Source organism: Phalacrocorax aristotelis, chromosome 5, assembly GCF_949628215.1.
Source record: "Phalacrocorax aristotelis chromosome 5, bGulAri2.1, whole genome shotgun sequence".
NCBI lineage: Eukaryota > Metazoa > Chordata > Aves > Suliformes > Phalacrocoracidae > Phalacrocorax > Phalacrocorax aristotelis.
Genome location: NC_134280.1, coordinates 54,580,608 through 54,852,620, shown reverse-complemented (window position 1 = coordinate 54,852,620; position 272,013 = coordinate 54,580,608). Strand labels below are relative to the sequence as shown.

Sequence of the window (272,013 nt, the reverse complement as noted above, 5' to 3'; positions counted from 1 at the left end):
TATGAGTGCGTGAAGGCACTTGTTTATGCTATAGAAATGGCTTCTGCCAATTCATGAAAAATCCTTTACAGCCACCTTTAACGAAGCTGAATGGTATACTGTTCAGAGGCAGTACCCAACACGTTCTACAGCTAGATTCGTAACTGGTAAGGAAATCGTATTTGACTTATCTTACCATATTTCACTGGAATAGTACCACTAAAATTCAGGAGGTCCTTCTGGGATCCATCCTTGAAGGCTGAAATTGAAAAAATGATTTAATAATAATAATAATAATAACAACAACAACAACACCACCACCACATCCTTTTGAATCTGGCATGGCAAACCCATCCACAACTACTAATATACAATGCTAATTTTTCTTTAGAAATCCAATACGCTGCTCCTGAAAGAACCAAGGCTAAAATATTACTAAGGTCCCCATCTCCCTTTGAGATAATTCCTTAATGGAATCTTAATGAAAATTGCATTGGCACAAGTCAGCACAGCATTGGTCTGAAAATCCATTGTCCTGGGTAATTCTGGTGTCATAGGAACTTTCAGTCAGGCTGAAGGATTCTGGAAGTCACACTTGATAAGCTAAAGACATCAAAATGCACTCAATACAGTCATGGGATATGGCAAAAATACTCTCACATATAAAGAATTTAAAAGAACATCAATCTTCTATAATTACTGACAAGTTAAAATAATATTAGGTTTAGTGAGTGAGTTGCTTAGGTTTTTATATGTATACATTCTTCAAAGAGCTTTCAAAATAAAAAAACACACAGCGTGAGAAATTAGACAGGAACACAACTGAAAGATATTAACCATACTCAGATTCTAGTATATACGGTCTGAATCTAAGGCAAGTAAGAATCACAATTAGTTCTAAGTAACTGTATCACTTCTTACTGTATGTGTTCATGGAGAATGTGAAGTTTGGGTAGGTCTTGTTAACATTCTTTAGTTCTTCTATGGTCAGATCTCTGAACTTATACTGGGAAGGGAGGAGGAAAAGAAAAAAATCAGAAAAAAATGTTTCATTTCAAAGGTTTCTTTCATCACCAGAGACAGGGAAAAGGAACAAAGAGAAAGTAGAAACACAAGAAGAGGAAGGTAACAATTACTTGTAGTATTATAAATAGTTTTGGTGTGAAATAAATTATTTTAAAAATTGATACAAAACAAAAGCTTTGAGTGTATCACAGGTCTGCTGTTGCTTCATTAGAACTCACATTCTTAACATCACTCCTTATATATCATTCCTTCCCCTTTACAGCTGTGTGAGCAGAGGCTTATTAAAATGTAGTCTCCTCTGCTTACAATAATTAAAGACAATACAAAAATAACAAACCTCTTAGAAAAAAGAAATTATCTTATTACTGACACAATTACTACTAAAAACTCAGATCCACCTGCACACATTTTAGAACAGTTTAATAAGATTTCGATTTCCACAAACATATTAAATGTGTAAGTAATTAGCCTTTGGGAAATTTTTTCCATTTTTAAGCTCTGCTTGAGATCTGAGAAAATTCAAACAAAATAATGCATCCCTCTTTCCCGCCTGAAGAAAACCTGCCAATAGATTAACAAAAGTCCTGACGCAGGAAATGTGAGCTGAAAGTAATTATCAGCAAGAATGAGTCATTGCAACTTCATTTAGGCTGTCCCCAGCCAGTCTGATGCCAGAAATTCCAAGAGATTTGCATCCTCCCACATCTTAAAGCAACAAAGAACATTTTCCATCGCCTAGATTATAGCATCTGCTTCTCACTTTAGGAAGACTGGAGTTGTCCTGCAACCCTCACCTAAGCAAACAACCGCGGCCTGGCAGCGGCTTAAAGAGCTGCTCACTGCACTATTCCAGTTGTCACAAAGTACTTGCTACAAACTACAATCTCTTCAGTGAGGCACCCACCAGAAACGGCAGCAATACTACAGCTATGTGGATGGTGTGTCTGTTTTCCACTTCATACACGAAAACAAAGCTGCTGAGAAGAAACTTCAGCTTCTCCACATCTTACAGGATAGTGCAAAGTCAAGCAGTTTAAAAAAAAAATAAAAATCAAAGGTGCTCAAATTAGGAACGCCTACACAGCTTAAACTTAACACATTTTCAGAAGTGTTGATACATCTGGTTGTGAAATCAAAGCAATCTTTCCCCAGCTGACTCCCTTCTTATTCGTAGTGCACGATAAGGCATTCCTATTAAATATTTTGTTATTTTCTAAAGATAAGAACATTTATGAGGGGAGTCAGGTACAGACCTTTCTCATTTTGCACTTAATATTATTTGGCGTGCCCAAAATTTAAATACGCATACCTCAGTTCCTTATATGGAAATCAGAATGTCTACCTCAGAGGAACGCTAGAAAAATAAATCAGTTTCTAAAGCGTGCAGACACTAATGCAGGGACTGTCACAAAAAAAAAAACCCACAAAACCCAGGGAAATTAGTTACTCTTCACGCAGAGTAAGGCTTCAGCTGACGGAGCGCATCACGCGCGCCACCGCGTCCGGAACCGCAGGGCCGAAGCTGTACGCGGCGCAACTGTAACCTGCGCGGCAGCGAGGCGACGCCCATCCCGCACCCCGAACGGCGCGGCGCCCGGCGACAAGCGGCGCTCACCACGGCGACGGCGGCGGCACCGCCTCTCTCACGCCGCACACCCGCAACCCCGCGCTCCCCACAACCCTTCCTCCTCCTCCTCCTCCTCTCCCCCCGCCTGGTTCCACGGCCGTAGGGACCCGCGCCCACCCGGGCCAGCTGATTCCTCAGCGCCTCCTCCGAGAACTCCATGGCGGCGGCGGCGGCGGCGGCAGAGGTGGCGGCGGGTGGGGCCCCCTCCCAGCAGCCTTTGCGCGGGGCTCCCGGCCGCCCTTTCCCTCAGGACGCTGACCTCCACCGTTAGGGGAATCGTGAAAATAAAGTAAAAAAAAAGTAATTAAAAAAAATTTTCCTTGTAATGGATCTGCGAGCGGGAGGTCAAATAAACGCTTCAGTACATGACTGCGACAGGTGAACGCAAAGACCTCTCGGCTGGGTGCCATTTCCACCCGTCATGGTACGCACCAACCCGCCAGCCAGGCTGCAGCCTCTAAAAAAGGCTGAAATCTGGGGGGGGGGGGGGGGGAGAACCAAACCCGCACAGCTATCCGATAGCCCACTTAGACACGTCCTTCAAGGCGACAGGCAAGGGTATGCCACGCGTGGCACTCGTGGCCGGAGAACAGGGGTCTTGCAGGTTCCCCACGCGCCGCTCCTGGGGCGCCTGCTCTGCAGGTGCGTATCCTGGAGCATCATGCCTGCCATCCCCGGCGCTGGAAAAACGAAATCTGCAGGAAAACAGCCCATGTGGGAGATGAACAAATGCTCCTCCAGCAGATTGCGTCTAACGTGTGGCAGCGCCCGACGGTTCTCAGCTACTGTCGCTTCTACTTCTCTCACTAAACTAAAAGGAATTTTAAATGTAATCTGGCTGTGTACAGTAATAGAGAAGTAATGTCAGATATAAGATCATGCATAGATATTATAGGGATGTGTGGATTTCTTCCCTCTGTGTTGACGGTATCACAACTGACTTGTAATTATGGAGTTACAAGCATGCAAATAAAAATCCGGAGTGAACTTCTTTCCCAACGTTAATCTACCTCTTATTTTTTAAGCCTCCCTACCACACGGTAAAGATACCAGAAAACTGCGTTTTGGAAAGTGAGCCATGCAAGTCTGATGGCCAATTCGGTGGAAACCACAGTGGGTTCAGCTAGGTAAGTGGAGACAAATGGCAGTTCTATGCCCATAGCCTACCAGAAAACTGCCAGCTCATAACAGAACAGACCAAACATGAGAGCAGCATGTTTCTATAGGGAGTAAGGTCTCATCAATAAAGCTCATACAATTTTTTCCTCCCTCATTGATGTGAGGCCTGAGGCAGACAGTAACCAAGAGCACAGGTTGTTGTTGGTACAGCCATAGCAGATAATTAGGTTTAGAACAATCTTTATGCAGTTTTTTCTTCATATGGAGTTTACTGATGTGATTCTGTTTCTGTGCTGAAATAATTTTCTGTGACGTAATGATGTAAAGTCCATGACCTTACAATTTCAGTGTTCAGTTTGGAGAGTAGCACAGCCTCAAAGAAAAACCACAAAACTGGACTGCTCAAGATCAGTCCCCAAGAATTGGCATTGCAGATTCCAGCACATGCTACACATCATTTGCCCAGCAAAAACAGTACCTCTTTGGTAATGAAGTTCTGCAAACAATAGTACAACAGACATTACCTTTTGGGTGTTGTTTCATGCATAATACTGAAGGAGAAGTACTGTGAAGCAAGTTCAAAATAAATCTGCGTCCCTGCAGAGGCATTAGCTGTTTTATGCAAAAGAAGGTCATAATACTATGAGCAGAACTCCTAAAAGCACTTTCAGATTTTAAGCTGTTTCTGCACGCTCCACTAACAAGGCAGAACCTGGGATAGTCTTTTTTTCAAGCAGCAGCACAAGCCCTCTACCAGAATAAGTTGCTGTAGTTCAGCAGACTTACAATAACTTACACACACTGAGGTTCTGCTTTCCAGCTCTTTGAGCTTTCTCAATGAATCAGCATCTGATTATTTTAAAATATTGCTTATTAAGACACGATGCTTTCTATATCAGAGGTTGGTATATCATGTAGAGCAGATATTGTAGCTTCCAGCTGTGTATATTCAATGCAACTAAGTTTCAGGAAGGAGATATTAACAGACAACTCAGCTTAAAGAAGAGAGACTGACCTTATCTTTTACTGCAATAGGATGCTAGGACTGTTACATATTGGTCTTTCTTACACTTGAGAATCCCAGCTATGTGGATTCACAAAAGCATCTTGTATCCAGGGTTGTGAAAGCCCATCCAGAATCAGAAACCATAGTGTGGCATTTAGGAGGACAGTGTCCCACAGCTGCAGCAGCAGTGGGAGTGGTGGAAATAGCCAGGCTGACACTCAGCCCCTAGCAATGACAGCTGTGGCTTTGTGAACCCCAGGGTGACGGGGAAAGGGTTATGGGACCTCTTGAATAGATGAGATGTAGGGTAGGATGCCAAACTTGCCACAGGCTGGTTCTCTGTGAATAGGAGATATGGTGAAGACTGCCTTTCCTCCTTCCTGGTGGTCTCACTTTGCTTGGTCCTACCCTTCCTCAAGGCCCATATCTGTGCAGAAGCTGCTGACCTCCAGGAATGTGTTTGCAGGGCAGGATGCGTGAAACAGCAGCAGCGACCTAGCACATCACCTTGAAGCCCCTGGCCCTACTCTGCACTGTACATGCGAGGCTGGCAGCGTGCTAGGTGCTGCGTCCCTAACACCACCCACACAGAGAAGCCCCTGTCCTGAAGAGGGGAGGAAGGAAGTTTGTCTCAGGGACTGTAACCAGTGTAGCCTTGTGCACTGTGTTCTCTGGGGTGGTGGGCGCTACGGTAGAGACCCTCTGTAAACAGAGGGAAGTATTCTGGGCAACCTGGGTTTTGTGGTAGGAAGAACAGGAAATTAAAGCTTTACAGGGACCCTGAGAGCTCTGGTCTGGGACACATGCAATGGCAGCTGCCTTCACCCCAGCATCCTACAGACTCTATGGCTACACAGTTTTTTGAAGGGTGGAAACACAGTGAACCCTATGATGAGCTGTCACAGAACCATCTGCATGAACATTTAGCTAAAGCCTTTTAAGAGAAAATTTGAAAATAATTTTGTTTCACAAAGGTCCTAGCACAGACTAATGTTTGAGAATACAGCATTCCTTTTAAATTGATAATCTCAGGCATTTAAATTTTTACTTTCTCCCAATTTCACAGTAAAAGCAACTAGGAAAGGCTAATAGATACTTATGGTTATTGGTAGGTTAGGTGTTTGGAAACACTTTATGCATACATAACCAAAATAATCATAGAAACCAGAACAGTAACAGCATACCCTTGGTAGTGACACACCACTATCGTCTCAATAATAAGAGTGGTAACACTGTCTCTATGCAAGTCTTAGAGGTCACCTTTGACTAAGCCTGCACCCAAACTACAGATCCAAATTTCTTAGTACCCACTGTTCAAACTCTCTTTTAAATTCACAGCTGTGTCTGTGACCTCTGACTCAAAGTTTGCTCTAAACATCATTTGCAATGAAAAGCTCTGTATTAATAAATCCTAATGCCAAGTAATCCCTAGGTAATGAAACATCTTGCTAGAAGGCTAACGTTCTGCCCACACAGAACACAGCTGTGCTACCCCATGTATCACCCTGCACTGGTCCTCTAGTCGTTCCTCTCCCCCCATCACTCGATCTCTACCTTTCGTTACTAAAGTTCCCATCTATATTTCAGCTTCTGAAGCTAGCTCCTGATTTACCTAGCCCAGCACCCCCCAACCATTAAGCAAGAAGGAAGCCAGTAGAAATATCTGCTCATTTCTGAAGATATTTTCTGCCAGTTATTTACTTCATCTGTGTGTCTACATGCTTGCTTCAATCAGCCAAGTAGTATGAGGCAGGCCAGAAGCACTCAGGGTAGTGCTATAGTTGCACACGGCCAGATGGAGAGATACCGATAGCTCCATGAGCAACAGGGGTGTTCTGTTAAATGCAGTCTTGTAGATAAACACTCCTTGCCTTATACCACCCATGGGTGGTTGCAAGACAGTAATGAGATGCCCTTTACTGGGTATACTAAATTTTAATCTGCTACAAAAATGTTCATTCTTTTATTCTATTTGATTGTCTATTGGCCAGAGTTTTGACTAACATATCTTTAATTTGGTGTCAATTCTAAGTTTATATGATTTCTAGAGATAAAAATATGAAACTTAGCTTTCAGGATCGTGTATTACCAAACACTGCCTCTGCTCTAGAAAAGCTTTCAAATGCGTATCAACTTGCAACATGAATAATCCAGTAAAGTCAGTGCACCTGGTTATGCTATACTCTTCCAAAGGAGGGCATAGCATTTTGTATGTATTTTTACCAAACAAGCTACAGACAATTCCCCAAACTGGCATTTACTGAGCAATACATCAACTCTTATTTTATTACAACTCCTTTCTGCATAAAAGCTCACTGTATGTATTCAAAACCATAGCATTTTGCTAGCAGTACGAGTCCTCTTACTGTTTTCTTTGAGGCTTGGTAGAGAAGATGGTTAATTATACAGAAAATAGGCTGTAGTTTCTCAGATGCTAAGGGAGAGGGCAAAATAAAATGACAGCCTTGTGGAACTTGGAGCTACTTCTACAGCATGAGGGTTTTGAATTTTATTCAGCTCCACACAAGAGGAAAATGTCATTATTTTTACTGCCTTAAACTTTCTTACTGTAAATACCAGTCTCATTCTTCTGCTTGCATGTGGGCATCCTGTATCTCCAAGTATGCTAGCTTAGAGCAAAGCCAAGGGAAAAGGTTTTCAATAATGTGAACCTCTAATTTGGGAAGCATTTCAAAGAATTTTTGCCAGTGAAGAATATCCTACACTACTACGAGTTGACCAAATTAAGAGTAATGGAAGGGAAATTACAAGTTGAACTCATACATATTAAATGCTTTGGGCAAAATTTGCACTTCTGAAATATGCTCGAGTGATTATCCCAGATACTGAAATTTGGGGAATAAATGAAGACCAACTGCAACACAAGTGGCAGGAGCAAGTTTGCTCACAAAACCCAAGCCAGCTTCTGCTCTGGAAATATCACAAGAGCATTATTTATCTCAGTGCTCACCTGTTCTGAACAACCAGTAAGTCACCTGTGTGTGTGAACTACACTGTGACTATTTTATATGTCATAACTATCAGTTTAAAAGCACCATCCAACCAAAGCTGGATTTAAACCAGCAGTTCTGAGGTATGCCAGACCTCATTACCAACTGCATACGGCAGCAAATAATCTTCTACAAAACAGTTAATTTTTCATGCTAGTTTCAGCATCTCTCACACTGCTCATAAACAGGACTCCTGTAGCCCCTGGCTGCATCACACACTCTACACTGCCACCACCACCTTCCCTTCGTACATGGAGCTAGCAAACAGAAGCCACGCTAATAAAGGGTTTGCTGGTTTGCTTATTTTGGCTGGGGGAAGAGGGTTGTTAATGACAGTACATCACTGTGCATGAACTCTGAGGATTCACCTGATGTGACCAGGCTGCCTGTCTATGTATCACTTACAGTCACATTCAAAGGCTTTTTGGATCACTAGGCTCATGGAAAATTATATGTTTCCATATGCATTTCAAGGGCTAAGAAAAGGCTACCTGTGGGATGACTAAACTGCAGTTCTGTCTTGGGGAACTAAAATGTTGTTTCAAATAAATTATAACTAAACTGTTCTCAAATGAGAAAAATGTATTTTTTTTTCCAAACCTGAGTAAAATAATTTTATTGCTTCCAGAGAATTACAGCTTTAGTGGCTGGATTAAGATAACCCTCCATGTAGAATCACCCTCCACCTGAACAGAATATATTTGCTTTGAAATTATGACCAATTACAGCTATTAAGATACATTAAAACTCTCAAGGGAATTCCATACAAGGTTATTCCAAACAAGGTAACATATTTCATACCTTCAAAACAAGGTACCCGAAGGACACTGATTAAATGCTGATTTGCAATATGATTTAATTTTTTTTTTAAGGTACACAAGAGTGCAAGCATTGCTGTTTCAAAGGAAAGGCAGGTGGGCTCACTTCGATGTGTATTCATTCATCTATTTGGAAGTGGGTTGCAGCACTAGCTAATCAGAACAGTCACCTGTGTTTACCTCTACCTGTCAAAGCAGTAAACCATTCCATAGGAGACAGCAATTGAGGAAGCTCAGGTTCTTTACATGGGAATAAGAAAATCTGAGAAAGATGCTGCTTATGCAACTGGAGGCTGAAACACCACATGCCAAATGAAAGCAATTAAAGGCAACTGATATGCTTGTGTGTACTATCATTCTAAAACGCATGTACTTCCAAATATGTATCATATCAGAAGCCTACACTGCAGGAGACATCAATGATTCAGATCTTTCCTGAATGCTTAAGTGACTAGTTTTTCATACATTCTTGCTGGCTGCATGAGAACAAGAGAACAATTCTTGGAGAACATTCAGCCTAACGCTGTTGTGTGTGACAGCCCAGAGGAAACCATCAGAAAAGGATTCTGAAAAATCTTCCATAAAGTAAACCAATGAGAAATAGCAGTGAAGTGTTTAATGCCTGTGATTTATTGTATACATACTCTGCAAAACTTATATATGCATTTGGTGTGTGCAGAAGTATACACTTACACTTTCTTGACAGCACCAGAAAACAGTTAAGCTATGTACGAGTTTTTAACCTGATTTGTCACATTGTGTAAAAAGACATTGTGCACAAATGATATCCCCAAAGAAAAAAAAAATTGGCTAAAACTAGAAGCACCCTTATTTACACACTAACACTTTAATATTGCATCACACCCACTCACCAAAATAAATAGAAGTACATTCATCACAATTTAAACACCAGTCTCTCCATATATTTATTTTTTCTGACATGTTTTGGTCTCCAGAAATACGCTATATCTAGAAATATGCATCAGCTACTAGATTATGTTACAAAATGCAAAAAATTAGAAAAATTAGTTTTCCTGGACAATATTTTGGGCTTTACACAAAAATAAATCCAGATTTCCATAGAGATCTCATATACTTCTTGAAACATTTTAAAGCACAGCACAGAGTTGCACACTAAGGCTTCCTGTGATATGCAAAACCCTGGCCTCCAAAAGACATCACTGTAAAGTGAAATACAGGTCAAGTGTAAATAGAAGACATTTTCAAAAAGAGTAGTCATCAATAGAAAGTGCCCTTCATTTGATTTAGCATTAGCAGTAAAGAAGTAGCTACGGTAATTGTGCAATCAGAGCCAGACCTGGAAGGGTTTTCTGAAAAGTATGTCATTTCACACTATCAAGTTTAAGGATACAGAATCTGAGATAGCAGAAACCAACCAACCTTTTTATACTCCTACATTCATTATTTTTTGACACAATTTAGAAAAAAGGCACATTGTCAAACAGTGAATTAAAAATCTAACCACCAAACCAGAATTTCATTCAATACAATTAAATCATTAGCTTAACAGCAGATCCTTATAAACCCATATAAGCATTCTTCCAGTTTTTCTTGACCTCAAATTCAGATGCACTTTGGACAAGTACTGAAGTACTCTCATTAGATTAATACTATTAATCTGGCAAACAGTAAACATGTTTTTGAATACAAGGTCAGGAGTTAAAAACCCCCAAATTTAGTTCCTTCCCAGCCAGTTTACAAATATGCAGCAAATGCAAGCACTTTAAAACCCAAATGTTTGTACAAAATTTGAAAACCATGAGCATCCCATGCCAATTATGAGAAAGTACTTCTTGACTGTAAAATTACAAACATGTCCTTGAATAATTTTTCATTGAAAGAGACAAAGTTTAAGCCATGATCACTGTGTGAAGAAACAGTTATATAGTGTCTTAGGGAAGCTAGCAGAGTACATACATTCTAGTCACCACCTAAAAGACAAATGACAAAGTGCTTTACAGATTAAGAAATTTAACTGATCTTGCATGGTTAAATAATCCAGAGAATGGTGAAATAATCAGGTTTTATTTAACCTGTATCTATCTGAAAAGCAGTTCCCAACTGAACCAGTTTTTAATTAATGTATTTCTTCTGCTTCATAAGAGACTTTTTTCCCAACCAGGCAGGAAGTTGCTCACAGCTGATACAGCTGTCTGGGTTGACAGACCTAGAGCCTTTCTCCAGCTAAGAAGTGAACTAAAAAGTTAAAAACCCAGTAACTTGATCATGGTCCCAGCATTCATTGTCTTGAGTGGCTAATTCTAGGAACTACAACAGAAAATTTTAGATGGTCCCAGTGAAGCAGAGTGAATATGACACACTTCTAGACAAGCAGTGAGGTTACACTATCTTGCATGGTCTCAAGTGCATACACTGAGAAACAGTTTTAGTTACTATAGAAAGTTAAAAATAGAGGAGCAACGATGGTATCTTCATCTGGTCTCCCTGTCAGCTAATACTGAATTAGTTTATAGAATCTATCCGAACAGTTTACTCATGTCAGTATTTTACTGAGGCAGTGAAATGCTACACCATTGACAGAAAATATCTTAAAAAGGCAATTCTGTTTTTTCTTACATTAAGAGTCAGATGTTGACACTTCAGCAGCTTCCAAGATGGTTCCTTACAGGTTGCTACCTGACCTGCTTCCTAGAAGCAGCACAGTTAAGAATAGCCCCTGATAGGAAAGGTTCCTGTGTTGTTTTTCTACAAGGTAATTTTTCCTTTTTATTCCTTTATTTTCCTTTATTTTCCCCCCTCCCAACAAACACCAAAAGCCCTTTTTGTACTTTGCTGAGTACTTCTAGCACTAAAATGTAACAGCCTCACAGCAGCTGAAGCCTGAGGTACTATCAGTGGAGTCCTGGAGCTTGAGGCAAAGCCGAGTAGTGATACTGGTGGGCTTTGAAGGGCAGCCTTCATAGGGAAATCAAAACAGATGCAACACCAGATTTGAGCTTCAGATTCTCAGTACAACTCCTGTAAACTTACATGAGCCCTGTGCTGATTGTAAACAAATTCAGTTACTGAAAGAAACAGTCTTTAAGTGCATAGTTAGAAATAATGTGCAAATATGGGCATTAAAGTAACTGAACTAACTCTCCTGCTATATGGAGCATTTTAGATTTTTGGTTTGATGAAATTCGTCACAAGTATTAACTAGTTAACATGAAGCTGTTAATACTGAAAAGCTGCAAATACATTCTAACAAAATTTAATTCTGATGTGCTTTCTAAATAGTAAACCTAATTAGATAAATGACTGCTTCACATTTTAAATCATTTCACACATCAGATGTTTAATGCAAGAAAAAACATGTGCACTGTACACAATTTGTAAAAGCAGCAGAAGCTGTTAAACAAACGTGAAGATTTACAGGGCAGGAAAAGAGTTCCCAAGCATACGCCTGAGCCCAAAAGTAAAGTTACATACAAACACTAGAAATCCTGTTTTCAGGGTGTGTATTTATCACACTGAATTAGACTGGTACAGGAATTCCAGACACAGCAAAAGCCAACAATCTTTCGGCCATACCTATAACTGTACAATTTGCAAGTGACATGCACTTTTCTGTTTAGATATAAAGAGGTTCAAATTATTTTTGTAGGTACTCAAATCAGAAAATGTGCAGCATTTTATTGCTTTGAACATCTGTGGCAATGGCTGAATTTACATCCAAGCTGCTTCCGTACAGCAGATGACATTTCAATACTTTGAGGCTCAAGTTGGGAGAGAGTAGGATATAGAACAATTTCTCCAAGTCTCAAGAAATATCAGGGAACAAGAATGCTATTCCTTTCTTTCAAGTGAATGCAAGATTGGTTTACTGGTATATGGGCCCACACAGTTCCGAGTCAGTGCATAGCTAGTCAATATTACTGCTGGCATCTTGAACTGGTTTAATGAATGGAAACATCTCCTTATTTTATTCCACTTAATATGCATTAGTGCATTAATCTCTTCATAAAAAACCAACCCTGGCAAGTATTAAAAATAAATATCTTATTTAGGTCAAACTAAAGCCTTGCTTTTCAGTACTTTAATCGCTTTAAATATTCTTTTGCCCTCTAACAAGCAAATGGAAACTGAAGTAGAATAAGAGATGTGTGGAGGCAGAGGGTAGCAGAAACATGAACAAAGTCAACACCATAAGTCAGTTAACGTGTCCTCAGCTTCTTAGACTGTCTCTTGCGTTTTAATTCTTCTTCTTCCCGTCTCAATTCTTCTAAGTCCTCCTGAACACCAAGTCTCAAACTGTCAAATAAGATGAAATACTTTACACACTGCTACTCAAGCAACATGAAATTTTACTTCTACCCCTCCCCCAAGAAAAGCAATCCTAAAATTACAGCTGATCTGAGCAGAAGTTTTAGATCAGTTCAACAACCAAATTCTCTTCAGTTATAGCAAGAATACAGCTTTGAGAAAAGAAATCAAGATTTTATCATTAGATTAGAAACAAATCTTTGAGGGAAAAATTAAAGGTTTTGTTTAAAAAAAATCAATAATGAAAAAACTCTGATTTTAATAAGAAAGGTAATTTTTCTAAAAAGAAGCTGCTGAAACACATCCATCAATTCTGCCCAATGCAACTCTTGCATATAAGACATAGCAAGACTGACTCTCATCAACTTCTGAGTACTACCTAAACCATACCCTTTCTCTCCCTTGCCAATGTAAATGTCAAACAGTAGAGAAGCAAAAGACTTTGTTGCAACTTCCTACATTGTAGCTACCTGAATGGTGCCCCAAGCACAACATTGCTCACTCTCAGTCTATCTAGCTGCCATGACTCTGGTAAACAGACTCTGGTAATACAGCATATTTAACTATGTCCCTGCATAATTTCTTCAGCTTCCTGGAAGCCAGTATATTGAAAGTGATACTTAAATATCTAATCTCCTCTTCAATAAATAAGGGCCAGATTTGCTGGTTTGATACTATGGGTGTTGCAAAGTTACCATTTTGTGATCTGCTACTGCCTCAATTGCAGCTCTACCAAGTGCATTTGTACATCCATAGCTCATTACGAAGCAACATGAGGCAGTGTTGCATGCACCTTGTTGCAAAAGGTTCAACCACATGACTACAAGGATTCAACTGTTCTGGGCTAAACTGCTCCAGTACGGGCTCTAAAACAGATTTTATGCCTAAACAAGAATAGCCAAGTCATCTTGAATTCAGGAAACCGCAGACATCCAAATTAAGATTGGAAACAAACACATCAAGTATCTATGTGATCAAACTCTGGCTTGAAGCATAACTTTTTATTTCAACTTAGAACAACTAAATTTTAGTGGTCTTGCTTGGTTAGAAAGAGTTCCTCATTTCAATTGTCATAACGCTTTTAACTAGTCTCAGTGAAAAGCAGCTAAGCATTGAAAATAGTTAAACTCAATTTTACTTAAGTTTCTTATCTTCCCTTCCTTTATGCTGGCATGGTAGTTAAAAGTTAGCCAGGTATCCAACTCCACAGAACCTCAGTCTAGGTCTTCTCAGAGAATTTAGTCAATAGCAACATCGCTGTAAAATGCCAGTTGTTTCCTCTAACTCCATTTAACAGACTATAGCTTTGCATGAGCTGCAGCTATTCCCTAGGAGCAAGAGAAATAAGAACACTATCTCTTCAGAAAGACGCATGTTTCCAATGCTGAAGGCACCTTCTGAATAACAATATAAAAATTCCAGTAGAACAAAAAATTCGTTAACTCAGTATATTCCAATATTTTCCACTATCTATAAAAACCTCTTATAACTTTCACAAGATTGACCCACCAGTCATTAAAAACCAGAAAGAAAATCACTTTACGAACACCAGGTTTTATAATAGCAACACAAGAATTGTGCAGGCCTAGAGGCCAACACCAATGGTCAAAACCAATATGAAAATATAATCTTCGTATTTTAAATCACTGATTGCAAAAGTTTGGCAGAGTACTTTATATATACATAGAAATACACACACACAAACATGTGTATATAGGTAAAAACAAACAAATCTCCTTCTACTCCTCAAACTAGCAAAATATTATAATGTTTGGTACAAATTGAAGTGTTTAGCATTTCGACTGAAGTTTAAAGTAATTTTTAAAAAGGTCTTTGGGCATAAGTTGTTGGGGGGTTTTTGTTTTTGTTGTGTTTTTTTTTTAAACATGCAAAGTTTGCAATGCATGAGAATGAACATACACTATTTACATTACTCACCACTGCCTGGCTGACTTTCATCTTTACCTAAGCTTTCTTATAAAAAAAATAGTAAGGCTTATTTACCTCTACTATAAAAAAGCAGGAAATATCCACTCTAACTTTGCCCCATGACTTGGGCAATAAACAAGCTTCCCACTTTCTAGGTGAGTTTAAATCTATGCATACCTCCTAGCTTCTTCCTTCTGTTGCTCTCTCCAGCTGCTCTCCATATAACGTAAGGCATAATCACTCTCATCTTTGTATCTGGAAGGTAAACATTAGTTTTCAGCACACTAGAAATCCATCCATGATAATGTACAGTTGAATTATGAATTCACATACCTTCTTAGAAAAAATAATTACCTTGCCATACGTAGATTTTAATGTTTTGAAAGAATCTAAGTTACAAGCCTTTAAAATGCTTGCTTTCTTATAAATTACTGTCAGACAAGAGGGAAGTATTTAAATAAGCCAAATAAGAGCCTTCATTTCGAGCAGTTCCTAGTCGTACCAAGTTAGATCCTCTTACAGAAGAGGTAACACTATTGCATTTAGCAGTTCATATTCAGGTAGTTACATTTGATGAATTCTGAAATACTGCTGACTGCTATAGAAAGCTTTTTAATATCCAATAATAGGAAAGAGTTACTATTACACAGGTGAGGCATTGAAGAAGCTGTGTTTTCCAGCTATGTCCTATTGCAGCAAATTATATTGCTCTCCAGAAGAGCATAGCAGGCAGTGTGCAAATTCAAGGTCTCTTCTGCACAGAAGCAACTCTAATGCTTATTAAATTTCTGCAAAGCAAAACCATTTTTGGATACCAGCCCTTCCCCTATTTCTAATGCATTTTTATTTGTTGAACTACGTTAATGTCTGTTGTTCTGTTGCTTGTTCTGTGATATCTTAAAATTGACTTTTTCTTACCTTTTCCGGTCATAGCCAAATATTTCCCGAATATGTTTTGATATTTCTTCTTGAGGTTCCCCTTCATCTTCGATGAAGTCATCCATTTCAGAGTCATATTCATCATCATCATCATCTATTTGTCTCTTGTAACTAACAGGTGGTCTTCCAAGACCTAAATCAGTAATTAATAACATTACTATAAGATTAATTTAACAGTACTTCTCCTTGCTATACCTCAGGCACAGCCATTTTACAACTCTGGACTTCAAGTCAGAAAACCTCTGCCTCAGGTTAACTAGCAATTCTCAGAAACTCAGTAAAAGGAAATACTTCCTTTAAGTTGTGCTATAGATTACATGTCAGTATCACCAACTGCATCCTGAGGAAACTAGCAGACATAAGTCTATGTTCTTGTTTAGGGCTTTCTAGGCACTTATTTGCTAGAGTCCATGCTGCTTGTTTCTGTTCAGAAAAAAATTTTTAGAACTGCTTGATAAGGTGAATTTGCCAAAACACTAAAAAATCAGTCACAGGTTTGCTGTGTGGTTTTTATTTTTCATGTACCACTTTAAGCATCTGTTATTAAGACACTGACATTTTAAAGACTAAGCATAATTAACCAATGCAGGCAGTGAATCCTTCAATTCTTTTCCTTCTAACAGCATTCATGTACATACATCCATCCATCACAGGCTGCTTAGTTTTCTTTCATGTAATCCTTCACACCCCAGGCCTGTATTTCAAGGAATATGAACACAGGTAAAGATAAATAAAAAGCTGCAAAGCAGGAAAAAAGCATTCTACTGTTAAATGCACTCTTTAAAAGACAACTATGGTATTTTGTCCAAGTCTTCCTAATTGCATCTGTAATTGTCAAAGACCCTCAGGGACATCGACTCAGACATAAAAATAAAAACGAAATAATTAAAAAATTGTTTGCTCTAGAACTTTATACCTTGTGGATGAAGTACAGGTCTATGCCCTTGAAAAGGTCTCATTCCATTGATCTGTCCATTGCTAGGTCTTGTGACTAGGTTTTTAGAAGAAATAGTTTCTGATACAACAGTACACTTCGGTTTTACAGTTGTGCCCAAGCTGCTGCCTGGCCGCCCCGGTCCCACACTTGGGCTGATGCCTGGTCTTCCCGGGCCTATTCCCAAGCTGCTGCCTGGTCGCTTGGCTCCCGTGCTTGGATTGATTCCTGGCCTTCCTGGTCCTGTTCCCAAACTGCTGCCTGGTCGCCCAGGTACAGTGCTTGGCTTGACTCCTGGCCTTCCTGGTTCTGTTCCCAAGCTGCTGCCTAGTCGCCCAGGTCCTGCATTTGTGCTGATGCCTGGCCTTCCTGGTCCAGTGCCCAAGCTGCTGCCCGGTCGCCCCAGTCCCATGCTTGACCTGCTGCCTGGTCGCCCAGGTCCTATGCTTGAGCTGCCAGCCAGCCTTCCAGGTCCCATTCCTGACCCACCACCCAGTCGCCCAGGTCCCAGGCTTGAGCCACTGCCTGGTCTTCCAGGTCCCGCAGCTGAGCCACTGCCTGGCCCTCCAGGTCCCGCAGCAGAATTGCTGCTTGATCGCCCAGGCCCCGCACTTGAACCGCCACCTGGGTGTCCAGGTCCCCCTTTTCCTAAGCTGCTGCCTGATCGCTTTGCACTGGAGTTGATTCCATGCTGAAGGGCTGCAGCATTTCCTGATTTTGTTTGCGCAGACTTTTTCAGGCTGGATTCTTTAGCAGATGGTAGCCTCTGAGCTCCATTGGCTGCTGGTTTTGAGGGCGGCACATGAGAGCTTGAGCCAGACTTTCCAATACCATTGATAGGTAATTTACTATGACTGCTACCAGTAGAGCTTTTTAAGGAGCCATTTTGTGAGTTTTTTTCCATTTGATCAAGTCTGGAGGAAGATGATGTCCGTGAGTGTTTTTCAGTCAATGCTGGTGCTTTGGATTTCTTATCAGTACCACTCATAGAAAATGACAGACTGCCTTTTGGTGTGGAATGTTTATCTACTGAGCTTTTGTGAAGTTTTGTATTTAGAGATTCTTTCTGAGAAGTCACTTTTTTTGAAGAACTGGATATCCCCGTGTTCTTTATCTCCTTTTCACTCTTTTTATGCATTTCTACTCTTTTGTTTTTGCGTCCCAAATACTCCCTCTCTCTCAATTCTTCTGCTGTTCTGGGTCTCTCTTCTACCTTTTTCACTGCTTTTATTTCCACCGGTTCATATTGTTTTTTTTCAGCAAGCCTTAAGAGCTCTGCAAAGTTCAGAGGTGCTGGTGCACTTTTGGGAGGTGCCTTTGGTTTCACTGCAACTTTGGATGGTTTCTCTTCATATTCGTCCTGCTCATGCTCAGATTCAGTCTGACTGTATCCAAGTTGCTCAGTTTCTTCTTCTGGTGCATACTCAGCCTCTGGGGCCTGAGCAACATTCTCACAAGTCCTCCTCTTTTTAGGCTTCTCTTCAACAGGAATGCCATTATAGCCATAAAAATTATCCTTTGTTCGTGAGGCCATAGCTCTTGCCTTTCTGTCATGTTTCAGTTCAATACGTCTAGCCAAGAGTTGTTCTTTCTTTCTTCTTTCTTCCAGTGCTGTAAAAGAAAACCAGGAGAAAGTTATGCAAAAGCACTACTTTTTATTTCGATTTCTTCCAAACCGATAAACCATCTAGGACAATAAGTTTAAAGATATCTGCCCAACAGCTATTCAAAATAGACCAGAAAGTCATTAGAGGTCTGCCAACAGGGCAAGCTAACCCACCTGAATCAGCTACTCTGACAAAGGCAAACAATTAAGTCAAATGCAGCTATTGCAAAACCCACTAAGGTTATTCAACAATGCTATGCAAACTAAGGAGAATTACTGTGTGAGGAGGTGCAAGACTTCTGGGATATCTGGGTAATGGAAAGATTTCTGAGACTGGGCAAGAGAATTGAGACCGTAAAGAATTCACTATCAAATGTTTAAGGGAAGATGAGAAAAGGGAGGTAATCAAAGAGTATTGGGGGGCTAAGAATTGGAAAACAGGCTGTGTGTGTGTAGAGGAGCGTAGGGGAGAGACAGAAGCAGCCAGCCACAAAGCAGCAAGCTGCTGGTCACTACATTTGTCTGGCAGAGACCTGTGCCCTATCTCCACAGTCTGTGCTATATTCTTACTGAACTGTTTTTAGTTATTTTCTACAGAAGCATGCTCTCTATCTTGAGTCTGTGTGTGATCTGCTGACAAAATTCAGGCTGAACTAGCCAGTGAATAGGATGAGAGGCCTGAATGTCAGATACTGGTGATGTTACTGCAAACACATATATATTCTTGGAAGAAATAGAATAGTGGAGGAGTTAGTAGTGGTTAAGAAAGGATCACAGGAGTAGAAACTAACACCTGAGAATTTTAACAAGGTAGTAAATAATGCTTAGGCCAGATAAGAGGGTATTATCAATGCATGCCTCACTAACAACCTCCAAGACTAACAGTGGAGACATTGTGCCACAAAGATGGGTGTGAAGGGAAGGGAAGGCCAGATGTGAAGACACCAGTAATAAAAGGGAACATCTTGGCCCAGAAGGCACCGAAGCACAAAACTGGAGGAAGGTAGTTCTGGCAGGGGAGATTGCCACCACCAACTCAATTGAGGGACAAAAGGACTAACCCCCCCCACTCCCCTTGAGCATGGGCAGGTGAATTAAAATCATACTGTAGCTTTAAATTTAAGCAAAGAAAATACAGACCAATGGAAAAAGAGGATGCTCAGTCAGGTCAATGATTGTGTGTTAGATAGGCATGGTATGCTAGCTTTCGTGTATAAATGTCAAAATGAACTCCAGTAGGTATGCACATTAGGCAGAAGGATCCCCCAAGCATCCAGCATTGCTATAAAGAGAACACCTGCTTCTTAATTCTGCATTGGTGTTAAGAGGTTTTTTTCCCAATTTCTGTGACAGTGAGACCATGGGAGTGGGTGCCAAATACCAGAAAGCCTCAGGAAAAGCATCAGGTCCTAGAAAATTGATCGGGCTACTCATGCAGTGAGTACCTGTAAAGGTACCATCCCCTGCCTATGCTATTCTATTGTCAAGGGCTGTGACTGTACAAAGTGTGTGCACATGCAGGCCTACATGGAATTCATGCTCAGTATTGCTTCTGGCTGGACCCGGCAGCAGGGATAAGGAGCAGGCTCATGACTGGCCCAGGCAAGGAGGAATACCCTGGGCCATCCAGTCCATCAGATTTGGTTACCTTTCACAAAACATTAACATTAGAAGCAGCGCACTATTAGTTTATTCTATTGACTATTTATAACAGTGTAAAAACTGTGGCTCAAACAAAGCCTCTGCCATACAAATTTAAAATTCAGACCGTATTAATACACTAGATTAAGATATGACAGAACACTTACCATATCTTCCACACAGATAAAGCTTTTCAGAGTTAAGTTACCAAAAGCCCAGGTGGTTTCTTGCAATATCTCTTCACTTTAACTACTTCTCAATCTCCAACAGTAAATGCTAGTGTAGCTGATTAATACTAAACTCCTTAGGAAAGCATGCAAACATCCCTAATCCCTATGTAGTGCTGGCTTTCCCTCAGCATCAGTTATGTGCATAAATTCCAGAAACAGATTGCATGAGCTTTGAATAAGGTAACAAAGTCTCAAAGAGTCAATGAAAGTCTCCCACAGGAAAGTCTGGACTGTTACCTTTTTTTCTTTTTTCTTCTTCTTGCCGTCTGAGAAATGCTTGCACTGCTGCAGACTCTACACCCTTGACTTTCGGAACCTTTCTGGGAGGACCAACAGCCAAACTGTACCTTTTCTGCAAAGAACAAAGGAAAATGACAGAAAAGTTAAGAAATGTAAAAACCAAAGTTTTTAAAGGGGAAGAGTTGCGTAACAGTCATGTACTTGACTTAAAGCATAGAGATGGTACAGAATAAAGAAACAATGAATTTGCACTGAAGCCAAGAGTTGTGACAGATAAACTGAACTCCTAGCCGTTCTTTGGTTCAGGCTGGCTAAGAAGCATTCACCTCACATTCTTGGGGAGAACCTGCAAGCTATAAAGCCCCTGGCTCATATACAAGGGAGTGAAAGAGTCCTGAAAAATATTTAATTCCATTTTCCTTTGTATGTTTCTTCTATGCAGTAGTTAATAAGGTGACCCTTGCCATCAAGCTTATTGAACCTTGTCAAACCATTGTTAAAACTCTCAAATTCCATCAGACTTTCTGAACTCTGTCAAACTATTGTTTTATCTCAAAATATATTGCTGCTTCTCTTTTGAGAGGTGCATTCCACTCATCCATAACAAGAGTGCACTCAGCTTTCAGAACAAATGAACATGAATCCAGAAGACAGGTAAGAAAACCAAGACCAATGAGCAAAATGCAGTAGACTGAGAAAGAATGCAACAGCTGCATCAGAAATGGAATAAAAATGTTTCAGTTCAGCCTTAGTCTTTGACCAAGCAGGAAACAAAAGCAGACTACAGCCCAAGTTGCCAGTCTGTTCAATTCCAGACTGCAGATTTACAGGTCCATTACAGCTTTCAGCTTTTTCATGGATACGCATTTCAGTTTCAGGTTATCTTAATCAGTGAAAATAAATAAATCAACTCAAAAAATGGAATTACTCCAAGGGTTGGAACTGACTTCACCAGCATAATTGGTAGGTTGATCTAAAACCAGTGGTATTGATTTTAGTTCCTGCTGTAGTGATCTTAAACAGACAAGTACTGTACATCAAGGAGTTAGTGATCTGCATACCAGTTGACCTGAATAGGCACAGGCCTGCACTCTACTATACCTACCACTTGAGACCACTGGATGAACTCAGCAGACTAACTGTGACAAAATATGCAGCCCCCACTTGGCACCTGGCAATTACACCACATGTAATTCGTAATTTGCCAGGAGAAAAGAAGGCTCCACAGAGACCTTATTTCAGCTTTTCAATACTTAAAGGGGACTCAAAGATGGGGACAGACTTTTTAATAGGGCCTGTAGTGGTAAGGACAGGTAATGGTTTTAAGCTGAAAGAGGGTAGATTCAGACTAGATAAGGAACATTTTATGATGAGGGTGGTGAAACACTCAAACAGGTTGCCCAGAGAGATGGTAGATGCCCCATCCCTGGAGACATTCAAGGTCAGGTTTTTTGATATGGCTCTGAGCAACCTGATCTAGTTGAAGATGCCCCTGCTCACGGCAGGCAGGTTGGACAAGCTGACCTTTAAAGGTCCCTTCCAACCCTAACTGTTCTATGATTCTAGGTCTCACATCTTGAAGTGAAACAGCATCCTTTTGCTTGGCAGTGGAAATGATAGAGCTGTTTACTTCCAAGAATATCCTATAAAAGCTCTGACTACAATGCTCATGACCCTCACCAGACAGGATTTGCAGTTTGCCATGCCTCAATGTCTGTCCAGTGCTGTACAACTCAGACTTCCAGCAGCGGAACAGATAAAGTTATGTATGCTATCCCTTTTTTCCTTCTCCTATTATGGATTAAAATTACATTTATTGGAGATATGTTAAGAGTCTGGGTGCCTTTCTTACTGGGATCCATAACCCACACTTGCACTAGTGTGCTACACCTGTTCAGACATTACCTTTCATAAAGGTACCAATTATCAGATTGGGGTTTAGAATCATAAAATGGAAAGAAACAAAGACTTTTTAAATCTTCTTCCCACAAACAGACTAGAGAAGATAAACAAAGCAATGAGAAGGACAGAGACACTTGGAAAGATAAACACAATAGAGGCCAGTTAAACCCAGAAGCAGAAGGAAAGCAGAATACATTTAGGAAAAATCCAACTCTATTTGAGGTTTGGGGTTGGTTTTTTTTTATTTCAGTAGTAAGCCAATGGATTAGAACCTAAACCAAGACCTTCCACAGAAAAGTTCTGATCCTCACCAAATGAAAGAGCTGTGAAATACTGTCCTAAATAAAAACAATATCATTAATTAAAAAAGCCACACAAGTCAGTATTCTCAAATATCTCCCTATCCTCATACAGCCTTATGAAACTTAATTAGAAAAATTAAAATATCTGGTAAAGATACCTACATCTGAATGTTTTAGAAGCAATAATCAGGCAAGCTAGTAGCATAACTCTCTACAGATTTCAATATCGTCCAATGGAAGCCTTCGCTCTAATTTCTAATTCACTGAAACAGCAGCGCATGAATAGGTTCTTGGATTACTTTAATTACTAATGTGCAAACCCATACGTTATCTTGTATATACATGCACTAAGAAGCAAGGTTCAGAAACTCATTTCTAAAATGCAGCCAAAACAGGCTCCAAGAAGGGCATCCACAATAACAGCTATTTGTAGTCACCTTTAGTAATTTCTGAAATTACTAAAACAAAATTATGAAGATACACCATCCACATACATTGCAGTAGTAAAACCTGACGTGTTGCCTCATCACATTAAAGACCTACTACAGTCAAGCTCATTTACCAAGATTCACCTCTGTACAAGAGAGTTTACCACAATCTAAGAACTGATTTTAGTAAATCCTTACCACTGGAGAAGCTCCAACCCTGAACAATTTTTTGGTACTTGCAGTTGAAATCATTAGAATTGATCATCATCACTAGGACTATTTAAAGGATGATAGCTAGAGCTGGGCCCCTCTCTTCTGGAAGCTGAGGTCCTTCCCAGCTTTTGTGTTGTTCAGACTGAAAGTATTGCAAGACCTAACTGTCCAGGAAACCTGAACCATGATGCCATACTGCCTTTTGATTTTTGTTCAAATGTAGCCCATGACTCAGTAGCCCAAAGTAATCTGGCATGCTCTATCTAAATCAGAAGAGATAGAGAAGCAAAGCAATCCATACATTATCAGTGAAAATCCTTTCAGAAAAAGGTTGAAGCAAATTAGTACCTTCGGGATAATCTGAGGACAATCTGAACAATCTGTAGTATACTCATATTACTATAATGTCTATGTAAATTATTTTTTCCCAAACTTAAAAATGTCATGTTTTTCTATTGGTAACCTAATCTGGCAAAACTTGGTTTAATTATTCAGTTTCTACACAGCTTTTAAAAACAGACAAAACAAAGCATTTTCAAAACAGAGGATATGGTTGGACTCGATCTTAAGGGTCTTCTCCAACATCAATGACTGATTCTGAAAGAGTTTTAGGCCTAAGGAGCGCCTTTCAAAACTGCTAAACAGCAGGGACAAATGTAGATTCATCTATGCTGTTAGGAAACCTTATGAAGAATTAAAGTGGTGGGGAAGCAGTTTTCAGGCTTTGTTCTGCTGAACTACAACCAACAGTCCTATCTAGGAGCAGGTTTGTAAAGCAGCTTGACAGACATGCTGTTTTCTGACTGCCACTAAAGTTGCAAATTGTGCAAAATTCAAGATTTAAGTCTTCTTATAGGCAGCATTTCTTGATATCGACCAACAACTGAAAACACAGCTAAACGATTTGTAAATGAATACCCGTTTTCTGTTCTGTGAATCACTACTATTGTTGACAGAAGTTTTGTTCACCTTCATTTAGAAATAGCATAAAATAACCAGCTTAAGTTTAGTCTTTTTAAAAGCACTGAACCATGCACATGTTCCACAAGCACTGATAAAGTGTTTTGCTTACAGTGCAAATGAACATGTATCAGATTCCAGGTAAACCAGACAAAATAAACTGGGGCATATCACTACTTTATCATCCATGCAGCAGCTGCACTATTCTGGCTTTTTATAGCTATCACCAAGTTGGTTAAATCAACAGAGAAACAAGCGTTTAGCCTTTATGAGAGAGGAGATCAAGCTGGTCCCAGAACACTGCGCTAAAGTTGTAAACACTGGTTATCTCTCTGGGTAGAGCCTAGCAACAAGCTCTAAGCGAGTATGAAAGTGGGCACTGCTTTACCCAAAGTAAAAAGTAACAGCTGTCAAAGTGCCTTTCTTCAAGTGTGTACCCTCAAGAAATATCAAGTCTTTTCCTACCAGTGATTAATATTTCTCCTGGAGTTTCTCATTTTTTTAACCTTCATCTCTGCAAGCATTGCCATAACTACCTTCCTAAAACTGCCTCTCCCAGAATCTGACCAATGGTTCTTTAAGAGTATGGTGTAAAGTCCACTACAGTGCAAAATCCTATTTGTTTTCTACTTACAGCCAGAATAAACTGTTTCAGTGGACTATCTAGTGTATAGTTACATGAGTGACAAAGCAGATTATTTGATGAAAAGTATACCTCAAAACGAAAAGATTAATTAAAAAAGACTGGTATTAACATGGCAAGTAAACCCCCCCCACCCCCCAAGCTGTATGTGCCTATACATTCACACATGCACACTGACTTGTGAGGTATATTGGTCAGATATAGTTTACAGACATTAAATAAAACACCCATCCACTAAATGCAGAGTGCCAGTGTCTTGTAGCCAGCCTTGGCCAGCAGGCAAGCTCCAGGCCACAAGTTTAACTGTATAATCTGCAAATATGGTTGTGCTCTTATATCACTGAATTTCAAGTGTGGCACACGATCTTGATACAGTTGCTGATCAGTGCTGTCGTCAGCACTCAAGTGCCAAATCTTGGACTGTACAACAGATTTTATAAAATTATTGTAAGCTTTGTGGCATCCAAATGAAGCTCCATTGGGTTTAGACCAAATACTAGACCCAGACACAAGTAACAGAAGTACTATTGCCTTTAACAATGATCAATATTTATACAGGTGGCAACGCAAGATATGAGTGATCAATTCTGCCAAACTGGGTTCTCAAGTAGAGCACCTCTGCAACTAATAATTTTTGCTATGAGCTTGCACATGCAATGTAAAGGCAATTCCACTTGTGCTATCCAGTATGGGCAACTTGCAGAGGTTCTCACAGGGTGGATTTTTTTTTTTTTTTTGCTTATTTTTCAACAGCAAGTTGTGGTCCCTGGACAACATTACAACACTTTTCCTATTCTTCCTTACCATTCATCAAGACATGTAGCCTTCTCCAATGGCAAGTCCCAGTTTCCCCCTAAGTATTCTTCAGGGTATCAATTTCTGATATCACTAATGGTTCATTCACCCAGTTAAGCCACACATACATCCTTGTTTGTGTCACTCCTCACCCAATGCCCTAATACTAGATACTCAAAAGGCAGCTTTCCAAACTGATAAGTGGTCATTTGTGTTAACTGCCCAGGCCTCTGCTAGCATCCTATGCTTGTACTTCCAAGGCCTCTTCCAAGGCCCCTGCTATGGTGTTTGCACTGTCCACTCTGCAAACACCATGCGGAGGTTACCAGAAGCTCACTCTGCAGTTAGACCTTCTTAGAATATGTGCATGTAATGCTTTCTCAACTACTGTTATCAATATCTAGTTATGACAAAGTAAATGGTAGTTACCAAGCATGCTTAGATTTGTTTGATTTTCTTCAGGTTCTAGCAACCCCTACCAAGAAAAAGGCTTTACTGATAAGACTATTTTAACTCTCATCTCCCAACACCAATTTAAGAGGGTCATACATTTTAGCCCTAAAAATGCAAAAATAATTTTCTTAGTATTTTGAAATTGCTGTCACAACACTGGGGCTGAATCATTAGCTGAAAAAATGCAGAAGTTTTTTCTGTTAAATTTTGCTTCACAGAGTAAAAAAAATTAAAAGCATACTTTATGCTTTCCTTTATGTAGTGGTATTGCAGTCCCCATTTTCATCTGTTTATGCAAAGAGAGAGACCAGGAATAGGAAAAGCTGAAAGTTTTACACATTTTAGGCAGTGTTTGCAAGTGCCTGGAACTTAACTATCAAGTTCAGTCAAGCTGAGAGCAAAAGCCCTCTGCACCCCTTGCCAACTTTTTACACTGCATATCTTGCAGTTCTCCTGGTGTGGATGCTGATATAACACAAAGCATTTCTAGGTCCTGTTTTGAGCCAAGTTTTAACCACATAAGCACACGCACACCAATTGAATAAGAGTCTGATTCTACAACAGCAATCCGTACTTCACCATATTTCTCTTTCAGGGCTTCTCTTGCCTATGGGCACACGTTCAATAGTTTGTACATTACAATTTCATGGGGAGGCTCTGTAATGCACAGGGTCCTCTGAACAAACTCTGGGATTTTGCTACAGTTTTACTTCACAAATGCTTAATTTTTGGTAGCTGTGTGTATTTGTCATCTTTACTGGAGGGTATTTTGTAGCAATGCATGGTCACTGCACATCAGTGACTTAAAATGAGACCTCAGCAAGTGCTGACGTGGAGGACAAGCTGTTTCAGTTTTGGGTCACCTTTTTGTGGTTAAATACTATTCTGTATCAGATTTTTTGCAAGTTCTGTACAACAGAGATTCATCCTCAGTTAAAAGGAGTAGGGAGCTATATGAGATAATTTCTAATAAATTATTAATGGCAATAGAAACAAGGTGAAATAAACTAATTACTTGGTTCCAAGTGTACTCAGTGTTTTTTAAAAACTGCAGTAGTTTCATATTTTTAAGAATATCTTCCACACAAACATCTTGAAATGCTTCACCACATCCATTATGTCACATAATACTTGGGGCATAACAGAGTATACCAATCTCACCAAAAAGAAAAGAGTGACCTAGAAAGTATTCACATCTTACTGAAATCAACATTAAACCTCATAACTGGTATCACGTCTAATCAAAGCAAGATCACACTGGAAATCTAATGAACTGGTAACACGAACACACATAACAAAACATACAGAAAACACTGAAGCCCCTATGGAACATTGTGAGAGGAAAACCAGAGCTCTTTTCAGCAACTGCTGTAAAGACTATTAGCAACACATTAATAGCTTATACACTAGTTCATGTATGTACTGTTTTATTTAGAAAGAAAACCTGATGCAACTAATAAGTCACCAGACGGCTCATTTCAGCAATATTCCTTTTGAATCTGGATTTCCACAGGGAGGTGAACAAGCAGATCCGTTTTTACAGGGACATGATGCAATACCTGTTTTACACAGGCCCCTCTTATGATACAAGACCATATTATTTCTTAAACAGATTTTTTCTATAGTTTCTACTTTTGAGATATACATACTGCTTGTGCATGTTGATTTATTTTTAATTACAACAGGCATGGAATATTTACTTTAGTGCACTGTAAAGTTTAAAATAAACTTCTCAAAGGGAAATTCAAGGAATATGCTGATTAATGCAGGAACTAATATTTCTGGAAACCTGTTACCTTTACATGGCAGTAGGTTTTGTATTTAGTCTGTATAGTATTTTTAATAAAATATTTAATATTAATTATATTCTGATTATATGAACACATTTTACGCACTAGCTTTAATCTACCGGAGTTATTTTGATGTCCATTGATCAGAAAACCTCCACAGGATCTCTTTTGAAGCCTAACATCTACAGATAACCTCAAGCAGTGCCAAGCGCAGCCCCACTTTTGCTCAAAGACTAAGGACAACTTTACAATTCAAAGCTGCACTGCTAGAATGGCAAGAAACCAAACTGCTTCAGCTATGGATTGAATTGTACTCTCACTCCACGAGTTAATCACATAAGCAAATCCTAATCCTGCCTTTTCTAAAACGAGTAACAAACCCCTCAACCATTGCACAAGCAGCAGGATTGCCTCCCTTACCCTCACATCTGCAACAGAGAACAGAGAACAGAGTACCTTTTACAAGATTTTTAAAACACGAAGGAACCTGACAAATTATGCGTATCTACCATATGGTTGGTCCCTATTATCAACTAGTCACAACATTAGTGAACATTACTGAAATTTTACTAGTGATATAGAGAGACTGAGATACTCTCTATTCTCGAGTCTCTCCATTTCGGCAGTGTCAGAACTAAGGAGTATGCTTTTTCTGTTTTTCCTATAGTTTATGCTATAAACAACTACTCTCATTTACACTGGCTTAAGTGAGCTCACCACAGAAACACAGAACTCTGGCACTCTGTTAAAGACTGGACAGGAAAAGCATTTCTCCAGTTGGTGGCTACCAAAAAGAAAATATTTTTTATCCAAATAAGATCGCATGACTTATAACTTGGGTCCTGCCAAAGGAATGAAACCCAGTATACTAATGTACCAAAAGGGCACAGGCCCCTCCTACTGCCAGACCTCGTTCAGCTAAGTGGGTTATTTCATACAGAATCAACATAAAACTGATCACGTGAGTTAAAACACAAACTGCCGAAATCCAGACTTCAGAGCAATATTCATAATAAACCAAATGCCTTTCACCAATCATCCCCGTACAGCTGTCGCAGGCTATTCCTTAGCAATGTGTACAAAGGTACTGGACGACGCAGCGCATTCATCCAAAACTTGTCATTCTTTGTCTCCGGGCCGCATTTGAGACGTGGCCGACTTCTGTTTTCAGAGGAAACAAAAGGACTTATCCCACTTCTAGCCGCCGCCGCCCCCCCGTACCACCGATTTCGCTCTCAGGACCTCGGTGTTTTCGGTGACCAGACGACGCAACCCCCGGCCGCCCCTTCCCAGCCCCGAACGCGCCGAGACACGCAGGGAGAAGGAGCCTCGGTTCGTGTCGTCCCCCCAAGCCCGCGCCCACGGGCGCTTCTCCGGCCCCCGAAAGCGAGCACCCCCGGCCTGGGGCGGGCGGGCCGGGCGCCGGTGGGCCGGAGGGAGGCCCAGCGAGACCCCTGACGCCCGGTGAGGGGAACGCGTGGCCCCCGCATCACACAGGCCGGCCCGGCGCCGCCGGGAACCGCCCCCCCCGCCCCAGTGGCCGTAACGGTCACTGTGGCCCGGCCTCACGCCCTCCCGGTCCCGGTCGCCGCCACCCCCACGCTCACCGGCACCGAGTTCAGCCCTTGCTGCTCCGACGCCATCACGAGAATGTTGTGGAAATCCATGGCTAGCTCGGGGCGGGGGGCGGCGTGAGGCAGCTACCCCGCTCCCCTCCGCGCCCGGCAGAGGCGCCGCCGACGCCCGCCTGTCCCTGTCGCTGTTCCCGTCCCCGCCCGCCCCGCAGCTCGCCTCCGCTCGCTTCCGGCCGCCGCCGCCTACCCTTTATATCACCTCGCCTCCCGATGGCGTCACACGGCCCGCGCGTCACTTTCCCTGTGACGAACGCCCCGCCTCAGGAAACGCGTCCGCTGGAGCAGGTGGGAGGAGGAGTAGGAGGTGGACGGTGCGGAGAGGCGTGCCGTGCCTCTCCGTGAGCCCCGGGGTAGCAGAGGGCCCTGAGGCCGCTGCGGGGGCGGCCTGATAAGGGCTGCCGGGACCGCCCCCACCCCGCCCCTCCTGGCCCGCGCCCCGCCCGCACCCACCCCACCCGCAGCTGGCGCCGCGGCGAGGCTGAGGCCGGGGTGCGTTCCCGCGGGGCCCCCCGCCCGCGCCGCCGCGCACCTCAGTGTCACTCAGAAGCACCTTGCCAGCCCCCGGCCTTGGCACAGAGACGCGTGAACAAACCAACAAGAATCACTACGTTTTGGTGGCGGTGGTTGGTTGTGGTTTGTTTTTTTGGTTTTTTTTGTTTTTTTTTTTTTGTTATAGCGGCTCGCTGTTCCGTGGCGGTGAGGTCGGTGCGGTTTTGAAGGGGAAAAGCCGTTTGGGGCGAGGGGCGGTTGCTCCGAGGCGCTCCCTGACACCTGCCCCCGGCATTCCCGGTGAGCGCCACGAGGTCAGCTCCGACTCCCAGTTCAGCTGCTGAGGGGAAGGAAGCAAAAGGCTTTCCGAGCAAATCCAAGATTTCCAAGTAGAAATCCTGTCGCAAAGGAGGAATATGTGTTAATGTCTCTGCAGCGATCTGTCTTGGCTTATCTTGAAAAACGGTGCTTGGCTTCTAGGGATGTCCCAGTTCCAGCAGCAGTGCATTCCTGGCTGCGTGAATATCACCTGATAAAACAGGGCTCCCAGGAGTAATGCTGACCTTCAGAGTGGCCAAGCAAAACACTGTTCAAATAGTTTTCCAAGTCTCTTGACAACCCAGAACATTGTGCAAGAACACCAGCTGACTGAAGACTCTAACCTTGCTTCGGTTGTCAGCTCTTTCCCTATTACTGTTACTTGAGATCTATCTGACAAAAATTCCTCTGCTCCACGCTGCTTCTCATAGAAACCTGGCCACTGAAAGGAAGCTTCTTTTTCTTCATCTTATCCTTCTTTAACATACATTCTTCTTTAACATTGATATCACTTGACCATTCTTTACTTTCCGTTCCTCCGGGTTCCTGCCTTTTCCAGGCTCCCTTTGCCTCTTTGCTCTCCTCACTTTATTTCTACCGTATCTGAAATTCCTTTCTGGGTCTAACTATAAGGCACGTTGCAGCCTGGTGTAAACACCCAGTGTGGCCCTAATTGAGGGGAGGAACACGACAATTTATTTGAGGCACTGCACCAGTTAACTCCCAGGGCTTTTGTAGTTCTTGAACTACAGGAGATCTGCGGTGGTTTCTGTAATGCTTGCTCTGGTATCTCTGCGTGGCTCTGTACAGATCAGACACTCCTGCTGATCTCCCACTGCTTTCTGTTGGGCCACAGCCCTGATTTAACCCCTTGTCCTGTAAGAACTTAATCTTCCTCTGTCTTTGCCTTTTAATTCTCATTTCCGTAAGACGCTGCACTGACTTTTTGCTTCTGACTCAGACCTAAATCACCTCTTCTGGTTTCCACCCTCTTTATATTATTACTTTCTTTATATTTCAGCTTAAGCATTTTTTAATTTTAAGACTTTATAGTCAGTCTCTCTTCACAGGCAGTGAGTGGTTCACTGATTTTTCTCTCATTTTATGCATACCGTTACACCTCCCCCCCCCGTGGTACTGTATATGATGCTGTTTTCTGGTAGTCTTATCTGCCACCCCATCACTGCTGTGGTGCTTCTTTAATCATAATTTCCCTGCTCCATCTTGAATTTCTTGTACCTCCACTGCTGCCTTCCTTGAGACGCCTTTTAGTATGACTCAGATTCCTGTATAACAACAGCAGCATTGACAGAGCGATGATTGTTGCTCTTTGGCTTTTATGTTTGCTTACTTTGCTCCGTGTTAGAGTTGGCAGGAATACTTGGCTAAATGCAGTCTTTATTCTGCTGACTGCAATCCTGAAGATGAGTGAAGAAAATCTCTCCCTGCATCTGAAAGAGGAGTTACAACCAGGCCAGGGGATGGCATTGCAGTTGTTTGATGCATGCCACTTTTTGGAAACCTTTAACCACAGTGGTTACCTTTTCCTGTATGTGACAATACTGTGATATCACATGTCCTTCAGCAGAGGGAATTTATGTCTGCATTAGGACCAATGGGAGAAATAATAGCACTGTGTAAATATACGCTGCAGGCATTTTATAGGACAGTAGCAAACGATGCTGAGCTGTGTCGGGATTCCCAGTTTGCACCCATGGGACTTAAACCCAGAACAAGTATATGTTACTTGTCAGCGCAATGCCTTGATGTGGTCCAGTCTCTTTTTCTGGCAGATGTACAACAAGAAGCGGGAACCTCCATGACGTGTGTGCCTACAGCGCTGTCCTCCCTGCATCTTAAATCGCTTCCCAAATTGTGTTCGCTCTTCATAATCTTTTAATACATTTCCAGTGTGATGAGCTGAGCCAGCCGAAGCTTGCCAGGATTCCGAAGTACAGCTGGTCTGTCAGTGTCAAGAGAAGAAATAACTTTTGTGCCTTTAAGCCAATCTGATATTTCTGTTAAATAAAAACCAAGATAGAAAATGTTTCTTCCTCTTTTTGTAACTCTCTGATCTGTCTGATTCTGTGAATGTTTAATCTCAAACTTGCTTTGGAAGAAATGTAAGTCAACAAATTTAAATCTACATCCTCCAGAAAACCAAAATAACTCCTCTCAAATCTCCCAAGAACCTGTAATTTCTGCCTCTGAAAAAGTTTAGATCAATTTATTCTTTTAAGCAAGAACCTGGTTGAGTTTTATTTTTATTAAAATATCTTCACGTTATGAAACTACCTGGGACTAGAACTCTTTAGACAAGACTTAGAAAATACAGGAAAATATTCCACCAGAAAGTGTCTTCATTGCAAGTTTTTAATCAGCTGCACTCAACACCAGTTTTGTGCTTCAGCCATGCACGCTTCAGGCATGTGACTAATCCTATTAACTTTAAGTTAAGTGTGTTTGAGTGTTTAAAGGATTAGAGACTTAATTACAGGCCATCTGCAGAGGTCAAATATCAATGGCTGTTTGGAGCCTGAGTTTTAGCATTTTCTGAATGAGTAATATTTGTATGAGTTTTCCCCTTTTCATCCTGTATCCTTTCTGCTGCCAGTTAAATGGGTGTTCCAATATGGCCTTTACTAAATGAACTGGATCATCCTAAAGTCCAACAGACAGGTCTCTAGATCATAAGATGTTTAGAAATCAGCAGAGCTGGCAGAACATGCTCAAAAGAAGGCTAGGACTTGGAAAACACAGGTTTGAAGAAATCAAGTTTGCACAGCGTGGTGCAAGCCTACTTTATAGCTGCTTCTGATTGGAATTATTAACCACTAAGATTTTTTTCCTAATGATATATTAAATAGAAATGGAAAGCAAGAGTCTCAGGATGATAATTAGTTGGTACTGACAATGTATAATTTAGACATCTTAGGTGTCTAAATTATGACCTTTGGCTCCAAACAGGAATATCAGACAAACGGGTGAGAATTGTCTCCTTCCTCCTGCCGAAAAAGCAGGATCAATTATATCTAGGTAATTTCTGATAGATACTTGTCTAATCTGAGCCTGAAAACTCAGAAACCAACGCTGTCATAACCCATAGTAGTCTCTCTTGCTGTTTATCTGAACCATGAGAAAGCTATTTCTCACTTCTAACCCAGATCTCTTTGCCCACTGAGCCTTTTCAGCAGGTGAGTTTATTGGCCTCTCCCCTAGAAATACAGTGCACATATTTAGGCCCTCCCTTACTGGGTCTTTCCTTTCTCTAAAACAAACCACTCCAATTCCTCCAGTGTTTCCTCATAAACCTCTAATTCTCTGTTCTAGCCAAAGTAGAATATAATGCTCCAGCTGAAGGTTTACTAGCCCCAAGCATAACAGAAGAATAACCTCATTTGCCTGGCAAACAATATTCCTTTTTATATAGCCCCTGGTGCTATTCATCCTTTTCGTAGTGGTGTGGTGTGGTGTGGCTGACTCCTGTTTGGTTTGTGATCTGTGCTAACCACGAAGTCTGTTTATACAGTGATGCTATTGGACCACAAATTCTACAACCTGCATTTCTGATGTTGGTAATTCTGCAGAGAGTGAAAGCATGTCCTTCAAATCACTTCCTTTCCCCTGGCTGTAGTTTGCCAAGTTCACTGAGATCCTAGCCCTATCCTCCAATGCTTCCTGCCCCTCCCCACCAGTGGGTTTGGTAAGCAAGTTGTCTGTTCTGCCATCCAAATTATTTAATGCAAATATCAGATTGGTGCTATGGAGATACTCCTGCAGAATTCTGCGAGATGCATCCAGCCAAGTTAACAACATACTCTTGCTAAATATTCTCTGGGTCCAGCTGTGCCCAGCTGTGCCCTCATGCAATCGTGTTTTTCTGTGACTTGCTTGTGAGACAGATGGACGTGTGAGACGGTGTTAGAAGTCTTTTTAAAACCAATATATATGACGCCTGTGGCTTTTCTGCTATACAGAGGAGCAGATACCTAATGAGAACTGGAAATGAGCTTGTTTGACATGCTTTATTCTAGACAAACTAATCTCACTGATACTAATTTCTTTTCTAGGTACTTAAATGTGCCAACAGAGAGAGAGGTTTAACTTGAGGAGCTCATTGTTGCTCAGCTGGTCACAGAAGGGGTATAGCTTCCTAACACAGGAATGCAAGCTAGACAAACTAAATTCATAGAATATGAGTTCCTCTGTATGTGATCTAAAATCATCAGTAATCTAAAATGCATATATTTCAAATTGAGAGCAATCACAAAAGATAACTTTTACATTGCTGTACACTGGGGACGGAAACAAACATAAGATGCCAAGAAATAAACTTCCCTACTCTTTAAAAGTGATTTTAAGTAACTGCCTTGGGTTTTTCAAGACAATTTTCAGCTTCGTGCTTTAAACAAAGGCTATGAAACTTTGTGGTCCAGAGATAAGTCCAAACAAGTACATATGTACCCCACCAAGCAGTTAGCCATGTAGCACTCCATGAGTGCTCGTGAGTATTCAGTGCACCCTAAAGTCAATGGGTGAACTATATTTAAAGGGTCAAGAACTCGGCCCTGTGGATCATCTATCAGGTGATAAAAATACAAACATCTTCATGAAACAAAAACCAGACATGAACAAAAAGTAGGTCTGCCAGAAAGTGAGGATAATGATACTGAATGACACCAGCTGGTGGAATAGCTGTATTTGCAGCGTTCTCTTAACCAGAGAAGAAAAAAGATTAATAATGGGAAAAAAGACAAGAATTCCATTTAATTTAGCTGTTTAGCTTATTCAATAGTTTAGTTAGCTAAAGTATCTTGAAAGTGCCTGTTGCTTAAACATCAAAAATCCAAAAAGTATATAGGAAACCGACAAAAAAGACCCTCTATAATATGTGGTATAAGGATATATAGACAGTAGGTCAAAATATTTATCAAGCAATAGATTAACACAGATTATGAAAATAAGATGCAAAGAAAGGAATGTTTTATAAAAACAACCTCCATTCTGAAATTGCTGAAAAGGTGACAGTGAAAAAACCCTCCATCACAGTAAATGTGAGAAAGCAGTATTTAAACATTGAACAGCAGCCATAGTGCCCAGATAATATTGAAATTAAACAGCACATGTAAGACAGACTGCAAAGCATGAAGGTCTTTCCTCCATGACGGGATTAGGTTGATTTGGATCGCTGGAGAAACATGAGCCTCTGGGGAGAGCAACCCAGATAAGAAAACGTGGACCAAGAGCCAGCTGCCCCAATTCAGTGAGCCGTTTCCAGCAGATCCGTCACTCAGTGCTGGCAAGCTCTCTGCCCTAGAAACTAGCCTGAACCAAGCCCTCCGTCTGCATTTCATCCGAGCTCCCAACTAAGAGACTAAGTACTTGCATGCAATATAAACTCTGAGAAAGTGGTATTTCAGGTGCATAGAAGGCAACAGTTAGTACTATTGAGCAGCTTGAGTGCACACACATGTACATACAGCAATATATGTGTACGAGCCGGCTGTATAGTTACTTTGGCTAGGAGTCCCTCTCCATTGCCATCTCACCCGGCAGGCGGCATCCCCAGAAGGATGGAGTGCCGTGTCACTGCTGGCTGCACGTCTGCACGTCTGCACGCCAGCTCATATGGCTGGTAACACGAGTTTGTTCTTTCTACCTGGAAACGAAGAAATAAATAAGCTATAAGAATTGAGAGCAACGCTAGAAATGACAACGTTGAAGCTGAGAAATTAAGGCGGTGCCCCATGGGAGCGGCGGGTGGGCAGGCGGAGATGGGGCCTCCTGCGGGACTTGTGCTCCTCGTTCGCCCTCCCTGGTTCAGGTCGGGTTTAAGACAGCAGATGGCGGTCGTGTCGTTAGTACAGCAGCAGCTGGAGTCTACGCTGAGTGGAGATACTGCACAATAGCATGTTCAGGAAAGCATCTGTGACCCTTTCCTGGTGCCAGCCGTTCATGTTGGCTGCCTCTCAGGCACTTCTGCACACAACGTCTTCTGCGCTGAAAGGCTCAGCAGAGATCCCCTCCCTGCCCCGAGCCTTCCAGGAGGAGATCTTTCCACAAAATGCTGCTGAGAGATAACTATACGACAAAAAGAGCATATCAAAGCTTTATCTATTTTACTTAAAATATTCAAATCTCTTCATAATCATCCGTGCCTGCGAAGCTGAGAAATGTGTGTTTGCCACATGCAGTTGCAGATGGTTGCGGCATCTGAAACAGATCAAATGGATTGTACATTTTCTCATATCGCTCTGGAGCCAAAGCATCTTCTTTTCAAACACTTAGAGAAATATTTGGATTTATTTCCCAAACAGTGCTGAGAGCCTGATTTGAAGAGCTACTTTGTTTTTGGGGGTTATGGCATTTCTGAAAGTTAGTCTTCCAGCTGTTTTTACAGATCTCTACGGTATTACACATGAAAATAAAAACAATATGATAAGCTGCCATATGAAAGCAACCTAAAATGAACTGTTACTTGAAACTCTGCTCCTCTGCCTATTGCACCTCTTCATCTCATCCTCTCCCTGCCTTGAAGAAACTAATGCCCAAATTATCAAGTGTTCCCCACCCTCCAAGAATAACAAATCCAACCTCTTTTGCATATTATCAGGGAGCAAGCTCCAGAATCAAGGGCACAAAAACCCCTGCACCTCTCTATCAGATCAGTTACCTTGTTTCCATCGTGCATGTTTGGCTAATGTAGCAAAGTTCAATGCAAAACAAGAAGGGGAAGTTTATTTTATTTTAAACTGATTTTGCACATACTTTCTCTCACAGGCTATTCTTACTCCTTCCTTCATGAGTATGAGGATGAAGATGTGTGTGGCCATGTAGCCTCAACAGTGACTCCCTGCGGTGCAAGTGAGGAGCCAAGGGTGACCCAGCACAGGTAGTGCCTTCACTGATAGGTGCTGTCCCGAAACATGCCACACAGACCTGGATACTGATAACAGGGGCCTTCAACAGCACCAAACAAGGCAAAGTTAATGAATCAGGTCCAGGGGCCATCCAGGAGTAGCGGGAGACAGGACCAGAGACAAGGCTTGAAACGTGGCTGCAACATAGGTCCAAGGTCCACCCAGGAGACCTGGCTGGAGACCAGCTACCTTCAGTAGTAGGTAGCTTCAGTAGTAGATCTGAGATTCATCTAGGAGTCAGGACTGGAAAAACTGCCTCCAACATAAGTCTGAGATCCACCCAGGAGGCAGCCCTTGGTTTTCCAGACCCAGGTGCCTTCAGAAGCTGCACATACCTTTCCTTTGCCCCTTCTTGTTGTTTCTTGATGATTTCACACTCGTACATGGCCATTCATACCTCATCCATATCAACCTTAATGTATCCATGTCAAATCCCTATGGGTGTATCGTCATGTTAGAGGCAAAGTCTTTACCTGGTGGCCAGGTTATAAACAATTCAATGCAAACTAACACTTCAGTCATCATCAGGAAGGTAATCAAAAGCTAGTGCAGACTGAAAACAGCAGTGTTAAGATGTTACCTATGTGAAGCAGAATTTAGCAAACAGGCTGCTGCCTCCTACATGAGCTCTGTCTTTTGAGTGTAGCCCCCATATTGAGCACTTCATGGTAGCGTAATCTCACATGCAATTTTCTCAGCACGGTTCTCTGCAGTGATAAGCTGTATTTACCATGCACTTAGCACAGTCAAAAATCCAGAGTGTTATATTTAAAACTAATAAAATAAATTCTTGATTATCATCTTCTGGTAAGTCTGGTTTTGTGCAATGTCCTGAGCCTCAGTGCAGGGTTGTGGACTTAGAAATAATGAACATAAGGTTGTTTGGAGCAATGTAGTTTCAGTTAAGCAAACAACGTTATACTCATTCCAATACACCCTCAGCATATCATTTGACTGCATATATTTAAGCTTTTATGCAACTGCTTGTTAGCTAAACTTATTTCAACCTCCATTCTGCAGATTTATCTCAGATTTCCTAGAAGGAGGTTGTAATTTGTGGAGCATAATTGCACTCATTTGGTGTAACTTTGAGAAATAAAAAATGTGTGTCATTGTAATGAATGATACTATCATTTCTGAATTTTCTTCAACAAAACTATCTTATTAAGAGTTCTACATTGAAATAGACCACAATTTTAACCCTGGCACAAAAGTTCAAGGGAAAAGCGATCCATTTTGTCAGAGCATACCTTGGTGAATCTAATTCCATTCCAATAAATGAGCGGCGCAAAAGGATTGGAGCTTACTGTGAAATACTGAAATAAAGGTCAGATTTGTAGCAAGCATCATAAATCAACATTCTTGCATGGCTTAAGTGGATTTATGCCCATTTATCCGAGGCAAGAATCTGGCTCATTATCACCGGATGAACTACAAATAGAGCATCAAGCAGGAGTTTGAGTTTTCACATTTATTTCCTTGACTTGTTAGCTTAAATCAGATTCTAAGTATTTTGATGGCTTTTTGTTCACCATAACTGAGGAGAAAGCTGGTCTGGAAGTTGGTTAAATTCCATCCTTTTAAAGTAGGCTTTTCAAAAAAGGTCTGTGCAGCATTATTAAACAGCTTGAGCAGAATGAATTGTTGTCAGCTTTTCCAACCCATGCATTTCAGGTTTTGAAATGTAGCCTTTAGGGCATCATAAATAACACAAAATCAGTTGATCGATTGTCCAAGGTTGTGATGATTTGGTGGTGCTCAGCAGGAGATGATTTGGTGTCAGAGACTCATTCCCCTTTGAAGCACTCTCCTCCAGATTGTGCTGTGCGAATATTTCAAAAGCACGCAGCACATAGAAATCAAGCAAAGTACAGTACAGGGAGGAGCAAGCCCGTGCTAGGATCTGTGCAGAATTGCAGGAGAGTCTGCATAATCATCTCACAGGGTTTTACATTCAAAATGGCTGCATCACGCTTTTCTTGGAGTAGGCCTCCCACAAGCATTTGTGGATAGCCCTAGTCAGTGCAGCTGCTGAGAGAAGAAACCTCTGCCCTGCCTGCATCGCTGGCTTTTCCATCGCCCCATATTTGTGCTGGCATCAGGATTTGTACAATTGCACAATGAAGCTGACCAGGAACCATTCAGCTGGAAGCAAACCTAACAACAAGTTAGTTCCCCTGAGGCCATGGCTTTCAGCAGTGCAGCCAGACTGTTGTTCACTGAACTCTCCCAGTGGGCTGGAGAAGGAGGTTAAGGTCACTGCTCTGCAGAAGGACGGCTACCTGCCATTTTCCCTGTTAAATGGGCTAAAGTGCAGCTGGGACAATGGATTCCAATCCTCAAACACTGACTCCTTGGCCCTCAGCAGGGCTGGAGAGGGGAGCGGGAGGGATGGACAGGAGAGAAACCTGTGTCATGGGGAATGTCCCTACTGGGAAAAAATGGGGGAGATCATAGATCAAGCATTTCACCTACAGGATCTCTGCCTTGAGACCAGCCAGGCTTTGGCAAAGTCAGATTGGGTTTGTAAAACCCAAAAACTGCTTACAGATTTTTTTTTCCTTGGGTATCGACTGATGACTAGTAAAAGCTTTTATGCTGTGCCATTCCCTTAATTTCTGTTGCTGTTACTCAAGCTGTCTGACTTAGAGAGGTTTTCTCCTCTCAGCTTGGTGTCTTTAGCCATATCCTGTAGCAAACTCAAACTCGCATTCACTACTACAGAAAGTGAAAAATCCCAGTGTTTACTGCATATTGCTAAGAAGAGTGAAGAAAACTTCTGAAAAAAACCACCATTATTTGAACAGAAATGTCCTTCTTAACTAGCAAATGTGTTCAAAAGTATTTTTTACTGAAGTGTTAGAAAAAGCATGTATATTTAGGAGCAGAATAGCCTACTTGCAGAATTGTGCTATTGGATCTCAGAAACTTCAAGTCAGGTCTGTGGCTGGAAGGGAAACTGTGCAGAGAAGCAGGAGACACTGCAAGAAGCGATGTTGATGAGCAAGCAGGAACACCCTCTGGGGGATCCCTGGCCCACCTGATCTGTCTTTTAGGTGAATCACAAAGCAAAGGCCACTTCCACTTACAGATGTCAAGCATCTCTTAGTATTTCCCACAATCGTAGGAGTTTTAGCCTTCATGTATGTCTTAGCTAAATGCTGCTCTTAGTAATTCCTTTTCCCTTGTATAAGTTCCCTGGCAGTTTTCAGTTCAGTTAGTTAAATAAACCGTCATTTCCTGCCTCAGATGTTAACTATTGTGGCCCAGGGCTCCCTAAGGGCCTCGCTGCCTTTAGATCAGCTGCTTCAAAATCTGAGCACATTCTCCTCCTTCTTTAAAGCATTTCTCTCTGCTTTTTTACATGAGGACTTCCCCTGTACAGGAAATCCAGGCTTTAACAGTAAAGACAATAGGCATGTCATTTTCTTCAGCATCAGAGGGATTGCAGGAAGCAGTGCAGCTATGGCACAGAATTGTAGATTCAGCAAGATTCAGTTCATGACACTCAAAGGAGACATCCTTTGGTTGGGGTTTCAAATAGTTGAAGGGCATTGCAAAGTTATGAGTCGAGACCTGTACTCTTAAAGGTAGTTGGAGGTCTCCACCACATTACATCATCTTTTTTGTCCTGTATTCCCAGGCTGCCTCCCTGTGTGGGTTTCTGCACTTCTGCTTTTTGGGAAACAACCCCCAAACCTTCTGAAGATATCTTTGGCCTTTCCTCCACAGGTGAGGAGGTCAGGGCTCCTTTATCAGGCAGACTGCTGACCCAAGAACAAGGTGCAAATAGGTGCAGATTTTGAGATTGCAGGTACAATTTTAACTCTTTCCTGAGAATTAGCATGCTAGAGGTGGAGATTCGATACCCTCCTTTCTGTTAAGTAATATCTGAGACAATAGTCTCGTATACATTGCAAATGCTACTTAGCATTCGCTTCATAAATGCCACTTCCTCCTGAAGGTGCTGCCGTGTTTGAGCAGTGGAATTAAGGACACTGATCCCTGTTGGGTCCAGTGCTAGTGAAATGCAGTGTCTGACATTGACTTTTCACTCTTAAGAAACCTCCTGATTTACTTGTTCAGTAGTGAATGGTTTAGCTGGTCTGCAGGTCCCCTCCCACCAGCCAGTCTCCCCGTCTCCATTCAGATCCACACAATGCTTCTGCTGGGAAGAAAGGCCACAGATTTTTTTGCATGTTTTGAAATATGATATAAGCAGGCAGCATTAGTCAGAACACTGACCTAATGCAAGAGTAATACTGCACTCCAGAAGCAGTAGTATCTCCTCCTTAAACAGGGGGACACTTGACCCTTGAACATTTTTCCAAATGCCCAGATATATGAAGATCCCAGGCAAAGCCTCTCCTATGGAAGGACCTGCAGAGCACTTAGGGCCCTGGCTATAAAGCTGGGCAGCTCTCTAGCTTTGTGGTAAGGTAAGGAGGTCCCTTGCCCTCTGAGAAATCACCAGGCTTGGGTTTTACAAGACTGGCCTTTGCCTGCTACTTACCTGCAGGTCCTTTCTATGTGAATGGTTTTTGTGACAAGCGCATGCAAGCGAATTGTGATGGCTTGTTTATACAGTCACACATTCAAAATTACAGGTCAAATCCCAAGGTCCTTAGTGAGGCAAAGCTCTTAGCCAAGTGTGTTTCACAAACTAGGCCACGTTAGGTAACCAGTTTGTCATGAAAGACCTAATTGATTTCTGTAGAATTATCTGAATAATACCTGGCTCAAATACTATCACTGTTGAAGCCCCTGTCAGATGCAAAAAAGACAACCTTCCTGATGTCTGCTCAGGATAAACTCCTGTCCCAAAATTTTCCCAAAGCCTGCACCAAAGAGCAAGACACTGGGTTTTCTAATTTATGCTTTTTGAACCCAAAGCAGCAAGAACCTCCCGATGTGCAGAGCAGAGGAACTTAACAGGGCCAGGAAGCTCTCTGGTGCTGGCCATACCCCCTCTCCTGCACTGCTCAGGAGTGCTAGTGGTGAAGGGAGCTGTTGCTCTTTCTTTGCTGACCTGTAGAATCTGGTTTTCTCTACCTCATCCTAGTTGTCTTCAATTTTATGTCACATCCTAGCAGTTATCATATAATACATGAGCTGCTGTGATATTAAAAAAAACAAAACCCAGTAATGGCAGCATCTTTCTTTCTAAGTTTGAGTGTTTACAGAAAGTTTGGTGCTTCTTGAATCTTCCATGTCAAAAAACCCCTCCAAAACCCACTTAGAAGCCCTTTCACTTTTGCAGTGTAGGGGAAGAGATTTGAGGCAAATGTGTCCATGTAAATGCTTACATTGCTGTATAAAAGAACATTTTCAAATCAAAGCTTGGCACCAGTTTTACTGGCATTTAAGTTCAAATCTGTATGGTTTGGGAGCCTCTGCTTGAGAAGTACCTGTAAATGCTTATGGAAAGGTTTATCTTTATTTGGAATAGAAGGAAAAGTTTACAGCCTGGCTTTGTGGCACAGAAATCTGGTTCTGGAGCTAAAACTGGGGTATGAAATTGCTATTGACATCTCTTCTCATTCATCTCTTTACCTGAAATTTGCGGGAGAAAATATCTTTCAATGAAGCTGGGCCATGTTCAAGCCTTTGCTGATAATTCCCAGGGCAAACTCACAACTCTGACATTTAATGAGCACAACTGATGGCTCTGAGGAGTTCGACTGGCTGCCAAATTGATACGTCTGTGTATCCCATCAGTGACTGTTATATCTCATTTGGACTTTTTTTTCTGATCTCTGTTAAATTGATTTTTGAGCAAGTTGTTTGGTAATCTTGCTGAAGCACTGCAAAGTGGACGTGAGATAGGAAAAATGCTAAGCAACCAGATGTAAAAAGACTGGAGCAATAGGAAAGTGTATTTGGTTTTCGCTGTTTAAACATGATTTACCAGCTGGGAAACTGTCTTGCAGGTTATACTGCAGTTCCATTAAACTAATCCAGAGCACAAACACATCACACGATGTGGTCTTACAAACACGCCTCATGCAAATACCCCTGCATGCAGGAAGTGATATGGCAGGGATGGCTTAGATGACAGTCGCTGGAGACACAGATGGGAATGAAGGGCTGTCTAGGAGAAATGGGATATTATGTCAGATAGGCTACATATTCCCTGTATGTGTGGGATCTCCACCCACCTGTCAGCAGCTGCTTTGAGATCCCGTGGGATTGCTGGAGCACTGGCAGAGCCAAGGCCAGAGCCCGGATGAAGAGAGAGAGGAGAAAAGTGCCAGGAAAGAGGAGCTGAAGAATGGATGTCAGATGGTCACCTGCAGTATTGTATGAATGCCAAATTTGTGCCATAAACAGAAAATTAAAGACTCTAAATACAAAATTAAGACCCTAAATACAGGCAGCTAAAACTAAAGTCCTGCCATGGTGGATCATGACAGATATTGCATTGCCCACTTCAGTTGTAGAGCCTGGCACTTCTTGCGATATCTGTCCTGCCATGCTGGTGGGCTGCCAGAGAGTGTCTCCTTGTTGGCCTCCCCTCCATCAGCCAAGAAATTTCTGCCTCTCCCCCAGTGTTGAGGAGAACAGTGACTGTCAGAGAGGAAGGCTACCTGCTGCATTGCTGTTGATTTTACCAATGAAGTTACTTGGACAAATAACTTCAGGTAGACACCACTTGAAAAAAACTGAGAGAAGACCATTAATGGCAGAGATCTCCACTGCACCCCCACTCTACTGGCTGGCATGCTTCCAGTTTGTAGATGTTGCCTTTCCTTGCACAAACCCAAACCCTTTATGCTTTTCCTGAGAAAGTCTATTTTTTTCCTGATCTGAGAAAGAGAACATGCCAAGCAGAATGGTATGAATTATGTCATTAGGTGGGATAATGTCACCCAGACCTTTGCTTGCCAGTCATGAAGCTGTTCCTAGTTGCAATATCGGAAAGTAGCTTCTGAGGCAGCAGGTCCTGTCAATTGTCCCGCTTTGGCCTCTCCTGTGTTTACTTTGACGCACATGCAAGATTAAACACCTCCGCCCCCACTATTTCAGCCTTTTCCTGACTTCCTCCAGCCTTATCCCCATGTCTCGTAGTTGTCCTGTCCCTCTTGGCCTGACATCCTGGCTTAGTGGCTGCTCTCCTGCCTCAGCCAGGCCACCTCTTCAGCTCAGTTACCCAGAGAAGAGCAGCAGGGAATAGGCAAAGCATTGGCTCTGCCACTGACAGCCAAGCTGGAAAGGTCCCAGGCGGCATGCTGAGCTGCTTCCAGAGCACTGAGGCACCACCCTCTGTTTGGGGCACCCATTGCAGACCCCGCTTGGAGCTCCCCTGGCCCAGCAAGGTGGGCCAAACCCTGTATAACAGAGCCCCGGGTTCAAGAGCTTAGGTGACGTTACTTCCACCACCGAGTTAACAGCTCTTCTTCAGAGCTGTTTTATACTTGTTGGTCTGAAAATTTTAAGGATAAAAATGGCACTGCCCACTATTGGAAAGGGGAGAATCTTTACTTTGCTTTGTAAGATTTATTTCTAGGCTTGCGATTTCACAAGAAAAATACATCAAAATCTCATCGTTCTGATTCCCGTCACACCCTTTTCTTTCTTTTCTGTCTTGATTTTAAAGGATGCTATTTTAATAACTGTTTGCAGTTGAAATCAATGCTATGCAACATTGAAAAGGCTGAAATCATAGCTTTCCTAAGGGGAAACATTTCCCCGCCCATCCCTATGGGACAGGGCAGTGTTCAGCAGCTCAGGATGCCTCTTGGACATGCTGTTTTCATCATGTTTCCTTCCCCATGTTATGCTGGTCATGGTAATTCACAACCACAGCAGGTTTACATGCCTCCAAACACATTAATCTGCCTAAGTACAGGGACTTCAAAGAGCTGAGGTATAGGGGAATGTGGTGGCTAAACACTGTTGTATGTATTATGTTATTGTGGTCTATTTTTAGCAGCTGTGTTCGCTGTGTATTGCAACCCTCAGTCACCTCTGAACTTATCATTACAAAAATGAAACTGAAAAACACATTAATTGCATTCACAGACTGGCCAAAAAGGAATCCTGTCTCAATATTTATAGAATAAATAAACATAAACAACTGTAAAAATGTCTTTTTATTCTCTTTGGTTAAACATAGACCTCTTCTGCTGCTGATCTTTTGGCTGTATAGTAAATGTACCAGTGCCCGTGCTGTGAATGACTGTTGCTGGGACTTCGTCTTTTTTTAGGTCAGCGCCACAAAAATGTTATGGCTATTATGAAGTGCAAGGGCTGACTGCCAGGTTTTGCACCCATTTTGGGGGGCCTGAACCTTTTTGTTCAGTTAAATAATTTTTACTTTATTGTACCTGTGCTGAAATGAGTTGCTTGAGAATCGTTGCTCCTGATTTGCCTCAGTGAAAGTCAGAAGAGCATTGGTCCACGCAAGCTTTGTTTTCTTGGCCAGTTTGAGAGAGAGTCAACCCAAATTTACATATTTCTCTAGTTGGTGGAGCGATGAGGTTTATCATCTCACACAGGTTGCTTTGTTAGCTTTGTTCTCCGCTGTCTGTGCATGCAGAAGGGCTTTTTCACATTTGCTATTTGATTTGAAGTTTTCTCATGCCCAATCTGTCTGACTGCCTTTGCTTTTCAGTTACTGTTTCTCAAAATGGCTCCAACAACCCTCTTTTGCCATCTCAGAGGAAAGGCACAATTGCATTATTGTACTGAGTGAATGCATTTTCTCATACATCTAGCTGAATGGGAGATTATTTAAATATCTTAAACACTATCCTAGCTGGAATAATGACATGCTAGGAATGGGAGTGCGGGAAGAATTTATATTCAGACTCCTGAATTTCAGTGAATGAATAATCAACACTCCATCACTTCCTACAAGGTTAAACAATTTTTAAGCAAATGGTTACTGTAAAAACACCATTTGACTGCATTAAAACAAACAAACAAATGGAAACCAAGAATGGGTGTTTCTGGTGATCTTCAGATCATGTTAAATCTTTGTGGACACCTTAGCAAAGGAGAAGCTGACTTGAAATGCTGATGGATGGCTGGCACCTCAGGGCTTCCCACCAGCCCCTGCCCCATGCCCATCCCAGCCATTCTGTTTCTCCTCACCTTGTGCTATCCTGGCGCTGGTGTCAACACCAGCACTTAAAAGCCCATGCTCTGAGCCAGATCGGGGCAGGTGGTGACTTAGGTTGAAAAATAACCCTGCAAAATATTTTTGCTTGTCTCTGTGTGTGCATGTTTGAAAGCGGGCTGTTCCCCTGTGTGATTCATGGAAAAGCTGTACCAAGGTCTGTGCTGGCACGAGGGCAGGCAGGAGCAAGGGGGGAAATGGAGCAACCTCAGGAGCTGGGAAGGAGAATATTGCTAACTGATATTGCTGCCAAATATTGTATCTTTTGAAGCCACTGCCTTAGACCAGAGCAGTCAAATAGCGCCTGTAGCCTGCACGTTAGCAAGGCTGTCCCATCTTTACATCTTTGCTTACAGCCTTATTCTTATCAACAGGCTCGTCATTCTCTTGGTCAATTTATTGCTATAGCATCCATTATATGCAGTTATTAAAAACTCCAGATTGGTCTAATCCAATCTGATCTAATCTAATAATTTTTTTATACAAACCTTATGTTCCTGTCATCATATTCACAATAATTACATCAACACTTTTGATCATTTAACTAAAAAGCCTTTAAGCAGTTCTGAGTGATTAAGTTTTGTTGCCACTGTTCTCTTTCACATCTTTCAATACTATGCTTTTCTTTTTATTGTTTCTTTCCTGCAAATTGTTTCTGTAATCAGTTTCATTGGGTTTGATCTGAAGCCCATGGAGGTGAATGCACAGGCTTTCATTAACTTGAATCAGCTGCAGATCAGACCTCCTATAAGTGCTTTAATAGGCACGGGTCAAAGACTTGAAATGAAGAACACCTGTTTTACTGTATGTTTCTATTGTTATTTCAGCTAGCTTCAACAAACTAATGACTGATGCAGAAATGCAAACTCTTGCAGGTGGAACACTGGCAATTACAAGTCTATACTACATGTATTATAACAGTACTTAGAAATGCCAGCCACAGCACAGGTTTCACTGTGCCTCACTCATGCACGCAGCAAGTGACAGACAGTGAGAGACAAACAGGGGGTTTGTGGCAGAACTGAGATTTAAATCCAGATAATGTAAGTCCAAGTTTAGTGTCTGTCGCCCTCCCCACTCCCAGCCATGCCTCTTGTTCTGCTGAGGTGCAACAGCACATGTACCTGTACAGGTGCAATATTCTCTAATCATTTCCTTGTCTGATAATGTTACAGGAGGCAGAACATTAATCCAAAAGGAAGGACTGACCCTTGGCTGTTTCTGTCAACCACAGTGCTGTTTGCTTGCACAGCAGCAATTATGGACTCTGCCACTGACAGCAATGAATAAGACTTTCCAGTGTTTCCCTGATAAGGGGAAGAATCCCTTTGCAAGAGATCATGCGTACATGTCTCACAGGGCTCAAAGTTTCCTACCCCTTTTGCCATTCCACTTTTCAGGATTATCAGATGCACTGCAATATCCAGCCTTGGAGGAAGGCTTTAGCTGCAGGAACTTTTGCTGCCCAATTTATATGGTCCTGCTAGAAAGCAGCCACCTGTGACCAAGTGTAGTAGAAACATAAAAATTTCAGCCTGAGTTGAAGCAAATCCTTGTTCCCATTAATTGCTCAAACTAAAACATTAGTGTTAGTGCACTGTCCCTGCTGGAAAGTATACCGTGCTCCCACGTAACTGCAAAGTTAGCCTCAACTGCTAAAAGAGCTGTATTTTTTCACAGCAGCAGCATGAACACACGAGTTACCATGAGATGAAAAGCAGGCATTTAGCAGTGTACCCTGAAGTCAGCAGTTCTGGATGGACATATAAGCTGATCTCAGCACATTTACTTAACAGCAAAACCACATTGCCGTCTCTGACTGTTTCCACCTCATGAAAACAAATGAATGTTAACTAGCCAGAAGTTTTAAAAATAAAAAAGCTTTAAAAATTTTTTTAAACCCTATTTTTAGCAATGAAGATAAGTTTCAAATCTCTTCTTTAAGCTCTCGAACATTTACAATTTGCCTCTTGATCTAAGTCCAGATCCAGTTATTTGTGCTGGATTTATTGTCCATTATGCTTTGGCCACTTGCCGACCCTGTCTCAGAGGCTACATGAACTCTGGTGAGAAACAGAGCTTCCTCTGTGCCAAACAGGAAAAATTGAAAACTGTTTATCTGATATGACAATACTGATAACAGCGCAGAGAAGCACTTTGGACTTCTCCTAAAGGGTATGCTGATCTTCATTATCTTCTATTTGCATTTCTTTTTGCCCTATGGAAGAAAGATTAGGAGAAAGCCAGCTTAGCTATGTGCTTAGCAGAAATACTGAAGATGATAACTGCAAGGACACATTATTTACTTGATCAATAACAATGACTTTGGAGTGGAGTCTAACATGCTTTCTGAATAATTGCCTTAGACTTCAGTTCCTAAATGCTGCCTAACTCTCAACTGCTAAAATAGGGATTTTAAAATGACTTGCCTCCTACAGCTGTTTAGTAATAGGGACAGGAATTTGTAGGCACCACCCAGATCTTCCTCTGTAAAATAATTTTTCTTTTTAAGCTGAAAATCTTCAATAGTCTAAATAAAAATTCTAGTTTAACTATCTCAATCTTGCATAAGGTGAGGCACAGGACAAGCAAAGGGCAACTGAGATCACACAGACTGTTGTATTCTTTCCTAAGATGAAAAGTGCTTGTTAAAAAGCAGTCTTCTGGTAAGGCAGCCAGAGACAGCCACCCCAAGAAGGGAACCACCGGTAACCAGGTTTTTATGTTTCTCAGGGCCTGAAATTGTTTTCCAAAGACATCAGTTAATGCCAGCTTTGCCTACTTCTGATCTTATTTCTAATGTTCCTCTGTATTTCGCCCACAGGCAAATGTCTGAAGCTTGGATATTTTTAAGGTATACCTGTGGAGGAGCTGAAAAAAGTCCCAAATGAGCTTAAAATATTTTCATACTTGCAAGAACAAAAAATGATTGAATTACCTCACATCCCCATGTTCCTGGGACAGAGCCTTTATGGGAGCAAACATGAGCTTGCTGTCCTTCCTCTACCTGATGCCCTGGGAGTATAAGGTGGATCGGGAGGCAGCCTAGCAGCTGGGGCTACTGTACTGCTGCTTAGCCTAAAATCTCCTCTTGCCTTCACACTTCGCTCTTGGCAGCTGTGGTAAAGCCTTGGTGCACCATGTAGAAAGGACTGGCACCAGCACCAGTGTCTCCCCTTCCCATCAGAGACTCATGCCCTTTATTTGCAGCATTTATCCTCCCTGTGCAGATGTGAGAACCACAAGCACTAAAGTACTTTGAAGTCTAATGGCTTGGTAGCATACTGAAATATTAAAAAAACCACTAAGGGTCGCAGGGGAAAATAATTTTCTTTGAAGCTGCTATCACAGATATTTATGGTAAAGAAACGTTGGCCCAAACTCAAGGCTATGCCTTCCAGCTTAGCAACTTAAAACAGGTGAAGTACAGGGGCAGTATGGCTGAAAAAGGAGCTCTTCCTGAGTTTGTGTACCGCAGCATCTAGGACATTCATAGACAAAAAAGTGCTGTTCCAGGTAAGAGGGCAATGCTAGTAGCTATCTTAAGCTACGCTCCAGTCTCTCCTTTCCTGATATGTTGGCACAATGGTAGTTTCTGAGAGGAGCTGGGCATGGATCCTGCCTCACTTCTCTTTTCCAAACATGCTTCTGATGAGAACGAGCAATGAGCATCACCGTGGATAACTGCAGGGGTGCTTTTGCTTGTTGAAAACTGCCACCGTGCAGTTCTGGCTGGAGGAGACTGAAGCAACAATGCTGGGAGCAGAAGTTCCCAGGCTGGGGCATAGCATGACCAGCAATGCTGAACTGCACTGCTGGCAAAGTGCCCAGGGCCTGACAGCATGCCCAGGAAAAGAGAAAACCCTAAGGGAGAGAAAGCAAAACAGACCAAAAATAAATGTGAGCGGAAGTGGCCTGCAAAGGCTCCCTTACATGGGCTGGTAGCTGTTGGCTTGTGCCTTTGGTCTAAGGGTTCCTGGGGAGCACCTGGGGCTGAGAAAGCCCTTCCTACCACTGGCTTGATCCTTTCCAGAAGTCCCCAGCCATGTCACACAGGTTCCTGCTTGTCCCTGGGGATGGTGCACTGGCCTTGGACAAGGGGCGGTCTCTGACATTTGGACTGGGAATCACCCATGGTCTCCAGAGGAGGGTCTGCACCATAATACTGCCCATGGGCAGGCGCCTTGCTGCAGTAGCACCTTCCCAGGGCTCACGGTTCTCCCCAGGCTTCTCGCTGGTTCTTTGCAGAGCTATGGGCTCCATGACAAGATGCTGACACAGCAAATGGGAAGGGATGGTGAAAAGGCTTGAGAGGTCCAAACAATCTAGCATGGCCATGTGATAACAGAGCAGCATTCAGTTTGTTGGAAAAAGCAAGGCCAGCTTCTTATTCTACTATGTTTACCGGGTCAGTACTGTATGGGGCTGTAACGTTTCTGCTCCTCCATTTCTGCCTCCTAAACATGAATTTATTGTTTTAGGACGTGATGAGGGAGTGGGGTTTGGGTGCTGAAATTTCAGAGAGAGAAGGAAACACTGTGCTTTGTCTTTCCACCTCTTGAGTGCTGAAATTTCAGAGAGAGAGGGAAACGCTGTGCTTTGTCTTTCCACCTCTTTATAATTACTTGGCTTTCTGAGTCTTCCCTGGAGGAGTCTTCACTTCCTTCTGCCAACTGTATATGGAAATTAGTTACTCTGAATCACATCCTGGACCCTGGCACCTGCTAATTCGGTGTCTGTAAGGGCTGCAAGTGGGGTATGCCTATGTAGGGCTTCCTGAACTCACCTCAGAAAGACAGTTAAGTGAGAATTCCCTCTGGTGCCAAAGTTCATTCAAAAACCTCCCTCCCTCCTTTCTCCACCTCAGGCTGCTCACTGCCCCCCTCCTGGACTTCTCCAGCCCTCAGTTTTTTCTTTTTAATTCAGCAGACCCCCACAGAGAATTACATGGGCACAATGATGAAATCAGGGGAGAAGCAGGAATGGGAGGGCGAGAAGTGCCTGTCCTCACTGAGCCTCTGCAAAAGGCTTTTAGTTTCCAGTGATGCCTCCAGGGATGAAAATACAGGTTGCAAGTGCTTTGTGAGTCCCAGGTGACAGTATCAAGATTCGGGTGTGATTCTCTAGTGCTGGGTAGTGATGCATAAATAAAATTAAAATGAGGGTTGTGGCACCGGGTCTAGTCTGGGACCAGCACACAAATGCAGGTCTCTTGTGCTATTTTTGAGTGAGAGGCCTAAAATTCTGGTTTTTTTTTTCTCACAGCTGGCTCACTGGAGCCAAGCATGACCTATCCAGACCGTTATGAACACAGCTAAGTCTGAACTATAGGCTCCAAGGCAAAGCCATTTTCAATAAGGACCTTTTTATAGCCCACACATAGGAAGAAAAACCCTTTTGGTTGCCCTCATCTCTGCTGGGTTTGAATTAGACTGTGAAAGGCCCGGCAGTCAGGTATGCCAAGCACATAGAGAGGGGAAAGCCCCCCCATACTGTTGACCTCTTCCTTCAATAACTGCATAGTAGTATTTGCTCCCATATCTAAGCTTTGGTAAGACTGTAGAGAACAAGGTAATTTAAAGAAATGTCTCCTGAATTTGTTGAACACTCTCAAATGAACCTTCCTGAGCTGTACACAATTTTACTGCATACCTTGCGGCTGACCCTGGTGGGCCACATAATGGCAGGGGGGACAGACCACACTTTGACAGTGTTACTTTTACACTGGTTTTGGTTCCTCTCGAGCTGTTTTGGGGGTCTTCCCCTGCTGACTTAACAGCTCTTGTGGTTTCTGCCCATATCTGTGGAAAAATGAGCTGCTGATTCAGCTGTGACTCTCTCATGAAGAGGAACCTGGGTTTGGGTTTTCAGGAGACCAGGCCAGCCTCCAGGAACCTTCCCCTGTTCCCAGGGGAACTCCATAGCCAGGGACAAAGACAAAGCACAAGTTTCAGTTTCAATTCACTTTTTTTAAACTAGTGCCTTTTCAAAAACCAGTTTCCATAGTGACAGGGAACTGTGGCACCATTGTGAAGGTCCAAAAAGCCCAGGCCCAGTGTTAGCCAGAAATTCAGCAGTGCAGCCAGCTCCAGAGCAGCCTGCCCCCAGCCTTGGTGTGTTCACAGTGGGCCTTTGCTGCAAATGCCTTTCCTGCCCACCAGCGAGACTTTTAGCTGCCTGTGGGCTGTACCACCCCATAGCACTACAGCTTTGCTTAACTGCAGGTAAAATTATGTACTTGCAAAAAAGGGATATGCTTTCTGGCTTGTACTTTGATTTGGTTTAGCTGTATTCAAGCTTACTTTGCTATAAAGGGAAAAGCCAGCTTTAAAGACAGCTTTCAACCATTGTTTCCTGATGCAGACCAGTGTGAAAAACCAAAATGTTCTCACGATCATCTGGTGAGTCAGCAGAGGAGCCCGCCTGAAAGCCCAGGTCTTATTTACTACAACACACTGTCTCCCTCCTTCCCCCTCATTTTTTGTCGCACAGGGTATTGCCACCCATGCATATAATCCAAAGGGGCCTAGGGAATCTCACACAATCATATTTTTCTTCTGGTCCTTGCCATAACACATAAGAAGTGTGCCAGAGTTGCTCAGAACATCCACCAGGTTTGGCTCAATGCCAGGTGGTGGAGGTTTGCAAGTGGTGAGTGCTGCCGCTTATTCAAAGTGCTCATTTCCCCTCATCCTTACCTGCTGGATTATGTTGCAGTCAGTAGTATGCAGAGAAATGCAACCACAGCACTCTTACAGATCAAGTCTCAGCTAAAATTACAGGTACCTGTCAAGTGCTTATGTTACTTGTAGCTTTTAGGTAATATGCATTACACATGTGTAATAGGTAAAGTGTTCATGCTATTTGTACAAAACTCAGGAACCCTTTCTGTAGGTCTGGCACTTGTGCCTTTCCTCAGGAATACCTGAGGCCATGGACATTAATGAGGGTCTCTGTGGCCTGTGCTGTGTGTACTGCTTTTCAGCAGACCCAGCCAACTGGATGGGAACAAGGATGCCTGCCCAAGAGGCACAGGCACCTAATGGCCCCAACCGGTACTGTGTGCATGTAGCGATTTCAAAAGAGAAAGAAGCCACAGCATGGAGCTGGACAAGGCTCTTCTGGCACCAGGGCACCAGTTTGACTCAAAGCATATGCAGGCCACTTCCTCCAGCCCCAAACCAAGCACTATGTCTTTCAGTTTTATGATAGACTAACATTTTTCTTAAATATTTTGCAATCATTATTCCTTTCCTATTCCTCCTACTTTTGCCTGCATATCCATGTGACTCTTTCAGAGCTGAGATCACACACAAAGAAACAGAGTGAGATTGGTAACAAACGCAGTTTTTGTCAGAGAAGAATGTTTTGCTTGTTGTTTCCTGTTAAACCACTGGAAATGGTATACCCAAACAAAAAATTGTCCTTCCGGTGCAAGATTTTAACTCAAATGAAAAAGGCCATGTTCTATAGGACAGAAAGCAGAAAGAAAGGCATATTTAGACCAGTTCTTTTAACAGTATTTCTAATGTAAGGGTAGATGTACTGCACCAGACTAAGGATTAGTCTATCCTAAGGCTGAAAGCAGCTAACTGCTGCAGAGCCCCAGAGGAGGCCAAGAGGCTAGATATATTTGCTTTGTATATTCCCAGCCTTGAGCAACCAGCAGCTCAGGGATTTAATAAGACAGAGGTGAAACTGTGTATGTATTGCCAGGATAAGCTGAACAAAATAAGAACTATGTATGTCTTGAAAATTAATCCTTAGGATTCACCAAAACTCAAGAAGTGAACCACTCTGTCTTACAATTGCGAGTGAAGGCACTGTCTTAGGGAGGTATTTCCTGCAAGACACAAAATATTCCCTTGCTTCCTCAAGACCTTTGAGTGACCCTATTGAATTGTTAAAATTCCATTACAAAGTGGCTGATGGGAACATGTGCAATAAATAGCTTCTAAGATCAATGGCAGTCTTGCTGATTTAAAATCAATGTATTGCATGCTGACAGTGCTGGCAGTGTTTCCCTCTGGGAAATGTAACAGTGATTGGCTTTAAATAAACATAGTGGTAAAAAACTTTATCTGAACTCGTTAGTGACTCAGACATTTTAGAGTAATTTAGAAAATGCCTGTTGCCCACAGACAAGACTTTGAGGTGTTCAGTGACTTTGGATACTGCAATCTATGGTGGACCTCTGGAAAATACCATAGAGCAGAGCAGAACTGAAAATGCCCTCTGAAAAATGGGTGCTTATGGTACATAGGCCATCCATCAAAAGCTACCAGTCACTTCTGAAAATCTGAGGTGAACAACATCAGGTTACTACAGCTCTAATGACCACCATGCACCTTTTCTGGGCCAATTCTTTGCTCCCCTCACAGCTTTGGCTGGCCCTCATCCCATGTGACACCATACATTCATGATAGGGATAAACCCACCAAAACCTAAAATGCCACCAAAAGTTGGTCTCGTCCACCAGCCACCAGCACTTAGCTTTGGGTCGGGCTGGGATCCTCTCCCTCTTCTTCCTTAACGCTTTTCCCTCACCATGAGTACAATTTTTCTGCCAGGTGTTCAGCTAGATTGCTTTAATGAAAATAGACATTAAAGCATTTGCCCTACCTATATTCTGTTTTGTAATCTAACCATTTATTTGCATCATTTTCTTTCCCTACAAATCATCTGATCCTATTTCCCAGGACAAGCCTTCACCTATTTTCATGCATGTTGTAGCACTCCAGCTATTACCACCTCCTGGCTGTAAAGAAGTATAACACTAAATCACTAGTGAATTGATCACTAGATAAATCAGAGCTCTTTTTGGTGGGTTTCTAAACTGCAAAATGGGGCACCTGAGTGAGGAATGGGTATCAGAACTTTTTTCTGAGGTAGGTTGTTCTGTATTTTTTAGTTTATTTAACAACTTCTATTGAACCCTTCTCTATTCCTTTTAACTTCTTACATGTTACATGAAATAGCTTTAAAGGATAGTACAGAGAGATAAAACTGTTTGTTGGTTAACAAACAGGAGGAGTTGGAAGCCACTGTGCAGCTATGAAGCTATGATCTAATCACTATCACTGAAACATAGTGGGACCAATCACACAACTGAAGCTCTGCAGTCAATGGCTATAAACTGTTCAGAAGGGAGAGGCAAGGATGGAGGGGAAGGGCGGTTGCCCTCCATGTAAAAAAATGGATTGACTGCACAGAACTGTCTTTGAAAACCAGCAATGAACAGGTTGAGAGCTTATGAGTAAAAATTAGGGGCCAAGCCAACAAAGGAAACCTCATGGTTGCTGTTTACTGCAGGCCACCTGAGCAAAAGGAGCCTGTTGATGAAGCCTTCTTACTTTGACTACAGGAAACATTGTGCTTGCACGCTCTGATCCTGGTGGGGCATTCCAATCACCCTGATACCTCCTGGAAAAGCAGCACAGCAAGCTATAAGCAATCCAGAAGACTCTAGGAGTGCGCTGAGGATAATTTCTTAATCCAGGTGATAGACAGCCAGACCAGAGGAGAAGCGTTACTAGACCTGTTGTTTACCAACATGGATGAACTAATTACAGATGACAAGATTGGTGACAGCCTGGGTTGCAGTGATCACACCCTGGCGGCATTCACAGCCTTGAGGGGTATGGGCCAAATGAAGAGTAGAGTCAGGGCCCTGAATTTTAGGAGAGCAAACTTCCATTTGTTTAAGGAATTAGTGGATGGGACCCACTGGGAATCAGCCCTCAGGGATAAAGGAGCTGAACAGAGCTGGCAGCTCTTTAAGGACATTTTTCTAAGAGCGCAAGAGCTCTTGATTCCCACATGTAAGAAATAGGGAAAGGAAGGCCAGCATGGCAGAGTAAGGACCCCCGGTCAAACTGAAGTGTAAGACGGCAACGCATAGGCAGTGGAACCAGGCACATGTATCCTGGGAAGAATACAAAGATGCTCCCTGGATGTATAGGGGTGGAATCAGGAAAGCTAAGACACAAGATTAATTGGGAAAGGGATGTGAAGAATAATAAGATGGGCTTCTACAGGTACGTTGGGCAAAAAAGGAAGATTAAAGAAAATGTACCACCATGACCCAGTAAACAAGACAGAAGTAGTGACAACTGACATGGAGAAGGCTGAGGTACTAAAAAAATTTAAGTCTCAGTTTTCAACAGTAATCTTTCTTCCCACATCTTTCAGGCCCCGGAAGGTTAAGACAAGGACTGGGTGAATGAAGTCCCTCCTGTCATAAGTAAAGATCAGGTCTGAGGCAGCCTGTGGAACATGATCAGATGTAAGTCCATGGGACCCGATGAGATGCACTGCATGGTCCTGAGGGAATTGGCTGATGTAATTACCAAGCCACTCTCCATCACATTTGAAAAGGCATGGAAGACAGGCAAAGTCACCTACAACTAGAAAAAGGCAACTTTTGACCCATTTTAAAAAGGGTAAAAAGGAGGACCCTGGGAATTACTGATAAGTTGTCAGTAGTTCCATGATCTTCCCAGCTATGCCTGGGAAGATCATGGAACAGATGCTCCTGCCAGGATGGAAGACCCCCTGGCCCTCCTGCAATGGCTTGCTGGAGTCTCATCCAGGGGAGGCCACGCACAGGATGAGGAATGGGCTGTAGCGCAGGCAACTGAAGGGAGGGGGAGGGCAGTCCCTTTGCCCAAGGGGCAGCAGAAGGGCATGGAGGAACGATCCCCAGGAAAGGCACCCTCAGGCCCACTGACCACCCTCCTTCTCCCACGTGAGCCCATCTCTCAGGCCACAGGCACACCAACTCCCAGAAGAGCCATATTTGGCCACCTGTGGCCTCCTGATGTCACAAGCCAGCTCACTGCCGTTCCTTCCGGGCCCTATAAATACATGGACACTGGCAGCTGGCCCATAGTTCGCTGAGCTTTGAGGCCCTCAGGTTCCAAGCATGCCTGGAAAGAAGAGGTCCAAGAGCAAAGCATATGGCTGCCCATATTTGTGTGCGGGCAGAGAAGATGCATGGCTGCAGGAACCACAGAGGAAGAGGAGGTGGCTTCACACGGGAGAGCAGCCACACCATGTGGCTGATGGTGTGGAGCCCACGGAGGTGGATGGCCCTGAAGATCAGGAAAAAACAGTGGCAGTGGATCCACCTCCAGCATGGCTCCCCTTGCACCACTACACTGTGCCAGGGCTCCCATCCATGATGCCACAGCAGCAGTGTTGCAGGAGTGCCCGGCATCACAGAAGTGCCCGGCGTCGCAGGAGCACCTGGCCCATCCACCACACCTGCCACTAGCTGGGAGGCCTGGCCTCCATGCTTGGCCCTCCTACAAGCTCACCCATTCCATCTCCTGGCATCAACAGTTATTGCATTTATTGCCATGGGTGGTGTGAGTCCTTCTTTCCCATCCCCCACCTCCTCCCCCTATTTAAAAAAAAAACAAGTCACCAATAAACCAAGAAAATAACAGTAAAAAATGCTTGTCTCCTCTCTTGTTTGGTACTTTGGCGACTGCATCTGGACTCCTCTGTCCACTCCTGGTCTCCCCAGCCCAGGAAAGACACTGATGAGTGGCGTGTGGGCCCAGCCCAGGGCCTTCGAGGTGGTGAAGGACCGGGGAATCCAGCACACAAGGGCAGGCTAAGGGAACTGCCTCTGGCCATGAGGTGGTGAGACACTGGAGCAGGTTGCCCAGAGAAGTTGTGGATGTCCCATCCCTGGAAGTGTTCAAGGTGAGGCTGGCTGTGGCTTTGGGCAATCCAGTCTAGTGAAAGATACCTGTCAGCCTCACCTCTGTGCCTGGGAAGGTCATGGAACAGATCCTCCTGGAAGATATGTCAAAATATATGAAAGACAGGGAGGTGATTCGAGACAGCTGACATGGCTTCGCCAAGGGCAAGCTGTGCCTGACTAATCTAGTGGCCTTCTACGATGGAGCAACTGCACCAGTGGACAAGGGAAGGGCTATGGATGTCGTCTAGCTGGACTTCTGTAAGGCCTTTGGTATGGTCCCCCACAACATTATCGCTGCTAAATTAAAGAGCTCTGGGTTTGATGGATGGACCGTTAGATGGATAAGCAGCTGGCCGAATGGCCACATCCGAAGAGTTACAGTCGATGGCTCAATGTCAATTGAAACTAGTGGTGTTCCTAGGAGTCCACGCTGGGACTAGTTCTGTTTAATATCTTCATGGGGTTGAGTGTGCCCTCAGCAAATTTGCAGATGTCTCCAAGCTGAGTGGCTCAGTTGACACACCTGAGGGACAGGATGCCATTCAGAGGGACCTGGACAAGCTTGAGAAGTGTGTGAGGTTGAACAAGGGCAAGTGCAAGGTCCTGCACCTGTGTAAGGCAATCCCTGGTACTGGCTGGGGAATGAAGGGGTTGAGGTTAGGCATAAGTCAGCACTCTGTGCTCACAGCCTGGAAAGCCAACTGTGTGCTGGGCTGCGTCAAAAAAACCGTGGCCAGCAGGTTGAGGGAGGTGATTCTCACCCTCTACTCCACTCTGGTGAAACCCCACCTGGAGTGCTGCGTCCAGCTCTGGGGCCCCCAGAGGAGGGCCTCAAAAATGATCCGAGGGCTGGAGCACCTCTCCTATGAGGACAGGCTGAGAGAGTTAGGGTTGTTCATAGCCCGGATAAGAAAAGGCATCAGCAAGACCTTATTGTGGCCTTTCAATACTTAAAGAGGACTTATAAGAAAGATGGGGGCAGACTTTTTAATAGGGCCTATAGCGATAGGACAGGGGGTCATGGTTTTAAGCTGAAAGAGGGTAGATTCAGGCTAGATATAAGGAAGAAATATTTTACAATGAGGGTGGTGAAACACTGGAACAGGTTGCCCAGAGAGGAGGTAGATGCCCCACCTCTGGAAACAGTCAAGGTCAGGTTGGACAGTGCTCTGAGCAACCTGATCTAGCTGAAGATGCTGGGGTGTGGGTGTAGCTCAGGGCCTTCAAGAGGGCTGAAGCACCTCTCCTATGAGGACAGGCTGAGAGAGTTGGGGTTGTTCAGCCTGGAGAAGAGAAGGCTCCAGCAAGACTTCATTATATAGTGTATAAGAAAGATAGAGAGACTTTTTATCAAGGCCTGCAGTGATTAGGACAAGGGTCAATATGGAAAGGTTGAATATGGAGAATTAATTCCCCTAATTAATAAAGATTATTAATATTTTTATAAGATTTTAATGTGCTTGTTTTGATGGCTATTACGATATAAACCAATCACAAAGAAGCAAAGTCCCATAATAGATCTGTACCCTCGATCCTGCTTAGCCATACACATGCTCAACTCTAGATCTAAATTCTAACTTTTCCATACACATGTACATGCACACGTACACACGGTATTTATTAAGCCCAAACAGCAAATTGATTTTATGCCTGGGAAGAAAACTTTCAAATACAAAGCCTATAAATAGATGATGTATTGCCTTTCTGGCTCAGTAAATAGCCTGAAAAAGTGCTCTCAGGAGGCCTAAATTTGCAGTGTCCCCCCTTTACTTCACTGAGACGTTAATTCTGCAGTCTAAATTTAATACTCTATGTTTATTAACATTATGGGAATTGCTACCATGAGGGAAAGAAAGGCACTTTCTGAATTTCTCTAGGCATCAGGAAATAAATCTTTATAGAAAGGAAACAGCCCGGTATGTCCTCATGTGCAGGGAGAAGTACCAGATTACTTCACAGATTACTATACCTGATACTAGTATCAGGAACTAGTGCAATAACCAGTATGCAGGCCACAAATGGGCCTAAATAGAGTTGGATATGACAAAACAGACAGCCACACTGGATGTATCCCACAGCAGCTGACATGAACACCACTGTCCCAGGATCTGGGTGCACTGTGCTTGGAGCAGCCAGAAAGGAGACAACTCGGGAGCATCTCACACAGATGAGTCTCAAATAAAGCTTTTCCAGCACTTAACAACACACTTGTTTCTGGTTCCACAGTAGTTAAATTCCCAGGCACTTTTATATTAATAGTAAATCTGAAAGTGAAAAATGAAGCATGTTCCTCCATAGCCCACTGGCAGAGCCTGTTACATCAGAGCGAGAGCAGAGCCCCCCCCAATTCCAGATGCACCTGATCATCAAAAATGTTTTGCTGCTCTTCCAGCCATTGCTGAAGGTAGGACAACTTCCCTGAATAATAAACAGCTAGAAAATACAGAGCTTTATGGTTGTCCCAACATTTTCCTATAAACACCCATATATTCTATTTCACGTAAATATCCACAGACCCTTGCACTGAGAAAGCCATCACTTTTTGGAAGAGTGTGCATTTTTGGGAGGTGTCTGAACTGTATTTAACAACATGGAGTTTTGAGTCTTCCTGACGCACTGGGCTTCAGGGTGGGACCCAGCTAGGAGGGACTGGTGGAGTCCATGGACTGACATTTCTCCAACAGGAGAATGAACCAGTGGAAAAAAAAATACAGAGAGCGGAAGAAAAAGGGTCAAGCTATTATGGAAACTTACGGTGGATAATTTTAAAAAGAAATAATATGCTCACATGAGCCATGGAGCTGCTGCACACACATGGAGCCACAGGGCTATGTGCAGTATATTGAACAACATGGGATCCTTCAGAAAAAAATTGGCTGTGTAGCAACCTTGCTGAAGATGGGATTTCTCTTGCTTTCTTCCACCCCCACCCCCACCCAAACCACAAACATGGCCCAGCAGAAGCATTTTCAAGCACAAACATGCACAGAAATACTTAATGCTCTGGTTTGCTATTCCCGACTCCCATAAATTTGCGCTCATGTAATTGCTGCTCTCTGTTTGCCTACTGATAACAAGTTAAAAATACCACAGGCACCCCAAATTAGAACTATTTTCTATTTTTTGCTAAATCCCTGCATTTGATATAGAACAAAATGCTGTGATGAGACACATGAGATCTCTCTTGCCTGCACTGGTCAGGACAGGAGACTGCATGGCATATACAGACTAAGACAAATTTGATTGTGTTATGAAGGCATCGATCCTGTATCCCCTTTGCTTGCTTCATCTGTTCCTTGGTGTTTCTACAGTGAATGGATTTGTGCCAGGACCTGTTCTATCAGAGCCTGCATTTAGATAAAACGTGAAATATTTCTGTTCTATCCAAATTCCTAATTTATACTCCAAGGTGCCCCTAACTTAGATTAAATGTAAAATATTTCTGTTATTTAGAAAAAATGTAGATAAAATGTAATTTAGATAAAATGTAAAATGAAATATAAAACATTTATTTTCTATCCAAATTCCTAATTTATACTCCAAAGTGTCCCTCACTTACAAAGAATTACTTATCATTGATGTAGCACTTATTTTGATAGTGGAAAAATTGATGTCATCCTGTGAATAATCTTGTGAGTTACATGAAATTAATCTAGTATTAAATAAACAACAGCAACAAATTTTCATCTTATATTCAGGTTGTAAAACCTTTGTCATGGGACCCATCTCTTTATTACATACAAATATCGTGTGTGCCTTTGGGACTTCTGGATCTCTATTTTTAAAAGGTTTGTGAAAGGAACTGTCTGTAAATCACAAAAGGTCAACCCCCTCCCAAGCCAAACTAATGAGATTGAGTTTCCCAGTGCCTGTTTGAGATGGGAAGGTCAGGACATGCACACAGTTTCCGCTTCAGTTCTGATAGGTTCCTCTGAGCTAATAACATAGCATGAAAACCCACCCACAAGAGTTAACATATTTTGAATGTCTGCATCAATGACACAGAGAAATACCTCATTTGCGAGACCAGGTGAAGCTTCAGCTGCTAACCAGTAAAGTCAGATACTGCATTAGAACAAAAGAACAAATGCAAAGCTGCATCCATCCTAATATCATCTCCCACTTTTAGAGCAGCAGAGACAATACCCAAATGCAAACATACTCCAACCCATTGTACTGCCTAGCTTGTCTCTTAAATAAAGGCAGACAAAGAGTTTGGCTAAGGACCAAGGAGTTTGGTTTTTTTTGAGGTATTTAAATGCCAAGACATAATCAAGCTCCCAGAAGGATTTTTCAAAAGTAGTTGGGGACCCAAGTTCTGAGAGTCCATTGGTCCTCCTGAAAATCCCGTATGGTATCAAAATAACTGCATTGTTTGACATCTAAATACCCCTGTTTGCTTGTGCTGCTTCTGCTAGGGACCCTCCCCCTTGATTTCAGCAGGGCAAAGCCTTTGTTGTGAAAAGCTGTGAAATATCTTCCCATTCTCTAGTTCACCTAGCTCCCCGAAAAAAAGGCAAAGCTTATCCTTCTCTTCTTGCCTAATGAAAATGTTACTGCCCATAGATTATTTTAACTGAGATTGTGAGAACAGCACTCAATCCCCAGGCTGTGGCCATGCGGTCTTTGCTGTACAGAGCCTAGTTTGCTTTGATCTGATAGAGGTTTACTTGCCACAGATTTCGCTGCAACACCTCTGTGATCTGATAGTACAGATTTGCAGTTTCTTTTTTCGGGTAGAAATCCCTTTTAGATCGGTAGTTGACGTAAAGACTGCAGCTTCCGTCCCAGTCCCATCAGATGGTGATGGGCCAACCTCTGCCCTCTATTTACACGCCTCTGTTGAGATAAATCGGGTTGCCTGTGTGGGATCTTGGGACTGCTGTTCATATACATTTCATCCTCAGAAACATGATACCAATCTCTTGCACAAAGATTGCAAAAGAATTGCACAGATTATTTTTCTACTTTATAGAAGAAAACATTCCCTCGATGTGATAAATACTGAACGTGACTTTTGCTCAGGCCGCAAATAGCATATTACTTAATCATCTACTATTTAAGTACCTGTTTGTTTTGTTATGAAGTGAAACTTTGCAGCAAGATCATATTACATGTAAAGCGGCTTCCTGCATCCTTCAGTATTAATCCTCAAGTAAAAACAGATTGAAGGTAGTCCTAGGGTAACTTTAATAAGCCTCATCTGCTGCATCCCACTCACTAGTATCCCACATTACACATTCCTTGCCCTGTCTTTGCGCCCGCTCCACTGTTTTTTCAGCCTCTGGATGACCTTGGCAGGAGGATGGGGATGGGGAGGTGAGCTGGCAGGGACCTGCGCCTGGGGGGCACAGGGGCCATCACCAGCTGCTGAGAGCAGGGACAGGGCTGGAAAACACAGGCAGCCCTGCAGAGAGAGGGGCTGCCGAGCACCTGCGCGTCTTAAGATGGAGGCTGTGTAAAGCCTTAAGTGGGCAACTGTGAAATGAGAGAAGCCCCTCGAAAGGGAAAAATGGGGGATGGTGAGGAGTCAAGGTGGAGCTGGAAGGGTGGAAGGCCACAGGAGTCTGTGCGAGAAGTAGGAATGTGAAAGGAAAGGGTAGGTGCCGTAGAGTGGTACGCAGGTAGGCCCGGGAAGTCAAGGGAGGAGGAAGGCTGGGGCCGGGGGTGCGCGGGCACAGGCAGGCGACCGGGCTTGCCGGAGTGAGACGCTGCGTTGGGAGGGACCCGAGATAGGGCAAGGGCCATACGTTGCGCTGCCCCCCTCCCCGTGCCTGGCACCGTCGGCACCGTCAGCCCTGGGCGGTGCTGGGGCCAAGGACGCGGCCCGGCCCGGCCCGGCCCAGTCCGCTCCGGTGGCGTTCCCGAGCCTCCGCGGCGCGGCCGTGCGGGGGCGTTCACCGGGGGCGGGAGGGGCAGGCCCGGCCGCTGGCCCCCCTCGCCAGGCGGGGAAGCCGCTGTGCCAAGCGAGCCGACGCCTCTGTCGGCCCAGAGCGAGCGGCCGGAGAAGCGAGCCCTCGCTGGTGCTGCAGCGGCGCGGGCAGCGCGTCCTGCCCCGGCACGGGCTGCGGGCCAAGGAGCCCGTTGTCGGGAGGGGACCTCTGCGCCTCCCCAGGGCCCGGCCACGGGCTGCAGCCGGGGGTCGCAAGGACGGACGCTCCCCGCAGGCCGCGTCCCCGTCTGCGGCCACCCCCGGGGAGGAGACGCGGCGCAGGGCCCAGCCGCTGCCCGGCCGGCGCCTCGCCAGGAGGGGGGCGGCACCAGTGACGCGGCTGCCGCCACCGGGAGCCGAGTGAGCACCCCTGCGGGTGTGCGCGACCGGCCAGCCGGCCTGCCCGCCCGCTCGCACGCCCCGGGGCGGGGCCCGCTCCCTCCCTCTCCCCGCAGCGCATTCGCCGCGGGGGCCCCCTCTGCGGTGACGTCACCGTTATTAAAAAAGCGCCCCGGCAGGCAGGCAGGGCAGCGGGCAGGCGGCGGCGGCGGCGGCGGCGGCGGCGGCGGCGGCGGCGGCGGCGGCGGCGGCGGCGGCAGCGGCAGCGGCAGCAGCACGTGCCCCGCTGCCGACATGGTGTCCCCCGTCACCGTGGTGAGTGCGAGCCGCGCGGCAGGCAAGGGGAGCAGGACACCCCCTCCCCGGGCGGCATCCCTTCCCCTCTCGCCCACCCCACCATCACTGGTGCTCGCTACCCGGTCCCCGAGTGGGGGGGGCTGCTACCCTCCCGCCGCCGCTCCCCGCGGGGCGCGAGGCAGCAACCGTTGGCGCCGGGAGACCGTTGGCGGAGACCCCGCCGCGGCCCCCCGCGTGCGCTGGTGCCACCCCGGCAGCTGTTGCTCCAGCGGTGCGCCTCCCTCGCCATCTCGTTCTCCTCTTGTCATTCATATTTTCAAAAGACTCAGTAACTCGGCTGCTTTGCGCAGAGCGCACCTGCTCAGAGCGCCTCCGCTCCGGCTGCCCCTGCGCCGTGGCAGCGCCCGGAGCATCCTCCTGCCCCGCGGCCTCCCTGACCCCGCAGGCACCTCTGCCGAGGTGGCCGTACTGCCCGGCCGGTGATTGGGCTACGGCTTATGTCGGCCACCGCGGCGGGCAGACCTTGCCATGGGCTGGGCCACCTCCCACCGAGACCCCATCGCCCCTGACAAGCCAGTCTGGCACTTCCACCATCTAAGGACTTGAGCGGGGATGGTGTCACCTGTACCGGTGTCTCATGGGGGAGTCATTGTGCTTAATTAAGGTAACCAGCAATAAGGTAGTGAGTCGCCGCTGTCCTGTCAATAGGTGATGTGTAGCAGTACAGCTGGATTCATGGAGCAAAGCTGGCAGCTGAAGTAGCTGTGGCTCATGCCAGGCAGGGCCAGCAATACCAGGTCCTGGCCCTGCATGTGAAGGGGGGGGTGTTTCAATGCTGAAAGAAGACAAAATGCTTTCAGCCAGAACAGCAGAGAAGCTGCGCTCTTAGACACACTGCTTTGGATGTTCCTGTTTCTAGAAGGCGAGGGTTTTGTCTGAATACACCAGCAGACTAATGTGCGCTGTAAGAATCGCTAACTCTTGGTGGGAGAGTTGCCTGGTGCTTTGCTGCAGCACTGAACACCTATTGCTGGTGTCCTGGTTCCCTGCGGAACCATTGGTATCTTGTTTTAAAACATTTTGGTTAATGGCTAGTCTGTTGCGTTCTCTCTCACAGGTAGAAATCCCATCCCTTCCCTGTTCCCCATTTACAAAGCCAGGATTCAAAACTTTTAAATTGCTTTGCCAGTTCTGCACAGCAGCTTGTATTGTCTGATACTTCAGATGAATTTTCCCCCAGTTATTAAGATGTACCTGGTAAATTCATCAGCAGCCTGGGGGTGATTTTTATCTTTGCCGACAGAGGGAAGTAGCTTGCAAATTATACCATTGTGGTGCTAAACTTTTTTTTTTTTTTTCAAATATGCTTCTCAAAAATAACTAAAGAGGTTTGGTACCTTTGCACTTCTGTGCTGTAAGCTAAATTCATCCTTAAGTTACAGTGAATTTTGTGTGTCTACCTCAGAAATAAAATCTTAGGCTGGGACAATACTGAAATGGCTCAAAAACTGGCAGAATTTGTTTCATAATCCACAGGAGGCAGTATTTGGCCTTTAGGGCTAGTGAATCAGTGTGGTCTTGCAGAGTATATTTCAGCTGAGCTTTGAGAAGAGGCAAATTACTAAAGCATGAGCATGTGTTGGGAAGGGTGTATGTAGTTCAGACCGGAAGGCTTTACCTACACAAGAAATTATGCTTTAGGAAGGTAACTTGGGAGGGAAAAAGAAACCTGCTTTTTTCTCTTGCGCTTTTGACATGTAACAATGCGTGTTCCTGCTCCGGCTTCATGCCTGACATACTGACTCTTTGCTTCACCAAAGGCAACTAAGGCAGTGGAAAGGCTGTGGAAAGGTGGAGGGATGATGAGCCTGGGAGCTGCAGCCAGTGCTGCAGCTGTTTACCATGGCTGTAGAAGTGGGAGGGGAGGGCAGAGTATATGATCCTCCTCCGAGCTCATAAAAAAAGAGCTGCCAGCCTCCAGACTGTTAAGGAGCAGTTTTGCTCAACACCTTCAGTGGGTTTTCACGTCGCTCTTCTCCAAAGGAGTGCACTGTGCTGCTACAGCATCGGCTCTGCTGTGGTCCACAAACGGTGTCATGCAGCAGCGTGCACTGCCCGGGAGCATGGTGCGGCTCCTGCACAGCTGCCAGCTGGAGCCGTGCAGCAGATGAGAAGCAGGGTGGCTGTACAGCTGGTGGGCTCCCCCTGGCGAGTCGCTTGCTGAAGGGAACAGCAGTGGGCAATTGGTCTGGCCACAGCTAGGTGCTACCCTCGGGGGCCCAGGCCTTATCTCTGCACCACACTGCCTTTTGCTGTATAGATAGACCAGGTGTTTGGGGCCATAGATAGACCATGCCTATCTCTGCTTTGACACATGATGGGGATGCTCTCTCTGGGGGCAGCACCTGGGGCATAATTAAATTAGCCAGAGGAATTGATCTGTCTACAGTGGATGTCCTCTGCCAGTACACTGCATCATCAGCCTCAATGGGGAGGACACGAGAAAGGCACAGCGGAGAGTGACATGATTTTGCTTCCTGCTTTCAAAGCGATGGCCTTAGTACATAACTGCAGCAGATGGCTCTGACTACTTATATACAACCTGGTCTCCTACATCTCCCCCTTTTTCCTTCTTTAGGACACTCTTGTAACAAAAATCAGAAACCCTGAGCTCCAAGTCTGCTCTACAACTGATAGCTGGAAGAAATCATGCAAGGAGTCGTAGACCATGGAGAGGAAGCTAGGGAGAAATCATGGCTAGGGCTGCTTGTTTGCTGGCTGCCAGGTATGCATCATGGCCTGGGGTGTTTGGCATGTCTGCCCCACGCGCAAAGACAGGCCACAGCACTGTGAAGAGCTAGCCAAGCTGTTGTCTCTGGTGCTGCACAGTTTGGATGTGCTGAGAGGGGAGCATGCCCACAAATAAACGAATTGGGCCAAAATACCTATTAACATATTGTGCCACGTTCTCAGATGGGATAAAGCTCTGAGGTCCTGCTGGTGCCAGAGTCTAGACTTGCATGGCACTGGGCTGTGGCAGAGAAGATGCATTTGTCTGCCAGTTCTGCTCCAGCTGGTGAGCAATGCTCGCTCTGGTTAGAAGTCACCTTGGAGGTAAGCTTTTACTGCTTACTCTGCTAGACAAGCAGGAGCACCCTGCTTAAAAATTATTATTCTTGATACAGCTCTGAGTAAGAACTGTTTTTTTCTGCATAAAGTCGTGTGGGCTGAGAGCCTGCTGTTGGAGAGCATTATTAATAAATGGTGCATTTACTTCATGGATACGTGAGTTTAATTCCTTTCTTGTTCAGCCATCACTGGTCCCATCTTAATAAAAGTCCTTTCTGAGACTGTCTCATTAGTGATTTTTGTCCTGTGGGTTTTTTTTTTTTGTTTTTGTACCCCCTTCCCCCCCACCCCTACTGGTTAAGCAGTTTTTAGTGTGAGCTTGTGGGAGATAGCCCTTGCCTTAAGGACCTCTCTGTTCAGAAGGCACCATGATTGCAGGGGCTACAAGTGTTCAGGCGATCAGCCTGGAGACACGCAGTCATTCTGGTATTTACATAATGCTCCTTGCTCAAAGGGACCTTATTTTGCCCCTAAAGTTAGGGCTAAACTTAGTACAGGGCTTCGCACCACCTTGAGGAAAACAGGGCATGGGAAATATAAAGACATTAATTGGCTGAGAATAGGTCTCTTTTGGGGGCCAGTTATAGATGATATTGGTGTGTCTTTTTAAGTGAGATGAACTATGGTCTCTCATCCCTACATCATGCTGTCTGTATCTGACTTTTACTTGGCCTAGCACAGTCATATGTGTGGGAGGGAGGTGAAGCTCCCTGTTTGGGCAGATTTTTGCCCAGAAGCCATATATTAACAACCTCTATCCCTTCCCTTTCATCCTCTGCTGTATATGCATCTTTAAACAGAGATAGCTGGGATGGGGAAGAATATGCATGTTTTGGATGCATCAAGCAAGTCAGGCCCTTGGCCCGTTCCCCCCGTGTGGGAAGTAGCCAGCAACCCTCCTGGGAACAGCCCTTGTCAACTGTCTGGGTAGATGCAGGATATCACTGTGGGGGAGTAGGAAGGTCAGTTACAAAAACTGGGCAAAAAATGTGAAAGGTACGATCTGGGAAGGTAATAATGAGTACCAACTATTGGGTAGGGCTGGAGAATTGGATGGGCATCACTGGAGTTTTGGAGGAAGGGCCAGACCAAACTGATCCAGATGAATATAGAGACCTGATGTAAATCATGTTGCTTAGAGACTGTGCTGTGGGCCATTGAAGCAGTAGTAGGTCTAAGCATAGTTTTAAAGATTTATTATTAGAAAGTGTGCTCTATAATCCTCAAACTGCCATTGAAAACAAGAAAGCCAGATCACACTTTGAACTATTTCAGCCTTTGTTTCTTAAATAGAGGATGTATTATTTCTGCATTAATGTATAAAGTGTTAGCAACAGTCTAAGTCGGAAGTAACTCTTATGGTAGAGAGGTTAATTTTACTTGTTCTCTTTGTTTATACCCAATATTGTTGCTTTCATTATAATTTTCCTGATTACTTAAATACATCATAAATTGGGATTTTACTGTGCAGGAGGCTTGTAAACATACACATTTATTTACCACAGACAATTATGGCAATATGGCACTTGTATAAAACCCAAGGCAATTTAAATGAATTATAGAAAAGATTTCTAAACATCTGAACTCAATGAAGTAAGGGAGAGAATCATCACAAGGTAAGCTTAGCAGGATCTTAGTAGCATTTATGTCAGTCACACCTTTTGGGAGAAGCCTAAAAGCTTTGGTCCTTCTGAGCAAAAAGCTGTGCTGCTTTGTGCCAGCTAGAGCTCAGGCATAGTGTTACATGCCACGATTTATTTTTTCAGACTGAACTTGTGCATTCTTCCTATGACACTGACATTCTTTGCTGTAGCTGTTGCTATGAGAGGGTGGGCTTAGATGTGGGTAACTGAAATGGGAGGCTAGAAAGTGCAGGCTTCTCTCACGCTCTTCCCAGTCCCAGTGTGGTTGCACTAAACAGTTAGTGCCGATCACTGCTGTAGGCACTGCTGTAGATTAAAGGCTTCATTAACTCAAGTATATCACTCAAGTCACATGCGCCTGTTGTTCAAAGTGTGCTTTGTGCGTTAAGATTATGGGTCCGGTTCAGAAGCCTGTACTTACACATAGTTCCTCCGAATGGACAGAGATGCATTTCTTCTATTTTCTTTTCCTGTTCAAGTATCTATATCCAAAATACACTGAGTGCGACAGAAGAGCCAAAGTTATCTTTCTTGTGGGTAACTCTGTAGTAATAGGGAAATAATAACTCCAGTGAAATTATATTCTTAGAAAAAGATGGCATCTGGAACCCGTCTTCTGCTAGCATGCAGAAACTCCTGAACAGCAAAAAGATTATTAGTTACATAACTCTCTTCCCTCCCGGAGGCCTAAGTGGCTATTATATTAGCACTTAATTTTCCTGCTGCCTTTCATGTCACACAACACCCAATAGATTTGTAATTACAATAGAGATGTAGGTTTTGCTTACTGCAGCATGCCCAAAATGAAGGTGATGGTTATTGCTTCTTCTAGCTCGCTGGTGCCCTTCCTGTGTCAATTCCTTTCACTCCCATAATCTAAATAGTGTTTCACCTAATGGCAGGTTTCTGCATGACAAGTGTGTCAGTCTGGAGCATCCCTCCATGTAATGCTGAACAAGAACAAGTATCCAGGTGACATGGAGCAGAAAACTGTCTAGGAGAAGATTACATGCAACCAGAGCTAAAAGGTGGTAGGTGGACTGGGGGAGAGTTTTCCTGGAAGATTTCAAGTGTGCTGGGGTGGGAAGGATTTCAGATATCTGCAGAGAGCCTGGGGACTCACGCTGCAGATTCTGACCCAGAATTGCACAGGGTGCAGTTTCTCTCTGGGTAAGTGCAACTTGTGTCTTTTCTTCTGTTAATTTAATGTTGAAGGCTGACTTTTGTTTTGCAATCTGCCTGTTAATGAGGAGGGTGGCTGTTTTGATTCATCTTGCTGTGGGCTTATGGAAATTCCTTGTTTCTACCACGCTTTCTCCCAGAAACTAATTTCTATAGATCACTGTAAAATATGTGCTTTCCAAGACGAGACAAGCCATGTTACTGAATTGGCTTTGGGACTTTTGTCAAGTTTGAATGGTGAGGTTTAATTTTCTGCCCCTCACCAGACACCGGCTTTAGAGACAGATATGGTGGCAGTTGGCATCAGGCATCACATTTCTGATTATGTATCAAAATGAGTGCATTTCTGCTAGTGGCACATAGCCTCTAGTTGAATCAATGCTTGAGACTGAGGGTAAGTTTGAAGTTTGAAGTTAAGTGAGCTGCACATTTTTCAGCAAATACTAGACACATGGGGCAGAACCTAAGCCTTACGTGAGTCATTTTGTCTCCCACAGCTTCAGCAGAACTGGATTTGTGCTGTCTGAGAGCCTGTGACCATAGCTTGGCTGCTGTATCCCTATTTGCTTGTGTCTTGGTTTTGTTATGGCATAAATCAGAGCCAGCCAGGGTGCTTGGATAGCAGTGCTGACTTGTGCTCTGTTGCAAGAGAAAGTAAGCAAGTTGCATGGCTTTTCCCTGCACCCTGACATAAACGGAGCATGATGACAAATTTATCACTTAACTGATGTTTGTGAAGTTTCTACTTGGCTCATGTCCCATGCATCTGTGGACTTGCACCCTGTCATGGTTTAATCCCAGCCAGCAACTAAGCCCCACCCAGCTGCTTGCTTGCTTCCTTCCCGGTCGGGTGGGGGAGAGAATTGGAAGGGTAAAAGTGAGAAAACTTGTGGGTTGAGATAAAGACAGTTCAATAGGTAGGGGCAAGAGCTGCATGCACAAGCAAAGCAAAACAAAGCAAGGAGTTCATTCACTACTTCCCACTGGCAGGCAGGTGTTCAGCCATCCCCAGGAAAGCATAGCTCCATCACACGTAACAATTTCTTGGAAAGACAAACGCTGTCAATCTGAATGTCCCCCCCTTCCTCCTTCTTCCCCCAGCTTTATATGCTGAGCATGACGTCTTACGGTGTGGGATATCCCTTTGGCCAGTTGGGGTCAGCTGTGTCCCCTCTGGCTTCTTGTGTACCCCCAGCCCATTCGCTGGTGGGGTGAGGTGAGAAGCAGAAAAGGCCTTGACTCTAAGTGCTGCAGTAACTAAAACAACCCTAGTAAGCAGCTGCACGCTTACTTGTGAGCATGGTCTACATTTGTACATGCAGCCCGATTACAGCAGCAGTTTTGCAAGTGAAACTGTTGATAAATTAGTGTGAATCTTGGGAGTGCATGGGTTAGTGTTTGCGTGGGTTAGTGTTTGCAGACGTTAGTGCTTACATCTGCCTGCCCCACATCTCTTGAGACTGGCTGGGAAATTCCAGTTTATTGTCATGCAATTTGTGCCTGATACTGGCTTGCCCAGGTCACAATGTCTTGACACAAGAATAGATATTGGAAATAAAATCTCTGACTCCAGTGTCATACTTTGACCTTACTTTTTCCTGCCTCTTAAAGCATATCTTGTCTAGACTCTGCTCTTCCCAGAAAGGTTGGACTAGATGATCCCTGAGGGCCCTTCCAACCTGTGATTCTGTGATTCATATTGGTCCCATGATAACACGAGGAGGGCTGCTGCTTTTTTGTACCAGAGCGGCACCTCTCTACATACACATCTTTGTTGGGGTGCATTGTTATTTTCCCTTCTAATTTTCAACATCAGTTTCACACACTTTCAACCTGCAGGACATGATATGCAGGTAGAGCATTTCATTCAGCTTTCCGTTAGGCACAAGACAAGCAGGGCTGTCCCTCCTAGGTTTCCCAGGACAGCCCTGCTTGCTTTTGCCAGATTTTGCTGATCTTATTGCAGCCCCTTGTGAGGATCTGTACAGTGAAAATCTCTTGCATAGAGCTACCAGCTTTCCCAGCTGCTGGCAGCTGCCTTTCCCATCTCTTTCAGTTCTGCCTTCCCCTTTTGCAAAAACCTCACCTGCTAGGTGTGCATGAATCTGGTGTGTCAGCCAGAAAGGTGAGCTGCAAAAGTGCCTTTTGTGTGCTAGAGGTGGTTTCACCCTTGGCACATATTTGGGGATGGCTGGTAGGGCTGGTACAGCCTGGCATGTGCCACCTGCCTTTTCTGCAACATTAATGGCTCTTTAACTGTTATCGTAAGGGCCTGTGATGGCACCAATGCCTGCAACGCTCTTCATTTAGACCTGCGTTATTCCCCGTAGATGGTAGGTAAAATGAGGCTTTCTCTGCTGAAGAAGTTCCTTTTGGATGCAAGGCCCTCCCTTTCCTCCCAAATACCAATCCCTACCATCAAAGCAGCGTGTGGCAAGGTAGAGCTTTGCCAAGTGCCCATTTCCCCTGAGCGCCCAACCTTCTATGCGTCCCCTCTGCTGCGGTCAAGCAATGGGGTGGCCTGGGCCCTCCAACAAGTACATAATGTTGCAGTGGATTGTGGGATGCAAATAAGGCTGTAAATGGGAGAGTGAAGGCAAAAGGTGGATGTCAGCTCTGGGGACAAGTTACTCTGTGTGCAGACCCCTCACTTCTATTATCTAGAGGCTCAGCCTGCCCTTGGTGCTGACAAGGAAAGAACTGACAGTTCTCCATGGGGCATTTTACTTTGGGTCTGCCATCTCAGAGAGGCTGGAGTGAGGCCCCAGTCTTGCCACACAGCTTGTGGCGCAGATGTCGGTGTGTGGCACTTGCCTGCAGCAATGAGCCTTGCAAGGGGGTGCTGCTTCTGCTGTGGCCCTGTGCCCCACCATCAGCACATTGGGCTTGCCCAGCTCCTCCAAGGTAATGCTCAGAACAGCATAAAACCTAACACTATTTTTTCCTGAGTAGCAGAAATCTGCATTCTCTTTCACAGAAGAGTGTGATATAAATAATGACAAATCTCCTGAGAACAAGGGCTCGTAGCCTGGAAACCATCCCCAGGATGAGCTGTGGAGACTCTTCCATAAGCAGTAGAAATTTTTTATCTGGATTTTAGTGTGACAAGCCAAATAACTGCCTCTTCCCATCCTGAGAGGAAGTGCCTAGGACAGCCACTGACTGCGCATTTCAGGGTGCTGGCTGGCAGGCTCCTGATGTTCCCTGTGGCTTCACAGCATCCTCCTGAAGTCCTGGGCAGTGCTAGGGGACACAGCTGCACCTGAGCTTATTCACCGAGGAAAGGTGTGTGCTCTTGTGGTGGCAGCACTGCAGCTCTGATGAGCAGAATGAAAAGACAGACCCATTGTGGTTCAGGTTTTTAAATGTCTGCAAGGGGTTCTTTTATGAGTGTTACAGCAAAGGAAATGTTCAGAGAGACTTGCTTTCTGCTACACAAAAAGGAAGATCTGGAATCCCAGGAGGGAAAGGCAATCTTTGCTCTGCGATAAGATGCTGGCAGGCAAATGCTGGGTTTTTGCTTTCATTTCTGAGAGCCAATGGACTACCCTGAAAGCATATCTGTGACAGCTCCTACAGGTCTGCAGACATTGGAATTCTAGACTGGTTTAACACTGTTGGTCATTGGGAATAGTACATTGCTGACCGTACTCAGAAGGCAATCTCCAAAACCGCCGACAGCCATAGGATTGCTATAGATGTGGAGTCAATCATTACTACCACAGGTTAAGAAAAGGTTTTTAAAATAGCCCTGCTTGTGGTCCTGTGCCAGTCCAGTAGACAGGACAGATGATGCTTGGTAATGTTTTTTCCAACCCAACCAAAAGAAGCCCTAGCAAAACCACATACATCCAAGCTGAGTCTTCAGGGTGAAATGTGTTTGTGTGTAATTTGATTTTTATGAGTTGACATCTGTTAAAGAAAGGCATTGCCATCTTGGTGGCTTCCATGCAATCCCAGAAAGCCAAGGGCAGATACCCCAGTGACTTTGTAAGGCATTGGCTGGTGTAGCAGTATCTCACTTTGTGTGGCCTGATAGTAGTAGTTCCTGCGTAGTGAAGGTTCAAGAGACACTGTCGCATAGCTTGTTGACCGCAGTTAGCCAAACTAACAGGATTTCTTCTTCTATTTAGTACAGGAAATACCTTTATGGATGCTGTAACTTCCTTAATTGCTGGAGGGAACACTGTGGTCCAGTGTCTCAAGATAGCTTTGGGCAATGTCATGGTTTAAGGCAAGAAGCAGGATGCAGGATCCCCTGATGAGGTGGGGATTATTTCCTTGGCTCCAGAACCACCTGCTTCTACTTTGGGCTGTTATGGGACTGTTCTGTCACATTTCTAAGGCCTCCTGCAAGGACTGTTTTGAAGGCAAGAGTCCAGTTTCCTATTTCTGACATTTCCTCACACTGTTTTACATCCCAGGTGTTTGCAGATGCATTTTTTTAAAAACTTTTGGCTATACAGCAGAGAGCTGCAATGTCCAAGAGCTCCCAGGTCACATTGGCCCTGAGCCAAACTAGCCTTGTCAGCAGCCCCGTTAGCATGGTCAGTGTGACTGCTCAGCACCCAGCATTTTTTAATTTCTTCCTTTATGAACTGAAGACAAGATGGGACTGCTGTTTTATTCATATTGCAGCTTTGCAAACATGGGCTTTGCTGTTTCTATGTGAGTCGCAGCCTTAACTTGGGAAGGGGCAGAAGTGAAGCTTGCCAGCTGCCTTTTCCTGTTATCACTTATCTCCCTCCCTGACCACTGCACAGGGATTGTGCTGTTGTGTTGCCTTACAACAGGGGTTGTAGCTATTTGTTGTCCTCTGGAGAAGACCACAAAGCTTGTCTAATGTTTCTCTCTTTTACATTCCTGAGCCATTTATTTAAATATCATTCATATACTGTGTGTTCAGTGCAGTTTTCTCCTAAAACCTATCCTAGAGAATCCCCTTCATAAATATACTCCCATATAACAGATGATAGGGGGTTTGGTGGTGGATCACAACATGGCTGAGGTAAAGCCATTGGGTAGCAGAGAGTTCTCTTGAGCAGCATCTATGGCTAAGGACAGACAGCAGTCTGTGGCAGAGAAATTGCACTTGGAGAGCAAACATCAGGAAATAAACCTTTGCAACAGCCGTGTCTGCAATCTCGCATTGCTGGTGCTCCCATGACACGATGAGCCTTGCTCACGTGCTCCCCAGCTGGCTCAGTACAAAACAACCCGTTCTCGACGCTCACCTGCTGCCGCTCAGCTGGGCAGCCATGCTGTGCCCCTGCTGTGCCCAGGCGTGTGGCTGCACTGCAGGGACTTGAGCTGTGGTTTCCCCTGGGAGAGGCTGGTGCAGGCAAACGTTGCCCTGCTGCCAGGTAGCATGTGCCCTGCTGCCAGGCGGCTGTGGGGAAACTGCTGCTCCAAATTTCCTCCCTTCTTTCTGCATCTGGGGCGAATATGCTCATCTGGAAAATTTTAACCTCAGTGCTGATAGATTAACCCCCCATGGTTAATCCAGAGGTTAAGTTGAATGTTGATGTGACTGCAAGTCAGGCAGGATTTTGGCTTGGAAATGAAACTTTTTGTTGCGGTTCTCATTTCTGCGTGCAGCTGTGTGTGGAGCAGCTCAGACCAGCACAAGGTCCCTTTTTAGATGCCCATTTGATTAATCCTCACCCACTGCCTGCTCCCCTGTGGCTTCACCAGAGAGTGACTTTTCTGGTGCCAAGAACTTGTGCAGCAATATACCTGAGTTCACCACCCAAGGACTGTGAGGGCCTAAGCCAAATTCTTAATTGTATTTTTCTGGCAGATAGCCATAGCTTGGTCTTAAGGAAAAGAAGTCAAGTATTTCTAGCTCTCAGCTCTGTGTCAGTCCATTGTGGAGCAAAGCTGGGAAGTGCGGCTGGAGCTTACTTTGCTTCACTGGGGGGTAATGCCATTGATCCATGGGGAGGAAGAAAGTACCCAGGCTGCTGGGGTAGAGGGGGGAATGAGAGAAGCCAGCAAGCCAGCCCTAGCTTGCAGGAGGAGTTGAAGAGACCCTGAGGATGGAATAGCTGCCTTGGACCCATTGCTCCTGCCATATGTGGCTGAGCTGGGAGGATAGTCCTTTTGCGGGTGGGAAGTGTTCAGGCCGAGCCCTGTTACTTTTGGCTTGTGCTGAACAATGGAGGTTCTCCTGTCAGACAAAACCACGATTTTTTGACCACCTGTGAACAGGTCTGGCTGGACAGCTGAGCACAAGACGAATTTCACTGCATTACCCTTGTTGGAGAAATGGAGGCCCTGAGTTGTGCTGGGGAGAGCCAGTAGCTGCCATAAAGCACCACAAGGCCTGGCTAAACTCACTGCATGGTATAAGCATGATGTAGACAGAGGATTACCAGCACACACATTCTCTCAAAGGCCAATCAGGTATCATCCTCTCCTGGGTGATCTATTAGCTATTTTACAAGTCCATTGTAGATGGAGCCTCTATGGTTTTGTTTCCACTTGAGAGGAGGAGGGTTTATCTATCACCCTGAATTTCCTGCAGCATGTGGAACCTGTTCAGGAGCCATCTGCCTTGGATGCCTGGCCTGTGGCACCTCCAACACAAACATAAACCCTCTTATTAATTCCTTGTTTGCACAAATTGTTGGACAAACACAGTATTTCAGGCAGGTTGGTTGGCTGGTTCAGTAACTCTTCACCACCCTCCATAAACAAGAACTTTTTTTCAGAATTTTATTCAGGAGTAACTTGGGGCATGTATGAGATAGTGCCTTCCTTGACAAAAGGCAATTGATTCTCCTCCAAAAGCATGTTTGCTCCTGCAGGAGAGCGGAGTTGGAGGTGAAGCACTTTGCACTCGCCTACACTCATGAGAGTATACCAGATAGGGCTGTCCCCGCCAGCCCCAGTATTTCAGCAATGCTGTGGAGTGAAAAGCACTGGCTGGCTAGTCCCTTAACATCTCATCTGTCTCCTCCTCTCTCACCTCTGAGCCACCCAGGAGGGATGCAGAACTAAGTGGCCAGAGTGGCTGCTGGGGACTTTGCTTTGTGGCCCGGTGAGGTACCATGCCAGGGCTGGTCATTGCAAGAGCCTCTGCATCCACCTGGGAAAGGGGAGATGTGAGTGGTGAATTTGAGTGCCCAACATCTGAATCCTCCCTATTACACACAATTCTGTCCCCCTGCCTAAAAACTCCCTCCCTCAGTTTCAGTCTGTACAGATTCAGAAGGCTTGATGTTGCACCATCTGAACAAAGGTGGCAATGTGCAAGCAAGCCTAGGATGATGGTGGCTTTGCAGTCACCTCGTGTGGGTTCATGGCCAGGAATTGCCCAGCACTGCTGCATTTCTCCTTGGTTCAGCAAAAGTTGATGGGTTGATGAATTCAGGGGAAAATCAGCTGCCTCTGGCTAGGATCTGTGCACACATGGACTTCTCCTTATGGTCTATTCATTTTGGTTCAGCACAAAGATGGGTTTTCTGTAGGTTCAGCCTGATGGGGAGTTGTATTTGTTCCCCATTGCTCTGTAGATGAGAGCCTGTGGCACATTATATATATATATATATATATATATACTTTGTCCTAACTGTGGTCCATCCCCAGGCTGAAGCAGCTTTCCCTCTATGACTCAGACTGCACAGAGGATTGTCAGAGTCTTGGAAAGAGCCACATATTCTGGGGAATGAGAATTCATGGGCTTGCAGTGGCAGCATAACACATGGCAACAAAGCCACATAAATATTTATTGGTGAACAACTGGGGGCAAGAGCTATTGTCACAGTAGAGCAGAATCAGGGCAGGATCCATGATTCAGGATGCTAGAAGCCACAAGAAACAACTCAGCCATGGATATACAAAACGGTACTCAGCCAGCCAAGACCACCGGGAGGGATGGGCAGAGGACAACAGCCCAGCTTTTTTTGGCCAGTGTGCACAGTTGTGCTCAAGTGTTGCTCAGTGGAATAGCTGGGGTATTATTATTAAAAAAAACCACTTTTCCTGGAAAGCAGCATTTTACAGCCCAATGGGCGTAAGCCATATCCCCCCAGCAGGTTGTCACACTGCTGGTGTCTGGAATAGGCTGTATACTCATTTTCTGTGCAGGCTTATTTAGGGGATTTGTGGAGAGAAGAGCATTATTTGATACTCCACATTGTTTCCTGGGACCAGCGTGAGGCTTAGGAACAGTGAACTTTGTCCGACTTAGCATTTCAAAGCAACAAGCTTCTGATGTTCTTCTATACCTCAGGAGCAAGATGTATCCGTCCATGTGGCAGCTGGATTTTCTTCATCCCACTTGTGAGGTAGATACAGACAACTGGCTCCAATGTGTTAAAGAAAATCATGGCACTGGCTTACAAATGTAGCTATTCCTCTGTGGTTGCAGCTTATTCTTGGGTAGAGGAGCTAGCTGTAAATTTTTTGGCTTGCTTATGTGCTTTCAGCACTCAGGACAGGCTGTCTGTGCTGCTGAGGATCAGCATAGATGTTCCCCAGGTCATATCCCCTAGTGAATATTGGTTTATATAGATGTGAATCATGAGCATCTCCTAGTGCTGCATAGCGGGGAGGCGCAGGAAGAGATTATCCCATGGGGACCCCCTGGGCTTTGGTCGAAATCTCCAATAACTAATTGAAGCTATAGCTTAGAAGCTGTTGTATGAAGCTTTTGGTCATCTTTGTGTGCTATATCTTATATATTGCATGTTGGGAACTTTTGTCAGTCCTTATTACCCAGAGCTACTTCTTCAGGTCTGCCACTTCTGTAAGAGTCTTTCTTCATCAGCTAGCCTAAAGTCTCAAGACATCTTACAACAATACCAAATGACAGCATGGTTGGAATACTTGTGTGATAGCATCATCTGTCACTCTTGAACAACAGCAACAAAGAAATGAGCAATAATTCAAACTGGAGCAGAATAAGAACAGACAAAACAAGATGGGATATTGTAAACTTATGAATCCCTAACAGGAAAGTGGATATCCAAGCCCTGGGCCTCCATAGAGCTGCATGTGCCAATACCATGCTCTGTGTGAAGATCAGACATGTCAACCACAAGCAGAAAAAGGAGGAAAACATAGGCCCACTGTTAAATGGAAAAGAAGAGTCAATCACCAATGATGCTGAAAAGGCAGAGGTCCTCAACACCTTCTTCACCTCTGTCTTTACCAACACTGTTGGGTCCCAGGCTTTGGGAACGAAATTGCTGATTGATCCAAACGCCAACCCACCATCAGTGAAGGAAGAGTTAGTACATGAATTACTACAGGAGCTTGACCCCTACAAACCAATGGGCCCTGACGCCATCCACCCGAGGGTGTTGAGAGAGCTGGCTGACATCACCGCAAGGCCACTCTTCGTAATCTTCGAGAAGTCCTGGAGAACGGGGGATGCCCCAGAGGACTGGAGGAAGGCAAATGTTACCCCTATCTACAAGAAAGGCTTGAGGCAGGATCTGGGTAATTATAGGTCCATCAGCCTTACTTCCATCCCTGGCAAAGTTATGGAATGAATCCTCCTGGGGGCCCTCTCAAGTCAAATGAAGCACGTGATTGGGAAAAGCCAACATGGCTTCACTAAGGGCAGATTGTGCTTGACAAACCTGGTGGGCTTCTATGACAAAGTGACTTGCCTGGTTGACATGGGGTGGGCGGTGGACATTGTCTACCTGGACTTTTCCAAGGCCTTTGATATGGTCCCCCACAGTCTCCGCCTGGAGAAATTAATGCGTTATGGCCTAGGCAAGTGGTCTGTGCAGTGGGTGGGGAACTGGCTGACAGGCCGCACCCAAAGGATGGTGATAAATAGCTTCTTTTCCAAGTGGCAACCTGTCACAAGTGGAGCGCCCCAGGGATCAATACTGGGCCCAATGTTATTCAACATCTTTATAAGTGATCTGGATAACGGCATCAAGTGTAGCCTGATGAATTTTGCTGATGACACCAAGTTGAGTGGGGAAGTAGACACTCCAGAAGGGAGAGCTGCTCTGCAGGGAGATCTGCATAGTCTGGAAGAGTGGGCCAGCAAGAACCTTATGAAGTTCAACAAGGATAAGTGTAAGGTCATGCACCTGGGAACACATAATCTGGGAGTGCAGCAGAGACTGGGATCCACCTGGCTGGAGGGCAGCTCTGTGGAAAGGGGCCTGGGGGTCCTGGTGGACAGAAAGCTCAACATGAGCAAGCAGTGTGCTGCTGCGGCCAGGAAGGCCAACAGGATGCTGGGTTGCATCAAAAAGGGCATCGCCAGCAGGGCTAAAGAAGTCATTATCCCACTCTACTCAGCGCTTGTCAGGCCACACCTGGAGTGCTGTGTACAGTTCTGGTCCCTGCTCTACAAAAAGGATGTGGACAGGCTGGAAGGGGTCCAGAGAAGGGCCACCGAGATGATCAAAGGACTGGGAAGCCTGCCATACGAGGATAGGCTGGGAGAACTGGGTTCATTCAGCCTTGAGAAAAGGAGGCTCAGAGGGGATCTCATCACCGTGTACCAGTACTTAAGGGGCAGCTACAAAGAAGATGGAGACTCCCTTTTTACACGGAGTCACATGGAGAGGACAAGGGGGAATGGACACAAGTTGCTCTTGGGGAGATTCTGATTGGACACCAGAGGGAAATTTTTCACAGTGAGGACAGTCAACCATTGGAATAATCTCCCCAGGGAAGTGGTTGACTCGGCCATGTTGGACACCTTCAAGGGTCGTCTGGACAGGGTGCTGGGCCATCTTGTTTAGACTGTGCTCTTCCTGGAAAGGTTGGACTAGATGATCCCTGAGGTTCCTTCCAACCTGTGATTCTATGATCACAGAATCACAGAATGGTTGAGGTTGGAAAGGACTTCTGGAGATCATCTGGTCCAAAGTATTTTGGTGAAAGCCATGACACAACTTCCTCCTAGTCTGCCTAAGTCTTGGGGGTTTTAATTGGATTTGCTTGGGTACAGATAATTTAATAAATGGTACTTTCACTATAATTCCACAAATACAGAGATAGTGGCTTTATGGCAATTTAAACTAATTTGTAAAGACTCCAAGTAACTTAATAGTCGTAGCAGTTGAGAAAATGTTCAGTTTAGAAATTCAAAACTTGGAAATACTGTCTTATCATTGTATTCAAGATGTTTTCTGTACTGCATTTCAGCCCAGAGTAAATTAGCAGTGGAAGAAGGAAAGAAGTGGGAAGAAAAATGCAATAGAATTTGTAACAAAATGGCAAAACCCAGCTTAAAGCCATAAGAATCACATATGTTAGCAAAAAGGACCTTGTCACATGCATCAGGTGCTTTCTTTTCCAACACCATGGCACAGCCCCATCTCACGTTCTGTCTCTGAGACACAGGTGCAAAGGAGATGGGTGGCTTGATGCAATTTATCCATGCAGCCAAGAAATAATGTTCCTTGCCCTGAGGTACAGGCAAGTCCAGTCATGGATTATGTTCTTGGCTTTGCTCAACCCACAGCCGCCACTTATGTTGGTATGTGGTTTCCCAATACCAGCCGTGACTTGTCCTCCAGGTGGTAAGTTGCCCCATCACCTCTGGCCAAGCCTCAGCCACATGGCCAAACAGAGGGCAGTTCCCCAGCCTCATCCTCTGGTTGCCTCAGATTTTCATGGGAGGCTTGTCCCAAGTATTTCCAGTGCCACACCATCTCAGCAGGATGTGCTGCCCAGCCCTTAGGTGCGTAAGTACCTCTGTCTCAGCAAGTGGTGTCCCTCATTGGGCACTCATTTTGGTCGGAGCCAGCACAGGGGCTCCACTGAGCTGCAGCATTCAGTAATTGGCGAGGACGTGTTTGGAAATAACTCATCTGAAGTATACTTGTAGCAAAAGTGTAAAGGAATAAAGCGTTAATGATGAGAAGCCTGTAGCCCTTCTAGATATACAAGGTTATTCTTCTACAAAGGACTCTGTAACACTGTAAATTCCAGGGTTATGGGTGAGTAACTGAGACTGGAATATGACCACTTATGCCTGAAAAATTCCTTGACTGTTATTAGAATGGAAATAATACAAATGATTATTTTAAGATAAGGCTAGCTGGGCTTGGGAAATTCCCATTTAGATAGTAAGAAATGGTAATTTTAAGTTCACCAAGCAAACATAATCTTTCTGCACAAGTGCATATCTTATATTCAGTAAGTCAAGGTTCCTGGGGAAAATGACAAGTATAATTAAAACCTGTCTCATCATGCATGCACACAGGGGAGGGCAAGCTGTGACTGTAATGGTAACTGCTCATAGCAGGTGTTTCAATATGGGGTATTAAATGAAAATTCATGTGTTTATTAACCCAAATATGCTCCTGTATGCTTCTAACAGTGCTTCTGTGATGTGTTGCAAACAAGGCTGAACTTGAACTATATCTTTCATCATAAACGTTTGTTTTCAGAGGTACAAAACTACCTACCCTTAGCTGAGACTGTTACAGGGACCTGGACCACTGCTGATGCTGAAAAATCTTTTGCACTTCGTAGCTCTGGAGGTTGATATTTTTCTTGAAGGTGCTGAAGATCTTGGGCTTGTTATGGTGTGGTGCGGAACCTCCACAACTGGGGGGGAGAGGAGGAAACATTGCCAGAAGTGCTGCCACCTATTGCCTGAAACTGTGAGAGGATGAATGGGATCAACTACATTTTTAATAAAGAGGCACACAAGGGGAGGAGGCAGAGCTGGAGCCGGGCACCAGCTTTGGAGGTGGTTGGGGATAGCCTGAGCCTGATGTGTCACTTTGGAAGGGCAAGGTGCTGGGTCTGAAGGAGGGGGAGGCTTCGCTCTACTCTTCCTCTTTGACACTTGATAGTTCCCAGGCACCTGCAGTGCTGTGAGACTACGTGGGCTTTTATGACTTTTATTTCAAGTTCATTTCTTATCTGCTGCCAGAATTCTCCCAAGGAATGTAGACAAGAGGTGGTAAATGGTGATTAATTTAGACAGCCTAAGTAGAAAACTCATGATGGGCTCCCCATGTAGTACAAGAAATTAACGGCTTGCTGGTGTCCTTTTGTGAGTGAATTGTGTAGCCTGGTTGTTTAATGGAGTGTTTAAAAATTGTGTTGACAATAGCCTATGAATAATGTAAAGAGGAATAATGAAATATCGTACTGCTAAGAAACTGCTGATATACCTGGGAACTTTCCATCAGATGTGAGAACAATTTTGAAAACACTGTCTTCTTGGGATGCCCTTTATTTACGGTCTTGCTGCTTCAGAGATTGCATTCGCTTTTTAGATATTGCGTGTGAAGATGCCCTCCACCACCTCTGCCTCTGTCTTCCAGCTTCACCTGATTCTCTTTGCTTCTGTCTGTAAAAGCTCCTGAATTTTGATGAGTTTAGGCTTTATTAAATGAGCATCGTAAGTATGGAGATATTTGCTGTGCGGCCTTCAGCCATTCTAGGTATCTGCACCAAGGCACATTGCATCAAAGGAAGATGGATGCTGGTTTAGTGTCATGGCAATGTCCCGTGATGCAAGAAGCAGAAATAGGGCCAAGTGATTTGGAAAAAAAGACCAATGTTTCTTCTGCAGGGTTTTGGAGCACAGGCTCTTTGCATGAGATAAGCAACCCCAGTGTCACATGTGGATGTTCAGATTTTGATGGACTTTGCAGTGTCAATCCAGTTCTCATGCCTCAATTTTTCACCATGTCCTCCTCCAGTGCATGAGGCCTCTGAGTGCTTTGGCCATGACTAGTGGCAAGTTGTTGTGATTGTAAGCAAGTAAATATTGCTTGACCAAATTGATTAGAAGAGTGAGAGTGAACCCCTGCTTGCAGGAGAGCTCTGGAGGTTGCACTGCCATAGCTGCAGGAGGAAACAGGCCTCCTAAAAGACCCCAGGACGTACCTGATCAACATTGCAGGCACATGAGGCAATCACACTCTCTTCCTTTCCTCTTTGTTTTGGCCCTCAGCTGCACTCCAGGAGAAAATAAAATTGTAGCTTTGTTTCTCCTGGCAGGTTTTTCCCACCTGCACTAAAACGCAGAAATATCACAGAAAGCAGGTGAACACAGTGTGTATCTTCCCACTGTCCAGGGTGGTCTCAGCTAAGTGTATGGTAAGAGCAGACCCAGCTTGTGGAGTGTGTAGCTGTGCGCCCTGCCTCTGCTGTGGCTTTGTTATGAGTAGCCTACTGCTCATGCTGCATTTTTGTGTCTGGATTTACACAACAGAGCCCTCAGTCAAAATATTTCCTGCAATATGGGCAGTATATTATTAGTGTAAAGCTAGAACAAAGCAACATGTGACTGGTGTTGATATTAGTCAGCTTAGGAAGTGACCTCCTCACCTGGGAGGTTTATATGATGAGTTTTGAAATCATGTGGTGGTGCCAACAGCAAGCTCCAGGCATGAGGCTACAGGGCAGGAGAGAGAATGGCCTAGAAGAGAGCTGGTTTCCTCAGGGTGATAAGCAAGTGGATTCACCAAAATGGGAGGGAAGATTTGCACTTTTATTGGCTTGATTACTATTAGGATATTCCTGGGGAGTGCAGTATTTTTGCAGCTACAGGAAAGGTGTATAGAACGGGTTAGTCTAAACACAAGATAGGTGGCAAGGACCACGAGAGGAATTTGACTCATGGCCTAAATGTTTTCAGTAGAACAAATAAAGAGAAAAGGTATCTAAAACTTCCGCCATCTCCACCACCCAAAACCCCTCCTGCCAGCCAAGAAGTGTTTTCAGCAGAGTGGGTCACAAAGGTCTAGGCTGAGGATCATGGTCAAGTTCAACCAGCCTTTCTCAGGATAGAAATGCTGCTAGATGACAGTGTACATGAAAGAGCAGCTTTCAAATGGAGGGAGACAGTTCTTTATTCCACTGATGCTTCTGTTGATCCTATTAATTTCCCTTTTTTTAATATTTGTTTCTTTTAGGTGAAGAGTGAAGGCCCCAAACTGGTGCCCTTCTTTAAAGCCACTTGTGTCTATTTTGTCCTCTGGCTGCCAACTTCTAGCCCCTCCTGGTTCAGTGCCCTCATCAAATGTCTGCCCATCTTCTGCCTGTGGGTTTTCCTCCTGGCTCATGGAATTAATTTCTTAGTGTCACACCGGAGTGCCAGCCGCATCCTAGCAGGACTCATATTCTCGGCAGTGGGAGACGCCTTTCTCATCTGGCAGGAGCAGGGCTACTTCATTCATGGTGAGTGCGGTGTCAGTCCTAAAGGGATGCCACAGTGTCCAGCTGTTATTCTCTTTATTTAGTAATGAGTTGCTGGGCCACATGTTTTGTTTATTAGTGTACAACTTAAGCCCCAGGCAGTGGGAATCAGTCATCCCTTGACTAACGTCCATCATGGTTAGAGGAGTCACACTATGGGTGAGTCTTTCTCCTGAGCTTCTCTTGAGGTCAGAGTGGTAGTTGGGGCAGGTTTGGTTCCCTGTCATGTGCTCACAGCATCTCAGCTGGCTGGAACTGGGAAGGGGGCATGGGCAGGATGCCTGGGTAAAAGAAGGAAATGCTCACAGTACTCTGCAGCTCCCATGAAGCTAAGGGAAGTATCTACCTACTCTCTCTCTGCAGGGAGATATGTCAGCCCTTTGCTACAAGGATCAGAAATAGGACATATGGTGCAAAGGTCCTCAGTGAAGAACAGCTGGAGAGGACCCTTTTGTTTTGATAGACAGCCTGTAGCCTGGGGGAGGCGTTTAAGTGGATGCTAGAAACCAAAGCATCAGAAATCTTGTCCTACTTGCAGGTCCATCAGTATGAATCATGCAGCCTGTTGTACAAGACATGTCTGTTCTGCAAGGCGTGTAAATGACGGGGAATCAAGGACAAACCTTACCATAGTGGCCTGTTTTCTCTATAGAAAGATCCACATCTCCCAGAGCAAAACAAGCTTGTTTTATTTTGCTAGTTTGCAGACTAGAACATAATGATTTAGATTAATCATTTAAAGCCACGTTGAACCTGCCTGCAGCCAACACTCTCCCTGGCCTTGGACTGTCACAAAAAATCATCAGCAGTTAAGTCCTTCGCTAAAGTGACTGGTGGGGTTTCTGAAGTTAATTCAACCAGCACAGGGATCTCATGTATCACCCACCATTAACTGGGTGCTGTGACTGGCCCACTGGAAAGTGTGGTGAGACGAGGAAACTTTTCTGACATGTGCTGCTGTCAGCTATGAAAGTCAAAGACTTATTTTTCCCCCTCTCATAAGGTTAGTATTTGGTTTTATTCTGGGATTCCCACAATCTCGCTCTTTATGAGAGGGAAGTGTGTGAAATGCCAGACATGAAAGGCTAAATGCTCTGAATCTGGTTTTAATCCTGCTTCCCAAGGGCTTATCCCAATCTCATTAAAAGTTCATGTAAAAATTTTTACTGGTTTTGGTGGGGTTTAAATTAAGCCCTGAGGATTGTATCTGTCTGGCTGAACCTTGGGCATGTTGCTGAGGAGCTCCAGCTTTCTTTTGGGGTGTCATCCCCTCTGTGCTTAGTGTTGGCATTCCCACCATTCCCACCTCTTAACAGGGGTGCCCAGCTTAGTGCAGGTTGCCTCAGCCTGGCAGCTTGTGCTTTGTTTTTGCCTCCTGGAATTGGTCCTTGAGCTGTGGCTTGGAAAACATTCAAAGCCTGATCCTCACTGTGACCGTTTTTGTACATGGACTGTTCTGAACTTCTCCATTCCCACGTAGCTGGGATATCTCTGAGTTGCCTCTCCAATTTAGCGCTAGAGGCAGGTCAACCAGTCACGGCAATTCAGAAACTGGTTAATTTTATTTTAATCTGCAAATAAGATGGTTTTTCAACACTAGTCTCATAACTGAGAAGTGGTGCTTTGAGGGTTTAGGCACATTTTTCTTCTTAAGGAGAAGAAAAGCTCTCTTGGAGCATTTTGAAAATCTCACCCTTCATCCTGGCTGTCTCCTGCCTGATTCCATTCATGCTAATCCAGGCTACCATCTTCTGTAGTGAAGTGTTAACATTTGCATTTCAGCTGTTAGCAGATAAAGCATACCACCCCACTTCATCCTTCACCTCTCCCGCAAAACGTATTTTCTCCTATTTAAAACTCAGCAGGCTGCTGTTGTTGACAACTGACAATATTCAACCTTTTGACGTCATCGTTTGTGGGAATTTGAAATTTCAGGAGAATAAGAGGAAATACTAGATAAAAATGTACTTTCTGTTCAATTTCGATGTCTTTCAGGCTAAAAAAAAAATAGGGTTGGGAACTGGGCTGATTTGAATAGCTTTTGAGACAATGAGTTTATAAAAGGACATTTGTCCATTACTTTATAGGGAAGTGAGAGCCTGGGAACCTACTCCTGGCACTCTTGAGTTTTTTTCATTTTTGCTGTTTCAGTCTACTAATAACATGCTATTCTCTGACTAGTATCTTACTGCATGTAGAAGATACTTTACAGTGTTAACACCCATCTCCTTTGATAGCAGGCACTTAGAAACAATTTATGCTTTTGGTGAAGAAGACGGGGACTAACAAAAAGGATTTATTGCCAGCCTGAGGGGAAACTCAAGGGGCAGGGAGGGGGAAGGAAGAGGACAGAGAGGAGAGGGGCTGCTCTGCCTGATGTGGTTGGGAGGGTCGAGCCAAAGGCTGAGAAATGCAAGAGGAATGCACCCCCTTCCCTGTGCAGCTCTCACAGGTTTCCCCAGTTCCTGGTTTGATTTGTGGGTGTTGAATGAGCAAACCTGGGAGCTGACTCTCTTGTTTGTGACCAGCCTCACCACATATCACAAAACTCCTGCCTTTCTGAGTTTCTGCTTGGCTGCCACGTCCTGCCCTCCTCTTCTCCTCCTCTTTTTTGCCAGCTGCCTGCATGAAGGAAAACACATTCTTCAGTTCCCTATCCCAGAACTGTCCATATAATGCCTTTGAAGGAAAAACCACTTCTCATTGCTAGGGTGAACCACCCTTCTGCTTACTGCCCCCAGGGCTCTAACCTTTCCTGCGCTATAAAACTATAAACAGCTCTTGTCCTAAATCCCTCCTTGGTTTCCTCAGTGCTGTGCCCATGATGTGTAATAGCTCTGTGAAACATCAGCTTCTCATTGCCCTCCTTTGCACTTGTCTTCCTTCCCCTTCATACTGTCCATTTTTTCCAGCCTCACCTTGCAGACCAGGTCCCCACCAGCCCCCTCCCTCCTGTGGGTTCCTCTCTCATCCCAGCATGGCTGAGCTTTCACTGGATGTCCCATCTGGTCCTCCTCAAAGGCAGGGATACACTTCCTTTTCTTTGAGCTGCCTCAACACAGGAATATTACGATGAAGAAACATCTGCCAGCAGCAGGTTTTAGTGACTGTCCTTGACACTACAGCATCATGCTTTAAATGTAAACAAGTGCCCTGCTGGAGGACTCAGCTTCCCAGATTCTTTTCTCCACTTCATGCTTTAGAGCTGCATGAAAACTTCCAGCTACCCTAACCCTGCCAGGATAAAGTGGGACAGCCTGCAGCTGCACCATGTGCAGGTCTGGGGACCAGAGGACCAGAGGAGCTGGACTCAGTTTGGACCCTGTTATCTACAATTGGCACGACAACTAGTAGTCAGCAGCTGTACCAACACATTGAGACATTTTTTTTGTCAAACGGATTAGTGGCAAGTGAATAACATATAGGCAGTACGTTCCAACACTCGCATCTGGCATTTTTCAGGGGTGTTGCACTTCAAAGGGAAGCTGGCATTTTATTTTCACTGGTTGATTCCAGCTAAGGTTCATCTGAATCTTGCAAATAGCCATAAAATTGTTGGCAGATCACATTGGTGCAGTCCCTGAAATATGCCAGCTGCTTACTTCCAGCTTAGGTTTCTCCTAACTATGGGCAGAGGTGGAGTAGAAGCCGGATTTAGTCCCTGAGTGCCTTTGAGTTTCTGGCTACATACAGTCAGGCTTTGTGTCTGGGTTTGGAGGGATTGGTATCTTTTTTCACATTTTGTTCCTAGAATGCTCTGATTCCAGCGTTCCTGTTCCACACGTGACCTATGAGCAAAACATGTTGGATAGTTAGAGGGGATGATCGTTGGTCTGCTTTGCCGCCAACCTTCCATCCAAAGCAGGGAAGGAGGAACCACCTGAAAAACAGGCTTTTTTCCTTCTGCAGCAGCTTAGTTCCCCTGGCCTCAGCAAAAAGGCTTGCATCTTGGCTCCACTTGTACATGCGCTGCGGCTTTTTCTTAGGCCAGGAGCTTGGTGCTAAAGCTGATCTCCTATGCACGTATGCTATATTAAAGTGGTCCCAAATGGTCAGTATGGTTCCTACTGAAAGTGTTAACGGTTGTAATGCTGCAAGTACACCTAAGCCTGTGCTTGTTGTGGTATATTTAAAATCCAGCAGAGCCACATGTTTCCTTCTGCTACCAGCTGCCAGTCACTGATGAAAGGTCACACTTGCCTCTTTCCAGGTCTGCTGATGTTCGCCATCACACACATCCTGTACTCTTCAGCCTTCGGCATGAAGCCTTTGGACCTCAAAGCCGGCTTGTTGATGGGCCTTGTTTCCAGTTCCTGTTATGCCTTCCTGTACTCCTACCTCTCAGGCCCATTCACCTACCTGGTAGCTGTCTACATTGCCTTGATTGGCTTCATGGGCTGGCGAGCGGTTGCCGGCATGCAGCTGTGCAATGACCTCTGGACGTGGACGAAGCTCTCGGCCTGCATCGGTGCAATGCTGTTCATGGTGTCAGATCTGACCATTGCACTTAACAAGTTCTGCTTTCCTGTGCCCTACTCACGCTTCATCATCATGGCTACTTACTATGCAGCCCAAATGCTCATTGCACTGTCAGCTGTAGAGAGCAGAGATGAAGAGGACTTCAGAAAGAGGAGCTAGGTGGAGTGCCAATAGTCTGTGAACAATGTGGGTTATATCTCAGGTGCTGTAGCTGCATTCACCCCTGAGAGAGATCTCCATTTCTCTAGGCACATTGGTGATGTTGATTTTGCTTCTTTGAAGCATTACCTTTGGGGCTTTTTTTTCAATGGCTTTCTCTGAATACAGCTTACTTCTGTGTGGGATCTGCATCAGAAAGCTTAGACTGTCCCTGCAGTAGCTACTCATTCAACTTTTCCTCCTTGGAAGTGGTGTACTACTGCATTTTACTAGTCTTGAAACTGATGCTGGAAGAGGAGAGCTGATGGAAAGGAGGTTTGGCCATGCACTGTGCTAGAAGACTTGCTTTCAATAGTAGGCAGAGAGGCACAGATCTCTGCTAAAGTCATAGGTAAAAGTGAATTTAACTGATGTTTGTCTCTTTTAGTGCATTACAAACTCAAACTGGAGCTATTGCCTCTGCTGAAAGTAAGCCTGGAGGTAGAGTAAAAACAGTATACCCAGATGAGGGCTGACCTTTGGAGTCAACGACAGCATGTGGGGCAGTGCCCAGCAGAACCAGAATGAAATCAAAACACCAAGCAGAGAGCACAGAGCACGAGGTGCACTGACATGCAGTTCTGTGTGCTTTGATCGCAGCTGATCACTGCTCCAGCCCAGGTCTGTAGGTGCCCGTCAGTGTTGCCACATGTGGCAGAACAAGGAGTTCGGTGGGATTTCAGGGACATCTAGGTAACCAGGCCAGTGCATTCTCCCCCACCATGCGTGTGCACAGTTACACAGTATCTGCAGCCACCAGTGACAGGTGAGATGTAATGGGCACATGAGGAACTTTGAATTTTGCAGCAGGACTTTGAGCATGTGTCTTAGTAATGTATGTCCTAATTGTCCTTAGTGTGGCACACAGGAATTTAACCATTATGCCTCCTTTTCCCAGTATCCTAACAAATACTATTCCATATACATATGAAGCTTTACAGTACTGTGGCTTGCATTATCTCTTGAATCTTCATGTGAGCACCTCCCATGGTCAAGGCCCTGATTTTGGGTGTATATTGTTGTGTTTTGTCAGCTGGTTGTCAACAATCAGCTTTGCACTGTTTCTGGAAAGCTCCTTTTCAGCAGAGCTTCCTGAAAATGCTATCCTGTGTGCTTGAAATGCCTGCTGCTTCCTTCTTGAACTCACATGGATGCAATAAGGATGTGAGAGCCATCAGGGCTGGGAAAACCTGTTTAATTCTGATCCAAATTCTTTGGTTGGTTTGTGTGCCAATCTGCTGAAGCAAGATTACTTCAGACTTCTGACTCTTTTAAAAAGATATAGGAAGAGGTTTCCCTAATTTTTAATCTGAGATTATTTGTGATCATATCTGTAGTTTTTTCCTCTTATCTGACAGCAAGTTCTGTTTCTGTTTTAAACTATCTGGAATGTGCTTTTTCATTCTGTCCATCCTAGGGCTGCTCCCATGGGCTGCAATGTTCCCCCAATCACTTCTTTTAAGACGAGAGTGCACTCAGGTGTGCAGAAGAACCTTGCTGAGGGTTTCTGCACCTCTTCAAACTTGCAGCTGAATTGGGACAACCAAAACACTGCATGATTCAAATCTGCGCGTGCCCCAACAATCCCTTGTGCATGCTCATATGGGCAGAGCAAACAGGAGGGGCAGCCCTCCAGACAGCCTTCTGGGCTGAAAATCACCATGGTCTACATATCTAGCATGCCCAGACCATTCCAGGCAAAAGCCTGGCACTGACTCCCTGGCACAGTTGGCAGAGGAGGAACTCCTGTTTGCGAGGAGGGTGGCAGGGTCAGGGGGCAGCTGAGGCAACCCTACCAACCCTGCTAGCTTTTCCCTTTGTATTGAGAAGTGTCAAGTGGGTCTCCTGCTCCTCCCCAGCCTCGTGTGGTGGGCCTGGGTGTCAAATAAGCATTACTTCCCCACGACTTCTGCATCAGTGCAAATGCAGCCAGTATTACAAAAATCTAGGTTAACCATCCTGACGCTGTGGAATCATCTGCTGCTTTTCAGACAGAGATCAGAAAGGTCAGCTGCATTACTGGGAGGGAAAGCATTGTAAATAGCACAGCCCCGTGTAATCTCTTCCCTTTAATGCTGTTGTGTAATATTGTCAGTATTCATTCACTGGCACACCAGGGTCCGTCTGGAGTAAACTGCTAAGGGAATTTAGAGCCATACAACTACTTCATTCATCAGCATTGCTTATCTCCTGGCCACAGCTTGAACCCTGCAGCGTGGCTCTCTGCAGATGTCACCTGCTGTTACTCAGCTTGACTGTTTGCAAATCTCTTCCTGTAACAGACTGACCCAGCTAAGAGGAACCCCACTGTCCTCCCAGCATGCCAGCAAACAGCACATTTCAGTCTGATTTACAGCTCCTTGCCATGGGTCAGTCCAGCACACTCAGTCCTTAGCTAGCAGTTCTTCAGAGGAGCCTCCCACCCTGAGCTTCCCATTCCTTTGATGAAAATGTGTGTGTGATAAAGTAACTTTTATTTAAAGGTTAGAATTTTGATTATCTCTTTCTTTCTGTCTAGAAATGAGTAGTCTTCGATTTCCCAAAGATGGCTGAGTTGCTTTTCTGCATGCTTTTTCATCGTGGCTTGCTTTGTTATTCTGTTCCACCATCGACTACTTGATATTTGCAGAAAAGGATCTTTTAACTGTTATTAGGAGGCCTGCCGTCTCCTCTCTGCAGGCCATCAGAGGTGCAGCTTCTGGTGGCAGAGGTCTCTGGGTGGCTCTGGCTGGGACAGCAGAAACGTGCAGGCCAAGTGGGCTGTTGTTCCTTTGCTGTCCCCTCACCAGGAGCAGAATGGCTGGGACGCATCCTGGCCAGCCATGCTGGCTCTGTCCCAGCGCTGCAGTGGCTTCAGTCTTCCCAGGAACATGAGGCAGAGCCCTCAGCATAGACAGTCAGGGAGAGTCCTGGCTGGCTTGAAGGGTCACCAGCAAAGGCTCTCAATCTTCAAATTCTCTCTCCTGCTCTATATTCCTCCTTTTAATCCATATTACTTGAATGAGACCATTTTCCTGGAAGCTGTTTCCTGCTGTGAAGAGACCAGCTCCTGTGGACACTGATTTGACACAATTCTGAGTTTTATAAACCCTGAGGAACATTAAGCAGTTGCTGACAGTCTGTTAAATACCTTTTCTTTGGATTAAAACTATTCCCTCAACCCCAGCAAGGGTAGTGTTTACTTTGAAAGGGAGCAAACAAGAAGTAGGAATGACATGACTGTCTGTGGTACTGCCTTTGTGGATCTTCCTGTTGTCTCTTTGCACTGTAAAACTGCGAGGTTTGATCCGTTCTTCCCTTTTTCAGGGGTACAATCTTTGAGAAGCACCTAGTCTTTGGCTCAGGGACATTACAGAGGGAATGAAGCACCCTAGCAGTGTATTGTGCCTGGCCTCAGCAGTATCAGCTCCTTTGCTTGCTACATGCAGAGGCTTTCTTTTCACACTGCTGTATTCAAACACCCCTCTGCAATTCCCATCTATGGTCACTTGAGGTTATACACATGGCCTGATTACTTTGGTCTCTTTCCTTTCTGTAGTTACCACCCTCTTTGAGAGCCTTTGGCTCCTTATTTGGACATATAAAAGATGTAGCACATTTATTTCAGACTTGTATGTCTTGCTGTAGATAGATCCTCCTCACACAGAACTCCCAATGAAGTCAAATAAGCAATGCTAATTACAACTGGTTTTTAAATGCTAGCAATGCTTCTGGGCTGTGCCAGTCACACTGATGTCAGCAGGGTGAAGCTGGTGTAGAAATGGTGTGTTGAAAAGAACAAAGCCAGAGGATTTTAACAGCTTTACTCTTATGCCATCAAGAAAACTGTATTCGTGCTTAGTACCTGGCTACTTACCCCTCCGTGCTGAGGCAACTGTAAGAGTGATTGGTTTAAGAATTACTGACATGGCTTTTAAGTAGATTGCTGAACATTTCCTGTTGTAATCGGTGGGGGTAACTGATACATTTTTACACAGGTATATAAAATTTCCAGGACAAACTTTGCAGAATCTTGTAGTGGCTCTTCACAGTTTTCTGGTCCCGTAGTTTAACACTAACACCTGTGTGTTTTCAGCTTGCTATCAAAGCAATTCTGGGAGCTGTTCTGGAAGAAGCAGATCAAAGCAAACAGCAACTGTAAAGCTCAGTTGCAGGTGCCTCCTCTTTGCTTGGTTTCTGGATACAGATGGGCTCTTTTAAGCAGAGGCATCATAACAGCATTCTTGGAAGAGGATGGGAAGTTACCGACTTCTCATGACAGAAGTCCTCTTAGGTACTTCTCCTGCCTTTTATCCATGGTTGCTCCTTTTGTGGCCTTGGGTAAGTCACTTAAATTTTCTGGGGCCAGGTCCTCATCTGGCATAAAAAGGCACAAGTATATGATGGCCAGTGCTATGCCAAGTTACAAGAGCAGGGGACGAGGTCCTCACCCCATTTCTAAATTGAGATATTAGCACTTACCTACCTCACAGGATGCTGTGAGGATTAATGCTCATACAGCACTTTGAAGATGGAAAGTGTTATATAGGTCCCAAGTATTATCCTACCTTAGTGTAAAAATGCTTTTAGGGATCTGCAAGACTTCTCTTAAAGCACGGAATGTGTGACTGCCTTTTCAATTTGATCAATTTCCATCAGATGGAAAGCAAATGTAAAATATTTATTCATACTGATTAACAGGATGGGCTCAGCTGCACTTGAAATCTGAGGAGGGTTTAGCTTAAAAGTCTGAACTCTAATTTCAGTTTTTGCAAGTGGTTTTTAGTTCTTCTAAAAGCCTCAAATGAATTCTGCATCCAGGTGTTGCAGCCTGGTCTTATCCTTGACTGTTAGCTAGAATAAATCTAATCCAGCCAAAACACAGTGCTGTCATAGTCTGCTAGGGCTGTTGAAAAGACTGGAACAGAAAATGAAGTTACTCTATTCAACCTTCATTCTGCAGAAGGTCAGCTAGGTTTCATGGGACAACTTGCAAAGGAATGTTTAATTCTGTGATTGTAAGTTTTACTGGCTTTAAAATCAGCAGAGAGGGAAGGCTTTGATGGAATCAAGAAGGTTGGCACATCCTTTTCATCTGAATCAAAGAAATAGCAGGTTCTGTAGCGAAGGAGGTGCTTGTACCTAGGGCCCAGAACAAAAGTTGATCTAGAAATACAGCTCTAAACCATCACCATATTCTCAACTAGCATAAAAATGTCACTGTTCACTGATTTCAGATCTGGCCAACACCTAGAAACTAAGTTCTGGTAGCAAACACAAATGAAGGTGAAGAATTACACACCAAGGAACGTGAGCTGTGTACATGTGAAATGGACCATAATTTTGAAGCAGCTGCAGTAAAATCTTATCTTAATATAAACTCAGAAGCAAACACAATGCAAATTTTTACGATTTCTTTAAAATGTTTGATGGGTCTTAGTTGGGAGGAAATATTCTTAATGTTATTTTATTTTTGCTTTTATTGTAAAGAATGAAAATATACAACTCTAGATAGACCACAAATGAAGAAAAGTGGCCAGCTGGCAGGAATGGCAAAACTTCTGTGGCTTGTATTGTTTCTGTGGTGACACTACACTGCTGTAGGATGAGCTACTGAAGTGGTATGATGGCTCAACAGTGAGGCTGAAGCCCAAGACCAGTCTCATATAAGAGGGATGCAGGGGCTGAGCCACCAAGACTGCAGTGGGAGCACGACTGGGTCAATTTGAATCAGTCAAAAGACAGAGGGAGCATCAGGAAATAAAATAAACATTTTCCTGACAGATAAAAAGCAAGAAACCAAAGCCAGCCTGTTGGGCGACGGTGCTGAATCAGTACAAACACACTTATCTAGACCTTGCTTGTGCAGGCTCCTGCTGGACCAGGCCTTGCTCCCAATTCTCCTGGGGACGCTTGCTCCAAGCCTAAAGTGCTGGCAGGGTCAGGCCAGCAGAACCAGTTGCTTTGTTAAATAATACTTAAAACACTAGAAAACAAAACAAAACACAAAAACCAAACAAGGAAGGAAAAAGCAAATGCCAGGCAGTAGTTCTGCCTGGCTGAGGCCACAGATTGGCTGGTCTGTCCTGAATGCTAATCTCCATGTCTTGTACCCATGTGAGCCGTCTCTCTCCAGCCCCTCTCCCACGCATTCCAGGCAGAGTGCACTGAAAGAAGTGACCGAAGCAGCTGCTCTCCCCTGGGGACTCAAGCATTTTGCCATGTCTGAGTCTCTAGCACTTACTTCCTTTACTGTGATTGTAAAGGTCACCACATGCAGTAAGACCACTTGATCTGGGATCTTTTCTTAACACATTTTTATGCTGATTTTACTATTTTAATTGTTTGGAATGTATTTTTTTCTCATTTTTTCTGTGTGTAACAACAATTAAAAATATTAATTTACTGGGTATTTTTACTGTGCAGATACAATGTCTCCTTGCTCATTTTGCGTTTCTGTGGCAGTTTCAGCATGGAGTATGTAGCCAACTGAAGCTCTGTGATAGGCAATTTTGTGCCACTGTTATGCCCATCATGCCCATCAGTCGTGTGGCTGTGCCCTGGAGCTACCCAGCGCCCCACTGAAGCCGACTAACAGCTGACTACAGCATTCCTGCCTGGGGAACCCTGAAAGACAGCCCCGTGCACCCCACAGAGCGCATGTAACACAATCAGACCAGGCACCACCATGATGATGGCACCTGGCTCGTGTTACATGTCCCTGCTGCCCTGGGGCACGGAGCCCTGAAACACACTTAGCCCTTGCTGCTACAGCCAGTTCCGCATACAATGGCCATTTGTCCACACTTCCAGGGAGAAGGCAGCTTGCTGCAAAGGATTGCTCTGGGAAGGCTGCTCGCTGCCCAGAAAACCCAGACAAATGGCCAAGTCTCTCTTCCCCCACTGCCCCAGCAAAATTTCCAGGAGGAAAAAGTAGGGTAGTATGGACATTTTTCTCTGATTGGGGTTCTGATGCCAATTTCTTCAGCTGTTTGATGCAGTGGCACAGATACTTGGTTTCATTAATGCCAAACCAGGCCATCTGTCATCAGTGGAACAGGTTTCAAGGATTTATAACATAGCAACACAGAGTATGTGACTGCTGCCAGTCCATTAAATGGAGCTGCTCGCAGGCTTAAGAGAGACGCCTTCATACTCCCCTTCTGAAGTGGAAGATTCCTGATGTGAGAATGAATCAGTACCAGGCAGAAATACTACCAAATTATTTTCAAAGCAGTCTGAAAGGGTTAATGGCAGGGAAAAGCAGGTGCTTCTTTCCTCTTTCTTTAATTTGGTCTTCTACAATTCCTTTCAAAAACTTAGAGGCCTGCTGGGAGGAGCATCCTGTTTCCTCATACCTCCTTCCTAGCTCCAGAGGGAACAAAGGTAGCAAAATATTCTCATACTGAGTGTGTGTCTGTGGCTGGCCACTGTTCTGCTTTTATTTCACAGCTGGCTCCTGGAAGAGTTTACTCTAATTAGAAGAACCAGAACGAGAGTGTGTGTGTAGATATATATATATGCATATTTATCTGTCTGTCAATCTGTTGATCCATCAATGGTTCAGACATTCTGTAATGCCTTATCTAGTCTTGGGCACCAGCAGTGAAGTTCCTGAACCCTTCTGGATGTCAAGTTTTACCTTATATGGCCAGCTCTTTCACAAAGTGACTCCTTCATTTGCAAAGTTGCAGGCTGTATTTACTTTCTTAGTATTGCAATGATTTAAGCACTTCAGATTTATGGCATACTCTGTGTTTATATGCAATCTGACATAATGAAGCCTAGATCATCATGAAGGTCCTGCTGGACTATCTGGGGACATGGAGACAGAACCCAAGTCTCTTGAACTCAGAAGCAGGATTCTCATTGACCAGTGCAGAAGCAAACAGATATTTGGAAGAGAACTACAATCTTTGGCTCCTTTTATTGCCATTAAGATGCATTAGCAGATGGTATTAGAAGTATCATCTTTAACATGCCACCCTGCTGTCTGAAACCACTTAGACAGAAGGAAGACAGAAACATCAGCAGTGTCCCTGCTGAGCAGAAGCCTCACTCTACTGCCTAGTTTAACTGACCATTACAGAAGCCAAGAGCAGTTGCATTTTGAACCACACAAAGACAAACTACACAGCCACAGCAATCCTGTTCTGCGTGCTGGACAAGGCAGAGCTAGTTCCACCACTTACATCTTGTGTTTTGACTTCTGCAAACTTTCTGTCACTGTGTCCAGGAGGCCTTTATCATCTTTTTCTTAAGGAGAAAAAAAAAAAAAAAGACTAAGTGACATAATTATTGCAACCAACCCTAAGTTTTGAGTGCAAGTCTTGCAAAGTTCTGGCTAAAAATCTTTATGAAACTTTCTTCTGTATAAAGGAAAAAGTTGTCCAGTGACAGTGTTTGTAGGAAGTGAACAGTTCAAATTTAGGGAGTCTCATTTTCATTTCCCCTATTTCAGTTCATCACTGTTCCAAGTAATTAACTTTGTGTCTAACAGGCTTTGTGTTCTCTGCAGCCTGCCATGTCCCAGCCTGAGGAAAATGATATTTACCCCTTTTGAGCTACAACTGCAGGAAAGATGCTGCTGTGTGACACAGCAGTGGGGCAATGCCCCATTTCTTTTTGCAAATATTAAGAAAAAGGCTAAAACTGAAAACATGGCTAAGCAGCAGAATGCAAGTGTCCTTCCCTAAAGACGAGAGACAGAAGAGCATATATTAAGTGAAGACAGATATTCGAGAAACAGAGGTTTAGCTCCCATGGAAATCAGTAACTGAGACTCCTGCCCAGCTATTTGAATCAGCAGATTTGCTGAGCCCTTAGATCACTCCTTACTACTTTCCCTTAGGGCAGCCTGTCACCAGGTAAAGACCATTGAAAGTCTCTAAAAAAAGTCCCTAAAGAAAGTCTTCCAAGTCCTGGCCTGAAGGTGCTCCCAGTGTAACAAAGAGAGCTTCCACACGAGGTAAGATATCCTCCAGCCTACAACACCTGACTCCAGGCAGTAACTACCCCTCTTCCAGAACTAAAATTAGCAGGAATATAGGAGATCTAAAACAAACCTGCAGTTAAGCTCAATTTGAAGTGAATTCCTTATCTCTTAAAGTTGGTTTTACAGTCTTATTCTGACTCCTGCTTTCCCACCTCAGCTGCAAATAGCCCTAGCAGCAGAGAGACCCTCCCAAGAGACTGCCCAGGTCAAAGCAAGGAGGAGCCTGAGGAGGCCTCAGAAATAGGCTCCCACTAAGGAATCTGAATATAAATTAGCACCTCACCCACACAGCACTTTTGCAAGCCTTGTTCCTCAGCCAGTTCTGTTTATAAACATGCTCCTTTGAATTACTTCGAAGAGGTGTGTTCTGATTATAACAGTCCTCACCTTGACAAGCTCTGTGAAGGAAGGTGGAAGGTAAGTCCTACCCAGCAATCAGATCTCTGAAGGGATAGAAAGCTGTTCTTGTGCCCCTCAGGCCTGCCTGCCCTCCCTGAACATAGGTGAGCAGTGCTGCCAGGGGTCCGCTTGCATCAGCCTGGCTGGCAGTGATGCCAGGCCAGGGAGAGCAGCCACTGATTTTGGGGACTAGGAAACTGTCCTCCAGCTGTGGCTTGAAACTCTGGCTTCAGAGAGGAGCTTATCAGGGAGTGTGGGAAATGGGAGACCCAATAACACCAGAAATTCTTAAAAAATGGTAAAGAACTGCTTTTAGTCTTTTAGGTGGGCAGTGGCTGGCTTCAGTGAAAGAAGTGTGGCATGTATCCTACATACAAAGACAGATGAGTTTGCCTGAAAATCAGAGCAAGGATCCCAGCACACACATCCTTTCACCCTGTGGACCCATGCTTAGCCACATTAGCAGAGAGAACCAAACCTAGGGAGGGAGGGGGGGCACTTAGCAGGGTGTCCAGAAGCAATGATCGCAGACAAAAATAACTTTAAAAGATCTTTCCAAATATAGACCCTCACTATTGGTGCTGTATCAGTTTCATTTCAAGCTGTGCCTGGCAGTGTCTTTTTCTTGTTCCCTTCAAGAAAGCATCAAAAGCTCCTGAGGCACCAGGGTCTTTCTTTAGAAAGGGATAAGGGGGGAAATATACTTCAGAGTCATGACAGACAAAAAGGATGGAAAATCCTTGCTCTCAAATATTTAACCTTGAAGGCTACCTAGTTAATCAGTCATAAGCAGGGTGAGCTTACCAGGGGCTGATGAAACTCACAGGACACAGCTATCTCAAGGCACTGCTGTACATATTTTAAGACCACTCTGCCAGCTTCAAGTTTGGGCATGGTGACATGGGAAAACCATGTGTGGATCGTGGGTTGCTGTTGGTAAAACCTCACCCCATGCACCTGAAAGCGTGGTCTCACAGGTTCAACTTGAGCCAGCTGAACTGTGTGTTACAACCTGATTTAAAACTTCACTGGGTTCTTCCAGCATGTAAAAAAACCAGAGAAGCAAGAGGGGAATATGAAATGTCTGATTTCCTTCCTTTTTGTGTCTTGGAAATTTTTACTAGCTTTCATACAATGTTGGCAAAATCCTGCTATTTCACAAAGGAAGAGAACACATTTACCCAGTGCAGTGTCTGTTCTGACAACAAAACTGTTGTCAGAATGCATCGCTTGACTGCTTGGAGGTGCTAAGTATGCCACAGGTGCAGGGCAAGCCTAGTGAGGGACTGAGAAATAGCCATATTTGCTTTTGAGCTATCTAGGGAATTAATGAAAAGACCTTCTAGCCAAATATGCCATTTTAAGGGACCCAATACTGCCTTCAAGCAACTGAAGACAAAGCTCAGTGACTTCAGATGGAGACCAAATCAGAGTTAGGCTGTTTTTTAGACATGAAGGTAAGTTCTCACATTGTGGCCCTTGTAACTCCAGCTGCAGTACCTACAGACTGAGCAATCTCTTCCTCTGTGGACAAGGATGAGAGCCAAACTGGCCCAGAGAAGTGTGATCCACAGTGCCAGTCCCAGCAAGTGCACCTGCCCTGGAAAATGGCAGAGTGCAAACTATACTCAGAGACATGAAATCTATGGTTATTCAACCTGGAGGGAATAACCCCCAACAAATCACAGTGGCTGCAGATCTGACTTACCACAGATGATCAGTTTGCAGCTGCAAGTTGTAGGGATCATAAACAGACAGATGCTACTTTTTGAGTTGAAACACCACTTAGACTTGGATGTGATGCTAATAGTGCCATTGCACAGGGTCATTATTGGGTGGGGGTTGCTGATGAAAGCACAGGTCATGGAGCAGTCATTGCCATGACTCACGTGGTGGTTCTTCAGTGGGGTGATGAAACAGGAAGCACAGTTCTTCCTGGGATACTCCATCTTGAAGTCAAAACATTCTGCTGAGGACAGAGTCACTGTGGGCTGCTTTGCACTGCACTGTCTGTTGCACATGCAAACATGCAAACAGAGCCAGCACCATCAAGACAGAGAATATTCTCCTGCACGAGTAATAATCCAAAGAGCTGGGTATGACATTTCATGACCTGGTCCTTCTTTCCCACCAGGGAAAACTTGGAGAGGAGGAAGAATGAACAATACATCGCATTACTCTCAGCATCTGACCAGCATACCTATCTCAACATGTAAACAAATACAGACTGAAAAGCAAGAGAGGAAGGAATCAGAAATCTCATTCCCCCATTAATCTGCTATGCAACTGTAAGCAAGCAATTAATTTCTTTGTTTCTTGGGCTGTAAATAAGGTGTCGGATTTTTGCTCCATGGGAATATATCGATGCCTTCTATCACTAATGCCATTAAATTGTAAAGTGCTTTTGGATATTTGGCTCCCAAGGCATTTTAGAAATGCATGATTAAATTACACCCAATTATAAACCAAAGCAGGTGATCTTGTAAAGGAAGGGATATTGCTCTGCTGGTATTGCTCTGAGGCATTAATAGTCTACGGAATGCTCTGGGGGAACCAAGGGGAACCGCATGTGCAATTTAATTGCCAGTGTCCACTGCAAATCTTCCATTTTCAGCCTGTATTTAAATATATTTCTTGAAGTCTTTATTATCTCATTTTGCATTGGCATGGGGTCCCATCAGGTAAATCCCTTGGATCCCAAATGTATCATGGTATGGCAAAATTCTCTTATGAGACCTCATTTTCAGAAAACAGCTTATCTCTTCCTTAAACTTCAGAGTTTTTCTACCATCTCTTAGGTTTGTGCAGATAAACCTTGTGACTTGCTATTTTTAATGAAGAATAGGAAATCAGTTCACATCTGCATGTGTCCTGCTGTCCTGTCTGAAGACAGGTAGGCTGTTATCAAAGGAATGTTCAAGGGAATGCACTGCAAGGAACAACCAACCTCGCGTTCCTCCATTTACTACTCTTCTGTATTTGCCTACATACACAGAGTTTACTGAAGTTATTTCAGACTCCGTAAAATCCAGGCCTAGAGTACTTCCGTACAAGAACACAACTGCAGCTACATTAAGTGGAAGTGCTCTTTCTCAGCAGCGCATGTAGACAAAGTAACATACCTATGGTCTAGTTATATTGACCAAGGAAGGCTGATTGTCAAAAACCCCCACAATTTGACACCTGATTACTCATTTCAGTGTACTATTTATTCTGTTATTTTGATGGATTGCCCATTACTCTTAATGGGATTAGAAGACTTGTAGCAGCATGTGGATAGGCTTCTGAAAAAATATATGCATAGTGTGGTAATAGAAAACAAATTATATATTAATACAACAATAGGCCAAGCAGAAAAATTTGGCTTGGATCTCACTATTCAGAGTAACTGCATCCTGCTTTGCCCCAGACTGGGCAGAAGGATCACTTACCATTTTGATCTGATGAACTGGGTGGGGCATGTTCAGTTTTGTTTGGGAGTATGGCTAATGAGACATCCAGTGATTAGGCCTAAGCAGGGAGTGACTGAACAAAGGAGAAGGCATTTAGCTGAGGGGATGACTTCTGAGTGTTTAATTTAATGTGCTTTAGGGACTTCTTGTAGCTTCTGGCCCAGAAAGACTGTCACAGCCTCCTACATGTGACATATTTGTTTGTTTTTCATTTAGGAAACAAATCCTAGTCAGACTGGAAATATGCTACAAGCCAAATGACTTGTAATTCCAATCTTCTGTTATGTCAAGACATGGTAATATCAACCTCCCTGCACGTGGATGGCCCCTACTGTCTTGAATTTTAATTTAAACAGCATCTGTATGAACCGGTATGTAATGTGCTACACACACGTACTAAAAGGAAGCCTGGTCCTGAAGAGATTGCCAACAAATGGATGGGATAGAACAGAAGGTATTCTTGTGTCTATTCCCCAGCTGGGGACCAAAGGTTAAGAATAGGTTAGTGATATACCCAAGGCCACAGAGGGAGCCTGAGCTTAGTCCTGAGTCTTGTGTACAAGGCAACCCATCTCCCCCCAGTGCTGTCATGAATTTTTATGCTTACCTCTCTCTGTCTTTGGAGGGGTACCACTGCTCCTGTGAATTGCAGACAATGACTCAGAAGAAGTATTTCCTCCCCGGGAGCAGGCCTGTGACAGTGTACTTTTGCTGTAGACCTCCTCTGCGGCTGTGAACGACATAGCAGTACTGACATTGCATTTCAGGACATCATAATAAGTCTGCTAGTCATCTTCTACATCTGAGCTATGATTTAGGGCCACAGTGTTTGTGACTTCTTTAACCAGCTGCAGATTAGTGGGTGGTCAGGGGAAATCTAAGAATTAATTAGCACATTTAAGTATTGATTTCTTCTGTTTGGGACCCTCCCGCTGTCCTTTTCTGGGGCAAAACTTTTCACTGAGCTCCTCCCACCCAAAGTCCCTGCGTGTCTGTGAAAGCACTAGTTTCCTTGATTTCTTCTACCCTGAGCAACCTGAGGACCAATTTGCCTTATGCCTGTAATTCCCTTCTGTCGTGGTTCAGCCTCAGCTGGCAACTAAACACCACGCAGCCGCTCGCTCACTCCCCCCCACCCCTGTGGGATGGGGAAGAGAATCGGAAGAGCAAAACACTTGTGGGTTGAGATAAGCACAGTTTAATAATTACAATAAAATAATAATTATAATAATGATTATGATAATAATGACAATAATGTTAACATAATAAAATGGAAAAGGAAGGGAAAGAAAAAAAAAAGGAAGAAAAACCACAGAAACACGAACGATACAACCACTCACCACCTGCTGACCGACGCTGCCCGTCTCCGAGCCACGATTTCTGCCTCCCTCCCCTGGCCAGCTCCTCCCAGTTAACATACTGGACATGATGTTACATGATATGGAATATCCCTTTGGTCAGTTTGAATCAGCTCTCTTAGCTGTGCCCCCTCCCCTCCCGGCTTCTTGTGCACCCGGCAGAGCCTGGGAAGCTAGAAAAGTCCTTGACTAGTACAAGCGCTACCCAGCAACAGCCCAAACATCTGTGTGTTATCTCAACATTTTTTTCATGCTAAGTTCAAAGCACAGCACTATACCAGCTAGAGTGAAGAAAATTGACTCTACCCCAGCTAAAACCATGACACCTTCTCATGTAAAAATACAGCTGTTGATTTTAAAAAGTACTCTCTGAAAAGATGGTAAGTATGAAATACACTGCAAAGATCCCTAACCCCCAACAGATCATTATAGTAACAGGAGTCTCTCTAAGTAGCAAGTCAGCCTGCCTCCACTTGGCTGTCATAAACCCACTTGCAATGAAAATGATGTCACCACACTGCTGAGGGGACAGACACTCTTGTGTTAGTGCTGTGATGGGGATTTGCCTGATCAAATAATGGCACGAAAAACAAGGCTGCATTTGGAGATGTCTAGAGAAATAACTGCTTCGCCCTTTCCCTCCACATTGGACAGAGTGAGAAAAGCCTGAGCAGTACCTTCCTTATCTCTTAGCTCTGAATGATGCTCCTCTCCTGCTTGGCTCAGCTAACTGGCTTTGAGCTACTGTGAAGGTGGGACTTTGGAAACACAGTGGCAAGAGGTAGGAAAATCCTTTCTGACCAGGGAGTCTTTTTCCCCTTGAGTGGAAACAACATTTTGGATCACTCCTGTGGCATGGATAAGGGATGTGTATGATTGGGTTAATTTGTTTGTTTGTTTGTTTGTTTTTCAAGAAAAAGACAACCTTCCCAACTGTAGTATTGATGCAGAAATTGTGTGAAATATCCGTCAGCAGAGGAATGCCTCCCATTGATACCCAGAGGTGACTGAGATGCTCAAGTTTGCTCCATACTCTACCTGCAACTTGCATTTGAACATTGTAAAGGGCTTCTCTGCAACTATTCTTGAGGATAATCTGGTACAGGTCAGGAACAAATCGCTTGGTGCTGTGGACAAGGACTGGGAATAATTCTTGTCCTCCCTCTTGTTGACATTCCTTCTTTTTGCCACATCCCTGGTGGTGGTGGTGAGCCCTGGCCAAGACAAATGTGCAGCTATAACATTCTGCTTCCTGACTTGGGTGGCAACAGAAACAAACCACATCTTTGAGCACAAAAGGGATATCTGTGTCTACAGGAGCCACTTGTACACAATCTACCTGATAGAAAAGTGTTCCAAGGACAACAATCCTAGAGATTTTTTCAGTCCTGATTTCGGCTTTTCATGGCATCACTGTAAAGGCAATGGCAGGCTTTGTCCCCAGCAAAATGCGTAGAGCTTGGCTTGGAAGATGCCACATAAACCTTATGCTACAGTTCATTAGTTTGATCATCTTGAAAGCTGAGGGAAAACAGCTGGTGTGATACAGATAAACTTGTACAATTTAGACTGAAATACATTCTTACACTGGGGCTGATGCTGCAAGGTGCTGTAGGGCCCCATTTTGTTCAGTAGTCTAGGCTTAATAAAAATGAAAGCACAGAAATTGCCCTTAGCCTCTACAGAAATAAGCTCAACATCCATGTTAATAGAAACTGTACCTCAGAAAGGACAGTGTTGAGACCTCAAGTGTTGTTGTTACAACCCGATTACTCCCTTAGGTCACCCATGGTTTAATCAAGAATGATTTTACTACAGTTAGCACAACTACAGTTGCATGCTTGAAAAAATTTTGCTCCTTGTGATGAATCAGAGAGCCTCCCCAATGTTTTATGGTTTGCTGAACATTGTTGGTCCAGCTGCAGAGGGCTGGATTGTGCAGCTGACAAACTTGCACGCACAGAAGTCCTTCTACCCTTACTACCACAGGGAGGCTTATAAAAAGACTAGCCATAAAAATAGCAAGCAGTTATGCAGGACTTCATGAACCTAAAGCACTGCATGAGTTTTCTCCAACAGTCACCTTCTTTTAAATCAAAATGACAGCTCATGTGATAAAGGCCAAAGGACAACTACAGCCTCCATAGCCCTGCAGCTGTATTTCACCCGATGCCCAAGAAAACTGTAATTGCAGGATTTCTCCTCTGACAGGACACAAGACAGAAGCTCACAGGGAAAGATGTATGAATGCATGGTGCTGTCCCAGCACAAACCACCATGTGGCCCTTCAGCCTCACAATCAGATCAAACCTATGGGGCAGGGGGGGATAAAAGAAAAACAGTCAGAGAGAGAAAAATTAAAAAATTAAAATAGTGAGAGATGGCACAGAAAAGTAAAGCCAGTCTTCAGTCTTTTGAGTCATGCCTGGAGACTGGAAGAAGAGACCTTCGAACTGTTTCTGCAGAAGGCAGTTATTGTAAGGGTTGCAATGTTGCCAGCCCTTTTCCTAACAACTGCACCACCAGAAGAGAAACATTGATGTCTCAGCAATCAACAGTTTAGTGACACGAACCTATTCAGGACAATTTCAGGTGAGGCAGGTGAACAGGACCATTTAAAAATAGTTAATGTAAAAAGTGAATGAGAACAAAGGAAAATAAGCAGCAACATCTCCTGAGACGGGACGGCACCTCTCATGAAATGAGGCACCTCATTAGATGATTTTACTGTCCACCTTCTGCCACAAACAATTTTGTATAATGTCTGTTTCTTATTGAACTTCTCATACTCTTCAGTACAGTACTGCATGTTGTCATTCTGCACCAGACAAGTTTGTCTGGAGCCTGCAGTCTCTCTGGGATTTTGTGATGTTTCTCTATCTGGAGATGTGGTAACAAAGCCATGCTGCACAGACTTGTTGTGTATCTCCAAAGTGGACACTGAGAAGAGAAACAACCATTTTTTGTATCAGTCACCTGGATATTGCCTTCTGAGGCATCCTCATCAAGCCTGAATGTCTTTCTGCTTGATTAGGAAACAGTGCTATATAACATGACTCATTAATCATCCATCTTTTCTTGCTGGCATTAGTGCTACTGAGGGCAGTCAGCACCATGCTTTTTTACCTGGGAGTATGTTAGACATAAAAACTGAATGTCCTCATTAACCAGTAAGCAGCCATAAGTCCTAAACAATAAAGAATTAAATACTTTGCTACCTCAAATAGTAAGTATCTGAGGATTTCATGGCAGGTTACGATACCTTCCTTCTCAAGACACAATTAGTGTCTTTGAAGCATCATATCTGACGATACTATTTCAACTTTAGCATGCTGGCACCTGACTGTTCATCCCATTCAAACTGAGCACCTGAGAGAATTATAATCCTGTCTCAGTACCACTGTATTTACAACAAACTGACATTTCAAACATGATGGTTTATTTGCTGTAGTACCTACTCTCCTAATCCATACTCAGACTACAGTATCATAACAGGAATGAGATAAGCTTCCAACAGTGACCTCTGTAGTCACATGTGAGATGTGATGTGAGAGGTCAGATGGTGGAAGAAACAACTGCCATTATACCTGACATACTCATTCAGGGACAGCTCAGCAAGAAGCATGGCAGAATGATTTTAAGTTGGCTCAAGGATTGCACGGCTCGTGCTGTTCTCCGTCTCTTCTTGGCACCTCTGAAAACTCAGCAAAAAGAAGCAGAGCTGTGATGCAAAATAGTCCTTTGTGCAAGATGAATTTGATAATGCTCTACAAAATGAGGGATATTTTAAAAACACAAGAAAGTATCAGCTGATAGATGGGAGTTTCAGCTGGACAGATACTGCATGTCTTACCTGAAGGTGGCATTGCTAGAATTCCTTCCTGTAACTCTGCTACTTCTCTCCCACCAGCTTCATTCACAGCTCGGGTTAAGAAGCAGATTCATCTCTCCTGCAAGCCTCCCACAGTGTAAGTGGTACTAGAGATAGGGATCTTGGTGCATTTTGTCAATTTCTTGGTGTCCTCAGCTCACATCTCTAGTATGTGTCCTGACAGCGCATCTCCCTTGTCTGGCTCCTGCCATGCTAAGGAAATGCTGGAGTCGGAGAAATCCACCACCTTCAGCAGTCCTGGAGGCTCTGTGACAGCAGAAGACCTGTGACACAGTACTGTACTCACAGGCCTATGCTTGCATGTGCGAATACAGAACTATTCCTATTTCAAGATGCTGAACTTGCAAGGTTTTAGAGTAAAAGCAGCCTTAGTGAACACAGAGCAAATTCTGTCCAACAAAACAATGTCGTTCCTAAAACAGCGCATACATGTAGACCCTGTTCTAAAGTTGGCCATTTAAGAAAAATCCTCACAACGTTTGACATGGGACCATCTGAATTCAGCTTGGAAAGGTACCTTCTGTGAGCACTTGACCACTACTCATTCTCTACATGTGATTGGGACAGGTGTCTAGCATTAAAGGTTTGCTTCTGTCTCTTCCTAGCTGACTTGTGAGCTCAGCAGTACATTTCCTACAACCTGTCTGGTATGGCTTTGAGTGCCTGGTGTCTCTTCTTGTTTAATAAATCCCTCTTACAGTCCTATGTAAAGTGGACAGGTGCTATCTGGGCTGCTTCAATTAGTGAAGTTGCTTCCTGACTTGCAAGATCCTGTTAATGTTCTTCAATTTTATTTGCCAAAGATTACAGTACCCCTAATTAATAGTAATTTTTGAAAATACAGATCTTGCTTTTTGCTCTTTAGTCCGCCTTGCAGTGGTCTAGTTAGATCTCCTTAATATGTAAGAAGAGCAAAAGATGGGAGATTAAAAAAATCTGCATATGTTTTTAATCTAAGGAATAGGGAGTTGTGTATCTGAATCCACATTCTACTCTGAAAGTCTCAGCTAAAATGCAATGACCTCCCCCTGCCCTCCCCAACCCAAAAAAATCAACCAGTGCAGCATGCCATGACAAACTGGTGCTAGTGGCTTTTGTACAGAACACTCCTAAGAACACACAGGGTCATAAGGAATGTGGTACATATGGGCAGTACTTATTCTCCTAGGCCTAATGGGAAATAATGCAAGTCTTCAAATAGGAGAAGAATCATAGCTTCAGGCTTTAAATTGTTTTTGTGTTGTCTTCTGATGTAAAGGGACCTGAATGCTTTCCCATCTGAGTAACTATTTAACCTCAAGGCTCTCGTCTACTACACAGAATTCTGTCATTTTTTAGCTATATGGGCTTCCACACTTGGCCAGTTTTTTTCCTGAATTATGGGCACCTACTAAGGCCCACTCCTGTATCTATTACAAGATTCCATCAACAGTTTAAGCTATTTATTGAAGGCCTCTGACAGCCTTTTGTTTTTAAAACACTTTAGTTATATGGTCATATAAAGTAAGAATTCTCTATAACTGGCACAAAATAAAATCTGCCCATTTCAGCATTTCTGAGGCTACTGTAATCCTTTGGAGTTTGTCCGTGATTTTGATCAGTCAAGAATTAGGCACAGATTCTTTCTACTAAAAATCTAGTATTAAAATAAAAGAATGTAGGCAACTTCCATGCATTCCGCAAGAGTTTTCTTTTAAAAGGGTTGATGGGGGACTGATAAAGGAGCATAGTAACATGTATGAGAGATTATTTTCTTTGTCATACATTAGGGCCTTTGGCAACCTATACATGAACATTAAGCACTAAAGGTATCTACACCTTAGAGCACCTTGAAGTGAAATACGACTTCCTTATTAAGTTACAATCATGTTGATCTCTGCTGTTTACATATACTCAATTTCCCCCAGGTGGGAATCTCTTACTGTGTCCTTATCTTAATGGTTACACATTTTAAGTGAATAATATAACACTTTCAGGCACTTACAATATAATTATGTTTATAGCCAACAGTATTCAGGCCTTCCTTAATCTTTAGTTAAGCTGTAAACACAGTGCAGTCCATCATATTGAGCCAGGCTGGAATTTGCCACATTCCCTCAGATTTCAGTTATAAATGCATAGATCTGATCATCACATACATGTTTAGGAAAACTAGACATTAAACAGTGAAAGAAACATACTGATGGAATCCTTTGCAATGAGAGGTTGAGCGCATGCTGAGAAGTCCAGGGCCTGCAAGGTTCACAGCTATCACACAGAACTCATTCTGTATCCTCCAGAAAACAATCCACTTTGAATCTGGTACCTAGAGACACACATGTTGCGATTACACAACTCTCTAATCACCCATAAAAGTGTTCCCAAGTGGTCACTAATTTTTTTTTAATTGCTTTTGGATTAAGATAAACCAAGAAGAAATTTCAGCTCACAGACTGCTGGAGAACAAGATAAATTTCAGGGTTCAGGGAGCCCCTAAACTAGGTCTAACCTTCACTTCTCTAGTGGTCTGCTCTATTTTCATATCTCTCTCTCCAAGGAGGAGATGGAATTTTGTTGCATATTATAAGAGGAAAAATGCATAATTTGCTTTCCACTGGATTATGGTCTATAGCCTGGTGTGATCACAGATACTGGGGGAAAATATCTTCATGTCTTGCTCCACTGACTTCAGTGGGATTGCCCATGATGTAACAAATTCAATAGCGTGGCCAAGCCTTTCACAATCTAGCCTTCACGCAAGGTCAATTTTGAAAAAAAAACCCAAACGCAACCTGAGTAATTGCATAATTTGCCTTCAAAAGTGTTTCCATTATTTACCATGAGGAATAATGGTGCTTTAAGGAGGATATTTCTGGATAGTCTGATTGATTGTAACTTAATATGAAAGTCCAACATTTTGAATGATAGAGAGGAAAGAATCCAAGAAAGAACCAAAATATTAACAGAAAAGGAAAAACAAAAGTCTCGTTAGTCAGACGCTTGCTGCGGATAGGAACCCTCCCATGTGTTATACAAGCTGTGCTAAGCATGGATCATATGGTTGTTATCTGATGGATACAACAAATCAGTCACTTGTTTAATTCAGTTGTGGTCTAAATCAGGGAAAAACAGTCAAATTTAGGTAGGGAGAAATGTAAAATATAGATGCTTGAAATTAGGTACCCAAATTCATAGGTGTGACTTTCAGAGGTGCTGAGTGTTCTGCCCTCTCATCGTTGCTTGTGAGTGTCAAGACACTTCTATACAAGGGCTGAAAATCTTGCTTTGAACAGCATATGTCAAAATGTATATCTTGCTAGATGCCATGATGACATTTTCCTGGATCAATCAATACTCAGCTTTGCATTCAAAGCTTATCTAATTTTCCTTCTGCCTACATAAAACAGATAATAATCTTGGTCTGACCTTGGACTGGCTTCTTGGTGACTGAGACACAAAGACTGCTGCTTTTCTTTTTTCTATGATGTAACCTTGCACTTGGGAGCCTCCATCCTGGGCTGGGAAGTTCCAGGTGATGGTGACATCTTCTTCCCTCACATCTACAACTTCAGGCTGAAACACCTGGCTCTGCACAGAAGGAAATCAAATTAGCACACTACAGTCAGAATTCATTGACTCCAAATTGTGTGTATGTGTTACGTGCATGTGTATAAATATGTATGCATTCATGTACAGCAAGAAATCAAGGAGGGTAACTTCTATGTTAAGGTTTATTCATGGCCACAACCTTTTTCTAAAGACTCTTTATTTGCAATCTACTTCCCTTTGTTATTTCCAATGTTGAAAGATTTCATTCTTGCGCTTATTCTGAAAATGAGCTCTTTCTGCGATGCATTACAGAGTGGCTCAGAAATGCCTTCCCTATTCCATAGGAAGTTCGGACAATGCAAAGTTTTAGGTGAGAATTGATATACATTACTTCAGTTTCACAGGATCACAGAATCACAGGTTGGAAGGGACCTCAGGGATCATCTAGTCCAACCTTTCTAGGAAGAGCACAGTCTAGACAAGATGGCCCAGCATCCTGTCCAGATGACTCTTGAAAGTGTACAACGTGGCCGAGCCAACCACTTCCCTGGGGAGATTATTCCAATGGTTGACTGTCCTCACTGTGAAAAATTTTCCTCTGATGTCCAATCGGAATCTCCCCAAGAGCAACTTGTGTCCATTCCCCCTTGTCCTCTCCATGTGACTCCGTGTAAAAAAGTCCACCAGGACCCCCAGGTCCCTTTCCACAGAGCTGCCCTCCAGCCAGGTGGATCCCAGTCTCTGCTGCACTCCCAGATTATGTGTTCCCAGGTGCATGACCTTACACTTATCCTTGTTGAACTTCATAAGGTTCTTGCTGGCCCACTCTTCCAGACTATGCAGATCTCCCTGCAGAGCAGCTCTCCCTTCTGGAGTGTCTACTTCCCCACTCAACTTGGTGTCATCAGCAAAATTCATCAGGCTACACTTGATGCCGTTATCCAGATCACTTATAAAGATGTTGAATAACATTGGGCCCAGTATTGATCCCTGGGGCGCTCCACTTGTGACAGGTTGCCACTTGGAAAAGAAGCTATTTATCACCATCCTTTGGGTGCGGCCTGTCAGCCAGTTCCCCACCCACTGCACAGACCACTTGCCTAGGCCATAACGCATTAATTTCTCCAGGCGGAGACTGTGGGGGACCATATCAAAGGCCTTGGAAAAGTCCAGGTAGACAATGTCCACCGCCCACCCCATGTCAACCAGGCAAGTCACTTTGTCATAGAAGCCCACCAGGTTTGTCAAGCACAATCTGCCCTTAGTGAAGCCATGTTGGCTTTTCCCAATCACGTGCTTCATTTGACTTGAGAGGGCCCCCAGGAGGATTCATTCCATAACTTTGCCAGGGATGGAAGTAAGGCTGATGGACCTATAATTACCCAGATCCTGCCTCAAGCCTTTCTTGTAGATAGGGGTAACATTTGCCTTCCTCCAGTCCTCTGGGGCATCCCCCGTTCTCCAGGACTTCTCGAAGATTACGAAGAGTGGCCTTGCGGTGATGTCAGCCAGCTCTCTCAACACCCTCGGGTGGATGGCGTCAGGGCCCATTGGTTTGTAGGGGTCAAGCTCCTGTAGTAATTCATGTACTAACTCTTCCTTCACTGATGGTGGGTTGGCGTTTGGATCAATCAGCAATTTCGTTCCCAAAGCCTGGGACCCAACAGTGTTGGTAAAGACAGAGGTGAAGAAGGTGTTGAGGACCTCTGCCTTTTCAGCATCATTGGTGATTGACTCTTCTTTTCCGTTTAACAGTGGGCCTATGTTTTCCTTCCTTTTCTGCTTGTGGTTGACATACCTGAAGAAACCTTTCTTGTTATTTTTGACATCTATGGCCAGTTTCAATTCGAGCTAGGCTTTTGCTTTTCTAATTGCGTCTCTGCACACTCTGGCAATGCCCTTGTAGCTCTCGATGGATAATCCTTCACTTCTCCATCTCTGATATGCTTCCCTTTTGGATTTGAGTAGACCCAGGAGGTCGTGGTTGAGCCAAGGGGGCCTCTTGCTCTGCTTACTTCCCTTGCCTTTATAGGGGATAAACTGGCTTTGTGCTTCCAATAGAGAGTTCTTGAAGAACTCCCAGCACTCACTAGCTCCTTTGTCTTCCATGGGAGCATCCCATGGAATCCCTCCCAACTGAGCCCTGAGTGAACTCAAGTTTGCTCTTCTAAAATCCAGAACCCCTGTCTTAGAGCTGACCTTCAGCACGCTCAGCAGGATCCTGAGCTCCACAATATTCTGGTCACTGCAGCCAAGGCTATCACTAACAGAGATATTACAAAGCAGGTTTTCTCGGTTTGTGAATAGCAAGTCCAGCAGGGCCTCAATCCTGATTGGCACATCTAATCTTTGTATGAGGAAGTTTGGTAGTTTTCTTCCTGAAATGTTTCACTAGGCCAGACTTGATGTTTGCACTGTATCTTCTGTGATACACTCTGGTCTTGGGGAAAGGAGAGTGCAAATCCCCTTTCACTGGGGATCCCAGTCCCTAAAGGAAAAATGGGAACAAGGGGTACCCGAACTAAACTCTGGGAAGATAGTTCAGCAGTGTTTTCTAACCAAGTTATTTTTGGCTGACATATTTTCATTTTTGGCTGCAAAACAAAATGTTTTTAAGCATTTCCCTTTTAAATCATCTTCCCTCCTCCCCCACAATATTTTCCAGAGAAAGCCACTTTTCATTTCAGCTGTATCCCACTAAGGTTACATAACTGATACTAGAACAGTCCATGTTGAGGGGTTTCTGAGTCTGCAAACACTTGCAGTGAAAGGACCTGGGTATTTGTTTGATCCTGGCTATCAGCCTAAGCACAAAGCAGCTTCTAAGCTCTGTTCTTGGAATTTTTCCTCTGAAGCACAGGGGACAGTGTTCTTTTGGGGACTGGCAAGGAGGAAGAGGATAAAACCAATGGGAAGTGGGACTGTGAAGCCACATTAAAACTGGCTGGCTAATAGGTTCTCCAGCAAATGTTTCTTCTGTTTACAGGGGCTTGATGAAGCCCTCAGAGCTGATGTCATGTATTCTGAATTAATAGGCTTTCCCTTCCTCCACCTTCTCTGTAGCAAATGTGGTGTAGCTGCTCTCCACCACCGCTACTTTGATCCACATTTTTTTCTCCAGCCATCCTCCTCTTGCTGATGAATTGAGTCACCTGCTTTCCTCCATTGCCTTTGGGTGCTTTCCATCTCATTTTACATTTTCCCCATGTGTTACAGGAACTCTGCTTTCCCCTGTGGGGGTTTTAGTTTGTCTGCAGTGTGAGCAGCTGACCAGAGTGACATGGAGGGCTATTATTTAGAGGGTCATAGCCTGTCACAGTGTAAATCAGTGTAGATTACAGTAAAACTAAACTGTATTGAATCACTTGATTTGATAACTCCAAGTCTGTCCCACTGCAAGGTTTTTTGAAAGAAAGTCTGAATTAGTGTCTGTAACCCAACATATCTACCAGTGATTATTCTGCTATGAAATGATGAATTTAGCACCTACTAACAAAGTTGAGGTAATGATTGTCAGAAGCTGAGCCGCAGCCATTTTTCAGATTCAGCGTAACGGCTCCACTGGCTTCTCTCTCATAGGTTTTGATTGTGAGCAACGCAGTCACTGGCTTTCTGCATCACCACTTTCTCCTCCTCTGTCACCTCAACACCATCTTTGAAACATGTGACTTTGGGCACCTTGATGCTTGCTGTATGCTTAGCCTTCACAGTAATGCTGTGTGCAGCAAAAAGCTCGAGGACAGATTCTTCAATAACAGGATAATCTGGAAAGAACAGAAGACGTCTGAAAGCTGCAGCTGCAGATACAGCTTGATGCCTTTCCTGTGTCCCTGAGTTCCCAGAAGAGGTGGTCCAAAGCTGGGCCCTTCATATATTCCTTCATGTGTTTAATATAAGAATCCTGTACTTTGTGAAAGTCTTTGGCGACACTCAAAATCTTCAGTGTGTTTTGATTCAGTTAATTTAGTTCCGTTTCTTGTATGGGGAGATGACTGACCTCCTTTAGCTGTTCAGCTCAGCAGAAAAAGAGGGACCTGTGGGAAATAGCAAGCCCCAAAGCTCCTCACTTCCCTAGGGCCTGAAGATTTGAACCCAGGCATTTTCTAAGTTTTGCAAGGCACAAGAAGCAGCCCTTTGTGCTGTTCTTCCCTAAGGCCACCCTGGGATGTCAATGATCATGATAAAGATAGTAGAATCGAAGTTAGGTACTGATTGAAAAGAGAACTTTCCCTCATTTGTTACAGAGTAATATGGGAAAATGATAAGGATGTCCCTCACACAATAAAGCAAAATAACCAGGTTCCTAAACATATTTGTTGTTTTTCCTGTTATTTTTGTCACAAAATGTGTATGTTTAGAAATTACGATCTTCTGCTGAAAGTCATAAAAAGGCATTCAAAAATATTTTTGAATGCAGGAAAATCAACTATCCCTATGCCAAGGCTTTGCTGTGGATGGCTTTTTACTGCAACACAGGTATAATAAATATTCGGTGCTGCAGCCACAGGATCCTTACTGCTGTGCTTGTCCTGCTGTCTGTGCAGCGGTATCTATCCACCTTGCCTTGATTCTACAGAAAGAGATGCTTATTTCCATGCTGCAGATGAGTCTGAAAGTCCATCTGGCGCCATCTGGCTGCCAAGAGCTGAGTAATATGCATATTTATATATTTCTATATATAATTTCAGAAAAGGTGTTTATCTTGTTGCTCATGACAACAATGTTTGAAATAAATCACTGATTTATAAACACAGAAATCTATGATTAGTCACTTAAAATCAACCAGTTCGACTGTTCAATTTTCTCCCCTCAGGGAACAAAGAATCAGAAAGCAGAGGTTTTGCTCGTGCACAAAGATAAGCCTGTAAAATGGTACAGGCCCACGTAAGCAGACCTGGTGAAGCACTGATTCTGCAAGTGTTTGTGTATGCCTGGTAAAGGGATGGGGTGGCTACCTCCAGTGGCAACTGTTGCTCCACACTCTGCCCTTTGGCTCTAAACACGTACCTCCTCTCTCCCATTCTGTCCATGAGGAGTTTGTGGATGGCTCCCTGCTTCACTGTCCAGATGCTTTTATGTGCACAATCTGACAAGAAGATTGAGGCAGGAAACAACCCACATTGCAACAAACACCATCTCCAACCCTGTCCCTGAGTCCTCTGACCGGTTTCCTGCTCTAAGATGACTAAGCGGCCAGGATTTCTAGCTCCTACTCTGCTAAAATTCTCTGGGATCTATGAACAAAAGGAATTCAGTGTTATATGGACAGAGTGACCTGTGCATCTGCATAGATGAGCCATACGGCATGTAACAAAGGGTGTGCATTAGCATGCAAAGGACACATTTACTGATTACTCTGAGAATCAGAGACTGGGAGAGGGAGAAGGGTAGGTGGTGAGAAGCTGACCTTGTGGGAAAGAATGTGAGTCTACAGGCTGAGAAAATGGGTTAGCAAATGTGAAAGCATCTTTACAGGAGTCTGGGAAGGAAAATTTTGAAAAAGCCAAGATCCAAAGCCAAAACTTAGTAAGACTGAGGCTTACTAAGACTGGGAAAGATTAGATCCGTTCTTGTCTGATCTGTCCATCTGTTTGTCCTTAGTCAAAAGCCCTTTATCAAAACCAGGCCAAGTCCCACAGTAGCTATTTGGAGAAAACTTCCCACTAGGATTTTGCAGCCTTTCATTATACTGACAATACCACGGACATTTTAACTGTTTGCCATCATTGAGCCATATTCCTTCCACCTTCATGTCATTCAGGACAATACAGAGCTCAGCAGGATCCCCAGTTAGAGCAAGAACATCACACACATAATATTCATGGTTGCAAATGTCTCTGGAAGAAATCCTGGTGGAAACATATGAACAGAAAAACTGTGTAGAATGATTGTTGACCGAGCACTTCAAACACCAAGTTGGTATTCAATGGCAGGTAGACCTCAAAACAAAATGGACAGGCCCTCGGGATGAAAGTAGTTTAGTGAACTGGACATCATGGGAAGAAACAGGGATGGAGAAAGGCTGTTCCTAAGGAGTTTTTGCCCTTCTTTATGGGTGTTCACTGGAGGGAATCTAGCTACAGGAACCCAAAAGCGGAAGCAGAACGCAGCATCTTGGCACTGCTCCATACCCTTATCTGGTCCAGAGGAGCTGTCAAAAAACTTCCTCTACTGCCTATGTAATATTTGTATCTGAACCTGAACTCTGCGTGGGGAAAGATGAATCTGTAACTAAGGCACCAGCCTGCAATTCCAGTGTGCAGAGGAGTCAGAGGCAGCTCAGCCACGAGTTTCTAGGCTACCCGTGCCACAGAAGTGGTTTCTGTCCCAGGGAGTGGTCAGAGGAGGCCCCTGCCCCGCATTGTCCCTTCAGGCCATGCTGGCCATGGCCCACAGAGGGCACTCACATACCAGGCCTGGTACCCATCCTCCCGGAGCCAGGGCTTCCTTGCCTGCTGCCAGCCATACTCAACCCTGGCCAGGGACTCCTTGCCAGGCTTCACTCCTGGAAAGCCCAGGGCTGGGGGTGCTATTGGGAAACCACTCCCTTCCAGCCTGTTTTGGGAAAACAACATGAGAAATACATGGCCAAAATGCAGTTAATGGAGTGACCTCCACCCAAGTCCATACACCAGTACAGGGTTTGTGGCGTATCATCTGACACAGAAAACGCAGGACTATTAGGAAGAGACCAGCCTCAGAGACATCTGTCAGGGATGGGCACTGGGGTAGATCAATCATCCATGTGAGAAAATCTGCTTGACCTCACAGCTGAGCTTCTTTTGGCTCCTGAAGTTTTGTTCATGCCGTCCTACCAACTGAATATCCAGTTGTTCCTGAACCTGTGAAGGATACACTAATATAATTTTAACCTTTCATGCAGTTCATTTTAAAATGGTCTTAAAATACTGCACTTTTCATGGAAGGCACCTGGGCATAGTTCAAAGCTGGTCCACATCTAACAGAAATAATCTCAAATACTGAAATCTGTCAGCCAGATTGAAGCCACTGAAATCCACACCCTAATTTTGAAATTCTTCTCCAGCCTATGCTGAGAGCATGAAGCTAAGCTGTCGAACTTTTCTTCCCCACTCTTAACAGCCTCGTGTCTTTCTATAGAGATTACAGACTTAAGTTTACAGTATCACCAAAGCTATTGCAAAATTAATTCACAAAACAAATGTAATATTAAATATTTACCAGCCTCATGTTGTGCTGCTGGTCCTCAGCAGACTACAGTCAAATGTCCCATGGGTTGCTTTAAAGAATCAGATAAAATTCATTAGGACAACCCTGATTAAAATAAAAAACACAATACAGTTTACTAGGCTGGTTTAGGTGACATGTACAAGGACTTAAATGGAAGGTTTACTGCTTTACGCTTCTACCGCTTTATAGAGCAAAGGGAGGTCCTTAATTATTATCTGCATGCTACCAAGAGGGGGCACAGACGAAAGGCTTATTCCATGTTAAACAACAGACTGCAGAGCAGTGTTACCTCACATCAGTTTCCTAGCTGTTACAGCAAAGCAGCGCTGCTCCTCTGCAGGGAGTTCACTGAAGAACAGTGTAAAGACTGTTCCTCCTTTTCCTCTCATGAGCCATTCACGCTTACCTTCCACAGTTACACTGGCACTGCTGTACTGCTCATTACAGTCACTGTCTTGCGTAGCCTACGATCCGTGCGCATTCTCCCGAGTCACTTAGCTCAGCAGCATTAATGATAAGCTCCACTCTCTTCACTTCATGCTTCATAATGTACTGAGGAGACCTCTCAATCACTCACCCATTCTACATCCCCCTTCACAGTGACATCTTCAGAAATCAGCACACACTCCAGGCAGGCTTCTCCCTTCTTTTTCACTTGAGTGTTCTTGAGATTGCTGACAAACTGAATTGGAACCCGTGGGAAAGGGGAAAGGGTTGGCAAGAAAGAATGGCACACACCAGCAGGCACCTTATAAATAAAAACAGGTGGCTTTGCCTTTGCAGGATATATCAGCTCCTGTGCAGGAGAGATTCCAGGCTTGGGACCTTACTTCCAGTGTCAGAATGAGGTCTTGATGCTCCTCTGCTTGCTTGTCCACAGACTAGCTTTATAAGACTGTGGCTTCCATTTTTTTTCAGCCCAAGCTCTGGGGTTTTGTGTTTTAGCTTTATGGATTTTGCAGCTCAAATGCTGCTATCTTGCATTTGATTCACCCACTGCCTAAAGATGCTTTTCACTGATCATAAGAAATGCAGAGTGGAGTGCTCTGCACTAGATCTCCAGTCTTAACACTGAGTTCTTTAAAGTCACTGGAACAGACAGAGCACGGTTAATTTTCACAGCGTGGGCCAATCCATCCTCAGATGCGATGATTTCATATTTATCATCCCACTTCAGCTCTTTCCCATTGAACTTCTAGGTGAACTTTTGCACTTTCTTTGGCAGGCAGATTTCAAACACTACTGTCTGTCTTTCAGTCACTTTCAGTAGTTTCAGTTCTGTCAGGAGTTATGGGCTCATCTGTTAAAATACAAGATGACAAATATTCATTCTGTTACGCTTAGTTCCTGATCTCAGATTTCCAGCACTAAATAACTAGACTTCAGTGAAGTAATTTTGATTTCTTTCTTGAGTGGTAGCAGAAAGATCAATTCACTCCTTCAACTTCAGTGGAAATTAAGCTAAATACAGTTCATAATGTTCAGTAAAAGTTGCATGTAATCCTAGAATACCAAGAGACACATTGCTTTTCTGTTCAGTTCTTTGTCTTAGCTCTGCTTTTTCCCCTCTCCTTTACTGTAGATCATTGTAAAGCAAATGGCTTCAGGCAACTGCAGGTGACATCTAAAAGCACACCTGGAACCATTTGGCAAGCTGAAGGAGGACTGACATCTTCCTGCATTAACTGTCAAGAGTGCTGCAGTGCCTGGCACTGGATCACTATTTGGCTTAAGTAAAGCAACCTACCACACCACCAAACAGCTTGCGCCCAAGCCCTGCTAAGGGCTTTGTCAAAGGTAAGTATTATAGTTAAAGAATGGTACTTATGGCAAAGCTTATCTTTAAGAGTTGGCCCTAGTGCAATAAAAGGTAAGGCAGGTGGGCAGCATCACTTTTACTTAGCATTGATTTAAAGCAAGTTTGCTATATGTAATGTGGTTGGTTTTCTTTCAAACAGCAGGCACACGTATGGCTGGTTGTAGGAACCATAAACAGATGAAAGATGATCATTGTCATTATGCCCAGGCCCATCCACTCACTCCCAAGTCCTGTAATATTGTTTGAGCAAAGTTCACTTCCACTAAAAGGACAGTGCCAAGGTGCATATTGTCATTCCCATGTTTTCCACTAAAACTGGTCCAAAATCAGTAGTGACTCACACCCCTGCCACACTGACATCAGTGGAGAATTTGGCTTATTATCTATAATAACTAGGCTTCAAACTGAAATCTGCTATCTTGTGAAAGCTGTTTTCACATGGGTGCTCTGGTAATTGTGGGTTGGTTTATGACTTGTACAATGGTAGATTTCTGTTTGAGCCTAAAAAGACAAGTGAATCATGAATGCTGCAAAGACATACACGAAAAGAAAATAGGTCACAGTTTGGCCCACCAATTTTAACCCTCAAATTTTTGTCTGCAGATGTTGACATAGTACACAGACCCTCATGTGTCCGAGATCAAAGATTACCTATCCCTCCCAGCATAACAGAGAGTTTCTTGTCACGCACAAGAAGACTGTAGGTGCCTAGGTCTTTCCCACTCACACTAGTGATGCACAGCATATATTTCATACCCATATGCTTCATATCGCTTTTTTCCTCAGGGAATACAGGCAAAACAAAGGCTTTTCCCCATAATAAGCATAATGCTTGCACCTTTGAAAACATGTTCTTTTTGTGCAGTGGACACAGAGGGCAAGACACACAGTGCTCAGTTTAAAGTCAGCAGGGGATAGATTCTTCCATCCTGCTTCACCCCATTCTACTTGTAGCAAATCTGCTCTGCAAAGACTCTCCATTTTGCCTAACTTCCAAGCCTAGTTGTTAGTAACTGGTCAAGCCACTAATCAAGCCAGACCTCTAGAGTTTAACTTTAGTCATGATCAAGGATACTGTGTAGATGGCATCAGTGTGGGTATTGGACACTACACACTTGTAATCATCTGTATCATCTCAGGAGAAGCATTCAGATTGGAAAGAAAAAAAAAAACCAAACCATAGAGAAAGCAATAAGCAAAAGCTCCACATAGGCTGGGGTGGTGGGGAGCAGATGTGGCAAACATATTAGTGAATTTCTCTTGTTATTTGTGTTTAAATGAGTATTTTTGTAATCATTAACAGAATTGACCTGTTGAAAATCCAGAATCTCTGAGGGTGGAAATTTTGAGGCCAAATCCAATGCTCCCTCCACCCTGAGGATCCCTCACAGCCTTCCCAAAGCCCCAGAAACAGACAGAAGTCTTCCCACTGACAGTGATGTGTTTTGGATCAAGTCCATTCTTGGCCTAAGGCAGCAAAATGAAGCCACATTTCTTCTCAGATATGTCCTTTTATTCTGGTGCTCTGGATTCAAAGCGAGAGGTGAATTAGAGTGAACTAAGAATTAAGGAGAGAGGAGAGAAAGGGACAGAACAATGAAAGTAAGGAAAAGAACAGAAGAAGGGCAGAACTTTTGCAGCCATGGGACATCACAAATTAAACAGGGCTGAACTAGGACAAATGTCTTGAATAATATTAATTATTAAGATTTAGTGTTGGTTTTGCCTGAATGCCACACAAGAGGCATTAGGGCCTCACTACGCTAAACACAAAACCAAGTAAGAAAAATAATGGTTCTTGCACTGATCCTTTTTCTGTTGATCGGAAACACTGCCCTATAAACACAAAACAGTACCTGAAAGTAGCAGTGTTGCAGTACGCTGACTGCAAACGGGGACATTTTTATTGCTGCTGAGGAATACTATAGTGCTTAAGTTTTTCTTTTTTACAGTTTTTACTTGAACATAAAAAAAAGCGCTAAGAAAAAAAGGTGTGTTACCTTAGCACACACTCCTTAAAAATACTGTCAAAAACATTATGGATCCTTCTTCTATTGATACCCACTCTCTCTTTTCCAGGTTTCATTAGGCTTTGGTCTACTTTTAACTTTAGTTCAGAATATTGCTTTGTCTCCTAAAATTCAAGAAGAAACATTGGAATTAATGAACGAAAGAGTGAAATGGAACAGGGGCCTGTTACCTACTGTCTCTGTTTGGGTTTATTGTAAACGCATGGTTTCTTTTCCTGCCCTCTTTATGAAGAAGATTAGGTTAACCTTGCTTTACTTTACATACTACAACTTTACATCCATCACAGATACCACTCTGGGAATGAAATTTGTTCATTAGCAGTGCTCTGCACACTGACAAGAATGATTTGTGATTTTTTTTGTGGTATATAATAAAGACTCATATGATCTTTCTGTCACTTTAGACAGTCACAGATCTGTCATATGGGAGACTCTACATGATGGAAAGGCTTATTTACTTATGCATTAAAGGTCACATTCTTCCGGCCCCAGCCAAATAATTCGGTTTTGCATAAACAAGAACAGATATATTTAAATCAGTAAAAACAGGTTTCCGACAGCTAAAATGAACAGCAGCTTTCCCACTGATTTTGACCGATCCACAACAAATCTCTAAAAACAGTGAGGATGGGCATAGGTAGCTGCAGTTTGTGCCTGTTTTTATTTACCACTCTTCCAGTTGTAGAAGATGACGGACCATACTTAATTGCATGAGATGGGTGAATATACCCAAGAGCACCTGAAAATTCAGTCAGTCGTTGGTATGCACTAGGTAAAGAACTGTCTTTCACCAGAAATTGTTGTTACTCACACCCAGGTGTTGCCAGCAGACAAGGATTTTCCGTAAATTCTGGAACGCTTTCTCCAGCAAGGATATCAAAGCTGTCACCATACTAAAAGACTCCTATATGGCAGGAGACTTCCTAGAAACAACTTCTTCAGTTGGAGAAAAAAAAATACATTAATCAAGCAGAACAGAGAGGTACTGTTTGAAGGATTTATCTACCAGTAGTAGGAAAGGGTGGATTATCCTTTCCAGTCTTTCTGTGGCAAGTAATTTGCTCTCTCTGTACCTGTCTTGTCATCTACACAATGGGAAAATTGGGCTGCCTTGCTGCACAGGGGTGCTGCAAGGTGCTTAGATGTCGTTCAAGAAAGGTATCGAAACTGGACATATCGAAAGGCCCATTAGGACTTATTCTGTTCTGCACATGCTGTACTAAGCTCCTGAATGTTGCTCATGCCCTATGTTCAGACAAATGCCCATAGTTTAAGATAAACCCTCCTCCTTTAAAGTGTTAGTTTCAGGAGGCTCCAAAAAGCTGCATTTTTCTATCAGAATGAACACATTTAGCTTGATTTTATAAGAACTAGTTCTTCAGTTCAGGTAAAACTGTGTTTTTTTTTCCAGCCAGACTGACCAGTAAGGACCTGGCCCTGAATACTCATTTCTAACAGCTCCATGCGAATGCCTCACTGGAACTGAGATATTTTGCTCTGGTTAATAGCAACAGGTCTCAGTTTTTCACCAGGAAAATCAACAGAAACTCTGCTACCAGATTGCATTGTTCTGCTTTATTCATTTAGACTGTTATTGCATTTTTCCTTAATCAAGGCCCTCCCCAGCTCTCCTAAGTGTATCACAGTGGGATATGCAAATGCTACAAGGGCCTGTGCACACCCTGCTCTCAGTGGATGTGCCCCATGGGAACTGTGTTGTTGTCCTCACGGCAGTGTCAAGACAGAACCAGTAAGGAGGTTGCTTTAAGCCAAGATAATCAAAGCAAGACAAAATCTTTCTAATCAAAGGCAATGGCTGATGCAGGGGCAACACCTGTAGCCTTGCAATAGCACATACCATGTGCTGGCCTTTGAGAAGAACAAAAATACTCACTTCTCCCTCAGCAGAAGGCAAACCCCACCTCACAGATGCAGCCCACCTTTTATCACCTTGCTGTGCATCACTGAGGGAGGCTGTGTGACCACACTGCAGGAAAAAATTCTGTCACCATATAGCCTGTTTCCAGTGGGGATTCTGCTGCCTATAGCTATGCCAAGACTGGTCCCAGAATGGAAGGCAGTTCAGAGAAAAGGGACTATTTGATTCTAGTCCTCAAGGAGTGAGTACTAGTAATCTAGAAATTATAGCTTCCTAGTTTTAAAAAGTGTTCCTTGGTAAGACAGATACAGTAAGGAATGGTAGTCACTGACACAGTTGTGTGCTGCTGAAGGACCTTGGGGCAGAAGGAAATCAACCAAAACCACAAGCCTTTCCAAGAGTTGGGGGCACAAATGATAAAGCTACAATTATGCACTGCAACCTAGAAGATACAGTCCACAGGAAAGACAATGTTCAGACCATATGACCTTGAGACTTTGCTTTGTTGCCAGTAGAAATTATAGCTATGCAAAAAGTGCTCTGTTTTGGGCATCCTCCCAAGGAGATCCTTTTTCTTATCAGAATATATATACCCTGGTGTCCTTGCTGAGCTGGCCTTCGTCTCCAGCCTGCCTGTATGAGAGACAAATGTTCTCTGACTCCTTTACGCACAGAAGACAAGTGAGAAGTCTCTATCCTAGACTATATATCTCCATATACTGTCTAAAATTATATAGGGATATCATGCATCTGTAGACCCTGTTCCTTCTTTCCTCTTCTGCTCAGAAATTTTCTCAGAGAGACACAATTTTAAAGTCTTTCCTACAAACCACGAAACCAAGAGAAAGAAATCACTCTTGCTTTGGCCTGGTCTGCCCAAAGTCGTCCCTCCCACCCTTACCACCCTCTCTCACTCTTCTGTTCTCACCCTTTCACTCTTGCATGCCAGTGGTCATTGGTGTTGGTGACAGCAATGATCGGGGGTGGTTAGGAAGACATGAGATGTTACTCTCTAACCCCAAATACCTTAGAAAAGAGTGTATTTTACCCTCAGTCATTATGGGGCAAATCCACACCAGCAGCCCCAAGTGCTAAAACAAGAAGGCATATAGCATGCTGCTTTACTCACCTGCTCCACTGCACAACTCCCTGTATGTCTTCGGATTTGCATTTTCAAATCCTAGAAGCTCACAGAGACACAGTTTAAAAGCCAAGCCATCATTTTAACAGTTCCTCCTTTCACCTTGAAAATTGAATTCCCCTTATATTTCTTATATTTCTTTTGTCTGATCAAAATTTTCATCCTTGGCCACAGATTTTCTGAACATGAAAATGTTACCAGTTAAGATCCAGTAGCTTGTGCCAGCTGAGGAGCACAAATGGCTGGTAAGAAACAGGATTTTTCTAAACTGCTGGGCTATTACCTTTTGGCCTTCAGTCAGGAGAGCATGCACTCTGTTAGAAAAATTGCCCTTAACAGTACGTATGAGCTTTTAGAAGCCCATCAGATTACAAGATTTCCTCTTTCGTGAGGAGACTGGAACCAACTTCCAGAGCCCGAAAGGTTGCTTGAAAGATGTGACATTGTCTATTACTGCCCATCACCATGACTCAGCTTGCCCATACCCTGACTGTGCGCAAGAAAGAAAACAAAATGATAATGCAGACAGCCCTCTGTGCTTAGGACCACAGATAAACTGTGAATCAACCCACAGGTACTCTGCAGGGAGATTAACTTCATTCATCACATATAGTCTAGCTATCACACTGCATTTACTATAGTTGCTATTAACAGAATCAGCACACATTTACAAGGCAAACCAGATCTCAAGAAGAGACTTGTCGGTACCACTTAAGTACACACAACAAAGACTTAGTGCAAGCGAATGGTTATTTTAGTTTGTTACAGAGACAGAGTTGGACAAGTTTGACTAATTCTATTGTAGGTAACTCAGTCTTCCCTATACCGTACTTCTTGCAACTCTCTTACTCCTGGTTTTAAGCATCTTAAGGAGTTATACTTCAGAGCAGTACTTCACAAGGCTCCTTTCTTGGAAAGGGAAGGAAATTAAAAGCAAAGCAGATATGAGACTAAAGCTATTGATCTCACACAGTCAATTTCTACCCTGCCTGCCCACAGCCACAGAATATGTTTATGTATATTTTACCTTTTTTTTTTTTTTTTTCCAGCTGCTAAGGCCCTGATCATTCCTACTAAAGAGACAGGAGCTTTCAAGACCATTACTGATCCTTCTATGTTCCTCAGCTCACATGAAGTCCTGTACATTGTTGCATTCCTAGGAAGATGCCTGGGTCCCTTTATACTGGGCAGGTATGGCTTTGAGTACTTAAAAATTTAAGTATCTACTGGCTTCTTGTGGGCTATGTTGTTACACCCTTTACATTGGCTTCAGTAGTTTCTCATTCTTGGAATAACAGGATGATAAGTCTTCAAGTATGGGGCTAGAAGGAGTAACCCTTCTGCAGGCCAAAAGGATACCTTCTTATTTAAAAATAAACATTACCTCCCCAATCTCAGGTTTTCTTATGATTGTTTAATAGTTTGCCTTTGATCACTTGTTCTTCATATTCAAAACAAAATATGTGGGTTCAGGTTTCAAACAGTTAAACATTCAACAAATCCTGCTCTGGTGTTGAAGTCAGTCGCCAGTTCTCCTTTCACAGCTCAGTGAAATGGCCAGGCTTTGGCTTTGCCTATTTTTAAGTTATACAGGCAGTGGTTTCCACCATTTCCAAGTCCAGCCGTGGAAACAGCCATGCAGTTACTTAGACAGGGACCAGGCTCTTTAGAAAATCACTTCACAGCTTTAGATTAGAGAAGTCATTATTTAATCAGTTCTCTTCTACTCCTTAATAAGTCTGAGATTCTGTCACCCTTCTTCCTACGGAGAAGGATTTCATTCCCAACGAGTAAGGTACTTCTCAAGAAGCAGATGAATTACAGATCTCAGCCCGTGTATTTAGCTCTCTTACTAGTGTTAACAGCAGCAGTGCTGAAATAGTGCAGGTGCAAGAGGCCATTTTACATGTATACATGTCCATCCATTCTGAAAGACGCAAACTACGTATCTTGCTTGCAACGAAGCCTGAACTAGTGGCAATAAACTTTGCTGCTCTTAACTGACTACATTTGATTTGTTTGGAACAGACCGCTGTTATCTATTCTGTATTTGCTAAATTAAAAAGAAAAGGGAATCTAGTGCAGGGGGTACCTGGGTTATAAAAATCTAGCAAACTTCCAGAGGGTGACAGGAATAATTCTCGTGGTAAACTCTGGAAAAACCTGGGTTTTGCCATATAACACTTTTCCTGAAGATTTTAAGATGATTTCTGCTAGTCTAGGAAAGAAAGGGGAAGGTAAAAATTTTAACAAAAAGCAAAAAAACCAGTGCAGACATTGAAACATCGTAAACTTTTCCAGTGAGCAAAAAATACCACATACAGACAGCAAAACTAAACACATGCTTTAGTTTACAGGCTAAAGGATTCCAGCAAGACAGAGGCTCTGCGCTCTCATCTCTAGAAGTTAGTGTTCTTATTAACACAGATGCATTTATCAAATCAGAAGTGTGTGGAAATGGGATCGGTCATGCTGTGAAGTGGATAAGGTATTACTTATTGCTTGCCTAATAAATCTATCAAGGAACCAACCTTCATTTACCTCTTCAATACTCTAATTCAGGAACAAAAGACCAATTTAGACACAGAAAAAACTGTTATCTAGGCTGGAAGTCACATTTTCCCCAACAAAAACAAAACACTGCCAACTCAATCCAATTCCTCCCACCTACACAAACTGACTTAAAAACCAGGCAGTCCCTTTCGATGTTCATTCCACAGTGCTCATGCTTCTGTTCTTATACCAGCTACTGTGGCACGTTGAGCGGGCATGCGTGTATGCACACACGTGCACATGCTGCTGTGGAGGAAAACCAATGCATATGAATGCGAAGATCTTTCAGTCTGGATCATTAAGTCTGGCCACACTGGCAGACAAAGGCCTCAAAAAGGGGAGGAGTGACTTTGAACGATCTCTTCATTGCCCTGACCTTTGTGATGCATGAGTGTTTGCTCTCCATATTCCTCACAACAGCCTAAAGACTAAGAATACTGCAGCGGATGTAGTGAAACCGATCACATTTGGTTTTCCTTCTTTGAGGCAAAAGGGAGTCAAAGGCAATTTACAATAGAAGGTTTCTGTTGTGCCTTATTAGTTTTGACTCAATTCCTGACAGTCTTCCTTTCATCTGCTTCAGAGGCAAACAACCTAAGCATGTAAAGGAATTGCAATACCTCAGTCCTTTGCCAGATTGTTTAAGCTTGATTTTCTTAAATGCTCAGAGCCATATTGCCAGCTCTGGTGCCAACATAGCTTTTAATTCTGAGTAAATAATTTAGCCTTTCTCTGCATTCAGTTTTGCTGTCAGCTGAATAAACCTGACACTGCTGTCCTGCTGGGGAATACATGGCACGCAAGTTTGGGCAGGTCTCTGCACTAAAGTGAATTGTACCCCCTTCTGTGACTTTCACACTACGCCACGAGAATGTGGCACCTGTTGTATATGGGTGCCTAATCCGTATCAGCACTCAGGAAAGTGGACTCTTCTCTTTCCTTGCATGCAATAGAATGAATTCACCTCTTTGTGAATATGTGAAATTTGCTTTTAGACGTCAGAAATCAATGCTTGTGTTGTCTAGAGCATGCAGTTCTTTGACTGCCCATCCCTTAGGCACAAAGTTGCAAATATTGCTTTCATTCACGTATGTCTTCCATGCTTTAGAATGGAGTAATTTTTTTTTCTTGCAGGACTCCTGAGCTGCCCTACGTTATCCTAAGTTGATAGTCATTCTCACAGACATAAGCAAATATACAGCTACAGACTTGGCAGAAAAAACAAGGTTATCCCGCACGTATCTCAGAAAAAAAGTGTTGTTTTTTCTCCCTAGCAAACGTATAAAGCATGTTTCATGTCAAAGAGAGAGTTATGATTAAAAAATTGTAAATTTACCATTTCATTTTGTTTAAAATGATTTCCAGGGAAAGAACACATCAAAAATAATAGTGCAGGTTCACTTCTAAAACTTGCCAACTCACCACTCAACAGTCACAGACTTTCTAAGACTATCTCTGTGCAAGCGGCACGGTTCCTCCACTGCAGAGACAGCAGGGAAATGACAGGAACCGAGGTCCTTCAGTCTCAATCCCTTTTTCGCAACTGCAAATTCACAGGTTAAGGATAAGGTTTTCCAAAGTAGACTAATTGTAGAGGAAACAGCCAGAATTACTTTTGAAAATCTTGCTAGTAAATGCAACACTCTACCATACATGACTGCTACGTAGTTCATGTTTCAGAATAATTTGACCAAGTCATCTTTATCTTGATCCTTCAGAGTCAGACGTGCTTTATCTGGGCACAGCTCTTGCTCTCAAGTGCAATCTTAGTTTTTGTCTTTACATAACCCTGTCTACCTGCTGATCATAGAGTACCTACAAAAGGAGAGTGTGCCATTAATCTACCACCATGACAGAAACATAAACAGGCTAACACTGCTTAAGTGTGACGGCCAACAACCAAATGACCAGCAAACAAGTGAGGCTCTGCCCTATTCATGAAGTGTAAAAAAGCTTATGAAACAAGACAACACCGTTAGCAATAATAAAATCATCTCAAGTTTGTTATATGCTAACCTACCTGAAAAGAGGAAATCAGTCCTCTGGGAAACAACTGTTTTGTAGGTATTAATGCTGTAGTCTCTGGTACAAAGAGGCCTGGGGAGCGAGCTGGAGAGAGTGGATGATGTCTGCTAGGAATTTTCTTTGAATAGAGTGCCCAGTAAAAAGAGAAGGCTAGTAAGACACATAGCTCAGTTCCTATGGTCAGCTCAGTTTCAAACCTACTGATAACAGAAGCAGAAGTCCCACTCATCTCAAGCGTTTCTGTATGGCCAGAGCTCCTTTCTGCTAATCCTAAGAACTTCTTAAGACTACCTCTGCTGTCAGAAGAGATCAGAACAGCTGATATAAGGTCCTTCAGACCTCAAATTCTATTGAGAGAGAGAGAGAGAGAGATAGAGAGATGTTAATTACAGTAAGGCCAAAGAGTAAAGAGGAAGATTAGCTCCAAATCTGTTAGACAAAATAACACTTCAAGAGGCATTTGGATACTTTGATCCTGACCAAGTGGCATGCTCTTGCCTGGTGTGAGATGGCAGCAGTACAGCCCTCATAACCAGAATGCAACTAGGCTGACATTCGCTTTGTCCTAATGAATTGAAGCAAAGCAGCCTGATTTTATCAGTGACCACTCTTCTCAGGATATTCCATGTATGTAGAATGGGAGTAGACAGCAGGTTGGATTTCCTTCACCAGTATAAATCGTTCACTTCTATTAAAGTCAGCGAAGCACTGCCAACTAATACCTGCTGAGGATTTGCACAAGAACCTCCAAGTCTGTATCTTAGAGCCCTTTATACCTTCTTTGCTATAAACCAATTCTCCTCTAGAAAGTCTCCTTGTACAGGAGGCAATTTATACACTGAACTTCACTCCTATATGCACATTCCTACCAATCATCAACAAATATTCTTTAGCAGATGCACAGGAAGCTGACGACAGAACGAGTAATTTTATTCACTGACTCAGTTATGACACTGAAGGGCACTGAACAGCGGAAAGCATCATTTATAGGGAGTTCCACATACAATGTTATTCAGAACATCAGTGGTGCTTTTGTTATTTCTAAGGAGTGCTTAGTAGAATAGTGTTACCCCTCCGAAAGAATCGGTAGCAATGGTGAGAATATAGCTAGCAAGGTTTACATAAAACTAACAGTCATGTTATGCTCAAAAGCTTAAGTTTATTGCTCTATTTAATGACTACCACCAGTATTTTTAAAAAGAATGCCAGTTCTTCCTGCTAGCTTCTCACTGAAGGAAATATTTTAAATACAGCAATAAAATCAAGTGGTTTAAAGATAACACATTTTGCCACACATTCATGCAAACCCTGCTGACAGGGTTTTTACAGGTTCATGGATACAGAATAAACACAGAGTATGTGTACTGAAACATTGGGAAACTTTCCCCACAGTGATGAATTTGTAGGCATAACATTTCAGGCCCTACACCCTGCACCTACTGATGCCAATGGCAAAACCTCAGTGGGAGCAGGATCATCCTTATTGTTCGGAGAGCTGCTTTACCCTTCTCCTGATTGGGAAGCGCAGTAAATTCTCAGAATCCCCTGCACTAATAAAAGTGGTGGGTTTTGGTTATTGTTACAAATAAAGTGAAGCAAAAATATTTTTAGAAGATCATTACAGCGTCTATTCACAAAACACTCATCCTTCATGTTAAGGGTCCTGTGTACCTCCATTTTTCTCTGCTCAAAAAGCACTTAAACATGTGCTTACCTCCAAGTATTAAACACAAACTACAGTCTTCACAGCTTGACTGAGATCTAAAAAGAAAAAAGACAACCAAAACCAGAAGCATGTGCAGCAGCTCTGTATTATTGAAAAGGAACACTGCTGCCCGGACTTGATTAGAATGGGACAATGATTGTCTAAATTTGGTTTGAGGGCAAATGTATCAAAAAGCAACCAACACATTCAGACTGATTTTTTTTTTTCAAGCTGCCTACAGGATTTGCGTTAATTTTATTAATCACTGGGCACCTTGTCACCCTCAGAACTTTGAAACAAGTTTAAATTAATAGAATACAAGTGATTTTATTATTACATTTTTAATAAAGATGAATTCAACTCAGGAAATTCCTCACCTGATTTCAAACCTCAGATTTCAGGGGAAATTATATTTGGATTGTGGTCTGAATACATAAAAAGAGAAACTATTTGCAAAAATCAAACATGGTTGCAAGACAGACACAAGAATATTGACAAAGAAAAGGTAAAGCGTAAAGAATTTATGTTCAGATTAACTTCTACTGTTCACCTCAGATTCACCCAGCTGTCATGATACTGGGGTACATTGCTGGTAAGAATTGGAGGTAAGAGTTTGACACACATCATTGGAATATTTTTCCCCTTTAGTTCTGGTAACACTGGTGGTGGACTGCTTCAGAAAAAATAAACAAGCAAACATGATGTGTGAAATATCATTTCAATGTGAATCTACTTGAATCTTTTAACGCAGAGGCTCAGAAGGTTTACGATATACACAGTATTCGGTAACTTTATATGTAAAAACAATCAGAAAGAGGCAAAAAGTTACTTTCAAGCTTAGTCAACATACGGCACATTTCAGCATGACAATTCAAAAGTTTCACACTGTATTTGGATATATTAGCAATGATTTTTTTTAAAAATAGCAAACTGAAGACAGTGGATTTTTTCTGAATTTTTTCTTGCTTTTGTAACAAATGAAGCTACTATTCTTATTTACAGTATAAATAAGCCTTTTTTGGTGAATATTATGTCCTGTCACATATGTTTAAGACAAGGCGTATCTCAGCTCTTAAATGTCAATGCAAACAAGAGCATAAAAGCAATATCAAAGTAAAACAGTGTATCTTTCCAGCTAAGAGAGCCAGTTTACCATATGCCTCTTATCAGGTGTGAAATATATCTGAATGCAGTCAGAAGTTCTCTTGGTTTTAGCCTTTAGGAATATCATGAGCACTTATTCTTCTGCTGCTCTAGAAAGCTGTTTTCCATACAAGCTCATAACATGATGGACAAATTGATACTGTTCACAAGTCTGGATCATTCCTCCCCTGAAAAGGAAAGAAAAAAAGGGGAGGGGGAACAGCAGCGTTATTACATGCAAATAACATATGAGGAAATGGCATAGCTAACATGAAGCTGGTGTTACACACAAAAGGTCTATTCCAAAGCTTCCTGAAATGAGTGCCCATTGACTGGGAACAGCTCGCAGTCTGACCTAGAGCTCAGTTTTTAAAGTATCTGCTAACTAAGGAACAGAAACTAGTCAGAACAGGAATGGGATTTACCTTCATTTTTCTTGGCAGAGGCCTTCATCCAGTAAGGCAACACCATCATCGTTTACATTCATATTATCAAAGCAGCTATACTCCAAGCACCATTTTGAACACCATGAAAAGCAATCCCACACCCCCAGGCTCTAGATGGATAGATGGGAGCAGGGGGAATAAAGACGGGAAGTAGCTTATCAAACACTTCACAGCTGCACTAAGGACTGAATTCAGGACTATAGTGGGCCAGGCCAGGCCAGGCCAGACAACTGATGTAGCACACGACTTTGCCATTCTGGAATGAGGGTTCTTTCCTCTGTGCCATCCCATGCTGTGCTTTTGGCAAGTTCACCAGGGAACTAGGGGATGGCCAGCAGGATTTTAGGACAGACAGTGGGACTTCAACAAAAGACAACTCAGATTTGTAACTGAATTGACTGCCATGCACACCTTGATAAGTAAAAGACTCCCAGCACAGTAATCTGTTTTGGTTTAGCTTTTATTTCAGCTTTTGCTGTTCTCTTTAAAGTGCAAACCTGAAAGGAAATGCAAGCAGGAGCAGAAACGGTTTGCTTTTCCATGTATCATTAGCCTGTGTATTACTGCAAGTAGCATATTAATCAATGCATGGGTACTACAGCGGGAGACAGAAATGAACAAAAAGAACAAGTTGTCCATTTTAAGCAAATTTTACTAACACTTAAAATTCTGCAAAGAGTACCTCAACAACAGTGATATGATCTCTTGATAATCCATTACAAAAATAATCAAAACTCATGGCTCAAATTCATAGAAGGTGTATGCAGAATTGCGCCAGCGCTGGTGCATAGATCCTGGGAACACAGTGCCAAAAGGAGGCTGAAACAAGTGGTGTTGAGGAACATGGGAACCTGTGGGTGGCCAGCACCAACCAGACTGTGTCGGTCTGAGAAAGACCACATGTGGTGCATTCCCTCAGAAACCTCCACCAGAGGAAATTAATGAAAAGTTGCTTCCTCCAAGCTGAATAGATAGCAGACTGCTCGTACCCTCCTTGGGGACTGCCCTTGTCTATGGGGTGCAGCTTAACAATTGTGGGTCACACAATAACCATACCAGTAAGGGGTAGATGAGTGGTCAAGACAACCTCCTCCTTCAGCCTTTTGCAGTCATTCTGTTAAGCGGCTGTTTGAAATAACATTTAACAATGAGCAGGAAAGTGCAGGGACCCATGCCCCAACCTCTTATCAGTAACCAAAGGTGGGAAACACACACTGCATTTCTAAAGAAACTGTTTCATAGCTGAGCATCTTCTCCCTCTCTGCTCTACTTAATACAGGCTCACAGTTGATCAGTTTCTGAGTCCTTCTGTGCTGCACACAGAATTGAAGTATATTTATGTTAGTTCATGACGCACAATGAACGTTAGTCATATCTGGCAATTACTCCCCATGCAATTCCATCAATAGTGAGGTTGCACCCTGAAGTTGTAGCAACAGAAACACTAGGGTGGCCATCAAGTTTCAGACTGCAGGAAATTATTTTCCTTTTTATCTGGTTCCCTACTATGTGGTGGCTGCCTTCCCACACACATGCACACCATGACATGTGCTTGCTATCCAGGCTTCAGCACAGAATAGAGGAATTACATTCTCATCCCTATTTGCCACAGAAACCTTTCAAATCTGAGTTGCATTGTGGGAAAGGACAGCAAATGTCTCTCAGCACTGTGGGAAGGATGCAGGAATCATCACTTCCACTCCTTAGTCATATTAGGTTATTTTAGGTTCAGATGTTGGCCACTGGTGCAAAGCCCAGTGCACAGGATTCTTCCAAGGGACCTCTAAGGGAATGAAGGGAAAGAAACATTTGTCCCCTTTACCCCCACAGCAACCTCAAAGGCAGTTCTCAGGGCTAATGTCAACCCCTCTACTGCTGTGAACCAGTGAGGTGCATTATTTTACGTGTCTGCTCTGGCCTGCATCCAACCCTCCTTCCCTAAGTCCCTGGTGACTCCTTCTCATCCACCTTATTTTCTCTAGCCAGTAACCACCAGACAGGAGGAGGAGATAGAGAGGGTATTCCTTCCTATGGCTGCTTGGACACTGCCTCATAATCTCATGCTGCTTTGGAAGTCACATGGAGCTTTTGTGGGGGTTTAGTGACAATAACAGTGGATGGCAGCATGACTTCCAAGAGACTATGAGCCCCATTTTTCACTCCTTGAAGAAACCATCCTCTTCTGTAGCAAGGATAGTGATTTGACTATTTTCCATCTTGAGTATTTTCTCCCACAACATTTAAATGGTCTTTTCCACTTCCTTTTCCTCCATGGTGTCCTTTAAGTGTGATCTCCCTTCTCCAGCTTCTGCAAATGACTGCCAATCCCCCTCTCCCTGCAAAGCTAGTATTTCTAATTGGCCTTCTGTATCAAGCACGTTTGTAAGCAGGTGTCTTCAACCTGTGTTTGTATGGCTACTTTCCTGTGTAACATTAGTCACAGAAACAAGATATTTCAGATCCAGCCAGATATTTCACTGGGCCATGGATAATCAGCACTCACTACTCATACTCTGTTCTTTTTATCAAGAAGCCTTTCCTTGTCTGGCCTGAAATCCATTTAAATAGCCAACCTCCAAGCACCTGCAGGTCGCTGTCTATCAGAGCCTCAGCAGGGCAGCAAGCATTTCATTTTCTGCCTCCCACTGAGCATAATTTCTCCTCTGAAATAAAGTTCAGCGTGGGGTTGAGGTTCTTTTTTTTCCTCAGAAAAATCTTTGGTATGTTTTTCGTGACATCTCTTCCCCCGACTACATTTATCATTATCATTAGAGAGAGCACTGAGACATGTTTTGATGGCACTTGAAACCAGTGGGAGAGGAAAAATAACATCTCTGGTGCAAAATTCAAGTCTGTTTACTTCATAATCAAACTCAAGGTGGTGTGTTAAGAAATGCTTAACTGGAAACCATTGAATTTCTGGAGATTTTCACAACTCCCTTCATATGTCTGCAAACACTCCAGACTGCATACTCTCCCCACAAAGTCCCAAGCAGGCATGTCGTCCCAGCACTGCTCACAGCTCCAGCTACGCAAGGCCAGTTATCTTTACTCCTCCTGGGAGCAAAGTGCCGATCTGTGGCTCTCAACTTAAGCTCAGCAGACCTTTGAGCCTTTGCTTCTGTAAGAACATGGGCCCAACTCCTCAGCTGGTGAAAGGTCATCCCTTGCTGCACTGAGCTGTGCAGCTGCCCAGCTGTGCAGATTTTGATGCCAGCTGTGAATCTAGCTCAGTTCTACGGCTTTTCATTGAGATTTACTGCTCATAAAATAGGCAAAGATAAGTTAGAACTGCTTAGAATAGGACAACTTCCTTCCAGGAACATTCTCTCTTAGCCTCCATTTGCCTTTGTTCTTCCCATGTTCCCATTTATTTCTCCTTAAGTAAAGGGAAAGGTTACAATTTTGTTTTTTTTTTAAAGGAAACAGGCTTTCTTACCTGTCTAACCGCAACTGGCAGGCTGTTCGCAATATGTCAACTATGCCCTCGCTCTTCAGCTGTTTACAACAGACACTAGTTGCAATAAAGCAGCCAGTCCTCCCGATGCCTGCACTAAGGGAAGGAAAAGCAGAGAGAGGCAGTGGATGTGTTAAAATGGCTTTGGAACTTTCTTGTTAAATGAGTGCCATTACACCAGCAATCAAACCCCATTATCCCTTTCCTCCCTCCAACCTTTGCCAGGCGGGTGCTTGCAAATATAAAGCCATAACTAGGAAACGATACTAATTTCAATGGGACAACAAAATTAAGCGTGAGCCACTTGCAACAAAAGGATGGACATTGCACTTACAGTGCTAGAAATGGACTGTTGGGTACCATTTGACCCAATACATGATGAAACCACTGAAAATAAGCAGTTAAACAGTATTTCTTAGTTAGACTTGCTTTGAAGGCAATCTTTTCTTTGAGATTCTTAATCCTAATAGCTTCTTTGAAAGGTATTCAGTCACATGTACAGTAGAAAAACCCCAACAAACACATTACTTAAATAATTAGAGCTAACAGCAACATGGTAAGTGCGACGCCATTTGCTGCTCAGATCTGCAATCCAGTAATTCTCTGAATTAGCGCAGGATACAACAAATTCACCATTAAAGATATGTCCTTGTCTTTCCTGAACACCTTTGTTTCTGATTCAGTCTTTGAGTAATGACCAGAATTGATTTTATTCTCAAATGCAAAGTGCTATCAAAGCTGTGAATTCTTATTACCTAATAAAAAGCTAGCAGCGATAGCTGACAGCCCTTCTTACGCATTAAATAATTAAGTGAGCATCCTCAGAAATAATTACTTGACACAACTGCAAGAATCCTGCTTCCATTTAAATTGCTCTAAAGTTATAACACAAAACCATTGGCAACAGGAACAGGTTGCCCAGAGAGGCTGTAGATGTCCCAACCCCTGCAGACACTCAAGGTCAGGCTGGACGGGGCTCTGAGCAACCTGCTCTAGTTGAAGATGTCCCTGCGCGCTGCAGGGGGTTTGGACAAGCTGACCTTTAAAGGTCCCTTCCAACCCAAACCATTCTATGATTCTAATAGCTTCACTATTAGGATTGTAAATATTTTTTTCTTAAAGGTGCATTACTTTACAACACTGAAAGGCAAAACCACAGTGATTATATTCTACCAAGGATCTCCCACAAAGGCCAAAGGAGCTGCAGTACTCAGTGTAACACAGGCCTTGGCTAACGGCTTGCTGCACATGCAACTCTCAAATAGATGCAATGTATTAAATTCTTTCTTCAGGTAAAATGACTGCAACTGAGGATAGTCTGAAAGGGCTCTGGTCCACAGTTATCACATCAAATATTTCATAATCCTATCACCATGTCTCTTAGTAGTTATTTCAGATAAAAATACCCCATTTCCCCCCAAACTATTACTGTGTCATGGGGATGACACCATACAAGAGGACAAAACAAGTATGCAAAGCAAGAGTGACATGGTGACCAGAATCTTTACCTGCAACCAATACCATAATACTTAAAAGAGCTCTTAGAGAAGGACCTTCTTACAAACCATTTGTTATTTTTCTCTGAACTTTCCCCATTTTATCAAAATCTGTTTTAAAACACAGGCAGAAAAACTGGACATGTGGCATCATACGAATGTTTTACTAGTGATTACTCCATAATAGCTTATAGGTGGATCTTTGATGACACCAGGCTACCAACCATTCATGCCAAGAGTCTTTATAAAAACATTCCCATTGTATGATAATACCCCATACACTATGGCATCTGGATAGCAACTATTTCCTAGGAAATGTTATGCAAAACTACATAAAATTCCTTACCAAAATCCCAAAGATCAATTTGGAAAAATGTCTTTTATTGAAGTCATGGAAGATTACCCTGGCAAGGTTACTGCATCACTTATCAGGCTTTCCTCTATTTACCTGAAACAATCGTTTTGAGAACTGACTTGTAGTTTTCAAGTAATCACATTTAACCTCTCTAAACACTGGCAAAACAGAAATTGCTTTTAGACTTCTGGAACTTCTCAACTTTTCCAAGAACTAGAACTCTACTATACTAAACTTCAATGGTTTAGAGCCTGTGGACCAATTTTGTTAAACATTCTTGAAAACCATTCAGTACAGCTGATTTAATAATAGTTAGTAGTTGTTGCTTAACACATTCCCTAGTGAGCGGTGCGAAAGAATGTACTTCATCGTGTCTACAACTAATAAGTACGTCATCCTACTTCTTTGTGAAGACAGAAGTATCTATCTTCATCTATTTTTTCTGCTCTGTGATGAATAATTACAATTTTCTTGTCAGGCTTCAAATCACTGCAAAGATTCTGCTGCTTCTGTATAAGAAATCTTCATATTTGCCAGCGGCTTTTCACAGATATTTCAGTTTTACTATCAACTGCATACATTTCCTGTCTATTGATTAGTACTTGCTGCAATCAGCTTTGCCACTGTTTCATTTGTTTTATGTATTACACTTAAATTATTTTCTTTGGCCTAATGAGGATTTTTTTAAAATCAAAGATGGAATCTACAAAACAGGGTTTTGAGGCTTAGGGTTAAATAGTCTAATTTTTCTGTTTGCATGTGTTTTTCTACTCAATTTCACTCACAGTATGTTAATCTTTGGTAACCTGGCCCTTTTAAGGTCATTAAGGCATATGTTACTGATAAGGCAAATAAAATGATACTGTTCTTACTTGTAACTAAGCCACCACCAGCTTCTGTGTTCAGCTCAGTCTGGACCTAAATGTAACACTTGGTAATAGAAAATTGTTGCAATTAAATTTTAGAAGTTCCAAGCATCTTTCAGCAGCAGTTGGGCAAGATCTCCCCCATGTCTGACTGATGGCCAATATGACAGTTACCTGCACTATGCCACTGTATCTGAAGAAGCCCTTAGAAGTCATATACAACATTTATTTACCTGCAGTGAACAATCACTGGGGCATTCTTCTCTTCAGCACTCTGCATTGCCTCTTCAACTTCCAGTACTAGCTGTAACAGAGGTGGGGCTTGATCTGGTGTCTTCTGGTCTGGCCAAGATGTGTACCAGTAATGTTTCAGGTTTCTGACTTCTTCTCCTTTCTGCAATCCAGATAAGAGAAACACCACAAAATTTTAAAAGAACTTCTGATTGTAAATTGATATTGAAACCTGCCTTTCTCTGTAAGAATGAGATGAGTAAATCAATGGCTAAATGGAACAGGAGAACCAAATGGCAAGCCACACAACACAGAAATCTGGATTTCAAATATCACGTCTGCACTTCAGTAAACTGCCTTAAAAAAAGAAATAATCTCCCCCCCAAGTATGATGCTCTTTTAGTGCCAAGAGCTGTGTGCAAAACACTCCAGGCAGTCTGTTCTCTCTTGACAGATTCATTCAGCAAAGCCAGAGCTGTGCCTGTGACATAATTGCTTTCATAATGTATTTGACAGACAGAGAGCCAGGAGCCATATCTCTGTCTCTGATAGCTAGATAGAGGAGGTAGAAAGATGGGAGCTTATTTTTCTCTCTCTTCTGATGGACAGACTCATATCAGTTTCCTGTCAATTCTACTCTTCTCTTAGACATGGTGAGAAATTCAGAGACACTACGGAAGATAGGAATTGTATCTAGTTGCAGTCCAGAGCTTTTCGAGACACACAAATCCCAATTCTCCCTCTGTCTCAGCATGCCTATGAATATAGCAAATGTGCCGTTACCTTTTCTGAGTGCCAAGTAGCACTGCGTACTTCTGATTTTGTGTGTTCAAAGTGACATCCTTCTGCCTGATTTCTAAAGGTGCCAAATAGTAACATGGAGCTCAGGGAACCTTTCAGCCATTACATAAGCCAGCTGGCATAGGGCTAAGCAAATGTCTTCAAAAGGTCCGAGAACAGAAGTGATAGTTTCCACAACCTTCACTTAAACACATGGCTGGCTGAGTTTAAGAGGGGAGGAAAAAGTGAACAAATTCACCTCTTTCTAAAGAGTCAGACACAAATATCTGGAAATAGTTTCTGTCACCTGTACTCCTAAGTCCCTATGACCGTCAGTCACCGGATGTTAAAAGTGCTCTGTGGTTGTGCCAGTTTCCATCCTTCTCATGGGTTGACAAAGCTTTTCCATAGCTTCACAGTGAACTAGACTGGGGAAGCAATCTAGGTTTTTATTTTTCTTGCTCATGCTAGATTAATTTTCAGACAGATCAATAAGTTTCCCCCTTTAGCTTACCAGTCACATAAACACTTGTGTGGGCACACGGGAGATGGCACAAGGGTAGGAACAAGAGAGCTGGACAAAGGGAAGCTGAGCTTCATTTAGTTGCTGTTCCAGCTCATATTGGGTTTAAAACGTTCGTTGAAGCACAGCCATAAGAACCTTAATGGTATATTTAGCTCAGTGTAGGAAAAGAGCCTGGCTTTAGGTTATTTACCTTAGTGAGAGAATGTTCTGGTCAAGAAAGCATAACTCGTTGTCATGAACAGTACTTCAACTCGCTATGGTACATCCAATCAAATTTCAACACTGCTCCAAAACATGAACATACACAGTCGCTTTTGAATGTGTGACTATGTATGAGCCACAGAAGTTATGAACACTGGATTCTTAAGTGGGTTGTGAAAAATTATAATAAAAATGTTGTCAACAATACTGAGAGAAAAGTAAAAGATAAGAGTCATCTGAAGAAAAGCATGAATCACTGCATAAAGTCACTCACTTGACAGAAACAGAACAGAGCTGAAGTTCTAATGATGAACTCTGGATGTTTTTAGTGTTATCTACACTGTTACCAGCTTTACACTTCTGCTTAGAGAACCCTGACTTCTGTGGCTCTGTGCACTTCTGCTTTGACTTTAACAAAATATGCTCTATTGGTGCTTCCTTGGGAACACATAGAAGTAGGCAAGATTTGACGGTTTGAGGTCTACCATCATGTATGCTGTAGCTGAGGCTGGGATCATGAATCGGTGGCTAGATGCTGGCAAGTTCCTTTGAGAAAGGAAAACAAGCCTTGCCCTATTACCTGAGCATTTTCCAAATTCCTAAAGCTTGTCAAATCCAGTCCCCTATTCTGAGAAAAGCACGACAGTCCACTCTGTAACACATGCAGTAATCCTATATTGCTGCTGGTGGTATCACATACTTCTGACCACTGCTGTTTAAGGGAAAAGAGGAGTCAATTCATGGCTTCTCTAGCTTTTGCTACTAAGTCATTTAACATGCATATGGTCTGGAGCCAGTACTCACTACTGCTATTAAATGACAAATGTACAGCTCTAGGCAATGGTAACCTAATAAATGGAATCTTTATTTCAGCTCTAGAACTCAGCAGTTTACCCCCTGACACTTGCGGGTGATATAAAAGAGGCACTGATCCATTAGTACTGAAAACAAAAGCACTATTGAACTGAAAAACAAACTGGGGTGAGCTTAAAGTAAATAATCAATTATCAAGTCATTTAAGTAGGGAAGGAACTACATCCTTGGAGACGTGTATGTCCAATAAAGGCTTTCCTATAATTTCCTATTCTATCTTATGGCAGTTGGACTAGATGACCTTTAAAAGGACCCATCCAACCCAAACTATTCTATGATTTGTGAGAGACAAGCACTTGTCTTTCCTGGCTACGATTGGGAAAAGTGTGTTGTATCTATATTTCTTTCCTTATCAATTTGCTGTACTCTGCTACCCTAGCTATTCTTTTCTTTCTGTTAGTGCCTGAACATACCGGATATGCCCTGACAAATAATCTGGCTTTCAGTTTGCTGGTTGTTGGGTTTTTTTTTTCCCCTGTGGGATCCACAGTTTTGTATACAAAAGAGATACATTCATATTTGACTCTAAATTCTGAAGCTCCTTCTCTAACATGGAGAGCTTCACTTACGGAAGATCACTTACAGAAGAGCTGAGCAGGGATAAGAGAATTTGGGAAAACTCTGAGAGGTTGCTGTGGAAGAAAACATTCTACAGAGTATTAGCTTGAAAGGTACTTGTGAGATGGGAGTATGGCTTATTATGCTTGAATTGTTGTATATAAGCTCTTCAGGACTGTTTCTTTGTTTTGTGCAACACCTGTAAGAAAGATTGTTTTTTGGATATACTACTACAATATTGATATTAAAAGCCACTCCCTTGCAACTCCCATCTGAAAATGGAACTGCCTATTACCTTCCTGAGAAGAATGATCCTTCCTCAGGGAAAGAATCAAATTTCCTTCCATAAATATAGAGGGAAAGTGGTTTTTTGTTTGGGGGGTGGGGAGAACATCGAACATTTCAACCTAAATCTCTAAAGTTAATGTCAAGCTGAAAAAAAAAATTGCATTATTCACTAATATTAAAATGTTGTATTTAACAATTTAAAACAATTATGAAAAACTCTTCTGGCAGACAGTGTAGTTTTTTTTATTGAGGAAATTTTGTTTTATCATAGTAACTCAGAAGTTACTGGTTCTGTTAGATATCAACATTCCAGCAGAATTAATCTGTGTTTTATCTTGCTGCTGCACTGTAGTGTTTTGGATAAATTATGTTTAAGACCTCTGCAAGTCTGTAACACACTTGTAAATATTCCTTACTTCCCACTTGTCAGGGAGTGTGATTTTGTCCTTGCTGCCTTTGCCAAAAGCATGAGTGACAGACTTTCCACACTCTCAATCCAGACATGGGATTTCATATGCTGGCTTTCTGCCTGTTAGCATATGGCTGAAGAGAACTGAAACTGATTAGATAAAAGGAGAGTTTTTCCAGCTCGGAAAGAAACTATGGCATTATACTGAGGTCAGAGGTAGATCTTGTAGATGAAAGATGTATAAAGTTTAATAAATAGACTGTTCTAATTAAAACACGTAGCTTGAGATTCTAGAACCTAGCAACGAAAACAGTTGTAAAATAGGATTCTGGTACTTTAGACTAAGTAGCATTTAAGTACTAAAAAAAAATTAAACCTCTGTTTAAACTCCCCATCCACAAGATGACAGAATGTAAAACTACATATACAGTTAGCTGGAAAGATACTAACGTTCAGAAATGTAAGCATGGAGAATGCTGTGGTGAAAGTGTTTTTAAAGGTCATCAACAGTTTTAGTGCCTTGGAGTGGAATGATGCCTTAAAGCATCTTCAAAGTCAAGACAGCCAAATCTCTCAAAGAATAAATTAGCATGGTACCTATTAAAATGGCTTCAGCCATGGTGAAGAGAAGTGGTGTTACCACAACACTAACAAGTGCCAAGCAGAGCAGCAGTCCCACTGCTGAAAGAAACTGAAAACAGGTAAGCAAAATTAAAAAGCCTTTTGCTCGGTTCTCAACTCCCCCACTTATTGTTAGTAGCACAAGTCACCTTAGGTGTAACCAGCTGGTGGGTATCCAGCAGTCTGACAGCATCCTAATAATGATCATAAAAAGACAAGAAGCACAATCTAAATATTTCTTAGGGGTCTTGCCATACTACAAATTATGTAAGATGTCATGCAGGTAGAAGTTCCCTGTTAGTAATAGTAACCCTTTGCCTAAGTCCATGGCCCAAAGAATAAACAAGCCTTTGAATTCTACAAGTGCTGCCTGTCTGACTTGGAAAGGCTGGTAAGAAGCCATCCGCGAGCTAACCTGTCACTCTAAATCACCAGTCAACACAGAAGATACAGGCAGAGAATGAGTCACTGGTTTCTTCCACTGACTGAACCCTGTACTGCTACAATTGGCCTGGTAGCTTTCAGAGTGTATATATACAGTAAAAATCTCTGACTGCTTATTTTACTGTAGCTCTTATATGTTAGCAAACTGGGCAAAGCTATGACAAGTTCAGTAATGAGAAGTTATATTTGTACAGCAGTACGCTGTGCAGAAGATTTCTACACAACCCTCCATGAACATCTCCATTTAAGGGTTAAGACAGCTAAATTACTCTAAGTACATTAGAATGATTTACCTTTAGGGTGATGAGCCTTAAACGGTAGTCGTCTGCTTGTATGACTTGGTTAACTGTGATTTCTATTCCTTCATAGGTAACCTGCTCCTCTGGCCAATATTCTGTGCATTTCTGTGAGCAATACAAAATAAATCTAGTTAAACAGATATCAAGGGAGGTTCATTTTTACTCCTCTGAAATTGGATATAGCACATGCATAGATAAATACGAATGAATGTTGTTTCTATACTAAATACAAGTTTTCACTTTCTAAACAGGGACCACATTTTCAGGTGATTTTTTGCTGCATTCATAATAGCCTGACTGCATGATTAAAAATGCACAGATCAAGTCATAACTAACCAATATTTTTGAATACACACATCCTTATTTATCTTTATCCAACTGATGAGCAGTTTGAAGGTTCATTAGAAAGGCTAGTGGCCATGTGCCTGTGTTTTTAGATTAATCCTTTTCTTAAGATAATAATGATTAGTATAATATACACTAGTTACCAATATTTCTGAAGTGTGTATACACTGATATGGAAACACAAAATACATCTTTTCTATTTTTTATACTCAGAGACCATTGACCAAAGGGTCAATGATAAGATGATCATTTGCATAGATTTTTTGTGCAAAAGAACACAACTGGGGATATTTTTGGGAATTAGATTATGTACCAAAATCCACTTTAAATGGATACTGAGAATCTTTTAAAGCTAAGAATCTAAAAGGAAGCTGTGAGACCTATTAGACTACAACATTTGGTTTTGCCAAAGAGCAGTCAGAGATGAAGCCAGCACAACCTGACAATTAGAGAAGGAGAAACTAGTGTTCATTTGCAAATCTACATTGTGGTACTGATATACTAGTCATGAGTAGGTGAGAATCTGTAAGCGCTCCTACCCTGGAAGGAGGCCTGAAAAAGACTGTGGGTTTTGGCATGCAGTTTCTCTTTAAACTAATCAATATGCAAAGGAAGAGACAAGCACTTCAACATGGTGCCTGAACTAGGTCACGGACAAGGAATGACATGAACAAGGCAGGGCCTGAGAAAAAGGCTCCCTTGTGATAATGGACGAAGTAATCCCGTTATCACAGGAGAATAAGAATCTGCTATTGGACAAACCCACTTAAAGATGATGCTTGTAAGCTTCCGCTTTTACATAGCGGTACACGATCCTGAAAGAAGCAAGTTAAATCATTTTGCTCTCCCCCATCAAAATAATAAAAAATAATTTCACGTCAGACTAACAACGGAAAAGTATTTTGCAAAGTTACCGAGTCAAAATTTCTGTGTGGGAGAATCGGTGTTGTTCCATCTGCATAGTGCATCAGTTAATAACCCACTGGGAATGCGGCCCACTGTCTCTCTGTGAAATTATTTACGCAGATTGCATTTTTTCTTTTTCTCCTCTTAAACTGCAGAATCCATTGTAAAAATTGTCAAGAGCGCTAGCAGCTATCAATAGGCACAGACGTTGCTCTGCTTAAAGGAGTGGAGTAAGATTGCCCACTCATTTCTGTGGGCTGTCTGTCAGTTCAGATTAGATGTGACAGAGGGCTGAGATACAGAGCTTTTAATACTCACATTAGCAAAGTCATTGCACTGAGGAGGAATACAAAGCCCCTGTTACTAGCATCATTGCTGAACAAAGGTTTTGGTTTTGAATCTACGTACTTCTGAGTCCTGTTATTCGTATATTAATGTAAATGTTACGGAAGAAAGGGAATGAATATAGGAGACATTTACGTGAAAGGACTTACCCTATATTTATGGCTGAGATTCCTGACACCATTTAATTTTTGACACAAAAGGTATCAGAAAAGACTCAGCAGCTTTGTTATGATATATAGGCTGTAGCAAGCTCCAGTTATATAGCGCATCAGCACTGCAGTGCACTGCTTTCCCAAGACTGATACGATGGGTGCAATACTTGGTCAGTGTGGATAAGAAGAAATTCAGATGTAAATGTTAATTTACATTCCTGTTATACAATCTTGCTATGAAAACTATAGTGGAAGAACTTATCACCAGATATATCATTCAGGACCAATATTTCCTCTGCATCATCTTTAAACTTCTAAGTCCTTAAATAATTCTGGTACACTGTGTCATGACATATTAACATCTTACTTGCCATACTGGCAACTCTGATTAGCGAGCTGCCTCTCAGATAGAGGCAGATGTGAGTTTAAAATGTTAGTGCAAACAAAACATTAGATCAGCTGCATATCGTACTTTGCATCAGCAATGCCTTGACAGTATGCGTCCAACCAGATGGCTATAACAACTGACCATTTTTAACTTGCAAAGCATGACAATTCTGTGTCTGCCTTGTTCCTGTCTTTTTTTCATGAAAATCCAAGGTTAAATTTACTTCACAACTGGGGAAGGCTAAAGGTTTGTGCACATGCCTAATTATGGGCACTAAGCTCCCAGCTAGAGGTTAAGCTATTATAACTGTGTGTATGACAGAGGTATGCCCATATTCTAGGGCTTGTAAGTGTCTAAAGCCTCTTCTCCAATGGAAATTCTCTCACCTAAATGACTAATGGGTTCTCAGGGACAAGCTTTGACAAATATTGCTGCTGTGGCTTCAGAAACACCATTTAGATCTCTCCACTACACCTCGGTGGGGAGGGATACAGAGCCCAACACATGCCCAGACGACTTCCTCACATCATACACTGCCAATAAAGGCAGACTTAAGCTCACCTACCTGTCTGTGAACCAAAGCCCAGGCACATGGTTCTTGTAAGTCTGCTATGGGGAAAATATTTCAGCAGGCAAGTAATGAACAGCTGGGGGGCAGCAGTATTTTAAACTGCAAGAAAAATCATAGAATTATAGAATCATTAAGGTTGGAAAAGACCTCTAGGATCATCAAGTCCAACTGTCAGCCCAACGCTACCCTGTCTCCTAAACCATGCCCTTAAGTGCCATGCCTACTTGTCTCTTACATACCTCCAGGGATGGTCGCTCAGCTACTTCCCCAGGCAGCCTGTTCCAATGCCTGACCACTCTCTCTGTAAAGAAATTCTTCCTAATATCCAATCTAAACCTTCCCTGATGCAGCTTAAAGCCGTTTCCTCTTGTTCTATCGCTAGTAACCAGGGAGAAGAGTGACACCCACCTCACTACCACCTTTCAGGTAGTTGTAGAGAGCAATTATGTCTCCCCTCAGCCTCCTCTTCTCCAGGATAAACAACCCCAGTTCCTTCAGCTGCTCTGCAGAAGACTTGCTCTCCAGACCCTTCACCAGCTTTGTTGCCTTTCTCTGGACACGCTCCAGCAACTCAGTGTCTTGTACTCTGGGCCCAAAACTGAACACAGTACTCAAGGTGCGGCCTCACCAGTGCCAAGTACAGGGGCATGATCACTTCCCTGCTCCTGCTGGCCACACTATTCCTGATACAAGCCAGGATGCTGTTGGCCTTCTTGGCCACCTGGGCACACTGCTGGCTCATGTTCAGCTGGCTGTCGACCAGCACCCCCAGGTCCTTCTCCACCAAGCAGCTCTCCAGCCACTTTTCCCCAAGCCTGTAGTGTTGCATGGGGTTGTTGTGACCCAAGTACAAGACCTGGTGCTTAGTCTTGTTGAACCTCATACAGTTGGCCGTGGCCCATTGATCCAGCCTGTCCAGGTCCCTCTGCAGAGCCTTCCTACCCACCAGCAGATCAGCACTCCCACCCAACTTGGTGTCACCTGCAAACTGACTGAGGGTGCACTCGATCCCCTCGTCCAGATCATTAATAAAGATATTAAACAGAACTGGTCCCAACAGTGAGCCCTGGGGAACCCTGGTCGTGACCGGCTGCCAACTGGATTTAGCTCCATTCATCACAACTCTCTGGGCTCAGCCATTCAGCCAGTTTTCTACCCAACGAAGGGTACGCCTGTCCAAGCCATGAGCCGCCAGCTTCTCTAGGATACTGTGGGAGACAGTATCATTGGCTTTACTAAAGTCCACGTATCATGTTAGGTGGATTAGCAGAAACACCATGACAGTTCAATTTTTGGAAGTAGGTGGTGAATAGAAAATTTCAGCATCTTAATTTCAATTTTTCAAAAGCATTTTGTAGATGCATTCAGGAAAAGGTCTTCCATATCCAAACCAGCTCTTGTTGTTGGTTATTGTAACTAGCATCTTTCATAAGTCGGGGACAGCCTCAATGAAATGTGGTTATAGATGCTGAATCGTAATAAATGCACCAACTCTGCTGATAAGATATTCAGCCTTAGTAGTTATGGGGTACTACTGGATGTGATTACTTTAGAGAGAACTTGAAAGAGTGTCTGCAAATAAAGATGGGTTTAGAGAGGTTTCAGGTTGGCTGGGAGAGGGAAAATGGCAAAACCAGCAGTAGGCTAAGTCAGACAGATTAGACAGAAAAACAAGACTTAAAGTAAACTGAAGTGAAAGAGAAGCCCACGTCACCTCTGAGCCAGAAGTATTTAATGCTGGCTCTGATTGCTCAGGCCACTGAACCAACTTCTGTTTGCTGGCTTACATCTATGCTGAAAATAGCTGCTAGAGTACAGATAAAAATACAGGCTATATGTAACACCATTACCTCATTCATCTCTTCTATATTGGTAATCATGACAATGATGGGAGAACGCTCCTGCCACACCATTCTCCAGAAATCACTGACAGTATTAACTATTGGTCCCTGAGTAGCAATATAAACCTTTTCCTCTCCTCCATAGCCCTGCCAACAAAACAACAAGAGATCAATTTTAACAGGGATGACCACCACAACCTTGAAGGTTCAGTCTTTAAAACAGAGTGCTACCACTGGTTGGAGTGGTGACTCCACAGCATCGGTTCTTCCCCTCTCTCTCTCCTGCACATGTGTACACGGAACAATGACACAATATGGACTCATGTAATTATAGCAATGAGTGTCCAACAGCCTTGAGATGACTCTGGCTAGGTCAACAGCCTTATTCAGGCTTATTATCCAGTGCCTTGCTCAGGCCAGCTGACAAGCAATTTGCATCAAGAAATGCAGAATTGTGGTTTTGTCTGGTCTGAACCTGTACAGTTGCACTTTGAGATTTGGTTTTCAGTTAATAATAAGCAGGAGAGAAGAGCAATCAGTTCCACTATGATGCCTTTAAAAGCCAGTGGATGTTGCAATTCTGTTTACATTAACAGTGGCTGATAGAGGCTAGGCAGACACATTGTAACTGAGCTCTTACCCTGATGTAGTTAGCATTGATGTAAGAGCTAAGGGGGTCGTCCTGATCAGCTGAGGTAAGGCACACTCTGCTGTGAGGATCTGAAAGGTGTAAAGAGATAAGGACTAGTTTAGCAGTTGCTCAGAGGCAAGAAACAAAGACACGAGATTATTTTGTACATCGAGGCATTTACATGCATTCATGGCTATCACAACAGATGTGAGTGGCCTTGGAGAGCTCCCATGTTAAAATGTTACCATAAAAAAAGAAAAAGGTAGTTGGGGTAATTTGGCTGCTTCTGATCATTTTACCCACTCTCTGAAGCCTGCTTAATTGTTCCTGTTGCAAAGTCAGTGCCCTGCAGTGACTCTGGAAAAGCAGTTTTCTGCTCCAATAAATCATTTCTCAATTTGTTAGGTCAACAGACTCATTCTGGCTTGTAAGACATTAGAATATTGTTTGTGAAATGACAGCAAACAGCTTTTCTCCCAAACCATAAACATACACCCCCTTCACACAGGCAAGCCAGACAATAACTCTTTCCCTGTTTTGCCTTGCAGCGAACTAAACTCCAAGATGTGCTATTAACAAATATAATGGTTAAAGAGAAATTAAAGAATATTAACATTCTCTTGTACTTTGCATAAGCCTCTTCAATACTTGAGTCTCCCTCATTGGAGCTGTTTACGAAGCATCATTCTTGTTTTAATAAGAGAAATTAAAACATTATTCCACGTGATAAGTTCAGTCCAATTCCCACTGAAGTCAATGGGAGCTGTTCCACTGACTTTAATGGGAGCTGACACAGGACCACGTTCATTCACTTTCACCAGTACTACACAGTCTATCATTGACGAGAAACATCCTTCTGACAGAGGCCTCAGCAAGCAACACCACCGTATACCAACAGGAGAATATTAAAAACAAACCACAGATGACTTCTTCATAAAAAAATCTGGCCTGCTTAAAAACCAGAACAAAATAAAAAATATGCAATAGTGTGACATTGGGTAAAGCACAAAGGACTAACCAAGCACACAGTAACATCAGCAGTACTACAAACACAGACTTGGCATGAAACACTGTCCTCAGAATGGATTAATGTTATCCATTATGTGATAACAGAATCACAATCTGCAAAGCAAAGATATTAACAAAGATACTGTTTTGTAGCACAGAAGTACTGAAACCAGCAAGTGCCTCTCTAATACAGTTCCCTCCTGCTCAACTTTGCTCGCATCTCTAGTGCTGGGGAAATGGTGAGACAAGAGATAAAATCTGCTTTTTAATCAGTAATCCTGATAGCCTACGACATGTCATACCATGATAAAGGTGACACTGGTTGCCATATGTTTATTCAAATGTCACTGGATTGGGTAGTTAGACCCCTTGCATGGAGTCCCTTTGCCTGGGTTTTATGCAGTCATCCATGGAGCCTGATGAAGTCTGAGTAACAATTACATGATTTTTCCCCACTAATAACAGCAATAAGAGTATATTGTCCTGTCATGGTTTTAGCTGGGATAGAGTTAATTTTCTTCACTGCAGATGGCATACTGCTGTGCTTTGAACTTAGTATGAAAACAATGTTGATAACACACCAATGTTTTGGTTGTTGCTGGGTAGCGCTTGTACTAGTCAAGGACCTTTCTAGCCTCCCCTGGTCTGCAGGGTGCACAAGAAGCTGGGAGGGGAGGGGGCACAGCTGAGAGAGCTGATTCAAACTGACCAAAGGGATATTCCATATCATGTAACATTATGTCCAGTATGTTAACTGGGAGGAGCTGGCCAGGGGAGGGAGGCAGCAATCGTGGCTCAGGGACGGGCAGCGTCAGTTGGCAGGTGGTGAGCGGTTGTATCGTTCGTGTTTCTGTTTCTGGTTTTTTTTCCTTTTTCCCCCTTTCCTTTTTATTATATTATCATAATAGTTATTATTATTATAATTATTATTTGATTGTAATTATTAACCTGTTCTTATCTCAACCCACAAGTGGGGTTTTTTTTGTGCTTTTGCTCTTCTGATTCTCTCCCCTGTCCCACAGCGGTGGGGGGAATGAGCGAGCGGCTGCGTGGTGTTTAGTTGCTGACTGAGGCTGAACCACGACATGTCCATTTCATAGTGGGTCTTAAGGGAGAAATAAAATGGATCTGAAGAACTCTATCAACAGGTGCCACCGACTTGTAAGCACAAGCTTCTTTTAGTATTCTTCAACTGCAGTAGAAGTTGAGTTACTTTTCACTGTAGACTTTTTTATTGCTGTATCCACAAATATTAAAATATTATTCAGAATATGCTTTTACTTTAAACTCTAATACTTGGCTTGTGATTTTCCTTTTAATATAGTATTTACATTTATTAAGGTTGTATGTTCAACCTTATTTCATATAAGAGAGACCTATTAATGCATTATTAATACAAGAATGTGCACAGTTTTGCAGAAAGTGTAACTGAAACTGAATTGCATCTCTATACAAGTATATAAACCCGAATAACTCCTCTTTAAAAAAAAAAAAGAAAATCATAACAAGACTTTAATGTAAGAATTTGCAGTATGAATTTGTAATTTTCAATAGAGAGGCATTTAAGAAAAATCAAATCCTACTCTTAAAGAAAACATTTCTCCCAGGACAAAACAGTACACAGGCCAGGTTCAAAGACACCATGCCTTTAAAAAAGCAGTAGTAATCTGTATCTCTAAGAAATCAAACGGTATGTCAGCTATTTTTTGCACAGTCTCTTTTATGGCCATTTTGTGTTGATACTATGACTGACATCTTAGAGGAACTCACTAAATTTAACTGAAATGTTTTGCATAACTTAAAATAGTGTAAAAGAAAGAGACCTATAGAGAAATTTTAAAAGTCTGTCTAGACGTTACTTTTCAGAAAAGGATTCAATGAGATTGATATACAATGTGTTCCAATAAGTTCTTGCCATCTCTGGAATTCTATAACAAGAACATGCTTTTCTATACATTCAAAAAGTGCCTCAAAAGATCTTAGAGAAAAGTCATAATTTTCCAGGAAATGCCATAGGACTCATTCCCAGAAGAGGACTATCTGCAAGCAAATTTGTAGTCATGAAATATCCAAATCAACCTCTGCTGGCAGTTGGAAAAGCCAATGGCTTAGCATTTTCCCCAAAAGCACACTTCTGCCATCAAAAGGCACCTTCCAAGCCATTTTACTACTAACAGCAAAATTGGAGAATCTGCAAAAAGAATTTACTACAAAAGAAATATAAGTGAGATTCATTACAGACTATTATCCTGTCTCTCACTTACTACAATCAACTCTAGGGTTGCAAGTAACTCAACATGATGTTAAGTGACTACTTACCTTTCGATAACTGCCTAGATTGCTTCTGGCGATGCAGCTGGTAAGGGAATTTTAGTTACTTTTCAAGTTCAGATTTTAGTTTTGACTTTAGTTTGGTAATTAAGCATTTGCTGTTCCTTATGATAATCAGTTGTCTGAGTCTGCTCTGTTGCAGCTTGTTCAGCAGTTCCTGACATTACTGGTTTCTGTAGCTAAACCTTGGAGGAACGCTAGGTAGATACTCAAGGTAGCATAGGCTACATTTGGTCAGCTCAGAAACAAAAAAGTCAGTGGATGGTCAAATCCTGAAAAGCACTGGACTCTCACTCATCTTATGTCTGGTTTCCTCTCCTACTTGTGCATGGACAGTTTACCAGGGTCCTTGGCTTTGAAGCACAAAGGGGATGTTTAGCTCTCCTTGTTAGCCTCTTTACTGATGGCACCAAGCCCTTTGAAATGGAGGTAGTTCGATAAAAGTGAACAGTCTGCCCTCTTTCCTCAGCAATATCAAGCCATCCTTTGGTCACAGCCAGGGATAAAGTTGAACAGAGGTTACTAGTTTAGGAATTAATTCATAAAAAATATCCAGATCATAATGGTCTTGGAATAAGCTTGTTAATCCTTGGAGGTGCAGAATCATAGAATCATGTAAGTTGGAAAAGACCTCTAGGATCATCAAGTCCAACCATTAACCTAACACTGCAAAGTCGTCACTAACCCGTGTCCCTAGAAGTGATACATCTACATAGCTTTTAAATACCTCCAGGCATGGTGACTCAACCACTTCCCTGAGCAGCCTGTTCCAACACTTGACAACCCTTTTGGTGAAGACTTTTTCCCTAATATCCAATCTAAACCTCCCCTGGTGCAACTTGAGGCTGTTTCCTCTTGTTCTGTCGCTAGTAACTTGGGGGAGGAGATTAACATCCACCTTGTTATGACCTCCCTTCAGGTTGTACTTGTAGAGAGTGAGGTCTCCCCTCAGCCTCCTCTTCTCCAGGATAAACAACCCCAGTTCCTTCAGCTGCTCTGCAGAAGACTTGCTCTCCAGACCCTTCACCAGCTTTGTTGCCTTTCTCTGGACACGCTCCAGCAACTCAGTGTCTTGTACTCTGGGCCCAAAACTGAATACAGTACTCAAGGTGCGGCCTCACCAGTGCCAAGTACAGGGGCATGATCACTTCCCTGCTCCTGCTGGCCACACTATTCCTGATACAAGCCAGGATGCTGTTGGCCTTCTTGGCCACCTGGGCACACTGCTGGCTCATGTTCAGCTGGCTGTCAGCCAACACCCCCAGGTCCTTCTCCACCAAGCAGCTCTCCAGCCACTTTTCCCCAAGCCTGTAGTGTTGCATGGGGTTGTTGTGACCCAAGTACAAGACCTGGTGCTTAGTCTTGTTGAACCTCATACAGTTGGCCGTGGCCCATTGATCCAGCCTGTCCAGGTCCCTCTGCAGAGCCTTCCTACCCACCAGCAGATCAGCACTCCCACCCAACTTGGCAATATCTGCACGGTAGGGTAGAAATTAGTTATCTGGAGAGGTCAAAGCGACAACAATGGCTGCTAGCTGATATCCATGTGTCTGAGATGAAGTTTGCAGCAAATAATTAACCCACTGAGTAATCATTCTTAAAAATATATGGTAGTGGACCAACTGGCATCTGTTTACAACTCTGGAACAGGGTGTTCAAAATGGCAGCAATCCTGATGGTTCAATTTAAACATCCAATATACGATATTTAAAATGGATCCAGATCTCAAAGTACACATTAGATACCAAATTTAGAATACATATATCACTTTAAAATCTAGCAGTTTGGGAATGTGAAATCACTACCCACTTTTGCAATCTTCCCTTTCCAGCAAAAACAGTGAATTAATACTTGAACGATTCACGTCCGTCATTAGCACAGAAATCGTGAAACGTGGCTGAATGTTTTTATACTTCTCATCTAAGGTGGAGTACAAAGTCATCAGGAGGGTTGCACACATCAGATCATTGGCTGCAGCTGCTGGAGTTGCATGTCTAGACAAAAAAGTCTCTTCTGGAATAATTTCCAATCCATGTTCATTAACTAAAATAACAGGTATAGCTGAGGACACTTTTGACTTTTCTGCACTTACCTGTGCTAACCTGACACTAAACCTTTTGGGCTTTGCAAATAGAGCATCTGCGGCTAGCAGTGACATCTTCCAACAATGGCTTAGAGCAAAAAAAGAGGTATGACATCTAATTGTATCACTTGTCAAAGTAACTTTAAGTATGACACAGGGGAAAACGATGACACTTGCAAAAATTTGTACCAAAATATTTCTCAAAACTCCTACTCCTGGCTGCAAATAAAAATAGTGTAATAGAAAAGAAAAACAATTCTGATTTTCTGTATCATCTTAACAGCATCAGGCCAGCTACCTATATTCTCAGTTTGCATTTGTGGCATGATCTGAGAAACACATCAGTCAGGAAAATAACATTGCTAGAATTTAGTCCTTCTAAAGAGTTTAATCAAAGAAACCATTAAGTAACATCTGAATAAACACACCAAGTTCTTGGAAAGAATTTTTAAGCAGCACCAAAAGATGCAATTCTATTGACTTAAATACCTAAGTGCTGCTGATGTTCAGTGAATCTTAGGTTCTTCATGCTCTGTACCTCTTCTGAAATTTGATTTATGCTTTGAAGCCATGTTGCTGCTTCATAAATATGGCCTTTGGACAATACATGGTAGTGACAGCACATGATGCATTTTGGAAAAGAAAGTGCAAAGCCCTTCAGCATGTGGGATAAACCACCCTGCCTCAGTGACTTAAATAGCAGGAAACTTACTTGGGAGAATTGTTTTGTAGCGATTCTTACGCACTAAGCCTGGAATATCATATTCCTTTGGATCCACAAAGTTCATTGGAATTTCCTGTTTAAAAAAACAAAACAAAACACAGTAGGTAGTGTTATTAGATTCACAAGAGGAATAAAAAACCCAAGCCCATTACGTCCTGCCTGTGAGGGAGGCAAAGTGATGAAGTCAACAGAGACATATGGTACAGAACTTCCAGCAATTTACCACCAAAATATGACTGATGTTTCCTTTTATTGTCACTGGCTTTCTTTTCTGAAATTCTTAATATGAAAATGCTTATAGTGACTAATTCGTTAATACATGCAATTGCATTATGTTAGCTCCTAATATTATTAGAGCTGAATTGCAAGTGTAGGCACAGAACTAAGCAAAAGGTGGTACGTAAGATACGCTGCTGCCAAAGCAATGGACCTCAGACACAATCCTTTCTGACTCACACTCCTCCTTCCTCTCTGAGAGTGGAAGGAAATAATTTGCTAGTGACTCTCACCAGCAACGAATTATGACCTATATTATGACAGGTTGGTGTACTGACTTGACTCTATAGAGCTAAAGGAATGCCACTCTTTTTGCTCATGACACTTTAAAGGTCCATGTGCAAGGACAGCAAACAAGCGTTCGGGGACTACCTGCTCTCTACACTACTGATCCAAAGAACACAAAGATGGAGTGGCTTCTTGTTCTCCACTACTCATCTCCTGCAAGTAAGTGGGCAACATCAGGCAGGAACAAACAGGAACCTTCCACCAACTGGAGTCAGTAGGCATGTGATGAGATGGGATGTGTCAACCAGGCTCAGCAGAGAAAGGGCTCATGTGAGTTTGGGAGCAGAGCTGGTCATCCTAGCTGCTGCACACTGGACTTGAGTGGCCAGTACTGGACATACTGGTAATGGCAGTCAGAGTTGAGTAAGATAAGCCTCACTCTGCAAAGAAATTAAGATGAGCAGAGCTATGGACTGTGTTAAATTCTGGAGCTTTAGAAGACTGACCATCTGTATTCTGCCTCTTACACAGCCCTGAGTGTACTGTTGGGCTTAACCAGAGGCAATTAATGATTAAAACATTTTGTTGGAAGTAGTTTCCTATCAATTCAAGGACCTGCATGGGAATGAAACCTTCATGTTTTCCTCAATTGTTACATGGTATTTAGTTGCCCAACACTCTTCTTGAGCCAAGCTCCATGGTCTGTCTTTGGGACTTAGTCATTCACTGCTCAAGCAAATTCTTGGTGACATCAATAGGACTTCTGGGTAAAAACTCTAGGTCTTATAAGAGTTTCAGGCCTTAGCCCTACAAGTGACACCCTCTCTGACTTTTCTTCCAAAATGAAACACAGCTGCTGGCTTCATCGTGGATCTGGACTTTGAAAATCAAGTAGGTGGGACAGACTGAAAATACATGATGCAGAGCTAGCTGGTGATAACTGTTTCATTAAAAAAAAACCAAAACAACAACCAAACTAGTTTACAATTTTTAATTACAGAAATAACATTTTTGGTTACACAGCATTTTTATCTAGGCTTTTTCAGTTTTCATTAAAGAATAAAAACGACTTGGGATAGTTTGACTGTTGAATGATTTTTCTGAACACCAGGAAAATTAATTAAAAAATCTCTTAGAAAAATGAAGCATATATTTTCCTACTTCTAACATTATCATCCTTGCTTAAAAGCTACAGTGCACCTCAGAGACTGAAGAAACTGTATGTGGACTTGTTCAGCAGTCAATTCAGACATTCGCTAAGCAAACGTTTGCTCTCTAGAACAGCAATAGATGCTTTACTTTAAAAGAATCAGGGCTTGCCTACTCAAAAGCTGCTTTTCTTCAACTTGTACAGCACCAAGTGAATTAAAGGCCACAGATATCTGGTGGTCTGTTTTAAAACAGAAGTCCAGACTATTTCATCTCCCTCTGTAAAGCGGAAAAAAAAGTGGAAAAAAAAACCCACAACCCTGAAAATGCACAAGGAGGGAAGACAGCAAGTGATACTCAAAGTGTTACTCCTGCCCTTTCAGACCCTTGCAGGTGATAAGGAGGACAGGCTGAAAGGGCTGTTATGTTGCAAAACATCATCTTCCTCCTGCTCTGCTGAGATTCCATGCTTAAGAGAATACTTGACTTGGCAGCATTAACTTCAGTAGCTCTTGATCATGTGCTCTGAAATACCTCAGCATCCGAAGGCTGTACCCTGGTTACCTCCCATCTTGTGCAGGAATTTACAACTCTGCCTAGTAGACATAATACTCATACCCACTGCAGCATTTTGCATATGTTTTGCCAGGTACAACAAACATGACAAGGCCTATCACACGGACACTCAAGCAGTTAAGGAAGAGACTCTCAGAATGCAAAGATCTAAAAGCCAGTGTACTTACTACACCAAAATGTATCTAGCCTTTATCCTGAATTACTTAGAAATCTAGTTTTCAACTACTTGCTTCATCTGTGTACGTATATTATTTCCCAAAACGGGGCAAAGAATTCTTTCTCCCAAAGCAACACTGGATACAGTGAGCTAAGGAAACATACTTCAGAATCCTAAAAGCAACTGACAGAGCAGCTTACAACTAGTAAATAATTTTTGTGCAAAAAAACCCTGTAAAACATACTTTATACAGCTCCTGCTGAATGACATAGCCATCCTGTGCTTTAGTTATCTGGAGAACGTTCAGGCTTGGAAAGTAGCTCCATGCCAAGCATTCAACAACAAAGATCATGCACTTGAACTAATTTAATCCCTAGGGCAACTCCAGGCATATTTCAAGAAACTTTGCCTACAGCAAACTTGGCTTTTCTTCCGTACTCTAGTGAAAAAGTTTGATTTTTTGGGTAAAAAGTAGCATGCTGGCAGAAAAAAAAAAAAAACAACTTGTGAAAACAAAGCTCTTTTTTTTTGTTGTTGCCAGAACCAATTCTCTTTTTTAAGTGACAATTTCACTGAAAGCTTTCAGATACTGTCATTTCAAGGGATCACCAATTTCAGAATTGCATCATTAAATGCTTCACTGATGGAAGTAGAGTTTGTATGTACTACTTTTAGACTTGCAGAAAATAATAGCAAGGTTCACAGAAGAGACAAAATATCCCCTTCCTCTGATGCTCCTAGAAGAGAGAGAGGTCAGATACTCACAAAGAACTCTGCCTGGAGTATGAAAGGATCCAGTGCTTTCTTGTGCAGTTCCTCTTCAGTAAGGATGTTGGATGCTGTCTGGAGGTATTCTCGGGCTGACTGTTCCCGTGGTGACATGACATAGCCAAAACCCTGCTCAGAACAGCCTGGGGTACACATATCCAGTGTGAGTGAAACATTTGAACCTCTCCTGCAAAACAGAGCCATCGGAGTTTGCTTACAGCAGAACAGACTGACCATCATTGTCAGCATGGACACAGTCCCAAAGACAGATAAACAGCAACTTCAGAAAAGCACCCAGTGGGTTCTGCTGTGTACATTATGGTCACGAACTGTGAAAATGGGTGATGCTTCTTGTATAGACAAGATCAGAAGATGATTTTGTACACTGGAATATGAAGGCCGACATTTTCAAAGTGTTGTCTGTAGTGAGGTAACTGTATATTTTGTCACCCAAGTAAAAGCAACTTGCTTGTCAAAGGTGTTGAGTGTGCAACTCACACAAGTTTTTATACTTGGGTAAATCACACCATATTTTCGGATGCCTGAATATGGACTGACATTTTAGACACCACAAGTGAAAATATTGGTCTTAGTTTTTATCAGGCCAGATCCTACTGAATAACCATTTATTAGTAGCACAGACAACATCAGTGGGATAAGATCTTTATCTAAAGATAAAGACAGGAGATGCAAACCATTACAGTGAATAATTTTTCTGCCTAAAAAACTTTCTTTCCAGAACAGTACATCATGAGAAGGGTAAAATGAAGGTCCCAACAATTTAACAGTTACATTAAAAACAGATATGCTGTTGAATATAGAATTTTTAGTGGTTTTTGAGTTAGCCACACAGTAAAATGAAAAGGTCAAAATGCCTGCATTGTTTATTGAATACAGTTTTAAGGCATTTCTGAGCTTCTGTTAATCTCACATATCACCGACAAAAGTAAAATTCAAATGCCATCAGTGAATCTATATTTAAATATCTTTAACATAATAATAAAATAATACAATATGATGATTACTAGGTGTAATGTTCTATGCATCCACACACTAAACCTATTTTTGATGACTCTCAACTGGCAAAATCTAGTTGGGAGGTGTTTGTGGGAGCTATTGAAAAACTGCAAACATGCAGGCATGACTAGCTCACAAAGACAGTAGAAGTTGTTACTTGGACCACAGCCCTTTTCTGGATTCAGGAGTTTTTCCAAAAAGAGTGTGCAGCCAGCCTCCTGCTATGATTCACAGTCATGGGGAAATGATTTTGGATGAAACATGACCACTAGTAGTAGACACTGAATCTTTAGTGACACCTTTCAAAAGATTTTGAGCCTTCCCTGTGTGCAGTTAAAATGCTACTAGATTCCTCCCCAGAAATAGATGCCTTTGACAACAAATGCTTTTGTTTCTTTTAAGGTAGAAGAGGATACATACATAGATATAGTAACAGTTCTTCAGCATGAGGAAATGAGATTGTTTCTTCTTAAGAGTAACATTCAGTGCTGTTTAAATTTAGCTAGTGACTACTCTTCTATTGGCATAGGTGGATAAAGAATGAGAGGGAAGTAAGATGGGGAAGCAAAATGGGTGCAAAAGTGGGATAGGTAGATAATTCAACACAGCACCAGAGAAGAGTGACCAATGCTTGATGTAAATGAAATCTGTCAGCACAGCCCAAACCTGAAATGATGTCTGGCTTCTGAAGTACACGTGTATGTTGAAAACAAGTTTATTTTACATCGTAAGCATAAAATTCTACCTAGTGTGTGCACTTCAAGCAGTTGCTTTCTTTTTTCCCATCTCTACTTTGTTGATGGTTTTTAATTGTAACTCATTACTTCAATCAACTGATATTCCCCAATTCTCTTGAAACAGTATCTTTCCTGCAGGCTAGCGGTTACCTGAGAAGAAATGTCAGCATCTTTAAAATGAGAAAGATCAAATGAAATCAGGGATGGTGATGCATTTTAAGGCCAGTCTTGCCCATAATGAAAAACAATGGGAAAAAACTCACTGACAGCAGCAGGTTCAGGGACAAGCCCTAGAGGTTACTGCAATCTTGTATTTAAAAAGTAGAAGAATATAACAATAAAAGGTAGGACATTTTAGGACAGATGTTATAATATACAATAAAAGTGAGGAAAAAACATTCTAAGCTCACAGAGTGCAAATTAAAAGCCTTTTCTGTAACATTCCCTCTTACTGTGTCATGTGGCACTTTGGAAACTCAGCATCACTCCTTTTCAAATCTAAGTTCTGCCCTTTAAGCTTTAGATATGAGAATTAACTCTGGTTAGAACTCCTGTTAAGCTTCAAAATCTAGAAATAAGGAAAGGTGATACTTCGCTACTTTGGGCCCTTCAGTAACCTCCTTCTTATTCATAACATCGTCACCTTTGCAGAATTTCTTCATAGGATTTCTGTCCTCAAGATCTTTGTTCTCTTTCACTAAGACAACTGAAAGAACACAGAACAGAACAAGATGCAGGCTGCCAACAATATAAACTCAGGTTTTCTGTGGTCCACAGAAGAAAGGACAGAAACCTTAAACCAACCTCAGCCTCAGAGAGGAGGGTGCTAAGTCTGGTGTACTTCCTTTCACTCATCCATTCACTCATGCACACAGACATGCTGGCAAAGTGAAAATAAAATAATCATATGGATGAACAGGTAAGGATGGTTCCGTCTGACTGCACACTCAGTAACTCCACTGAAGATTCCCCTGCCCCAGCTCACACATTCTGGAATTCACCCACCTCTGGGCCTTTTAGAGTTCACCCATTACAGGTGACCTTCCTGTGAGATGTATGAGTGAAGGTGGAGAAATGCAACACAAATCAATACTGCTTCACTCCTATCTTCCTTTTATCTTAAAACTGCTTTTTCCCAGCTGTGAATCTCTCCAAGAAGCTCCATTGCCCTGCTGGTTCAAGGAGCGAATACCAGCTAACCCCAAAGTTTCATTACTGGGTTAATTTCAAAGGAATTAACTTACTTTTGGACTAACTTATATGAGAATTATTGCAGATTACTGTGTCCTGTGGTTTGCTTTTGAAAAAAGGATTAATCCTCCAGCTTGAGTGACAGAAAAAAATTGACAAGATCCACCTCTTTCAGAGGTAAAAGCTTTTACCACCCTTTAGTGGATTTCATGCTATACAGTTGCCATCTTGGGGAATGGCAAGAGACTCACCAAATACAAATGGATATTTCAAAGGAAAGAAATGATGCTTTGGAATAACACTTGTTGACAGCCGTCTAAATGACGCTTTTGAATAACACTTGTTGACAGCTGTCTAGAAACTGTATGTTTTTTGGCCAATACATTTATAACTGGACTGAAAACAAGACAGGAGATAAAGCAGGTGCTTGGCTTTAAAACCACATTTTAAGGTGACATTCATGAAGGCAATAAAGCTTCCTACTAGGCACAGAACTCCTAAATCCACAAAATCTGGGACCAGACTTTCCCCTATTAATCACATCTACCCTACCTTTCTTGCAAGCCCACGGATTTAACCGTTAGAGTAGCTGGATCTGTCTCCACTTTAATGTCCATTACGCAGTCAAAGACCGGAGTCTCCGGTACAGGATCCAAATCTAGGAAGTCATCCTCATTTTTATCCTCTGTCCACTCTGAGTACGTGAATGAAGGCTGCCGGCTCACAGATTGGCGTCTGTCCTCTTGTAGTGGAAAGGGGGGGTCTGGACGGGCTCTGAGTAGGTGCCAAAACTGGAGGAAACAAACATTTAAAAAAGCTTTCTGCTTGTTGCCAGCCCTTCCACACAGCCTAGAGGGTGAGGCTTTAGGGCAGCATCCCAGGTCACTATAATGTATTAGAATTGGAGAGTATTGAAAAGGACAGGAATGTTCTATGCAGGAGTAGCTTTGTAGTGCATGTTACAAGGATTCACATCTACCCATTCAAACCTGCTTTCAGCCACAGAGGTTTCCACAGAGCTGGCCAGGCTTAACTCAGGGATACAGTGGAAGCAGAATGTGCTTGTGACCATCATATGCAAGCCAATGTGATATCACTGTCCTTTTGTTCAGTTTCTTACCCTTCCTAAGCTTGTTTACAAAAAAATCTAAAATACTATTCTACAAATCACATCTCCCCTGACTTAATGGTTTTCCATCTACAATTTAGATATAGCTGGGTTAAGAAAAGTAAAATTTTTTCCTGAACTGAACATCTTTGATAGTCTGGCACTGTACCCCAAATTCATGTATAAATCAATCATTTTTAAAAGAGGCCTTGATTTTGACGCACCTGGTTTTGAGGCTCAGAATGCCCATTTCAGTTTCTGGTCAGTGGCAAAGCCTGTTTTATGATCTAATTATCCAATTTAAACATGATATAGACATTAAATAATAAATCTTGTGAAGCTCTAGGACATAAATGTAATATTAAAGTTTATAGTATAAACTGATGAAGGGTTTGAAATGTCATGAACCTAAAAAATTTAGTGTATCATATTGGTTTGCATGGAATCTGTGGCAGACTAGATGATTTGTAGATTGCATCAGTAGACTGTTTAATCCTACACAGAAGCCTCAGTTAAATATTTCAAGTCCACCTCTGAATTCTAGGATCTGGAACCTTAGGCCATCTTTATCCCTCTAGCATTGAACTAGGAGCAATACAACTCAGGCTATTTGTTACACAAACGATGTTGTACTGTCATGCATCCTTTTGAGACTAAGAACAGGTTGTATTTTCCGAAGTAAAGCCTCTTCCATCCTTTTCTTATACGGGTTTTAAATGGGCAGTTGAATTTAGAAAATGTGCCATTAAAAATGGTCAAATTTCTCTTCCTAGGCTACTAAAGCACATTAGCTCGTATGTGATTTTAAACAACTATTTTTTCATGCCTGTATGCCTTCATGTACTCTCATTTCCCTGAGAAAGAATGAAAGGAAGTGAAGCAAGTTCTAATTTCTGTCCATAGTCACCTTTAGCTAATGTTAGACACTCACAAAGCAGCAGTATTCATTTGACAGTTACTTCACACAAAATGTTTTTTTGTTTCAGTTAATCAGAGTACAGAGTAAGTACAAAAGCAAACACAGGAATATGATTACTACACTTTCATTTTATACAAATTTTGGGCCAAATCTGAACCAAGTGTATCCTACATGCTTGGCCTGATGGATGACATGCAAGAAGCTTGAAGATCTGATTCTATTTTCATTCCCCAAGATGACTTCTGGAGCTTGGCAGTCCCACAGTACTAGTCATGATTCTTTCACATACTGCAAAACTGTAATAGACGAGCAGTTCAGTGTAAAGTATTTGCTCAACAACTTTGTACTGCTGGAGAGTGCTGTTGTTACTAAACTCAACACTTGTGCTGAGGGCCAAGTTGCAGGTCTAGGTACCAATTATCTATTACAGATTCTAGAGGTGGTATGGTGACACAGGATTGATTTTACTGGTGATTTAACGTACTGTAAATCCAAAGGAACAAAAAGTTCACCCTAGAAACAAAGCAGCTTTTCATTAGATTGAAAGAGCTGTGTGGCAAGTAAGGAGCTGCCTAAGACACTAGAAAAGATTAAAGTTATACTTAAGAGTCATGGGGTTAAACTAAACAATGGAAAAAACAGTCAGCTCTGAAAACCCGTTCAGGAGGACTAGACAGCTCTATGCTGGCTCTCTGCAGCTAGATAGGTCTTAAAACACCATTATATGAGACAAAAAATGGACAGCATCAGTTATATAAGCCTCAAGCACTCTATCCAGTCTTTGATTTTCACAATGATTGCTAACTTCCCAACACATTCTGGTGCCTGGGTATTCTCAGAAAAGGGCTTCAAACCTTAGCTGAGGTCTGCTGTCTTGAAAAATTTGCTCTGCATGTATTAGAGTCACTAATGCCCTAATACAGGGAGGAGCTGGACTTTAACAAGTGCAAAGACCAGACAGGGCCTCTCTTCTCTTGGTATCACAAGAAACCGCTTGACCACCAATTCTTAGCCTCGTTTGGTGGCCCAACTGTTATTGCTCTACATTAAAACAACAAGTACCTGATAAAAAGGCACATTTTCTTCCTTCCCCAGGGAATTACTAAAGCTTTACTGTAAGTTACCACAGTTACCAAATTTAAAAAAAAAAGTATAAGCTGCTTTTCATTGTTATGTCATCTAGTATATACATCAGTTTAGGACTGATCTATCATGTCCATCTACAAAGACCAAGGGGTACATTTAGGAAAGAAAGATTTCATAAAGGCACTCCTTAATATAAAAGACCCCTTCAAGGTCTTTTCTAGGCAGCACATCACTTAAAACCCATTTAAAAAAACAGAACAAGAATAACAAACCAACCAACCAGTCCTCCCCCAAAAAACACCAAACAAAAAAACCCCCAAATCAAACAGATATTATTCAGCTGAGAAACAAGGAAAATAAAGAAAACTGTCTTCATGCAACTCTCTGTTGTCCACCAGGCTGGGATTCTAGAAATCCTGCTTAGCTCCACCAATACATTATTTTCAATGTGCAGTTTGTGATTATTTTACACCTTATTCCCTAGATAGTGCTAGAAGCAGATGTTTCAAATAGCAGAGCAGCATGACCTGGGCTGCATTACCTCGAGGGAGGTGATTCTCACCCTCAACTCTGCTCTGGTGAGACCCCACCTGGAGTACTGCGTCCAGCTCCGGGGCCCCCAGCACAGGAAAGACATGGACAGTTGGAGTGGGTCCAGAGGAGGGCCACAGAAATGATCCAACGGCTGGAGCACCTCTCCTATGAGGACAGGCTGAGAGATTTGGGGCTGTTCAGACTGGAGAAGAAAAGGCACAGGTGTGACCTTGTTGTGGCCTTTCAATACTTAAAGGGGGCTTATAAGAAAGATGGGGACAGACTTTTCAGTTGGGCCTGTAGCGATAGGACAGGGGGTCATGGTTTTAAGCTGAAAGAGGGTAGATTCAGGCTAGATATACAGAAGAAACATTTTATGATGAGGGTGGTAAAACACCGGAACAGGTTGCCCAGAGAGGAGGTAGATGCCCCACCTCTGGAAACAGTCAAGGTCAGGTTGGACAGGGCTCTGAGCAACCTGATCTAGTTGAAGATGTCCCTGTTCTCTGCAGGGGGTTTGGACAAGCTGACCTTTAAACATCCCTTCCAACCCAAACCATTCTATGATTCTATGACTGTCAGATAGTAAGGTAACAGGCAGGTAGTGTCCTAGTTTCAGCTGGAATAGAGTTAATTTTCCTCCTAGTAGCTGATATAGTGCAACGTTTTGGATTTAGCATGAGAATAATGTGACAAACACAGAGATATTTTAGTTGTTACTAAGTGGTTCTTATACTAAGTCAAGGGCTTTTCAGCTTCCCATGCTCTTCAAGTGAGGAGGTGCACAAGAAGCTGGGAGGAAGCAAAGCTAGGACAGCTGACCCAAACTGGCTAAAGAGATACTGCATAACATATGACATCATGTTCAGTATATTAACTGGGGGGAGTTGGCAAGGGCACAGCAATTGCTGCTCATGGACTGGCTGGACCCATTGGTCTGTGAGCAGTGGCATTACTTCTTTCTCCTGGGTTTTGTTTCTCTCTTTTTTTGTTGTTTTCCTTTTCATTACAATTTAAAAAAATTATTATTTTATTTGATTTCAGTCATTAAACTGTTCTTGTCTCAACCCGAGTTTTCTTACTTTTACCCTTGCGATTCTCTCCCCCTTCCTGCCAGGTGGGAGGGTGAGCAACCATCTGTTGCCAACTAAGGTTAAACCACAACAGGTAGGAAGAAGGGACAAGGCTCATATGCTCTCTCTGAGCAGCCTCTCCTTTGTAATGCCACTGTTAGAGAGAACACACTGGACAAGATGGACCATTGGCCTGACCTCACAGGGCATTTCTTATGTTCTGGTTCTCTGCGATTCATCCAGAGAACAGGCTGTCACACAGAGACATTCGTGCCTCCACTCTAGCTCGGATACTGTTAGCACAGACCGCAGGAATACAACACAGAGCAAGCTTGACTATGTGGAAATTGTTATAAAGATGTTTTCTGTACAAAAGTTTTAAGCAACACCTAAAAAAGGGCCAAGTCTGCTCTTATCTACACTGGTATAAGTGTTCACTTGCAAGGAATTACTACATATGCAAAGCAGTTCAAACTGAGGCCAGGATTTTTGGTCACAAAGAGCTTTCATTTGAAGTTACTTGCTAAGCTAAGAATGGGTCAAGCAATAAAATGTTTCAATGCAGCAACAGTTAGGTTGGATATGCAGAGAAATCACACCTCTGCTATTTTGGTTTCTAGCTCAGGATGTTTTGCTGCAAAATTACCTAGAACTCACACAGTTCATCACTATTCTCAGACGTCTCATTTTTGTTCTTTAATATTTGCACTACAAAATCGCCAGAAGTTTATTTTCTGAGGACAAAATTCATCTGGATAAGGAACAGCAGCTTCAAGAAGGCAGAAAATTGCATAAGCCCAGCAAACTTCCTTGCCTACATCAGTGATCACAATAATGGAGGTATTGACACTAATTACTTGCCTTGTGAAGGGTCTTAAAAAGCACATTCACCCGACACATTGAACAGAAGATTCCACTGCTGAGTGAACTTAACCATAGTATGTAATATGACAAACTTCCTAGCAGGGAGTGTGGCCAGCAAATCAAAGGAAGTATCATTCCCATCTCCTTTGCACTGATGCGGCTGCACCTTGAATACTGTGTCTGATTTTAGGCCCTCTGGTTTAAGACAGAGAAGGGCAAACAGGAGTGGACCCAGTAGAGGACTACAAAGGAGGTCAGGGTCTTGATCGCATGCCCTTTGAAAAAGATGGAGGGATTTGGGCTTGTTCAGCCTGGCAAAGAGGAGGCTGGGGTGATCTAACAGCAGCTTTCAACTACTTGAAGGGCAGCTCCAGGAATGGTGCAGCCATACTCTTCTCGGTAGTGGCAGCATATACCACAAAGGACAATGGCCACAAACTGCAGAAATTAGCTGAGACGTTCAGCTTTGGGAAATTCATATCAGACATTAGGAAAAAATTCTTCCCCAAGAGTGCCATGCAGTCGCGACGCAGGTGCCCAGAGAGATGCTACATCTCCTTCTCTGGAGGTTTTCAAAACCTGTGTAGGAAAATGCATGGCTGACCTTACTCAGTATTGGCAACAGCCCTGCTTCAAGCACGTTACACTAGCAATCTCCCGAGGTCCGTTCTCACCAACAGTCCTGTCATCCTATGACGTACTTCATTATACTGTGCATCACTCAAATAGCATGTACATGGTACAGCTTCAGCTTCCTGAGCTGCCTGGAGATGCACTGCTGTAAGGACAGGAGGTGATGTTCCACCTGCATTTTCAGTAACTGCATTCCCACTCTAACAGAACAGTATACAAGGTATGAAAAGCCATGTTTAATTAGAGCTCCCTAAAAAGAATTCTCCCTAGGTCTCCCATCTAGCACACACCTTTGTGCCAGTTACACAATCAATAGAGAAACACAATACACTCTTCCTGCTTCCCAACAGCTGACATCTAGCTAGATTCATCGTAGTCATGCCACTCGTGTCCTGCAGTTGGAGCCTTGGCCTATGTCTACAAGGGCATTACATTCACAGGTACACTGGTGCTCTGGAACAGCTATTTCTGCCACTTAAGTCAATGGATGGTCTGCAAGTAATTCATAAGGCAGCAACATTAGATGGTCCTATTATTGGACCACATCTCTTCTATTTAAATGAAAATATTTTCCCCATCTGTGGATGGAAAAAATAAAAACCATCAGTGTAATCCCCAATTCATCAAGAAACTGAGTAACGATAAGTGTAGTTGTGATTCCTGTATGTAAAGCAAGCAGATAATTATATAGAAATAGCCCCAAAGACATTGGTTTACAATCAGCTTGGGCATAATATCAACAACTTCTGGTAGATTAGACCTCTTATAAAAACTCACTGAAAAAGGGCAAAAGTTTGCACAGTATCATAACTTACCAGAGATCCTACAAATAACAGTCCTAGGGAAGCTAAAGACAGCAGGATGTATGATACCACAATGCTCCCGATTCTAGTCAGGTCCTGTGAATCAACAGAATTGACAATGATTCATAAAGTATTTAGGGGCACCGCGCAGTGTCTGCACGCATGCTCTTGGCAAACTGTGTATTCATTCTTGGATTTCCTATGTAGATTTAATCATGTATTACTCTCGTCCATGGAAAACCCACCAACAGAAAAATGCCAGGCTTTGGAGAAGACTGAAATTGAAACCATGTCTAAGCCTCAGCATCTCAGAAGGTCTAAAAACTGGATTTCACTGTGAAGGCCAACAGGCAATCTGCTTGCTACCCTCATACATTGTCAAAATTGAGATCTGGATCCACAATTCAATTTTGCAGCCTGGACCCATGTTCATTGCCACAGTCAGTGTAATTTTATACTCTGGCAAAGGGCTTTGAAGAATGTTTAGTACTGTTCGTGGGTCCTTACATAAAACCCAGTCACAGAGGATTTTTCTACGTTTTCTACTCATTCTGTGAAATACCATCAGGCTCATTCACAGCACTGGCAGTGAAATTCACTCTGATGCCTTAGTCATATTTAAGTAGTTTAGAGTTCAGCCTATTCTCAATAGCAGGTGCAAAATAAAATTCTAATGGACTTCAGTGGGCAAGGAATTTTCCTCTGTTTCTGACCCACTAGTACAGCTAAAAAGAAATTCAGAGTTAAAAGCTTTCATTTGCTTATTTTGACATCAGAAGATTTCTTTGCCTTTACTGTTTTCAAGTCTAAATTTGCACTGTAATTAGTGCTATAATAAACAGTCTTCAAAGATATGCATGAACATTTGCACAGGGTCATACTTGGGGTGTTCTTGTGAAGCATTCTAGGAATCAGTTTCCTCCACACTGAACACTAAGTCAAAATCCTATAAATCAGGGATTTTCTGTAAGGAACAACTTGTTAACGATCGACCCACTGCAAGTAAGATACAAGCAATGCTCTATTAAGAGCTCTGATTGTGCGTAATAAAGCCAACTAAGAAAGGACAAAAAAAAGCGCTTCTTTCAAATAAACAAAAAACAGGTGACACATAGCACAAACATTTTTAAGCGAACACAGGAAAAAGTCTCCACTCTACTTCAGCCACAAGAGGCACCAGGTCAGATTTTGTATTTGTACTGCATAGCCTCTGCTACAAAGATTATATACGATGAATCTAAACATTCTGATAGCAAATATATGTTGCCTGGTTTATTAAAGTAGCTGCTCACCATTTATTTAAGGTTCTGTCCACACTAGAGAAATCTGCACTGGGTATAATTACCCCAGTAATTTATCAGATGAATCATACTGGTATATGTGTCATTATGCCATGGTGAGAAGCTAAGCAATTTTACTAGTGTAGCTTTGTAGATATAATTGAATCTGTACACCTAGTACACCTGAAATACTTTTACTGCACATAGATATGCTCTAAACACTCAACAAAAACAGAATTTTATTACTATCTTTTGATTTGCACCCTTTATGTGGGTTGATCTTCTAGAATTTAAACTTCTATCCATCCTATTAAATTAAGTTCTAGCTCTCCCTTTACTGTGGGCTAAACCTTAGTGGGCTGATTTCTTTTTGCTTTGTTTCATTTGCACATTATGAAAAATCTGCCCTGCTAATGATGATCTAATATCATAGCCAAAAATTCAGCCTTGTATCTTGAAGATAAAATATGGCTCTATTTTCAGAAAACTCTTCACTGTTTCAGGATGCACACACAATGCAGCAGTCACTGTATTATAGGAAGAACATGTGTATTGTGCTTTTAATCAGAAGCGATCTTAGAAGCACCACCAAGGCTACTGACATCAACTATATAATCAGATAGGAGTACAGGGACTTACCTCCCCTTGATCTGACAAAAACTGCTTAAACGGGGTAAGCAAGTAAGACAGCAGGCCAATGGCATTCTGAGCTGCTGGGATGGTCCCATAAGTGCTGTACCACAGCATCATGCAGAGAAGCTGTGTAATCAATCAGAAAATACATAATAAGCATCTCATTATCCAAACATTCGTTTTCATTTCAAGACTGCATAATTAACTAATTTAGTTCTCATTGATTTCATGTTGATCATCATTTTTGCTTTACGAAGTCAGGTATTTTCTAGGCTGTAGCTTAACAAGAATAAAAAGACTGAATGCTAAATGCTCCGCTACAATTAACTAGATGCGTATCACTAAGGTAAGCAAGCTTACTCCGATCTACATAGCAAACAGGCTGCCCATAAGTAGCCTGTCCATCAAAACAGCAGCCAATTCCTCAGACTTCTGAACTTTCAGCATTATTAGTTTTAGATCAAAACTGGTAATTTAGTGAACTTTGTATGTTATTAAAAGACTATTAAAGGCCTATCCACACTATGCAAAGTTCTCACAAATAGCCATGTTCATACAGGTATCCCTATAAACAGATACATACATTAAAACATTTCATTTGAACCACTTAAGGTTGCTGCACACACCACAGTTAACATAAAACTAGAAAAGCAATGATATTGGTATTTAGCACCCTCACAGAGAGGTATACCCTCATCCCCATCCAAGAAGGGCATGCTGCAACTTGAAAAGGATACATCGCCCAATCCACTTTTTAACAATATGGTTATCTACCCCATAGGGATCAGCTACAGTAGATGCATTTGTTAGGAGATGGGTCATTTGGCCGAGGGGCAGGGAATGGGATGGGAGTCTGGGACATCAAAAGGCAGGAGCTGTTTGCAAAGCAAGGCTGTGAGAGGTGGCTGACAGAAATGGGAGGACTGCAGCTATGTCCACTGCTAAACCTACAATGAAAAAGGAGGAAACCTCCCAATCCAACAAAGCTTAAAAGAAGGGTCCCAGCATTTCAAAGCTATGACAAGCTGCCTTACCAGTATCTGTGAGAGGACAAACAGATACATGCTGTCTCCAGGCATTAATCCATTCCACCGGGCAGCCCAACCAACCAGTGCTGTTTTCTGGGAGGTTTTGAGGGAATGCTCCTTCCTGTTCAGCTGTCCTTGTTGTCCTTCAGCTTCATCCATTGACTCCATAACAGTGGGATTGGAAAGACCTTCATGTGAAAATGACATGTGCAGGGAATGAATAGTATTAACCCTTGCAGCCACTGAGGAGCCTGCAAGGGCTATTATTGCTTTCCTAGAGACGGTGGTTACCTCTCAGTTCTGCATCAGTAAGTAGAGCTCAGGATTGTGAGCGTCACATTCTATTAGTGCAGCTGTATTCACCTGCCTTCGTCAGAAAAAAAGTGAGTGTGGGTGGATAAATTATTTTCCCTTTCTTTCCGGAGGTGCAGATTCTGAGCTTTGTTGTTAATAAATTCTCATTTACATTGCTGCACCTTTTAGTTTTTACTTTTTAAAAGGAACCATCTGTACTATTTCCTAGCTCCACACTTCCCAGCTACAGGGTGGCAGAGAACCCATTTTGTCCCTCCCTGCCTCAATTTCTCTATTTCCCTTATTTGTCTGCTTTGTCTAATTTAATTTATAGATCTCTGAGGTACAGACATTATGTGTCTGAATAGTGCTCAAGGGCTCTGGATTTTGGCTGAGTGTCCTAAGGCACTAACAAAATAGACTTTATTCTAATAACCTACTTCTTGGATAAATTCATACTCTACTCATAATCTATTTAATAACATTGTAATGCTATTCCATTCAGTGGAAATATGCACTGGACTGGCCAGTCCTTCAGTAACAGTATATTGAACACAGTCTGTGTAGATATAAATTAATTTACAGGCTAAAAGTAGTGTAAGATCATACCCATTTGATCTAAGTGCTACTTATTTACATCCTCCTGCATGAGGAAAGCCCCAAGGCTGCCCTATGTACAAAACCTTAACTTAGCCTTAACCGTAAGCCAGCCACCTGTGCCCCAGGGAAAGGCTACATTGTTGGCCCTTGGTGGTTTTGAGAGGTCAGGTTTCTATAAAACATCCCTCTCATCAGACATTTCTCTAAATGTCTCACAATAGTAACTCTAAGTCAGATAAGCATCCATAAACTAGCCACAGCGCTAATTAGGCAAACGAAACATAGAATCCGTGTATCAGTTGAGGTCTCGCCGTTGGTACAGTAAGGATTCATGAAAATATCCCGTTCTGGTTTTTAAAATACAAAACTGTGAGGGTGGACAGGAACACAAGATGCTTATTCCCACTCTGTGATTGTTCTCTTCCCTCACCAAAACAGATCTTAGGACACCCATCCCTGCACAAAAGAACAAGTTGTTTGGGAAATGCTGATAGCTTCCTCTACAAGGTTCTCCATTCCCACAGCTGCCCTGCAACAAGAGAGTCATCACTGTGTAATTACTGGGGAAACTTGGAGACACAAGCAGGAGCACCTGCAAGGCACTACCAGTTACCTCCCCAGGAGCTCAGGTTACTGGTTTCTCATTTTCAAAATATCTCCAGTCATTTTATGATGGGCAGTGGCCTCAGCAGGGTATGCTGGGTATAACTGGTTATACATAGCTATTTTCATTGTCTTTACACATATATTTCTCAGCAAGGATAGAGAATGTGCATCTAGACAGACATATACCCACATATGTCATACCATAGGCATATGACAAAAGTAACTATTTGCCAGGAAGGACTCAGTACAGTGATTTGCATAAACATTATCAAAATTTCATGTTAAACAGTCAATAAAACATGCAGAAATATGGAACTAAAAAAGGTCAAATCAGGTGTCAACAATCCCAGCCTGTACTTCTCAGAGTGGTAAGACTTCCTTCACTTTCATGTATATGTCTCTAATCCTCAAAACAACCACTTAAAAATATCACTTTTCAAAAAAAAAAAGCAGTTTCTGGAATAGAGCTCAAAAGATCACGGGAGCTCTACTTCTCTGTCCTCCAGGCTCCATCCAGTAATCTACAGCCGATGACAAACCCCACCAAGAAACACAGAGCCCACACGCAGTCCTTGGTGTCCAGGGACACTGACCATACATTTAACACCTGACTTCTGATACCACGCTACAAAGAGCTGGACTCAAAGTTCTCCAGGAGGATGATCAGCAGCCACATTAAGCCGCCACAGTTAAGGCTGCCTAAATATTTTCAATGCTGACCTCGGTTTTAATTTTCTACCATGTGCTGAAACTTAACAGTTAAAGTTGAAAACTTTCAAGCTTCCAAACTGCTTCAATGTCTCACTGGATTTGCACAATAACTGAGGGGAAAACCCTTGTTAATGTTTGCCAAATTTTTTTCAGCTATTTTTGTGGGATGTTTGTGCTCTGTGTTTTGGAACGGAAATTTGAAAATTTAGCAGGGACAGAATCTTGATGCCAGAAATTATTTTTGCCATCCATGTAAAAAGACATGCGCCTGTGGCTGAGATATAAACCTTCAAAAATATCTATTTACATATAGTTTATTATGGCTTGCTCCTGATGTTGTTAATCTCCCATTTTCACTAAGCATATTTTAAGTCCTACTTTTCCTTTGTCTGCATTAAATAATGAACCTCTGTTCCTAAGAATGGCTAATGAACCTGTTTACTGTTTTATCAAATCCTAATGGCTTCCTTTCTTGGATACCCATCCCCAAAGCTCAAGATAAAATCCACACAGAACACAACTAAAACATCTTTGGGAAGAAACTGGAACAGGGAGACAGAGAATGCAGATTTCAAGCTCAGTTTTCAACTATTTAAGTTACAATATTTCATATTTCCAAATAACCATTTTTTTAACAGACCAAAAACTCATTCACCTGCCTTATACAGCAGGTAAACAGAATTTCCTTGTTTCATATCTGTAACAGCCTGAGATTTTACAAGGTCGCTTCTGTCTATGTTGGAACCCTGGCTCTAATATGATGATGTGAAGGCCACTTAACCACACGCCTTCTAGAACAAAGACGTCAAAGTTAGGGGACTGCTCTGTGTCTGTAACCATGGGGATCTATGCCTCTCCACAGCCCAGAAGCCCGATTCCCAGTATTCCAGTGTTGTCTAGCAACAGCTGTACAATTGTGGGAGCCACATTCTCCTTCTTATGACTGCCTATATGAAGGACAATAGACTACTTCTACTTTAAATTATTTTCACTGCACAACGTAGAGATCTGGTCTATGGACCCAGGAGTCCAGGATTCCAGCTCTGCTGAACCAGAGCTGGAATAACAGCAGAACCTGTTGATACAGTTCAGCTGTTATCAACAGGTATTTTCACTAATACAGTAAAAGACAATGAGGGCACCAGGTCAAGAACTAAAATAATGGAGAACTGTCTGAATTCATATGTATAGATGTATAGATTAATATCTTGGGTGTACAAAGAAGGTGCCTTGGACTAATGAAAGTCCACTCAAAAATTTCCTACTCCAAATCACAAAAGATTAGATTTTAACAATGATCCCCACCTGTGGTTCTGTATTGATTTAAACTATCTCAGCTTTAAACAACACTGCAATTACCATTCACACTTCATCTTGTAATCCTATATTCCTGCATTATTTGCCCTAACTGGCCCTGGTTTCTTTCAATGCACAGAACAGCTAATAAATGAGAGACACATCAGTAAAGTTTTCTTGTGTCAAGGTCAGTGTGAAGGTCTTGAGACAGCTGACAAGGATGACTACATCCAGGGAGGAGTGAATTAAGCCTCTCCTCTGCTAGTGATTTGACTGGCAGTGAAATCTAACATCCATGTGATATCCTCCTGAATTTCTGCATCATGGAGACTGGGATTCAAGTTCCACAAATACTTCTGCTTTGATGAAGGGCTATGCTTGCTAGAAAAATCTCTTTGGCAGAAGAATTAAAAGGTCTCTGACATCTGTAGCAGCATATGGCTTGTTAAAGCAACTTGGAATTTCAGAACAGCACCATAAACTTAACCTTGTTCTTGTTGTTCAGGGAAAGGAACTTTCTGGATCAAACCAGTGATCTATTTATCCTGTATTCTTTCCTTAAACATAGCCACCAGTACAAGCTGCCAAAAATAAATGGCACAACACTTTGCTATGGGTTAATCTATACAGGGAAACATTTTTGTCCACTCACAAGGTAACAGCTGGCTTCCATAACTCAGGCAATGCCCATTTTAAAGCCTCCATCTCTCTTTTTCTGGCTTCATATGTGCATACATAAAGGGCAGAAGAATGAAACAAGAATACCTATATACGCTCTCAGAAACACGCGTGCTTAGAGTCCTAGACTTAACTGAAACACTAAAAGGTAATGATAAGTAAGTCAACAATGCCTTGCAGTAACATGCCATGATCCAATCAAGTCTGCTGTGGGTGACCATCAGCAGCTCTGTAACTCAACCGATTCATACTTAGAGCCTTCAGAGAAAAACCAGACAAAACACAATTCCCCATGACCACATATCCTGGCTGTTTCCTAACGAAGTTAACACTTCAGAAGGAACTTGTGTCCTCTTTTGTGCATAGGTGCTTATGCTCAAGGAATTGATGCGGCTCTGTTGGCAGACTTAGTTTAACAATGTATTTTTGAGATTAAAAAAGACTTGTTCCTTACCAAAAGGATTTTTATAATAGAAATGTACCCCAGTAATGAAAATACAGCGCTCATACAGTTATTAGACTTTCACTTATATCCACCACCCTGTGCCGGTGGGAATTATGCTTCTGGGGGATTGGGTGGTACTGCCTTTTCACTGGGAAACAAATTTTATTAATGGTGGCTTTTTCATTTGTGGTGGAATCCCCAAACTCCGTGGAACTACCTGCCAGACACACAGGATAGGATGGAAAAATGGGCCTCACCTGTTTTGCCAACTCTCACATCCATAAATATTACCAACACTTCACACCAGAGTACTAAATCCACATATAGCCTCCATATCTTCAGATATCAAAATGCAACTGCCTACTGAAATCACCGTCTCCAATTTCAATCTAACTGCTAGGGAGACCTGCTATTGATGAGAGAACAACAGATGAATGTATACTACTGATATGGGTTTGCAAATCAATCGCTTATTTTTCACATGCAGCTAAGTGCATATGCAGGACATAGCCCTGGCATTGTACTTCACATATCTGGTCAAGACGTTGTTAAATCTGCAGGTCATAAGACACACTGATTGCAGGCAAGTCTAGATGACGGCAAGACACATCAAAGCTGAATGAGCTGCCTCAGAGTGCACAGGAGAGAGCGGTAGCTTGTGCTAGAGGGTAAAAAGCTCATCTAATCAAAGAATGGAGCTTTAGGAGAAAAGTATTGGCTCAGAAGACATTATCTTTTTTTCTTCCCACTGCAGTATGAGAAGGATAGAAACAGAATAATTAGCATTTGGACCAAAAGTCAATCTTTCTTTTGCACTGAAGTGGTATGGGAGGAAGTGGGCCTTTCATATTTGTATGGCAAACACAACTTGTGTACTTTTGTTCCTCTCTCCACAGGAAACCAACTGGTGGGTCACTATTCTACAACTCAAACTTTTACGGAACTTCTTTATAACCAGCCAATCTCAGATATTAAGGAGTTAAACATAATGACAGAAGCTACATCATTACTCTTTTCAGATGGATACAATTCATCACTTGGGGAAGTCTGTTTTTTCTTGATGCCCTCTACTCTCCTAACTCTTCTGACAAGTCATTATAAAAATTACACTCAAGATCTAATGAGCTGTGTTGAAAGCTGGGAATGCTATTTCCAATGCTTGCTGTTATCCTAAGAATGCATTTCTTTCTCCAGCTCCTCCATTATTAATTTATTTTTTTCCACTTTCCTAGTCATGATATGGTACTGACTACTTCTACTCTGCTTGATCCCTGACCTACTCTGTTTACAAGAGTTTGATACATTTACCTTTTCCAAATGGCTGAATAAAACATGACTTGGGGAAGACCATCTAGTCCCTAAAAGTATCCAGATTAAGAGCTGTAAAGACAGACATTCCCAAAGGCACCCTACAGCTACCCTACTACTGCCTGACTGGAGATAGAAGGTATTTACAACATAATTGCCTCAATACTTCCAATTCAACTCTGGAAAAAGTCCCAAGGTTTAGCTGCCAAGAACTTGTGGTTGGTAGATCTTGTGTTTGTAATGCAAAACCACATAGAGAGTGACTTCAGAAGATACCAGACAGCTTAACTCAAACACTAGTAACAACCCAGACAAATCCATATATCCCACTACGTTTACCGCTAAACACTGCAAGGCATTGAAGCAATCCTAAAATCACTTTGGTATGTAACTGGAAGCCAGTTAGATTCACCCAGCCATCCTTTGCAGGACTGCAAAGTGAAACTGCAGACTTCGTTCTCCAATCTGTGTAACAGAGATAAAAGAAATAAGCCTGATGTACCATTAATCCAAGAGGTCCAAGCAACTGTAACTACCATCTCTTGACAAATTCCAGAGGAATGGAAAACTCTTCTTCAAGACTCAGCCTACATATCAGCAACCTGATTGTCAGTCTCCTATGTTGCTTATTCTGAGATTAAATTCAGCTTACGATTTCTAACACTTTCAGTTTGCACTAAATGTATCTACCCTGGACCATAAGAATTAGCTGCTTCAGTCCTCCCTTCTGAAAGAAAACCACAGAAATTGATAATAAAACACTACAACTTTTTGCATCGTTATAAAACTTAGACATTACCTAAATTTTCTAAATTCTAAAACTTAGAATTTTCTAAAAATTAGAAAGACACTGCAGAGGCCCCTCCTTAATATTGAGGGAGAAAGGTTAATTTACCCTTGTGTGACAGAGGACAACCCACAAGTATCATCAATTTTTCTTTGCACTTGCTTGCCTGTGAATGGCAGCTAGCACACTTAAAGCCAGCCACCTTCATTGTGAGAAAGGCAAACATTCTCCATGGAGTTCCTGAAACAACTGTGCAGAAAAGGAAATGGGTGTCATCTACTAGACAGGATAAGCACTGGAGACTCGCACATTTCAAGCTCAGCTAGTAGAGTCTGGTTGCTGCTTAAGTCAAACGCTGATTACCAAAATGGAAAGATGCATTGAGAGAGAAAGAAAGCAAGGAGGAAAGTTATGCAGAAAATCTGTGAGAAAGCTGGCAGTGAACTGAGGTCTACATATTTCTAGTCCGATGCCTCTCTCCTTTCACTGGCAACACTTTTAAACTTGGAGAAGAAACTTTCTACCTGAAATAAGTTCTGCTGAAAACAATATGCAGCCCCTTCTCCCTGCTGGTGGGCTGCACAACTCCATCTGTAAATGGCCTATTCTCATCTCTGAGGGAACAGGAACCTGATACCAGGGTGTGCAAGGAGAATAATTGCCTTTCCACTCAGCAGCTCCCTGCTGAACTGCTGAGTCACACATTTTCTCTGCATTCGTTTTCACACTGCTCCCACTCAGTCCACCTGCCACTTCATCTGGGTTGGGTGGGAGGAGAGAAAAAGAGGTGAAGTCAGAAAAAATGTTCATGTTCACCCAGGACTGCTATTATGATACTGGAGGGTCACGTATAAAATCAAGCCTGCAAGCTGCTAGAGAGGAATGGAGAAGAGAAGTATCACATTATAAGACAAACAGCCTCCTCCTCCTCTTCTTCTACAAGAGGAGACTGGCCAGCAAACAAGTTGCAAACCTCATCTGACTCCCAATCAGTCACTGATGTTATAATGCTTGCCGATATGTTCTGCAAATTTCAGGCTCAGACCAGGCCTTAGGGTTTTCCCTCTTTTCTGTGATTTAGAAGAGCTTTCAAGCTGCTGTGACTTTTTTCAACAGTCCAACAGGTACTGTGTAGTAATTGACCAGCTGCCACTGGGAAGTGCCACAATGGTAAGTGCCAATACCATCTGGATAGACTGCAGTTCCTAAGGGCATCTTCAGCTGAGTTGCTGCGAAGAAAACATCCACCAGCCCTAACTTTCATCATTAACAAAGATCAAGAGAAAATCTTAGCCATTTTCTTGCAGCTTTCATAAAACCCAAGCATAACAGGAGCCAACATCTCCTGCTACCTGTTAAATTCTTATGTAGAAAAGGGACTCTGCTATCAGTGGTGGGATACAAGTTTATCATGGTTATAGAGGGTCTAGATTCCTCTTAGGTTGGGCTGTACATATAGAAACATACATTTAATTAAATTATCAAGCTAGTAATTTTTTCCATAATTAGATTTCTGGACAGTACAGTTTATAGGTCATGAAAAAAGGAAATGCCCAGAAGCTTCCTAGCTTATTAAGTCAATGATCTGAAAAAGTGCTTCTGAAACTGACTTTCAAACTAAACCAGGACAACTGTGATTAATTTTGAAACTAATTCTTAACCTACTGCTACAGTTAGTATTCAGTAGAAAAACTGGGGCTTGTTACAAACTAAATAAGGATTTTGTTTTATTAAGTAGAATTAGCAATTCAACATGTAAGCCTGTTTTTTCCCCCCTGTGAGAAAGAGTCTGTTCAGCCTTGCCTCTCAGTAACTCTTCTGGTGCAAGTCTGCTTAAAAATGTGCTTGCACTGTCCAGGCCTGAAGTGTGAATACAAAACCCATTCTGAGAAGAGTTCAGTGACATCACATTAAACATGTCTTTCAATATCAACTTCTACTCTCCATCTTCTATAATGGCTCATCATCATGTTGCTCAAGAAATAGTTCATGAAAAGATATGGTAACTGCAGGGGAAAGAAATGTGGGAAAGAAAAAAGCAAAACTCAAAACCTTCTCAAAGTTCCCTGCCTCCATAAAGTTTTTTGTTCCAAATAATCAAAAGTACAAGACAGACTTCTGGTCTATGAAGTCATCCTTGGAGAGGGAAGGATGCAGCCTGCCACCAGAGACTTTGTTTCACTGAAGGGTGAGACCAGAAGACTTCATTTGATCTGCCATCAAACTCATCCTTCCTGGAAGAAATCAGATGCTCAAGACAGCGCTCCTCCCAGACCTGGAGTCCTACACATTGCTGTTGGCTGCTTAATATACCTAGTCCATCTAGTAAGACAGAAAGTATCTTAATCATCTCACTGAATCTCCACTCCATAATAATTCACATGAAACAGAGTTGCAAGGGCAAAGCAGCTCACAATGTGCTTGGCTGACACCACTTTAGATCAGGTGTAAGCCTCACTTACACGGGAGCAAGAAGAAAACAAAATCATCAGGCTCTCTGCTCTAGAGACAGGCCTCCCAGTGCAGCAAAGATGAACCGCCATGAGCCATCAGAAGCAGTAAGGGATTGTCAGATAAAGCAACCATATGGCAAGTCTATGATAGCTACTGTACCATCTGCTGGGGTCCGATTCTCCTCCAATACTTGTTACAAACTGCTATGTCTCTACTAATAATGGGGGAGTTGCTCTTAATTTCCAATGCAAGATTAGTTATGTCCTTGTCCACACATAAATCGTACTCCCACTATTAAATCAAATATACAAGAGGTTTACTTTTAATGGCTCTACTAATGTGTACAGGTCTTAAACACAAGATCTGTTGTTAAGCACTGTCCTTTTTCCTTTTCTCCTGCAAAACATGTCATGTTAAAGGATATCCTATTTTTCATAGCAGCTAGGGTCCCTAGACAGTGTTTGCTTTGAAACAATTAAAATATTAAATATGGTGTCAAATTACAACTCTTAAAAAGTGAACGCAGACCCTTGGTGAGCAGAGACAGCGAATATTAACTTCTATCACACCCACATGTAATTAGCACTTGCCATCTTTCAATCAGGGCTCTATTCAAAGCTTCTTCTGGTTTTTTTTTTTTGCGCATGGCTCTTTCCTTCTTTCCTGTTAAATCCCTTACAGGATTACTGCTTAACAATTAGACAAATTTTTTTCTTTTTTTTTTATAAAGAATACATTTCTTTGTTATGTTGTTTTCTTTAGTGAAAGTTTTCAAGCGTTTGGTGATAATTTTGGAGGTGCCTTGAGCTTTTGTAAACAGACTGCAAGTTGACTTTCAGTGGAGTTGGTTGTGCCAAATTATTCCCAGCCTGCACTGAAAATGGAAACCCACAAAGCAGCTCTGTAATTCCACAGTTAAAGACCTATGACTTTGCTTGCTCATGAACCAGCCTTGCACAGACAACACAGCCAGGGAGAACTGTCAACAGCACAACAATGCAGATTGAGATGTACTGGGTGGAATTCTTTTTCTGAAACAGGATAACCAACTCTCCCCTCCCAAATACAAATTACAATTTTTGTGCCTTTAGCCTTTAGCTAAAGGGTGTACTTAAAGTGCCTGAATGCATAACAAAAAAATAGCAGCAATGATTTAAAAACCAGTCAAACGGCCTCTGCAATACAAGAGCAAATCTGACAACTAAAAGAAAGAAGCACATTCTGATTTCACGCAGTTTTTAAAGTATTTACTAGTCACACTACTATCACGTGAATTGGTGTTAGCACACTTGTATTGCTTGAAAAAAGCATATTTCTTCTCATAAATGAAAAACAACTACAGTTCTAATGCTTACACCATTGTGTGCTACTAATTCCTCTTCAGCAACTTACTAGCCTGGTGTCCTGCGGGTATTAAAACTGCTTTCTGCTCTGGTGAATGAGAGGGTTTGCACCTTGAAGGAGATGGGAGATATGCTGGCTTCCTTCCAGGTGCAAATGTGAACACTTTGATGACGTTCATTTGGGTATAGCCTGCTTTACTAAGTGACTAAAATCTTACGCCCTAGAGCCTTCCACAAAAACATTTAGGAAAGCCACTATCGCATTCAACATTTATTTCAAAAGACATTCCCTTTCCTGAGTAAAGTAAATTATATCAAGCCCAGTCTCAACAATCATCTTCAGTCACAAACCTGATATATGCCTCAAGGGTACTATCCCAAGTATAAGCATTTAACTTACTTTCATGCATTTACAAAGGCTATGCTTGCACTGTTTGGTTTAGTCAGAAAGCAATGGTATCATTCAGATACTATAACTTAGGCTCCAGAATAAGCACTTGTATAGATAAGGGTGTGGACATCTAGAAAGAGGATGCCCACACTCATTTTATCTCTGTACTAGAGTGCTATTTCCACCCAGGGCTACTCCATTATGGGCCCAAATGCAAAGCCTGCACAATTAAATACCATTGCTTCCACTTCAGTGCACTGCTACCTCTGTAACTGCAGTCCCTTCATGTTAGGGGCATGCTAAGATTATTGAAATGTGGTAAATCTAACAGTCTCAATCTCTCCTTCTCCCCAGCTTACCACATAGCAGCACAAAAAGTGAACAACAGTGCATGTAGAGGAAGGTAACAGTTCACTTTGTTTACTTGTGTCTAGTCTATATGGGTTCCTGTTCTGTGCTCATCAAAATGGATGCACAGCCTTAAGAGTTGAACTAAAAAAAAAATACAACAGCTTGCCTTCTCATATTCTTTCCAGTGATGGAACACGCACAGAGCAATGTTTTGTCTAGCAGACATGCCCAAGTTGTTACGGATCTATGGCAGAGAAGGTGAGACAAAAAAAACCCATGCACTGATCTTGAGCTTTGCAATTATTCTGAGAGGATTTTGCACCACTTGCCTACAATCATGAGCTTCACTCTACAAAACAATCCAAAGAAAACATACCTATCATGGACACATGCATCCCAAGGCTCTGCTTGATCTGTGGTGACTGTACCTCATGCCACAGAGCCTCATGCTGATTTACCTTAGCAAAAGCTGACATTAATCAGTAGGTCTGCAAGGTGGTAAGCAAAGCTCTGTGGAGACATCATTTTGCATACTGCATCAGCACAGCGTTTCTACTGCTAGCTTCAGGGCCAGCTCAGTATCAGCTAGGCTAGGGACTTTTGTTCTGTACTCCCCCAAACAGTGTGGGAATGCTCTTCGATACCTTAGACCAAGACCATTCTGGAAAGGACTTGAATATGATCTGATGTGACATGGAAGCAGGTGGCAGGCAGAGCTGCCAAAGAAGTACACTTAAAACCTCCAATTGCTGCAGGTATAAAAGGTCTTACAGTATCTCCTATGCTGAGGATGAAAAGACAGCTAGTTATTTTACCACCTCATCTATGCAACACAAATTGGGGCTATTCAGAAATGTTGTTTTCTTGGGTCTTGATTAAAGCATTTCTTTACTTTTCAGGAGCTCTTGATATCGTAACATTTATAATTCAGGTCACCACAAAGGCACCAAACATGTCCCTGTGGACTCCTAGTTACCTCACTGTTCTGTCTCCACGTTGAAACACTGCTGTGTAGATAATATATTTTGAAATACAGGTAGTCAACTGCCTTCCATAGTGTGTTCCTTATGAAGTGTGGGTGACAGCATGTGTCAATGGGAAGCAAGATTTCATCCACACAGCTATGTTCCTGCTATGCTATCCAGAACAATTCATCTGCATAAACAGGAAATGCCAAACACCTCATACCAAGTCTCTTCGCACACTGAGGTATACACTTGATTTCAGTAAGAAGAGTTAAACCTGCAATGAGTAATCTTGTAAATCCATTCTTGGCTTCTGAAGACCAATGCAGTGCTTTCAACCACACCCCACCTCTGTCTTCTTCCACAGGAGCCAGATTCTACCGGAAGATTTTTTCCTTGCACCACTCAACTCCCAGTGACAAGTATGTGCAACACACTCTCTTGGTCCTTTTCCCTGAAGATAGCATTAATTAAGCTGGGAAGATCATAAGCAGAATGGACAAGAGCAAGCCACATTTTATACATGGCCCAGGTAGAAGCACTATGGTTTGTTTCCAATATGCTGAGCAGAGACAAAAAAAAACCCAAAAGACAAATCAAGGAAATATAAAGTCCTAGTTTTGGGGAATAATTGTAACATCATAATTAATCCTTTCACCTCTACAGATCTCTAAATGGTCTTACCAATGGAAAAGACATAGCATCACCGAATCCATACGTGTATCCAATAAGAACAGCATTTTAGTAGCATGCTGAAGAACCTTAAGAACAAAGGAAGCCTCACCTAAGAGCTGTTGCACAAGCATTTTCCCCTGTGGAAAATAGCACAGGCTCTTCAGTTCCCTGGCAAAGGACATTCAGAACCAGCCAGTACCAGTGAGCACACGGCAGTACAGCGAGCACACAGGGTGCTAAAAGGCCCCATTTTGAGAGCCCCCTGCATGAAGATGATAAAAAGAACCTATTCTGAAAAAGCTTTCTGCATTTATCTTTGTCTCCCACAGAAAGCATACAAAATGGAAGGCATTTACTGTCTTTCAGGAGCACCATTCCTTTTCCTGAAAACCTGCAAAATTGGTCAGATTAAACTTCTACCTATTTTGGCAGGAATATTCCCTTTGCAAGTTGTGACCAAGCCTTGCAGCCTAACAACCTCCCCTTTTATTTCTCACCTCAGAAGTAAGAGCCCTTTTTTACATATAGGGAAGACAGCATTCAAACTGCTGAAGACTTTGCAAAGCAGCAACTTTGGAACGTCATTTGAAGGTCAGTCTCCAACATACAGTATTTATCTGCCTATTGTCAAACAATTGCTGGCACAAAAAGGAGTTTTAATAGAATGTTAGTTAATTAAGTCCAGAATGTTAATGGGTTTTTCATAACACTGTGGCATTGTATTTATGAAAAGCAATGAAAAAATGGTCCTGTTTAAAAGTGGTAATAGCCGTAGTCTTTGAACATATGCTTAATGAATAAATCTGTTAGGAAAAAAGGCCTGTGTGTATTGGAGGGTGGTAATATGTTTGTTCTCACTTAAAGCATGCCATAATGGCAATCATCAACAGAAAATGGCCTCTATTGTCAGGACTAAATAAAAGTCCGTTTGGCCATTCACTTTCAGGTGAAATTTTTTTTTTCTTTTAAATAATAGATTCTTTTAGCTAAACAGTTGAGTTGAAAATAAAGCAATACCACATTCATGTAATTAAGGACACCTGATAAGCGTTCATGCTCTTTGGTAGGTGTGAAGAACCACAATATAGTAATATGCAGGCAGCTTGCTACCACAGCATGGGGTGCTGCATGCAAGAAGCCAAACAGACTACAGTGAAGAGGCATTCAGAACCCATGGTGAGAACAGTCTAACAACCCAGTGCTAGCACATATTGCAGTGGTGGGTGCAATTTCAGGGATGAAATTATATAGAATACACTGCAACACAAAACCTGAATAGGCTATTAAAAGCTCAGGTGACAACCAGAATTCTATGATGGCAAAGCACATGAGAACAAAATCTATTGGGTTTCCATTTCCATAAGCAGGTGGGTGAATCTAATAAGCTAGTTAATTTGTTCGTGAAATTAAAATGCCAATTCCTTATACTGGGAAGTAAGTATGGAAAATATCCACAGTTAAGCCATAGGTGACTGGGTATTTTTAATGGAAGTTTGACAGATGTTGCTAAAATGCACCCCAAAAAAGTCAAACGTGTCAATATCTTTCTTCCCCGAAAGTGTAACAGGCTGCCCGGGGAAGTGGTTGAGTCACCATCCCTGGAGGTATTTAAATGCTGTGTAGATGTGGTGCTTACGGACATAGTTTAATGGTGGACTTGGCAGTGTTAGGTTAACCATTGGACTTGATCTTAAAGGTCTTTTCCAATCTAAACAATTCTATGAATATTACTTAACTCTTCTTCTATCCTCCCAAAAGCTCTTCTCACGGGGTACCAGAACCTCTCCTTTCTTCATAAAATTGGAAAGCTGAAGCTCCTCAGTTCCACTCTGAATGCTCCTAAGGAAGGTTTACCCAGACAGGCTCCCCTTCCTGTTCTTTCCCTCAATAACATGCTTGAATGTGGCTCTTTTTTGCAACATAGCCAGATTTCAATTGAAAGGTGCATTTTGTGGTGAAAGGGCCATCGGGAACTCCCAAATTGCATTCAATGAGATTTCCTAGTTGCAGCTAGAAATCTAACAACCAGGTAAGACCATGCCACAATCAACTCTGCTTTGACAGCTCTTCTCAGGCAGCAGGGTTGGGAGACTGCTCCTCACTGCTTTTGGACAGTTGAGCGTGACTCAACGCCTGCTCTCCATCAGCTTTGCTAAATTCTCAGTCCTTGCAGTCCCTCCTCTTTCCTTTAAGAATTTTTCCCTGTGCACATGCAGAGCAGATCCATATTAACAAAGATCAGAGATCATGAGTAGGTGGAAAGATAAGAAGCACAAATATAAAGCAAGTTTTAGGTTCCCAAGACTTCTTTTCTGAGAGGGAGCTCTGATACAATGAAGAAAACATTCCATCATTAAAACCTCTAATTCTTGGGGATGGTATTTCCTTCACACCTTCTTCTTAATGTTATCCCTATTGAAATACTTTCCTTGTTGAGGTTTCTTTCATTATCCCATGCTGACAGGGCTGTCACCAGCAGGCATAAGGAAAGCATGAAACCTCAATCTGCAAACTGGTAAGGCAGAAGTCTAGAAAGCATGATTTCCAAAAGCAGTAGAGGTTTGAGATACTGTGACAACAGACATTAGACTTCCAAAGGGTGGTTAGCTTCAGCTAAAAAAACAGTTTATAAGACTGTTGCAAACAGACACATATCAGCAAGGTTCTGTTCTCAAAAGTGACTAGCATTTTTACCAGGCTGATTTTCAGCTTTTTTCAACATGTAGTTATGTGATTAGTTTGTCCATTAATCAACCAGTTAGCCCACCAACCCAAATAGTGACCATGAAGCATGCACAAAATGTGATATGTAACAATGTCCAATTCAAAGCACTGAATCCCACATCCCTGAAACAGGTCCTTTGCTATTTTTGACCTCTAAAACCAAAATGTCTGTTCCATGACATTAAACCAGGTTCTAGAAAACCACTCTCATCAGGTAACATGAAAGATCAAAGTTAAGCTAGACAACAGACTAGCAGCAACAAGCAGAGAAAGGAGGAGATAAAATTAAGATGACAAAAGTGACAAAAGAAGGTGTGAGTATGTTTGAGAATAATGGAAATGAGATATCTGATGAGAAGAGATAAAAGAAGGAAAATAAATACAAGGCCATAGAAGAGAAGCCCATGGGAGGAAGAGGAGGGTGAAAGCCTGGCAGAAGGACTGAGTGGAGACTAAAAACAGCATCTGGCAGTAGCTCAAATCAAACAAGGCAGCATATGCAAGAAGTGCAGTGCACTGAAATCTTCCTTCCTCTGGGGGATTAAGTAGCCTCAGAGAGAGGGCAGAGATTCTTTCCTCGCTCTCCTCTGGAATATCTTGTTCTAAACTCTGAAGCAGGAAAAAAATCTAGTTAAATCTTTCTGTGATTGTAATTTCCCAATTGCCACTGTGATATCTGCATGGAATTTTCAAAGGCAAAGCTGCAGAAATCACACTGATTTTGATTAATTTTTCTAGTGGGGAAACATGATGGTGGGTACCTCATCCCCTAAATGATTTAGGGCATCGAGAGGCCAGTTTTTCAAAAGGTCTGGCAAAATTTTCAGAATCCCCAATCCAGCCAGATACAACCCTAGTTCTGCTGAAACAAATTTTATTGTTTTTCAAAAGATGGGCCTTAGGTGTTCCATTTTCAAAAGTGGCTTAGAAATATGGAGTCTATTTCACACTGAAAGACAATGAGACGATATGCACAGTTGCTTTTGTAACAGACTGACATGCTTTTCAAACTGCTGCCTACCATACGCTTTTGCTTCCTTTAATTGTGTGTCTGTGAATACAGCACACAAATACATGTCTGTTTGTCACTCACAATTAAGGAAATACAGGTGTAGTCGTGAGAACATCAGGTACTAAAAACTGGGCAGTCTGAGGACAGTCCAGCATTCCAAGCCTTAAACTGCAGTGACATTTATAATATTTGCACCTGCACAAAACCCAAATGTCCCATATGGGGGTAAGTATTACAGCACTAGCTAACACCTAATATATTGTCAGTTCTGTCAGCTCCCATAGGGGTGGAACATCGCCTTACAGGTACACAGGCCAAGCCAAGAAATGCCATTTCAGGGAATACCTCACCACGTCCCACCTGTTTTTTGTCAGGGTGCATGTGCATAGGCTGCTACATCTAACTGCACAGCAGGAACAAACTAAAACTGTGATTCTTCCACCTGTGACCATCCAAAGCATGGTTGCAACTGGAGTTTGCTGCTCTTTCTCCCCTCCGGTCCATATACCCATATTTCCTTCACCAGAAACCAGGAAAAAAGACAGGAAGATGATGCTAACTAGATCTCACTCTAACAAAGATAAAGCACATGGTCAGATGATTTTCTGTGACAGTCCCTACCCCTGAAGATCAGGCTTAAAAGGTGGGAGCTACATACAGAGAGGCAAGAGCACATGAGGGGAAGACTGTCCTAATACAGATGGTGAAAGAAAGACTGACAGAGCAGTCCTGAATAATCCTTGAGGGAGAGTGACAGCCCAGAGATACCATTTTGCTGCCTGTATAGTAGTGGGAACACAGTAGAATGTACTTTTACCTTGGATTTAGGATCCCAATCTTCCTAGGGGCTGCCAGAAACTGTCTTAAAAAACCAAATTGTAATCCACCTTTGAAACACAGCTGCCTACTTCTGCTAGCACTCCTGGGCCACACTATATGAAGTACGCCTCCCTATCCTGTCAAGAATATGCTCATGATTCTTGATGAACCTTCAAACTTTTCAAGTGGCATTCTTGTATTAAGGTCCAAAGGCTGAAACCAAAACAAATAATTGGTGTGGCCAAATGAATATGAGCCCACACTTTTGGTTATTTTTTCATTGCAAGCGCAGCCCAGTATTATCGATCAAACACGAGGAAGCTTTGTCTTATCAATTTGGAAAAAAAACACCCCAAACCATCCTGTCATGGCAACTGGAAATGCAGTATTTATCTGGGAAACAGAAGCAGGGTGGAATGCACCTGGAGGAAAACAGATGTACATCCTTGTGGAAGTCCAGGAAAGACTCACAGCTGCTAGAGAAGCAGCAGCATAGCTGTTAGAATACCTTGCTGTGGAAATGCAAATCACAAGCTTTGCACCAAAACACTGTGCTAGATCAGCCTGTGTATATCTTTTACTTGGGCTGTTAGGTTGAAGATGATAGCATACACCACTTCAAACTGCTGTCTGCAGAAACCTGTATGCTCTAATCCAGTTGATGTTGCCTGCTAGGCCTTTTGAAGTTCAAGATAAACCTTTGCAGCAGTTCATAATTTGAAAATGCATACTCCACCAATGCCAAACTGTCAGAATTGCCAGAGACCAGCCAGCTTCACAGTTTTCTAGTTACAGTGACATGATGAATTGCAATCTCTCCATGGTGACCCAGAAAGTCACTTAGTAATACACAAACCCAGAGATGTACCAGCAAATGGATTCTGTTGTGTTTTCTTGCAGGATGCCTGAAAGGTGACTAAAGGATTCCAACTTTCACTGGAACTACAGCAGAAAACAATCAGTTTCCTTAAATGCCTTATAAAATCCCAGTCTGAATAACAGAGTAATACCTTTGGTATCAAACAAAAAGAGATCCTTGATATTGTGACTGCTATGCTGGGCTAATGGAGCTGGCAGATGAGAAAGCGTAGAGTGGGAGACAGCACCAACAGGTTCAAATCTCTAAGTTACAAATGCCAGTTTACCAGCATTATACTCCTTACTGGTATGAGGCAAGAAAACCATTTTAAGCACAGGATGGAAGGAGAAGGAAGAGCATCAAGTCAACTCAAGCCACCTGTCCAGCTTGAGAAGGTATCGAGTACAAGAGGAATAATAATAATAAAAAAAGCCTAAGAACTTGTCCAGCCCTTCAGAAAGGTATACTGCACAAAAAGCATCTTCCAAACATCACCTTCCAAGTCATTGTTGTTCCTTTATGATCTCGACAAACACAAAATTTTGCTGTATTTACCCATGTTACTCATATAGCATAACATAGTAAATGCATGTTACCCACCTTTTAATCCATTGGTAAATGCCAGACTTTCCAGCCATGATTATTTCTTTTGATTCTCCTCGTTGTTGCAGTTGACATTTTCACCACTTTTATCTAGTGTGCTGTGAATGCCACTTCTTCATGATTTGTAATGGAACAGAAGAAAAACAGCCTTACAAGAAAATGGGTGGGGTTTTTCATGCCAAAGTCGGAATGGCTTTTTTCATGGTTCTATGTGCATTCCATATGCAAGCATATGGTTAGCCAACCTCCGTTCATGTTACTATACATACACTTCATAAGAACAAATCTCTTTCTGAATCAAGCATTCATTAGAAATCCTGACTATAAATACTACAGCAAAATCATGGAATGTCCATGTAATTAAAGCTCAATGTTAAATGAGTGGTCTCTCAGCTTGCATATGTTAAACCATTAAGAAAGAAAACTCTCTTTTCCACTATGTTCCCAGAGAAGTGTTCTTTCCAGTGAGAGCATATTGCTATATCTTATTTCTCAAAGAGAAGCAGTATAAGCCACACAGAGCCAGAATAAGGCTTCCTTATTCACTTCACTCCTCTTTTTCTAAGAAATCTCCCTGAAGTCATCAGGATTATTTGTGCAACACCATCAAATGAAACAGGGATTACAATCTGGCCCACTGGAAACAACAATTATTCTCATGTATTACAGATAGCCAATACTTTAAAGTTCCTTGAAGGCAAACTGTCTTATACAATCCTGAAAGAAACTGTACTAAAGCAATAAAGACCGTATAACTAAAACAACTGGCACATGATAATTTACTAAACAGGTACCTGTCAAAAAGAAAAGAGCAATTTTTAATTTAACTATATATTGAAATCAGGGTCCCTGTAGATGCAAACCTGTAGATGCAGTGCTCCTTTGCACTGCAAACCGCCTCATTTGCATAATCTCTTTGTTTCTTAGCTGCTGTTCAGATATGGACTGAGATTTTAATCAGTTTAATTTTCTACAGTGCTGAGTTTTGTGTACACACTGCAGAAGAAACTTGCTTTAAGAAGGATTTAACTGAAAGACCTCAATTTCAAACTGTCAACCCAAGTGCATGCACCTTCAAAAATAGCATGTTAATTTTGCTCATCCCCACAGACTCATGTGACCTCTTATCTGCATCATGTTTTCCACCCGCGCCACAGCAGCTCATGGCTATGTCTCACAGCTACAGCAAAACTTTTCAAGCCTCCAGGAACACCATCCAGTTTTATTTCATTCTGCACACTTTTTGCTTCATGCGTTATGTTGGATGAAAGCACATGCAAAATCTAACACAAGGCAGCTCTGCAAAATAAATAGCCTTCTGGTTACTTAAAATGACCATTTTTCAATCTAGTCCATCATTTTATGGTTTCACCATCCCTTTTCAGTGGCCGGCACAAACACATCCTAACAGTTTCCCAAGGCATTCTTCAGAATTTGAAAGTGAACACTGCTGAACATTTGCTCTCTGACCTACCCTAACCAAGCAATGCATTATAAATGTCTCATTAGCTCACATGCCCTGTAATGAAAATGACAGTATTTTCTTTGTATGTCTTTTATTGATTGCTCTACTTCTGCACAGAAACACTGGAGACCTTCAGCCACATTCTACATAGCATTTTCTGCAGTATTGAAGTTTATTAGTGCATTTGTGGCAGCTAAACAGAACGATACTGTTTTCTTAGCCAAGCTTGAAACAAGGGCCAGTCTACAGTCCTGTGATATTGCCTGGACAATGACTTTTACTTCAAACATTTTTTGGAGCATCTTCCATCAATTTTAAAGACATGGATTTGCATTTCATACACCATTTCCTAAGCCTTCTCTCAAATTACTATCATTGATACTTCCTAATTGTCTCAGTTTCTTGTGCCAAAACCAGTCTGTTCAGCCACCTCAGACTGAGGCCTTTCCAGGGTACCTTTTCAGTAAGCATGCTTGCCAGAAGCACCTTATACAGACTTTCTTCCACAGTACTTTACCAATGCTCCCATACTGACACTATCATGTTAACATGAAGTCAACTGCATGACCTTCAGCTCACATTCAGCTGGAAAGCTTTACCACAAGTTTTTTTTTTTGTTGGAACTATTCCACTTTGATGTCACATGATAAATGATTGTCAATCTTGTCTTTCTCCCCTCCCACATCAGGTTTTCCCAGGCTAAGCTTTTCTGCAAGGCAGAACTACCCACGCCTTATTCTGCAATAAACACAACACTGTTTGAAAAACTTCCCTTTGTATTGCCCACATATAAAGAGTAAGCCAATATCACTGCTGAATAAAATATCTTTTTGACAAACAACCTGCAGACTATTTGTCTGAACACATGATATTTTGGCCAAGCAGAATTCACTGGAGATGAGGGGAAGCAAAGAGGGGAACACTCCTCTCAGGACAGTGTCAAAGCCTAAGTGAACACAAAAGGGGAAGAAGTGAAGTCCCATATACACCAGGAGGGAGAAAAAAAAAAAAGTATTACTCCACCAGAACCATTCACACATTTTCCCCCTAAAACAGCTATACTGGTAGACAGGAAATAGGAAGTGAAATGTGAAAGACTTCTGAATGTACTCAGTATCCATAAGAATCATATACTGGATTTATAACACATAGATACATTTTTTTAAAAAACTACCCAGTTAAAAACAGCGTGTGTGTGGTTTCTGTGTTGGCTGAAGGTTCAAATTCCCTCATGGTTTAACTCCATATTTTTAACTACATCTTAATCCAAATTTCAGTGCAGGAATAAATTTGGTAAACTCTGCAGAGTGTTTTCTGAAATCATTATTTTGTATGACCAGTAGAATTGGATTTATATTTTGCTTTGAAATTAATATAGTCTATGACTATAAATATCAGGTAAGTTACAACATCATGTTTTTACTTATGCTAAACTATCAAGAGTAAGTGCTTTGAGGCAAAAAATGCATGTCTGCCATTTACTACACATTTGTACGTGTCCTAACATAAAAAGGCTTCCAGTTATTTGGCACGCCTACACACAATGTCAATATAAAAGTAAATAATACTGATGTTTTATGGTCTAGGTTTAACACTGGCCTCAAAGGATCTGGACAAGACTGTGTAACACAAAGCCTGTAAAAGACCACTAGCAAGACTCTGAGCTTACAGAAAGTGCATCCTTTCTACCATCAAATCAGTGGCAAGCATTGACTATCAGCTGGCCAAAGCTGACCATTTATATCTAATCTGTAAAAAGAATGTGAACACCCAGGAGAAACATCTGTAGGCTACCTGAAGTTTCTCAGGATTCTTAAATAAGTTAAGAGGTCACAGCTCATAAAGGGCTTTTCAGGAAAAAAAAAAAGTGTACAGCAGGTGTAATGAACCCATTCACCTTACAGCTTGTTTGCATACAGAACATGTTTTTGCACTCCAAACATTCCCTGGTAAAGGCTTTCAGCATCCTCTTTCCATAAGCTGGGCCTCCTTCACAGTGTGGAGTTGATTCCAAAGGCACACCCCCGTCAGCTGAACTGGCTTCTGTACTGTAAAAACAATGTCAGACTGCAACAGCCTGCAAGACATCCATACAAGATGGTATGAAAGGCTGGTCCAGTGCAGCACTAAGGCATATTTAGGCTGTAACCAGATGGTGAGCAGATCAGCCTTCTAACCAATAAAAAGTAAAAAGGTTTATGTACACCAGATACATGATTGAAAGTCCGAAGTCCCGTAGCTCTAAAAGCCCTCATTGCTCAGATAGGAAACACTTTCTGGTAAGACACAGAATATGCTTAGAACCAAGTCCCAAATGACTTGAAAACACCCACTTCATTGATTATTAAACAAAACTAATTTACTTACTGCTTGCCACAAATAAATAAAAAACATGGTTCAGACAGCTATGGACTTGATTTAAAAGGACTTTCTATGGAGATTTTATAAGACAAAAGCTCAGTCCTCTAGGCTTCTTTAGAAATCCTAGCTAAAACTATCTTCATAGACATCAAGTCAGTAATGGACATAAAATGGACTCTTTGCATGGTGTAAGAACCACAGCTAGATTAAAAGATACAGTCCACTACAAAAAGATCTAGCAAAAAGTACCCTCCATGCTAACAGGGCTTTGCAAAACATTTACAACCTGCAACAAATTTTCCCCTTTTTTTTTTTGTTCTTTGCACTCTCCAAGAAGATTAGGAAAAGTTCTGAAAGAGCATATGACTGTTTTTCATCTGTACTGAAGTGACAGTATGATATACCTGATCTTTCTTGCCTTACTTACCATCTGACATGCACTCAGTCCTTCAGTCACATAGCAGCTCAGTTCCAATGTCTGCTCCAGGACAGATGGTCCTCTGGGATTACCATTTATATCCTTTATGCATTAGAATCCTAAAAAATAAGTGAAAAATCTAAGCTTTAACACTATCATATGTCCAAGAATCATCCAGGGCCTTTACACATAACTTTTCTTGAAAAGAAATTCTAAAAGACCATGATGTGACATTCATCCATAAAGGCAGTATCAAGCCACTGATCTGTGGGGTGGGAAAAAGAATGGAAAGGACATGAAGCATATTCCTGTGTTGCTATCGATTCACTTGCTTTTGCTTATTGCCTGTGTACCGGAACTGGGATCTACCCCAAGCCTTCCAGGTGTCCGAAGGGTACGTACCATAAAGTCTTTTAGTATTTAAGGAAAAGGGGACAATCCATAAGCTAAGCTCCCTTAGGAGCCATCTGCTCCATATGGAAAAAGCCTTCAGCTGAAATCAGAATGGCCAATTTCATTAAAATCTGAGAGTGCTTAAAGGTCTCTGAGTACAAGACAGAGACCCTTCCCACTTATTTGAGATGGACTGCTGAATGTGTCATACCTACCACATAGGGGGGCTAACTGAATACATAATTTGGAAATAGTCCATCACAGCCTCAGAGACTGTGTGTCAAACATGCCACTCAAAGCACAGCAAAACCACGCAGGGATGTAGAAAGAAATTCACCTCTAAAACTGCAAGGACTTCTTCCTTCTTTACAAATTCTGCTAAGGGAGGGGCCAGAGATGTGTTCTTTGTCCAGATGATACCGTGCTCTGCCTCCACGGCTTATATGATTTGTCATCTACTTTTAAAGCACCTTGCACTGTGAACATCAGGCCAGTTCATCCACAGTCTCATCCAAAGACCACAGAAACCAATACAACTCTTTCTATTGGTGCCAACATACTTTGCATTACAAGCCCAATCAAGAAGTCTTCTGAAGAACAAGAGTATAAAGGGCTAAATCTTGAAAGAACCTCCCCCTACAGAGGTCCTGTTGAAATCAGAAATCACTCTGTTGAAACAGAGTGTTCATTTCACTAGAAACTGATCTTTCCAGTTTTGAACAGGCTAATAAATCAAAGAGTGCCTAGATACCCAGACACTGTGTCTGACACTGGGACATGAGGTGACCACTGCATATAGATAAGCACACCTGCATGTTAAAGAAAAACATATTTAAAAGCAAGTCACATTCTTAGAAGACATCAGGATACCAGACGACAGCATCCAGGTAAAAGCAAGTCAGCAGAATCACGTGTGAGGCACTCCTCAAAAAAAAATCACCTCAACCAACATAGCACATCTTAGCATTGAGTAATCCTCTGCTACCCAGGACAAGGGAGGATAGTCAAGTGCTCCCTAAGTCAAGGGAAGAAACTTGCTGTAAAGATCTGGACACATGCTATGTCTTTCACTTGTAATACAAACATAGTATGGAGGAACTATGTAGGTCCAAGAATAAGAAACACTGTCTGTGCACACAGTGTGTGTCAAAACATAATCTAAAAGTTATTCTTAAAACCAGAAAAATCAGGCATAAAGCATACAGATGGTATTTATTCTTTTATAGCCACTTAGAAACACCTCTCCCTCCCTCGCAGGAAAAAATGACAGTCAGTTATTTTCAGCTAGATGTTTTTAAGTGTGTTTTCTGATGTATTTGCTTAAATCAATGCTCAAACACAGAAAAGATGTCTTGCAGGCAACTCCTAAGGGGAGCCAACCTTCTTTTACAGAGCAGGTGCCACTCAAAACAATTAACAAGCCCCATAAAAAGACAGTGTGGATAGTTCTGAGTCTACCATCAACACCCCCATTGCTCCTCTGGAACTTCTGGCAATGACATAATCACCAGCTCTGTATAATGGTTCCCAAGAAACAGGTTTTGCAATGCACTCACTCCACTCCAGCGGCATATCCATGAGGTGCAGAACCAAGGAGTAACTGGATTTCATAACTGATTGCCACTGGAAAAAAGGAATTGGTGCCTCTTTACGCACTTCTGAAGGCCAAAGTATATGCCCAAACCACATCAAGCAGTCTAATAGAAGATGCTATGCCTCTGTATACAGCTCTCCTTACGTTAACCTTGCCTTTACACAAAGGACTCCGGTATCTGAACAGGTTGGCCCTGTATATAAAGTATTTCTTCTGTTAAGTGGAAGTGTAATTGACTCTGCATGCTCAGTCCAATGCAAATGGAAGACAACATTGATAAAATTCAAGCAAGAAGTGCTTAGTGCTTTTACACAAGCAGTTTAAGAATGTGTACACATGGTTACTGTGGTTCAGCTGACACAAGGTAACTTGATCACACATTTTAGTTTTTAACATAAAGCTATTTGCAATGACAGCAGCCCCAAATGCTGTTCCTTGACCTTCTTTAGTGCCTGCAGTACAACATATTCAAATGCTGGTATAAAAGGGTTTTCTTTACACACACTGCACACCAAGTGCAGGAACTGGGTATCATGACATTTCCAGAGAGAACAAATGAATAAGAATTAATGATGAAGCTGTAGGCATAAGTCCTGTATCTCTAGATCCTTGTAGCTTCTAGAAAGAAAGAGTTACCTCTTTTTAAGCTATGTACAACTGTTGTAGCCTGCCTGCAGTACAGGTGCCTTGCCAGATTCCACTCTCAATCCCTTTCTCCACACTGCCTCTAAATTCAAACATTCCTCCTCTGCTTGCTCTTTCCCCCACCACACTACTTAGGGACAAGTGTAGTTTTAAACTCTTGAAGGAAGTAAGTCCATCTATTGCCTAACATGCCCCATCTTTCTGTCTCTCCAATAGCAGGTAAACAATCAGAAGAAAATACCACTAAAGCAAAGACAGTTAGGAATCACTCTTGTCTCTGAAAATGTTCAGTCTTATTCTCAATTACCGCGCATCTTGCAGTTATTATCAATACAAAACTGATGTGAAAAAATATTTAGATTTAGTAGCATTTTACACCTACTTTACACTGATATAGAAGAAATATGCTGTCATGTGCCCATGATTATAAGGAAAACCTTGGAGGCAGAGTAGCTTTACAGAAAGCTATTCACCTTAAACAATAATGTAATACAACTGCATAACCTTGCTTTTAAAACTCTTCTGTGTCCTTCGTTATACTGACATGAGCAGCCAAAACTAGTCACAGGAGCACTTAGTCATGTGCATAAGAGCCAGCAAAATCAGGCTCCAAGTTAAGAAAAGATTTCAGCACTTCATTTTGCTCTTTGTGAAACCTCTAGAGGATGTGTCACAGAGGACTGATAAGCAATTGCAAAACTTCTGGTAGCAAGTACTCAGCAGCACATTCAGGCTACTTCATGGAAGCAAGAATTACTTTATCTTGTGCTCTCTATGATCAAAACCCCATGTTTTTAAACTACCATGTTAACTTTTGCTGAAAACACTGGCATAGTCTGCCCAAATGCAAGCAAAAATTGTGCACGCAATTATCTGTATCTACACTTTGGCACTGACAGAGCAGCAAAGCAGGTTAACGTGGAGGAGCATCATCACAGAACAGTAACACAAATCCAGAGGGCAGAACACAAAATGAGAAAATGCTTTATTGCTACTGTTCACTTTTTCCTTGTTCTGGTAAGGATGTAGAATCTATTCCAGAGAACACATTATTCAAGCAATCTGTAGCGATGGTGTGTTGTAAGGTGTTCCCTCACTCCATCTACAACCCCAGATCAGACAAGAGTATTTGCCTGAAAAAGGACTACACAGAGCCACACACACTCCAACTGTTTGTCCTTATACTCCCTTTTCTCCATCTTAAGAATGGACAAACATAAGACAGGGCCAAGCCTCCTGGGACTGAGGAGCAGAAACTTGTTATTAACATAAAAAAGCGTGTACATAATTGGCTTCTGTCTTGGGATCTGAAAACCAAGTTTAATTAACCAGCTGAGTGGAAAGCACAGTGGATATAATGCAGAGTCTCCATGGACGTCTGCCCCAGTCATTCCACACAACCCCTTGTAACTGCTAGTCCACATAATAGCAGGTTTTGCTGGTAAAGATACAGTAACTGGGGTGAGGGATCCAGATGCCAACTTTCACAGAGATCAAGAAAGAAGAAACAAGTGTTTAAAATAGAGACCAATCCATATTACACAGGCTACTAAGTAGTTCTGTAAGGGAAATACAGCTTTGTTGCTTCCTGAACTGCTACAAATTAGTTTGTCATCAGATAGGTGGTCATTCAGGGCTTAAAGAATATTGACAGATTCTGCCACTGTCAATGAGAGAGAGTCCTGGAAAGAGTCTGAAGACTTCTGCCTTTCTCTACCTGCACTCTGGAAGTCTGCTTTCTGAAATATTGCATGCTTATACAACAGTGAAAAGTGTGAAAGACTTGGAAAAAATTTAGCTCCAGGAACAACTGAGGACTGTACATTGAATACTTCATCATCTGGTTGCCAGGCCACAGAACTGTAACTTGGTGGTCTGGGATTTTGTTTTTTGTTCTCAGTGACTCAATTTTTTAAGATTCAGCTCAAGAGATGGTCTCCCATTCTGTGTTTGCGAAGTTCTTAGCTCAGTGGGCCCTTAACATTTCTTGGGAAATGTAAATGAAACTACCATACAAACAACAAACACTTAAGGTTAGCTTCATGTTGCATTTAAGATGATCTAACCTTCCACTGCTGCAGAGAGAGAGGGGTTTGTTTCATTCTGGTCACTCACCTCTATTACATGGTATCCATCTATCTTATCTATCCATGCAAGCAACAAGGCTGCTGCTTCAGCCTACAAAACTGATGGAAAACTAATTAATTTGGGGGGTGGATTAGTCATCGTTGGAGGAGTGAAAAGGGGACCATCTTCAGTGGAAGCTCACTGCTAGATTAAATGCAAAGCTGAACTGCACTCTGCTTAGAGGGATTTACAGAACTTCCCTGGGTGTTCAGCTCAGTAGTATCTGCATGTATGTTTTAAAACTATGGCTAAGCAAGTATCAAACAGAATTCAACTGCTCTGTTACTGCATACTAATTTTTGTCAAAACCTCACAGCAATTTTATCAAAGAAAGAGAGATCAAACCTCAATCAAGGCAGTTAAAATCCAAAACTTCTCAACAGCATTCCCACTGGAAAAAACCTAAGGGTTTTTCCAGTCATTTAAAAAAGTAAACTCAGATAATTACACAACATGCACTGCTATCCTAGTGAATGTTTATGGCAATCACTTGAAATTCTGATGTCACTCACAACAGGTATCAGCTGGTAGTTTTAAAAACTTGATCATATATCAAAAACTATGACCAATATTGTTTTCTGTGCATAGAGAGAAACATCCTGCTCAAGGATCTGAACTTGTATTTAAAAACAAAACACAACATTAAGAATAAAAAGCACCCAGTATGGTTCTGAGACACATATGTGGCTGCATTGCATATTCCCTGCCTACACTGACAGTGTGGGAGCTCTGTTAGTCATCTAATGCGCATATTTGCTTGGCACAATGCCTTTACTTTCTTATGCAGGCAAGAAAGATGATCACCAGTTTATTGTATTTTTACATCTTCATTGCATGTTCACCAGTCAGTATGACCAAGCCTTCCCAATTCAAACTACAAATGGTAAGGAGAGAGACCAGTTCAAAGTGAAGCCCAAAGACTGGAAGGTTGTTAAGCATGTCTGTAAAGACGAGGGTGACATTTCAGATTCATTCTGCTTAGATACAATTTTTGGTGGGACCTAACAAGATGTTTATTTTAAGAATAAGGACCTTTTATCGAATAGAAGCCTAATTTAGCTTTGCTTTCAAGCCCGACACAGATCCTTTTACTATCTTCAAGGGCATTAGGGGTTCTCAGTTTCTTTCTTCAACTGCCCTTCTCTGCCTCCATTCTGGAAGAAGCTGGAACAGAACCTGAATTTAGTTTTCATGTAAGACTGTCATAAGATCTCCCTGCCCAGACTCCAGCAGGATCACACAAATTCCATACTTTTGGCATCCCAATTTCATTTAAATCATACAAAGCACATACAAGAAAGGTGTGCCTTTTTACTGTAATGCTGAGGATGAAATCCGAAGAGAAAGGGAGGGAGGCAGAACTTCCAGATGCCTCATTGTCACTCTTTCAAGGTCTGACTCTGGCCATTTCCCCTCCTAATGGCCCTGGATGCTGCAAATTATTATTTTACCATGAGATACTTCACGTTACAACCTGCTTTGTATAGAATTAACAAAGCACCAATTCAATTTCTTTCTCACACACAAGGGAAGAAGTGCTTTGATGGGAGGTAGCTCATGCTGTTTCTTTGATACCTCGGTGTGAGCCAACTTAACTGACTACTGTATTTATGTCAAGTGTCATGCTGCCCCGCTCCACTGTGGAAACTGGCAAGGCCAGCCTTCAAAAGCAGGCTGTCTGGGACTGTCTTGTAGGACCTCTGCTAATCCCTTCCTAATCCCATAGTGTCTTAGGCAATATGGACTGCCATGTCTCTTCTGCTTTTGCCCTAGATGCGCACAAGCTTGGATTCCTGAGGACTGCAGTGCTCCAAAGCAGTGTGTCTGCTACTCCAAAGAGTAGTGTCTGCAGACTGCATTCTGTGTGTTAGTTCTAGCTGAAGGGAACAGCTTTAGACAAGCAGAAGTTCAGAAGAGGTAAGATCTGGTCTGATCTAGTGGAGCTCTGTCTTTAAATGCTATGATGGTAAGACAGAAGAAATATGTGGGAAGCATCAACAATATTCAACCATCTCAAGTTCATTAGCAATTAATTTAGTGACCTACTAAAGTCTAGCAAAGATGAATCCTGAGAGATTCTGGTCACAGTTACCCTGATGTAAATCTAGATTAACTCCTAGAGAGAACATCAGTCTCCATGACAGCTACTTCAGATTTACATCCAGCTACTCTGAATTTGTGCCCTTGTTTTCACAGCAGTGTGGGAGATCTGTCTCAATACATATAAGCTCTGCTCTCCTGCAGATTCTACAAGGTACACAGTTACACTCCTGTAAAAATCTAACCTCAGTGAAATGAGGAAATAAAATTCTCTGCTCTGATGAAACCTGAGCCTCCCACATAACATACAAAAAACCTGTTACAGAGCCAGCCACTACAAGTGGTCCCAATATCCCCCTTAGCGCTCAGACTTTGGGCAGTAAGGATAATTCCCTCTTGCTGGATTTCATGAAGCAAAATAGCAAGCATCACAGAATCATTAAGGTTGGAAAAGACCTCTAGGATAATCAAGTCCAACCATTTACACAACACTACCATGTCTCCTAAACCATGCCCTGAAGTGCCACGTCTACTTGTCTCTTAAACACCTGCAGGGATGGTGACTCTACCATCTCTCTGGGCAGCCTGTTCCAATGCCTGACCACTCTTTCAATGAAGAAATTTTTCCTAATATCCAGTCTAAATCTCCCCTGACGCAGCTTGAAGCTGTTTCCTCTTGTTCTATCGCTAGTAACCAGGGAGAAGAGACCAACACCCACCTCACTACAGCTTCCTCTCAGGTAGTTGTAGAGAGCGATAAGGTCTCCCCTCAGCCTCCTCTTCTCCAGGATAAACAACCCCAGTTCCCTCAACTGCTCCTCATCAGACTTGCTCTCTACATCCTTCACCAGCTTCGTTGCCCTTCTCTGGACACGCTCCAGCACCTCAATGTCCTTCTTGTACTCAGGGGCCCAAAACTGAACACAGTACTCAAGGTGTGGCCTCAACAGTGCTGAGTACAGGGGCACAATCACTTCCCCCCAGGTCCTCCGCTGGGCAGCTTTCTAGCCACTCTTCCCGAAGCCTGTAGTATTGCATGGGGTTGTTGTGACCCAAGTGCAGGACCCGGCACTTGGCCTTGTTAAATCTCATACAATTGGCCTCAGTCCATCGATCCAGCCCGTCCAGGTCCCCCTGCAGAGCCTTCCTTGAGCAGATCAGCACTACCACGCAACTTGGTGTCATCTGCAAACTTACTAAGGGTGCACTCGATCCCCTTGTCCAGATCATTGATAAAGATATTAAACAGAACTGGCCCCAACACTGAGCCCTGGGGAACCCTGGTCATGACCGGCCACAAACTGGAGTTAACTCTGTTCACCACAACACTCTGGGCTCGGCCCATCCTGCTTAGGACTCTTATGAGTATTAAGATTACCAGATGCTCAGAGTGCACAGTTTTGAGTCCAGTCTCACAAACCTACCAAAATCCCACGTAAGTCTTTCCAAGGACATCTTTCTAAGAGGGTAAAGAGTGGGCAAACACCTCCTGGCCATTAGCACTTCCCCATGTGATATACACTGCAGCTGTATCAAAGGAAATTAGACTATGAAAATGGAGTTATTGTCCTGCCACACAGCCCTTCGCCCATCTACCAATGCTGCTCTGCACTGCATCCCCATGCCTGCATAGCCATCACTCCCCACCCCCCCATTAAGCCAACAGCTGGATTAAAATTATATAACACCCCTTCCCACCCACATGAATCCCAATCCAAATAACGCAGCACTGCTCATTGTTTGTATGCCAAACGTACAAACACACAAACTCTGGGTGAGCCAGAGTACAGGTCATAAGTAGCAAAGAGCAGAAACAGATCACAGGCCACGTAAAAATGCAAGTGCTGTAATTCTGAATTCAATGTATGTCCAGAGAGCTTGTCAAATGGTTTGCATAAACATAATGGAAAGGTACTTATAGCCACTTCTGTTAAATGGCTTAAGTTCACATTAAGAACTTGCACCAAACTCGCTCACATGGGTGTATTTTAAGGAACTATAAATCTTCCCATAGAAGCCTAACTTTGAAAGAATTGGACACATTCCTACCCCCATTCTGCTGCTGCTGATGTTCACACTGCAAATCCTAACTGCCTTACCTAGCCAGTTCCTGCAAAGAATGATACTATCTGAAGGAGCCCAGCATCTGCTTGTTATTCCTTTGTTTCATGCCATAAGTGGGGTTGATAGGGTTACCTAAGATGATCCAGCAAGCTCAGAGCAGTCTTCATGCATTCATAAGGATGTTTCAGAGCTCTATTCGATTTTGGAATATTTTTTCTGCTCTCATGTGCAATTCCACTCTGAAGACTGCTTTGCCATTAAATATTAGTGCAGATTCATGACCTCTCAGCATTGAGACCATCAAAACAGCCTGATCATCTTTTGAGCAAGCATCATACTAGAAAAGCATATGACATGAGCAAAGGTAGCCAAAATTTTCATGGTTCCCAGCATTTGTAGAGTTCAAACAGCATAAGTCAAGAACATCCACAAGTAGAATACACCAAAAGATATATGTCATCACTAAATAAGCTTTTGTGTCTAGTAGTATTCTAAAATTTAGAAAAAGAGTTAAGCTATTTTCATGGTTAACCCTAGGTTGGTTGGGCATTTTTTGAATCTATAAAAATTGCTTGAAAAGGGACAGTTGTTTTAGAGTGAAGTGCTTTAAAGGACCCACTCTCTCTTTCAAACAAAGAAACAAACAAAAAGAAACAGCCAGGTTTTTACAAGAAAGAAGATCTGTTCTCACTGAAGTATTTAAATGAAGTGGCTGGAAAGTACTTGGCAACAAACAACTTGAAAACAAAATGGTAATATTTAGGATGGCACACTTTGAAAGATAATATATAATAGCTAAATAAATACTGATCTTTGTAAAAGATGGCACTTTAGCCAAGCAATTCTACACAAAAGAATTTCTTCCACATAGGTCAGTTTGGCTCTTACAGTTAGACCTCCCCAAAACTATTAAACTTTTATGAACTTGTCTATGGATACAAGTTATGTCATAGTATAGTAGGATGAGTATTTTAGAATAGATATTCCAGAATGAATATGTCCGTACATTAAGTTGTTTAGAAAGTTATTGCACAGTGATGTTATATAGATAACCTGTGAGTAGTACAGAATATTGTAGCATCCCACAAATAAAAACAATACAACATTTTTCTGAGATGAAGCAAAATAATCTAGCCTCCAGATGTAACAAGAACTAAGGAAAACCCACAGCACCCTATAACTCTTATCTCAACCTCCATAAAATTACTGGGCAGAAATAAAGCTAGAATTACACACAAATCTCAGGTGCCTTTTCTGAACCTAACTGACCTTCACCAACAGGCGGGATAGAAATTCAACTGGTTACTGAGGGCTGGGCACGAATAACCTGCTTACTTTCTAGAAGACTGACTGGACACAAAGCAATCTATCTTTGTACCGTTTCTCCAGGATCTCCCCAGCTGACTCATCCTCCTGCCTAAAGTATGGCAGAAGGGTGAAACAATTTTTTTAACAGAGATGAAAGTAAAACAAAGTAAAACGGAACCTCTCACATTATCAGAATCAAAATTACTTTATATACTAGCAAGAGACAGACTAAACCCAAAAGTTGATGTCAATTTGCAAACTGCCATTAAATTTCCAGGAAGCTTATCCACCAAGGAGCATACTGCACCCTAGAGAGTCCTTAATTAATAGTGTGACATTTGCAATAGGCTAGTTAAGGTTGTGTCAGGATTTACATTATAAATCCTTAATTATATGTTAGCAAAACGATCCTGAAACTTACTGAAACACAATATACAGGGTTGTGCTCCAGGAAGACAGACCCTGGGAGGAAGGTGGGGATAAAGTGTTAGTATCAGGGTAGACTGGATTTTGTGTTTTAATTTGAAAATAAAGGGGGAAGGGGTGTGGGGGGTGTGTGTGGAGAGAACACCACAAAACCAAACAAAAAACGAAAACCCCCACAAAAAAACCCAAACCCAACAACAAAAAAAAAGAGGCAAGCTTGGAAACATCTCAAGTTCTAAAAACAGAACATTTCTGGCAGGTATTTAAGACCGTAAATGCCCTTGATTCTAATCTCAGTGGGATGTATGGGTGGCTAGGATCCCCCCAAAGAATGAGGAATTACCAGTGTCTAAATACTCATTTATATTAATGGGCATTAAAGGATGCAGCTGTTTCTGGGGTCTGGAACACAGTCCATATGTACTTATTCTGTTACTCTTGATTTAGAGAGCTTGATCCTGCTTCCATCACAGGGCTGATGCTGTCTACAGTTCAGGGTCAGGAAGACAAGCACTATAACTTCCAAACGTGATGAAATACACAGTAGATATAAGAGCTTTATGCACAGAATATACTTTGCATTAGATGGAGCATTACTCTTCCCATGATGTTTATATGTGGTTTATTTCACAGTATCTTGGCATTGTTTCTTTGATTAGAAAATATGTAGCGTCAAACTTGGAGCTCTAACCCTATCAGCTGGAGCAGAATGCACTGCTCTGACTTCTAATACTTGGAAATGGATTGCAGTAGTGGGGAGGGGAAGCAGCATTAGACAGTGTTAAGATTGTGGACAGAGGCACTTCGTTACCATCCAAGTCTGCAGTAAGTAGTTTCAGTACTAAAGTAAGGCCAGTAAGGTTAAAAGTAAGGATAGTAAGGTCAAAGTAAAGCCACTAAGTGGTTTCACCACCAAATGGAGGCCCATCTGCTGACTGCTTCCTTCCTTCGTTGTCCTGAGGTCCAGACACTGGTGCCCCTAAATGTCCAGTGATACTCCACTCTATATCCTTCAGTATTTCTGTTCACCTGCACAGAGGTGAACGTGTGCCCAAGAACAGCCTTCAGAGTGCCTCACACCTTGGCTGCTGCCAGGTCTGTCCCACCTGTGAACCCCAGACAACTGGCAGTGGGACATGGGAGCATCCTCCTTTTATCCCACCCTATGCATTGTGGTCATCTGTACAGGTGACAGCAAAATGGTATCAGGGCCATGCCACAGCCTCCCCTGCTTGGGCTCTGCCAGCTTAAGATTGATTACCCATGAAAAAAAAAAAAAGCATGTTTCTTCTAGAGTCCAGTGCTGTAGCTCAAAAGGCAGTGGCAGTCTGTTATGACTTTTCTTAGGGAGGAAGCTCTTTTCTTAAAGAGGACCAACTCAGGTCCTAGGCCAGGACTCAGGAGCTCCCCACCCTGTCTGATATAAGACTTTCCAATTAAGACAGTATTGCCTTAATTTTACTTAATTTTATTAAGTATTTGGACACTACAAGCTACAAAACGGCCACCTATTCATGTATGTGAAACATGACCACTCTTGTAGGGCCCGGGTTTGAAAAGCTTATCCATTCACAACAGTAAGACCTTGTATGTTAACAATCAAGACACTCATCCTGACCAGCAATTACTGATTAGATATCATACCATACCTTGCCTTTCACACACTGTTGTCTCCCCAGGGTAAACTATTGTGAGCCTGACCTTCTTGCGTTATTCCTCCCTTTCTACAAACAGGCTGAGTTTATTAGCATGGTAAATTGATCTTAAGAAGGATTCGAACAGAGAGCAGACAATGCTGTAGAAACAAGAAAACTGTTGTCTTTCTACCACTGTACCCAATGGCATCTTCCTGTTTGCTAAATAGCCACCTGCTCTGGTTAAATTTCCGCATTGATGTTGGGGTGCAACACATCACTGAAGGGAGCAGAACCAGTTATCCCAAAAGGATAAATGCAGCACCTCAAACCATCAGTATATCACTACTAAATACCATTTAGCCTATTGCTGCCACAGCCTTAAAAATTAATGAGTTCTCTAGGGAGTATACTGCTCAAAGGAAAGGAAGCTGCTGCCAATACTGTTTTCCTCTCCCTAGCGCCACCTCAAGTCAAAACAGAACAGCAGCTTTTGCCCCCCAGCAGAGTATTAGGACCCTTTCAGACAGAAAAAATACCTATGCTTGTGTGGACTTGAAATTTCACAACCTGCAAGCCACCACCATGTAATCCGATCTTGTCTCCTCCACCATCTGGGGGACTTCTGCAATCAAATTCAATACAAAGAGGAATTAAGCTTCATTTTGGGGTAACTTCTGAAGTTATATTGGTCCCAGTTTTGCAAAGATGCTAAACCTTGCTCAGAAATAATGACCTGCATACAACTAAAGGGAGTGCTTAGTTTCTCCAGCTCTAGCACTGACTTGATTTCTCACTTCCCCTTTTCTGTGCAGCAGTTAAAAACACACTCACAGGCATGATATGGCATATACACAGAGACACAGGTCAGCAAAGTTATTTATGTTAGACCCCTTCTTTAAGGGATTATCTCATGCAAAGGGGAACATCAGTAGATGGGCCTCTGCTGCTGCATCATGTTCCTCAAATGTGAATGCCTGGCAGGTACAGAAGTGGATAGGATCAATCACTCTCTCACCCTTTCCAGCCCTTGCTTTTCATGGCATCACTGCACAAAACAGATGCAAAAAAAAGAAACAGCTTCTTTTGCCTTCCAATCCCTTTGGTAGCCCAAAACCACTCCCTGCACCAAACAGTGTCACTAAGAAACAGTCTGCCAGGAAAAGTTTAGAAATCCTCAAACAAAACGAGTTAAACATTCAAAATTATCATCACTTAACAGCTCCAAAATAATGCAGTAAGAGATTAGCATGGCAGAGCAGCTTTAAAATTTACACTGATCTGAGACCAGTTCTTGAACAACAGGAAAAAAAGTTCTTCTCTAGGACAAAGGACCAATATAATGTAAATCACTATGACTATCTAGCCTGACTTGTTAGCAGGATCTCAGATTTCTGCTTATCTCTAGGCCTGGTAACTTATAAAGCATCACCTCCTAAAATCATGCAGCAACCAAAGAAGAAATTTGGCAATCACAAGAAAGTAGATGCAATGCCTAAGTTCAATATTTCAGGAAATGGCCTAGAAACCTAGACAGATTAGTGTGGCATTTTCCAGGACCATTTTCCAAATACCCGCTATGTTCTCAGAATCAGAGATCATGATGTCCATAGCAATCAGTTGCAAAAGAGGAATAAAAAACCAGAAGCCAATGATTCTTTTATGTATCCTGTAGTGGTGGCCATCAGCTCATACGAGTCCATGATAAAGTCCCTTACAAACAAGGCATGTGTGTGTCTCCCTATTACGGACAGAGGAATTTCAACAGCCAGTCCATTATCTCCTAATAGCATTCTAGGCTAACAGTCTATAATAAACTTGATGCCAAGTATATTGAATGTCACGAAAGCAAAGGTAACAGCAGACACTCCTCAAAAGCTTTTTGTCCAAACCTAAATAAGATCTACAAGTTATCACTGCTGTTACTTGTATCTTAAATACCAGTAACTCTAGAAGACCAGCTCTAGAAGACAGTTATCAACATGTGAAAAATTGTCATTAACTCAAAACTTACTGGAAGTCCCTTTCCCTTCCAAACACACTGAACACCTTGCTTAAGGACAAATACACAACACATTGTAATGAAAGGACTAAAGAAATCACAGGACTACAGCATCATATCCTAACCTATCTCACAGTATTTCCTCAATTCAAAAGCCATAAAACCAGAAAAATTTTTACCCAAAATTCATGTTAGATGGCACATCAGCTACTGTGCTGAAGCAACACTGGTAAATATTAGGAAAAACAAAGTACTAAAATACTTGAAGCAGCTGCGTGCAGTAATTTCTATATAATCTCCCTGGTTCTAGCTACTTATGCATCATTATTTATCTGGGGTGTGTTCATCTTAAGGTCATCACATATTGAACACCTTTGATTTACTTTAGCTGACACAGGTAATTAGTTCTCCAGAGGTTTAGAACTTCTTTCTCATTATTGCTCATATTTTTTTGCCTTGGCTACTTGTTTCTGCTGAAGCACTCGGTTGCCACCAATTTTATGCTTCTCCCAGTTAAGCTGTTCGCTGGATTTACAGGCAACCTACTGCATGCTGCATCTTCAGAAATTATAAATGTAGCCAATTCTATGGCTTCCAGGGAAAAGCTGCTTCTTTCATACTTGGACAACATCAAACAGAAGCTGCTAATCTGAGAGGATGTAGGGGACAGAGAGGGCAGTTTGCACTTCCTTGGTTTGAAGCCTTTGTGGCAGAAGGTTGCTCGGCTCTCTGTGAGAGAAAGAGAAATATATAGCTAGAGGAGATGACACTTGGGCTGGAGAGGCAACAGACACAGATGGAAAGGATGAAAGCCGTGCACAGAGCAGGAGATATTGGTATCAGCTGAAAAAAAATATGAAGGAAGAAAAGCTTGTAGACACAGATAGGAAACTCTATATTCCCAGCTAGAATAAACATCTGGTTTCAAGACAACAAATCAGCTTAAAGATCTGCTCTCAATTTCTACTTCAGTTCAGTATCAACAATCAAGAGAGTAAGCGGGATGCCTTAATAAAGCAAATTCCCAAATGACAGCAGACACTATTCCAGCTAGCTTTGGACTGTCTTCTCTTCCCGGTGTAATCAGCAATCTCACAGGCACAGCTTTACAAATCCCAGGCCACCAGATAAATGCCAGCAGGCTGTGATAGAACACAGTAAAGCCAGAAACAGTGTTAGCAGGACCTGACTTTTAAGCAAGCTTGCCAAGCAGAAGAGAATCTTTTTTTCTACATCTTGGATACACAGGTAATGGTTTCCTCTGTCCAAACACAGAAACTGGTACCATGCCTGAATCAGCATCTTACCACTTGCATAGTTTGTTTGGTTAAAAAACCCTTTATGTAACATTGAAGTCATATCCAGGACTAACACAAAGCAACAGTCCTCAGTTTAACCTAATGCAAGCTAATAGAGTGTAATCTAACCCACTCAAGGACAACAGACTGAAAACTGATGTTCTGAGCTGCACAGAATAGACTGCAGATAAAACATATTGTTGCTTAATTGCTGGTTCTCTCATTATCTAGCATCACTACAAAACTTTAGAGCACTGAGTCTCCATTTGTGATCTGCTGCCCACTGGCAACATAAACTGCGGCAAATGGCCAAAACTATATTCAGTAGCAAGACCTACAGTGTTTCCAATCAGGAGTTTGAGGGGTCAGGGTGCCAAAGAGTGCATACAAAATCCAAAGGGACAAAGACAATATTTTTTCCTAAAAAGTTCACTGTTGTACATGATGCTTAAAGCTCAAAAGAGATATAAAAAGTTAAGAACACATAGTAGTGCCTACTTCAGAAAAAAAAACATAACTAAGAAACTACAGATGTTATAAAATGTACATAGCATGGAGAATATTACACATGATTGCAGTAACCTACCACAAAGAACAGAACACTTATGGGTCTGAAAACATGGTCTAAGACAATAAATAACAGGCTAAAATACATTCAGCATTTGGGCAACTCAAATCCTTATGGATCTGAGTGCAAATTAGGCATCATGGAACTATGTCAGAAGTCCCCCTCTAATTTAAAAGAAAATGTTAACTATTTTAACTACGTGGCCATTTTAAATGGGCTCTAAAGTGCAGAAGTAACCACCAGCAGAATAAAATAGCCATTACATGCTTTTTAGTCACAGGATTTGTTACAATAATTCACAAAGCTCCCAGCAGTTTCATAACAAAGTAGTCACATCTGCAGTTTCACAGAAATTATCACGTCTGCAGCAACATTTCATCTTATAAATGTTTGCAGGCTCTGATTTCCATGTTTAGAAACAAGCCAATTAGTTGAATTATTCCACCTCTCTGGCTTGCTGTTCTCATACTTAAGGAGCAAATGTTTTGGTCAGTGTATGGAATGGTGGCAGTGATTTGTACTGGCAAGGGAGGCTCTGCTCCTAAAGGAGATAGCTACAGCCAATCCCCAGGCTGTACTGAGACTGAAAATGAGGGAACAAACACTGTTGTGAGTACCAAATGGAAGATGTTCTGGGAAAGAAAATAAACAAATCTAGCCACACTCAACAAGACAAGGTACAGGAAGGAAGCAGAAAGTCTCTGTTCCTAAAAGTAAAATGGGCTCCAGGGAACCATCAGGAAAAAAAATCATATTACCTGATGAATAGAATGGACTCCCTTTCCCAGAATCTCTGGATTATGCTAGAAATAATATTAAGCATATTTTATTTACCTGTATTAAAAAAAAGGAAAAAAAAAAAGAAAAAATCCCTAAAACCCTAAACAGGCAAGTGTAATTCAGTGAACTGACAGTAAATTCAAAAGTGGTATCATATACCCAAGGAAATACTTCAAACATCATCTCTGGCAAAACAAATACTCTCTAAGAGAGGCTGAACCAAGATGTCTAGCTTGCTTTTATGTGCCCTGACCTAAACAGTACAGCCTGAATCTTGCAAGAGTGGAGAAAAATGAAACCTCAAGCCCATAAGGACTCTCACTGCTATTAGCAGGCCTGCAGTAGTCTACCTCCCCATAAAATAGTAAGGAATATATATCTGTATTTTAAATAGCCCAAATTTTGGTCAAGTCAAGGACACCACTATGGGATGCAAAATTTCATTACTGGTTGAGAAACACATGGAATGCATCCAGGGAGATCCAGCTGCCTGCCTTCGAGTAGGTAGCTACTCAATAGCGGAATTGTAAGAATAGGTCTCCAGAGTGGCTGTGTGGAAAAGCTTCTGGTCCTTGTGTGTTGTCACCACAGCTGCACATGACAACTGTCAACCTACAACCCAAGGACTGCTTGTAACAACCTGATTTTCGAAGACCAGCTGGGATCAGTGAGCAGGTTCAATGGGCTGTTCTGCTCCCCCATACTTTTCTCAACCAAAGTAGAAACTTCTCAACTCTCTCCCCACACCCTTACTGTTCACTTACAATCATCATTCTACACCTGAGTAGTAAAGCTGTGGCCCGGGGAGGATGGTGGGAGACAGGAACAGGGCTACAAGTAACAACACTTCTTTAAAACTGAAATTAGGTTAAGTATCTGCCTGCCAAACCCCCCCCCCCCCCCCCCCCCAAAAAAAAAAAACCAACACCAAAGGAAAAAAAAAAAGAAAAAAGCTAGTTACTGTTGGTTTAGCCCACCTAAACTTTTTTAATTGAGTCTTCCAAAAGGATCCAAAGCTTGTTATACTCTAATGGAGCCCTCCCCTTATCTCACACCCATAAAGTATTCACCTCCACCCAAAAAAGTCTGCAATGCTGTTGGTTGCTATAAATCTCCTGCCATTGAAGCATCAGGAAGAAAAGAAGGTAATAATCAGCATGACCTGCTTTTACAGACTGCAAGTCATCTATTATGGAAACGGTTATTATTTATAGCACCTGAGAGATACAGTTCAGAACAAATACCCTCACCATGCAAAATTCTGAGTGTTTTTTTCAGTAGTTTTTGTTATTCAATGATACCTGAAAAAGTTCTCTGCATCTTTACAAAATGCCAGCATTTGTATTTCCTATCAAACTCTAAGATACCATTACAGGCTGGTGATATCACTGGTGTTACAAATAGAATATTCTCTCCCACTGAACGGGAGTACCAACTATCTGCAGGGAAAAAGGAAACGTTTGTCTCTCAGGGTGGAAACCACAAGGATTGCTACTTTCTGCAGTGCAGAATTAGGGAAAAAATGAGATACAACCTCATTTTGAAAGTGAGGTATACATTTGTCCAAATGAACTAATCATCTAAATTCATCTAAGCTGCCCCTGCTAAGAGGTGAAATCAGCAGAGAATTAAACTATACATTAAACAGTAACATAAGTAGTATGCTGTAGTTTCAATAATGAAAGAAGGTATGCACAACCTTAATATTAGCAAATACATATGGTCCTGTAAGCTTTGATTTAGTCTTTAAGGATGTGAAAGTTTTGAGTTTGTGTGTCTAAGAATGTCAGAAACAATATATGTAGGTTATGAAAAAAAAAACCCTGAAATTAAGTATAGATGAAATAACTGAGGTAATCAAAACATTCCAGATTCTCTCATCAATAAAACCATTATTTTTTAAAAGATTATCAATCTAAATTTAAGGTCAATCACAATTTTAGAATATGCTTTAATTCACAGCCCAACACTGAATTTGTTGTAATACTTCTTTTGACTCTCATTTGCAATTATTTTATAGGCTGATATGGTCTCGCAGCACAAATACTCCACTGTCAAGTACTTAGGAGCCTGACATGAAAAACACAACTTCCAACTCACTTATTACAAAGAAAATCTAAAATACTTACTGATTTTTACCAGAATTCCTCCAAATATTTATTTTTATTTTGCAAGGACAATTTCCTTCAAGCATCTTGTTTGTTGCTTTGCATGCATCAACACTCCCCCACTATCTGACATCTGTTCCTTTGCCATTTAAAACAATGTTATACTTTACTGACTTAAGTTGATAGACTAGTGCTATTCTTACACCAATTTTCAACATCTAATTCCTAATGACACATAACGTAAGTTATCTTTACCTGTACCCCTTGTATTTGAGCAAAGGGTATACATCTCCAGACACACAGAGAACTCACAGGATCTAGAGAGACTGTGATTTCTAGGTATAATTCTGATTTCAGTAAATATATATTTCAACAAGTAACAAATGTCACAGAGTTCCTTCTCTGCTGCACCAGCAATACAAGATACTTCATTACCTGAATAAACAGCTACAACTGTAAATAGAAAGTGATCTTCTATATATAAAGTATTCTGTTCACTATACAGATACAGAACAAGGGAGTGGATATCTAAACGGACATGTAACTTTAACTTCTCATAGTGGGTTTATAGATGAAAATACATATCTTTACCAAAGCACATGTACTTTGGAGATCTTTGTGCTTTTGTTACACTTCAGCTTGCATTGTTATTGAGCTGCTTTTGGGGTTTTAGTTCTCCTTTAGGTTTAGATGTGATTTCAGCAACTTCTGCAATAGTAAGTTATATCTAAGAGACTGTCTACACAGGGGTACCTACCAGAAGAGCCATTCTGAATATTTAGGCATATACATTTCCAAGTTCAGAGTCTGCTTCTGTAAAAGGTGTGCATGTGTGGAAAATAAGCTTGGTACATTAATGTTAGCAAAATTCCACATGTAAATTAGACCTCCATTTCTCAATAAAATACATCCACCTGTATCTCTCAGGGTCATGTAGGAATGAATGATAGGATTTGATCACTGCCTACTTTTAAATAGAAACATACTTTGTAAGATTGCTTTCTGCATCTACTGTTTCTTACAAGAACTGTGTAATGAAGGTGAAAGGAAGTAGAAACTGGAGATGAGATTATTCCACTTTTTGAAACAGAAAAATCTAAATCCACTGGACTTAGTCGCTAAAATATTCACTAATATTGATTTTTTTTTCTCCCAGGAGCAGTTATCAATCTTATAGCTGCCAAGTATAGTATTATTTTTATATTTATTATTGGAGTTACAATTGTGTGATGTATTTCAGGGGATAATGCGCAGTGTTAACTTGCTAGCCTCCTGATCTGTAACCTGTTCCTTACTGACAGGACCCTATACTGCAAAAAGCCTCAGTGATAAAAAAGGCTTTGCAAGGGTATGGACATCATTCATATCAAATATTTTGCATATTTTATGACATCAAAGATTTCATGACCCTTGTCAACTGCAGGTTCCAGCCTTCTGCAAATGAACTAACATCTTCAGAACTCACAGCTTTCAGAATGGAGACTCCTTTGGAACCAGTCATGCTGTAAAACTTACACCATTCATTTTCTAGGTTTCCTAGCAGTGCTAGAAACAAAGTAGTTCAGAAACGATGGGTGCAGATTCAGGTTCACCAGGGTAAATAAAATTCCTTCCTCTAATGTAAAGGTATTCAATTCATATTCACGTGCAGAGAAAATCTAGTTGCTCCATAGTCATATTAGCGTAACTGAACACAAACAAATGCACCTACACAGGTCCTGAAAGCAGACTCTAGCACACTATTAAGTTTCTTTAGTGCAATAACTTGTTGTAAAGCCAAGGACATCTAGTCCTCCTTAAGACTTACAATTTCAGACTAGACTACGGTGCCATCTTACGCTGTCAGTGTCTGCCAGGAACTCTGGAGCTCTATCCTCCATCAGCTTCTTTAAGGAACATTCTTACCTTGCACAAAACTGCTGTCTTCAGAGTCCTGGGTGCTCATTAGCACTTTTAATGAAACATGGTCTGTGGACAAATGAGCAGTAGAACAATTCTAGTGATATATGAATTACAACATTTGAGTGATTTTAAAAAGCAGTGGAATTAAGACTAGCTGTGTCATAGCTTACACAGTTTGACGAAATGGTATATGCAGGACCCGAGGGAATGGCAGAAGATGTACCTGGGGAGGTTTAGGTTGGATATTAGGAAAAGGTTCTTCACCCAGAGGGTGATGGAGCCCTGGAACAGGCTCCCCAGGGAGGTAGTCAAGGCACCAAGCCTGACGATATTCAAGAAGCACTCAGACAACGCCCTCAGAGATTGGGATTGTCCTGTGCAGGGACAGCAGTTGGACTTGATGATCCTTGTGGGTCCCTTCCAACTCAGGACATTCTATGATTCTATGCACACAGATATCAGTTTGGATAGTGACATTAGCTGTGTGTGTGACACTGCAGAACTAGCAAGCAGGCTCTGCACATTGCAGCTATTAGTAATCTTTCATTGAAGCTTTCAAAATCTTCTGAATCTCTGGCACATCCAGGAGTACTGAGTCTGCACACACAGGATTATGAAGACAAGTATCATCCTAAACAAATTAATGCACATAAAAGATATTAAATGCACTCGGCACTCTTTCTAGCACTCATTGCTATTTGAACCCAGCATCAAATATTCAATTCTTTTAGAAAACATGGTCTAAATGGCTTCATTGTACTGTGGTGATTGACAAGGCTAGTCTGAAGGTGTTTATCTCATTCCACATACGGGAGATCACAATCTCCCTGTAACTTAAGTGAGTTGCTTATACCTGAAGAGTGAGTTTGTGTCAAAAACAAGAGTTCCCATTAACACATGCAGGTGTGTCGACAGGTCAGCATTGCTATTAAAATGCAGGTCACACTTCTAGCTGTTAATACGCATAAGCACAGTAGTAAAGCACAGAATGAAACTAGTTATGATAAAGAATCACAAAGAAAACAAGAAACATTTTTTTATGCTAGAGGTCCATTCTTAAGAATACTGAAGACTTTGGGCAGCTACCCTTGACCTTAAACCATCATCAGACTGTTACCTTCTACCACACCAGCCTCTTAGAGCTGCAAACTGGGATTTGAGCCCCACTGAAACAAGTTATGAAAGGCTGCTCCTACCCCAAACAGGTTAGGAATCAGGCTACAGGCAGCAGATCACTGAACAAGGGAGGGCTAAGAAGAAAAAAAGACACAAACCAAGAACACACAGAACCACTTACTGTAATTCTAGCTGGTCACAAATCAGGAGTCTTACAATGCAGGAGAACAAATCTGACCTCAAACATGCAAATTATTACCATACTAGCTCTTTAAAATGTTGCTCAAAATCACAGGTCAAGTTGGTTCCGTACCATTAAGGGAGGAGTCTGCAAAGAGCGAAAAAAAAATTACTGTGCCTGAGCTCCACGGTGAGATAAAAAAAGATAAAAAATCCTATCACCCTCCAGAGACATTCAAGACTTGTCCTTTTTGACTATTGTGGCTCGCTCACTATGCAGTAGCGCATATACATATAGCATACACATACTGTGCATCTCTTCTGGCCTTATTCCGCTAAAGATGCCTCAGTACAATCAGCTATTCAGTTCTTAACTTTCACTTGCATGTTTTGTTTGCAGGGAGTCTCAAACACCCTCTAAAGTAGAAGCACTTTATATACAAAAACTAAAAATAAACTCGTTAAACTATCAGCTTAAACCAAGAACCCGTGCCCTATCATAGGTTGAATCTTAGGTCCTCTCAGTCACACTTTGCTGTGGTCTACAAAGGATAAGAAGCGAATAGAAAGAGAATGGCGATGATAAAATTTTCCGTGATTTTAGTGAAGATAGGGTTCTGTCACACACCTTTTAAAAAGCCACAATTTAGAAAGCCTCTTCTACTAAATCTTACAGGGCTCTAGCCTCTACAGCCTCTTCTGCCTTTTGACTCAACATCCCATGGGACAGAGTGATCTGGTTAAGCAAATAACAACTAACAAAACCTAGGAAAACTCCCTGACTTTTAGCAAGGCTTTGTTTGTGGATGATTGCAAGGTAAAGCCAAGCAAGTGGAATTCTTTAACGTAGTCTGTTAGACAAATTTACTCATTTTATTCTGGAAACAGAAATTTCCTGATTTGTACACTAACTTCACTCCCTTTGTTGAACAAACTTAATTTCCCTATCTTATCTCTTCTGTTGACAAGCCTGAAACAGAGCTAAATGGCTGATCTTTTAGGCAGAGGCAGAAAGTCAGAAGAGAATTTTTTTTTTTCCCTTCTGTGCTGCAAATCAGTGTAATTGCTCCTGCTGCAGCAACATCTGCCTTTCCAGATACTAAGAAGCAGATACTGGAAGGCATCCTGCTACATAATGCAATTTGAAGATCCATAAACCAAAATAAATGCTTGTAAAGAACTTTTCTTCCCCCCCCCCCCCCCCCCCTTTTTTTTAAGCATAAACTGCATAACAGAAAACAGCCCTTCCATTTCAAAACAGTTTAGGTACTTAAAAGCTGAATATGTTTATTTGCTTTTCTGCTTTGTACCTTATCGATATTAATTTCAAAAGATGCCTGCTATAATAATCCAGATTTGCATTCTTGTTGTGCATTCAACCATTTATCACACTAAATTTTTGCTAAATTGATAGTCTTGCTATTTAGAGGCTCTTGTTCTACTTTTACATGCATGACATCCAGTTGGCAACACTCTCTGCAGTGGAGTGACAAACGTTTTAAAGCTTAGCCCTTAAACCACAACAATAATGCTAAATGAGAAGTAAACGAGAAACAAAAAACCCAAAATCCTACAAAGAATAATGCCTATTCAATTACAACAAAATTAATTATACAAGTGAGCATGATGTGCTTACCTTCCCGCACATATCTACTGAAAAAGTTGGGATTCATCATATACAAATATAAAACAAGAGTTCTGGTGTCCATTTCATTCACATTCAAGGCAACAGGCTAAATTTTCTCTCAATGGGTGCGTATTGAGCCCCTGAACAATCCTTGGCTTCAGATATACAACCCTAATTCAAATATATCAATGAAAACATTGGCAAAAGCACTATGTTCTGCTAGTCCAAAGGAACAAATTGGAAAACAAGTGTAGGGCAAGCAAAGAGAAAATTTTTACTTCAGATATTCCACACGGTAAACATTTAGCACTCTGCCATGTACCACACAATTTCTGCTGAAATCAACGTGAGCTCTGGATCTATCAGAGATTTGAACTTGATCCCTTAACTGTATAATTTATACAAAAAATAAGTTATCTCAAACTGCCTAACAAAACTGTGATCAAACCAATAAATTGCTTCCTAAATATATACAGCACTCGTGAAATAAAATAGGGCAATGCAGCCACATTTCTTATGAATCTGCAATTTATTGCTCTTAACACAAGCACAGAATCTGATCCTCAGCTGTAAATCTTCACCAATCGGGTGGCAGCCACTGGAGCTGAATCCAAGCCTCGGAAACTTCGTAAATAACACTGTATATAACAAAGGCTTACCCTACTAAATTTGGGTTTCTTTTCCTAATGTAAGAATCACAGTCTCGCTAAAACGTAATTGCATAACAAGACAAGCATACGTAAAGTTTGACAAAAATCCTCTTAATTGCAAATAAGGGACAAATCACAGGACACATGAGAAGCCTCTCTTCTGTTCCACCAACATCCAGCTGCACTAAGTCTCCAGCTTCCCAACACTTTATTACCTACAACGCCAACTATCCTGCTCTCAGCACTGCCATCTAGTAGAAAGCGGCAGCGTACCACGGGCTGCCCGTCACATCAGCTCAAGGCAGCACTATTCCCGGAAAGCATCGCAAAGCTGTTGCTGCTGCTAAAATTTTAACTGCAGCCAGTAGTGAACTACCGACTATACCGGTCTGAGAGCCGCCTCCCCCAAACCCCTAGTCCTTTCCAGGCGAGAACCGCTAAGCCCACACATCGGCCTCTGCTCCCCATGTATCTTGGCGTACTCTTTGGCGGGGGAAGACCGGAGAAATTCGCATGACGAGGACCCCACCTGGCGCACGCCGCCACCGCGCCGGGGCCCGGCCGGGGAGGGCAGCAGGCGCCCCGCGGCTGCGAGCGGCGCCGGAGGAGACGGGCCGCCGCCCGCCCGCCCTCGCCACCCCTCGCAGGTTCGCGGGCAGCTGCGTGGGGACCGCGGGAGCGGGCACGCACAGCCGGCTGCTCCCCCCCGTGCTCTCCCCAGCCCCCCCTCCCATCGGCCGGGCTGACGCGGCTTGCCCACCTCCGAGCACCGTCCTTCCCCGGGGGACCGGGCTGCTGCTGTCGGCATCGCATTCCCCCCCCCCAACCCCGCGCGGCAGGACGAGATGTGAAGCGGCTGCAGTAAAAGCCAAGCGAAGTACCTGCCCTGCCCGCCGCCCCCACCGCCGGCCGAAGGCGCGGCCCCAGGCACGCAGCCGCCCCCTCCCGCCCCGGGAGCGGCCGTCGCAGCACGGTACAGCCTTACCTCCCCTCCCCGGCTTCAGGGATCCGCCACCGCCTACCGTGCCCGCCCCCACCTGCGCCGTCCCTCCCAGCCCCGCACTCAGGTGCGGAGGGAGCACAAAGGCAGAGCCGCCCGCTGCGGCGCGGCGCGTGAGGGCCCGCCGCGCCTCTCCCCCGCCGAGCCCCCAGCCCTGCTGCGCACTGCACCGGCGCCCCCGCTCCCCTCCCCTCCCCGCCACTGAGCGACCTGCCCGCCTCAGCCAGCTGCAGGGCGTGCGCGCCGGCCGCCGTGTGTGTCCGTCCGTCGCCCCCCTCCCCCTCCCCCCGAACCCGTTACGACCGCTAGAACTTGCCCCGCGTCTCTCCTCAAAACCCCCTCACACCCCCCGCCCCGCAGCGATGCGGTTGTCGCCGGGACTACGAAGCGCGCCCCTCAGCCTCAGGGAGATCCCCGGCCCCGGGGAGAGCCGAGGGGATCCCGCCACCCCACGTACCCTACCCCCACCCCACCACCCCCGCCCCACCATTGACACACACCGGGCTCGCCCTCCGGCGAACAGCAGGGGCAGGCGGTCCCCTCCGCCGGCGCGCCGCCCCCGCAGCCCCCGGCAGACACGTACACGCAGCCCTGCCAGCACCCGGCCTCCCCGCCGCCGGAGGCACGGAGCCCTCCGCTTGGCGCTCCCGCCAGACAGAGCGGCCGCCCGGCCCCCCCGCCGCACGCACACACCTACTCGGCGGCGGCGGGGGGACAGGTGATGAGCGGGCAGGAGAGGAGCCGCCCCTCCCCGAGGCGGGAAGGTCTGTGGTGCAAAATCGCTCCCGCCTTCCCTTCCCTTCCCACTCCCCCCATCCCTATTCCTGCAGATGCCCCCGGGAAGGGCTGTGAGGCTGGCAGCAGCGACAACAGCCGCCCCCTCCCCCGGGAAAGCTGTTCTCCCTCCTTCTCCCTTGCTCGCCTTGCTGCTTGACTGACAGGGAGCCTTCCAGCGGCCGCCCACGCGCGCTCCCGTTTTCCCTCAGTCGGAGAGGGAGATGGCGAAGGAGAAAGCATGAATGAAACCGCCTGGCAGCGAGCGGGAGCGCCCGGAGAGAGGCCGGCCCCGGCGCCCGGGAGACCCGGAGCCGCCCCCGCAGCGAGGCCCCAGGGGCCGGCGGGGTGGCGCCAGTGGGCCCAGGTGGGTAGGACGGCGTGCTGCGGGCAGCGCTGCGGCGGGGCGGCCGTGCCCCCGGCCTCCCCTGTGGGGTGCTGGTTCCCGCGTGGGGGCGGGAGCGCCCGGCCGCAGACTGCCGACATTGCCCCCGCCTCCCTTCTCCGAGGGCGCCGGGAGGCCGTTTTAAGAGGCAGCTACCCCTTCTCAGGGGTTTGTTCCTGCCTTTTGGCCCCCAAATTCCTGGGGCCGCATCTGAAGAGTGGCTGGAGGTCGTGGGTCCCTATGGTTTAGTGCAAGTGCTTTAACTAGTGTGGTTGACTCTGTGCTGAAGTGGATGAAGAACGTGCCTCTCCTCAGCTCAAGACTGGGTAAACAAACTCAGGGCAGGAGGTTGATGCCCTCTCAAACGAGAGCCATGACTGTGGCGACGTGGCTGATCTCCTATAAACCTACTTGGCTCCACCAAAGGCAACCAATTTTATGCTGATAAAACCCCAGCACCTAATACCTGAACTAGGGCTCTTGTTCGGAAGTACTAGGAGGGAGAAAAGGATCTCAAAGATTGCTTTAAGCCCACTTGGTTTTTCCAGTGATTACTTGGTACTGTGGGATGGCCTTGCGATCCTTTTTTTCCTCAGATCAGTTGTCCCTTAAAAGGTTGTAAGTTGTTAAACACATACTTCACAGCCTCTGGCTGGAGACCAGAGGTTTTCCCAGTGCTTTGGCATGAATACCATTGAGTTTGATTTGTGATGTTAGTTTTACTAGCTTAACTTACTGGAGAGTCAAAGGATTAAATGTTCAGGTCATGGGGGCCTATTAAGTCAGTGAAATTACCTCAGTATCCTTTCACTGAAGGTCAGTAATTCCTCCAAGTTACTTAATATCTTATAGTTTCTTAATTTTATTTATTGGAATCCTTGACTGGGAAACCCAAATGTATTTATCTATCTAAATCTCTCCTACAATTTAAATTGAACAGGGTGTTTTTCTACTTTTGAATATGCATGGAATATTTTGTTATATGCCATTAGCTACATTGCATGCTGCACTTGAGACGTATCTGCATTTGCAGTTACATAATCGATAAACATGGGGTTTTGTCCTATGAATCTAGAATCAGATACTGAGCTGTTTTAAATCAGTATGCCTCCACAAATTTAATGCCTGCCAGAAAACTTATATCAGCTAAAATTTTAACCTCTGAATTTAAAAAGCTGCTTAGGATTCATATGATGAGAAGTGTCTTAGTAACTTTATTTTTTAGATTTTGCTTTCCTGAAAACTGAGTGCATGATAAAACATTGTCAAGTCCTTTGCTATAGAACAACAAATGTAAGATTATAATTTAGATGGGTCAATGCAATTCTTTATGTATTTGTTTTATAAGGTTCTTATGTTTGTGCTAATAGTTCAACATGACTCACCTACAGTACATATTACTGCCACAGCTGTTGTAAACCTTCTTCTGAGTCAGAGAATGACTTTATGACCTAGAATTCTGGCAGTGAGTACTATCCTAGTGATTTTCCCAATTAAGAGAGAATTGCAAGTTGGTATCAGTGCAGGGTGAGTCAGGGTTTGATGTAAGAGGCAAAACTGGATTTATCAGTTACTACTGGGCTAGCTCAGTATCCTCTTCCCTTCCAAAAGTCAGTGGCATGAAAACCTGGAATGAGCCTGTAATGAGAACTCCTCTCAGAGTTCAGAAAGACTGCAGTGGACCTGGCAATTAGCTTTCCTCGGTCCCAAATGCTCCTAGATACTGTGTCAACCATCTGCTGCTCATTGCTGTGGGGTGCACAGTAGTTTTTCAGGGGGATGGGGCCAGCAGCAGTAAATAGTTGAGAGGCAGCAAGGCTTCTCTGCTTTACTCTGAGAAACTATTTTCCTGCTTGGGCTTACCAAAGTGCAAGAGGTATGCATTTAAAACCACATGTGCTACTGCATGTGGTCCTCTGCATTTTTTTGCTGAAAACCAGCCCAAATCCGCCCCAACTGATTTTGAATAACAAAATTTGGGTACCCCATACCCTGCCAACTGCTTGCTGCAGAGAACATGTTGGAATCAGTCAACCAGCAACTCTCTGTTACAATTGTATCAAGAAAAGGGGCCAACATTTAGGGTTGGGTATACGGCTGAGCCACGAGGGCATGGTGAGCTTGAATTTAGGCTGGTTGCAGCCTGGCGTTAGGGTTTGTTCTGGTGTTTGTCGCCCTGCCAGTCAGGGTCTAGCAGGGTTAGGGTCTGGCTTGAGTCTGGAGGGCAGTGAGAGGGAATTGTTGCTGGGGAAGGCAGAAATCACTAGCCTGCCACAATTAGGAAGGGTTTTAAGCATGAGATTGGGGTGAGGTTAACATCAGACATGAGGCTGAGGGTGAAGATTAGAGATTCAGTGACCACCCTAGCTATGGTTAGGGACTTCAGTGTCGACTCTGACAGCTACTTTCTACTAGGCAGGCAGAGGTTGCTGACTTCGGGTTACAGCTAGGATCAGGGGTGATCTTTGGGTGAAGCACAGCTGATGAGCCAGGCCTGAAGTAGTGTTCAGAAGGTGCTACCTAAATAATTTTGGGGTATCCACTGATATAGCTATAGCTGAAATTTGGGTTAAAATTTGATCTTGCTGCAAGTGAAGCACTTACTCTAATCTGGGTCTGAGGCAGCTGTTGGAGCAGGTAAAGGATCCCGTGCAAAGGTTAAGGTGGAAATAGCTGAAAACTTGTAACACTTGAAGTTGATGCACTGCTGTATTTGTGTCCTTGTTAACGCTGTATGTCCCTTTGGTTTTGTGGCTCAGGAAGTCATTAAAAAAATCTAGTCCAGCTGGTTTCTAAATGACTTTGTTTTTTATTTCCCTTTTGACTTTCTAACTGCTTGCAGCAAAGAGCAGCCAGGCCCTCACAAAATGCTGCTTTCGGTGAAATTCTTCTTAGTGGATGGGGGATGTGGGTTGAGACTGCTCTCTGGGACTGTCTTTGACATAGAGTTACATATATATATATGTTTTAAACCTCAGGTTCATAAATGCAAATCAGCCTTCTGGAGGTAAAAAGTCAGTGAAGGTTTTATGACAGGGTAGACACACTGAGGTCAAAATGTTACCTGGGGTGCACTGGTGGGGTTGCTTCCTTTCCCTGTGTTACATCTGCAGCAAAACAGCTGACCTGCACTAGCAACCATGACTTAACACCGATGCAGTACTCCTCAGACATAAGAGCAAGCCTTGTGGAGTCACAGGCACCATTGCGAGTAATCTTTGCCCTCTCCAAACACGAAACTGACGTCCTCAGAAGAACAATGAGCTGTTCAGCTGTAGCTTTCATGCTTCTTGTTGCCACTCAATAGTTCCTTTTAAAAAGAGAAGGAAGATGCCATTGACAACATAGCAGATAAAACAGCACAGTCCTTAGTGGACTCGCATTGTCTTGGGGAAAAGTGGCAAAGTAGCAGTTAATAAATAATGCAGCAGCTCCTGAATTAGCCAAACCTGCATCTCCTTCAAATTAGCCAAACCTGCTGCGTTTATCTCACCATTCTGGCCATGTTGATACACATGGGCTGCATCTTTTTTTTTTTCCCCTCCCATTTTGCAGTGTAAGGAAAGGATTAATCCTGCTTCCAGTGGGAAGAGTCCAGTGGAACCTGGCAGGCTTTTATATTTCTTTTCCCTCTCTTGGTTGCTTCAGTCTATGTCTTCTTTTAAACAGGACACATCTCATACAGAGGTGATGGAATAAAGGAGCCAGAAGGCTAACCAGAGGCATCAGAGAGCTGATGAAGTCCACTGTACACCAATGGGAGAAACATTTCCAGCCCAGCTCAGTAATTCTGCATCAGGTATGTGAGGTCATACAAAATGAACATTTCCACATTTTCTTAAGGGTTCTCCAAACCACATTAGGGACAGCTTACATTTGGCCTCAAAGTCAGATCATATCTCCCCATCTCTTTCCTCTCCCAAGGTAAGGCAAGGAAGAAGGATTGGAGATGGACTTACTCTGTCCAAGTATCCACAAACTACCAAGAGCAGGTCCTTCAGTAATGGAGGGTTAGTTTTTTTTTTTTTCCCCTGCACAAAAAGTTATTCCAAAAATCCTGAACTATTGCATATATAGTTATGTTTATTTTTACTTTGAGCTATGCCCTACTGTGTCTGTTGTATTTTTTACAAGTTTAACCTTTCATATAAAAAATATCTATAAATAAATGTCCATGGGACCAGGCAAGATACGTCTAAGGGTGCTAAGGGAGTGGTTTGTCAGTATAAAGCTGCTTTCTCCTGTCTTTGAAAGGTTGTGGCAACTGGGGGAGGTCCTTGGTGACTGGAGAAAGGCAATGGGATGCTCATCTTCAGAAAGGAGGGAGATCTGTGTTACTGCAGTCTGATCAGTCCCACCTCAGTCACTGGGGGGGTTATGAAGGAGAAGTACCTACAAGCATTTTCTAGGCACATGAAGGAGAAGGTGGTGATTTGGAACGTCAAGAATGGGCATATCAAAGGCAAACCATACCTGACCAGTCTGATTGTCTTGTATGAAGAAAAGTTTACTTCAGGGAACAAGAGGAAAGCAGTAGATGTTTTTTACCTGGCGTTAGCAAGGCTGTTGACTTAGTCTCCTATAGGATCCTTGTAGACAACTAGGGTGGTGTGGAATGATAGCTGAGCTGCAAGGTGGATAAGAAGTTGGCTGAGCCCCAGGGCTTGAAGGGTAGTGGTCAACAATTCAAAATTTATCTGGTGACTGGTTATTAGCCATGTTCCTCTGGGGCTGTTGCTGTTTGACATCATTGTCAATGACCTGCAAGGGATGGACTACAACCTTGTTTCACAAATGAAACCAAATTGGGGCTGCTGTTCAGAGAGAAGTCAAGAAGCTGAGGAATGGGCCAACGAGACTTCATGATATTCTGAGGCAAATGTAAAGTTCTGTGCTTTTGTGCAATGTCTTGTATTTTTGTACCATATTTTCTGTATTGATGGAGTAATCATGTGACAGTACAAGCTGGGAACCATGGGGCCAGAGAGCAGCTTTGCAGGAAAGGATGTGGGAGTCTCAGAGCATGACAAGTTGAACCTGAATCAGCAGTGTGCCCTTGCAGCAATGAAGGCTAACTGCATACTGGGTTACAGTAGCAAAAGCATAGGCAGCAGTTGAGGGAAGTGATTTCACCCTTCTGTGAAGTACTTGTGAGACTGCATCTGGAGTTCTGCATCTCCCTATACAGGAGAGGGTCTAGTGCAGGGCTTTCAAAGATGGTTAGAAGCTGGAGCATGCTGCTGCAAAGAGGGGGTGAAAGCACTGAGGGTTTGTTGTTTTTTTTTTTAAACCTGGATAAGAGAAAGCAAAGGGAGGATCATGGTGCTGTCTTCACCTACCTAACAGTGAGTAATAAAGACATAATCAGATTCTGCATTGCAAAAGAAGAGGAGGCAAGTGCTCTTAAGTTGTAACAAGAGCTACATTCTGACCAGATACAAGGAAAATGTGACTACTTTCACAGTCAGCATGATTAAAAACAGTCACAGGCTGCCCAGAGAGATTGTGGTATCTCCATACTTGGCGTTACTCAGAACTCAGCTGGACAACACCCTGAGCAACCTCATTTAGCTTCCAAGTTGGTCCTGCTTTTAGTAGGAATTGGACCAGATGACCTCCAGAAGTCCCTTCCAACCTGAATTATCCTATGGTTTTAGAGGGAATCTTTGCAGTTAGCCTTTGACAATGACTCTGTATCCTGATTTTCAGAGGAGGAAGTGTAAGATTAAGGCAAGGAAACAGGAAGAACAGTGGGGTAAAATGTCAGGTAGTAGGTACTAAAAAGGGGCTAGAATAGAAGCTTCATGGCCAGAAGCTTTAGGAAGAGCCTATGCAGTGGGTTCTGGTTAGCAGAGGAAGGAAATGTATGTGAACCATCTGCAGGAACTGACTTGGGTTGGTGTGGAAATATTTTGTTGAACAGGCAAAATGCAGGGAGCTTTGTATGAAATGCTGCCTGCTTAGCTGGCCCCTTTGTTTTGTAGTAACCTCCACGTCTTCCCCTCTGACCACTTTTCTTATATCTGTATGCATGATATAAATCAAGATAGCTTTATTGATGTGAACAGAGCCACACCACATTTGTTTTGGTTAAATACGAAATTAAAATCGGGATTGTTTTTGTGCAGTAGACTTGGTAGGAGCATAAGGGAGAAATGTGACTTAAAATAGCATTTGGGAAATATATATAGCAAAATGAACAAACAGTATGCAGTGAGTCATGTCCAGCAGTTCTTGCAATAAAAGGAAGAGGCGCTTCTCTGAGGAAGCTAGCTGGGAATAGTTCTTACTTATCTGAAGCTGGAGCTACCCTCTGGGGGCAGCATTTTGGCAGTCCCTCTTTGCCCTGTGGCAATGGCTTGTGCTGGCCCCAGGGGAGGGTAGCACTTGGTGTTCACGGCAGTCAGACAATGGTAACAGAGAATCTGAACTAGTTTCTGAATTGCCAGTACTCAGGAGAACTCATAAAGACTAACTGCGTGCAATTTGAGTCACGGTGTTGTCTTGAGGCTTGGTGCCTGCTTCAGCACTCTCATCCTGCAACAGACTGGGTACGATGCATCTCTGCACTTAGTACCCCCTGAAGCCAGTGGATCCCTTTGTGGGTACAGACCACTCTCTAGGTAAAGGTTATTGTAGGACTGGACCACAGACAATCATGCATTGAGAGACCCTGCATAGGTTAGCAAAGAAATTTTCTAGGACAGTTAAGTAAACATGATTTAAAATCTGGTTTGTCTGGCAAGCGAAGACCAAGAACTGCCCTTTTACACATGGCCAAAGGCTATACTGAGTATGTCCTTGGGGCATGACAAATGCCGTTGTCTTAGGGGAATCTGCTGCAACACAGTTATCCTCTTACCTGGCTGCTATGCAGACTTATAAGCTGGTGGCACTGCTGCCTTGAAACAAACTAACTGTGCTAAGGTGGAAGGCAGCAGTGCAGGGCAGCTTTGGTTTTACAACCTTTGAAACCCAAGTGAAGCAGGATAGAATTGTCCAGGTTGGGCGGCAGCAGTTTGGCCATGTCTATTAAATATAAAACTCAACACACAGCAGAGAGAAGGGGCTCTGATGACACTGTTTCAGCTTTGTTCTCATGGTAACCATTATGTCATCAGGATACCATGGTTACTATAATACTTATATTTCAAATGTTAAAAAAGGCAGAAGGAGAAAAAAAACTTTTCCCGAAGTTGAGAAAGAGATGTGTTTATTCAGAATTAACTAGTCATGAGGAAGGATTATCCAGCAGTTGTTAATGCTTCATGCAAAAACCATTTTGAAACAATGAAGAACTGTTTTAATTAGTAATTGCTGTTCTTGCTGTTGTCCCTGTCACCATATGGTGCATGTCCTGGGGTTTCCCCTCTCTGAGCTTGTGTCACCAGCAGCTATTTTGATAAACGCACACTGCAGAAGGCTAATATGGTCATATTAAAAACTTCGGAAGCATAATTTCTGCTTGAGGTAAAAACCTCAATTTGCACAAAAGTCAGCAATAAAAAATCCAAAATGTTAAGATTGGGATTGTGAGGTTATCTCACTTTAGAGGTTCACGAAAAGCAAAAGAAGTCTTGGCTTGGATGCTTTCAAGATGCTGAAGCATATGGCTCAGAGGAAATCAGAATGGCAGCTTGCTATTCCTTGTTTGAGGACAAAAAGTATGCTGATGGCAGTGTGCTTTTGGGGGATCATACCTGCAGACCTCTACAGCTACAGCATGAAAGGTACCTTTGTTGAAGGAGAGAACATATCCTCTGATACTGTGAGAATGTACAATTTTGAAAACGGTCTGATAACGAGAAGTGGAAGAGCTTTAGACCATTTTATGTATGAACATGAGATGGAACAAAAATAAAATAGACAAGGCATATATTTTCAAAAGCAGCTGGTGTTTGTGGGACCTTTGGTATTAGTAACTGCTCAATATAGGAGTGCTTAAGGAAATTGGTGGTCATTCTGTGCATTGTCAGTATCAGGTCCTGGGAGATAGTTCAAGACAAAATCCAAAAATGCAGTGCATTTAAAATTTCAAATTCACTCTTGGAACTCTTGTGAGTTCAGGATTGCTCAGTTGGTGCAGGGCTGATTTTGAAATGGTAGAAAATAAGATTAACAAAATATTATCACCTGTTTTGTTCTTCCTCCGTTTTCCCCTGATAACTGTTTTCACCTATTAAAGTATCTTTTTCTATATTGGATGGTAAATTCCTGAGGCCAGGATTGTAGTTTTCTATACCAGCTCAACAGGGCTCAATCATAACAAAGCAGGCAAGACTCTTACAAAAGCACAAAACTACACAGGCTGGATTTTAAGTGCTAAAAGACACCTTTTTTGCAAAAGAAATGCTATCAGTTGAGAAGTACAGTATGCCACATTATATATATACTCACAGCCCATGAAAATTTGTTGTAATAACCAGCAAGAAAAAGGACTAATGGCTGCTGTGGAAACCTAACCATAAAGAAATCAATGAGATGTATACAGTTGACTCTAAGATGTTGCTTTTTAATACATGCCAAGCTTCCCAAAGCATTAAAGTACCCCAGTTATCCCTAGATTCATTTGAACTGTGCAGGATCTCTTCTGTCCACATCTATCATTCAAAACATCAGCTCTGCATGCTTTTTGCATTCTTGCTGTTGCATATTTTACATACAAATAGTCAAATCACAAAAGTTATGGCAAAAACAACAGTAATCATCAGCCAGATCTCCTAGTACATAAAAATCCATAGCCTAGCTTCAGCTGTCATGATTTCAGAGGGAATGAAAGGGGGCAAAAGCACAAATCTGACAGGAGAGGCTGTCACTATAGAGAACACTGCCTCTTGACTACAAAAATATCCATGCCAGAAAACAGCTAGTGGTGCTTCTAAAAAATTCTCTCTCTCTAGATTAAGTAATCAGCTGCCCTTTCTTAATGTTCACTGTAGCCTAGCTGATTTCGTACATCTGTTGTAGCCTTGCAAATATTAGTAAACAAGCATTTCACAGCAAACGTTGCTGCTAAGCAGAATTGATAGACACTCAAGATAGCTGAAGTCTATACAGATGGGTATAGTTACAGATTTTTACCTGTTTATTTATCTGATTTAATAGTCCACTTGCTCCAGACTGAAGAAAATTAATGTCAAAAGTAATCATTTGGAACAGAAATACAAGCTCCAGTAGCAAGAGACCACATGTACATTTGATCCAAGAGTCCCATAGAAAAATGTTTCCTAGAAAGTACCTTCTGACTTGGAATAGTCCTACCAAGGTCAGAAATATTTGAAAACATGGGATTTCAGATAACTCATTCGGAAAAGAATTATTTCAGTGGTACTTCCTAAGCTTTCTGTGTGTCTGGGATAAAGAAGTATTCTTTGCTACTGAAGTTCATTCATTGCCAGAACGTACCAGCAATTATAGTTATACAAAGACATGTATATGAATACATACCTGATGTATATGAATAATGGTGGCCCCAAGGGATCACCATGTGGCAAGCCAAAATGTTAAACCAGGGGAGTCAAACTGATGAGGGCCTTATGATCAATATCTTGAGCAGAGGTAAGTTCGGTATTGTGTTTCTAAGAGATTGCCACCGTAGAAAATAACTTTTTTGGTTTTAATAGTATCTTGATGTCTTAAAAAATGCCTTCAGTATACTGGAAAAAGACAAGATTAGTCTTTGGTTTGATTAGGTTTCAGGGCATATAATCAGCTAAGAATTTTAACTTCTATGTTGTGGCAGGTAACATAAAGACAAGATATATATCTCTGCTGAAAATAACTTGATTAAGAAACCAAGGACCTGCATATTCTATGTAGTCATCAGAAGTTGGCATATGCTCTGCAAGACTGCTTTGTCTGGCACCTGAAGCTGTTTTCAAGCTTTTTCTTTGAATTCTTCTAGTTGGTATTCGTTCCCAGTCTTGTTGTCGCTTAGCATTACTGAATTGCCAGCAGCAGCAGTGCCCTTTCTTTCTGCCTGTTGTGGCAAAGCCTAGTTCATCAGGCAGTGCTCATAGGTTACTCCAAATTCTGACATATGGGAGCTCATGAATTGTTTTCCCTATATTAATAATGAAGAATGACACTTAAAAAAATTAATAGCAGTAGTCTATGTCAGGTGAAAGTTTTCTAGTGCAACTTCGGCATTTTTCTTCTGTAGATACTGCTTTTGCAGTAAATGAAGCTAATAATTTTTCTAGAATGCTGTTTACAGAATATGTGCAGGAACCCATTGTTAATGTCATCAGTCGTCTTAATGCATATGCATATCTTTAATTCTGTTTTTGTCATCACACAAACTGTTTCTGCACAAATAAGCATAATATAGTCTGAATTTTGATTGAGGAAAAATGTGTATAGTATAAATACACAATTTTAAGAATACTTGATTTGAGCCTCCTTTACTAAAACTGACCAGTTGGGAGTAATTGTCTTTGAAAAGCCTTACTGCTGTTGCTTAACAGTACTGTCTGCCATGTAATTTAGTACCTCTCTACATGCAAAATATGAACACTGTTAAAGTTTATATACTGCAAGAGACATAAAATTTTTATTTTCTATAATAACCATTTGCAAAAGTAATACGCAATTTCGATTATTTAGTGCTTGGGTAACGCACACCAGTTGATGTGTATGAAACTCACAGTAGGAGTAACTGACATAGGATCCATATGGCACTCAAGCATAGAATTCAGCGAGAGAAACTGAAAGGTCATCCAAACTTAAATTGGAGAGTGAGCTTCATCTTAAGAAAAAAAAAGTTACTTACCTGTGGCCAACTGTTATATATTTGTAACATCTATATCCCTACCCTGCATCTATATCCCTGCCTTGTTGCTGTATCTTAAAAAGAAGCAGGGGTGGACTGTCACAGGCCTTCCGAGGAGGCGGTAAGAATTAAACAGGTATTACTGAAGAAAACAAGTGCACTTAATCCAGGCTATACAGCTCTGACAGTTACTGGCTGTGCTGGTTTTGGCTGGGATAGAATTAATTTTTTTCACTGTGGCCAGTATGGGGCTATGTTTTGTATTTGTGCTAAAAACAGCATTGATAACACAGAGATGTTTTCCTTGTTGCTGAGCAGGGCTTACATAGAGCCAAGGCCTTTTCTGCTTCTCACCCCACCCACCAGAGAGTGGGCTGGGGGTGCACAAGAAGCTGGGAGGGGACACAGCTGGGACACCTGACCCCAACTGGCCAAAGGGATATTCCATACCGTATGACGTCATGCTCAGGAAGAAGGAGGAAGGGGGGGATGTTCAGATGATAGTGTTTGTCTTCCCAAGCTACCGTTACGCATGATGGAGCCCTGCTTTCCTGGGGATGGCTGAACACCTGCCTGCTGATGGGAAGTAGTGAATGAATTCCTTGTTTTGCTTTGCTTGTGTGCTCGGCTTTTGCTTTACCTATTAAATTGTCTTTATTTCAACCCACAAGCTTTCTCACTTTCGCCCTTCTGATTCTCTCCCCCATCCTACCCAGAGGGGAGTGAGTGAGTGGCTGGATAGGGCTTAGCTCCCAGCTGGGGTTAAACCAGACAAGCTGCAGATCTAGAAGACTCTGTCTCTGGAGACATGGCTTGACATCCCCATAGTGCCACCAAATCCCTGTGAAGACTTAGACAAATAGCAAAGAGTGCTTAATGACTCAGTGTGCTCTCAGGCTTTACCAGAGAGCACCCCAGACAGGGGACATCACTGGAAACCCCCTTGTCATTCTTCAAGCTTCACTACCTATTTTTTTCCTCTGTATAAATCAGTTTGTCAGGTAAAGAAGACAGTGGGAAAATAGCACCTGCCCACACAAAAACTCAGCCAGGAGCTGGGAGATTGCCAGAGTTTGCATACGGAGCACAGAGAGAGGCAATGATCTTGAATCTTAATCTCTTAGCATATCATTCTTTTATCTATGGAATAGTGATGAAGCTTTACCTCGGAAAAGTGTTGCATTGATTAGCTGTTGATGTGAGAGGAATCTTTGTGCGGAGGTTGTTGCCCTACAGGAACTGACTGGGAGAGAGGCATTTCCATGACTCAGTACTTGTGATGTGACAGAGTTCAGAGGCAGTGTCAAGAAACTGCAACATTTTACTGCAGGTCTGGCAGCATTTAATGTGGTCATGGCTAAACCATAGCTATAGTATATGAATCTTAACTTTTAAAGTAAAAATAAATTTTTCTCCTGGTCTGAGACCAGGGACCAAAGCCCAGAAGGAGAACAAAAAGAAACACAGTTTATCATTCTAAATGTTTAGTGGTTTGGGTTTTTTTCTGCCAGTAACATGGTTTTGGATTACTTGGCTGCCGTGAAATACGAGACCAAACCTGGAGCAGAACAGAAAAATGTAACATCAGATGTGAGTCTCATCGTATTAGCATAAATAGGTCTAACTCTTCTTTTAATTAAATGCTTTCAATCCTGCTAACTTCAGAAGGGTTCCACAGCTGTAACAAACAGCAGCATTTACCCATGGATCCTGTAGTCTGGGTAAGGTGTAATAGCAGAAACAAGAGGAGATATATGAGGTAGTCAACAGCAAATGGTGGGAATTCAGTACTCTGAATCTAAATATATGTGATTTAAAACAGTACCAAAAGGACAAGGCGACTACCCAATCTTTAAGCCTGGTGGAAGACTGTTAAAGGGAATGATCACAAACTCCCAGATTTACTATTGTGCTCCAAATTTTGTTTGTTTGGTTGTTTTTTTTTCTTGGAATGTGCCTCCATCTTCTCAGTGAAGGTCCAGAGCTTCCATACATATTGGGGTAGTGGCTACCTGTGGATGCCAGGGTGTCACAAATGAAGGAAGTGTGGAGGGTTGTGGTGAAGCACAACATCTAAGGAAGCAGAAGCTCTAATGCGGTCATTGTGCTGAAGTCCTGGACGAGGAGATTTCAGCTTCTAGCAAGATCAGTTCTCTGTGGAATTGATGGTATATGATGGAAGAAAAAGTCCTCACAGCCTGGAGACTCTCATTCCTCATCTGGAAGGTTAAGATAGGGCATTGTGTGATAAGACTGCAGTACTGTTTTGTGTATTAGTGTCATTGAAGATTCAAATATATCAGCAATCCTAGTTGAAGTAATAGGAAAATCCCTTCTAAGCCTAAATGATGGGTCAAAACTGTTAAGTACTGGAGTGAGTTTCTTGAATTCTTCAGAGCTTACTTTGAACTTTTGTAATTCATAAAGATGGTATGGCTGTGGACAAAGCCTGCCTTACAGCCTCCTTAACCTCTTGGCCCCAGGCCCTAACTTCAAAGGTGCTATTCTGTGCTCATAGTTGCATATACAAATATGCTTTAAAGTCACACTTGTCCATGGCATAAGCCAGGGCAATTCTTTTTGAAGCTGATGCAAGTTCTGTCTGCTTATATCCAGAGAGGACTAAGTCTTAAAAGGCCTAAAGTTTGGTTTTTCTCTTTCCATGTTCTTTGTGTGACTGGCTAGAGCTGTTTGAATTCAAGTAGCTATTGGTACAGTTCAATAACTGGGAAACAAAAGAGTTAAGAATAAGTTTTTGTTTATTTGCTAAAGTATCAGCTGAAAGCTCCCTTTCCAGTTTTCATTGCAATGTGACGGTGAGAGAATTACCTAAAGCAGGACTGAAGCATGACTAGATCCATATTTCAAAGTGAATTCTATGTGAGATCCATTTTGCGTGTTCAATTTACAGCATTTTAATCCATTCATTTAAATGTAAATTCTCTGGACATTAACTCTTTTACAACATGGAAGACCTGTTTATATTTATTGATGCAGTGACCTTGAGAGCAGGAGAGCAACAAAAGGGTGACCTTCAATTTCATTGTAATGCCACCCAGGAATCAAGCAATCTAATATCTCTCTTGTTGGTTCAGAGCAGTGACACATATCACTAATATATTGCATGCACACACAAAAGGAACACAAGAGATGCTCCTGCTTGTGTTATTACTCACTTCCTATTTCTAACTTAAGAATGTGTTAGTAAGAGTGTTACACAAACTGTCGATACAGTTTTAACAAGAAGAAATACAGTACAATGCATCGTAGGAGTATGGAGTGATATAGTTTTCCTGTGTGGGTTGGAGAAAGTATTTTTTTAAGTATTTGGATTACACAGACTATATATGATTAGCCTAGTTGTCGCCAATTACAGGTGTTCTAACACCCACCTTCTCCTGTTATATGGTTTTTGTCATGACTGGCATCATTGTTTAATCATTACAGCAGTGGACAAAGACTCAGCATTCCTGGCTGCTGAGAGTAATTTGGATGATTTACTGGGTTTTTGTCCTTGGATCAGTCAGAGTTCAGTCTCTTTATCCTTCCATCTTTCCTTCTGAAAGCAGAAATAATCTGGAGGTTGATATATTTATGCTTAGGACTCTTTCCCACACTCTGCAGTAAAAAAGCAAATAAATGTAAGCATTTTGTCCCACGTGAAATTCTGGTATTTGAAAATTTTTGTTTATCAGGAATTGGGCCAAACATAATAATATTGATGTGTTTTACTTTCTGTGGGTTGAAAAGTTCCAATAAATAAATGCTGATTAGGAAATAGAGGCCTTGGATGTTTCTGCAGTCCCAAAGTGAATTGGTTGTATTATGTTTCCTGAACAGAAAAGGAACATTTTGAATGGAATTCAGTTTGTCTTGTCTCTGTGTCACCTAAAAAATTTGGGATTATCATGCCAGCCCACCGAGTTTATCTAAATTGCCTAGGGTCAGCTGAGTCCCAGGGCATACTGTGTTAGTTGCCCTACCTTGGGCCCATTCAGTATCAACAGGAGATCTCAGATAGCTGGGGCTGAAGGGAAAAGAAGCTCACATGAGGCACCACGGCAGTGAACAAGCATACAAATTAACATTGATGTGACTTTGACCCATTCCAGTTTGGCTCAACAATCTGAAGTTTATTGGTGAGAAGGAGCAAAGGCCAAGGCTCATGGTATCAGAAGACCAAAGCAATCCCTTCATCCACTGTGTTCACGTAAACGCTAGTGATGTCAGGGTGGAATCCAATACAACATGTGGCAGAACATATGTAAGAACACAAAATATGAAAGAACAGTGCTAATACAACTTTAAAAACCTGGATAAGGTGAAATGGTTGTGCCTTGTAAGGGAAAGAATGGTTAACGTAAAATTCCAGAAGCCTGCAATTCTGTCATAGGCTCTGATACAGACCCATGGCATAAGTGGTTCATGATGCCTGAAGTCAGTTTATATTCTTACCAGGAGATTGCCTTTCAAAACCTAAAGCAGTGACTTTAGCAAACTGTCCTCATCCTCCTAAGGGACAGCTGGTCATCAGTAGAAAAATGTTTACATAGGTTTAATACGAGTAAATTCAGTGAACCTTTTTGCTGTCCCAATATTTTCCAACCTGCCAAATGCAGAGACATTTCAAAAAGGTTGCTTAGATAGACAGAATCTACAGAAACTAATCTGGACCTGCTAGAAAATGAACGTCTAAGGAGAATACGAACTAGGACATGATTCTTGAAGAAAATAATAGTATATTTTCTTGCAGTACAAGGTTTAGTCTTTGGCTGCCAACTCAGCTGCAGGAAGGAAAAGAATTGCAACTGGAGCAGCTGGGTTTTCACTGGGATGTATTTGAAAATGGGTTCTCAATTTCTGCCTCCTATCTGAGGAGGGCTGTAATACTGTGTCCTGAGACACTTTGTGCATGCCCAGCTCTCAGCTACCCTGCCAGTGAGGTGTTCTAAACCTCCTGGTTTGCTCTGCCTGCATCTAAATGTCACAACTTCCTCTGAAAGCCACTTAAGGTGCTTCAGGAGCACTCTCAAGGCAGCTCTCACCTTCTGGGAGAAAACAACAGCCTCTGGTGGATGATACTGAATGATTAGAAAAGCCTCAGAAGGAGAGAGGGAGGGGGTAAAAGACATTTGTCTTCACACACACACACACCACCCCCCCCCCAACATTAAAGTAAAAGCTTGCATCATGCATTTGAATGCTGTTGTACTCGATCAGAACAGACTGTGAAGTTGCTATATTTTATCCCTGGTACCTATAGGAGCATGAGCAAAAGAGAGGAGCCAGAGAGGGATCTTTATATGGAGTTGTCAATAGTTGTGACCAATCGTGCAAATTGCTTGAGCTTTCCAGGTCAGAATTTCTGAGAAGCTCTTCAGAGGTCAAGAAAAATTACTGGTAGGTTTGGGTTTTTTTGGTTTTTTTTTTTTTTGCATAGACCAACCACATTCTGAATGTTTCAGGGACCTGTTCTGTGATGGTCATGCTGCTTGAACTGGGTACTTCTGCGCTGTCTCTGTGCAGAATTACCCAGTCTGGTGTGATTCAGTCCCAAATTAGGAGCTGGCAAATTCTAGGGCTTTTGGAAACATGGCTGTTTCTTAGTGTGTGGCGGGGGTTGGGTTTTTTTTTTTATGCTGGAGGTCTGGATGTTCTTCCTCTTTCATATTACTCTCTCACTTTTGATGTAGGTGTTAAGCAAAGGTTGCTGCTCTGTGTGTTTACTGGTTTGTCTTTCTGTCTTTTAAATAATCATCAAGAGTGCCTAGAGCACAGGATGGGCACCTTTCCCATCTGATTTTATACACATAAATAAATACTTGTAGAAAAGACAGCTGTGGTAGTTTCCCCTCTTCTCTGATAGATCTCTCTTCAAAGCTGTGGATCAAAAGAGCATTGCAAATATTCAGCAGAAGGGACCATGACTCTGAGGACTGGCACAGAAGTGTCACATGTGAACTTCTAAGCCTGCATAAGTAACCTTCCAAAATGTAGGTTGAGAAAATAATAAACACACTTACCTTGCCAGCAGGGAAAAAAGTGCTTCCTGTCACTCAGACCAACTCTCTGAGGCATTGCAGTCATGTATGGAAGCTGAAGGAGGCCTGTCTGAGGCCTGCTGCCTTCAGAAATGTGACAGAAATTCAAGTCTGCTTTCACTGAGACATTAGAAATGGCACTGCAGAGGCTCAAGTGATCAAAATTAAAATTCCAGCTCTGACACAGACTTTTGGAGTGTATGAGCGAATTACCATGCACATCAGTTCCTACTGGCAAAAAAAAAAAAAAAAAAAGATAACATTTCTTCTCTCTGGCTTTGTCTTGTATCAGAGCATCAGACTGAGGCCATTTCTCATTAAATAGATGTATTTGAACCCCAGCCCTCCTGGGGCAGCTAGGCAACAAAAACAGAGGTTAAAATAGTAGTAAGTGGGTAAATAAGTGATTTCTAACATCTTGGAATTAATGTGGGATGTCCTGGTATTGATTTTATACACTAAATAAGTAAGATTTACCTGTTAATAAAGACAGGTGAACTTCTATTGAACGGTATAAAACTTACCTGAGAGACAAGCAAGTAACAAGATTTGACTTGTAGACAACTATTTTCTTATAAAACCAATGAGGCAAAAGAGAATTTTATAACTGCATAGGCTCTCAAAACAGCTCACCCACTATCCTATCTTTAAGCCTGTTGGAAGACTGGTAAAGGGAATGATCACAAACTCCCAGATTTACTATTGTGCTCTAAATTTTGTTCATTTTTTTTTCCTTTCCGTAGCTCATTCCAGCATGAGTTTGGATGTCAAAAGCTGATGGCAACAAGACATCTGCTGCTGTCCTGAAACCGCATCTCTAGTTGGTAATATTAACTTTGTTTCCTTAAACTTGTTTACTAAAACTGGTCTTTAACAGTAGGGAATGTATCTTCTTCCCCACCAATACTCATTACTGAATTGGACTAAACAAACCTGGTTCTTCATTGTCTGGCTATCCACCTGCAAAGAGCATTTCTTAAAAAAGAGTAATATGGTCAAGCAGGATTTTGCAGTGATATAAATAAATGTGTGAGGCAGTACAGGACAACGAATAACCAGACTGGTGTTTTAAGTGTGGAGTCCCACACTGAGTAAAGGGTTGTAATTTCTCAGGCTGAATGAGTAAAGTGAAGGGCAAAAGAAACTGCAGTAACTCTGCAGCTCTATAGATGTCACCAGCCTGTCACTCCAGCCTTTCCCAGCCGTTTTCTGGTTGGTACCTATTTCACTCCAGCCATTTATTTTGTAGCCCCAGAGAGACTGTTGTTTGTATGATGAAATACTGCATAGTACAAATTAAGAGCTGCCAGCAGTGAGCTGTGCCTGGACAGGAGATACAAAATGGAAAATGTAAATGGTAACACAGTACTTTTTCAATTACATCTTAAGCAAACATACTTACCAGAAGTCAGAGAACAGCGTGAACTGCTTTTTAGATATTGCCAGCTAAATCATTATAGCACTTCCTGAGCTTTGTTTAAAATGATTTATGGAGGTTATTTGCAACATTTCTCCTTCTCCTGGAATTCCCACGTAAAAATCCAAACCACTAATTTCCGTTCACATAACACCCACAGCAGGCATGCACTGTTCTCTTGGAGCTGGGAACTTGTCTGCAAAATGGCAAGGGCAGTTCCAAAAAGGAAAAAAAACAGCACAGAAGGAAAATTACCCCCTTGCATCCTTTCAGAGGATGACTTAGATGCTAACTTCACATAAGGAGCCAAAGGTGTGAAGATAGGGCAAGGTGGGAGGGGAACAGAGAACAGGGAGATGGGTTTGCTTGTTGAAGTGAGGTTTTGGGAGCCTCTTTAATTAACAGCTCAATTTGGAGGTTCTACAGCAACACCTCAGAGATTTCAGATTTGAGTCCCAGGTGGAGCAGCTGCAGCTGCGCTGGAGAGGGTGGCTGTGCTTTGGCTGTGCCGCTGTCCCACTGCACATACCTCTGTTTAGTGGTACTGGGGTTCTATTGCCTCCTGTAATCAGACTCCTGCTTAGGGCTCTGAGCACAACTGATCTCTGTTACATCAATGGGGAAAAGCTGTAACTGACTGCTGTTGTGTTCATGGGAAGGAGCAGACAGATTGAGGTCAGGTTTATAGTACAGTATTTGGCTAGAGTAGTTGCTAGCTGGAGGCATGGGGAGGAGGGGAGGAAGGCACCCTGATGTAGCAATGCTTTCAGAGAAACTCCTTTAGTCATTGTATGACAAGTATCTGCAAGGGGCTTTGCCAGCATAGCTAGAGCTTTGCCGTGATTCCTGGAGGCAAGCCCTGGCCAAAGAGACTGCTCAGAAAACATACATTCATCAGTCGAAGGAAAGTGTTTTGACACAGCCTTTGTTCAATCCTTACTTGAGACTTATTTTTGAGACTGCCCCAAACAGTGGTACTTTCCCAGCTTGAAGTTCAAGTAAGCCACAGGGAGCAGGATGGAGAGGTCAGAGACTGAGGTTAGGAGAGGGTCAGGTCATGGCAGGGCGGGCAGTAGTGTCTGGCCGCTGGGATTCTCAGGCTAGTGGTTTGTCCATGAGATCACAGCTGGCTAGCCCATAGTAGTGCATCTGTGGAGATATAGAGCAGGGCAGTGCTTTTCTCTTGGATTTTGAGCAAATTTCTCAGAGTAGTGAAGAGAAATACTAAAAAATGCATGCTTTCTTCAGGATTTCCATTTTTTAGACTCACATTTAAAATACATTTAAAAGCTTTGTTAGTAAATGATCCTCAAAAATTTGAAAATACTTATTAGCCTAGCTGGTAATGACACTGCAGGCACTCCACTGTTAATAAATAATCAGCATTTTTCATACGATGCCTTTCACCTTGATGGAGGGTGATACCCTAATTTGATACACAAGGGTGTATTTCAGTGCAAGACCACCAGTGTCAGTGCTATTGCTATGAATTTATGTTGTTGTAATAGGAAGTAGAATTTGTCGCTAAAAGAGCAGCAGTGAAAAATGAACATATACTATAATTCCCCAAGTGGTAGATTTTCATATTATCTACATTCATTCAGGATTTGAATCTTGGAGATTGAATTAATTTCAGATCTCCTACCACCTGACCCAAACCAAAAACCAGACAGCTGTGTTTGATACTGCTTGGTAATATAGTTTTCCAGGAAAACACAGTGTAAGCTCGACCCTACTGAAATAGCTGGCTGTCATTTGTGCTTTACAAAGTGTGCCACTAACTGAAGAGAGAACAAGTATCTGCCTACCCCAGGAAACATACAGTTTAACTTTGGTGCGTGCAAGAGTGCGTCAAAAATGGGTTTGAAACATTGTTTTAAAATCCTGTTCAATGGAAAGGAGATCAAAAACTAGGCTTAGTTTAGTTTATTGTTTGATTCAGAACAAAACACACTGTTCAAGAAAAGGGACAATGACCCAAGAGACTGCAAACGTGCAGGCAGGATTAGAAGAGTCTGTTTTCTGCAGCACTATGTAAAATAGGGACCAAAAATAGGCTCATTCACCATATTGACTGTGACGCATGACTTAGTATCATAGAATTATTAGGGTTGGAAAAGACCTCTAGGATTAATCAAGTCCAACCATTTACACGACACTGCCATGTCTCCTAAACCATGCCCTGAAGAGCCATGTCAACACATTTTTTGGACACCTCCAGGGACCGTGACTCTACCACCTCCCTGAGCAGTCTGTTCCAATGCCTGATCACTCTTTCAATGAAGAATTTTTTCCTAATATCCAATCTAAATCTCCCCTGACGCAGCTTGAAGCTGTTTCCTCTCGTCCTATCGCTAGTGACCAGGGAGAAGAGACCACCACCCACCTCAATACAGCTTCCTCTCAGGTAGCCGTAGAGAGTGATAAGGTCTCCCCTCAGCCTCCCCTTCTCCAGGATAAACAACCCCAGCTCCCTCAGCTGCTCCTTATCAGACCTGCTCTCCAGACCCTTCACCAGCTTCGTTGCCCTTCTCTGGACATGCTCCAGCACCTCAATGTCCTTCTTGTACTCAAGGGCCCAAAACTGAACACAATATTCAAGGTGTGGCCTCACCAGTACAGGGGCACGATCACTTCCCTGCTCCTGCTGGCCACGCTATTCCTGATACAAGCAGGATGCTGTTGGCCTTCTTGGCCACCTGGGCACACTGCTGGCTCATGTTCAGTCAGCTGTCAACCAACACCCCCAGGTCCTTCGCCGCCGCGCAGCTTTCCAGCCACTTTTCCCCAAGCCTGTAGTGTTGCATGGGGTTGTTGTGACCCAAGACTTAATCCCTGAAATATATCTATTATGTAGATTTATGTCTGTTCTCAAAATCTGAAGAAGCACTAACACCTTGGGACCCAAAGCTGAGGTTTTAGAAGGAGTCAGCTTTAGCTGAACACCCATACTGACAGGCTGGGCCCTGTGGTGGCAAGAGGAAGCTTTTTGGCCTGCTCCACTGCAGTCAGTCCTTTTGGAGTTTGGGCTCTTCTGCCTGGCAGCAGCAAAGTAATCGTCTTTCATGCTGAACTCTGAAGATGGAAGGCAGCAGAGATCCCAAATGGTTTCAGTAGTTTTACATAGGGGTCAGAATGGCACAGTGACTGAAAACAGATCTTGTTGGACAGCCACAAAGAGCTAGTTTGCTGTGTTCTCTTCAATACAGTCCAGTGAGTTGTCTTGGGACTATTCTGAACCACTGCTTTCTGAATGGAATAGTTCCTTTTTTATGTGAAGTGATGCTTGGAGATGGACACATATGTGTACAGGAAATTCACAAATTATTTATTGCCATCTACATATTTAAATGGCAGAAGAAAATAAGCTTTTCATCTCCTTTGTCGCAAGAAACAGAATTCTGGTCTATTCTTTTTATGCAACTTACTAATGAGCAGACAAAAAGACATATATATTTGGAATGTGTAGATTATGCGATTGAAAAAGGAAGTAGTATTTCAATTTGTTATGCCAATCATGGATTATAACACAGTTTTAATTGAAGTAAAGGGAGATCCACATCAATATCCACTGCATTAATCAAGATCAGATGCATTGCAATGAATACTGAATGAATAATAATGAAACACCGAGAATTTAGAGATACTATCTTGGCTCTTCCACATACTAGACTATCAGAATTAATTGAATCAGTCCAAACTTTATGGCTGGTGGCATGTTCATTGTTTTCTAAAAGGAATGAGAGCGTAGGCACAATCTACCCCATATATCAAAAGTTGGTTCATCTAGAACTTGTTACAAAACTCAGCTGCTGAAGTTTTGCAAATCAGTTTTGCCAATCACCAGTTACAGTAGCATGGCCCATCTTGATCGGAAACTCTTGTACCATAGTTCATTAGAGGTAAATGTATGTGTCTGAGGACACATAGGCAAACATTTACACACTGTATTAGTTGTTTGGAGAGAAATATACGTGGTTTTGATGAGAAATCATTTTAAACTAGCTCACAGGCTTTGCTGTCTGTAAGGGATTATGTGCAAATGAATCTTTGATATGATTATTATTTATTTTGAACTTCCAAGGTCATACTTTATTGCAGAGAGAGGCAGATTCTACCTGAATGATTTGCCTCCATCTCTTGCAAGTTGGCTGGAATCTTAAGTGGGATTAACTAGCAGAAATGCAATAGTAAAACCATGATGCTGGGGTCACAGATTTTGCCTGTAAATTAGGCTTGGCCTTGGTTATCCAAAATCTGAAGCAGAGCAATGGTACTCATTCCATAAAGGAAATTAATTCACTTGTATTATAACCAGTTTAGATGGTTAGATGGGCTAATGTGAACTTTAAATGATGTGATTTTACCAGCAATGAGTTACAAAAAAAAAAAAAAAAAAAACTTTGAATCCTGCATTGCAAGTATTTATACCAGAAGTTTGGTTCATGCACCCGCTTGAGAAACAATAATGCAGGGCCCAATTCTCCCTTCATTTGCTCTGACCATTTCAGGTTAATAAAATTAAGAGCCAGACTGAATAGTATGTTCTCTAATCACAGACCATAGATTGCTGTCCTTGCAGCCTGCTTTGCATATCTCACTAAAACACAGCCTGTGCAAAGAAGGCATCCAGTTTGGGTTCATAAAACGGAGAATCTGCTGCTTCCCCTGCTAGTCTGTTCCAATGGTTAGTCACTCTCACTCTTAAAAATGTGTTACTTATTTCCCATCTGGCATCCAGATATGGGAATGTATGTCAGAATAGCTCTGCTGACTTTAATGTGCTACTCCTGATGAGAGGAGAAACTTATGATCCCGAATTGGAGAGCCTGTTAGTGCTACAGGTTTGAGCACTTGGTGCCAGCTATTCCAGTCAGCAAGCTGGGATGTGTGTTACTGTCTTATTACTTTCTTTTGTTTGTTCCACTAAGTGAACATTTGTTCACTGAGTCAGCCCTTACGTGCCTGTTCTACCCACTCCTTTTTTCCCCTTCTTCCCCAGTGGAGAATCATTGCAAAGTACAGTGATGCACAGTGTCTGCCATTTCCATGAGCAGGGCAGGAGTTCATTCTGCCTATTCACAAGCTATTTGTACTCTTTGAAATATATATGCACATGTGCACACAAAAACATGAGCAAACCCACTCAGAATCTGTCTCAAAAACTCCTGCTGAAAGCTGTCAATTATCCCACACAGAGGTAACCTTCCTTTTAGTCTTTTAAAGGTCAAGTCTATCCTGTTACAGAGGATCAGAAAGTCAGTGTGGTTGCTAGAGTGTGATAAAATTTTCATTTTGGATCATAATGATATATGATAGTGTCTAGATAATAATTTTAACACTTCTACTACAACATGATTTTGTGATACCATAGCTAATCTTGTAATTACATCGCCACCTGGTGCCTGTTAACATCATATACCAAACTGCAGAAAATCCAGTGTTTCTATGACAATTTCTGTAGCAAATGCTGTGGGTTTGGTCTAAAATATTGGGCTTTAAAGGTTTCTTGTGAGAGGGACAGGATAGGCACAGTTGATACCAAAATGCTGGATCCTGGGTGTCTGATAATTTTGGAATGTGCTAGTTAGATTCGAATCATAGAATAATTAAGGTTGGAAAAATCCTCTAAGATCATCAAGTCCAACTGTCAATCCAACACCACCACACCTTCCAAACCATGTCCCAAAGTGCCATGTCTACATGTGGTTGCCACAGTCCTCACTGCCATTTGTAAACCCAGTGTAACCTTGTAGTTTGCTGCAGTGGTGGATCTCCTGCGGGACACTGAGGTAGTAGCTGCATCCCTTGTTAGCACTGTGCAGTACATGTGCTGCAGATCAGTTCGTCGGCAGTACCCCTTCTCCCTCTTCATCCCAGTGTCCAAGAAAACTCCTGATTTTTGAATACTCGTCAAATGCAGAAAAGTTCCTTTTTTCCTTTTTGTTTATTTTGCTTTGGTGTTGGAGGGAAATTGAATCACTAACTAAGAGCCCTTTACTGCTTCCCTTAAAGTTCCTGATCATGGGAGAAATCCCATAAGGTTCCAGAGCTAGGATTTACCCTTTGCTATACTGCACATATAATGAAGGCTCGACCTTCAGGACAGCAGGTAGTAGACCGTTGTCACTCTCTAGATAGGCTGGACAGATCACACTTACAGATCTGATTTTATCCTGTAATTTCATTTCATGGTTCAGGATCACGTCCTTGTAGGCTCAATACAGAGAAGACTCCGTTTCCTTGCCCTAATATGCTGTGAAGCCTGCATCCACACCAACTTGGCTGAAGGGATCTGTGCTGCTGTGACAAGCAGTTCTGTTCCCTCTGAGTCAAGAGATTCCTGGAACAGCCTCTTCCTCACATCCTCTCTGCACATTGTCTTGAAGGGAATACTTTTGGACAACACCCGGACACCATCCCATGCTGTGCTGTGTTACAGAGAATTTCACAATTGCCTTATGTGCAGAAGGGAACCGGGAACTTGGCCACAACCATTTCCTAAGCTCCTTACATTGTGCTGTGGTTTTCAAGAGCTTTTGTGTCCTGGGCCGAGCAGAGGTGCCAGCTCACCCTTCTACCCTAAAATGCATGCTTCAGGCAAGAGAAGCATTCCCCTGTGTCTTGCTTCCCGCTACCACCACCAAAAGCATGGGTAGCATGAGGCTGTGTGATGTCATGAGAGGGATGAGCAGGGCAATGGGGGGGGTTGGTTGCTAGCAGCAGGGGAAGTGGGGCAGCTAGGAAGCCTGGAAGAGCAATAAGTCCTAGAGCCCTATGACTTTTTTCTAGTGGGCTTTCTCCTGCCAGAGAAAAATGAGTTAAATCAAAATGCAGAAGGAAGTGGAGGAATTATGATGGGGCAAATAGCAAGTTCAGTGCTCAGGGGTCATCTCAGAGAGGATCTGCTTCTGAAAACAGCGTTTGGTTCTTCACATCCTACATTCCCCTTTCCCTCCCAGAGTATGCCATGGGGAAGGGGAGTAGCACCACCTACCCCCACCAAGAGCTTTTCAGGATGTCTGTTGCCTGGCTGTCATACCAGCCATGGTCTGTCCACGGATGCAGACAGACCTTATTTCCAGGTGCTGATTGCCATGTTCATAGCGATTTCCCTTCTTTTCCCATTCCCCAATATACTCCAGGTGGAGGAACTACACTCCTGGGTCTTTGTATACTGGGTCCTGCAGGCACACTCTTACCTGCGTAGGTGGCCCCTCCAAATACTAAGCTGAGGAGGGGAGTCATCCTTGGACTCACCTCTGATCATTTCTTTGTGCTTTATGTTGGGTATAGGTCAGTGCTCAGTGCTTCCTCGTTTCCTGCAGCCTTCATTTCTCAGCACTCTGCAAGCAGCTCTGTCCCTCATCACAGGGCCTGTGTTTAACCTGGAGTACACCTCTAGCCAGTTAGGGCACTAAGTAAGAATGAGTGGCACTATCTGGTCCTCAGACCTGAATTTCGGAGGTACTAAGTACTTGCAGGCTTGATTGACTTTGTTTGGAGCTGCTCTGGTTCAGGAGTTTGGCCACCAGTCTTCCAAATAAACGAACACATCCAGCTAAACCTGAGCTTACATTCATCAGCCAAGTGAAGGGAATTAGCTGTATTGACACCAGATGAGAATTTAGCCCTAAAGTATCTGTAAGGCAAACAATGGGAGAGACAGAAAGCATTAATAGATATTCCATGTAATGTTTTGTAAACTTTCCTGCTATATTGCCAGGGGGATTTTAATACATCAACACATTTAAAATAGATCTCAGTGAGATGTTTGAAATTGGAGCCAGTTCTCCCCCTGCCCTGAACATCCTTATTGTTCCCATCACCATTTCAGCTCTCTCCCATCTGGAAAAGACCCCCTTGCTGACCCACTTCCTGCCCCTGTAGCAGTACTAGGAACTGCACAAGGAATCCTTGTTTTACTGCACTTCAGACGCTGACATTGCATTTTGCAGCTAGCCAGGCTTCATCTGGAGAGTATAGTTCTTGCGTTTCCTGATGTGATTCAGTTGTGAGGAAAGTGTTTAACCTTTTTGTCAAAGGTTAAACATATAAAAGGGGAATGTGAAGTTCTTGTATTTCTGTTGTTGCCACATTAAAGAGAGCAGCTTTCACAGCTGAGCTAAATCTAACTTTTCTGAGGGGATATTTCTTTCTGTATCCAACTCAAAGTTGCAGTTACTGCACTTGTTAAGGAAAGTGTATGTTTGAGCAGGGCTATATGACAAGGGTCATTCATTGACCATTTTGATAGTTTTTTTCTTCTTAATAGTCCTCTCTGCCTCTCCCAGTGGATTTGAAGAGGCTTGGATAGGCATTTGTATTAAGTGAGCCAGTTACAGTTTTTCAAAATGATCCATTTCTATAAAATATAAAGAACTTCAGAAGAAGATAAACAGCAAGCATTCTTTTGCTTGAAAGCAAAAGAATTTGTCCCTACCTGTTCTTACTGACACCGTATTATTTTAATCCATCTTTCTCCACTGCTTGGCTGAGTATACCGTTTTCTTAGCCATAATTACCAAGACTGATGACTTAGCTATGTTACCTACAATCACATGCCTCTTCCCACTGACTAAATACTTCATGGCATACTCTTGTCATGATCCAGATGACTCTGTCAGAGAGCTCATTCCAGTTTTACTGTGTGTGTAGGCTGCTTCTGTCCTTCATGAAGCATTAGAACACACCTATTTTTCTTTAGAGACAAATCCACAGGTGACCTGCTGGTTGTTCTGCACCAATTGCACCACTGATAATGTGTTGATGTTTATCTTTATGGCTAGGTCTGAAATACCCAATTGTAATTAATCAGCGATGATTATCCAATGTGTCTGTGAGAGAGCCAGGAAGAGAGTCTACACTAACCATTGACTGTGGTTTTGCTCTTCTATCTCTGTTGCTCAAGGCCTTCATTCTAGTGGATAATTAGATTGTTCTTGCCTGGTCTGGGTTCTTCTGCAGCTCTCTAGGATTGTGTCATAAGTAGACAGCTCCATACAGGAGTTTTGCCAGGCTGGAAAGATAATAATCTTGAAAGGGAAAAGAAGAGAAACAATAGATAAAGAATAAAGAAAAATTAGAAACGTCATTTCCCAAGGGAGTGTTTCTGACAATCTGTTAGCTTTTCATTGGAGCGTTCATAAGCACTTCCAAAAAAATGTCACAAACTCTTAGCAGAGCAGCTTGAACCTCTGCTGGTGAATTGAAGGAAATTTGTTCTAAAGAAAATACATCACATGAAGGTATCCCACAATACTGGATCAGCCAAAAACAACACCACGGAACAGGAATTCCTTCAATTTAACAATACCATAATCTCATTGCAGGCTGAGCAGTAACATTAGAGACTGCACATATAACACCTTCCCTTACAGTTGAAATTTGGCAGTGGTGTCTTTGAAATAAAAAATCCTAAAAAACCTTAATCTTCAGCCTGGATGCATTTGTTTGATTAAGAGGATTTAGGAGTTAACCACTTATAAAGTCAAATCAATGTAGTATTAAGATTCCTATGTTTTATTCCAGGCATATAAGTTATGTATTATTCAAGATATTGCAGAACAGTTCAAAGCTGACGTAGTGCGTGTTTCATTACATGAACTGTGGAGGAGTGCTGATTTTCCATCGCTCTTATGTGCTCCAGTCACTGTAGTTCTGTCTCCTCCTGCCAGGCAAACTTGATCTGACTGTGCTTTCTTTAATTACATTGCTTTCATTGAAAGGACAAAAGTAACTACTGTGAATCATGCTGTCAAAAACCTAGGCACCACCTTCCATAGTTCTTCATTTACATTATAATCAGCTGCCTTTTGGCTCAAAAACTAATTCCTTGCAAAGCTAGCATAAAAGAGGTCTGTGTGAGGACCTCCTGGACTCAGGAATTGTTGGTGGTATGACGTTATTGCAGATATAGCATAGAGCAGCTGCATGGTCATCACCACAGCTCCTGGCCTGCTGTAGAAGCTTTGACCTCCTCTATATTCATGTATGGAGAGACTTTGATTGCAGATCTGTAGGACAAACACAGACCTGTCTCCTTGGGCACATAACAGCTCTTCCTGTTTGCCCACTATAGAAGGAATTGCTGCACCGATATGTGCAATTCCTGCACACTGCTCCTCTGGACCTTCTGCACCCCCCTGGCTCTGAGGCTCCAATATACCAGTAATCCAGGCATATACTTGGACCGGGATTTGTTCCTTCTAACTGAATGCCTGAGTTAAGAGTGCAGTAACACCAGACTTGGTAGGTTAATGGTTCAAGATGTCATGAAAATTCCCTACAACATAGGTTCTGTCATATTAGCAGACCTTTTGGGCAAGGGACCAGTGAGAAGCAGGAACAGGCTGTTTATCTGAGCAGGGATACTTTCTCCCTTTCTCCCTTTCTGCTCAGATCTCCCCCCTGCCCAACCAGGTCCTGAAATACTGGACAAAAAAAGACAAACAAGATAACTAAAAAGGGTTCCAAAGGTATTTTTCTTTTGTAAATCTCAGATTTGTAGAAACCTATTTCAGGCATTTTGAAGATAGAAGGTTACTAGAATGACAATAAGTTGGGGTTTATATTAGGGAAGGAAGAAAAAGGATGGCAAAACCAAAACTGATATTTCCTTTAGGACAGGAGGCTTTACAGGGAGAGAAGTCTGTGTGAAACAAAGTGACTACTTCTGCCACTATCACTCTGAATATTGAAGGCTATAGCAGACCCTCCACCTTCATTCAGCTTGAAAAATAATTTAGCCTTTCCATTCACAGTGTCTGTACATACTCCTGTGTTTAGCCACAGACTATTAAAACCCGGTGTGTATTAGTCAGTGATACGGACCTTTTTTTCCCTGCAGACATAGGGCATTTTCCAATCCATTTCAGAAAGAAAGAAGAACTGGAATTGGATTCGAAATGAGGGAACCTGGGCTCATTTCCCAGCTCTGCCACGTACATCTTGCAGTCTTGGGCAAATTTTAGCTCTGTCTATTTTGAGCTACATGGGGCAGGCACTTTCTCATTTGCTATGCATACATGCAGTGCATAGCACAAAGGGGACTCCAACCACTCATGAGTAACCAGTGAGCAGATGGTAGTAAATTGTCAGAGAGACTAGGTATTCCCACTCTGATAGTTTTTGTAGCAAATCTAATCTTTTAAAAACTCCTGCCAATAGGCCAAAATTGGAGGTATGTAAAAGAAAAATTAAATGAAGGAATCAATTTTCCAAATAACTCTTTCCCAACTCTAAAATATGAAAGGACTTTCCAGTGTAGGAACTGAGACAGGTTGGACATACTGGCAAAGTCCTGCTAAGCCAAATGTCAGTGCTGTGCTTAGTTAAATCCATGGTAAGCTTGTCCTTTTGACTTGTAGAAACAGAGAACTCCTTTGGGCCAGATATGTCCTTAATATCTCACTTGAATTCACTCAGATGAGCTTTTTACAATTAGGAGTCTCCCTGTTTGGCAATACTTCTGCATTGTCATAGGCAGAGATGACATAATGAAGTACTCTTACGCATATTCTTGAGCTCTTCTGGGTAAAAATAGTGACCCTCAGCTTTAATCTTCAGAACTTCGCGTCTCAGTGCAGCTATTCTGATGACAAGAGCGAGCAGATCTGGCTAAAGCAGGAAACAGATGTATCCTCTTATTCTTAACATAAATTTTTGGGGTTTATTTTTTGGTTAGCTGCGGTCCTAATCTCACTTTTGATCGAGTGCAGAGGAAAAGAGTAATTAGTGAAGTATTGGTGTTATTATTATTTCCTGACATTAACTCTCCTGCTACTTGTCCATCCTTTTCTCAGGCCCGGCAAAATGGTGTGTGAGTTTAACAGCCGAAGGTAATTTTTTATTGCTGGTCCCTCTCTGTGCTCTGAAGTCATACTGCATTCATTCTACTGAGCTAGTAAAAAAAGAAACAACAACTACTGAATGTGGCCACAGTTACGTGGGTGGTAAGTGCCTTGTAACAGTATAGCTTATACAGGAAGGGGAATACGTTTTATTAATGTAGTTTTTGTAGTTGAAGGATTTTTTTCCAAATGCATGGTTTTATCTGCAAAGCAGATACAAATATAGTTTATAACAACTATATTATTGTACAGCAACATATAATAACTACTATCTATTAGTAAGACTATTTGTTTTTAAAATTAATGATTCCTTTTTTTTTTGTTTTTGTAACATGGTTCTGAATGATACAAAATTGCTATTTCACTTAAGCTATCATATGGGTGGCCGAGGTACAAAAAGAGATGAGTTTATTTACCAAACACCACAGCCAGGAACTAGCCCCTCATCTTCTGAAGGTGAGACCTATAGTTAAGCACAGGAGCTTCTTCTTCCCCATTGCCTTCCATGAGCATGAGTTCCTCGGCATTTCTGACACCTCTTTACTTACCCTATTGCAAGAAGCATAGCCCTTGTGTCATTTGTTATGCAGCAGGCTGTGCAAGCACATCCTTCCTCCTAACATCTGGTCTGGATAGATACCCCAGGGACCACGAGGAGATGCAGAATGGTTTTTTCTTTTCCTCTCCCTCTTTCCCTCTTTTTTTTCAGCTATTACATAATAGCTGATTTTTTGGCTGCTGTAGTTATCCCTGGTGGAATGTTGTAGTTCCCTAAGCAGTAATGATAATACTTCAGACCATATTGCAAACATTTATGTAACTTTTTAATACAAACCTGCTGTGTGTGTACCTTTTTAGTTACTGTGGTCTCAGTATATCATAACTCTACAGCATAAGGTAGTTATGAAAAGGTATTCCTCCTGTATATTTCATTCTCTTAAGAACCAGAAATCTCAGGATATATTTTGAAGGCAAGATTTTCTAAGACAGGTTTTTATTTAAAGTATCTTTGTATTCAAGCAGATGTATTCATGCAAAAGGCAATCTAGTCCATTTCCATAAAACTCTTTTGATCTTTCTTCATCATATTTAAATTTGTTTTCATTGTGATCAGCTGCTTTTAATGTATTTTGACACTTAATTTAAAACCTACAATTACAGGTTAGAATCATTATGGCCACTGAGGCAAATTCAGTTCTGAGGCAAGTCAGTGACAGAGTGATCGTATGTGCCTGCAACATTTCTAAATTTTTACCTCCCTGTACAGAAGTAACCACTCTACTGTCAGGCTGGGGGCTCTAGCCTACATGTGGCAAAGCGGGAAGTGTGCAGCTGTACAGTTCTCTGTGTACAGCCCAGCAACGGCCTTCCCTGGGAGGCACTGTGACTACCAGGGTACTTCTTTCATAGGGTAAATGGGTATTCCTCTCTCTCAGGCATCTGGATGAGCAGTGGTGAAACATGGAAGCTGAGGACTAGCTGAAAAATAGCTACACACTGCCAGGTTACTATAATTTCTTAGACTGTTGAACAGGAAGGGAAACCACCCTCTTCCACATTTGCACACATTTTGTTGTGTTCATTGCTCAGAGATGTATTGCAACTCATAGTTAACCTTTTCAATCTCTGCCGTCCCCATGGAAACTTTGGATAGCAGAAAATATCGGCATAATATGATGCAAGTTCCTATATTTGCTAGCGCTGGCCAGCAGGTTAATTCTATGCAGCCTGCCCATTTTTCTTCCTTTTCTCCCTCCTTTTCAACAGGAATATTGAATATGACAAGCAATGCTGATTTCAAACTGAAACTTTGAAAGGAAGCTTCTATGCAAACTCGTGTGTTTAAGAACAAATCTAAAATAGTTCTCAGCAGAAACTGTTCAACTAATCCAAGTATTATGGTTTAGATTACTAAACCCAATCCATATAAACTGATTCAGGGGACCCATCCACAGGACCCACCCATTGCTACAGCCATAGTTTTGTAGAGGAACTCTGATCTTTCAGATGAGACACCTCTAAGAGAGGCAGAATTTTTGGGATCAGAATGTGCTGTTATGTCTTCTATCCGCTTAAAACATTCACAGCATGCACGGTATTTTGGGGGTGTGAGAACAGGGGGGTGCAGATTGGAAAGGCCTCACGTTACATCATCTTTGGTGATTGAAAGTAAAAATTCTTGAAATGGGTGGAGAAAGAATTGTTTCCATTCCCTGCCACCCTGAAATGATAAATGCTTGGAAAACTCCCAGAATGTTACTGAAGTACCTAAAAAGTAAATATTTATTCTGCACACAAATCTTTTAGTTCTGTCAGTAGCTGAATTTGATTATTCTCCTGTTGGTTTCTATTATTTGACTGGGGTTTTGTAGACAGATGGCCTCTTGTAGTGTTAATAAAAACAACTTATGTAGAATGATTGGGCTATGTAGTAATTGGGGAGATACTGAGGGATTAGGAAAGAGCATAGCCTGCCAAAACCTAGTTTCTGTTTATACACATTTAATTCCTTCTTACAGAAAATTAAGTTTTTCTTCTTCAGGCATGTTCAGTTATTCTGGTCAAGTAAGGCTAGAGTTTGGGATACTGAGAAATAGAGGTTTGTAGGTCAAACTTGTCGTCCTGGGCCATTTCACTGGTATAACAAAGAAAAGTTTATTTTTGAGTTTATTTTAATAGCTAAACCCCCTATACTGCTGAAGCTGTGCCAGCAAAACTCTAAAATGCTATGAACTCCAGATGATGCAAGAAGAGCTGGGAAGGGACTGAGCTGTGAATAGAGCTGACCAAAAGACAACTCACCAAACAATTTTTTTTTCACTGCATGTTGTGCCCCCAATCTACCTTTTGCTTTGTATTGTAGCATCCATGAAACTTTTGTTTCTTTAAAATCTTCTTAATCACAACTATCAGACGCTCTTATTTAGTAAAAATGTAAATAGGGAAAGTTTAACAGAGATTTAAAACAGTTAAAACTTTTCTTACAAAATCAGCACAAGTATTTGGTGAACTTTACCAAGATGCAATGTTTCAAACTTGTTGAAAATTTATGATGTGAAAAAAACTCTGCTTTTTCAGTAATGCCATAAGTTGCTCTCCCTCTTCCCTTGAAAGAAAAATATGATCAACTTTCTCCACTTTAGGTTTTTAGATGACTTTTGAATGAAGATAAAAAGTTCAGCCTGTAAGAATGAAGCATTTTGAAACACAGTCATAGATGAGTGAGTTGCAGCAGAGGGAATAAAGATGCCTCCCCAAACCTACTGTGGCAAGGACTTTTATTAGCCTAGAACTGGGAGGGAACTGAAAGTTAGATTCTTCTTTCCTGACCGCAGAGATTTGTAATATGGCTCTCTACACCTGAGCTAATTCTCTGCACAGCCTTAAAAATCAATGCAGAGAATGAGACACTTTTAGGATGCTTGTCTGCCCGGCTGCTTGCATCAACTGAGCTGCACTGTGCTAACCAAGTAGCCTTTTATCTCTCTGGACAGTTAAAGGAGCCTGCAGTGACTAGTTCAGACGTAGTTGCCCCAACTGCAGGTCCCTCTGCTTGGTCATCTGAATCCCACCCTGGCTGCCTGCTGTTTCATGGCCGTTCTGAATATCACAACTCTCTGAACGGAGTATATTGGTACTTGTGCTGCAGCAGACATAGGTCCCTGGCCTAAGTGGTGTTTCTCCTCTTGGCTGCTGACACTGAGACAGAATGCATCCTGTGATGAAAGGAAAGCATGTACAATGCAGTTCAAAGTATCAAAACTGTTTGCTGAGCTGGCAGGAAATTTAATTTAGCACATGGGACTTAACGCTGCAAAGATTTAATGTCCTTATTCAGATAAGAATGAAAGCCTTGTGATTGCCCTGTCAACTGAAACATGTGTAGGGCTTCCAGTCACCAGGCCATAAAAGCGCTGATATACTTGTGCACATTACAAAGGTCTTCCTAGTCCTTCCTCTTGCTTCTTTGAAAATGGTTTAGCTGAGACAGGATGACTGACTCTACCATTGGCCTAACCTCACCTAGCATGCAGTCTCCCATGTCACTGATGCCAGTTTAGCTCAACAGCGTCAAATGGTTGGGGTGCAGACATGGGAACATGAGACAAGGGCAGGCTGGGAAGTTCCCTCTTTCTTGCTTTTTAATTTATTTTTCCATAAAATTCTTCAGGCTTTCATCAAATGATTCTGGTATTTATAAGTCTGAATTAACTTTTGAAGAAAGAAACATCTGTATGTTGAATCTCAATGAATTTTATTCTTTCCCACAGAAAGCATCAATGTCAGGGTCTAACCATGTAGATGCACTACAGATTCCTATATCTTTACATCCCAGAGCCCTGAGCTGCAGATTGTTGGATGCTGGAGAAAACCTGCCTGGGAAAGCATTACCACATGCTTAGCATGCCGTTATTCTCTTCTCCTTTTATTCCCTAGGCTTCTGCTATTGGCCACTGTCATTTACAGGTTAGTGGGCCAATGGGAGATTTTATATCATCTGTCAGGTCTCACTTCCTGCATAACATGAGCACCTGCCACGGTAGCAGAGCTGTCACTTTGCCTGGTTAAGTTACAGTGTGGCCAGTCCTACCAAACTTCTCAAATCCCAAGCAACAGAGCACCAAGGTGGCACAACATGGTGCCTGGGCTAGCAAGGCTAGCTGGCTTGGTGCTTAAATGCAGGGATTCAACTGGTGGACAGTTTACTCAAGCAAGGCTGACACTAGCAATGCTCATGAGACTGAAGAGCAGCAGAGTTGCCCCTTGGGCAGAAACAGAGCTCCCACCCACTGATGTCCTCTTGGGGTACTGTGACAAGTGGTGTGGGTGTCTGTGCCCAGGTGCTCCAAATTGTCTTCCTGCCGGTACCAAAGTGTGCTTACGTTGTAAGGATCTGTATAATGCTACTTCAGTAAAAACTCATAGAGGAAGATAATACAGAATATTTTTAACAGAATATTAATAATATTTATAAGAGTATTAAGATAGCTATGGAATTTCTAGTTTTCATAAGAGCTTAAACAGTTTTCAGGGTGCTTTATGAAGTCATCCTGGCATAATTTTCCTGGCAGGAAGTTAGAGCAGCTTTGGTAGGCAAAATATAGAAAGCTGAGTGCTCTGCATTTTAGTTTAGAAGATCAATAGATCCCTTTGTTTAGGGATCCTGATGTTAAAAGAAGAAACCTCTTGTTTATGTGCTGCCTTGGCCTGTTAGCTTTGGTTCTTACTAATAAAAGTTCTTTCAGAGCACTCAAGAGTGATCGGAGTCTTGAACAACTTTCCATAACCAGCAAAAGCATTAGATAGGAGAAAATAGGCAAGAAAAAAAAAAAGCCTCCTAAAGTCTGCCTTTCTGCAGGCAATGTGACTTTGGGTATGAATTTCAGAGTGGGTAGAGAACACACTTCTGCTTGGCATGGAAATATATACTAAGTGGAAACAGAAAAAAAAAGAATCAGGAAATACTCTTAGCTTATCAGTTCTATGGGTGTATTAGCAACTTAGATGAGAATAGTTTTCATGATGAAAAGTTAACTGTGCATGCTTCTGAACTGTTACTGCAAAATAAGAGGAAGGGGGAAGTTAATAACTAATGTTTTGGGTTGGGCTTTTTTCTGTGCTTTTACATATCTTTTAACAGCTGTGGGCAGGGGAGCATGGAGCGGACATGTTTCTGTTCTCAACTGGAAAAAAATAACCTTCAGAAATTTTCATTGGACAACATTCAAAAACTAAGAGCATTTAAATTTTTCCCCAGGCAAGAGAGGCCATTTTATGAAAAAACAAATTGCAGGAACCACCCAAACAGACCCAAATTTTCAAGAATTTTTTTTTCTAGGTTTATTTTAACATAGTCTTAATTTTTACACCCAACCTATTGGTGTAGTTAGAAAGCACCACATGTACAACTTTTAGATAATGAGAAAAATCAGTTAGTAAAACCATATTTTGGAGGAAGGTCAACATTTTATAATTGTGAATGTCTAAAGTTATGTTAATAAATGTTTAGCTTTAGCCTCCTACAGAGGAATATATTGCTTTTTCTTAAGTTCTGGACATGTGCAGATCACACTGGAGATGAGAACAGATGCTAATTTTAAAGTCAAATTACTGTTCTAGAAACTTATATATGGATTCTGAGGTACAGATTTTCTTTCTAGAATGTGCAAAATCAATGCTATCTGAGCTCCTAGTACATTTAGGCCTTCTAAAAATAGTTCCTCACGGTCTCAGACCTTTAACATTCAAGTTAAAAGTCTGTTTTGCTCATGAGTCCATACTGCTGCTATCTTCCCTTCGGTGCTTATGTGGACTGGTGGGAAATATTTAGCAAAAATCTAGCCTAGGCAATGCCAGCGAGGCTCATTCTTACATTTTTGGGAAGTACTTCAAGACAGCAGCGTGGCAGAGCATTTAGTTTGTATGTTACACTCCAAACCCAGATTCAGCCGCATTGCCTTCAATGAATTGCTTGAATGCTGCAAGTTAAATAGCTCTGAGTACTTTGCCAGATCAGAGGCTGACAGTCAGGGCAAACAGTCAAACACCTGCCAACTGGAGGCTTTTTCCTACACAGTAGCACCCTCTGCCCCAGCTTTGTTTCTTTCTTTACCATCCTGTGTCATACCACCTCTTCAATTCTCAGCACTCCCATGGAAAGCATCAAATCTCTTTCATAACTGAATTAGCTATTTGTTTGCCTTGTAGGCAGATGTGAAGGACTGTGTAATGGGACAGTGCTGATGTTTCCACAGTCCTCCGGGGAAGCTCTACTTTGCATTATTTTCATGCCATATCAGGGTCTTAATTTTTATAAAGGTTACTTTTGGACACTGGATTTCTTGCTAATTCCTGCTAATTTCAGCTGACTGGAGCTGGCACCAGATCTCTGCCTTGCCTGACCTCCTGTGAAGAGGAAACAAAATTATTTTTTCACTATCAGTCTTCAGAGGAGAAATTCCCAATTCAATCTGCAGTGCTCTGCAATGCAATTCCCTCCTGCTGCCATCTTCCCTCCTCTCTTTTCTGTAAATTGCAAGGACTTCACCATTTAGCTGCAAGACTCCCTTGGCATCTACCTGTACCTGTAGCAGATAGGCAATATTTTTACATAACTCCCTCCAGACCTATGAGTTGGCTATGGAAGCTTTGAATGAGCCAAAGAACTATGGAGGATGGGTACAGTCATAAAAATGGCCCAAAGCAAGGAAGTTGGATGTGCAAAAGAGGCCAACAGCAGTGCCACAGTGTCAACACAAGTGAGTCATCTCCCTGTTGGAACTAAGCACAATGGTGACACTGCCCAGCAGTGACCCAGAAGACTAGGCCACTGCCTTTCTCACAAATAAGTAATTTGTTTTCCACCCTCTGTAAGATAAAGGTCTTCTTTTCCTCATGCTAATGAAACCACTCTCTGTTTACTGAGTTCAGTTACATTTAAGCAACTGTGTGTGTTATATGAGGGCCGAGTTCCTTGGCATTTATACAATGGGAAAAAATTCAGATGAGTAAACTCATGTTTTATGACTCAGCAGACATAGTCTCAGTTTCTGGCTTTCAGTCAATTTCTTTCTACAACCTTGGGCAAGCTACTTAATCACTTACTGTGCCAACTATAAAAAATTCCCTTCTCTGTGTCTCCTATTTTATCCATCACCTATTTATTGCCAGTATTATCCTACAGATTTGTATAGCACTTACCAACAAAGGAATTTTGCTCCTGGTAATCCCTAGGTATCGCTGGAGTTAAAAGTAAAGAGCAATCAAACCATGCCATTTCCTTATGTCAACCTACAGTCCTTTAATGTGTCCTCTGGATGTCTTCCAAAACTTGCCAAACTAGAAACTAAAGCACTAATAAGAATGTATATCCTGTCATGTAGTTTGGCTGCAGATTCCAGAAATAGGGAACTTTCAATGCTGCAAGACTGAGCACAGATGCTGTGCCAGTGGGGAGCAAGGCTGCAAAGGGAAAATTGGAGTCATGAGCTGCCTGGCAGTTACTGCAAAGAGTGAACTTCTGTTTATTCACTATAACATTCTCCATCTCATTTTCATCCTGCCAGAGTATTATGCATAGGTGGCAGAACTCAGAAAACATGCTTTCTTGTCTCCCCATGTGTATAGGGCTTAGAGTTATTAGGGGATGTTTTTTTCCCTATTGGATTTGCACCTGAGGTTCTGCCTCCTGTAAGACATCCCCAAGTATAGGTTAAGGAAGCGGAAAGGTGAAATACTCCCTAAAGAATTGTATTTAGAGCCTAGGAGAGATTACATACATTGGATACCATAAGGTACCTCTATACCTGTGTCATCAGTAAACACACTGCTATGTAACCAAAAAGTAATTTTTCTGAAGTTCTGACAGTAGCCATATTAGTTGGCTTTAAGACAAAATAAATGCTGAAAAAGGGAATAAAAGGGAGCATATATATATCTCTCCACCAATCTTCATTCTCAATCAGTTTCAGGTGCACCCAATTTTGCCACTCTTGGGCAACTGGGTGTGACCAGTCTCTTTTGGCAGTATCCAAGGGCTTTATAATTGTTTGCATGGTAGCAGCTCCCTGTTTGCTCTATGCTTATGAGCCATAAGGAACAGTTCTGTATTGAGACTCAGGAGATTCTTCAGCATTGTGATGTCTTCAGCAGTGTGAAGTAGCTCTCAGAATCTCCCTATAGCAATCTGCTGAGGTATGTGGGATAATTCTGCTTATGAGCCAACCCAGGGTTTTGTAAAAGAGATGAAAGGCTAACACAGGCTTTCCATAGTCATACTCCAGTTGGAGGGAGACTTCTGTGGTCTGTTATGAAGTGCTAGATGTTGAGATTTAGCTTTTCCTGTTGGAAGAAATAGATCTGGAAAACAGCCAGCAAGCTATTTCTGGAAAACAACTTTCCTAATAATTAAAAGCACCTGGGCAGACTTTCCTTGTCCAAGCAGAACTGTCTGGCCAGGCCAGGCCTTTAGGGTCAAAGATTCAGATGCTGAATGGCTTTAGCAGTGGCAGGAACATAGGAATTCAAGGTGCTGCTTCTTATGCATCATTAATGTCCATTTTCAATCCAAGGTGAAGATGACAAAGGACTGAATGAACCCTTGTGACCTCTAAAGTGTCAAGAGCTCCTCAAAAGCCAGACTTTCATTCTGGCTCTGTCAGGTGTTCAGAGATCATGAGATGAACTTAAAAATCATGTGTTCTTGTGCCTGTTGGCTTCCCACCACAACACTGCATTCTGGGTTATGATCCTTTAGGGAGCTCCTGGATCATGTTTCCAGGCTTACTCCTGCAATCAGGAGGGATCCATTTGTATTTCATTTTAAAGAAAAGCTGAGTCTTTCCTGCTTGTGATGCAAATGGCGGTCCTTCTGCAAGGGAAAAAACCACCACTGTCATGAAGTTGGCAGTCAAACTGTTAAAGGTGATGGTGCTGTAGTTAAAGTGAAATGAAATCAGAGAAATTGAGATAACTGCAATTATTTATAGTTGGATGGAGGCAAGATCAGACTTTGCATTGCATTTAGGCAGCTTCTACTTCTTACTAGCTTTACTAGTCAATAGGTGTCTCATAGAAAAATCTACTGTGTTTACCTGATACTGTCTGGGGAGGAAATGGGGACTTGCAGATCATCCTGAGAGAAAGGTTATCTGTTGGCTAACAGCTGTCTTCCAGCTTATTCTGCCAGACCCTAGACGAGGCCATAAAACTCACATGGCTAAAGCATGTTCTGTAGCTAGTGGGATACCAGGAAGGAATATGGCCTATGTTTGTGGATAAATGAGTTGTAGAAATAATAGGCCATGTACAAGTCTTCTGTGTCCAGAAAAGGAGGGCTGAGGAACAAAGGGAGAGAAATTAGGGAATCTACTTGGCAACTACCTTCTAGAAAGGAATAGCACCACCACTGATTACTAAATAAATTTCCCACCTCTTCTGTTTTTCTTCTATAGCTATTGCTTCTTCTTTTGCCTATGCATGCCTTAACCTCTATCTCAGCCCATGCTTGTAGAGTGCCCCAAACTCCAGTAAGACACACCAGAAAGGTCAGTTCCTACAAGAAAGGGAGGGATTACTACTAAGTAGTTTATTTACCTTCCTATCTTAAATCCCATAAAGAAAAATCTAAATGATTTCCCTTAACTATAAGGCTTGTTTAGGAAGACAAAACTTTTAACAAGCATGTGAACCTGGACAAGCCAAAGCCTGAGGACCTCTTCAGAAGGCAAGCAGCAAGCAGAAGTTTTCATAGTTAAATAGAATCTCTTGCTTACAGAGATGAACATAGTTATGGTTTTAACTTTAATTTTGAATCTTTTACCTTTAGACAAACGATTGCTGCATCCTGGAGATACGTACTTCCTGTAGAATCAGAACTGGCTAATAGACTGGGTAGGATTGATGCTGGAACAAATAATTTAAAAAATAAAAATGGATGGTATTTATCTCACCAAACCTTATGTTAATAGTAGAGGCAACATCGTGTTCTGGTGCAGAAAGAATATGCTCTTTAAAAGAGAAACATAATCAGTTTTATTCCCTAGATTAATTAAGTATGCTGGACATAGGAAATTAATTAATTGTGCAAATGCTCCATTATGATTCCCTCTGATAATCACTAAGACGCAAAAGCACATCTTCCATTATCTCCTGCTTTCCTGAGCTGCAGGGATTAGAAATCTCTCAAAAGGACATACCGCCTTGAAACTACAAGACACACACCTGCCTGGGACCCATGCAAAGCTGGTTAAATCGTGGTGGTAGATAGGCATGGTGAGTATTCTCATGACAATGATTTTTTTTCCCCTGTATCAGTTAAGTGTCCCTTTTAGAGTGCATTAGAGCAAAGAAGCCAGCAACTGTGAGTGAAGACCTTACTCTTAGCAGAAAGTGTCAGCACTGTCTGGTTTGTGGAAGGTGACAGCATAGTTTGACAGAAAACCCATGCAATGTGTTTATGGCCACTTCTGCAGTGCTTGCAGCCACAGATTGAGTCCTACCTCTACTTAGGCTGATGCAGCAGCAGCAAAGCTCCTTCAACAAGCAAAAAAATAGTTTCACTGTTTCCCTGCCTTTGACTTGCTGCTTTCATGTTGAGGTTCTGGAAAGTTTGATTTGTTTCTCATCAGCTCCTTCAAATCTTTATTACCTTGCTTTGGTATCACCTGGAAGTATGAATTTTGTGGAGAAATAAGGCAATAATTTTCTCCCCTGCCCTTGATGTCTGTTTCCTCTTCATTCTATTATCTTCCTGCTTCCTCTCTCCCTGGCCACTGTTATTTCTTGCCTAAAAGGAGTGTTTTTACAGTTCACAGTTAATTTGAGTAACTGACTGCTGTAGAACCACATACTTGAAAGAAGTTATGTGCTTAATCTCTCAACTAGCAACATAGGTGACAGGTACAGCACTTTAGCCCATCACTCATGGGGGCTAAAAGAGAGAATAAACCCCCATCACCTCTGGCAGAGAATATAGTCTGGAGAGCCACTGCCCTTCTTCATTAGCTCGCTTTGGAGCTACCCTGCTCTGCAGCAATTAGCAAGGAGGGCAAGCATAGAAAATAACAAATGATTGCTTGTTTTCATACCCTGCAAAGCTGCTGCAACAGCATATATCTGTTTAGATGCACTTTAGGAAGTTATTTAGGAAAATGGAAGTTTTCCATTTTAAGAGAACGGATTATTCACCCAAACTTTTTAAGCTGTCGGCTGTAAAATTAACTTGGACTATTGCTGGTAAGTGCCTACTGAAGCAGGTTGAATCTAATCCATCCATTTTTAAAAGGTTCTATACCTCCCACACAGTTTATTGTTAGTTGTTGATGTGGCTTCCTTGCCTTTTGGACCCTTGTTTTCTTGGGGAGCAGAAGTACTGTTCAGAACAGCCTGTTGTTTAACTGAGGAATTGCAGGTGGAAGCAGCACAAGTGGAAACTATTTATCCAAAGAGCAATCTGCTGGTGTATCATTTTTGTTCTTATGCAAGTGCATAGTATTAGAACATGGGGGAACAGCAATAGCAATACTTCATTATTTGATTTGTAGCTTATTATTTCACTTACTAGAGTTTAGTGAGCATAAGAGCTTTTCCCAGGTAGCATCAGGAAGCTGTACAGCACTGACTGTTCAAGTGGCAGATAGCAGGGAATTTTTTAAAAATATGTATTTAAAAAATGTTATCAAAAAAAACCAGAACTTGGGATTTTTGAAAAGGATGTAAGCAAGCTAGGCACTCAGGTCTCATTGAGAGTTGAAAGGCCAGCACAAGAATTTGGCTAGCTGAATCTCAGCATGTCTTAAAGGATGTTTAGCGTTGTGGTGCCACAGTAAATAGCAGGTTGTTACCAAAACATCATTTCCAGTCAGACAGGACAAGTAGATGAATAAAGATCAGAGCACATCACCAGGCATTAGAATTGCAAGTGCAGGGATGCAAATTGAAAGCCAGGGAGTTCAGCCATGCTAGCTGGGATGTCAACTGATAATTTTTTTATGTCAGCTTTTGTTTTCTTTCCAGGCAGATGTCTTCCTAGCCTTCTTGCCATCTTGCTTTTCAAGCTAGATGTTACTGCCAAGATGCTTGAGACCGTCCCAGTTCAACCACAGTGATTTGAGCACAGTAAATAGGACCTGATATCCACCAAGAGGAGTCTTAGGATATCTTGCTGATCTCGGTCTCTCAGTGTTGGATACCAACACTTCAGGAATTCAATCTCACCTCTTCCTTGCTTTTTGCTTCCTGACATTTTTTGCATACCTTTGTAAAAAGGAAGAAATGTTTAGCTTAAAGCAGGTATTTCTGCAGGAGAATACTGGTTATATGTAAAACAGGCCAGTGGTGCTCCAGCTAGTAGTTTTATTGCTCAAATGACTGCTTCTCACACTTTATTACAGTATTGCCAAATGTAGATTGCTATGAAAATAGTTCATGCTTCAGTACCACGTATGAAATGAGTACAAGAAGATGTGTCTACATCAATTTCGAGGCAATCTCTGCAATGGAGTAAGAGTTAAATGACCCTGAAAACTGTAATTACTCTCCTAGGATGTCCATAAATGGTCCTTTCCTGATATAGTTGATATGATCACACTTGGAAGACACCTGCCATTTTGCATCATTTCTCCACGTTATTATTTATCTTTCTTGGGGGAATAAGCAAAAGAGAGTATAAAAGCCCAGCATTCAAACTGTGCCCACCCCCCAGTTTGTAATGTGAGACGAAAGAGAAAAGGAGGCTCAGTCATTTTGTCAAAGATTCCAACACATTTAATTTTTAACCTTTTAATTTGTTCCTTCTTTAATCGCTTTGGGATTTGAGCAGTCACCTGTGACTCCAGAGATTACAATCCTCTGATGTGGAAATCTTGGTGCTGTTAAAGTATCAATGGTTCTGCAAGTGGTGTCACAGAACCATGTTTCTGCTGACAAGTTTCTTAAGATTTCAGTTCCTGGAGGCTGCCGGATGTGTTGCAGGAGATCATGGCAGATGGGACTTCTGGCCAGCAAAAGGTGTCCAGCCACTCCCATTTCTACTGCCCTTGACAGAGGTTCCCAGTCATATACACCTGCTAGTTAACACTAGACAGGTGATTTTACTTATCCACTAGAGCAGACTCATCTATTGTAATGTTTTGTAGTACAAGTTTAGAAAGTAGCTTGGTGTTATTCCATTTAGATTATATGGTGTCATTTTGGGGACTTAAAATAGTAATTGAAAGTGATTCCACTGAAGTTTTATATGCTGAAAAACATCTGTGCATTTCTTTAGTGAGCAGGGAGACAAGAACAAAAAAAATGGCAGGTGGAGAAGGGGAAATCTTTCTGCCAGCTACACAAGCTGCTGGCTTCTTCTGGTATTTCCTAGAATCCTGCCAATCACTGCTTCCTCTTGTTCTATATGCCACCTCAGGCCACCTCCTCTCCTGTGTGAGGCAGCGGAGCTATGGCTATGCCCTTCGGTAAGCTCTACAGAGACTGCCTATCATGAAAGTCACTTTCCTCCTGCCCTTTCTACAGGTCTGTCTGAGTAAAACTCTAATGTATACTTACTGTGCTAGAGCCCTCTGCAGCCTGTGACGTTACTCCTGGCTGAAGCCTAGTCATTACATGGCACCTTGCATTTGTGAGACAAGCTATAGGACATTCCCTACTCTTTCCCTACTCCCACTGAAACAGTCCATTTGTTGCTGTGTAGAATATGACTTGTTTAAAAGGCTGGTGTCTCTTTGAATTTGAGTCACTTACAAAAATGTTTTGTGGTGTTGGAAGTAGCTCAGGTGCTGCAGTTGCTTTGGAGTGTGCTAGTCTGTGGGGTTTTAATGCGTATTTTCCCTTCAATTATTATGTAAATTATATCCTCCCGCCCACCTGCCTTCCCACGCAGAGGAAACTGGGCACTGAACGGGTGTAATAGATTGAAGGTGTTACCCGCCTCCAAAAGTCATTTTCAGTTACTGCACTCTGATGTCTCGTTGAAAGTTGGGTAGAAAACCCACAAAAGCTTGTTTTCAATTTGCTCTCTTTGCTAGCCCCCCCCACAACAACAAAAACTGTCTTTCTGTTCCCCCTCAGTCAAAATGAAACCATCCCAAACTTGGCCTAACCAGAACTCAAGTTAACTTTCCTCTTGTAAGAAGTGACATGTTGTCTTTGAATATCCTGTCCGCCCATGTGTTACCCTCCATCTGTCAGCAGCTCAATATCCCTTTAATTCCTTGTGAGGAACAGGAAAATTTTAAAAAAAAAAAAAAAAGTGCTCTTTAGGAGTTAAAGTACTAAACAGCAGTCCCTGGCCAGTACCTCCTGCAGCTACAGACCGTGGAGAGTGTGTACTAGCAGAAACCAGGTTAAAGCCACATCCAACAGCTGATGCATCACTTTCTGCATCACTTCTAACAGTAGGACCATCCCCAGATGCAGCACTTAGCCACTTTCTGCTTTTTCACAAAAGCTGCTGCTGAGGCTAGCGTGGTGTTTGCTGTAAATTTTTCAATTTCTGCCTGCAGTTTGACACCCCAGGAAGGTCCTCAGCACTTATGAAGACATTCATCTCAGTAAGCTTTCCATGAGTGTAACATCTTTCCCTGGACTGCTCTGCTGTCAAGGAGGATTTCTAATTTAATGTCCAGTATTTATCATGTCCCTGATGAACTCATGCAGAGAGACTGAATTGTGTTCTGTGATCTTCTGTTTGAACTAAGAACATATGAACCAAAATACATTTCTACCTATTTATGTTCTCTTTCGTTACTACTTTCGTGTATACATAAAAAAAAAAAAATCCCTTCTACTATCAAGACCTTTAGTCAATATTTTAAATTTCAAGGTTATTTTAAAAGTAGTAGAACTGCATTTGTTCCTGGGACAACGCTGTACATTGTGTTCACGTACAATTTAGTTTATTCTCCCCTTATTCATCTGTTGCAATGTAAAAGGGACTTGTAGTCCCTTTTTTTTGTGAGTTGTTCCCAAGGGACTCATCTCTGAGTTCAGTGGTACATGGAAGTCTGAAGGACCCTTTTGGGGTCAGAAGTGGTGTAAAGAAGAGCCAGAGCAATGCCAGCCAGAAAGAGCACTTTGGGCTTACATAGCTTCAGGGCACTCAGCAACGCTGGACAGGACAGAAGTTCATTTGTCATTCTGTGTGAGCCACATAGGTTCCATCTTGTCTGAATCTGAGGACTTGCAGTGGCAAGCAAAAACACAGCACTGTTTGGACCTTAGTCTGAAATCATAACAGACGGCTTCCTCTCTTATGAATGACAGTAGTAACATATACTTTCCTTGCCATTTTACCCGCCTTGCTTACTGAAATAGCAAGCCAATGCTAGCAGACTTGCTTCTTGCTATATGCTAATAGAGTACTTTGTACAGTGAGGCTCTGTTTTGGACATTGCTACTGTAAGCACCTAAGAAATGGTCAGACCAGTAATGAATCCATCCAACCCAGTGTCCTGTCTCCAGCAGTGGCATTAGGGGATTCTGTTTAGGAAGAGCAAACAAACCTGACTGCTATCTGAGGTCTATTCCTAGCATCCACAGTCATTGATTAGGGATGTTATAGACTCATCTCTGCCTTTTCCCTGTTTATGGACATGTTGTCCATGAATTTGTCTACTCTCTTTTTGGAGCTGCTCATACTGTTTGCCTTTAAAACCTGCTGTGACTGCATATTCCACAAGTTCATTGCCTGCTATATAAGGAAGCACTTTATTGTATCTGTTTAACAAATATCTTATTAGTGTTAGTGATCCCTAGTTTTAAGTGGGATTTAGTGAATAAGTTTTTCATTCATCTTATTTCCAGGTAGTCGTCTTCTCTCTTAATTGAAAAGTCCCAGCTTTTTAAGTATCCCCTGGAAAGACAGCTGCACCACCATCTACAGAATTTTACCTGCCCTTCTCAGTACCTTCCCTCAGTCCATTATGTCCTTCTTGCAATGCTGAGCGCAGTAGCATGCATTAGTCAGGATGTGGGTGCACCTGGGTTTTATGCATTGGCAAAATTATGCTCTCTGCATTGTTTGTGCATTCTCAACACCCTTCCTGACGATGCTCAACAATTTGATGCCTCTTTTGGCTGACACCGCACATTGAGCTGATGAACGAAACTGTGAATAACTAATGCGACTATACTATTGTGATCAGGGATGGCTGTGGTATGCAGTTAAATATAGCCACACTGGTTTATTTCTTTTTTAGAAACCATGTTTAATTGCCAGTGTCAGTGAAGGACAAATATTATCAACCAGGGCAGCTGCTCCAGATTGGACAGCTTTGAGTCACTATATTTTTGCAGTCTCCCCTTTCTCTCTGCCCAGAGCATTAGTGGTATACCTTACTGTATAAACTAGAGCACCCATAAGTAATATGCCTGCACTTTCTTCCTGATTTTTGTGCAAGAGCCCAAGGTCACTTTTAAACTTAGGTCTCTTGTTCAAAAACTTGATTATAAAGATGTGGAAACACTTCCTTCTGATGCTTCCTTTTGAAGAGGTTTTGACTCAGATGCACAAATTAACTTCCAGATTAAATTATAGTAGAAGCTTTAGCCTGGGAGCAACATCTACCCAGTTTTATAATCCTGTCACACACATAGCTTTAATAAAAGCCTATAGAATAAACAAAACTTACCTTTAGAAACCATTAGGCAATGGCATTTTTAATTCAGGGAATTTCCAATAGATTAGTAATAAGCTGTGAAGAATCCTGTGGTCTGAAATGCAAACTTGAGCCTCTAATTCCTAGGAAATTATTTATGTTGTTATGGTTATTGCTGCTGAACCATTAACACCTGGAAGACTTTAAAAAACTTGGCTTTTAATTTCTCTTTTCCATTTTCAGCATGTGAAGTCTCTGATTCTGACATGAATCGTGGCTTTTTGCTATCCAGCTCTTCCCTGAGGTCTGCAACCAGAGCATGCTATGAAGAGCAGAGGCATTGATACAAGGAAGCAATCAGGTACACGTGTGATTCTTTCTCCACAGAGCTCTCAAAATCTAATGAGAAAAGCTTTTTTTGGAATATTCCTCCCAGAATTTTAAACAATCTGGAGGAGACAAACTTTTCATCAGAATCTGTACGTAAAAAAAAGTTTGATTGCTACTAGTTTTGCTTTTTTTTCCCCAGTGAATCAATGAAAATCACACTTCTATTTTATGTTACAAAATAATTGTGCTTTTTAGTGCCCTGTGTCTCTCAGCACTTTTTTTTTTTCTTTTTTGTGGCCATGTTCTTCAGCATATATGAGCCTATTCAAATGTCTAGGAACCTTGGTAGCTCACTCCTTCAGTGCAGACAGAGCTATGTCCCTGATTGCATACTTCCCACACCCAAAAAAAGTCTCTGGAAAGGAGTTAGTCCTTTCCTTGAGGTCTGATAACGGCCAGTCAGAGATGTACCCTAAACCAGTAAGAAACCTCTTATGCTCTCTTTGTGCTAGTTTAACATACTATGTATAAATCCTACCAATGACCAGTACTAGTTATGATTATAAGTAAAGATATGTGTTAAGGTAATTTTATACTACAGTACTAGAAATACTCTGCCTAGATATCGCTACAAGGAAATTTAATGCAGTCCTCTACTATTTTGGATGCTCCAGAAATGAGACTGCCTCCCAGAACTTCATAGGCCTCTTGGTTCAGGTACCTGACAGATGAGTAGTTGTGCGGACTCAGCCACAAGTGTTACATGACAAAGTAATTAATCACAAATTCCATGTAGCGCGTATGTGAAAAGCCCCACCAGCTATACCTGATCCAGATGGACATGGTGTGGTAAGAGAAGTTCAGCGTCCTGTAACAGTGATGTAGCTGCCCAGCTGCTCTCTGGAGCAAGGAATTAACCATAGCCTAACACGTACAATGCCCCTTGCCTCCGAGTTGGGTTATGTGGCCTATTAAGGAAACAAGAATGAGTGAACTTGCGAGGCTAGGGACATGTAGAGTCTGGAGGTGGCAACATCAGCTTGAAGTTACTTATAAATTTGAACAGGTCAGAATCCCACTTCTTGCTGTCTCAGTGCATTTTTTTTTTTTTAATTTCCTCCCTCAGGGCTGGCTGTCATTACTGCTTAAAATCAGTGGAGAGATTCCCACTGAATTTCAGGGGTAACTGGATTAGTTACTAAGTTGTTGTACTGGAAAGGCATGCAATTAAAAAAGCCATATTGTTCTCGCTGAGTTGGAGCCAAGGATGACCGGTACGATTGCTCAAGTACAGCTGTGTAGTGTAACTCTGATCTGCCACCACAAAGGCAGTTGGTTGCTTTTCAGATGTGAGTGAAACCTGGCCTAGCCAGAAGCTGCAGTCTGGCAACTTAGACCACCGGGCTCTGCCCAGGCATGGGGAGCTGCAACAAGGAATTTCTTTTAGGAGTCAGAGGTGTAATTTCCAGATGGTAGAGGCTGCTCTGCATAAGTTAGCTCAGCATAACAACTTCACTGCAGTGGGTGAGACTTCTGGCAGGTATGTGGTTTACCAGGAAGAGTCTTCAGCTGGAAAACAGTTCTTAGGTGCTTTACACTGAATGGAAAGCATACAAAAAGGTGGTTTTATTAGTGGTTTTTGTATAGTGTTTATTTCCTTGTTTGAACACACCCTAGCAATTTTAAAATACTTTTCTGAAGTAATTGTCTATTTCCTACAAATCTTATCGCTATGAAGGGATGCCCCTGCACTGTTTATCTAGCTCCAACCCTAAGCCTCACCCTCCCGAACAGTGAGGTATGCACATGCCCTTATTGTGGTGAGTCTTCCCAAGAGCTCCCATGGTAATAGTTGCTTCCATAATGCTATGCATATGTTTTGAGGGCTCAGGAAAGACAGGGAAATTACAATCACGTGAGCTCAAAGCTTTTGAGAAAGTGAAGACTGTCAGTGTT

At 42.4% G+C, this 272,013-nt stretch overlaps 5 protein-coding genes across 33 annotated transcripts in view; 1 reads left to right on the top strand and 4 right to left on the bottom strand.

Annotated features, from left to right (window-relative positions):
- The window catches only part of UEVLD (UEV and lactate/malate dehyrogenase domains), a 14,775-nt gene extending 11,924 nt beyond the window's left edge, over nt 1-2,851 (bottom strand). For 2 of the 4 annotated variants that reach the window (XM_075094632.1, XM_075094635.1), the window contains exons 1-3: nt 2,750-2,851; nt 901-985; nt 176-238 (exon numbers count right to left, since the gene is read on the bottom strand). In XM_075094632.1, coding sequence (XP_074950733.1) covers nt 176-238; nt 901-985; nt 2,750-2,791 — 190 coding nt within the window. In that variant the 5' untranslated portion in view covers nt 2,792-2,851. Of the gene's footprint in view, nt 1-175; nt 239-900; nt 986-1,909; nt 2,021-2,314; nt 2,704-2,749 lie in introns of those variants that run through there. The other 2 variants (XM_075094634.1, XM_075094633.1) reach the window with 2 other exon arrangements.
- A 6,342-nt stretch (nt 2,852-9,193) lies between these two features.
- SPTY2D1 (SPT2 chromatin protein domain containing 1) lies at nt 9,194-29,724 on the bottom strand. Of its 5 annotated transcripts, none has more exons than XR_012660764.1 (7): nt 29,486-29,724; nt 20,390-20,504; nt 16,658-18,286; nt 16,298-16,435; nt 15,721-15,874; nt 14,980-15,057; nt 11,886-12,861 (listed from the first exon to the last, which is right to left on the bottom strand). XR_012660764.1 is itself a non-coding variant. In XM_075094629.1 (6 exons), exons 1-6 carry the CDS (start codon nt 29,543-29,545, stop codon nt 12,765-12,767), a joined length of 2,133 nt encoding a protein of 710 aa, XP_074950730.1. In that variant the 5' UTR covers nt 29,546-29,724; the 3' UTR covers nt 9,194-12,764. The 5 variants fall into 5 exon arrangements, 3 of the variants coding, with proteins under 3 accessions (XP_074950730.1, XP_074950731.1, XP_074950732.1); XR_012660765.1 differs by having other exon boundaries at nt 16,380-16,435; XM_075094629.1 differs by lacking the exon at nt 16,298-16,435 and having other exon boundaries at nt 9,194-12,861.
- A 34,218-nt stretch (nt 29,725-63,942) lies between these two features.
- TMEM86A (transmembrane protein 86A) lies at nt 63,943-96,810 on the top strand. The gene is made up of 3 exons (XM_075094628.1): nt 63,943-64,659; nt 85,460-85,724; nt 89,953-96,810. The coding sequence occupies exons 1-3, from the start codon at nt 64,639-64,641 to the stop codon at nt 90,378-90,380; spliced, it is 714 nt and encodes a 237-aa protein (XP_074950729.1). The 5' UTR covers nt 63,943-64,638; the 3' UTR covers nt 90,381-96,810.
- On the bottom strand, nt 96,396-124,544 carry IGSF22 (immunoglobulin superfamily member 22). The gene is given in 33 exon segments (XM_075092520.1): nt 96,396-98,654; nt 101,501-101,838; nt 103,852-103,954; nt 103,957-104,121; nt 105,641-105,741; nt 105,743-105,816; nt 106,834-106,912; nt 108,374-108,740; nt 110,675-110,694; nt 110,696-110,758; nt 110,760-110,799; nt 111,900-111,941; nt 111,944-112,074; nt 115,007-115,137; nt 115,139-115,234; nt 115,236-115,288; nt 115,513-115,622; nt 115,624-115,852; nt 116,917-117,239; nt 117,566-117,871; nt 118,434-118,601; nt 119,683-119,825; nt 119,827-120,055; nt 120,284-120,520; nt 120,522-120,531; nt 121,702-121,831; nt 121,834-121,857; nt 122,105-122,184; nt 123,116-123,184; nt 123,749-123,781; nt 123,892-123,960; nt 123,963-124,016; nt 124,502-124,544. Coding segments are annotated over 33 exon segments (4,128 nt in total). The 3' UTR covers nt 96,396-98,586.
- A 7,273-nt stretch (nt 124,545-131,817) lies between these two features.
- On the bottom strand, nt 131,818-222,058 carry PTPN5 (protein tyrosine phosphatase non-receptor type 5). Of its 22 annotated transcripts, none has more exons than XM_075094619.1 (17): nt 221,149-221,234; nt 195,936-196,045; nt 195,045-195,224; nt 191,680-191,795; nt 172,768-172,949; nt 171,740-171,859; nt 169,833-169,916; nt 166,455-166,649; nt 163,353-163,591; nt 159,853-160,042; nt 156,690-156,774; nt 150,565-150,644; nt 149,934-150,071; nt 145,371-145,481; nt 140,380-140,540; nt 137,412-137,525; nt 131,818-133,714 (listed from the first exon to the last, which is right to left on the bottom strand). In XM_075094619.1, the coding sequence occupies exons 5-17, from the start codon at nt 172,927-172,929 to the stop codon at nt 133,621-133,623; spliced, it is 1,773 nt and encodes a 590-aa protein (XP_074950720.1). In that variant the 5' UTR covers nt 172,930-172,949; nt 191,680-191,795; nt 195,045-195,224; nt 195,936-196,045; nt 221,149-221,234; the 3' UTR covers nt 131,818-133,620. The 22 variants fall into 22 exon arrangements, with proteins under 22 accessions (XP_074950720.1, XP_074950712.1, XP_074950709.1 ...); XM_075094611.1 differs by lacking the exons at nt 191,680-191,795; nt 195,045-195,224; nt 221,149-221,234 and adding exons at nt 216,721-216,881; nt 218,113-218,259; nt 218,740-218,831; XM_075094608.1 differs by lacking the exons at nt 191,680-191,795; nt 195,045-195,224; nt 221,149-221,234 and adding exons at nt 218,113-218,259; nt 221,270-221,285.
- Nucleotides 222,059-272,013: the final 49,955 nt, after the last annotated feature.

Excerpts from the sequence above, each read along its gene's own strand:
- SPTY2D1 (XM_075094629.1), bottom strand. The coding sequence starts at position 29,545 with ATGGATTTCCACAACATTCTCGTGATGGCGTCGGAGCAGCAAGGGCTG. Across the intron at positions 15,875-16,657 it reads ACCTGTACTTCATCCACAAG|GTCTTGGAAGACCACCTGTT; the intron begins GTATAAAGTTCT and ends TTACTGATTTAG. Across the intron at positions 15,058-15,720 it reads TTTGGCTATGACCGGAAAAG|ATACAAAGATGAGAGTGATT; the intron begins GTAAGAAAAAGT and ends TTTACCTTCCAG.
- TMEM86A (XM_075094628.1), top strand. The coding sequence starts at position 64,639 with ATGGTGTCCCCCGTCACCGTG. Across the intron at positions 64,660-85,459 it reads TGGTGTCCCCCGTCACCGTG|GTGAAGAGTGAAGGCCCCAA; the intron begins GTGAGTGCGAGC and ends TGTTTCTTTTAG. Across the intron at positions 85,725-89,952 it reads GCAGGGCTACTTCATTCATG|GTCTGCTGATGTTCGCCATC; the intron begins GTGAGTGCGGTG and ends GCCTCTTTCCAG.
- PTPN5 (XM_075094612.1), bottom strand. Across the intron at positions 150,645-156,689 it reads CTACAAAACAATTCTCCCAA|ATCCTCACAGCAGAGTGTGC; the intron begins GTAAGTTTCCTG and ends TACACCTTTCAG. Across the intron at positions 145,482-149,933 it reads ATATAGAAGAGATGAATGAG|AAATGCACAGAATATTGGCC; the intron begins GTAATGGTGTTA and ends TATTGCTCACAG.